General features: G+C 42.4%; 2 protein-coding genes, 1 long non-coding RNA gene and 1 other non-coding gene across 5 annotated transcripts; 2 read left to right on the forward strand and 2 right to left on the reverse strand.

Moving 5' to 3' along the window:
- Nucleotides 1-6,518: 6,518 nt before the first annotated feature.
- On the forward strand, nucleotides 6,519-45,781 carry FAM91A1 (family with sequence similarity 91 member A1). The gene is made up of 24 exons (XM_072949679.1): nucleotides 6,519-6,856; nucleotides 11,461-11,545; nucleotides 12,562-12,713; nucleotides 14,292-14,349; nucleotides 15,051-15,118; nucleotides 15,693-15,806; nucleotides 17,024-17,114; nucleotides 17,516-17,578; nucleotides 20,151-20,257; nucleotides 20,729-20,767; nucleotides 21,271-21,383; nucleotides 21,822-21,937; nucleotides 22,751-22,863; nucleotides 23,201-23,287; nucleotides 25,086-25,218; nucleotides 29,271-29,419; nucleotides 30,747-30,881; nucleotides 31,024-31,137; nucleotides 34,804-34,876; nucleotides 36,698-36,847; nucleotides 38,801-38,905; nucleotides 39,372-39,495; nucleotides 40,795-40,864; nucleotides 42,886-45,781. The coding sequence occupies exons 1-24, from the start codon at nucleotides 6,785-6,787 to the stop codon at nucleotides 43,069-43,071; spliced, it is 2,517 nt and encodes an 838-aa protein (XP_072805780.1). The 5' UTR covers nucleotides 6,519-6,784; the 3' UTR covers nucleotides 43,072-45,781.
- Nucleotides 45,782-55,599: 9,818 nt separating this feature from the next.
- On the forward strand, nucleotides 55,600-178,087 carry FER1L6 (fer-1 like family member 6). Its single transcript, XM_006211403.4, has 41 exons — nucleotides 55,600-55,683; nucleotides 80,468-80,547; nucleotides 84,685-84,805; nucleotides 85,883-85,937; nucleotides 86,032-86,163; nucleotides 88,478-88,540; nucleotides 91,995-92,073; nucleotides 93,326-93,482; nucleotides 94,062-94,248; nucleotides 95,250-95,442; nucleotides 97,759-98,111; nucleotides 102,212-102,320; nucleotides 103,081-103,261; nucleotides 107,513-107,633; nucleotides 109,173-109,273; nucleotides 112,480-112,570; nucleotides 115,659-115,778; nucleotides 117,276-117,428; nucleotides 124,335-124,512; nucleotides 128,128-128,252; nucleotides 133,297-133,431; nucleotides 136,584-136,733; nucleotides 139,725-139,835; nucleotides 140,095-140,256; nucleotides 141,326-141,506; nucleotides 143,775-144,001; nucleotides 145,474-145,596; nucleotides 146,940-146,979; nucleotides 148,197-148,309; nucleotides 149,323-149,454; nucleotides 150,366-150,491; nucleotides 153,866-153,993; nucleotides 157,599-157,769; nucleotides 160,194-160,354; nucleotides 162,203-162,345; nucleotides 164,046-164,134; nucleotides 164,611-164,709; nucleotides 166,961-167,202; nucleotides 169,125-169,288; nucleotides 175,722-175,822; nucleotides 177,805-178,087. Exons 1-41 carry the CDS (start codon nucleotides 55,676-55,678, stop codon nucleotides 177,986-177,988), a joined length of 5,589 nt encoding a protein of 1,862 aa, XP_006211465.2. The 5' UTR covers nucleotides 55,600-55,675; the 3' UTR covers nucleotides 177,989-178,087.
- A 42,244-nt stretch (nucleotides 178,088-220,331) lies between these two features.
- On the reverse strand, nucleotides 220,332-220,405 carry TRNAD-AUC (transfer RNA aspartic acid (anticodon AUC)). The gene has a single exon. It is a non-coding gene; the product is annotated as a tRNA-Asp (tRNA).
- Nucleotides 220,406-243,921: 23,516 nt separating this feature from the next.
- LOC140689129 (uncharacterized) lies at nucleotides 243,922-282,129 on the reverse strand. Of its 2 annotated transcripts, XR_012064008.1 has the most exons (6): nucleotides 282,065-282,129; nucleotides 281,685-281,770; nucleotides 264,124-264,190; nucleotides 245,176-245,286; nucleotides 244,684-244,752; nucleotides 243,922-244,105 (listed from the first exon to the last, which is right to left on the reverse strand). It is a non-coding gene; the product is annotated as an uncharacterized lncRNA (long non-coding RNA). The 2 variants fall into 2 exon arrangements; XR_012064009.1 differs by lacking the exon at nucleotides 245,176-245,286.
- Nucleotides 282,130-288,358: the final 6,229 nt, after the last annotated feature.

The raw sequence follows: 288,358 nt of genomic DNA on the forward strand, positions 1-288,358 counted from the left end.
AGGAACTCTCCAGATGCCTCCTCACTTCTATGGACTTTCATATCCTTGTCTCTTTTACTCCTATAGTTATTTTGAAGGTAGTCCACCCTCTTTTAAAAAATACAGTGAATACCTACTGTGGAATTCACAAATTCTATTCAAAATGTGATTTTACCCTTCATCAGAGATATTGTGAAAGTATTTCCATTTAAGGATAAATCTTGGCTTGTAGCTGACCGATTTGTCCTGCCTACCTGAGCTACCAAGGGTCACAAAACTTTAGGCTCAATGGTGGCTTTGAGATTGTACAAACTTCAGCTGGACCACTGCTCAGCAGTCCTAAATACTTCAGTTTCCCAGGAGGAATCAAAAGTATTTGGTGCTATCAGATACTGGAGACAATCAGACAAAGAATTTCAAGGATATTAAGGCCTGAGAGAATGGTTTAGATAAAAGTCAATAGTCAGAAATGGGGGAAGTGTAGATTGCCTTGGGCAGTGTGACCATTTTAACAATATTGATTCTTCCAATCCAGGAGCATGGGATATCTTTCCATTTTTTAAAGTCTTCTTTAATGGTTTATAATTTTCCATGTATAAGTCTTTCACCTCCTTGGTTAGATTTATTCTTAGGTATTTTATTACTTTGGGTGCTATTTTAAAGGGGATTGTTTCTTTACTTTCTTTTTCTGTTGATTCATCGTTAGTGTAAAGAAATGCAACTGATTTTTGTACATTAATCTTGTAACCTGCTACCTTGCTGAATTCTTCGATTAGTTCTAGTAGTTTTTGTGTAGACCTTTTAGGGTTTTCTGTATATAGTATCATATCATCTGCATATAGTGACACTTTTACCTCTTCTTTTTCAGTTTGGATCCCTTTTATTTCTCTCTCTTGCCTGATTGCTGTGGTTGGAGAATGTCATTCTAAGTGAAGTAAGCCAGAAAGAGAAAGAAAAATACCATATGAGATTGCTCATATGTGGAATCTAAAAAAAGAAAAAGAAAAGAAAAACCATAAATACAAAACAGAAACAGACTCATAGACAAGAATACAAACTTGTGGTTGCCAAGGGGGTGAGGGGTGGGAAGGGACAGACTGGGATTTCAAAATGTAGAATAGATAAACAAGATTATATTGTATAGCACAGGGAAATATATACAAGATCTTGTGGTATCTCACCGTGAAAAAGAATGTGACAATGAATATGTGTATATTCATGTATAACTGAAAAATTGTGCTCTACACTGGAAATTGACACAACATTGTAAACTGACTCAATAAAACTCAATAAAAAATGTTTTAAAAAGCTGCAAGAAAATTACTTAGTAATAGGGCAATGTGTTAGTACATTTGGGCACATTAATAAGATATAGCACCATTAAAATAATATTTTCAAGCATTTAAAAAAAAAAAAGAAATGGGGAAGTGTAGAACTTGCAGGTTTTAGGGATAGAAATGTTGTGTGAGATCAGCCCCTAGTGGGCATCTTAGCTATTACAATTGTTCAGCCTTTGAGTTGAGGTGACCTGGCTTGATATTGGAATAGTACTCATTTCCACATCAGACCACGAATGTTCTAAACACAGACTGACTTCGGAGAGCAGAAATGTAACATCCTCTTTCTATAAATATATAATGTTAATATTTCACAGGTTACATGGCAAAGAATCTTTCTGCTTTTCTCTGAGACTAACTTTTAAGTTGTTTTCCACCACATGTAGAAGAAAATCCTAGAAACTCCCTAGTGTAGAGAAAAACAGTCCCACACAATCCTGTCTCTTCCAACTTCTCCATCCTCACATCCTGATTCTTCAGTGTTTCATTCACAGTGTCAGGATGAGAAGGTTTCCAGGTAGGGAATGGGGAAAAGCATTCCAGAGAGGGGTATTCTATATGCAAAGACCCAAAAGGGATGAAGCAGCATAGCATGTTTAGGGAATTCTAAGTGTCTTGGTATTTCCCAAGTCTATGATGCAAAAGAGGATGGATGGCTGGGCCTTCCAGACTAGCTTTCATTTCCTGCACTTTTGACAGATGAGGGAACAGAAATATGTGTCTACCCTGGGAGAAACAAAGTACAAGTGAGATGATTTTTGCAACTGACAACTTCCACAACAGAGGCGGGAATGGTGAGAACATCGCCCGTGAGAAAGCCTTTTTTTTCTTATTGAAGTATAGTCAGTTTACAATGTTGTGTCAATTTCTGATGTACAGCATAATAGTTCAGTCCTACATATATATACATATATTCGTTTTCATACTCTTTTTCATTTATAGGTTACTACAAGATATTGAATATAGCTCCCTGTGCTATACAGTATGAACTTGTTGTTTATCTACTTTATATATAGTAGTCAGTATCTGCGAATTTCGAATTCCCAGTTTATCCCTTCCCATCCCCTTTCCCCCTGGTAAACCATAAGTTTGTTTTCTATGTCTGTAAGTCTGGAGAAAGCCCATGTTCGTTTAAGCCAGGAAACTGGTCCTCAGGTCCACTGACTGGTGTGGAAAAGGGGGCCAAATGCTGTGGGATTGCCCACATTTTCAACAGAATCCCTGAATCTGGATTTTTTTATGAGAATTCTGCTCCCTATGCAGATCTATTCATTCATTCAATACTACATGCTGCCCTAAGCCCGAGGACACGGCAGAGAACAAAGCAGACAAAAGCGCCTACATTTGAGGTGCCTCTAGTTTAATGGGGGAGACAAATAATTATTAAAACTAAGTAAATTATTAAATATATTAGATGGTGATAGTGTTATGGAGAAAACTAATATGGGAGGTGGTTGAGGAGGACTGGAGATGTGTTAGTTTTAAATAAGGTGATTGGGAAAGACTTAACTGAGAAGGTGACATGTGAGAGCTCAGATGTCACATAGCTGGTTCATTCATTCACACATTCAGTGGCATTTATTGAGCACCTACTATGTGCGAGGCACGATTCTATGTACTGGAGGTAGACTGATGAATGACCAGCCAAGGTCCTTTCTCCCATCAAGATTGTATTCTTGCTGGGGAGACAGATAAACAAGAACCTAAGCAGGATAACGTCAGGTAGTGATTCTTTGCAACAAAGCCAATAAACCAAGGTAATGTGTTGGTCAGAGGAGGGGAGCAGTGGCTAGGTTGGACAGAGAAGTGGCAAAGGCCACTCTGAGTGACCACGGGCGGAATGAAGGGAGCCTGCTGCACAAAAGTCTGGGGAAAGGCATTCAAGTTCAAGGGAACAGCAAGAGCAAAAGCTTGTTCCATGGAAACAAGCCAGGCCATGGTGTTGTCTGAGTGTCAAGGGGTGATGCATTGGTTCATGGAACAGAGCAAAGCACATTCAGTAGGGAAAGCCATGGCCAAGGTCAGGCGAGGGCAAAACTGTAAAACAGAAAATGTTTACAGTGACTTCCTCTTCTGTTTCTCGAGACACCATTTCCTCCTCTACAGGTGCTTCCTTGGCCACGTCTAATCCCTGAGCTCATTCTCTTTTGAGCTTCCCCTCAGAAAAGGATCTGATAGCTCATATATACTAAAAAGTGAAAAAAAGCTGTTATTCCTCCTTAGGGTATTTACACTTCAATTACAATGATTGAATTATGAAATTCGATGCATCAGCTGTTTAGATGTTGGAGTATTTTATTATTATGGGAGTATATTAATTTCCTATGGATGCAGGAACAAACTCCTGCAAATTTACTGGCCTAAAACAACACACATTTATTATCGTAGCATTCTGGAGATCAGAAGTCCAGAATGAGTTGGCTGGGCTATGATCCTTTTGGAGGCTCTGGAGGAGAATCTATTTTCCTTTTCTAGATCCAAGAAGCTCTTGCCCATATTTCTTGTCCTGTGTCACTCCAACCTCTGCTTCAGTTGTCACATTTCCATCTCTGACTCTGATGCTCTTGCTTCCGTCTTATAAGGACCCCATGATTACAGTGACCGCACGTGGATAATCTCCCCATCTCAATATCCTTAACTTAATCACATCAGCAAAGTCCTTTCTGCCACATGAGGTAATACATTCGCAGGTTCCAGGGATTGAGGCCTGGGCGTCTTTAGGAGCCACTATTCTATCTACCACGAGGAGTAACATTTTGGAGTGTGTGAAATTAGACCACCAGATAGCTCCCTACTTTCAGGTTGTCTCTGCTTATTTTTTGTTGGAATTGTGGGAATAAAATTGTTCCATAGTCTTTCTGAAGGGCAATTTGCTCAAGCCAACTGGGTAATTTTCCCTAGTCCAAGTTGGTAAATCCAGATAAGAGCGAATCTCATTATGCCTGTATTTTTGAACTCATGGTTTACCCACAAGGTTAATTTGAATGGCAGCTTCTGGGACTGCAGTTTCTGACCTCTCTGGAATTTTTAAAGCAAAGGTCTACTGAAGCAGAAATAGCAGGGGCTTGACTCAAGGACCTAAAAGGATGGACATGATTGTTTACCAAAAAGTCTCGATGATATAATGAGGACTACGTGTGGGGCCCAGTGAGTTGTTCTTGTTTCCTGGTGTCTGAGGGAGTGGTCCTGTTCCTGAACCTCCCAGCCGAGGGGTTGTCGAGCCCTGTGGGTTAATCTGTGGTTTCTCTGAACTGCTCTGTTTCCCATTTCTCAAAACTGGACACCGTGGGGGAAATGAGGCAGATCAGTTTTCATAAGCCAAACTCTGTCACAGTCCCCACTTAGAAGGGCTTGTTATTCAGACTTCTCCCACACGTAGCTTTGATCCATTACCATTTCCTCCTTCAAATTTCTGCCTTTCTCAGCTGCTTAGTGGCTTAGGATCTTTTCTACTCCAATCTCCTATTCTACTTACTGAGTTAGTGTCTTTTCTTTTCATGGTCAAATTTTCAAAAGTCTGTGTCTTACTGATTTAGCAGCCACCATCTCCTGTCTACTTCTGGAGTTTTTGATGTGTCCACACTATATTGAATATTTGCTGTTACACAAAAAAGAAGAATTTAGCATGCACTCAACTGTTTGTTGTAATTTCCTAAACAATGGTTTACAGGGATTTAAAAATTATATTGATTTTAATTTTTGTTGTTACTTACGTTGCGTTAACTCAAAGTTAGACTTTGGAAGAGTATGAGTTATTATTTACACTTACTTATTAAAAAAACTGTGAGGGGATTTACGGTGTTGACTTTAAATGGACATTGTCTGAACTGGAACAGGAGGCAGAACAGTTCAGTGAGAGTCTGAATTGAGAAATTGAAAGAATGGTTCTAGCATGCTAGAGCCTTAGGCTCTGGGTTGGCTCCATCACTACCACCTGTGTGATCTTGGGAGCAAGTCAGGCAGCCCTGTCAAGCCTCAGTTTCCTCCTCTGTTAAATTGAGGTCATAAGAATGGTATTCTTTCATAAGGTTATGAGAAATAACATTCTAGTATTAGTCAAAAGCTTGATACATAGCAGGCAGGCAATCAACATTTGTTGAATAAACGTCTCATGGTCAGAGTTCTTTTAACTTTGGTTACTTTGACGAAGGTCTGTAGACATAGGATTCAAAGCACTTAGTTATGGGCTCTTATATTTGGATAATATGAGACCAATACATTTATGGGAGGGCAGGGTGGACCATATTTGTTTCAACTCATCAGATATAATAAGGTCCCTGCCGTGCATCAGACTGGCCAGCTGCTGAGCTATGTGCTAGGCAACATAAAAAGTTCTGAGTATACATCTGTCAGGTGTGTAGTAAAATATTATTTAAAACCATGGTTTAAAACTGAAAAATAGACACAAAAATACTGAACTTGTCCTGGTTGCTGCCAGTAACAATGGTCACAGGTTTGCTAAGCCAGTGTCACGAATTCTGAAAGAAAGTGTTTCCAAAGACCTCACTAGAACTGAAATTAAGATAGGGTGAATTTCTGCCTTTAAAAGGTAATTCTGGAGGCATTTGTATGGAGCAGAAGCAGTAACCCAGAGGCTGAATGCAAGGATCTTTCTCCATTTCCTGGATTCTCTTTGGGCTCCCCCACTTGTCAGCACCATCTGAATCTCCACCTTTTAAGAATGTGGATCTTTGCAGGGGAGCGCAACGTTTCTCTCCTACAAGATGCAGCCACTACCAAGAAGGGAAGGACACACTAGACCTTTGCTCCACCACTCCACTGGGGTAAAAGCTCTGTCTTATACATTCTTTCATGAGCCTGGACCCCGTCCATCTGGCCTCAGTTCAAGGTTGGCTATGAAAGCCCCCAGGGGGCTCACTGCTCTTGCACTATCTGAAGCCAGCTCCTTCCCAAGTCGCTCCTTCTCAGGCAGCCCACCCAGTGCTTGTAACCACCTGCTGGGTCACCCAGGCTCACATTGGAGGAAAAGTGGGTCATCCAAATGCAAATGCAAACCCAGTTACCTCATCCAGAGACCACAGAGGCACACGGAGCGCGCGGGCAGGGGGCCCCTATCGGGGTACCTCCGGGCTCTACCTGGTTGCCTCGCCCCCCAGCGTGCAGGGGGCGGCGCGGGAGGCCAGCCCCGGGCCCCGCCCCCTCCCCGCCTCGCGCCAACGGGCGGAAGTGACGCACGCACGAAGCCATTTCCGGCGGGCCGAAACTAGGAAGAAACTTGGAGCAGCCGAGGCGCCTGGCCGCCTCTCTCCGCTGCTCCTGTGCCCTGTGGCCCGGGCCGCGCCCAGCCTTCGGGAGCCCTGGCCATGGGGCAGCCCTGGCCGTCCGCAGTGTGAGGTGCGGGGCCTCCCGCGGGCTCCTCACACGGGCCGAGGGCGGGCAGGCGGGAGGCAGCGTTCCAGCCGTGGTCGCGGTCGCGGCCGCCTCTGCCCGCCCGGGCTCCCGGCATCATGAACATAGACGTGGAGTTCCACATCCGGCACAACTACCCCTGGAGCAAGTTGCCGGCCAACGTGAGGCAGGTACGGCTGGAACCTGGGGCCGGGGTCCCGCCCCGCCGCCACCTGCTCGCCGCGTCCGCGGGGCCGGGGCTGGCGCCTCTCCGCTGACTCCTGGCCTTCCCTCCGCCAGGGTCTCGGGGTAACCGACCAGCAGCCCAGGGGTGAGGAGGGGACGGCCTTGGGGCCACAGGGGCAAGATGGGGCCGTTGCAAAATGGGATGTCCACTGGATTCGCCTGGCGCCTTTGCCCGCAGTCTCCGTTCAACCAGGCACTGGGCTAGGCACCTTCGAAACAGATTTAAAACACGGCCCTTGCCCTCCAGAACTTCGGGATGGTGGAAAGAGGCGAGAAACAAATGAATACGTTACAGGGCGTTAGCTGCTCACAGGAACCTGCGTGATGGTATATGCGAGCGCTCAGAGGACAGAGTCAGCAATTGTCCAGGGGGTTGTCAGCGGGATGTGTAGAGGAGGCATTTAAATTGGTCCTTAAAGGACCAATAAGAGATAGACAAGAGGGATTAAAGATTTTCTAGGGAGAGGGAAAGTCATTTTTAAAAGTTTGGACGAATGAAAGCATGTTTTGAGAGTAGTGAGCGACTTAGTATCACCAGAGTCTGGAGGTGTAGATGTATTGACGTGTTTGGAGGTGGGGCTTTGTGAGTGCGTGGTTGTGGTAGCAGTCAGGGCCAGATTTTGAAAGGCTTTTTTACTTTGTTTTGTTGAACTTTGGCCTCTCGACAGGATGGCTTTATTAGAGATGTTTCAAAAACAGAGTGACAGGAGGTCCTTGAGAATTTTCAAATGCTTGAGTATCATTTTTTCCTCAGTTGGTAAATATATATCTGTTGAACACCTATGTGCTATGCCTTGTTTTAGGTGCGGATAATTTGCAGCAGTCAGCAAACAAAGGTCCTGTCTTCATGGATCTTACATTTTAGTAAAGAAAGACAATAAACAAATAAATGAATAAATACATAATATGGCAGGTGGTGGTAAATGTTATGCAGGTAGTGATATGTGCTGCATAGAAGGCGCTGTTTTCTCTGGTTGTAGATTGACTTTCAAGTTCCTGCCGTTCTATGTGGTTGAGAGTGAAACTCTGTTTTCCATTGATGCTGGGCACTGGTATATTTGGAAAGTTTGGGATGGTGGTGGTGAAGGTATAAGAATTACTACTTTGCCTTCTTTCCCAGCTTGGGGTCTTAGTTACAGGAAATGAATAATTTGAGATTCTGGCAGTGCGTCATGTGGCAAAGAAAATGCTTTCACTTCAAGATTCCAAAAACACAAGAAAGTAGGAAGATAAATTTAACTCTTGGGTGGCAGCGGCCGCCCATGTGGCATTAATCTTGAACTGGAAGAAGAAAGTGCTAACCCTGAAGGAAAAAGTTCTCTTGTTAAGCTTGAATGAGGGCTTTGATGGACGCTTTTTGTTTCTAGGGTTTTGTGACATACAGCAAGACAACTGGAAGAACCAACAGTCCTTCTCTTTGTTTCCATTTTTTTCCTCTACTCTTCCTTTCACAAAAATAAACGTAGCATAAGAGAGGAAAGATGGATGATTCGATTATGTCCAGCATGAATAATTGATTTTAATTAGTATTGGCAAAAGCATTTCTAAACCTTAGTCGTGACTATTAAAAATAACCTCAGAACAGTGTTATAGTTATGTACAAATGTGACATTAAATTAAAACTTTTTTTGGTAAGATCACTTAAAAGAATAGCTGTGTTAGCTTAGGATAAGCTTCCATTCGTAGAAGATGTTGCAAAACCCATCTGCACAAACTACCTCGTAGACTTTCTGTAGCCTTGCCACTGTTTTCCTAAGTTAGGCTCCACTTTGAATTACGACATCAGCTTTCTGTCTGGTCCCTTGCCCTCAGAAAAGGACCCTCCTATCTATTCTTCATTCTACACTGGGGTGAGGCTTTGAAAATGCAAACCCGATCCTGTCACTCCCTGTCCCCATAGATTGCTTGTTGCTTCTTTTTGAATCCCAGATACTAACTCTTCGGGGAAGGTTACCCTGACCTAAATCTAGGGTGGTTGACCTCCAGGTGTGCTGCCCCAAAACTGTATTTCTCACCCCTAGTAATTATCCCACTGTGTTGCATTTTCTGGTTATATTACTTGTTTTTGCTTTTGTATTTTGAGCACCTGTTGCATAGTTGGCTTTTAGTAAATATTTTTGGAGTAAATGAATGATAGCATCAGTCTGCGATTTTTTTTTTTTTCTCCAGGAGCTAAATAAAGCTCAGTCAAAACATGGGGAATAGTCCTCATATGGAAAGCATTTTTTTTTTTTGGCATTACAGATACTAAGTACTTTGATAAGAGTTTCGAGTAAGTTTTGATGAGTTTAATTTGGAAGTGACTCATATTTCCCAGTTCTGAAAGCTGGGGGAGGGTGATTCAGATTTTTTTAAAAATGTTTTTCATGCCCATAGTTTTTATATAAATGAAGTGAAATATTTTTATGTGATATGGCTATACTCACTTTCAAAAATACATTAAAAAGTTGTGGATTGGGTCATTATTTCAGGATTTTTCTGTAGTTTACCAATATTCATTGTTCAAAACAATTCATAGTTTTATTTTAAGGGATATATTATAATGTTCTGTGTAATCCAAGAAGGGTCAGTTTAAAAAATGTTGTGGGTTTTTTTGTTTGTTTGTTTGTTTTGGTAGAGGTGCCCATTAGGATTGGGGTTTGTAGGAGCAAAAACTTTAGAAGGAATTCTTTATGCTTTTGGCATAATCTGATGCACAATGAGTGTTTTACAGTCAGTTCCTGTGTCACCCCATCTGTTACAGTTCCTTTTATATGTAGCCCAACTTCATTTGTCAGACCTGGTCAGTATTTCTGCTAGGTCAACACTGCCTCAGAGTAAAATGACCTCCTTTAGTTGCCTCCTGTAGTGGCAACAGTGTTTTAAAATGAGAATGGTGGGAAATTTGGGGTAGGAGTGGAAGAGAAGCTGGTCTTCCTGCAAAAAGCAATTTTATTTTATGTGCGTGGGCAGTGAGGAATAAAATCAGCTTTTAATGTAGGTTTTAGTTATTTGTGTATACAAACACATAGTGATCAGGACCAGTCATTACTTAATGACTAACGCAAAGACTTAGATATTTAGTAGATAGCGTATTCTCTAATTGGCTTACGAATAATGGACCCTTATGTTTTGTATAAATGGCTTGATGTACACTTTTATCCTGGAGTTACCAGGAATAGAGTTTTGAAGGGAGGAAATGCTTGTAAGTTAGGATAAATTAAGGGACTTATTTTGAAGCAGAAGAGCAAATCCTTAAGTTTGGAAGTTGCTAAGATTTTAGCAAATTGTCTGCTCTGTATGTGTGTGTTTTGTGTTCCTTGAGAAAGAGACTTTTATTTGGCAGTAGAGCTAGAGGAGATCCTTTAAAAGTTTTATAGGAAGCCCAATATTTTGAATCCCCTAAATATCTTCAGTACTGACCCTGGCTTTGATGCTACATAAAAGATGGGAGAGTAGGTACTCTACTATGCACTTTACTTCTAACTACTCATAATGTTAAAATATGAAAACAACACAGGCACATACATTGTGGCAGTAGTGTGGGCTGTGGTTTAACCAGTGATAAATCAGTTAACATAGATACAGGAATAAAGATTTTTAGTTTTCTCACATTATATCCCTTTCTTCTTAAAATGCTACTCACCAGTGGTTCCAGTTATGTGCCTGATTGTTTAGATGTGAGTTCATTTGTCTTGTAAAGGTTGCCTTGAGTGGAAATATGTGTATGGACATTTACCTTTCAAAAACCTATGAGTAAGAAGTGTATGAATTGAGTCCTCTGATCTTTCTGTCATTAATCTCTTAAGATGTTTAATTTTATTTTATAATGTGCTGGAAAGATCATACCTAGTAATTAGAAAAGGAGGGTAGCAGTCACATATTAAGTTTATGGTCTCACTTTGAATATAATGTTAGCTATAATCAGACACACTGATTCTTTGCTTTCATGAGTACCCAGTTTTGAACTTAAAATACCAGATTCACAGCTACAAAGTGTTTTGCTCATTAAAAACTCTATCAGAATTCCAAAATTGTCTAATGTTTTCTGATGAGGCTATGAGATGACATTTTAAGAAGTAATTTTATCATTTAGAGGTACATTTCAAATGTACATTCTCCAGAAATCTTAATATTTAATAATCATAGCCCTCAACTATAGTTATCAGACAGGGATCTCTCTTTAGTTGTCATTCTTAAATTTAAATAAATGAACTGCAAGAAACGGTTAATCCATCCACACAAATCGGCGACAGTTAGGAAAGAAATCTTTATCAGTAGAACTTAGTTTTTTATTAACTTAAGTGAAGTTACGCTCTCAAACTGCTTTATACTTTAGATAATTTCAGTAAGTCCTTTTAGAAAGGCAGACTGAAAAGAAACACGCTGAATTTTTGTTCTAATACCATAGCAGGAAATTAGTATAATAAAATTCAAGAAAATCTTCTGTACTCTGTTCTGGAAATTAGAGATTCCTGAATAAAATTAAGGGGCATGGTATTGAAATTTTATGGAGGAAAAGTACTATAGTTTAGAAACTATTTTAAATCTATTTGAAAATTTTTTTTAGAGTCTTGGAAATTCACAGAGAGAATATGAAAAGCAGGTTGTCCTGTACAGTATCCGCAATCAGTTACGATATAGAAGCAACTTAGGTAAGTAGACACATTTCTGCAGTGAGCTAGAACTGACTGTTGCTGAATTATTATTTTCATAAACCTCTCTAATCTTTTATATATATATTTCATAGTCTGAAATTTTCCCATGTACAGACTTTAAGAAACTCTATACTGACCCATTATACCTAACAACAATTTGCATTAGCAAGTAGATATTTATTTCTAATTCCAATGAAAATAATTTTTTAGAGTACTGTTTAGAGATTCATTTTACCTATAGAATATTTATTTTGATTCAAATGTCCTCATTTTCCTTTAGGTGAGAAAATATGCCAAAAAAGAAGTACATTACTTCTTAATAATTTTTTACTTAGAGTTTTGTTTTGGTCTTTATAAATTTTCCAAATAATGTAACTTTAATGAAGACTCTATAATAATTGGAACAAATTTTAAATATAGTTGTTTTCATGGTTTTTTAAAAAACTTTTTTTAATGTTTGCTTTTTCTGTGTCAGGTTACTTTGTTCTGTTACCCTGCTAGTCTTCCCTCTCATGTGTTACTCTCATGTTAAGCATAGTATTTCAGAGATAAGTTTTCTACTTAAACATTTTCCATGGAAGTCAGAGACCTTTTTACATTTAAAACACACAAACCAGCAAATAATTGTAAAAAAAAAATAGGCTTGATTTCCTAGAAAACTGTCATTCAGTTCGGCTGTCTTGTGAAGTATCATAGTAAGGGATTGGATAGATCATAGCTTACGTTTTATACCTTTTAGGGAGACAGTCCATGCTCACTTTCTTTGCTTTTTGATTCGGTAGGAATTTTCTCTACTTATCTGTCCCATTATATGTTTTACTTATATATGTTGAAGTTTATTTCTTGTGGTATAATTGTTTGTTCCAACTTAGATTATTTTATTTGTTCTCTTACAATTTTCATATTTTCTTTTTAATTAATATTAGTTTGTAAAGTATTTCTCCTTGTATTTGTAATTATATGTAAGTATAGGACATATGAAAAAAACTAGAGAATTCCCCCTTTTCCCCCAGTTAAACATGTCAAGAAAGATGAACGAAAATACTACGAGGAACTGTTAAAGTACAGTCGAGAGCATCTCATGCTGTACCCTTACCATTTATCGGACATCATGGTGAAGGGCCTAAGGATAACACCATTTTCATATTATACTGGGATTATGGAGGTGAGTGTACGTGAATCTTTAAGGATGGGGTGGGTGATGATCAGCCCTGCAGCACTCGGCCCAGCGGACAGTGTTTCTGAGTTTATAGTGTAAAAAAGTACAGTTGGTTACAAGGTTAACTGTTTCAACGACACTTGTACAAGTAGTTGTCATTATCAATGTTTTCACAGAGGGAAAGGATCTATTTTCATTCTGTGTTCTTGAAGATTTGTTGTCCCTTTGTACCACTGTAGCATTAGTCAGTCTAAAATTTGTTGCTTTTAATGCATGATTATGGTTGAAAGTGTGGGTGACAGAATTGAACATGAAGCTCAAAGAAACATCGTGTATTTAGCTATTCTCTAACTGTAGAAAGAATAAATGATGATATAGACCCAACGTTGTATATTGCACATGTCAGAAGAATAGAAAAGTATTGGTAGCCCTGGCTGCTAATTTCCACTAATATTGACTATTAGATGTTAGCCTTTTTGCGAAGGCAGTTTTTAGGCCTGTGTTGAATAGCTTTTAATACTGGTTATATACTTTTTTAAGCCAGCTTTATGTAAAGGTTGGCAGTGTTTATCTAGTATTCATTTGCTACTTAATTCTATTTGAGAGCTACTGTGCTGGGCTCAGTGGCCACTTGAAGAGCAGAGCACAGCCTAGGACAGAAGGAGTTCAGTAGTGAGGTCTGCTCCCTTTCGCATGTGCTGCCTTCGCGGGAGCTCCCTTTGCCTGTCTCCTTAAACTCCTTCTTCATAGGCACTTCTGTAGTCCCATGTCTCCTGTTTCCAAGGAAATGCAAAGTAAAGCTTGAGGCCTGACAGCCCAGGTTTCTGTCAGTGTCTGTCCCTAGAACCAGGGTAGCATAATGAAGGTGGCAGCTAAGCAGTAAGTAGAGTAGTTGTTGCTGTCTCTGATTATTTTTCTGGTTTTGTCCACATGTTTAGGGGAGGTAACAGAGCAAGGTCTTGTCCCATTTACCAGCTTTCAGTTACATCCATGTGCTTGCTGCTCTCTGGTATCCATTCTTAACACCATTGGCCTATAGCTCCTGGGTTGAAAACGGGTCTTAGGCCCACTGTAAACAGTTGGTTTATTACTGGAAAAACAGATGCGAGTTGGAAGAAGCTGGATACTAAGTTTAACTCTGTTGCTTGTTGGGACTCGGAGGAGCCAAGACTGCTGAGTGGTTAAGATCTCTATTGGCGGTGTGTGTCTTGGATGTGTGTTGATGGAACTGTGACATGTTTTCAGGCCTTCTCTCGGGGTAGGAGTCTAGGATCAGGCATGAAGTGTGGAGAGGCTGGAGCCCTGAGCTGTAATAGAGGTATTCCTTGCATAGCTTTTACAGGGCAATGGTCTGTGATTCAGAGTGCTGTGAGAAACCCAGATCTCAGCTTCTGATCGTCACTTACCAGGTTGGGTCCACGTGGAAAGTGCCCCTATGTGACATGCATGCTTTAGGTTACCAAACTCTGTTCTCAGCGCTTCGTGTAATAATTACTATTATTCTCCTTGGCTGTAGTAACATACACATGTTTTTATCTAAGGATGTTTTGCATTTAACTGAAAAACTTTTTGTCTTTTTAAAAGGACATTATGAACAGTGAGAAGAGTTATGATTCATTGCCCAATTTTACTGCTGCTGACTGTAAGTACTTAATTATGCTGAACGAGGTAATGTTTACGGGGTGTCTTTGTGCATGCATGTTATTATCTGTCAGTATCGTGTTTTTAACCTGAAAGACTTAGAAGATGAGAACAGCAAGCCACATTAGTGACAGGAATTTTATCAGGTGATACAAGTCAAGTATAAGATTTAGTTTAAATGTCAAAGAGAGGAATATTTTGGAGTGGTAGAATCAGAAAAATGGAACTAGTCTCTATATTTCTAGAGGATAAAGTTCTTGCTGATACTTGGGTTGTGTTGTGTACCAAATGAGGGAAGAAAATTTGTGCACAGTATTTTTGCAGCATGATACACAGTTGTTGCATAATTTGCAGGTGTTTTATTATGCTTCTTTTGATGAAGTGCATATTTGAAAATGTGGCATAGTTCTGTTATGTTAGGAAGGAACTTTTGCTGAGAAGTACATTTGGACTTCCTGGAATTGGGGGGACTTCTGCTTTTTAAAAAATTTTCTCATTTAATGTTGTCAAAAAATGTCAGCTTGAATTCATTTCTCCCAGTAGGTTTTCTTATATATTTTGCTTGAAGAATTCCATTTAATTTGATATTGTCAGTAAGCAAAAAATGAACATAAGCCAAAGATTTTTTCCAAAGAGACTTGTGAGCATACTGACATATCAAAATATATTAAGTGATTTTAAAGGAAAGGCCCTTTCTTTTAGGTCTAAGACTTCTCGGCATAGGAAGAAACCAGTACATTGATTTGATGAATCAGTGTAGATCATCAAAAGTAAGTTGTTTCCCTTTCTTTCTGACTTCATGTCATGTCTTCTTTATCACACAATCTGATTACTTTTTTTTTAAGTAGTAGGAATAATGAATTGTGATTTCTTTGATCAAATAAAACATGCTTAATACAGAAACAATACAAAACAATTTGTCAGTATTCTCTAGGTTGTAGCTTAAGTAATTTATTGAAAAAATATTTAGGGCATAGAGCATTTCATTTATTTTTAAAAATTAATTTTGTTCTGCTGCTCTTTTTACCTGTTCATGCCACTCCCAGGGTTCACTTCATGGATGAAATCAGTGCACATTTTCCAAAAGCATTTTAACCTGGGTTTCCTTTGAATGTCTGGATTTAGATCCAGATTTAATGATAGTATTTTGAAGTAATTTATTTTGAAATAATTTACGAATGACTTTCTCCAGTCAATATACCTAGAATACTTTATATTTTAAAACATGAGATTTAAGAAAGGTATTTATTTAGCCTGTTAGAAATAATCTTGTTATACTATGATTAATAAAAAAGTAGTAATTTTAGGTTGATTGCAAATTCTCAAATATTTGTATCATTGCAGAAATTTTTCAGAAGGAAAACAGCCCGTGATCTTTTACCAATGAAGCCCGTGGAAATTGCCATAGAGGCATGGTGGGTGGTACAGGCTGGATATATCACAGAAGATGACATAAAGGTAGATGTCTTTGAAAGTTAAACATTAAATTTTTATTTTTAAAATTATTTCATAATTTTATAATAGAGTTACATTTTTTTTTTTAGGTAACACTATTTGGTTTTCCTGAAGGAAATTAAACTTAAATTCAATATTATAAATGATCTTTAGGCTAGAATATTGATGGGTTTCCAAAATACTCTTTTAATAGAGACTTGACTTGGTTTGTGTACAATAATCTGGGAATTTTAATTAGAAGATTCACGTAAAGTGACATGATGCTGCAACTACCAACAACAAATATGGGCTGACACTTTCTGAACACTTGCCATGTGCTTGATGTGCCAGGCACTACTGCAAGTGCTTTTTATGTTCTAATTTGATTCTCATAACAGCCCCAGAGGTATGATTTGTAGCCCATTTCCCACATGGGGTAGGTGAGCACAGAGAAGTAAAGTAATGGCTCTAGTCACAGTGGTCGCCACGGTCCAGAGTTTAACCCAGGCAGCCTGCTGTGCTCTTAGTCTCTGTGCTGAACTTCTGTACTGACGTGGCAGGTGCTTTGATAGGGCAGTAGTGTCAAGATCAAAGGAAATGCTATTCCCAGTGGTCAGACCACATCGGATATAAGCTTTATACATTTTAAAGAGATGTTGGTTTAGAGGAAAGGAGCGGAGCCACAGATGAGGAGCCTAGAGACCGGGTCGTATCCGTGTGGCTGAAGAAATGTAAGTGAGTGTGTGGACTTTTTTTTAGTTTGCTTTTTTTTTTTTTTTTAAACTTCAGAGGACAGAATAAATCCTATGAGTGCAAGGCTTAGAAATTCTGCTTCAGTATGTTTACTTCCTAGCAGAGATGTCAGACCACATCATAAGATAGTGATCTTCTTGTCACTGATGATCATGTGGACTGTGAATAAACTTTTGACTTGAGAGATTTAGAATCAGCAAATGGATTAGATTCCTATTCAAAGGAGACGAGTAAATATTAGTATTTGTTACTGAACGCATTACTTACCAGCAAGTATTTGCACTTAACGATGGTGTATTTTGGCACCTTAATTGATGGTTATATGCGTAGCTTTTTTGTTTGAATTCTAGAGTAAAAAAACGAAAAAAATAGGTAGTTCATTCAACTAATGACATGCAACCATTGGTTTAAACATGAATAGATTTGAGGAGACTTGCGAATTAGTTCATTTGGATGGAACTTAACTGGAAATATTTTGCTTTTCTTAGATATGCACTTTGCCTGAGAAATGCGCTATTGACAAGATCATCGATGCAGGCCCTCAGCTCTCGGGATCACTAGATTACAATGTAGTACATAGTAAGTGGTTAGTAGAAATGGTCTTTTGTCAACATAAAAATCTCTTTTAAGCCATCAACAATTAATAGCAATTATTTATCCATTAGATAAGAATAGTAATATTTCTTAAGGCATGTTATTGTTTTAAATGTGACCTCAGCCTATTGTTTTCCTGTGTGGCTAAAATTACATAGATTAGAAATTGATACAAATGAATCATAAGAAAAATTTTGCAGTTCTAAGCATTTGAGGGAAACTGAGATTTGAAAGCTTTGATATAATTCTTTTCTTCTATTTTACTTTTTTCATTTTCACATAGCATTAAGTTGTAAGAATCTTTACAGAAAATCAGGAATAAAGTTTTTATTTTAATTACGAATGTTTACTATTCCATCTAAAACAAGATACTTTTGCTTTTATAGGTTTATATAACAAAGGATTTATTTATCTGGATGTTCCAATATCTGATGACAGCTGTATAGCAGGTAAGTATGTGCCAATATTTTCCAGTGTTTTTTGAAAGGTTACTGGGTGCTGGGCACTGCTTATCACCCTAATAATTTAGACACATGTCATTCTAGGATCTTCAGTGTTAGAATTTTCCAAAGAAAACACTTCTTCCTCATATTGTAACACATTGTGGTGATTTTAATTAATTCCTTATTTTCATCTTATTACACGCTGTATTAAAATAGTAGAAATCGGAGATAAATTTCTCACAATCCTAAATCAAATCAGCGTTTTTAGAAATTTATGTCACCTTTTAGACCTTGTTAGTGTATAAGTTTCTACATATATTCAGTAATCTGGAATTGTATATCCTGCATTTTTACCCGACCTGTGTCATATTTTTTCATGTTGTTATTATTTTTTTTGTCTTTATCCTCCCCTCTTCACCCACCTCCCGAAGTTAAGTCAATATTAAGACTCTTGTATATTTCAGTTTATTAAACCATTTCCCCTATTGCTGGTTATTTAGATTATTTTCCCCCTCCTCCCTTTATTTATTTATTTATTTTGCCTCAGTGGTGATGTGGTTAACATCCTTGAACACAGAATAGAGCTTTTTTTTTATAGATTAGATATCTTACCAATTTATAGAAGGGCTTATAGTTCGATTATGCATTACAAGTGTGTTTTCCATCATACCTTTCAGCTGTTGTTCTTGTTTGTGATATCTTTTACCATTCTAAGATACTTAATATTTGTGTAATCAAATATAAATTGTCAGAAAATTCCAGAGACCTTACTATTAACAACTGAGTGGTGATAGGGCTTATTATAAAAATACTCCCTCAGATCAGTCGTCATGCTCTGGCACGTCCTCACCTTCATTTGTTGGCTTGTGTTTATGGCCAGGCCTTCCTTGTCTTTTTTAAAAATAATTTTCTTTGCTATTTCCAGGTATTTTTCTCTACATTTATTTATTTTTATTAAGTTTTTTTTTGAGTAGGCAATAACTATGATATAAAATAAAAAGTATGAAAACGTCTGCTTCCCCTGCCTACCCCTAACCATTCAGGTCCTCTCCCAGTCACCACTCCTAAGTTTTGTGTATGTTCTTCCAAAAACAGACTCTGTGTATATGTATATGTCCTTTTTTGTGTGGTTATATTCTTACACAGATGGTATATTCTAGCTCATACTTTGCTTTTTTAACTTAATATATTTTGGAGATGTATATTATATATACATCCATATTATATATGGATATATCATTCCATATCTCTTCATGTAGCGTTGCCTCATTCTTTTTGCCTAGATGTAAATTGTATGTTTCTCACCTCTTTGTGCCTTGGTTTCTTCATCTCTAAGGTAGGGGTATAGTTTTGAACAACTCTTAATGTTAAGAAGATGAAGTAAAATTGTATATGTAAGGTAGTTGGCAGTATAGTCTGGCACTCAGTAAGTGTTCAGTAAATGTTTGCACTTACTATACACACAGCTGATAGTGTAGGAAAAGAATTACTTATATTAAAAATGGGATTACTATAATATTTCTAAAAAGAAGCTTGATCCTTAAGAGTTCTTGGATGATTGGAAATATGGGTAGCAGTAAATTAGAAAATGACATGAACCAGATCTGTAAAGTGAATAACCTGTCCTGAAATGTACATTGTGGTTTTTCACAGTCTTCATTTTGACCACTTGAATTTTGTCTTATTTCTCTCTCTTGGGGATAATTTAGTTTTGGGTACAATTAGATGGTGTTTGGGTTAGGGGATACAGGGACGCCCAAATCCTGCTAGGGCCTTGGCACATGCCTTCTTCCCAGGACGTTCTCAAGGGAAGTGTGCCCACAGGGAAGAATGGCAAAGGAAAGCTTGGTGCCTGTTTTTTATTGGTTGGGCAGAGTGCTCTAGTGAAGTGGATTAGATAGAGCATCTGGACCAAAGAGATGGAGAGAAGTGAATGTGAATAGACTGTCATGTGAAGCACAACAGCCAGACAGCCTCTTGTGCTGAAGAGGGTGTTGACCCTCTTTCTGTTGAGGAAGATACAGACTAGAAGGCCCCAAAGAGCAAATTATACTAGTGACAAACATGGCAGTCATGCAGATGAGTTTCCCCTCTTCTCAGGATGGACTGGGGATGATGGGAGAAAGGTGGAGAGCCAGTACTTTCTGGTTTTGTTTAGTGTGGCAACTCACAGTCCTTTCTCTTCTTTAGACCAGTCACCCCTGCTGCCTGAGAGGCATCAGACACACACCCGTGGCAGGTGTCCCCATTCTGAAGCAGCCCCAGTCCCCCTGCCTTTCTACCAACTTCGTGCCTCCAGCACTTCTCTGCCCCAGTAATGCTGAGAGGTCCATGGGGATTAAATTACTTGTAGGATTTATGCTCTGACATCAGAGTTGACTCTGTGTAGACAGTGTTGTGTTGTATGTGAACTTAACTTTGGGAGTTTTAGAAAAACTTCCTACAGAGTTGATAAAATGAATCAAAAGCTGAGCTCATTCCCTAAGTCAGAGGTCTCTTTTTGAATGGATAATCTGAATTAAATTTTCTTGTTTTATAAAATTGTATAACTGAGAAAAGTCTATTTTGTTTATTTTAGTTCCTCCTCTTGAAGGTTTTGTAATGAACCGAGTGCAAGGTGATTATTTTGAAACTCTACTCTATAAGATATTTGTTTCAATAGATGAGCATACTAATGTTGCAGAGGTAAGTGTGACAACATCTTATGAGGGAATTAATCTCAAGATTATAAAATAAGTTTGTGTAGAGTAGGTAAAATTATTTAGATATAATTAAAATATTTTCAAAATCCATACATGGTTAGATCTTAGACCATAGGTATATTGAAATTTTTTAGTTAATAGCTTATACTTGGGTTAAATTAACTTTCTAAATGACTTTACAGTAAAAGCATTGTGTACAATTGATTGATCTAGAAATTTTTTTATTTTAAATGAGACAAAATTAAAGAGTGAGTAAATTGCTATGGTCATTGCCTGAATTTGTGCTACTCTAGGCATTTTAGAGCTATGGAAAGAAGAAAATTCTGATTTCAAAATTTATTCAGTCTTTCAGTTCTTAGTAATTTAAATTTTGCTGATTTTGGTTAAATTGCCTATTAGAACTGTGTAACATGCTGATAATTCTAAAAATGTAAAATAATTTTTTATTTTTCAGCTCGCAAATGTCCTTGAGATAGACTTATCCCTGGTCAAGGTAATTTTTATACTCTTTTCACTTATGATAGGAATGCTGAATGGATTATAGATTTTTGTCTTGATACTGAGAAACGGAGGCAGTGAGATTCTTAGTAGCTGTCAGAGGAAGTGTGCACACTCACAGGGTGCTTGCAAAGACAGAGAAGAGTAAGATAAGGGCCCTGAGCCAGTATTCTGCCCCACGGACTGAAAGCAAGCGGTCACACGTCTGTGCGCTGCAGGAAGCAGCCCAACCAGTGTCTTGCAATGAAGTCAGTTGAAGCCAACGACTCCTGCTTCTTTGGGGGTGGCTCTAGGGAGGGCCAGGCCAGATGGTTGGAAGCATTCCCCTCTCACATACGTGAAGACTGTAAGGGAAGAATAGGCTACTGAAAATTGTTTTTTCTGATTATGGTGTGAAAATGTTTGAGGATCACTACAAGCATAGTCTAACAATTTTTTCTCTCTGCTTTCTAACATGTAGTTTATTTCAAAGGCTCATTTCCCTTCTGTTCCTTTCAGAATGCTGTGTCAATGTATTGCCGATTGGGGTTTGCCCATAAGAAGGGACAAGTAATAAATCTGGATCAACTTCACTCATCATGGAGGAATGTCCCATCTGTAAACAGATTAAAGTAACTCATTTATTTAGTATGGGATACTAGACTTTCTTTTTGGAAAAAAAATTCAGTTTTACTTACAAAAATTTTACTTATTCAATCTGTTGATTAAGGTGAACCCTATACATTCATGGTTTTCAACCTTGTGTGTGTGTCATAGCTCTGATAATCTTTTTTAGAGTCTGATGAAAACTAAGAACCCTTTCCCCAGAGAAAGGCTTCTATGATATTTTACATATAAAGGGTTCTTGAATTCCCTGCATCCTATCCATAGGTTTAGTTAAGAATCTTTGCTTTCTGTGCAGAGCATTTTGGGGCTACACCTCAATTTGGAGCTTGAATATAAGACTGGATTTAGATGGATGTCCATAGTTCAAATACTGACTTAAGTAGCTGTTTTTTATATGATCATTTATATGATTTTTTAAAAGTGAATGTTTTCTTCATCAACAGGAGTACTCTAGATCCACAAAAGATGCTCCTATCATGGGATGGCGGGGAAAGTAGGAGTCCTGTACAGGAAGCTTCCTCGGCTACTGACACTGATACAAACAGCCAAGAAGATCCAGGTTAGCAGTAACTCAGTTTGAGTCTGTCTCTAGATGAGCCGTATGTCTGCACCTCCACTCGTGAAGCAAACTCCAGGCCATGGTTCTTTTGCAGTTTGTTCTGGTTCATTCGTTCAGTGTGCAGTCCTTGAGTGCTTAGCCATATGCTGGGCACTGCGCTAGGTCTTAGGTGTGTAAAGTTGACAGGAATATGATAGTTTCCTTCTGAAAGCTAAATCTGGAGAGTGTAACCACAGAAACCACCACAGTGTGAGAAGCATTAATGGTGCTTGTGAGGGCGAAGAGAAGGAGCTGTCTTACTGCCCAGAGAGGTTCGGGGAGCCTTCATGGGGAAGATGGTGCTTGGGCTACAAGCTGGGGAGCGAAGAATGACCATACCGTGGGCAAGGCACAGAGGGAGGCAGAGCATAGTGGACGAGGGGGCTGCGCGTGGCTTTGTGTTGCACGAGGAGAGGGGCACAGCAGCATGGGTTCCATTCCTCCCCTCAGTAGCTCTGTCACCTGAGCCAGGTGACTTGCCTGAAGAGGTTAGGCTGGGTAGTCTTACTGATTTGACAGTCATCAAGGCTTGGTTTATTATTTGTGTTTTAAAAATTCAGTACAAAAGAGAGTGCCTTAAAAAAAGGTTTTTTGGGTTTTTTTGTTTAAACTTTATGTAGGAGAAAAGTAGGTTTGGGACCGCTTTTGACTACAATATTGCTTATATTTAATTATTTATTAAATAAAGCTGAAATGAAATACTTTCTCATTCCAAGTGGTAAGCAAAGAGCAGTTTTCATTTCCTTGGTTTTAAATTACAATTTTCTCTTTCAGCTGACACAGCCAGTATAAGCAGTTTGAGTTTGTCTACAGCGTATACAAAGCGTATTGCATTCCTGTTCGACTCAACTCTTACTGCCTTTTTAATGATGGGAAATCTTTCACCAGTAAGTCTGATCTCTTGTTTAAACATGAAAATGTTTAAAAGAAAGATTAATTATAAAATAATTCAGTGTTTTATGTCTTTTTTAAAATACTAGATTTATTCCTGAAAATGCAGCCCCCTTTGTTTTATATTTTATATAGAGGAGTGTTACAACTTTCTAGTGAGTGTAAGTAGAAGAATCAGCTCCTCACCTCACGCAACTTGAAGTTTTAATATATTGGAAAGCAGAATATAAATGTAAGATGTTATACTTGACATTGAAAGAGAAAACTAGAACCCACCAATAATAGGCTCATATAAAAAGTACATTTTAGGCTTTTTGTTTTTCTTTATTGCAGAACTTGAAAAGCCATGCAGTCACAATGTTTGAAGTTGGCAAACTCTCAGATGAGTCTCTGGACAGCTTTCTTGTAGAACTGGAAAAGGTAAATCTACATAGCTTGTTACGGGATTTTGGAATCTGGCATTTGGAACCTTTTCTTGATAAAACATCAGTTACTGATTATGTGGATTTTTGGTGTATTCTTGCTGTTCCTACCTCAATCCCACCTTAATACGGTGGCAGTCATTTAGACTTAAACATACTGAGTAGATGAATGAATTTTGTGATTTTAAAAAGTAATTTGTCTAATCTAACTCTCAGCATCAGAGTTATGTGTTTAATATAATGAAGAAATAAGGTGCAGAAATTATGTCTGTAGTTTTTTAAATTACATTTTTGTAAGGTAGCCTTTAATTTTTTTTTTTCCAACATGATTCTCTAAGATCTACTCTTCAACAATTTTATTTGAAGTTTTTGTTCCACTTACTTGAAATCCGGACAGTGTCCCTGGGTATCCTATTTATGTTCACTCTCACTATCCCTTTTAGCATCTTGAAGACTTCAGCATGTTTGTTCTTAACCATCTTTTTCCCCGTGAGTACAGCCCTAGTTTTCCTTAGCTCTAAATCTTGATTGCCTTTCTTGGTGTTTCTCATTCCCTGGATATTTTATTCTGTCCTCTGCTCTTACGCAAACAGTTCGTGCGCCTAATCTGTTCCTTGACTAATAATTTTGGTATCTTTTGTGCTTTAATGATGAACTCTGTGTATATTTAGAGCATTTTTGATGATTTTGTAATTCCTTTATATCTCAAAAGAAAAAACTAAAAACATTCTTTTCCACTGTTCTTTCTGCATAAGATTTTCACCATTTTAGTGCATGAGATAATTCTTGTTATTAATTGGTCTCTTTAACTTTTATTTTTATATTTTCATTATTCCCTCAATGCTTTTAATATCTTGTTAACCCCATTTCTTATTGTGCATCATCTTTTGCCAATAAAATTTTTATATTCTAGCACAGTTTAACATCAATTTTCCTGGTTCTTATTTTTCCCACCTCAACTAGTCTTTTATCAAGCATAGCTAATTGGAGATCAGTTTAACCCTTTATATATCTGTGTATATATATATATTTTTACCACTGTCATTCTTGGGAAAGCCTTTCAGTATGAAATTTAGTTTTTGAAAAGTTTAACTATTTTTTAAGACGTGTCATCTTGATTAAACTTAAATTGGTTGATCTTACTAATTTAATGCAAATCTAATTTAGGTATTTCCCCCTGTAGACCTGTCCTCTTATTTTCTGTGTTGTTTCTGGGATGTATGTGTTTTTCCATATTAAATAGGTGACTGGCTCAGTGTCAGCGAGCATGCGTTAAATTGATGTTAAGCCCAGTGAGGATAGGAGTTTTGTCCACTACTCTGTCCTTACATCCTAGAGAGGTCATAGCACATAACATGGACTTAGCTGAGTGATTTTAAGCTGTATGTTCAGCTGTGTTGAATCACATACTTTATTGTCCCTTGTGATACAAAGTTGTGAACTGGGTGATAAGATAGTGGCATCATGGGAGCACTTTTCTGGATGAAGCAGAATATATATATCAGGTTTTTGAAGCACCCTGTTTGAATCATATATGGAACATATAATGGTGTGGTTTAGCATTACTTGATTGCTAAAGTTGTTGGTTTTACTTGTTGGGTAGTTTCTATCATCTTCAAAGGTGTAGTCAGTTGGAAGCTCAACTAAGATTGAGGTTAATATTTGTTTAAATATTGCCTGGGCAAATTTTTTATTTACTGACTTTTAATAGTGTCTTAATATCTGTACTGTCTGGTTATATATTTGAATAGCATGAGAATGATATTTGTTGCAAAATTTATTTTCTCTTCATTTAGGTTCAGAGCACTGGTGAAGGAGAAGCACAGAGATATTTTGATCATGCGCTTACTCTGAGAAACACAATTTTGTTTCTGCGTCATAATAAAGATCTCGTTGCACAGACTGCACAGCCAGACCAACCCAATTATGGTAAGATAAATATACTTGACTTTCAAGACATGATCCTATGGAACTTCTTTCTAAGAAATTAAACAGGTCATGCTCACTTATTTGATCATCACTTATTCAAAACATTTTGTGTAGACAGCACATTGAATTTATAACTGTTGGCATGTTTTGCGAACTTCTTTGCTCATCAACTGTTTCTTACCTTATTTTATTTTTTCTCCTCTCATGTACCACTGACATTTGTAGTATTTAAATTTGTTTAGTACCTGCAAAAAGAGTTGGAGTGTTAATTTAAGTAGCTGGAAGGGATTTAGAACAAGCATTGCTTTTGAGAGGTGGAAACATGCCAAAATTTATTTAGGGGGCAAGAAATATCAAGAATGAAAGATTCACTGTATAAAGATAATAAACAGGGCCTTCCTATTCAAATGCTGCTATAATTACTGAAATATTTCTTTAAAAAATAAGAAAGGGAATAGATAACCTCTTTTTAAAGGTTAAAGAAAGCAGTGATGGCAGTTTCAGTCTGTTGATGAACTCTAACATGGCTGTTGCCCTGCTGTGCTCTCTCAGTTTCGTGATAGAGGTTCCCAAACTTGAGGTGAACTGATGGTAGTAGCTCCTCAATTGTGGAATGGTACCCAGGAAGGTGTGTTCTTTTAAAAAATGCAGCGGTTTGGGCACCAGTGTAAGAATGTTACTCTGTGAATATAATTACATTGTGAAGTCCTTGGACATTCATAGGAGTTTCATTTTGGGATGTTGTGAATTTTTAGCAACACTGTAACGTTGAATTTCCTTTGAAAGTTCTGTTTCCTGGCTACGAACTATCATTTTCTTAGTCATATCCATTTTCATTCCACTCCTTTCACCAGCATCTGACTTTCATTTCAGCTCATTTTTAAAAATTGTGAGTGGAATCATTCGTCATGTCATAAGAGTTGTTGCAGAGGTGCGAACAAAGATGCTGGGTAGTTCGGCTGACTCAGACTAAACCCTCAGTATCTAGTGACTCCCTTCTTCAGTCTTGGAGGGTTTGGTTCAGAGTTATGCTTTAGCAGAATTATAAATGATTCCATGCTGGGGCTCTTTTTGAGATTATTCATAAATAATTAAAACTGAGAATATTAAATCCCCAGATACCAAGAGTCTAAAGCACTTATTGACAAGCATTTGTTGTTAGTAGTCATTTTTTTAGCTACCAAATAGATCAATGAGTGGCACAATCTTGAATATGTCAAAACCTGGAATTTCTGGGACTTTTCTTACTTAGGAGAATGATGGGTTAGAATATTTGAACTATTCTGTTTTAGCTGTCTTTTCCTGCCCATCATAGAATCCAAGAATGTTAAGAGTGCACTAGAAACCAGCCAGGGGTAACTCATTTTATAAAAAAATTGAAGCCTGTCTTGGTTAAACCTCCTGCACATTTAGTCATTAAAGCCTGTATGATTAGTAAATGGAAGATCTGGGACTTGAATCCATGTCTGTTGAATTTTTTTTTTCTTTGCTCTGTCCCTTACATTATCTTCTTTTGAACACTAAGGTTTTTATTGATTTATTCGTAAACAATCCATTGCTTAATAGATTGGGCTGAACTTTGTTTTTCACCATGAATAGTTATGTGTATCATCAACTAAGTTAAACGGTAAACCTAAACCTATTCTGTATGAAAGTAGTTATGTATAATTCTAACCTTTACGGTAGATTTAATAGTTGACTATTTTCTGGTACCAATTGAAGCTTTTAATTGCTTAGAATAATTGATGTGTCTCCAAAGTTAAATTGTGATTAACACGTTCCTCCCTATTAGACCAAATCAGCCATTACTTCTGTTCTTTTAGCCAGCCTTTATTAACTGGGGCTCCTCATTGGAACCATGAGGAAAGAAGATGATTAAGTGACTATTTCTCGGTTTGTCTTGTAACGGTGTATAACTAGTACCATTCCAGATTCATAGAAAAGAAGGTCACTCATTCCAGATAAAGAATGACTTAGCGCATTGGGGCTTAGTACTCCCCATGTTGAGAAAGGTAGCTTTCTATAGGTGCTGGACATGATAACTAAATCTTACTCCTTTTTAAACAAGAAATTCTATAGTATTGGTGTTTTAAGCATCTTTTTTTGAGTAGAAGGAATTTTTATTTCACCAATAATTTGTAGTTTGAGTGTATCATGTAGTACTTGGTATTCACTGTAAAGCAAAAAGCCTTGTGGTATTGTCATTAGAAGCCGACTTCTGATATGTGTGAAAAAGACTAGTTTCTTTGTAATCTTTTGGCTTTAGACAGTATGAGGCACTGCTTAAAAAATAATGCAATGTGTGGTCTAATTTTTTTTCATTTTATAAGCATGATTTTTTTTTCAGGTATTTTTGTCTTTAAAAGGACGTGTTTTCGCTAGGATCAGTACAAGTGAATCATGAAAGCCATTGTTTGTAATTTGGCAGCCTAGTACTATGAAAGTGTCTAGAAATTAAACCACATTTGTAGAAAAGCAGTCATAGTTGTAAAAAACTTTTTCTGACCACCATCAAGCTTTTAGACTTCCTTCCATTTCCCAGTTTTCATTAAATATTTTCTATACTTGACGTTGCCATTGTTGAATTTTACCTGAAGGTTAAGAAATCTTCTTACACCCTTTTGTTTCAGAAAAGGGCTTACTACAAGGACCCACCCTTTTTCGTATAGCTTCATTAAGATCACAGGCATTCCCCTTGCATACCTGTGAGAGGCCAGACACAGACCTTCCAAGTTTCCTTTGCATCATAAACAATTAACTGAACTGCTTGTCCCCACTGACCAATCAGAACAGAATTCCTGTTAACCAAACTTTGGTTAAGCTGGTCTCCTTGTGATATTAATTTTGATCACTCAGTTAATGTGTTTTCTGATTTCTCCACTGTATAGTTTAACTATCCCTACCCCCCCACAACTCATAAGCAATCTGGGGAGACACTTTGAGACCATGCAGATATCCTGCTCCTCGTCAGTGTTTCCTCCTAGATTTAGATCTTCTCTTGATTCTTGCCTGAACCATTCTTGACTGTGATGGTTGCAAATTGATTGTTTTTTTTGTCCAATTCCACCACTTCTTCCTCATTTCACATCTGAGACCAAGCATTCTCTTATATTCTCAGTATGGATTTTTTTTAATTCCTATTTTTTTCAGTGGTTTATATTCAGTCATTATTGTCTCAATTATTTTTTTTGCTACAGTTGTCTCAGGTTTTGCCAATAGGCTCCTTTCTCCTTGTGTCATATCTATATCTTAAAAATCTTTTTTTTAAATTAGTAATTCCTTATTTTCTGGCAAAACTACCTTACCTTGTATTTCTGCTCCAGCCTCGGAATCAGCCTTTTGCCTGGGGAGCCTGGTATCCGTTACTGGTGACGGGCATGAAAGGCCAAGGTCCTGGGGCTTGTCATGCTCAGGCTCCCAGGCCCTTTCAGCAGGCCATGTATTTTTTAGGTTCATTTTTGCTTAAAGGGATAACTTGATCTTCTGAAGTTTCAAATATCTCTTTTTAGAGAGCAATAGGATTGGTATTTTCCAAAAGGATTAAGAATGGGAACACCTAAAATCAGCTGCATGGTGAGTGAGTTCATACTTTATGGTCCACAGTCTAGGGCACATGTTTCTAAATGAGGACTTCTTGCCCCTCTGGTCAGTTCAGAACTTGGCTGGGAAGTTTTTGTAGAGATTGGAAATTAGGGGAGGGAAGGACACAGCTTTCCCAGGGCACTTAAGCTTTCACAAGAGGCCACTGACATGTTGTGGCTGGGGACAGAGAGGAAATAAATAAGGTAAAGCAAACATATATTTTTAAAGTAAAAGGTTAGCCTGAAGAAATATCAGTAGAGTTATCTTTACAGACCAGGGAGTAAAGACTGTAGGCTTTAAATCTTAAAGAGTCTTAGTGGTCTCCTAGGAAGTAAGGCACTTTTTAATAAAGCTGTTCTACCCTGTTAAAAATTTTTTTAAATCTCAAGGCAGTCATCAGCATTTCATCTTAGACGTTTTTGTTTCACCTTGTCAGCCTTTCATTCTGTGTGTGGTTGATCATAATTCAGGTTTTCCTCTGGATCTCTTGCGCTGTGAAAGCCTTCTTGGTTTGGACCCTGCAACTTGTAGCAGAGTTCTAAACAAAAACTACACACTGCTTGTTTCCATGGCTCCTCTCACCAATGAAATCCGGCCTGTCAGCAGCTGCACCCCTCAGGTAAAGACCCACTGGGCAGGTCGCTCGTGCCATCATTTCATTCTTCCTCACGGTGGCTTGACCATGTTCCTGTGTTAATTCTCAATCTGCAGATACCAGGTATTAACATCACTGACTCAGAAAACCGTTTTGTATTTTATGCTGTTGTAAAATGTTTTGTTCAATTTGTGAGGTATAGTTGATACATTTTATATATTAGCTAGACACTTGTGACACATTCAATGAAAATTTTCTTCATGAATGCAGCATTTTAAAGAGAATGTTTTTGGACGCTCTAAGAAGAAAACCTAGATTGCCTCGAAGGTTAAAGTAAATTCAGTTAGGAAAAATGAAATATTTTAGATATGTGGCTACGATGCTAAATAAACTGAAAAGATGAAAAAAAAGATAATGTTTCAAAGTTAGTTATCTTGAAAATGATGAAAATGACTTCTGCTCTTTTACTTTTTAAAAATAAATCAGTTACATTTATTTGCATACTTAAGAAGGCCGCTGTGGCACATACCATTTTCAAAGAGCAGGGACTGGGCCAGCTCTTCAGTGCTGCGTCCTGCCTGGTTCCCCAGGTGTGTAGGTGTGACTGTGTAGAAGAAAGGACAGGATTCTGGGACGAGGATGATCTTGTTGCCTGTGCTGATCTAGCTGCCTCAGTGAGCACTGTCCCCTCAACCCTATTTTGTCCTCTTTGTTATAGATTTGCATTTACTGATTTTTAAAAAATAATTCTTTGTGTGCCAACGCTCCCCCAACCTCCCCACAAAAAGACCCCAAAAAACATACACACTTCCTCCTTTAACGCAGCCTCTGGGTGTAGAACTGAATGAATGGCCGTGAGCTGAAAGAATGGTAAGATGGGTGGAAGGATAGACAGTCCCTTTTGAGAAGAACTGTTAATGAGAATGATAAGTAACACTTTGATATAGAGCTTATTATGTGCCTCCAGGTTCTGTTTTAAACCTTTTTGAACAACCTTAACAATGTCCTTGTGAGATGAGTGTTTTATTGCCATGTTACAAACAAGCAAAATGAGGCACAAGAGAGCTTAAGTAACCTGAGGTGATGTGGCTGAGGGGATGGAGCCAAGGTTCAGACCTTGACTGTCTACTCCACAGTCTGCTCTCTGATTGCAGTGGTAAGACCTGCCTTCTCAAGTCCAGTATAAATTTGAAACTTTTTGAATGGATCATTTAAGATTTATCTTCCTAAGGATAATAAACAGCACTTGTATATGAGACATCCAGCTGTAAGAATATACTTGGTCTCTTGTGAAATTTGGCTTCTTTAGGTAAGTATTTACTATGTTATCTTATCTGTTTTGTGATTTTAGCATATTGGACCAGCTATCCCCGAAGTCAGTTCTGTCTGGTTTAAACTATACATTTACCATATCACCGGGCAAGGACCGCCATCTCTTCTACTGTCCAAAGGTACAAGACTTCGAAAACTGCCAGATATATTCCAGGTATGTTGTATGAAGTTCTTTGGGTTTTTAAAAATTATTTTTGAGGAGGAAAGAAATTGGTAAGCAGTAGTACAGATGCCTTTCTTAATTGTTTTTTAATTTCTAAATGCCATGCTGTGTTTTATTCATTTCTTTCCCATAGGGTTATGATCGATTACTAATAACGTCTTGGGGTCATGATCCTGGGGTGGTTCCTACATCAAATGTACTCACTATGTTGAATGATGCTTTAACACATTCGGCGGTTCTGATTCAGGTACAGTTACCTTATTTGAAACAGTCAGTTTTGGATTTTTACTATAAAGATCATGATTTGTCTAGTTTTCTGCTGAGTCACAGTCAGACATCAGTAATTTGACATCTGTAAAGCTGAAGTGTACGGAGTTCGAGATCTGGGTTTTAGTTCTGGACTTGGTCTGGGAGCATGGGAGTGGTAGAAACAACATGGACTTTGAAGTTAGACCCATATTTGAATTCCAGCCTCCCCTTTTGTTACGTGTGAGGCCCTATTTTTTCTTTAGTAGTAGCTTTATTGGGATGCATTTCACATACCAATCAGTTCACCAATTACATTGTGTAATTCAGTGGTTTTTAGTGTATTCACAGATGTCTCCAGTCATCACCACACTCAATTTTACAACATTTTCCTGTACCTTTAGTTCTGACTGTCAGTTCCACTGTCGTCAGTACTCCCCTCTCCAACAACAATCTACTTGCTGTCTCCCCAGAGTGCCTATTCTGGGCATTTCATATACATGGAATCAAATAATGTGTGGTCTTGACTGGCTGCTGCTTTCACTTAGCAGAAGGTTGTCAAGGTTTAGCACGTAGCATGTATCGGTACTGCCTTTTTATGGGCGAATGCCATTCCCTTGTATGCTGTACCACATTTTGTTTATTTACCAGTCTAGGGACATTTAGATTGCTTCCACCTTCTGGCTATTATGAATAATAATCACGGTTACAAACATTTATATACAGGTTTTTGTGTGGCCATGTCTTGTGTGGACATGTCTTCTGGGTATATTGCTAGGAGCGGGAATGCTGAGTCATATGGTGACTCTGTGTTGAATTGTTTAAGGAACTGCTAGGCTGTTCTCTACAATAACGGTACTGTTTCACATTACCTCCAGTGCTTGGTATTATCTGATTTTTTTTATTGTAGCCCCCCCAGTAGGTGTGACGTGGTGTGTAACATTTAGAGGTACTCTTCTCACACTTAGTTTCTCACCCATAAAATGGCGTATAAAATAGTACTATCTTCTGTGTAACAACAGAAAATAACGGTGATGGCTAATGGTGAGGTAAGCATTTTTAGCCTTAGGATTTGTTGAGAGGATGATGAGAAGGTGTGTGTGAAGTGTGCAGCACACTGCCTGGTACATAATAGGTTCTCCATAAAGATTTCGTTAATTCACTGAACTGATAATTGTACTTGCCATATTCTGTGCTAATTAATGTGGGTGTACAAATAAGACATGGTCCCTGTCTGCAGGGAACTTAAGGCTGATGGGGAAAGTTGCAAAAGCAGTCGCTTTCAGTTTTGCTTTCAGTTTTTTGCTCAGTGCTGAACAGTGCTGCTGTAGCATAGAGCAGAAACCTTAAGGAGAAGAACCCATCCCGCCTTGGGGCGAGGAGAAAGGCTTCAGGGAAAGCGCCTTAGAGAAAACAAGACTTGAGGTGAGCACAGCAGGCTGATTCAGAGGGAGTGAGACCAGGCAGGGGTCAGCATGAATAAATCTCTGGGGAGAGATTTTTTTTCTTTTTCTTAATAACTATTTCCCTGGTGCCTAGAATAGTGCCTGGCTCATAGAAATTGCTCATTGAGTATTTGTTGAATGAATGAATAGTAGTGGCAGCATGTGCTGGCCTGTAAGGCAATTCTGTGGGGTGAGCTGCAGTGTGATGGGGTGGTGGTCAGAGATGAGCCTGGAGAAGTGGGCAGGCCCCGGAGGGTGGTGTACCTTAACTGTCCTGCTGTAGTCCTCCGGCTGTACCCCTTTGGTTGATGGCAGCCAGTAAAGGGTGCTGAGCAGGGGATTAACATGTCAGTTGTGATTTGGATTATCATCCTGAAGGCTGTTGAGAATGGCTGAGTGGGAGACGATACCTGAAGAAGAGGTCCAAATTGATTCAGTGTTGGAGTCCAGATAAGAGATGAGGATAGCCTAGGTCAGGGAAGTGGAAATAAGACTGGAAAGGAAGTATTGATCAAATGCCTGAGATGGGTCAGACTGCTGAAATTCACATCTTGATTCCACCACTTATTAGCAGTATTAGGCAAGTTAAATAACCTCCTCGAACTTCAGTGACTTTGCCTGCAAATCGGATATAATAAAAGTTCTTATACAGTTATTGAGAAGAACGACTAAGGCAGATAATCTACACAAAATGCTTAGACCTGTGTTTATCGCATAGGAAGATCGCAAAGAAAACTGGTGGTAGCAGCAGAGAGGAATTTTGCAGTGTTTATTAAGGAGTTCTGCCTTCGCTAAAAAAGAATGCCTCCTTTATTACATTTTATGGAAAAAAGATTCACCTTGCCGGAATTTAAAACATTACAGGGGGCAGGATATAGCTCAAGTGGTAGAGCGCATGCTTAGCATGCATGAGGTTCCAGGTTCAATCCCCAGTACTGCCTCCAAAGATAAATAAATGAATAAACCTAATTACTTCCCCCTCATAAGAAAAAAAAGATTAAGATTTTGATTAAAACTGTGCTTTTATCATAACCATCTTGTTTCGAGTTTAAAATCATAAATGGAGCAATGGAAATAGAAGCACGATGTTTTAGATATATTCAAGTTGTTTATGAAGCATTTAAATAAGTGTGATTTTTTTCCCTAAAATTATTTTTTTCTTTTATATCTTGGTATCTCAAATTTGAATAATGAGTGGGTCTCTTTTAAAGGGAGAAAATGTATAGATCCCCAGTGTTGACTTAAATTTTCTATTATAATAATACTAAATATACATAAACATAAAATTAAATTTCTTATACTTACTATTCTTACACAACTGTAAAACCAAAACAGATTTTGGCAAAAACTTTAAAACTAACAGAATTTGAATGAATAACATTAATTGAATGTGATGGATGAAACTAAATGACTATTTGTAACATGCAAGTGGGGTGGTTAGATGCACAGATTTTTTTTTAATTTTTGAATTGATGTATATTCACATGATTCAGAAATAAAACACATCAAAAGATAAAGTGTCACTGCCCTTCTAGCACTCTCTACCCAGTGCCCACGCCCAGCTCCCTTCCACATCAGACAGCCACATTGCGTTTCTGCTGTGCTCTTCTAGAGTTTCTTTTTGCACGTGCGAGGAATTCCACACTGATATACCCCATGCTCTTCCTGCTTAGCAATGGGAGATCTTTCTATTTCAGTTTGTAGAGAGCTTCCTCTTTTTTGCAGCTACATTGAAAATATGTACGTTGACTTATTTAACCAGGTCCCTACTGACAGGCATTTTGGTTGTTTCCAGTTATATAATTATAATGTCGCAGCGAGTGATTTTGAATTTGTGTCTTTGAGAGTGGGTTTTGGAGTTTTGCGTTCCTGTCCATGGCGTGCCAGGTGATTACGGGCTCCCTCCACCCCCTTTCCCTCAGCACTGCAGCTAACCCTAGTGCCAGTGCCCTTGATTCATTCAGGCTTCGCTTGGCCGACACCTGATTTGCTTGTTTTTTTCATTAGCCCATACACTCAGTTTGAGACGCATTGCCTTAATAGGTTAATATAGACTTAAGACTGTTTTGTTTGCTAGAAAAAAACAGAAAATTGTTGAGAGCATTTTGGTGGAGTATTAATGTGGACCGCATCATCATGAGGCAGTCTTACTGATCATTTGAGTATCTGTTGCAAATACAGATTTCCTATATACCTTTCAACTTGTGTTTCTTCATGTTTAGGGACATGGTTTGCATGGGATAGGAGAAACTGTCCACATACCTTTTCCATTTGATGAAACGGAACTACAAGGAGGTACCTCACTTTTGAATTGTACCCATTTGACTTCTTTATGATTAATCTTGTTGACAGTTTTGTGGAAACATAGCAGGAGGTGAATTCTTAAGATCTTTAAGTTCTAGGCTTTTAAAACCATTATGCTTTTAAAGAGTATTGGCAGAAGGTAGTTTTCTGTCATGTGCTTTTTCCCACAAAGAACTAATAGAATAAGACTCTTTAGGACTTAAGACTAAAAGAAATATAGTCTATCTTGAAGCTGGAGAGACTAAGTAGGTATCTACCTAGATGGAAAACTAGGTTTTCTATGTTTCATTTTTATTTTCTTTTTATTGTTTATTGGGGGGTTGGGAGAGAAAAGAAGTCACAGGGAAAATTTTATGCTTAGAAAATTGATTTTTCCCCCAGGGGCTTTAATGGGTAATTTTGAAATGGATGCTGATGAATATTTGTATACTAACTTACAGTTGACAGAGAACTTGCATGTATGCATGTATTTCCTGTTTCAGCATTTGTTTTTGCTGTTAAATTTTATTTTTGCTATTAGAGAAGATTTGAATGGATTGCAAACTTTGAGCTAAATTAAGCTGGTTAGAATCAAGGGGGGAAAAGCCCTGTTTAATGTTACCTTTAGAATTGAATGTGAGCTACAGCACATTTGATGAAAGATGCTCAGAGACTTTATAAAATCAAATTCATTCTTCCTTTTGTTTAATATAAAAATACCTTTTCTCTTAAGTATTAAGTGTATATATTCAAAAGAAAAATATCCTCTGATTAAAACTTACATGTATTAATATAGCACTTGTGTTTCCTGCTCCGTGTAAAGCTGCCATTCTGTAATCAATTTTTCTTGTTCTTAGAGCCATTTTGCTTGAAATTTTAGAGAGCAATGAATGGTTCAAGTAATTTAAGTACATTAATTCATATAAGAAATTACTTTTCTTCCAAAATGTTAGTCACCATTGTCCTCTTCTACCCCAAAGTAGGGAAAAGGAAGATTTTTATAAGTATCTTTCCCTTTTCTCATGGCTTGGCTGCAAAAGCCTAACATTTGAAATTAAGTGCTCTCTTTTGGCTGTTGTGAATAAGTAAGTATGTACAAAATTTGGAGAAGAGAGTTTTCTCTTCCAAAGAATAGCCTCTATTCAGAAATAAGTATTTCTCTGCAGCTAAACTTTGCTCTTTAATCCTCTGGTGCTTTATAAATTCTGTGGGAAAATTAATTGTTCACCGGAAGATACAGAGAAGTGGCAAAAGGATCTTAAAAATCATAAAATCTCTCAAGAACTGATTAATAAATCTCTTGCCATGAGAGATTATTGTGTGAATCTAAAAAAGGATATTCATATTCGGGTGTAGAGCATTTTTCTCTTTTGTAAGTTCTTATTTATGAGAACTTGAGCTAATATTTAAATAATTTGTTAGGGATATAATTTCAAGTACATTGTTAGCTTTAGTTTCAGTAAGAATACTTTTACTTTTCTTAAATTTAAAAAAAAAATGTGTTACTTAATGCATTTCCTGGTAGTAGCCCACTCAGTGTTTGAGGCAGAATACAGCTACAAAGAGAAGCCTAGAGAATTTGCCACTGACTGGCTCTGTTTGCTTCCTTAGTGGGTAATTTGTTTTCTTACAACAAATGCTTTCTAAATGCTATAAATGTTATATGTATACAGCATCATTTTATTCACAGATACTTTTTCATTGGAATCAATCTTGATTTAAAATATGAAAGTAGTTTTAAGTCATTTAATAAAAGAAAAGCATAGTTTAAGTTTTTGTTGTTTTGTTATAAAACTATTTACTTACAATGTGATGTCAACTCTTTGCTCTTAGAGTTTACACGTGTCAATATGGGTGTTCATAAAGCATTGCAAATATTAAGGAACAAAGTGGACTTGCAGCATTTTTGTGGATATGTCACCATGTTGAATGCTTCTAGCCAGCTCCCAAACAGAAAACTCAGTGATGCTTCTGATGAGAGAGGTTAGCTAATAGTTGGGTTCTTTGAATTAAGATAATTGGTATTGAGTTTATCACAAACCTAGTATTTAAAAAGCATGGAGACCTTTATGGGGATGTTTTGACTGACTTAATATTTTTCCACTGAAAGATAAGAAAATATTCTGTGATGTCATTTGGACAAAGAAGTGATGACTTGGGATTGGAATACAGAATGATGATTGTGTTTTAGCCCTTTACTGTTGTATTTATGTTTATAAGCTTTAAATTAAGTTCCTTTATGAGGTGATGTTTCAAAACTTCAGTCTCTTTGTAAAGTTGTTTTCAAACTAGAACGAACAGTTTCTCCCTTTCATCTTTCCTCTTCGTGTCAAAGACACCATTATCTTAGTTGTGCAAGCCTTAAAATCTTATCTTTGTCTCATCCTTCTCCTTTCCCCCGTTTTCCAGTTCCGTTTCCCAGTTGTGTGTATTAGTCTTTAGAAATGTCTCTCATACCCATTTCTTCCCCTCTCTCTTCTCCTTTAATTCTCTGTAACTGCCATTCTAGTCTGAGTCTTGATATTTGAAACATGTTTTATTGCGACCATTTCCTGCTTAACCTTCCTGGCCTCGTTCTCATTTCTGTCTCCAACCTGTCCTGCATATTACTGCTGCTGATTTTCCTTAGGTACCTTTTTCTTTCTTTTTAATTTAAAAACTCATTTTCAAGTCACTTTCTCATGCTTACTAATTTTTTCTGCATAATTTTGGCTTGTATGTGGCTTTAGTTATCATGGTGCCCCCTCTGGTCCATCATTCTAGGGAACCTTTCAATTCAAGTGTCCTTTCATTGATTGACTCTATTTGCTAAACCTTAGTTTGAAATCCTGAAGAAATTTGAGTGATTGCTGGCCATCCAGTGGATTGGATGGCTCCCTTAGATATCCACTCCTAGTTCTTTTACCTTGGGCCAGAGGAATTGGGTTACTTTCAACAGTTGACTGCCAAGTATCACAGGAACTTTTTTAGAGAAGAGGACTGTGGGTTAGGCAGTCATTTCAAAGAATGTCTACCATAGCTGTCATTTTATTTCATTTGTTCCACATACGTTTATGTAATACCTCCCCAGGTGCTGGAGATACTTATATTCTTAAGACCAGAGGAATAAAATCCTAGCAGGAAATCCAAGCAAGAGAGTCAGCCTACTGTGTCATGTTAAAAGACTGAGAGAGGGTCTGCTTTTTGAAGTGCTAAAATAGAACACAGGAGGCATATCCCAGCCCAACTGAGCTATCAGAGAGGCCTCTTAGAAAAGGTAGTTTGAACTGAATTTTGAAAAGTGAGGAGTTAGCTACATGAAAGATGATGCTGGGAGGATAGCAGCCTTTCAGGCAGAGGGAATCAGGCGATGAAGTCGCTTATCTTGGCCAAAAGAAAGATTTGTTGGGCAGTAATAGATGAAAGTAGACAAGTTGTAGGTGAGATCTAGAAAGTCTTGGTGTGATTTTTTTCTGCTGAAAGATACAGGGAGTCAAAAAAGTATTTTGAGAAGGAAAGATGTAGTCAGACTGCATATTTCCATGGGGATAGACACGACGTTAGTAGAGATCTCAGTGAGGTCTGAACTTGTGTTCTGCCTTTTGAATCTTTGCTTCTTTGGGCCCAGATTTCACAACGCGATACTATTTACATTTTGAGTTGGATGACTCTTTGTGGGAGGGCTGCCCTGTGCATTGTAGGATGTTCAGGATCCCTAGATAGCAGTAGCATCCCTGTCCCCATTCATGGCATCCAGATGTGTCTTCAGACATTGCCAAATGTTCCTTGGGGGACAAAATTTCCCCCCAATTGAAAACCACTGCTTTAGGCTAAGGACTGTTCATTGTTTTCCATTGTCATTTCTGTTGCCTGAAGTCTTTTATGTTAGGATTGATTTATTGACAATTTATGCCAACTAGTAGAATCCTAATATTGTGTATGCCCTTTACTTATAAGGAGAACCTGATTTGGCTTCTGGCTCAGATGTAAATGGGAGTACAGAGTCATTTGAAATGGTCATTGAGGAAGCAACTGTAGATTCAGCCACAAAGCAAAACTCTGGTAAGATTTTTAAAACTATTTGCAATCTCAGACTAATTTCTGAGGTTTAACTCTTTTGTTAAATCATTTGGATGTCATTTGTCTGCTCTTATTATCCATAAGAGACTCTAATAAAGTATTTTCTAGGAAATATTTTTTATATATTTAGAATAATAATTAAAGTATCTTTAAAATATGAGCTGGAATTAATGTTTAATTTTTTTTTTTGGTAAAAGACCACTTTGAGCATCTGATAAAAGCTGTGCCTTCTTCCTAGAAGCATGTATATATACTCAAAAAATATTCTTTTCTGTTTCAGAGAGTCATTGACTCCCCCCCTGAGTCCTCTCCCCTGCTAAGCCTACTGGGGGATGTCAGTGAGGTTAGGAGATATGAAATATCTCTAGACCTCTTTTAAGAAACCCTGGTCAAACATAATAACGTATAAATATGTATGTGATTAATAACTTTATATTTCCTTTTGTAGTTGCCACAACAGAAGCAGATTGGGTTCCTCTAGAGCTGTGCTTTGGAATTCCACTGTTTAGTTCTGAGTTAAACCAGAAAGTCTGCAGAAAAATTGCTACACATGGCCTTTGCAGAAAAGAGAGGTGAGGGTTTGTATTCGTTGTCATCTTTTCACCTTTAAGACTTTTTAAGCTCTCAGTAATAGTTGCTATATCTTACTTTCTCTTATTTCACACATGATCATAGCAATCACCTTTTGTATATTTGCTGACTGAATAAAGATAGCTAATTTAAGGATTTTGCTGTATTTTTCAAAATTAAAATTTTTTTTAGTACATCAGAAATTACAAACCTTTTGCACACATGCTTTGGTAATTGCCCAGATTAGTCGCCCAGATTTGGCAAGGTTGTGGTAAAATGGGCATGCTTATGTGACTGTATGAACCTAGTAAAACATTTAACATCTAAATATGTAAATGTCTCTTAAAAATTTGTGCACTTCTCTCACAACATATATACACTCAAGTTACGTTACATGAATAGTGCTTATCTCCTATAGTGGACTTATGGCTGGGTTTCTAAATTTTCTTCAATTTCCACATTTTCTAAAATGAGCATGTATTAACAGAAATGACATATAGTTTTATCTCATGCCAACTCTGATCCCATTGGGAGCAGTTGCTAAGAGGCAGTGTTGTTAAAGGTCCTGAGACTTTCTAAAGAGACTGTCTTTGAATCTCATTGTCATGGTGAGTGGCTTGGAGAGGTGATATCCACAGATCTCCTTGACATCTTAATTTGGGAAAACAAAGTTGGATAATAATTCATTTAATTGGCTTAATGTAGCTTATATTAGAAAATTAAAAGTACTCAACTGACAAAAAATTTTAATAACCATCCTCTGAAAATAACATACATGAATAAAAATATAGAAATACTATGCAGCTTTAATGCTTGCCACTATAATTGTCACCAATTTACATATTTGAAAAAAATTTAGGTGGACTGATGTCTGTTAGATCTGTGAGACTTTTTATCAGGATGTGTTTTTAAATTAATTTGGGTATTTGAAGTTTGTATCATAATTACCATCCTTCAGAGTGCCTAAATTTTCATTTTAAAAGTTATCTATCTTATATTTAACATTTATACTTGTAATAGTTTAAGCTTTTTCTTTTAATAATAATTTTCTGGTTTGGTTATACCTGATATTTTATTTCAAAATAGTATTTTTATGCACTGTTACGCTCCATTATTAAAACAGGCAGAAATTTCATTAACGAGAACCATTGAAGCTGTTTTCTAAAATTTTTTGTGATTAATCAAGATGTATATACATATATAAGTGCATTTAAATTGCTAAAATTAAACTCTTATGAGATACTAGTTCTTGTCATTATATTTTTATATGTATTGTTTTAAACTTTTCCCCCTCTTTTCAGCCTTCAAAACCTCTTACATTCCAGTAGAAAACTGTCTCTACAAGTCCTTAACTTTGTTCACTCATTCCAGGTAACAAAACCCAAATGGTATTTGAATTGAACTTTCATAGTATGCAAAACACTTTCATGTTTGTCTTGAGTCTCCAAAGCAGTAAGACATGAAATGAGCATTATTTTTAATTTATAAATGAAGATGCTGAGATTCAGGAAGTTAATTGACTTGTATGTGATTTCACTGGCCAGGCCTTTAGGGTCTGAAGCTTGGACTGTTTGTTCTGTCCTGGTGCTTCATTAAACAGAATGAATTAAGCATCTGCCATGGACCATGCACCGTGCTAGGCGCTGGTTCTTGGGTCAGTACGCTTCCATTAATAAGTAGCGATTCTCCGTTGCTGATGGGGGTTGTCTGTTGTGATAGTGGAAGCTAGTGCTCTAGACCTTTACCTTCCCCCCAAGGAAAGAAAGGATACTCTAGACTTGATTTGTAGATAAACTTTTAGAATAGAATATTTCTGTTCAGTATATCTGTTCTAACACTATGAAATCTAAATGAAATTGGAGTTTGGTTTCATTCATTCTTTCAGTAAATACTTGACCCTATGCCATACCCTTTACCAAGGTGCTGGGGAAACAGTGATGTTTAAGACACTAACACTAACGAAGCTTACGTGTTGTGTGAGACAACAGTCAAGTAAACATTGAAATATGCAAATAATTACAGATTTCATTAAGTGCTTTGAAGGAGCCATATCCCTTCAAATCTGATAGAATCCAAAGGTAGACCTAATTTAAATAGGTAGAGATGATGTATATGCAGAAGCCTTTCCCAGGATGGGAAAGAGTATTCCAGGCCAAGTTGAATAGGCGCAGAAGTCCTGTGTCAGGAAGACACTGGGCATGCAGGAAACAAGGGGAGGCCAGCGTGGCAGAAACCTTGTGAAAGTGGGGTGGTGGCGAGAAGTGGGGTTGAAGAGTGGGGGAGGGTACAGGGCCTTCAGGAGTGTGGTAAGAGATATGTATTTTATGCTGAGTGCAAAGGAAAACTATTAAAGACTTCTAACACAGAAATGACATTATTTCTGATTGACTGTTAAAAGGCTAGTTGCTGTTCAGAGAATAGATTAAAAACAGGCATAGAAGCAAGATCAATTCAGAGACCCTTGCAATAGTCCAAGTGAGAGATGCTGGTGGCTGAACACACTCTTTCATTTTTAAAAAAATGTGCCTATATCTATAATAAAGGTTTGTTTATTACATGTATATACTGTTATACATGTAATAATATAATAAATTACGTATATTATAAAACACAAGAACAGGAATTTTATCAGATGCAATAAGTATATATGAGATTTTAAAGGTTGTCACAGTACTACACCCTACTTTGGAGCGAGTCCTCCTCTTTGGAGACCGTTGGCCCTGACTATGGTGGTGGCTGTGGTAAATGAATGAAGTAAACTCATTGGGATATATGTTGGAGGGAGATTGACAGAACTTGGTGGTTAATTACATGTGAGGAAAGATGGAGGGTGTGGTGAGGAAGGGAAGAATGAAGAATGATTTTCATATTTCTTGGCTAGCTTGATGTGTGGAGTAGGGAAGGCTGGTGAGGAGCCATTGGGGGAAAAATTTGAAAGTTTGGTTTTGGACGTGCTAAGTGTGGAATTTATGGTGAAACATCCAAGGACAGATGTCAGATAGGTGGAGGTTTGAGCCTGGAGTTCTGGGAAGAAGTCTATGCTGTATCTGTGAATCTGAGAGCCCTAGGAGCAGGCAACTTGTTCTGATGCTAAATGATGTGTGAGTGTTTTTAGAGATTGTCATCGTCTTATCCCCATAGTCTCATAGCCCATTATTTCTATTTATTTCAAAGGACTTACCATAGTCTGACTTGCATTAGTCATTTTGCGTCTTTTAATACCTGGCATTGATTATTTGGGGTTTGTGAGATAGATCTTTGCATCTTCTGTAGTGCTTAGCATTCCGTAAACTTTCTTAGGTAATCAAGGTCTAGATTTCTCACTAGCAACATTAATTTGTTTGGTAACTTGTTGAATATAGACTTCTTTCTCTTGTTTCTTGACCCTTTAGGAAGGTGCTTCAACACTGGATATTCACACTGAGGCCAGTTTTTCAAGTTTGCTTTCACAGTCATCCTATGCTGACATGGGAGTTCCACTTCCTGCAAAGAACTTAATTTTTAAAGATGGCATCTTAACAGAATGGAGTGGGCGGTCACCTTCCTCACTTCTTACTGCTAATCTCCATGTGCAATAATTTGGTTCTACCACTTGTTGCTCACACTTTCTGCCTTTTTTCTTTTTTAACATTAGCTTTATAGTGCCAGCCACTAAAAAGCACCCTGCTGCTGCAGTGCAATTCACGCTTAACTGATGTTAAAAGTTTGGGGAACATGTTCATGTTTTCTGAAGTTTTCCTCATTACTGCACCTCCTAATGCAACAAAGAGCTTTTTAGCAGCCTACACTGTATTTTTTACCTTGAGACAATCTGCGTTTCTTTTATAAAACCGAGGATATACTTTATAGGCTTTATGATGACTGTTATGTTTATAAGCAGTCACTATGAATATTGCAATGGTAATTTTATATGTTAGTTTATCAAACATAAATCTTGTTTAATTTTATATTTTGTTACCTACTCTCTAGGGGATCATGGGAAGAGGTGGAACTCTTCCTCTGAAAAGGCTTCTCGGTATTTAAAGTAGCAAAACTATAAAATGGTAAACATCCATTATTGAGAGATGATCTGATGGGGCATTAAGAATTGCTGTGGATGTCTGTAAATTATGTATATCAGTTGAACATTACTGAAGGTATGTAAATCAGCATAGTTATGTATAGCTTAACCTTGATTTGTAAGGTCTTAACTCAAACTATGACTATACATTGACATCTCATAAGCTTTGGAAAATATTCTATTTTTAAACAGTGTTTATATGTGGAATTCTGTTATCACTCACTTTGGACTTTATATTTTCATAGTCTTTATGGAAAAATAGAATTTATTTTCCACTCTTATAGTTGTGGCTGCTGCACGTTTTCACCCTGATTGACTTTTTTGTTCAGTAGCTTTACCCATGAATTGGATTTATGTTTTCAAACCAAGGATTTTGATTTTAGCTTAGAATTACATATTAGAGACATTAAGGCTGTGTCTTCTGATCAGAACACTTTAGTGATAAGCCTGTGAGGACATTCTTAGGCAATCTGGATCTTAAATTTATGTGACTAGTCTTAGAGGAAATATAAAGAAAAATTGAGTAATTTCAAAATGTTTCTTAAGTCATTGATCCTTTTAGTATTTCAAATGTTAATTAGAATAATTGGAATCACTTTTTAGATTTTTCAGGTTCTTCCTTGGGAAGTTTGTGCAGTGTTATTATAGTTTAGCTCTTCTCATAGGATAATGGTTTGCTAGTTTAAAACTGTAACCAAACTAACTGGTCAGGCAACATATATCTGAAACACTTAAAGCATTAGAAAATTTGGAAATGTTATAACCTAAACATTTTTGCTGATAATTTTTGTTATTTATAGAACTGACATTTGTGTATTTAACATACTTCTGGAGATATATGCCTTTCTTAAAACTGTTAACATAACCATGCATTCAGTACCATGGCCTACCTATTGAATTGAATATTTTGGAGCAGGTTACCTTGGCACAGTCAGTGTTGTGTTTGGGGTAAATGCAGTAATGTCTAGTTTTCTACTTCGTCTTATATGAAGTAGAAACCAAGTGTATGTTATAAATGTTTGTCTATACAAGGAAAAATACATACTAATATTAAAATTTCTTATGACTGTGAATCACTCATTTATTTTTCCAATAATTGATATTGTACATTCCTAGTGCTATTAGGTATGTATGTAACTTTTACAGTTTTTCAACTGAATGTTGTATTTCATTTGATCAGGGCTCTTTAATCTCACTTTCATTTGCTTTGTTCAGATTAACTGTAGTTATTTTATTTATTTCTGTATTAACAAGCTAAGCCTACGGTAATGACATACACTAATAAAGAATCAAATGTTTGTAGTTGTTGGTAGTGAACCCAGTTGTTGGTGAATTTGGAACTTAAAATATGGGAGTGATTTGCTGCTATACTTCCTTTGAGAGATAAAGGAAGAATTAGAACCTAATAATGATCATGAATTTTAGGGAAAGGACTGAAAAAACCTGTGGTCAACTCTGGTTTCTCATGTGAATGAGGAAAGATTCTGATTCCCAACTGAAGACCTCTCATACTTTTAAGGAGGAAGAAGCTGATTTTTAGAGCTGTTAGCAAAATGAATGCCACTTTTGTGCTTTACTCTGTGAATTTGGCTTTGTTTCATGCATACATTAACTTACGTAAAGATGCGTTCTTAAATTTTACGCTTTGATCCAGTTCAACAAAAAGGTAAATTACAGAATTTATTATTTGCCAAAGAAAATTTATGAAAGAATTTTTATCCAATTTTTCTGCATATGCTTAAAGTAGTTTCATTTGGCTTTGTGCTACCTCCCCTAGCTTCTCAGCCCTTAATGTGGCTTAAAACATTGGCAAACTTTAGAAACCAAGAGAAAAAAGAAATATTGAAAAGGGCATAGAATTTAGTATGGTATAATTTCATCTCTCACGTGGATCTAAAGAAAATGCAACTTTGTCATTTAAAAAAAATATGATCATCTGATTTCCTTGATTCCTTTCTAATGTAATCAGATGATTTTGTACATTTGTTTTTGGGGGGGGAATATCAGTTTCTTTTTCTTGTTTTCTAGGTTTCTTTGCCATCCGTGTTTCTCTTTTATGTTCAGTGTTTCAAATACGGTTTGTATTTAAAGATTTTAAAATACCAAAACTGTTACTGAGTACAGTGGATTTTTTTCTGGTATGTTAATATTATACAATGAAATGTATAAAGTGTTGTCAATTTGATTATTGACATATATGTTTACAAATAAACTGTGGTGTTGATCAAGTTACTGTGAGAATGTGTATAATCTTCAGTAAGTCCTTTTCTTAATTTTAAATACAGGCATGCTTTCAGTGCTGAGGCTTTCCTATACTTTTTTAAAAATAACCTTTTAATTGTATAATTTCAGATGAGAAGAAAAATTGCAAAGGTAGTCCAGAGGTGTTCCCTATACCCTTCCACAAACTTCCCCTAATGTTAACACCTCATGTAAACTTTGGCACATCTGTCAAAACACAGAAATTAACATTGGTGCACTACTGTTTATTAAACTACAGACTATTTGGTTTTCCCCATTTTTCCTCTAATGTTCTTCTGGTCCTTGGCTCCGTCTAGGATACCACATTGCATTTTATTTAGTCATCATTGCCTCTTATCTCCTCCAATCTGGTGACAGTGTCTCAGTCTTACATAACCTCGACACTGTGAAGAGCACTGGTTTATTCTGTAGGATGTCCCTCAGTGTGGGTTTATCTGGTGTTCTATCATGGTTAAATTTGAGGTGATGCTTTATCAGAAAGGATAGCATGAGGTGATGTGCCCTTCCACACTGTATCATGTCACGGGGTACATGACACTAATAGGCATTACTGGTGATGTTCCTTTGTTGATTAAAGTGTCTGCTAGGTTTTCCCACTGCACAGTTACCATTTTCCCACTGTACATATTTTTTTTTTCTTTCAGAAGTGAATCACTAACTGTAGCCCACACTCAAGGGGAAGGGGCAGTACCTGTACATATTCTTCAGAAATTTTCTTAAAGATTTGTTCCTATTTTTTGATCATTTATATGAAAATGCAGTTATGGCTATTTTATACTTTGGGTTGAAATCCAATACAGTTACTTAGTTGTGCTAATGGTTTTAGCTTTAGCTATTGGGAGCTCTTTGAAGTTAGCTCCTAAATCCTTTTGACAACCCTCATCTTTTTTTTTAAGACCATGATCTTACTTTCTAGCACTGCAAGTATTATCTGGATGCCAGCCCTAGAATTAGCTATTTCTCCAAGGAGCCTTGGTTCCTTTCATTGGAGAATGGTAGGTGGAAACCAAGATTGGGGTGCTGGGCATGCTTGCTGCTGCTGCATCTACACCTTTTCAGTGGAATGAGCTAAAAGTAGTATACATACATGAGAGTGGTGTACACACATGTGTTGTAAATACGTGTGCTGAGCAACATATAGGTACACTAACCAATGTATAGGTACACACATTTGTAAAACAAATTCATTTGTCACACTGTACATTCCATCTAGGATGCTGACATACATCCTTGATTTTTTTCACATAGTAAAATTCACTGCGCAAGGACTTTGACAAGTGCACTTGATTTTTTTCTCATAGTAAAATTCACTGCGCATGGACTTTGACAAGTGCATGGCCATGGGTCCACCACCTCAGTACTATATAAACAGTTCCATCACCCTAAAAATTCCCATTTGTACCCAGCCCTTCAACTCTTCACTTCAGCCTTCACAACCACTTATCTATTCCATTCCTATACTTTTGCTTTCTCCAGAATATCATATAAATGGTGGATTCGTACAATTTGTAGCCTTTTGAGTCTGGCCTCTCTTGCATAGCAAAATGCACTTTGAATTCATCCATGTTGTGTGAATCAAGAGCTCTGTTCCTTTCTGTTGCTGCATAGTTCATTGTATGGATGTATCAAGGTTTATCATTTAACATTCATGTGCAGGTTTTAGTAAGAGTATATAATTCATTCTGCTTGGGTAACTACCCTAGGACTGGCATTGCCAAGTCATTGGTAAGTGTGTATTTAACTTTATAAGAAACTGCCAAACTGTATTCCACACTGACTGCCATTTTGCATTCCCACCAGCAATGAATGAGGGTTCCTGTTGCAGTGGTATCCTTGTGGTTGAAATATTCATTTCCCAAGTGAAAAATGATGTTTGGCATGTTTTCATATGCTCTTTTGTCAATCATATATTTTTGGTGAAGTGTCTGTTCAGATCTGTTGCCCATGTTTTTAAAATTGGGCTTTATTGTTGAGTTTTTAAATATATATTCTGAATACAAGTCTTTTATCAGATAAGTGTTCTGCAGTTATTTTCTCCCAATCTGGCTTGTCTTTTCATTCTTTTAAGCGTGTCTTTAAAGTAAAGAACAAAAGTTTTTAATTTTGACAAAGTCTAGTTTATTAATTTTTCTAACGGCTTGTGCTGCTGTTATGTAAAAACTAATCACCAAACCGAAGGTGCAGAGTTTTCACTTTCTTTTGAAAGTTTTGTAGTTATATGTTTAGGACCTTGACTGATTTGAGCTAATTTTAATATATGGTGTGAGATATATGTTTATTCTTTCTTCATTGTATTGCCATTACATCTTTGTCAAAAATCAGTTGATGAATCTAGAGACAAAGTAGACCGGCAGCAGTTGCCTGGGGTAGAAAGCGGGAGTGACTACAAAAGGGCATAAAGCATCTTTTTGGAGTGCTGGAAAGGTTGTGAAATTGGATTGTGGTGATGGGTGGTTGTGCAACTTTAAGTATACCAAAAAATTACTGCATTGTACACTTAAGTAAATTTTATCATATGTAAATTATACTTCAATAAAGTGGTTTAAAAAATCAGTTGACCTTTTTTTGTGTGGGTCTGTTTCTGGGCTCTCTCTTTCTGTGTCATTGATCAGTATACCTGTCCTTTTAATACCATGCTGAAATTGGAGAGTGTTAGTCAACCAACTTTGATTTTTTTTGTTTTTGTTTTTTTTGAATTGATTTTTGGCTCTTTTTGCCTTTCCATATAAATTTTAGGATTAGCTTTTCAAAATCTACAAACAAGCCTGCAAAGATTTTAATCAAAATGATATTAAATCTATAGATCAAACGGAGGAGGACTGACATCCTAACAAATATCTCTCCATTTATTTATAACTTCACTCAGTTTTTGTTGGTCACTGTTTTGTAGGTTTCAGCATACATATCCTGTACAGATTTTGCTAGATTTTTACTTAAGTACTTTGGGGGTTTTTTTGTGCTGTTGGACATTTTTTTTTTTAATTTCAAATTGAAATTGTTCATTGCTTATATATCAGAATAAGATTGACTTTTGTATATTTTGGTTTTGCTAAGCACACTTATTAGTGATTTTTTTTTAGTAGATTCTTAGAGTTTTTTTTACATAGATAATCATGTTGTCTATGAATAAAGACATTTTATTTCTCCTTTCCAATCTGTATGCTTTCTATTTTTCTTGCATTATTTCACCAGCTAGGACAACCAGTACAATATTGAATGTGGTTGTGAAAGCAGACATCCTTGCCTGATTCCTCGTCTTAATGGGAAAGCATTCAGATGCTAGCTATTATGATGTTAGCTACAGATTTTTAAATAGATGACTTTTAGGTTAAAGAAGTTCCCTTCTATTCCTACTTTGCTGAGAGTTTTTTTTTTTTTTAATATCATGAATAGATGTTGGATTTTGTCATATGCTTTCAAAGTGTATCCAATGAAATGATCAGCTTGTGTTTGATCCCTGATACCAAAACCAAAGACACTACCAAAAAGAAAAAAGTTACAGGCCAATATCGTTGATGAACATAGATGCAAAAGTTCTCCACAAAATATTAGTAAATCGAATCTAACAACACATAAAAAAAGAGCATACGCTGTGATCAAGTTGGGCTCATCCCAGGGTCACAAGGATGGTTCAGCATATGTAAATTAATGTGATACACCGAATCACCAAAGGAAAGGACAAAAACCACATGATCATCAATAGATGCAGAAAAGCATTTGATAAAATTCAACACGTTCATGATTAAAAAGTCTTACTAAAGTGGGTATACAGGGAACCTAACTGAACATAAAAGCTATGACAAACCCACAGCCAACATGATACTCAATGGCGACAAGTTGAAAGCCTTCCCACTAAAATCTGGAATAAGACAAGGATACCCACTCTCACTACTTTTATTCAAAATAGTATTGGAAGTCCTAGCCATAGCAATCAGACAAGAAATAAAAGGGATCCAAATTGGAAGGGAAGAGGTCAAATTGTCACTATATGCAGATGACATGATACATATATAGAAAACCCTACAGACTCCACACAAAAAATAGAGATGATAAACACATTCAGCAAGGTAGCAGAATACAAGATTAACATACAGAAATCTGTTGTATTTTACATTAACAATGAAATACCAGAAAAAGAAAAGTAAAAAAAAAAAATCCCTTTTAAAATCACATTAAAAAAATACTTAGGAATAAACCTGACTAAGGAGGTGAAAGACTTATACATGGAGAATTATAAAACATTGATAAAGGAAATTAAAGATGATTTAAAGAAAGATACCCCATACTCTTGGACTGGAAGAATTAATATTGTTAAAATGTCCATACTACCCAAAGCAATCTACAGATTTAGTGTGATCCCTATCAAATTAACCCAGGACATTTTTCACAGAACTAGAACAAATAATCCTAGAGTTTATATGGAATCATGAAAGACCAAGAATTGCCAAAGCAATACTTGAAGGAAAAGAGTGAAGCTGGAGGCGTAACCCTCCCAGACCTCAGACAATACTACAGAGCTACAAAACAGAGTGGTATTGGCACCAAAACAGACGTAAGGATCAATGGAAAAGAATAGCTCAGAAATGAACCTACACACTCACAGTCAATCTTCGACAAAGGAGCTAAGAATACACAATGGAGAAAAGACAGTCTCTTCAGCAAGTGGTATTGGGTAAGCCAGACAGCCTCATATAAATCAATGAAGTTAGAACACTCCCTCACACCATGCACAAAAATAAACTCAAAATGGCTTAAAGACAAACATAAGACAAGGCACTACAAACCTCTTAGAAGAAAACATAGGCAAAACATTACCTGACATAAATCTTAGCAATGTTCTCCTAGGGCAATTTACCCAGGCAACAAAAATAAAAGCAAAAATAAACAAATGGGACCTAATTAAATTTACAAGCTCTTGCACAGCAAAAGAAGCCATAAACAAAACGAAAAGACTATCTACAGAACGGGAGAAAATACTTGCAAATGATGCAACTGACAAGGGCTTGATTTCCAGAATATACAAACAGCTCATTATAACTCAATAATGAAAAAACCAATAACCCGATCAAAAAATGAGCAGAAGACCTAAACAGATATGTCTCACTGAAGACATACAGATAGCCATTAGGCACATGAAAAGATGCTCAATATTGCTAATTATCAGGGAAATGCAAATCAAAACTACAATGTTTCACCTCATACCAGTCAGAATGGCCATAATTAAATGATGATGATAAATGCTGAAGAGGGTGTGGAGAAAAGGGAATCCTCCAAAACTGTTGGTGAGAATGTAATTTGGTATAGCCACTATGGAAAACAGTATGGAGAGTCCTCAAAAAACTAAAAATAGACTATGATCCAGAGAAAACTCTTTTAATTCAAAAAGATAAATGCACCCCAATGTTCACAGCTGCACTATACACAATAGTTTAGATATAGCTGAAGTGATTTACAACAGGCAGAACATATTCATGATCATTATTTCTTATGCTAGCCATGTTTTATGATTTTTAACATCTATAATTCTTCCACAAACCTAGATTATCCATCAAGCACAGAAGTCTATTTCAGAAGGATAAGCTCTGAAAGAAAAATATTTGACAAGAGAACCTTATATCTTTATATAAAAGTCAGGAAACACAAAGGAGAGAAGATTAAAAACAGACCATGGTTGAATTTAATTATAAGAACTTTGTCTCAACATGAGTAATTTATCAAGTAGGTTCTTTGTGTAGCACCCCCAGCTCCCATCAGCAATCTTGAAAGTCCAGAGAAAGAATATGAAACATAGAACCTTAAGAAACAAAATACTTATAGATCCAAGTGATTTTCTTCATTTTCCATTAATTAAAGCTGATTCTCTTCTTTAGAGACTCACTTCTTTGGGCATGTATCTGGAGGGAACTCTTATTTTGAAAAGATACATGCACCCCAATGTTCACAGCAGCACTATTCACAGTAGCCAAGACATGGATGCAACCTAAATATCCATTGACAGATGACTGGATAAAGAAGTTGTGATATATTTACACAATGGAATACTACTCAACCATCAAAAATAATAAAATAATGCCATTTGCAGCAAAGTGGATGGACTTAGAGATGGCCATTTAAGTGAAGTAGTCCAGAAAGAGAAAAAAATACCATATGATATCACATATATTATTATATTATATGTGGACTCTAAAAAAAAGACAAATGAACTTATTTACATGACAAACAGGCACATAGACGTAGAAAACAAACTTATGGTTATGGGTTGGTGGGGTGGAGAAGCAGATGGGAAGAGAAATTGGGAGTTTGAGATTTGCAGATACTAACTATATATATAAAATAGATAAACAAGTTTATACTGTATAGCACAGGGAACTATATTCAATATCTTATAACCTATAATGAAAAAATATGAAAAGGAATATGTGTGTGTATATATTATATATAACTGAACTATTATGCTGTACACCAGAAACGGACACAACATTGTAAACTGACTGTCAATTAAAAAAACAAAAATGCTGAAAATAAACAAAATTTTTAAAAGAGGAGAAGGGTGGAGCCTTTTCTTTTAAAATCATAAATCTTCTCAGCCTCATTATATTTTGTTTCTTTTCATTAGTTTTTATTGTGGAACATTTTCAAACATAACCAAAGCAGGGAGAAAAGAACAGTGAAGTCTTATCGCCCAGCGATGGCCAGTGATCAATGTTTAGCCTTTCTTGTTTCATACACACAAACTGGAGACTACTTTTATATGCATACATATACATACACAAAAAGACTTACCTTTACCACCACTAGATTATTTTAAGGCAAAACCTGGATACCACATGAGTTATTCTGTAACTAATTCAGAATCAGTCTGAACTCTGAACGACTGGAAGCAATCATCTCCCTAAGCTCGAAGCAGCACAAATACCCCTGCCAAACGGTCATCATGGACATCTAAAAACGCAATTAGCAGCTGACGAAATTAGATGACAGAACAAAATGTAAGAAGTAATATATTAAGAAGGGTGGGGAAAAACTGTAATTGTTTTTCAAATGATAGGTTTGTACACCAGGAAAATGCAAAATAATTAGCTTAAGTGTTATTAGAAACAAAGAGAAATGTGAATAAGTGGCTTTCTTATCTATAGTCAACAGCCAGCTATATTGTTGTTATGAAAGAGCAAACAAAAGCCTCAATAAATAAATACGTGTAGCAGCTATCCACGCATAAATACCAAGTAAATACAGTGAAATGCCTGGCAAGAAGCTTAATGAGAAATCCTCAATCTAGACATGAGAAACTTAAAGCACTACTAATCGACAGAAAAGAACACTTGAAAATACAGAAAATCATACATTGTTCCTGGATAGACCCCCCTCAATATTGTCAAGCTGTCAATTTTCCCTAAATAAGTTATGAATTAAGGCCAATTTTCTTCCTTTTTTTCCCCCCCTTTAAAATTTTGGAACCTGACAAACTGACAAACTGATTCATCCTGGAAGAGCAAACAGTGGGAAATTTTAAAGGGGAAAAACCCGAGGGAAAAAACTGTCCTTAGCAGGTATATGCAAGTGTATTATAACCTAGAGTGAGTAAGCAGCGCGGCATCTATTCAGACACAGACAACTCGGGAACGAAGAAGGCAGTATTGACCGTAATGTCACTGCTGGCAGATACACGCTGGGCGGCATTTGGGCCTTTTTGGTTTTGGTTTTGGAGGCACTTCTCCCACTTATTCCACACACACAGTTAGAAAAACACAAACCAAGACCGGAAGCAATGTGAAACCATGCCCTACCTGAAGCTGTTAGAAAACGCAGAGTGAGGCCAAAAGATACTGAAATGTCGGAGTTCAGGGCAGAGAAAGGCTTGCCGCTGGGCTGAGCAAGGAGCACGAGTGGCTCAGGTCTCCCCAAAACCCCTGAACTCCCTAAAGGGTTTCAGCTGAGCCTTTTTAAAGGCCCGCTGAGGGGGGCGGGGGCAGCCCGGGGTCTGTGACCAGCTGTGCACAGTTCTCGGCTTGGTTGATGGTGAACAATCCTTAGGCGCCAGAAGGTCTGGGGGCTGCGTGCTCTGATCACCAAGTAGTTAATTTCTTGCATTTGGTGGTGTTTTAGCATCTGAAAAACTCAGGAAATATGCATGAAATACTATTATCTGGGTACTTCAGAGAGGAGCTGCCGCAGAGGAGATGGGGGGGGGCTGCCCCTGGAAGACCCCACAGGGTCCTTCTCAGATACGTTATAACCTAGAGTAAGTAAGCAGTGTGGTATTTATTCAGACACAGACAATTCAGGAATGAAGAGGACAGTGTTGACCATAATTTCACTGCTCAGAGATTCCTTCAAGCGGGCTCAGATGGGACCTGCCTAAAGCACACACAAAGCCACTGACAGACGAGGACCGAACAGGTTGGACACTTCACACGGAAGCAGAGAAAAGTCAATGATGAGGTGATAAGCATATTAAAGGAATATGATTTGTTTTTGTTTTTGGAAGCACTTTTTCCCACTTATTCCACACACACATACTTAACAAAAAACACAGACACAAACAGGGGCAATTTGGAACCACACCCTACCTGAAGCTTTTTCCATTTAACATTACCTAGTTAAGATTTTTTTTCATCTTTCAAATGTTCTCTGAAAATGGACTTTCAATGCCTGTGAAAAATTTCCTCACTGATATACCATAGCCCCTGTCAAATAAATGGTCTTAAAAGATCTTGGAGATCAAAAACTTAGACGGTTCCCTAACGCCAACTGAATAAAATGAAAGTTCTGCTTGTTTAAAATAAAGTCCAAGAATGAACGTTTTCTCTATCCTAAAATCTCATGAAAACCGTCATGAACTTCAGTCCCGAGTGAATCTTAAGAGGTCCATTCTTAGGCCCAAACCATCAAGTGCGTGATTTTTCTCTTAGAGCGTGAGATAAAGGACAGAGCTTTGTAAACAGCAAGTCTGCTTGGTTGTTTTCGTATGTTTTGTTAATGAGAGAAAAACAAGGAAGGGTCTTCATTTCCTAAGCAGGGCTCTGCTCAATCCCAGGCAGGCCAGACAAGTTGAAACCTAGGCCATTCCTGCTGAACGTCTTTTGATCACCTTTGTTAATCCAGAGTGCCAAAAGGGCACAGCTGCCGGATTGAACTTTTCATTTCATCTTTCTTTTTTTTTTTTTAACATTTTTTATTGATTTATAATCATTTTACAATGTTGTGTCAAATTCCAGTGTTCAGCACAATTTTTCAGTCATTCATGGACATATACACCCTCATTGTCACATTTTTTTCTCTGTGATTTATCATAACATTTTGTGTATATTTCCCTGTGCTATACAGTGTAATCTTGTTTATCTATTCTACAATTTTGAAATCCCAGTCTATCCCTTCCCACCCTCTACCCCCCTGGTAACCACAAGTCTGTATTCTCTGTCCATGAGTCTTTAGATTCCACATATGAGCGATCTCATATGGTATTTTTCTTTCTCTTTCTGGCTTACTTCACTTAGAATGACATTCTCATTTCATCTTTCAGTGTTTTTATTGTTGGTGTTTCAAAAGTCACCGCCAAGGTCCCTGGATTGTTAGCACCTGGGCTCAGGGTCCAGGCGGCCCCAGCCCTGGGTTGTTTCAGTAGCTTCTGTTTGTTTGCAGGCTTCTCTCTTCCGGTGGGTGGCGCTCTTTCCCTTTTGAATCCTCCTTTCTCTGAGCGAATGAACTTGCAGGAGGACAGCACAGTTGTGCTTTTCAAAAGAGTCAGCAGAATTCCTTTCAGCAGGTTCACACGGGACCCGCTTAAAGCACACACAAAGCCTCTGACAGATGAGGACCGAACAGGATGGACTTCACCACGGAAGGAGGGAAAATCACTGATGAGGTGGTAAGTGAACACGATTTGAATAATAAGTATTATGAGATACTTTGGGGGAAAACTGTTAAAGCTCGTTGTTTAGTCCTGTAGGGCGGCTGTAGCAAAGTACCACAGACTGGGTGTCTTAAACAACAATTATTTTCTTACAATTCTAGTGTCTGGAAGCCCATGGTGGAGGCGGCAGCAAATCTGATTTCCTGTGAGAGCTCCCCTCCTGGTTTGTACATGGCCACCTTCTCACTGTGTTGTCAGAATGGCCTTTCCTTTCATGGAGAGAAAGGGAGGGAAAAAAAAAAAAGAGTGAAAGAGAAAGAGAGAGGAGGGCAGAAAGGGAGAAACATCCCTAATTTTTCTTTCTCTTTTTGAAAGGCCATCAGTCCTATTGAATTATGGTCCCTTATGACCTCATTTAACATTAATTATCTCCCTAAAGGTCTTATGTTAAAATACGCATTATTTTACACACATTAGGAGTCACAACATATGAATTTTGAGTGGGTGCAATTCAGTCCATTACACTCTTTTTTTTTTAGACTTTTTTTTTTTTGGCGAGTGGAAGTAATTAGGTTTATTTATTTACTTTTAAGGGAGGTACTGGGGATCGAACACAGGACCTTGTGCATGCTGAGCATGTGCTCTAACCACTGAGCTAGACCCTCCCCGCCAACTCTTTTTTCTCATGGTCTTTTTAAAAAAAATTTTTTTTATTGAAGTATAGCTGATTAACAATGTTGTGTTAATTTCTGGTGTACAGCATAGTGATTTATACATAGATATGCATTTATCCCTTTATATACATATATGTGTGAAATGAAAAAGAACACATACATACATATACTTCTGTTCATATTCTTTTTCATTGTAGGCCATTACAAGGTATTGAATATAGTCCCATTACACGCTTTAACAAATATTTCTGCAAAATTGAAAATGTGCCCACAATCCCACAGCTCAGAGATGATCGCTACATATTAAAGAGGGTGAGGATGAAGTCTCCACATCTTCTGCTCTTGGCAGTAGATCTTGGGATGGCCTCTGATGCCCAGTCCAGCTTCAGATTCTTGGCACGGACAGTGCTGCTCCGAGGCCAGCATTGCAGATCCTCCGTTAATCATCTGGACGCACGGAACGTTAGAAGATGAGCAACAGCAACAACATGGAAGACAGACGCTCTGAGAGCTGAGCCTAAGGCAGCGTACGCATGCAGCCTTAATAATGGCCTCTTCTTTACTTGCTTCTTTACTCAAAGCCAGAGCAGATGCGAAGGGCGTCTAGGTCCAGCCTCCTGGCACTCGAAGGCATCAAACAACCCCCAGCGATTGTGTTCTTGTCCTGTTCAATTTCTCAGGGGTTCTTAATTAAATGGTAGTTTGTTCACTTGATAATGCAGCATCCATAATCTACTTGTTTATATAAAGAAGGCTTAAAAAAGAAAAAATGAGGTCATTGTGGATATGTAAATCAGAATGTTCTGAAACCCAAAGTTACATCTATTCTCTTGTGTGAATTAACAACATCAATCAAACAACCAATCAGTCAGGTTGCCAATCAATCATTTAGTTTCTCTTGAGCATTTTGTATCATGAATTCATTTACAAAATAAAAGCAGACTCACAGACATAGAAAACAAATTCATGGTTACCAAAGGGAAAAAGGCAGGGGCAGGGATAAATCAGGAGTTTGGGATTAGCAGATACAAACTACTATATATAAACTAGATAAACAAGGTCCCACTGTATAGCACAGGGAACTATATTCAATAGCTTGTAATAACCTATAATGAAGAAGATATGAAAAAAGTATACACACACACACACACACACACACACACATATATATATATATATATATAATGCATAATTGAATCACTATGCAGTATACTGGAAACTAACACATTGTAAATCAACTGTACTTCCAGATTGGTGTACATGTTGGGGTCTGGGGAGAGTGGTGTGCTTGGAGTGGGTTTGGAAGTTCTGCCCTTCCCTTTACTTTGCCTTATGCATTTCTTCCATCTGGATGTTCATCAGTATCTTTTATAACATCCTTTTATAGTAAACTGATAAACAGTGAGCAAACTGTTTTTCTGAGTCCTATGAGCAACTGTAGCAAATTAATGAAACCTGTGGACCTAAAACAAATAGACTGTCGGTTATTTCTCCAGCAAAAATGGTTTTATTTGGAATCAACAAAGAATTGCAATTTGGGGTGGCAACCATGGTGAGTCACATGTGTGCCCCCATACAAGGAGAGGAGGACTCTTATACAGAGGGGAAAAGGAAGTTGGGAGGGCTGTAGTAAACCAGGAGTCCACTGGGGGAATTAAGAGTTCAAGGTACAGTGATTTTTCGTTGTCTGAGTTGTGACATTCTCTCATTGGCTGAAGTCTTGCCAGGCAAGAAGAGGAAGTCTTTTTTTTCCCGTTGGGCTTTGCTATTGTCAGAGGGTATGAGAACTCCCCTGAGTGACCCCACGAATTTATTTTAATTGAGGTTTCTGTTTGTTGGTTTTTACAAACCCAAGGAGGGGGTCATGGGAACTTCTGATTTATAGCCAGTTGGTCAGATGCACAGGTGACAGCCTGGACTTGCAGTTGGTATCTCAAGAAGTGGGGCAGTGAGGTGTAGTGGTCCTGTGGACTGAGCCCTTCACCCATGGGATCTGATGCTCTCTCCAGGTTGAGAATAGCAGAATTGAGCTGAACCAAAGGACACCCAACTGTTGTCAGAGAATTGCTTGGTGGTGTAGAAAACGCACACACATTGGAACTGGTGTCACAATTGTGGCCATCCACACAGTGTCCATCTAGACTATTCAACTCCGCCATTGAGAACAAGACGCACTTGTTTTTGCCAGAACAAAATGAATCTGCTTTGCCTGATCAACTGTCAGATGATTGAAAAACGCATGTTAAGTTAAAGGGAGAAGTTATGAGATGTCAACATCCAAAAATATGGGAGATAAACTCATAAAAATGTAATTTGCATGAAATAAGAGGATAGATGATTCCAGTGGGCACATCATATGTGTTAGAAACATGCACTATGTGGAGAAACTGAAGTTGGTGAATAGACCATGGTGCAGGGCAATTGTAATTCTCACCCGAGTGAGCGTGGAGCTGGAGGGGTTTCTTGCTCTTTTGTCTTGTGAGGCTCTTGCAAAATACTCTGCAGTTGGGAGTGGTATTGGCTCAGGGCCAAAGCAAATTTATTGCTCTTGATTCTCCTTAGGGAATGATTTATTTAAGAGCTTAAACTTTTAAATCAATAGAATTTTGGAAAATACTTCATCTCCTCACTAGATAGTCCTTTGGTGAGAAGCAGTTGTATCAGCATTGATAAGACTGCAAGTCTCGATGTGGTTGGGGGAAATATTACAGACAGTTGGCTTCTACTGGCAAGTTTAACTACTGATTGAATTAAATTAAAGGAAATTTAAGTCAGTAGATAGATTCTGAACATTTACAAAGTGTAAGATATGGTATCTTTATAGTGTGGGGACACAAAGATAAATAGACATTAGTCCTTGCCCTCAGATGGCTTATAATCTGGTTAAGCCTTTTAAGTCCTATAGGTAGAGGCATCAAATAACATGTTTAAAGGAGGACAGAGGAGGAAGAGATCATTTCTAATTCTGAGAACCAACATTAACTTTACAAAGGAGGGATTATTTGAGAGATAACTGTGATTTCAGTAGAAGTGTAGGGGCAAGTATATTTCTGGTGGTGACAACATAAAGCCAAGTTTGCAAACTCAGATGTCTAAGAAAGCAAGCACATTACAATCATGAGCGAAGTCAGCTGAATGTAAGATGCATGCAGGGAATAGTGGGGGTTGTGGCCAAGTGGAGAGGGGTGCCCCATTTTTAAAGGGATCGACCATTTCTCAGGCTCAGTGGACTGTTACCTTGATCTGCTACTTTTTAAAATAGAAGCTGAAAATCTTTATATATATATATTTTTTTTTTAAATTGAAGTATAGTCAGTTTACAATGTTGTGTCAATTTCTGGTGTGCAACATAATGCTTCAGTCATACATGGAAATACATTTTCATATTCTTTTTCACCATAAGTTACTACAAGATATTGAATATAGTTCTCTGTGCTATACAGTATGAACTTGTTGTTTATCTAATATATATATATATATATTTATCTGCAAACCTTTAAACTCCCAATTTATCCCTTCCCATCCCCTTCCCCAGCCTGGTAACCATAAGTTTGTTTTCTATTTCTGTGAGTCGTTTCTGTTTTGTAAATAAGTTGAATTGTCTTTTTTTTTTTATGTATGTAGATTGATGCAGGGAATCTTAAATGTTGCCAGTGAATTAGATAAAACCACAATCACCGTCATGTGACCCCAATCCATCTGTATCTAGTCCGCAGTGATTGACGTAAAGATGTAGAGGGAGAAAGACCGTGCTTGGGGAACAAGCACAGCTGGAAGGTATGTGGATGTGAGTGGCTGCAAGGAGGGGCAATAAGACAAAGAGCTGGGTGGAGTTGCGTCTCCCAAGACCTGAATGCGCTTTGCAGGAGTTGGAATCTTTTTCTGTGGGCAGTGAGGAGCCTGTGATTATGGAGATGATTTGTTGAAAACTGTTTTATAAAGACTTATCTGGCTGCTTATAGAGAAAAGAATGAAAAAGGCAGTTGAGATGGGAGGGTAATTGGGATGGTTACGGTAATGATAATGATGGTGGTGATGCCCGAGCCTATGAGATGATTTATGTAAAATGCCTCATAAATTAAACTAATCAATATTGTTTGTTACTATTAAGGAGTTAAAGGGTCAGACATTAAAGTGTCTAAGGTGAAAAAGTTAAAAAGTAATAGGAAATATACATGGGAAGAGGAAATTGACTGGTTTCAGACAAATCATTAGTGAAAAGGTCTATTCCTATTGACAATTACTCAGTAAATGTTTTGGGGCCTTAACTTTTTAAAAGAAAAGTGATGCTATTAGTAATGATGATGACAATGATGATGATACTAATAATAGTCACAGCATCCACCCTCTTCAGTGGCCCCGGCACAGTGAGGTGCTTGATATTCACTCTGTCAAATTTTCCACCAGTCATGTTTATTCTCCCCATTTTAACCCATGAGAAAACCAAGGCCCAGAGAGATTAAGAAGCTTGATCAAAGTCCAACAGCTAGGAATTCAAACCCTGGTCGTCCTGGCTCTGCATTCTGGGCTCATCTTCCTGTTGGCCTCATTAGCTCATCCCAGGATGCAGAAACAGGGGGACTGCAATGATCCTTGGAGATTGCCTACTCTAGGCCCTTCTTTTGAGAGAAAAGGAATCTGAGACCCAGAGCAGTGAAGTGGACTGCGCAAGGGCACACAACTAGTTACTGATGAGATCAAATTCTCAAACTCAAGACTTTTACTCTCAAAGCAGTAGCCTGCCATGTACACCAGGCTGCATCTCTGGTGTGCAGCTATTTTGAATTTCCATGCACTCCTGCAAACAGGCTGTTGGTTTTGTGTCAGAGAATTACAGGGCAAATTTATCCCTCCCGAGGATCCAGCTGGCATGCGTGCTGTGGTGTGTGTAACTGCTGCACACCCTGGGTTTATGGGTGTGCTTGCCTCTGGCTTCTGTTTGTGGTGGGAAGCTGTGACATACAGTAAACAAATAAAGGAGTTCCCTGAAAATCAACCCCTGTGTTGATTCGCTGTCATAGTTGATTCTTGTGTATTCACCACTTCCAGCATGAACGTCCCATGGTGCCTCTCCTGGGTGGGAGCAGGGATGACACATTAATATGCTCACAACAAGCAGCTGTTACAGAGAGCTAATCATGTATCAAGTTCCTTTAATTCTCACAATGAGGCTACAATTAAAGGATTAAACCCATTTAACAGATGAGGACATTGAGACCCAGGAACATCAAGAAACCTGTCAATGTTTAAAAAAAAAAAGCATAATGAGGACTCACTCCCTGGTATGTTTGATGCCAAGGCTGACATTTGTAACCACCACACACACCTGCCCTGCACCTGGAGAGCTTTGCCACACTTCAAATGCCCGACAGTCTCCTGAGTTAGTGGCTACCATATTGGTCAGGGTAGAAAATAGAACATTTCACCATGGCAGAATCAGCCCTTTCCTAGGAGAACTGAATGATCTTAATAGTGTGTTTTCCTTGAGATGAGATGGCCTTACCACATAATTCTCACGAATGTGACTTTGAGACTTGAAAACATTTAGCCTTTGGTTCTGTCATTGAAGTGAGTAAAGACACACGCCAGTGGGTGGGAGTGGTTAAGAAGCCTGACGGTTGGGTCCCCTCTTTGTGGGATGGTTTGCTTTTGCACCTTTGAGTGCCCGGGGTCACGTGACGCTCAAGAACAGCCATGCACACCAGTGAGTGTTGATTCAGCCACACCCCCAAGTAGCCTCACCCACCAGATTATTCTGAAACCCAGAAGCCTGTGCCCAGGACGTGGATAAAGCCAGATACCAGGATTTGGTTGGTTCCTAGCCCCGAGGAGCCACCAAGAAGAGGAAGAATGGAGAAGCCACCTAAATCCAAGTAACATATTTCCTTTTCCTAATAGGAAGGCTTCTGGGTGTGGCCAGAACCAACAGGCTGGGAGCTGGGGGTGAGGGTCTCCCTTCAAAAAATCCTTAAGGGTTAACTAAGACGTTCGGCTTAGCAGGCAGAGGCATGGGCCAGGAGGGACAGTTGGGCCTGATTGTGCACTTAGAAGACTGACTTTTCCCATTCTAATGGGAAAATATATACTATTCGTCATAGAAAACTTGGAAAATATAGAAGCTAGGAGGACTTTAAAAATCACTCACAATATCACTGGAGATAACCACTGTTAACATTTTGAACATTTAAGAAAATTTCCTTTAATTCCTTGGGCTGGACTACAAAGGGTTAATATTAAATGCTTTTATTTTCTGAAACCAGGGCCTTTCCTTATTTAATCGCACTATAACGCCATCTTAAGCCTGTGGTTTCTTTTCTTTCTCTGGCCATCTCCTGTTTCAAAGTCTCTTCTCTCAGTTTGTAAATAAGAGGTGAGGTCTTTTTAGTCCTAAGTCCTCACTCACAGACTTGCTGAGGGAGCTCTGCTGGGGCTCAGACTCCACCTTTGTGGCCACAGTGGCCTTGGAGGAGTTAGTTGTGTGCTGTTCAGGTTGGTCTTGACTTTTCCTTTGTGTGGTGTTGGTTAAAAGGGGTCTGAGCACACTGGTATGTTTTCATCTGTAAAGCGACTTGGTAGAGTTACATGGGTACACCATCAGCTTGGCTTGGGGGCAAGACTGGGGCGATGGTACAGGATTGGGCTGCATTTAAAAAATCAATCACTTATTAAATATTTCTATCATGGATACAGGTTTTTAACTAGGCTCTGGGTCCACAAAAATGAATCACCCCAGATTCTGCTCTCAGAGCACTTACAGATAAGTGGCACTGATGAATAACAAAATGAGAGGCTGATTTGGGTGATGTGAGTATTGCGATAGGGGTAGGAGCCCAGATGGGGAGAGACACTTCATCGATTTTGGAGGATCAAGAAAGGCTTCTTAGAGAAAGCGCATCTAAGCTGAGAAGTGGAGAATGAATGGGAAATAACATTCTTGAATGTGGAAGAGGAGGTGAAGGTGAGAGAATGTTCCAGGAAGAAGGCACAACATGAGTCAAGGCTGGGGGGTGAGAAAGCATGATGTCTTTGAGAGTGACAAGTTCAGTTAAGTATAGACGATATCCATTCTGCATATTTCGCTGGTCAATGCCCTTACTAATAATGTTTGCTTCCAGACTGGCCTTTGCTGATCTCTGATGGCACGTTTCCCTTCCTCCCCAAGTGTAAATGTCATTGTTTCTAAAGAAGACCCAGTCAAGGCTACCTTCTTCAGGCAGCCTTCCTAGATTTCCTCCGGTGGAAATATACTCTCCTCTGAATTTCCAAAGTGCTCTTGTCCTCTCTCAACTTTCCTTTTATACAACAGCTACTTCCAATGCCTCTCTTTCTGCTTTCCCGGACTATGAGCAGATGGAGGTCAGGGTCAGTCTGTCTTCCAGAATCTTACCAGGTGCCTAGAACAAAGCTGCATTTACACAGCTTGTGTGTGTCCAGGGAATGCTGGGTTCGTGATAACTGGTCTTCTGTGCTGCTGTCTTGTATTTTTTTTAGATTTGAGCACATTTTGTCCCTCGTTGCAATTATTCTTTCCCTCCATGTGCCTGTCCTGATCCTCTGCCACAATCAGTCTCAAGATAATGTTCAGAAGAGGATAATGGCATTTGATTTCTTTAATGCATGCAGATTGGATTCGGTAGGATGAAGGTTTAAAGTGGCATTATAAATAGTGCCTGGAGTGAGGACTGTGCTGTGAGTGGAGAGACAGCTGAACTCATGCAGGGAGCACGTGTTTTAGTGTTGTGGAGGGTTTCTAGCAGAGCTTATAGCCAACCATTATGCACTCATATGGCTGCATTTTTTGTTAAAATCATGAGTGGGCTCCTGGCTTGAGCCCACTAAGTGTCCTTCTGACACCTGGGACCCACTTACATCCAGAAATTACTGAGTTAATGCCTGGCGTGGCAAGAGGTCTCCAGGATTCTGCACCAGTGCCATTTTGAAAGGTCAATACCCATGCCATTGATGTTTTGGCTATCACCCCTGATTATCAAGTATGTATCTGTCAGTGATATTGAAGTTTTCCCCTGCAGAAAAAAACGGTTTTGGGGTGCGTTTTGTTAAAAGAGAGCTGATTAGGAAACCATATATAGAATGATTCCAACCACTGAGTTTATCATTTATTAGTGGTATCACCTTAGGCATGTGACTTCACCTCTGCTTTTTTGTTTTCTTCACTGTAAAACAGGGAAAATAATTCATTCCTTTATCCATCCATCCATCCATCCATCCATCCACCTGTCCATTGTTCATCCATTGTTCATCCACCCATCCATCCATCCAACAGACAACTGTGCCAACGCCAACCTGGACATGTTGCCTAATGATGACCAGAATGGCATTTATGGAATTTAGTTTGGGGGACTAGTTTTGAAGGTCAGATGAGACACTGAAAGACTTTCAAAACTATAAAGGACTTTGCCAATATTGGGGGTCCTCACCAAATCAGTAGCAGCAGTAGTTCCTTGGTGTTTACTCAAGGAACAGACTAGGGCATTTTGGTGCATTTTAACATTCAGGAAGGCCCTGCAGCTCTTCATTTATTCGGGCCATTTGTACAAATCCTGCAAGTGCCAAAAGGACTATGAGTCAGTTTCCATTTAACTAGTATTTGATAAGAGCCTCCTTGTTCCAGATACTGTTTTTTTCCCAAAACAAAAAGAGCTTTACAGTTTTTTTTCCTGATTGTAAATGTAATACACAGACTTTATAAAAATGTAAAACAATATAGAAAAAGGTATAAAGATGAAAGTAAAATTAATCCAAAATCCCACCTCCCAGAGATTAATACTCATCTTTATGATGAAAATCCCTTCAGGCATCTTTCTATGCTTATATATATATATATATATATATATATATATATATATTTTAAAAAACATAGACAGTATTGCATTATACATGCTATTCTGTAACCTCCTTTTCCTCTGAACATTATCAACATGCACTGAAAATTCTATTATCAGGTGGGTGGTTGAGAAGACGTGTTTAATATTAAAAAGCACTGTGATTTCTGTTTTGTTCATCACATCATTCCAGGATTCTGTGTGTTAAATCGTTTTCTTGCATTTTCTTCTTGAACTAATGAAGTTTGTGCTTAGGTTTTATATGGTGGCTCTTTTTCAATTCAATAGATGACATAGTGCACTGCCCTTTAATGACTACATGGTACTCCACTGTATATATAAAATACATTTATTTAATTAGTCCCCTCTTGATAGGCATTTGAGTTAGTTCTCATTTTTGGCTAATGTAACCATTCCATAATAAATATCCTGTGTTCAACTTTGACCATTTGCAAAGTGGAACAATCACATCTCAGGATAAATTTCTAGAAATAAGAATCTCGCTGAGGTCAAGGGTTTTTAAAATTTAATTTGTATTTGTATGAGGGGTTATTTAGGGACAAGAGAAATTGTGGAGGCTTGAGGCTTAGGTGGGGTGAGGGGACTTAAAACTCATGGCATGATCATAAAACAGGGCAGACAGTGTTTAGTAGAAAACTGAGTCAGTGTTTTTAGGTGAAAGGGTCAGTGGGTGTTGGAAGCAGTTTCAGAGAAAGTGGGTGAAGTGACCTGGGTTGGAGTCCTTAAAAACAGCTCGACCCTCATCACTGAGGGTCTCTCTTAGGGAGCCCTGCTTAAAGGCAGAAGGTAGAATAGTTTCTTTCCAGTTTAACGAATAATTTGCAGCAGGAAATGTACTCCTAACATTTAAAAAATTTTTTTTAACATTTTTATTGATTTATAATCATTTTACAATGTTGTGTCAAATTCCACTGTAGAGCACACTTTTTCAGTTACACATGAACAAACATATATTCATTGTCACATTTTTTTCTCTGTGAGCTATTGTAAGATCTTGTATATATTTCCCTGTGCTATACAGTATAATCTTGTTTATCTATTCTACAATTTTGAAATCCCAGTCTATCTCTTCCCACCCTAAAAAAAATGTTAATTGCAGTAGAAAACACATAATATAAAATTTATTTTCATAACCATTTTTAAGAGTATTCAGTAATGTTAAGTATTTACGCATTGTTTTGCAACAGATCACCAGAACATTTTTATCTTATGAAATGGAAACTCCTTACTCATTAAACACCAGCTCCCCATTTCCTCCTCCCCTCCAAGACCCTGATAACCACGGTCCTGCTTTCTGTTTCTCTGAGTTTGACTACTTTAGATCCCTCAGAGGAGGGAAATCAGGTAGAACTTGTCTTTTTGTGACTGGTTTATTTCACTTAGCATCAGATCCTCAAGGTTCATCCACGCTGTAGCATGTAACAAGATTTCCTTCTTCTTAAAGGCTGAGTAATACTCCACTTGGGGAGCACATGCCACATTTTGTCTATCCATTCTTCCATTGATGGACATCTGGGATGTTTCCATCTCTTAGCTATTGTGAATAGTGCTGCTATGAACATGGGTGTGCCAGTACCTTTTGAGACCCTGCTTTCAATGCTTTTGGATACGTGCTGAGAAGTGGACGTGCTGGATCATATGCTAACTCTATCTTTAATTTTCAGAAGAAGCTGTGTGACTGTTTTCTTGCAGCAGTTGCACTATTGTACAGTTCCACCAACAACACACAAGTGTTCCAATCTCTTTATACCCTCGGCAACCCTTGCTGTTTTCTGTGTTTTTGTTACTGATAGTAGCCCTTCTAAGGGTATGAGGATTATACTCTTGTGGAGGGTCAGGCACGTCAACAAACAGAACAGTGAGCTGGATCTGAAGCCAGGAGAGGGCACGGGTCAGAGCTAACTGGTGGTGATGCTATCAGCATAGGCTTCAGTGAGGAGGTGACCCTTGGGCTGAGACTTGAAAGGTAAGTGCAAATCACACCACTTAATATGCCACTGATCTGCTGAGAGACCTTGGGCAAGTCAGTTCCTCTGTTTGAAGCTCCACTTTTCCATTCCTGATAAGATGGACTGGGCCGGGTAGCAGAACAAGGAAGGCATAGAATTGTGCAAAACAGCCTGGCCAGTCTATTTGCCTCCCGGGGACTCAGATACTTTGACTCCCGGGTAAGGTCAGGGGTGCTTCCGGCCTCAATCCCTCAGAACTAGTACCCCTGGGGTCCCTTGCAGAGAGGATTTTTCATGGCCGACCTGAACGCAGCCGGCTCCAGTGCACCGCTGGCCTCCAGTGCACTCGTTGGCCTTTGCTCCTGGTGGTTGCCACCTGTGTACAGTGGCTGGTGGCTCATGTTACCTCATCTGCTGGCGTGGGAAGCTATGAGAACTTGGCTCTTGGCGCTGGCTGCCAGCTGGGGGTAGGGGACATTTGTTCCACACGACAGAAAGAAACTTCTGTGGCTGGAGAGTTAAGCGGGGTTTCTGTCTGAGTCACTCAAGGGCAAGTGGGCTTGAAGCAAACAGGAAAAAAAAAAGGAAAACCGCTGACTGAGGAGAGAATCTCCAGGTGGCAGGCAGCAGGTGCAGCTGGGGTTCTGCGCTCCCGGCCGGAAACCCACTTGGGTTCTCTGAACCCCGACTGGACCCAGCTTTTGTGCTGGGGCCCCGAGCGCCTACGGGACACAGAGGGGACAACTAATCGGGGAAGGTAGTGCCCCCCTACTGGCGCGAGATGAACTCCAGCAGAGCCAAGAGCCAAGGGCTCATATAAGCACAACCGGTCTGGACTCCTTCCCCTCACGCCCTTCTCCCCTCCTGCTCCCCATGGCCAGGAGAAACTGCCACGCTTCTAGATTCCAAGGTTTTGATCCACACGGTGAACTTCGGTTGTGTCTTACAAATGATGTGTGTAATTCATGTGCCTGTGTCCCCCTAAGTTCCCCACCCAAAAAACTGTTTATAAATTGACGGTGACCTTACTGTTTTCTACTTGACCCCATTGGCTCTCATGGCAGCCCAGGGAGGTAGATATTAAAGAACGCTGGTAAAGATTCTGTAGCTAATAAGTGGTGGAGCCTAGATCTGAACCCATACCGACTCAACCAAAGCTCACCCTTTCCTCTAAATCATCTTGCCTGGTTCCGGTTTTTAGAAGCCCAGTAGCTGAGATTCCTTGCCCCCTCATTCTATCCTGCCCTCTTTGTTCCCAGTCTGGCCGCATCTTTTCCTGTCCCGCGGAGGGGACGCTGCTTAGTGCATTTCTGCCCTATGAGCCGATGATGTGCAGAATGGTGATGGAGGAAAAGTTACCTGAATCAGAGGCTTGAGCAGGTGCCTTTGGCCTCCAAAGTTTGGCCTAAAGCTGGAGAGAAAATGTCTAGTAAGAGCGGGAGCCCAGAGAAATTTTACCATTTGCTTAGGGTCATAGGTAATCAGTAAACAGCAGGCCCTATTTGGTTTTTTTTTTCCTTTCTGGAAATGCATGCAATGTGCATGTTATGAATAATGAAGGGCTTTATTTAGGTAAAAACAAATGATGATAAGGGTTACACAGGAGTATTGATTTTTCTATTAACACTGGACTATGAATCAAGGAATCATTGATTTGTAAGTTACCTTTTAAGAGAATTTGGAAAAAAAGGTTTCTCATATTTTTTCTATAGACTCATATTAAATACTTATCTTTGCATACAAAGGATACAAAATAACACATATGAATATTCCAGTGGGTTCAGTTTTTTGGAGCAAAAATGATATTTTAGATTAACTAACATCACAGCGGTGATTTATTGAAGTAGTTTATTATCGGTGGAATAGAACTTTTCTTTCTTTTTGACTGCTCTAAGCCTTCAAGCTTCTTTTCCCATTCGTAAATTCTTCCAAAAGTGAAAGGCATAAACTTGCTTCCCTCGTGGCTAGGATGCAGGCATTTGGCCTGGGCTGCACCAATCAGATGCTTGCATTTGAGATTTTGAATTGAGAGCCAGCGACATAAATAAGCAGGTGTAGCATAGATCATTCTGGTGAGGGGAAGAGCAAATGGCCTGTTTTCTCAGAGAACAGAGCCGTATGCCCTCTGCTTTCCAGAAGTGGGGTTGACCCAGGGGCTGTCTGTGGTGTGCGATGGGCATTGCTCCTGGACTTGGAGTCTTCAAGCTTGGTTTTCCAGATCTCCTTAAAAATCTGAAACTCTCTCCTATCCTTCACACATTCCTTTTCTCTTCAATCCAGCCAGGGAGAGTTTCTGCCTGAAGTATGCAACTAAGAAATATGATTGAAACAACTGGAATATGAGGATAATGACAAGGAGATAGGATTCTTTCCTCTGTATCTCCTTTTCAGCTGTTGGAAGGTACAGTAGAACAAGACTCTTCGCCAGGTCGTTCTTACAGCAGCAATCATTTACTTATACTGACTCACTTTTCAGAACAGCGATCTAGAGAGAGTGATGCACACCCAGGCAGGGCATTTCTTTCATGACTGTACTTCTTAAGGAGGGAGAAGAAGGAAAACCTGTGGAATCCAAGAAGACTAAATCCCAGGTAGATTCATGTTAGGTCTCCTGTCCCTTCAGTGACCCTCGTTTGCCCTTTCAGATGACTCTCAACCGTTTACATAGGGAACACCTCCTTGGTACACAGAAATGCCTTTCCCCACTAAGCGTCAAACATGCTGAGCTTATTCATTTCCAGGAAATTTACAGAAAAGCTGTAGCACAATTTGTATCACTAGATTTATTTCCTTCTCATTCACGTGTTGAATCTCGAAGAGGAGTTGAGTTCCCATCACTGACTTTTGGCATTGAATGGAAACATTTGAACGTCAGTTCGCTGATTAATGGGGCAGACAATTGTAATACTTGTACTAAACACTGGAATACAAATGCATGAGTCTTATCTATATAGACAGCATATGCAAATACACTCTTCTTGGTTTTATAGTTCCATTTAAATATTTCTACTGTAAAAGAAACAGTGGTTTTGAAATTGTTGAAAATAAATGCATTTTTGTACATCAAAGCTACAAAAACAAAACAAAAAATAGAGTTAGTATTAAAACCTGTAGACAGTTTAGAATCCATCGCGTATGTTTAGTATCCTGTTCAGTTTACCTGTCTCTTAAAGATGACTCCTATTTTAAGTAATCGAAATGAAACAACTTCCTGAAAATAGGGACACAGCTTTCCATTAATTTCTTATTCCTCCAGGAAAGATGACATTATTTGAAGGCTGCTTGGGTCCCTTGCTTTTTCAGCCTGCTTTTTTGGTAATATTACTGCACCTCCATTTGGGCATCGCAAGAGAAGGGAAAATCAAAACACCATTTTGAGGCTTTTTAGCAATGCCAAGGAAAGGACAGGAGTCTGGATAGCTGGATTTCTCAGATTGTGGTCTGTGTAAAACTCATGTTCCAATGTTCCAGTCTCCAGTTCAGGGAAACTGAATTACAAGTTTTGCTGTCAAATCAGATTGGGAACCACTAGATTCTGTGGTATTTTTGTGCTTTTGAGGAGTCCTATTTCACATAAGTATATGGTGAAATCTAAGAAACCCTGTGAAACTAGGTTTACTCCAGCGTTTTCCAAATGTATTTCAAAATGGAATCTCTGTATTTGTGCAGGTCCATTTGTGAATGGTTAAGATCTGGATTAGCGTTCCGTTAGGGTGAGTACTCCAAAAAGCAGATTCCAAGATGAGATTGGCGTGCTCAAGATTTCTTTGGGGAAACACAAGGGAAGGATAAAGAGGAAGGAGTAGGAGAAGGTAAAGAGAATCTTCAGACCACGAGGCAGCTCTGACACCTGTGATGGAGCCCAGTAGCCCCAGGGGACCAAAGTGTTCTCTCACTAAAGCTCAAATCCCTTCTCCTAGAGTTCAAGTTTATTTCTCCTTGTTTGCAGAAGGACACCCTTACCATGTGGCTGAGTCTAATTCAGATACAAGTAGCACACATCATAGCAACAGAAACCATTGTGCTGCACTTTCGATCATAAATGTTTGTTGATTGCACATCATAGGGAAAAACCAAATGGACAAGCCCATAGCCTCATCTCTGCTTCATCATGTTGCTTCCTCTCTCACGCTCTCAAGTTCAGCAACTTGACTGGAATGCTTTGGGCCCCCTGGGACTACTGGGCTCAGATAACTTTTGCCGCAGGCTCTTCTTTTGTGAAGAATGGATCAGACAGGGGAGGTTTGGTTCCCTTAAAAGGATCAGGGATCAGGAGATGAGGTTCCAGCTCTGACGATCCCATGATTGGCTGTGGGACTTCAGACTACTTCACCTTTTTAGTCGTCACCTTCCCCTTCTGTAACATGTGAGGCTGGGATTCAGTGATCTCTGATGATCTTTGCTTCTGTTTGGGGTTAAATCTACAATGATCAAAAATGGGAGGAGGTATGCATCAGGAAACTTGTGCTCCACCTGTGAACCCCTGAGCCCAAGCCCATTTCTTTGGGGAAAATGAGGGCTCAGTTGGGGATCTTGAATGAGGAGGGCTTGTGAACTACTATGTACCAAGTCTTCACTTACAAAGCCTCCTCCCAACCCCCCGTCCCACCCCGGGAGACGGCCTTCCTCCCTCAGTGTCCTGCACCTTGGGGGCTCTTACACCGCTGCCTGGCCCATCGGTGTCAGCCTCCCAGCCTCCCCATGAGGTGCTCAGCGGAGTGAACCCAACATTCTTTCCTTTCCTGTGGTGCCATCAAGACGTGCAAGATGGAGTAACAGAGGGCTGTGGATTAGTGTCTTGGGGCTGCAGTACAAATGCCCATGAACAACAGCAGTGTGTCTTCTCCCAGTTCCGGGGGCCAGAAGTCTGAAATTAAGGTGCTGACAGGACCACGCTCCCTCCGAAGGCTCTAGGGGAGAATCCTTCCCCACCTCCTCTAGTTTCTGATGGCTGCAGGAGCTCCTTGGCTTGTGGCTGCATCAATCCCATCTCTGCCTCTGTCTTCACATGGCCTTCTCTGTGTCTTCTCCTTTTCTGTTTTTTGTAAGGACACCTGTCTTTGGGTTTAGCACCCACTCAGGTAATCCAGATTGATCTCATTTTCAGATCTTTAACTTAATTACATCTGCAAAAGCTCTTTAAAATTTTTTTTTCTTTTTTTGCAAAAAAGGGCACATTCACAGTTTCCAGAATGTGGATATAACTTTTTTTGGGGGGGTGGCATCATTCAACTCACTACAGGCAGTGATTTGTCAGGCATTGGATCCACCAAAATGCCTCATTTTTATTTATTTTTCTCCTTTATAAACTTGACATTTTGGGGGTGTGGCTATAACTTGGTGGTAGAGTGCATGCTTGGCATGCATGAGGGCCTGGGTTCAATCCCAGGACCTCCATTAAAAAATAAAAATAAAAACATAAACATTTGACATTTTTGAAATAACATCGGAACACAAGTTCCAGTGAAATACCCGAGAGGAGGCAGCAGGCTGGAGGACCTTAGAGCATAGACTCCAAGGTCAGGTGACGTTGGTTCAAATCCCAGCACTTACGAGCTCCTCCGTCACTCAGTTTTGCCATCCATACATTGGGCACAGTAGTACTACCCACCTCTGAGGGCTGTTGTGGGGCTTAAATAGGATAGTACTTGTAAAAGCATCTAGAACCAGCCCCCAGTAAAGTGACAACGTATCACAAACAAGGAGAGGATGGTGAAAATGATTAAAAATGCAAGTCGGATGGCTGGATGGTGACTAGAAACTATCCAAGGCTTTGGTGCTGCCTGGACCTGGGGTTTCTTTGAGTTTTGATCTCCCTGGGTCTCCTTGGCTGGGAATGAAACACGCTGGCAGCCCCTCCTCTCGGAATCTGCTCTGAGTGGCTGTGTTTGCAGATCAGAGTCTTGGGCTCTGGCGGCCAAGCTGAGCAGTGGGCATTGAATTTCAAACAGAGATAGGGAGCTGCCAGGTGGACCCAGCCGAAAGGGCATTTCCTGGGAGATGCCTGCCCTCTGGCTGAGCCAGCCTCGTGCCCAATACCCACTCCACGCTACAGGGGAGCCTTTGTCCTCCCAAAACTAGTGCTGGATGCCGCACCTCCTGCCCTGCTGACCTGCCCCGGGTCCAAGAAGTTAGTGAGTGTGAGTACTTCCAGGCACGGTCAGGAGCTTTCACTGGCCAAGGTGAGACCCGTTGCTCTGTTTCTTATTATTGACCTGGACTCTGTTGCCGCATGGGCTGCTGGGAGCCATCAGGGATGCTGTTCTTCCGTTTGTTCTTAGAGCCCTGGGTCATTGAGGTCCCAAACCGAGTGCAAAGAGGCTGGGTTTTAGCAACAGATGCTGTGTGGCTGTGGGCAAGTTTCCAAACCTCTCTGAGCTGTGGTGTTCAGCATCTGGGAAGTGGGGATTGCATAGGACCCGGCTCTTGTAAGGTGATTGAAAAAAGGTGGCTCTGATTGAAATTTGGAGGGAGTATAGGGCGGAGGTTGGATGGGCCAGTTTGGTTGCTGTTTACAGCTGTGGGTCTTAGGCAATAACATCTTAGACTCTAATTTTCCATCTGTAGAAGAGATCAAATACTTCCATTGGATGATTATTGGGATGATTAAATGAAAAAAAATGTATGTGGAACCTTAATCCAATGCCTGGCTTATTCTACTGCTTAATGAACAGTAGTCATTATGACTATCCCAGAACACTCTGAATAATGATACTAAATGATAAAATGGATGAATATATTGAATTACACATTGTATAATGGATAACTCTTCAGTCTCAGTGTGGTCTAGAAGGACAAGGATTCAGCTGGAGGAGACCCGGTTCCATCCCCAGCTTGGCAAATTTATAGCTGGCTGGCTTTGAGCAAGTTTCCTAACCCAATCCATTTTCTCGTCTTGAAATAAAAATAATAGTAGCTGATTTCTTTCATTTGCCAGGAGCTGTCCTAAGGGGTTTGCATATATAAACTCACTCAATCCTTGACACTCTGTGAGGTAGATAGTATTTAATACCCATTTTACAGACTGCATCATTGGCTCTGGGTCACACAGATTACAAAGTAGCGGCCAAAGTCAGCCGTGAGCCTGGTTTTTACCCAGATGATGTGGAAATACTGCCAGTCTCTATTCCTTCACAGAGCTTCTTTAGGGTCCCACGTGTGACGAAGTGCTTGGGGAAGGGTGGAGCATCATCAAGGTAGGACCCGTGGCCCCCATTACCCTCCTTTGGTCTTGGCCCCATCTCTCTCTCTCTCTCTGCCCCCCGCCCTTTGTTTTATATGTGTGACATTTGTCACTGTGTAAATGGAGATTTTAAGCAGGTCTAGGTAGAGATATATTGTGATTATATGTAAATTCAGTATAATCTCCCCCACTTCTGATTTTACTCCTACAGTGGATTGGAGACCAGTGAGTTTTCCCTCATAGTTTAAATGAAATAATCTTTACTGAGAATCTCCTGAGTTTGAGGTCTGGGACTAGGCATAACTTTAGACCTCTTTTATTCGGTATTTCCAAGTTCACTCCGGGAGGGACAGGACTGGGACATCACTGCATGTTTGGGACTTAACACATTTGGACCCTGAGCTGAGGCTGAAACTCCAAGGATGGTTACTCCTGGAGAAGTCGGCAGTACCAAGAGAACCTCTTCCTCCCATCCAACAGGCTCAAACTCCAGCTTTTGCAAAAGTAATTTCAAAGGAAACTGAGCAGAGCCTTCAAGAACGTCTTGGCTGAGTGAGGGAGAAACAGTCTGATGGGATTCTGTTGTTTCTGAGACCCTGTAAATCTCATACAAAAGACTCCCTCGAGACAAGCTGTTCTACAAGCCTCTCCAAAATTGCCTTCAGAGTTATGTTTGATTGCATAAGCTGGTAGATGAGACTTCGGGTTTATTTCTTTCTACGCAGGACATCAGTGAAAACAGAAGCAATGAATTTCTGGTGGGGATTTTTTTTCCTCTGTGAGATTTGTTTGGGGTCTGGATGACTGCAAAGGCCTCATCCTTCACTCTTAAACTGAAGGACTAGTTGCATGATATTGGGCCGCCCCCACGCATAATTAGAGAAGGACACCAACTGCTGGGCTAATTGCTGGGATGAGGGTTGAGTGAAAGAGGACTTGGGGTTGGACAATAAAATTCATCCAGCCAACCCAAAAATATCCACTAAGCATTCTGTACTTCCTAAATTTTATTGTTCCTTCTGGTTAAAAAATTATCTCTGAACTTCCTTTAAAAAAATGTAAACGTCTTTGAGAGGACAGCTCCTTGGCACTGCTTACTTAGCCACAGGGGTTTGCAATCCTGCTGTAATTTAGAATCACCTGGGAAACTTTATAAATGACTGCGCCTTGGCCCCACTGCTGACCAGTGAAATCAGACTGCCTGGGGAGGGATGTGGCCGTGGTGTGGGAGACAGTTTCAGAACCTTCCCCCTGTGAATCCGATGTACAGCCAAAGTTGAGCATCATTGCCCCAAATAGGATTTTGAACAGGTGGGTAGTAATAAGATTATGGGGGGAGAGGAAGAAAATTTCAGAGTCTTGACAAGGCAGGATGTCATGTGGATTTATATTTTAACAATCTTCTGTCAAAACTCACATTATAGCTATTTCCATATTTGGTGGTTTGCCTTTAATATAAGTATTCCAGTCTTAGAAGTAAGATGAGTACACAGCATATACCCAGGGATGTATTTCCTAGCATACAACTTAGAAATTTACCCAAGGCTCTCTGGATAACCTCAAAATGGGGGTAAATCCTGGTTTTGTTTTGTTTTTAAGATAGACCTGATCTCATGCAAATCCATCCTTTTGATAAAGGAGTTTTATTAAATATAATGTATTTGTTAATTCTTTTTTTTTTTACTTTTTTTATTGAAGTATAGTCAGTTTACAGTGTTGTCAGTAGTTTTTTAAAGTTTATAAGAATTATTGTTAGTGAACACAAATTTATGTGCCCAACACCCAGTAAGGCCAAACATACTGGAATGTCAGACTTTGGAGCAGAGAAAGGTTCATTGCAGGGCTGACAAGAAGAACCAGGGTACCTTGTGCCCCACAAAACTCTTCGATGGGTTTCAGCAAAGCATTGTTAAAGGCCAGGTGAAGGAGGGGCGTCTCAGGTACGTGATCAGCTGTGCACAATTCTCTGCTTGATGTTGAGGTAACAAGGTGGTTAACGTCATCAATTCTTAGGTGCCAGAAGGTCTGGGAGCTAGTGCTCATCAAGTAGTTAATTTCTCCCATTTGGTGGTGGCTTTTAGCATCTGAAAATCTCAGGAGGTATGCATGAAATACTATTATCTGGGTGCTTTGGAGAGGAGCTACAGCAGAGGAGAGGGGTGTGGGGTCTCTCCCAGTCACATTATCATATAAAGAAATCTACAAATCGAAGTGTTTTTTTTTTCCCCCACACTGGATGATACAGGCTGGGTTTGGAGGGTGTGGTGCCAAGGCCACCTGCGTTCCGTGTTTTCTCAGATGGGAAGGAGAGCAGCGGGGGTCGGTACTGGTCACACCCACTGATACAATTAACTTAGCGTTTGACCTCTTGGCCTGAGCTGCTTTTATTCTGCCCTGAAGGAAGAAAAGTTTATTTCAGAAGGGGAATCTAGTGAGGCAAGTGGAAAACCACATGGAGACCCCGGTTGTGAGCCATTTCCTAATCCCAGCTTCCTGAGCTGTGGCCATGACGTTAAATTAGCTGTTTGTAGAGCTTTTAGCAGTTCAGCGTGAGGGTTCCATGAGGTCATATGTTATATACCATCCCAGTGAGAAAAGCAGAGTTAACTACATCACTGCTTCCTGCAGAAGAGGAGCCCGGAGCTCAGAGAAGTCCCGTGGCCAGCCCCTGTGGCCTAGTTAGAACGTGGCATAGACGAGACCCACACTCCCATTGTGGGGCTCCTCTTTCTGTGCGCCCGGCCGGCTGCCTCCCTGGCAGCGCCAGCCCGGGGGTCAACGTGGAGCGACGCCGCCTTGAACAGACGCGCTGAAGCCAGTTAAACACGTGCACTCTTTAATGCTCTTGCTGTTTGGATGCAGATATCGGAGTCATGGTAGCTTTCACCCTGAGGAGGCCAGGTTCGTATGGGGGTTTCTGTGTGTCTCGTGACTTGGGGTGGCCCTGGGAGGAGGTTCAGTAGATTCTAAACCAGAGAGTCCCATCCCTTCTATGAAGTGGGAGGGTTCCCGTGCTGGGATCCTCGGCAAACTGGAGAGGGGGTATCATGGCAACTGCCCTGGGGGCTTACCAGGTAAATCTTCCTGGTTTACTGGCTGATTCCAATCTATTGACTGGAAACCCCTGACAGCCTGTCATTTGTAAAGATGGGTGGTAGTAGCATCTGCCTCGTGGTGTGGAGTAGGGAAGCTAGGAGATAGTGCGGGTAAAATGGTGTTCCCAGTACATGCTGAGTGTCAAAGTGTTGTCGCAAAGCCCGCCTCTGCACCCTGAAAGATGGAGACTTGGAGGCAGAGTTTTGCGAGAAAAAGGAACAGCTTTATTGCTTTGCCAGGCAAAGGGGAGTCACAGCAGATTAGAGACTGTGAATCCATCTTGCAGGTGGGGTCTTCAAGTTTTATAGGAAAAAAGTGGATGGGACAGAAAAGGTGATAACAATCAGGGTGCTTTACAGGGTGCTGCTATGTTCCCCTTAACCTCCATGGATCTTTCTGGCATCGTGGGGGAACTGCAGAGGGAGGGTCTGCCCATTCTTCCGAGATTATCAGCCCATTATCTTCTTCCTGGAGCGTAGCCTCTGGGTTAAAACTGTTGTAAAGGATGGAAGGGAGAAGTTTGGGGGATACTTAGCACAAAAGCAGTAAGGAAGAGAAAGCAAATTGCAGAATTTCTTAGAAAGAATCAACAGTTTTAGCATCAGGGAAGTTAGTTTCCTACTCTTTCAAATGCATGTTTAAAAAATTTTAAACTCACTTGGGAATATTGTAGCACGTTTTCTTATCACAGCTGTAATAATTTATAGCATGTTTTACATTGTATGAGCATTGTTTCCTTTTTTTGACTGTCACCTTGGAAGCTGGATAAGAAATAGCATGTGTTAAGTGTGACTGAAACATGTTCATCTGAGTTAAGCATCCAGCCCCCAATTCTGGAGCTAATGGGTGGATTCAATCAAGCAGGGTCGTGAGCTGAGTGTTGTGTCTCTAACTTACCCTCTGCAGCCCGATCTGCCGATGGCATGATCTTTCTGGGCTGGCAAGCCATGCCTTCTCTCTACTGTGGATGTCACGGGGCTGAGGAAGAGAAATCAATTTTCATCAGGAAGACTTTTCCTGCTGGAAGTCACGCTGGGAGTGCCCTTGATGACTGACTCAGGGTTTCCGGCAAACAACCTTGTGTGTTTGTATAACAAACAGCAGTCCACCCAAGAGAGTGGAGCTGGTTGTAAACCCCTTGGGTGTTACTGGAAGGTCTCTGGTTTCCTCTGTAAGGGGTCTGAGCTGTGTCTAGAGCCTACCTTCTCTGGTTCTTCCCCAAATCAAACAAAAGTCTCTGAAGGTGGTTCTGGACATTGGTAGCTTTTAAACCTCCTCAGGTGTGGCCAATGGACAACAGAATCAGGAGTTCTTAGTTTTGCAGGGATGCTGGTCTCTTAACGGGTGGGGCATCTCTCCCTCCTCCCATGCCCACAACAGCACTCCAGGGCATGCCCTAATGTCTCAGTCACTGGCTGTCCCACGAGAGAGTTCAGACAGCACTCCAGGGCATGCCCTAATGTCTCAGTCACTGGCTGTCCCACGAGAGAGTTCAGACAGCACTCCAGGGCATGCCCTAATGTCTCAGTCACTGGCTGTCCCACGAGAGAGTTCAGACAGCACTCCAGGGCATGCCCTAATGTCTCAGTCACTGGCTGTCCCACGAGAGAGTTCAGACAGCACTCCAGGGCATGCCCTAATGTCTCAGTCACTGGCTGTCCCACGAGAGAGTTCAGACAGCACTCCAGGGCATGCCCTAATGTCTCAGTCACTGGCTGTCCCACGAGAGAGTTCAGACAGCACTCCAGGGCATGCCCTAATGTCTCAGTCACTGGCTGTCCCACGAGAGAGTTCAGACAGCACTCCAGGGCATGCCCTAATGTCTCAGTCACTGGCTGTCCCATGAGAGAGTTTAGAATGCTGAAGCCATCCAGGATGAAGACGCCAGCTTCCTAAAGGAATGTCAAGTCTTCCTCGGGTAGAGACTGTCAGTCATTGGTAGCAACTTCCTGTTTTTGGATGGAAGTAACTCAGCCTTCTCAAGTAGTCTGCAGACCCCACTGGCCAAGTTCCCGGGAACACCAGATTCTGCCTCCGCGCAGCAGTGAGCCCTTGGGGACCACGACGGTGGTTCAGGCTTTGGAAGATACTGGCCTTGGGACCACTGCTTAGTTGGTCTCCTTTGAAAAACAGGAAAGCAAACAATAATATTGGAAAATTCCTCCCTGACCTTCCACTCTTCCCTGCAGCCCCAGAAAGGGATTCTCTCAGGAGGCTGGCAGAGGTCAGGGATGCTCCTGGTGTCAGTTAGAGACAGTGGACTGGGGCCTTTCCCTGGGATGAGAAGGAGGCCCTCAAATAGCCTCCTGCTCATGGCTAATATTACAATAGTATTAGTAGCTGATGCTCTGGGCATATATCACGTGTTAGCTGAGCTGGGCACTTGTAGTGTAACCTCAGTAATCCCAGGGCCTCTTGACCATGGCAGTGGTCTGGGAGCCCAGCTGTGGAGAGAGTGTTTATTTCGCTCAGGGGAATGGGGAGGTGGCCCAATGGTTAGAGGCTGGGCTCTAAAATCAGACAGATCTAGGAAAAAAAAAATCAGACAGATCTGGTTCTAGTTGTAGCTCTGACGCTTAGGAGCTGTGTGACCTTGGAAACATTACCTACCCTCTCTGGGCCTTGGCTCCTCATCTGTGAGGTAGGAGAGGGCTGCTGTGATGATTAAATGATGTCTTTCCTTTTCAGTATCTGGCACAGGTGAGTAAAGAGAAATTGAGAAAAAGCCACTAGTGCTGTTAGTATTTGTATTAGGCCTCCTCTGAGTGTGGTTCTGGGTGGACCTCATGAAGTCTGTTCAGGTGGGGTTTTCGTGGTTTCTGCAGAAGCAGCACTGTCTGGAGAGCGCATTGGGTCCTCCTCAGCTTTTGATGCCCATCCAAGGTGGATGAGGAGGACGGTCAGCTTCCAGGAGAACTGTGTGTGTGTGTGTGTGTGTGTGAGTGTGTGTGTATTTTCTCTTAAATTGTCTGAATGAGTCAAAGTTACTATTACTGTATTTTTTAGTTTTTCTTCCTTTTTGCTTTTTTTCAGGAAGGGGATGTTTGGGCTGAAGAAGAAGAAGAAGAAGAAAGCAGAAAAGGGGCTAATCCTGGCCAACAGTGGTGCCCAAGGTGAGGCTTTTGAGGGGTGGGGAGGGACCACAAGCCTGGGGCCTGCAGGTTGCACAGTATTGACCCCTCCTTGGCTGAGAATGGGGTCCACTCTCCTTGGTGGTGAGATGGGACATGTGCTGCTTACCGGGTCTTCAGACCCTGCCGATCCCAGGTGCTGGCCCAAGGCTTTCTCCCCGGCGCTGCTGGTCATCTGGTTGTTGGGTCAAACAGGGGTGAGTGGACATCTCCTGGGCCATGGAAGGGGACCCCACGAGGAAGCAACGACAGGGTTCAAGCTCATGTTTCTGTTCTGATTTGCTCTGTGGCCCAGGATGAGTCATGCAGCGGCCCTGAGTCCCAGTTTCTGCCTTTGTTGCCGCGGCTGCTGGGCTGACCACACGCGGTCAGATTTTGAACATCAGAGAGAGGGGGGCAGCTGCTGGCGGGAGGCTTTACGTATATTGTCTCATTTAACCCCTCCATCATCCGACCAGAAGGCGTTGTCCCCGTTTCACAGATGAGGTTACAGGGATGCAGAGACTGTAAAGTGTGGGAAAGACTAGCTGCAGAATTGCGGGAAGACATGAAATGCAAAGCCATTGTTCAGAACTTATTAAGACTATCTGGGTGGCAACTGCAGAGCATTAAGCCAAAGGCAATGAGGTCTTTCTGATCACAGGACCCTGTGGAGCCACGCAGGGCCACACAGACCCATGAGGCCAGCCCTGAGCGTGGCAGGCACAGAGCCAGGAAGCCCTGGCACTGGGATGTGAAGCAGGCTCTCTGACTTTCTGTGTTTCCAACACACCACTTCCTTCTCCAAAAGAGCAAAGCTCCTAGTTAGTGTGCCCCATGCCCCGCCTCAGGGAGACTCTCATGTTTATTGAATCAGATAGGATCAACAGCTTCTGATGGACAGGTCTGGAGACGTCTGCTGAGTGGTCCTGACGACAAGCAGGTCAAGGCTAGCTTTCTGGACCAGTTCTAAACCAAAATGGTGCAGTGGGTCTATTTTATCTTCACCCCTCTTGTCTCCTGGTGGGGGCGGTGGGGTGTGCTTCATCCTTCACTGCTGTCCCCTGCAGGTGCAGTGGCCCCCAACTCCACTCCTCACCTTCAGGTAAAACCTAATCTTTCAATAGAAACATGTGGAAATTCATTCACGTTGAAGTGTCGGTAATAATGATTAAATCATCCATGGATGAGAACTTACATTTTAAGAGGAGACAAGGCTTAAAGCTGAACAGATGTACTTATCTATTCAGTCAAACTGAAGGAATCAGGGAGTGGGTGGAAAAGACTTTGGGGTCTTTCCTGGTGTCCTTGAAATTATGATCCTGCTGTAGGTCCTGCAGACACAAGGTTGAATAAGAAACAGTCCCTTCCTTCCAGGACCTTATGAAAATATTTATGACACACTTAATAAGACCCTGCTGCTTTTTACTTGACATACATCATTCGTGACTCTGAAATGTAGATTCCTTTGCCCCTGTTTTACAAGCGGTTCAGAGACGGTAAGTACTTGCTCAGAGTCACACAGCACATAAACGGAGATGCTGGCTCCTGAGCCAAGGTCAGTCTTACACCAGAGCCTGGGCTTTCTTAGCCCACAGGCCAGCCTCCAGTTAGGAGCCCGTACTGACTGCACCGGGAGGGAAAGGTCAAGCTGGCCGCGATTCAGGGCAGTCAGCCCCAGACGTCTCAGAGGAGCTGGCTCCTGTGCTCATTGTAATTCGGGTCTGCAGCCCACAAAGCAAACAGGGTGGAGAGGAATCAGGCCCCTCCTAGAAAGTAAATGGCATCCAACCTGCTGGCCAGGGGCTGACCTGTAGGAGACTGACGAAGCAAAGGCTGTGGAGCAGAGTGCAGACCGGCCTTTCCTTTTTGAACTGATGGGAAGTTAGGACTCTTCTGGGTGAAATGTCGAGCGTATATAAACTGGTGCATCAGAGGATAGCCCTGTGGAGGGCTCTTTTTTTTTTTTTTTTTTTTGCCCCTTCCGGTTTATTCTCCAGGCTTGTGCACCTGTTCTGTGTCCCAGGACGCTGACCTCTGTGGATGCCTGGCCCAGCTCCCTTCCCCCATGGGCGCCCCAGCAGGAGGTCTGAGGGGGGAGGAGAGTGAGGTCAGCACCCAGCGGCTGGATGTGTCCTTCAGCTGAAGGGTGGTTGCCCCGTTACATGGGGAAGCCGACTGGATCTGACTTCCTCTCCTTCCAGGTTCTGGTTAATTGTTCTCTCTCCTCACTTTGGGGGGCCCGCCAAGTGGTAACAGCTTGGCTGCCCTGAGCCCCAGGTAGCTCTATGACCCTTTGCGGTTTTCCTACACCCATGCCTTTGTAAAGAGCCCTCAGATCATCCAGTTCTGGATGGGCCATCTGTTATCCACTGGGGCCCTGATGTGGTAGCCACGTTACAAGTGGAGAAATTGCTATAGAGAAAGCAGACGACGTGCAGAAATGGAGACTGTTGGGGAATCTCTTTCAGTGTGGGCTGGGAGGGGTTCTCAGGGGAGGTGACATTCAAGTTGGAACGTCGAGGATGAGTGGAAGCCCACCAGGAGTGGGCAGCTCGGGCGGAGGGCTGCCTATGAAGGAAAACTCCCAGCAGGAGAGAGCTTGTTCGAGGAACTGAAGGAGGCCCGTGGGACTGGAAAGCAGTCAGGCGGAGGCCAGGGGGACCGGTGGGCCAAGGAGGAGATGGGAGCCAGGAAGGACAGGGAATCAGAGTCCTGTGTGGACTTTAGATTTATTCTAAGTGCTATGGAAAGCCATCGAGGGGTTTTGAAAAGAAAAACATGATCTCTTTTTTTAAGAAAGTCACCATGGGTGCTCCTTGAAGAGTGTGTTGGAGAAAACGTAGTATCTCAATGAATGAATGAATGAATGAATGAGTGACTGAATGAGTGAATGTCAGGTGTGGAAGAAGCCTTAGCTGCCTTTCTACCTCCCGGTCTGTCTCACCCTCTAGAATGTAAACCCCTAGAGGGAGGGGTCCGTGTTTTATTTACTCCTCCATCCTGCACAGCTGACCTAGCCCGGTTTCTGGCATTTATAAGGTACCCGAGGGCGTTCACTGGAAACCTGACTCCATAAACAGTTGTTCTTCTTTCTTGAGGCCCTTGTGGTCAAGTAGGGGAGAAGGCTTAATTTCATCTTCCTGCTTCAAGGAGTGCAGTCAGGCGCTGGCATTCCTTCTGGGTCCTCTGCAGGCTGGTCTGGTCTTTTGTCTCCCGAGTGAGAGGGGCCAGAGCAGACGGTACTCGTTGAGTCATCCTTTCTGTAACTCCTGCACACCTATGAGGCCCCTGTCCGTCAGCTCCCGAAGGCATCATTGGCTGTGTTATTCCATCTGTCTTCCAACTCGGTACTGTTTTGCTTGGTTTGCTGGTTAAAATCAGAGGACCAAAATACGTCAAAGCTGGAAGGCATTTAAGAGCTTATTAAGTTGCCAAGTTTACCAGCTGAATCCCATGAGCCCGAGGTTCTAAGAAATGGCTTCAGGGATTCCCAAAGAGGGTGGTGAGGCCGGCAGGAGGGTCCCCGCCCTGCATTCCACCCATGGCACACGGAACACTTGTTTCCTATATTGAGGTTCACTATAAAGTTACATTTATGGAAAGGGACCAGGATCTGATCTCTTTGGGGAATATTATTCAACCTGTGACACGCTGCTACTCAAAACGAGCCCTCAGCCAGCAGGAATGGCCTCACCTGGGACCTTGCTTATGGAAGTGCAGGATCTTGGGCCCCACCCCCGACCTACTCTATCAGAATCTGTGTTTTAACAGCTTTCCAGGATATTCTTATGCAGATAAAACTTTGCTAATGAGGTTCTGAGGGAATAAATTAGTGGTCAAAGTCCAGTGCGGCAAGGTTATGACTTGAAAGCACATCTGTAAATTCATACTCCATAATCCCACAATCCCAGGCATGCCAACCTACTCTTTTTTTAGGAAACAGATAGAAGATGCATATTTTTTAGTATGTGTCTGGCTTTTCTGCCAATGAGATGTTAAGGTTCACGTGCTCAAGGACTGTCTTCTGGTCTCCTTGTCCTCCTGTGGTGACTGGCATAGTGCTGGACACAGAGTCCAGGCTCAGATGGCCACCATGTGTCATAGTTAATAGATCTTTCCCTTTGTTTGCTTCTCTAGATGGTCAAGGTGAAGCACAAGCACCACAGGAGGGGCCTTCTCACCAGGAAGGTTTGGGAGGGGATTTGATTCATGACAATGCTTCCAGCACCCCTGTCCCCTCAGCTCGTCCGGAGAGAAGGTACAGTGTCGCCGCAGGCATTTGGCTTACTCACGCTTGCTTTTCCTCTGAGATGAGCACAGAGCTTTCACGTAATAAGTGATCAGTACAGATTTGCCATTTTATTAACGAACAGGTACCTTTGAAATCTACCCTTTCCTACCTGCAGTATTTCTTTTAATCCTCAGAGCAGCCCTATGTGGTAGAAATTATTATTTCTATTTTTAGATGAGGGAATTAAGGCTAAAGTCACAAAATTGGGGAATACAAATATTCTGATTCAGGTTGGCCTGATGGCAAAGCCTTGGGCTTTTTACTAGTTTACCCTGTTCTCTACTGGACTCAGAATCTGCAGAAATGGAACAAAGTTAAATGCATATTGTTAGAAGGCAAGAAAACAAACTCCAGTAGGAACTCGAGCTCAGTTTATTCCCCACCCATTGCTGCTTCCGAGACAACAGGGGTTCTTCATCTCTTTCTATCATTACCCACCTGCAAATGCCCAGGTGTGGCACATCTGTTTTCAATTACTTATGACAGCCCAGATAAATGGAATCTCCTGGAATGTGAAATCTCACTTTTTGGTCGTTTCTCTCAATTTTCTTTTTTTTCAAAAGCAATCATGAAACTCAGAGTTGCTATAGATACCCGAATTGGCAAAGTGGTCCTCTGGATAGGATCAGACAGCAGATAAGGGAGATCCTTACTTAGACCCGACTCTGCCACTGACTGAGGCATCTCAGTTCTCATTCTGTAACATGAGAAGTAAATGATACTCATAATCATACAATAAGAGTTGACATTTATTCTTGCCAGCACTGGGCTAAAAACCTTTCCCTGTGTTACATGTTTTAATTGTAGCAATCACTTCATGTGGTAAGTACTCTTACTAGCTCCATTTTTAGGATGAAAAAACTGTGTCATGGAGAGGTTGTCCCTTGTCAATTTATACTCATCTCCTTCAGAGATGGGGAGAGAATATGTGATATACTGTAAATAAAAGCACTTAGGAACATCTGGCAAAATAAAAGCATGGCTTATGGGTCTAAGGTAGGTTCTTACCTAATGAAGCACATGTGTTAAACTTTCTTTTAATAGATCAAAACTGTTGACTAAGATCCATGATGGGGAGGTCAAATCCCAAAATTATCAAGTAAGTGATGAACTCTTCCTACCCAGCCTCCCGCAGCTCTTTGGATGTGAATGAACGGCCAGGTCCAGAGCACACACGCTGCTTTGTGTTGCAGATTGCCATCACCATCACGGAGGCCCGCCAGCTGGTGGGTGAGAACATCGACCCGGTGGTGATCATTGAGATAGGGGATGAGAAGAAGCAAAGCACAGTGAAAGAAGGAACCAACAGCCCCTTTTACAACGAGGTAAGTCATGGAGCTCATCATTTTTCACAAGGCAATACATCTTGGAGATGAATCTATACAAGACGTACAGTTCAATCTCCTTTCCCTCCCATTGCTGTAGAGTTTTCCATTGCATTGATAGATTGTAATTTACTAAACCAATCAATCTTTCATTGATGGATATTAAATTTTTTTTCAGCCTTTTGATATGACTTAATATTTATAGGGCATAACTGGGGCGAGGGGTATAGGCATTTAAAATTTGATGTAATCAAAATGCTCTCTAAAGAGGTAACAATTTATACTGTAAGTAATAGTGTGAAAGAGTTCTTGTTCCTCTTGAAGGCACTTTGACACTATGAATTGTCAAAAAAAAATGCAGTAAACTCTTAACTAATTTTTTTATGAGAGTGATGATTGAAAAGGAAGGCAAGGAGAGGATGCATAATAAAATCAACAGAAAATTCCCAAATCCCTTTTGAGCTGTTAAGTCCTTTCCTCTTTACTACTCCTGCCTCTGAGCCTTTTAGCGTGAGTTAAAGTGGCAGGTTTCTCCTTCCTGTTCAGCTCCCCACCTCCGTAACATCTTCTGGCGCAGCTGTGATATGAAATAATGTGCATGAAAATGCTTTAAAACTGCAAAGTTCTACAGATTTGTTAATGATTATAATTAGTATTTGCCTTATGCTTTACAAGTCCTTGATCTAAGTGATTTTCAACTGGGCCAAGAGTAATCACTGGGAAATCAAGTAAAAAGGTAGAAGTTGAATTATAAATCTTTGTTACAGATTTGGACTCTCATTTTTAAGTCCAAAGGCCATCAGAGGTTGAAGGAATAAATTAGTAGAGGCTGGGGAGTATTTCCTAGCTAGAAAAACATATGTGGGCTCAGAGGTCTAGGGAACCTATGTGAGGCAGTTGAGTCTGAAACATGCAAAACTCAGCAGAAGGCAATATACATCAAAACTAATTTATTGGTCCAGAGGAACCCATAGCATCTCATATACTAGAGAATAAAGAACTTCAGGTAAGTGAGTTTTACACATAAAAGAAATTCCGAACACCGAAACTCTTAAAAAGTTTGAACGTATTTATAAAAACTTCCTGAAATGTTTTACATAGATTCCTGTTCTCTTAAACAGGAGACACTGAACATAATGTAACTTTTCATTGATGTCAAACAGCTGCCATTTTGAAGGTCTCCTTGGAATATAGTCTATGATGACCTCTTTCAGTTTCCACATTTTGGTTTTTCCATGTTGCCCTTTAAAAGCAGGCTGTCAGTGGCCACTTCTCCCTCTCTTCTTGCTGTCATGTTCATTTCTAACGTTCATTCCTTATGTCATTCCTCCATCCTGTAGCTCAAAACCAAAACAATTCATGAAACAGCTTCCTAGTCTAGCCTCTCCTACCCCCATCAGACTTCAAAACACACAGCCAGAGCACTACTCCAGTTTCCTATGTCTTAGGATCATTACTACCTTTGGGAGGGACTCAATAAAGTTCCAGGGGTGGAACATCTAACAATTGAACTCCTTTCGTGATACCTTCAGGAGAACTCAGCTTTGGTCCCAGACCCAGCAGTAACTAGTTAAATGACTCTAAGCATGTGTAAGACATTTTTTCATCTTCAGTTTTCTTTATCTATAGAATATGGAGACTGGTCTAAATATTTTCTTCTGCTCTAAAATTCAATCACTTTCTTCAGATGAGAAATCTCCCTTGTTTATAATTTTTTTTTCCCATTCATTCCATTCTTTCCCTGGCCAATCTTGGAAACTTCACAGGGAGGTTTCAGCTAAAAAATTCTGAGAAAGTCAAATTTTAATCAAGTTCACTCCCAAGTAAAGCTGCACTGAGATACATTTTCCCTCATCATTATTTATAGGCAAATAAATAAGTAAATAAATAAATTTTAAATGGACAATTCAAGGGTTGGCAAGGGTAGGGAGAAATGGCTATCTTCATATGCTGTCGGGGGGAATGTAAAATGATTTATTTCCTTTGGAAAAAAATTTCGTGCTATCTATTAAGAATTTGCATGCCCATAAACTATGACCCAGCAATTCCAATTCTCGTGTCCATTGAAGAGGAAAACTTTCATATATGTTATGCAAAGATACGATTGGTGACATTCTATTTTTTCCATTTGGAAAACAGTTGAAAACAAATTAAATAACTTCCAATAGGGGGTGGCCAGTCAATTGATGATACATTTATTTCTACTGAGGACGTTGTAGCAATTGGTTAGAACAATGCAGATCTAAGTCTATTCTAAGAACAGAGTACATGTCAGCCTGGAATTGATGATTAGAATGAACTTTATGTTTTCCAGTACTTTGTCTTCGACTTCATTGGGCCCCAAGTGCATATTTTTGACAAGATCATCAAAATCTCAGTAAGTATATCATTGGTGGTGGGAGTGAGGGGAGGTGGAAGAGATTCTAGGCTTTGGGGACTTTCTAGGGCAGCTTTGTCTGCTCAGGGATGAATAGATTCAGGAGTGTGAGAGTGGGTTGGTGAGTCTGAAACCAGCAGGAGAGAACTTGAAATAAGTGCGGAGGAGTTTGGGAAAGAAAACCTTCTCGAGAAAAACAATGCTTGTTGGAAGGAAGTTGTAAGCTACCAGCAAGCCATCATGAATTGAATTCTGTAGCTCACTAATGTGGGAATGTGAAATACACATGGGAAATGTAAATGGCATCTTAATGGATTGCCATTTTGAGTTGATTTCTTTCTTTACATGAAAAAAATGCTAGTGTTTCTCTCTTGGGGTGGCATCCACACTAATAATAATCATCAGTCACACCCCCTTTCCCCTCCGGGCTGATCATTAGTAGAGAAATAGGCACAAGACTCAGGAGCAGATTATCAGTCATGCTGGATCAGAAAATGTGTCTTGGAGCAAGTGGTTGCCATTTGGCCTCTGAGTGTAACGTCAGGACCTGCCCATGGTGAGCTGGGTCTGCTGTAGACCCATCCTCAGTCCTGCTGGGCAATTTCCTGCCTCCATAGATCAAGTCTGGAGAGTTGGGACAAGGAGAGCTTCTTGGTCTAGCCAGGTGCCTTATGCACTTTGGCCCGCCATGTGGAGGGCAGGAATGAGAAGGAAAAGTGCCCATGCTGACATCCAAGTGAGGGTGGGACAGGCCAACTGGGACCCTTACCAATGTCACACCACTCAGTAAAGGAGCAGAGAGCGGCATATGACTGACTGCATCTGCCTCAGCAGTCTGAGAAACCGCTGCTTCTCCCGTGAAGAGGGCAGCGAGGGTGTGTGTGCCCGAAAGTGGCGGGGATGGGTTGGGGGTGAAGGGTAAGTGCTCTCTTCTCAATAAAGTCTGAGAGGACAGAATTCCTACTTTATGTGCCAACATAAGACGTGTGGAGAATGAGGAAGTATTTTCAACAGGGACACCAACCCTAATCAGAATTACAACAATGGTAAAACTTGTCTCGGAGACTTCCTTGCCTGTCTTTACCACCCACTCAATCTCTACTCTATATATTCTGTGTACACATATTATCTGTAAGTCCTGCAGTAAGGCTTAGGTAATAGTGGAACCGTGATGTTAGCTTTCCTGGGGTACTCGCAGCGTGTGACTCTTGAAGAATGAGACATCATCAACAGCCAAACATTCTTCACATGTGAATTTCAGGCATGGTGACAGGTGGTGCAGGAGATATTTCAGGACCTGGGACACAGCCCAGGGCGTTGTCCCATTGCATTGCTCAGGCCACCACCTGTTTGTGGGATCGGCTTTGTTACAGGCTCCTAGGAGACTGTCTGAATTGCAGATGAACAGTTACTAGTTAGAGTTTATATGGTGTCAGAGACAAGGAAACAAGGGTCATGACTCTCTGTGGGGCAAATGGATTTTTAGACAGAGGGTCAAAGCTGGTATTGCCTATCTCTGTTCCTCTAACTTGGAAGAAGAGAATACTTTGGTCTCCCTAAATGACCCTTAGAGATAGAGACCAAAGATTTCAAAGCAAAAGCTCCCTTTGATAGGGGAGGGTTTAATGCCAGGTTTCTGCTAGTCCGTGAACCAAAAGTCAGCATGTCCAGAAAACATTCAGTTGGGAGAAGGGGCAAGTGCTGTAAGCGGCTGCGATTGGGACAGCCAGGCTGTAGCAAACCCTGGTGGCACCATAGACCATCTTCCCTTGCAGCAGGGCCCCCAGCACTGTGTGTGTGAGATGCCCCAGTGTCCCCGTAATCCCATGCTTGACCGCACCAGGGTTGCCTGGCACTCACACTAGGCAGATGATTTGAAGATGCCTGTCATGTTATTCAAGGATTTGTTTGGGGCTCTTGCATCCCATTGTGCCCACGGGGACCGAGATGTCTTCGACCTGAGACAAGAGCTTGAATCAGGCTCATGTTCTTGCTCAGGGCTTTGGGAAGCGGCATTCTCAACGCAAACATGCGGGGTTTGCGGTGAGTTCTGTGTGCATGGACTTAAATAACTCAAGCCAAGCTGTCCTGACTTCCCCTCAGTTCTCTCACACCCTTGCAAAGTTGGGGCAAGGGAGAGAGAGTGGAAAGGGAGCTGGGAAGGGTTGTCATTTCTTCATTTTTTTTTTTTGAAATCAACTGAATTGATTGAATTTATTGTTTCTTATTGCCTCTGCCAAAAGGAGCAGTTTAGAAGCTACAAAAGTCTTCTATCCATCCATCACGCAGTCAGTCAGTCAGTCATTCACTGAAGGTTTATTGAACGCTCATTCTGAAAAAGACCACGTGGTGGGTAGGGGGACGTAGGAAACTATCCTTGAATCAAGGACCTCGAGTTTTATGATTAGAAGGAAAGCTCGGAGGCCAGCTAGGCCAACTTGCAGCGGTGTGCAAATCCTTCTCCACCACGTCCACATGGGGTTCTTGGGCACTACTTCGCTACTTGATTACATCTAGTGATAGGGAGGCCACTACTTCTAGAAAGCCCATTCTATTGCTGAGAAGTTCTGTTATAAAGTTTCCCCTTAGAGTGAGCTGAAATCTCTCTTCCTGTAACTCGGGGGCCATGCCTGGCTCCCACCCCCTCTTCTAGACAGCGGTATTTCCGAGAGTTCCAGACGCCTGAGTTACCATCGCCCTTCTTCCACACCCCCAGCTTCCTCTTTTCTGGATTAAAGGTTAAACTACTCCTTGTTCTTCAGCAATTTCTCACATAATGTGGTTTTTGGACTCAGGCCCAGCGCTGCCACTTTCCTTTAGAGCTTCCTCATCTTAATAGCATTAGCATTAAAATGTGCTGCTGAAACCAACCAGGCACTCTGCTGACTTCTAATCAGACAAAGTATTGAAGATGACAGCTGCCTCTATTCTGACTACCGTACATGGCCAGAATCTTTCAAGGCAGTAGATGATGAGTTCTCTGAGAAAGCTGTGAGCAAAGTTGTGGGAGAAAGGGAGCACTTTCAGCTACGGATGATCAGGGAGGGCTGCTTGGAGGAGGAGGTATTTGCTCTAGGCATTGAAGGATGGGGAATTTCAACAGGCAGAGATGTGTGTTGAAGGATGGGATGCACTAGAGTTCATTTTGGCTTAAAACAAAACAAAACAAAAGCCGGCATTTTAAACAGTGAGATTTGTTGGGCATCATTCAATAGAGAGTTAGCTGACATCCTGCTAGGAGGGTGAGGTGCAGGTGAGATACGTTTGGACACCCGTTACAGCCAGCCCTGAGGTTTGATGTGCAAATGTCATTGTGCAAACGTCATAGATAAGAGTGAAGGCCAGGCGAGGCTCAAAGCCTAGTATCCTCTTTGATGGGTCATGAACCCATTTCACAGACTCATCCTCAAAGAGAAATCTAGTGCCTTCAGACTCATATTCCATCTCTCCTCAGGTCTTTCACCACAAGCTGATAGGAAGCATACTGATTGGCTCCTTCAAAGTAGACCTGGGGACCGTGTACAACCAACCTGGTGAGAAAGCCTTGCCTCCCAATCTCTCTCTCACTCTTCTCAGGTTTACCATCCCTGGAGTTCAGCTCATTTATTCATTCACCCATTTAACCATTCACTCGGTAACACTGAGCACCATTATTACGAAGTTGAGCAAGACATGGCTCTTTTCTTCGAAGCCTACAATCTAATGATAAAACTATCTCATGTGTCCATACTTCTCAGCAGTTGTTAAAAGTTTTGACAAATTCTGACTAATTGGCTGCTGGGAGATACAAAGAGGAAAGGGGGAAGGGTATAGAAGTGAAGGATATGGACTCTGGAGCCAGAGTTCCTGGCTTCAGTTTCTACTCCACTCTTTCCTAGCTGTGCAACCTGGGGTTAATGACATGAGTTCTCTGCGCTTCAGCTTCTTCGTCTGTAAACATGGAGACGGAAGAGTATTTCCATTTTACAGTTGTTGGACGATTGAGTGAATAAATGTACATAAAAAACCCGGTATAGAACCTAGCACAGAATGATGACTGTGGCATGCCATATATGGGTTTTCTATAATAATTATTATTCTAGATTTATCAGAGAAGTTGGATAGTTGGTCCAAAGTCAAGAGCTAATAAGTAATGGAGCCCACAACAAACATAGCTCTTTTCGTGAAAGGCCCTTCCAACATGACCCCAGGGGGGCCAGGCAGCGGATGTAACTGCGTGCAGTGGGCTGGGTTTGTTACTGTCAGGGCTGCTGGGGGCTGTGGGAAATGGGGCATCACAACCCACGTGGAAGGACTAGCGTCTACTTAGCTCCTTTACCACCTGCTGTCGTCTGAAAATGTGCCTTCTGTGTTGCCCGATCTCACATGTTGGTTTTAAAGATAAGCCTGAAGTCTAGATTTTGTAAGAGATCCTGATGTTTGGACTCATCACGCAGGACAAACAAAAAGATCCTTGAGTGGTATTTATGGGCTTGGGACGGAACACATGACTTCTACACTCCGACGACGTCCTCCCATCCAGTCAGAGCTGGACTCTTGTCTAGGCAATTTCCAGTGGGTTAAAGGCATCCCAAATCCCTGTGGCAGGTTGGAGAAAAAGATGAAGAAGCGGGAAGGAAGCAGAGGAGTGGGAGGAGGAGAGGCAGGCAGCCTGAGACTTGGAAATAACCGCCATGACTAGTCCTTCAGGAGGGATAAAGTGAGGGAGGCTTTGGACTGGGAGAGAAGTGGGTGGAGCATCTGGGTCCATGTGCAGGACATCTGAACTGTCAGGATGTCTTACAGGTCATCAGTTCTGTGACAAGTGGGCCTTGCTCACGGACCCTGCCGACATCAGGACTGGTGCGAAGGGGTACCTGAAGTGCGACATCAGTATGACTGGGAAAGGCGACGTCTTAAAGACCAGCCCCAAGACCTTCGATGCCGAGGAACAAGTAGAAAAGTGAGATGGGTCCATCTAGGACCATGGGAGAGAGATGGCGGGTCCCGATTTCCACGTCTGTTTCCTCCTCTTTTCCTTACGGGTCCGTGAGAACTGCCAAGTTCCAGTCCTGTCCACCTGGGACTCTGCTCTATCAGAGGCACCACAATATGTCTTATTGAAGGTGTCACTATCTTTGGGGCGATCAGCTCCTAGGACAAGAACAGCCTGTCTTCCTGTAGTAACTCATAATGGATAAGCTTTTCCTGAGCTTATTCTACTGATCTGAATTTAGCTGATTTTCCTTGGAAGGAAGAATAATTTCAACCACTGTCTTGTGAACTGGGAAGACTTAATGCACCTGTTTTAAGTGTTTATCCTATAATTCCGGGACCTGAATGAGTTTGCCTTCCCTCTGTTCATACCCTGAGCTGTCATTTACACCAGGAAGAAAACTCATTTTTGAGAGGAATCTTAATCTTTTTAGATTTTTCTCCTGTATCAGGATCCTTCCTTCTGCCTCCAAATGGCTTCTACCTTTTCTCTCTATTCTTTCAAATGGGAGAGCTTTTTAAACTTTTTAATTTTGTCTCCCTAAAGGAACCTTTTGATTCCCCAAGGGTTTCCGTCAGAGAGACCCTGGGCCAGATTCTATGTGAGACTGTTCAAAGCAGAAGGGTTGCCCAAAATGAACTCCAGCATCATGGCGAACGTCACCAAAGCATTTGTGGGTGACAGTAAGGACCTCGTGGATCCCTTTGTGGAGGTCTCTTTTGCTGGGCAGACGGTGAGAAACCATTTCCTCTAATCCTAGAAGGCTTGGACCAGAACCCTGCTCCTGGACCAGGACACGGCTGGTCAAGTGACATGAAGTTAAAATCAAAATTAGGAAGTGCCTTGAGAGAGAAAGCATGTCACTAAAAAGGCCTTGCATTGTGTGGCAGGAAAGTAGGGGAAGGTCACCTACTCCCTCGCCATTGGAGCTCATGGAGAGAAGCTGGGGGAGGTCATGCTTCAGGACCCAGGCAGACAGGCCTCCTTTCTTACCTCTGGCTACTTCTCAGAACTGTTGCTCAGTTTCCAGTCCCCAGAGAATTGCCACCTCCCTTCTAATCTGCTCCACAATCTACGCAGGTAGTCCTTGTCCTACATAAGCCTGGGCATTCCTTTCCCCAGCTGTTCCCTGCTCAAGAGCCATTGGAAGTGCCAGCACCTGGGCATGTGGTCAGAGCTTAATCCTGGTTGGCCTGACTTGGAAGCTTCAGCTGACACACATTGTTTCTGCCCTTAAAATACATTTTTACTCTGACCCCTTCCCGTGGCAAGGTGAACATTGGACTATTTCAGACTTGGACCCCCCTGGCCGTCATATAGGACATCACCTCCATTTTACAATGTGGAAATTGAGGTCCAGATTGGGGAAGGGATTTGCACCAGGTCCTACTTTTATAAAGCGTGGACTCAGGGTCCAGCTGTATCTGTTCCACTCCTGGAGATGCAAGGAGCAAGCCCTTCATAATACGGGTGTGACTCTCACCCCGACCCTCGTATGATGATAACTTCCTGAGAGCAGGACCTGTGACTATTCACCTTTCCCCAGATGCCCCACATGGTGTCTGGAGCAGATAGGGCAGTTCATGGGGTGTAACTGTGTTTCATGGGTGTCAGGTGGAAGCAGGCTCATTATTTTTGGCCACTCACTGTATATTTCCATAAAGAGTCTTCTTGAGTCACTCAGGGCCTCTTCTGTTTCTTTCGATGGCTCACGTCTCCTGGCTTTGTTTGTAGGGGCGAACCACAGTGCAGAAGAGCTGTGCCAATCCCGTGTGGCACGAACAGGTGGTCTTCAAGGAAATGTTCCCTCCCTTGTGTCGGAGGGTAAAAATCCAGGTGTGGGATGAAGGCAGCATGAATGACATTGTGCTGGCAACCCATTTCATTGAGCTTAAGAAAATCTCCAATGAACAGGATGGAGATAGAGGTAAGGCCTTTCATGTCTGATTTGGAGATAGGGTCTCAAAATGATTGACTCAGGGTCCTCACCTTTAAAACGAGAGAGTTGGAGCAGGCAGTGTGTTAGGCGCCTTCCACCTTCTGTGTGCTCTGTGGCTTGGGTTGGTTCAGGGCAGCAGACAGAGCTGAGCTCTGGGAACCAGCAGGCTTGGTCCCCATCCCAGGTCTTCCAGGAATATTGCTGTGTGTCCTCAAGGAAGTCACTCTTGGGCCTTAGATTTCTTAACTGAAAAATGAAGAATTTAGATTAGATAAGAGGTTGGCAAAATGGTCCATGGGTCACATCTGGACTACCACGTATTTTTGTATGAGCCATAAGCTAAGAACAGTTTTTACATGTTTAATTGGTCCAAAAAATTTTGTGCCCCCAACTCCCTGATGCAGGGAGATGCTGCTGACAGTGTTCTCAGAGAGCCAGGGAGGAACTAAAGGGTCCCAGCTAATCTTCTGAGTCGATCAAAAGAGCTTCTACCCAGGATAAAACTCTTTATTTGCAAAATCTAAATGAATAAGTGATAATTCTCTAAATATCCCAACATACTCTCCCTCCTATAAATCCCAAGGCAATCTTTCTCTGCACTATAAATTGGCATTAAAGAGTTTTGCAAATATACATTCATTAGTGTATATATTTGGAATTTTTGTGTGTGAGTTTGTGTGTGTGTGTGTGTATACACACATACACATTATACTGCAGGCTTGGCTTAAGCAGAGAACAAAATTTACACATTTTTTTTTTTGTGCCCTGCACAGAATTACACCATAGAAAGACCTCAGTAATTATCTACTGTTAAACTCTTCATGTTTGTAGAAAGGTTTGTCATAGGATTGCTTTATGCAGAAAGCACACTCTGCCCGCCTACTGGATTTCTCAACTAGACACAGACAGGTTTTATCCTCAATTTTTCAGAAACTTCTTGATGGTGTTCAGGGAGGTGAAAGGAAGAAATGTTTCGGCATAAAACTATTGATAACAATAAGACATATGGAAGCTTTTCCTTGTCCCCAGTGGGGGGATTGTTAAGCAAATTATGATACATATACTTCTCAGGAGTAATGGCTGATATTCTTGAGCACTTCCTGAACGCTTGTGTGACCCACTTAATAGATATTATGTCTTTTAATCCTGGTAGGTGAGATAGGTACTCGTAGCATCTCCATTTTACAGATGAGACTGAGGCAGAGGGAAGTTTAAAAACCTGCCCAAGGTCACACGGCTCAAAAATGGCAGAGCTGAGAGTTGAGATTTGAACCCAGACAGTTAAGCCTCAGGACTGCCAGGCTGTACTGCCTGTCAAAATGGAACATTCTGTTGCCAAAGAGATGTTTGCATGCACGCTGTATGTTTTCCCGGATGTTGTATATTAAGAAAGGAAAACACTTAAGCTAATAGTAAGTTAAGACCACCAGGTCTTTTTAGTTCTAGGTTTAGAACACATTTCAGAATGTTTTCTTCTCAATCTCCGCTACCATCACCCTGGTCCAAGCCACCCATGTCTTCAGTTTTGAAGGTGAAGTGGTCCTTGAACCAGTTTGCTCACAGCCATTTTTAAAATCCATCACATAGCAGCCAGAATGATCTTAAAAACAAGCGCCTGATTAGGTCACATCTTTGCCTAAACCCCTCTAAAATATTCCCATAATTTTTAGGGTAAAGACCAAAATCCTTATCAAGGCTCCCGAGACCCACTCACCTTCCCAAACTCTTCTCACCCACCTTACTCTGTGGACTCCAGCCTCACTGCCTTTCTCTTCCAGTTCCTTCTGTCCCTAAGCTCCTTTCCGACTGTCACATGCTGTTCCCTCTGCCCAGAACTCGCTCTCCTCTCTGCCTAACTCTGTCCACACCCCATCAGCCTGTTTTCAGTCCTTGCAGGACAAGATATAGCTCCTTCCTAGCATGTGTAATGTAAATACTTATTTGTCTAATGTTTGTACCTGCTTTATTCTCCACTGGGCTCTATTTAGGGTCCAGCATGACACCTGGCATTGGTGAGGATTCAATAAACATTTGATGAATGAATGAAGAGACAAGGATGCATGTCGGCATTCATAGTATTAAGACAATTGTGGACAAGTGTAAACATATACGTGGAAGAAGGACTAGAAAGGAATATAGCAAAATGGCAGTTGGGGTTATCTTTTGGTGATGGGAGATCCTGTAAATATTTTCTCTTTTCTATATATTTCATTCTTCTAAATGAGTATGCACAGCTTTTTCACAAAGCAGAAAATAACCAACTTGAAAGCATAACCAGGTAACTAAAGTTTGGGCTCTTTCCAGGCTTTCTACCCACATTCGGGCCTGCCTGGATTAACCTGTATGGGTCTCCCAGAAACCAAAGTCTGATGGATGACTACCAGGAATTGAACGAAGGCTTTGGAGAAGGCGTGTCATTCAGGGGCAGAATCTTGGTAGAAATTGCTGTGGAAATCCTCTCTGGAGGGGCGCAAGAGTCTAAATTCTCCAAGACACTCAAGGAGCTCAAGTTGTCTTCAAAGGACAAGGACTCCAAATCTTCCAAAGGCGCGAGTAAAGACAAGGGTGACAAAACTGATGATGGGAAACCCCAGCAGGCTTCGGACAAAACCAACTCAACAGAGGTCGAGGTGGAGTCTTTTGATGCACCCCCAGAGGTAGGTCTGAGCACTGCTCCACCGCACCTGTGAGGTGAGCCCGGAGCCCAGACAGCACCTGCCACGGGCCCCCAAAGACCCGCACTGGTCTCACTCGCCCTGCAAAATGTGTGTTGGTTCAGCCCTGATTTCCAGGGCTGGTCCTCTGTCTCTCCCTGTGCACATCGTAGCCATCTGCTCATGAAAAATTCCTTCCACGTCCCCTCAAACACGGATTCCCATGGAAACCAAAGTTAAAGAGAAATAAAAGTGTTCCAGGGGAGCTGGTGGGAGTGGGTGGTGGGGTGATGGACTGAACTATATCTGTGGCCTAATTGTGTTTAGCTTTGTCAGCTTAGCTTATGCTCTGAATGCGAGCTAATGTGGGATGAGGGATGAAGAGGAGGAAAAGAGGGTGGCAAGCTGGGATCCAAGAGATGGACACACCTACTCCCCTCCCCACGCCTGCTGGGAAACCAGCTGGAGGGAGCGCTTATCTTTGTTTGTGACTCAATGTAAATCCCTGAAGCATTTTTGCAGCCCGGGTCTGTGTTATGGGAGGGAGGTCTGGGGCTCCAAGAAGGATACGAATCATGAATATCCTCTCCTGCTTTGTTCAGCAATAGTACTTTGTAGCTGCAAATGAAGGAACTTTATGTCTTGTTGGTAGCACAGGTGGGTGGATTTTAGCCTGGATGATTCTGCCTCTGGGAGTGTGTTTCTCAGGTCAACCAGATAATCATTTCAGACGGTTAAGGGAGGTAATGGCCCATCTCCCAGAGCTGTCCGTTCCTAGTACAGACTAGACAGACCGAAGGATTTTGTATGCAGGTCACCTTGGAGAGCCACTTATTTTTACTGCTGGGATCTAATAAATTCTAAGAAACAGTGTCAGGGAGAGCTTATGGCACAAGTTTGGAAATCTTGGGGATTGGTCCTATTCATGGCGCTGTGTTTCAGTTTACTTGTCCACAAAGTGGGGTGGAAATAGTCCCTTTGTCATCGGCACCTCCTGGGGGTGAATGTGGGAGTGGCTGTCACATGGTCAGTGGAGTTCTGAGCACGTCTGTGGGAAGCAGGCAATATATTTGTTGTTGCCATTGTTACTGGCATTTCTGTGGTTTGCTCCTCCCACCACCAGTGGGCAGCTGCTCAGAGCTTTCCACCCTACTTGACTTCTTTTGGACTCTGCTGGAAATGGTGGGTAGCTTAGTAGCCACCTAGCCTGATAGCGCCCCCTATCTGTCCCTGCGGAGACCAGCCATCCTTTTCTAAACAGAGATTGCCCTGTGGAACGGGGCTAGAAGATTGCCTTAACCCAAGTCAATATCCTCAAAAGATATTTTGCTGAGGCCATCTGCAAAAGTAAACTCTAGCAGAAAGCAAGGGTGACTGGGAGCTTATGTGGGGCAGATTATGTTTTCTGTAAGGCCTGGGGACCATCTTGGCTATTGTGTAGGAGGTGGTGGGAGGGCGGAAAATTCAGGTATCAGTCAAACCCTTATTTTTTTCTCCATCTTCTCTTAATCTTGGCTTTTCGCTTATGGTAGTTTCTTGCTGGGTTATTAGTTATCTATTGCTGTATAACAGACTACCTCAAAATTTAGCAGCTTTAAACAATAAACATTTATTTTCTCTGTGGCTGAGGAATTTAGGACTATCTCAGCTTGGTGGTTCTGGCTCAGAATCTCTCATGAGGTTCTAATTAACATGTTGGTAACGGCTGGAGTCATCTGAAGGCTTGACTGGAGCTGTAAGATCGACTTCCAAGATGGTGCACTCATGGTTGCTGGCAGGAGGCCTCAGTTCTTCACTCCATGGGCCCTTCCATAGGCTGCTTGAGTGTCCTCATGAAGCTGGCTAGCTTCCCCCAGAGTGGGTGATCCAGGAGAGAGCAGGGTAGAAACTGCAATGTCTTTTATGACCAAATCCATGGAAGTCACATACTGACCTTTATGCCACATTCAATTGTTGGAAATGAGCCACAAGTCCAGCCCACAATGAAAGGGAGGGGAATTAGGCATCACCTTTTGATGGGAGGCTTTTCCAAGAATTTGTGGACATATTTTGAAACTACCTCACTGGGTTTCTACCTTCCCCAGAGCCTCAACAGCTCAGAGGTCTCCCTCACCAACTTGGAGATATCCTTTCTTGCAGCATTTTCTTCTCCCTCTCCCCTTCCCCTCCTCCCCCCTCCCCCCACCTCCTTCTGTTTTAAAGCTCTCCAAGGTCCTCCAGCTCTAATCTCCCTTACTGCAGCCAGGCTCTCATTGCATATCTGAACACAGGAGATCCCGTGATGCCAGCTTTTAAAACTCAGCCTCATCGCCACCATCAAAGCTTATCTGCCTAATGTCAAACTCTGCGTTCATTTTTAAATCCTCAACATTGGTGAGAATAAAAATAGAATCTTAACTCCATGAAGTTTATGGAATAGAAGGGGAGATAAGACATACAAAGTTAAGTGTACAGCAAGTAGAAAGTGATAAATACAAAAAGTAGATACAGATAAAGTGCTGTGATTTCTTGGAGTGAGTGCAGCAGAATGATTAAACCGTTGGCCTCCCAAGTAAGACAGCTGGATTTAAGATGTGGCAGTGTGGTGCAGTGGTTACTGCCCAGCCTCTGGACAAATATGCCCTCTCTTTGAATCTTTGGGCAAGTGACTTAAGCTCTGCATGTCTATTTCCAAAAATAACCTTTACTTCCCAGGCTCATAGTGAGGATTTAATGAATTAACACAGCGAAGTGCTTATTAGAACAGAGTCCAACACATAGTAAGCACTCAATAAATATTAGTCATGTTCAGTAACTTTAGACAGGTACCAATCTTTCATGGAACTGCAGTGTCTTCGTCTTTAAATGGGTGTAGTAAAAAGATCTCTCTCCAAGGGTAGCTAGGGGAATTGCATGAGATAACGTAGGTTAAATTCTTAATACCACATCCGACACATAATAAGAGTTCTGTAAACATTACTGTCATCATTCTCCTAGCTCAGGGAGTCAAGGGATGCTTCCAGAAGAAGAGCCATTTGGGCTGGACCTTGAAGGATGGGGGGGATTAAGACATGAATTATAATCTGTTGAAATACTTACCATGACTACCACTTGTGGCATTGATATGCGTAGGCTTGACACTAGGTTTTCTGCATGGATGACCTCATTTCCACCCCCCTCCATGTAGGTCCTATTATGGTGTTTATTTCACAGACAAGGAGAATGACGCCCGGCTAGTGGACGTGGCTTGTCCAAAGCCAGCAGCTAGGAGTTAGCAGCGTTGGGATTTGAAGAACGTGGTGTCCTCCTTCCAGGCTGAGTGGCCTCCATTCCCTCTAGGTCTCTGAGTAGTTTTTCACCTCCTCCCAGAGGGTAAACTTGGCCCCAGGAAGGCGCGATAAGGGGCTGGCTTGGAGCCAGGGGACGTACTGGCGGCAAGTGGGAGCAGTGTGTGCTCTGTGACTAAGAGCCAGCACTGCGCCCCCACCCTGTCCCACGTTGTCTGGTCAATAGAAACATTTCCTGCTGATGCCGACAGCACAGGAGGCTCCTGAGTGAAGGACAGGTCACTTTTTGGAGACCCGTTGGCTTCCAAGGGACAGAGTTCAGGGCTCTTGATTTAAGTGGGGGGACTCAACTTCAGAAGCCACAATGGCTCCATTTCCTTAGATGAACCTTACTGCTTTTTCTGTTCAGTTGAATAAATCCAAGGGTAAGACTAGAAAGCAGACACTGTGTGACTCTGGCTCATTTCGCCTCTTTGCTGACAAATGTGGTGCTGTGTCACATCACGTCCTGGCTGTACAGGCTCCTTGAACCATCAACCTCTTAGAAAGATACATGCACCAGGCTTACCTTTAAAATAAAAGGAGATTTGATTGTAAGGTAGAAGCTCAGAAGGTTGAGACCACATCATTTTAGATCGATGGCTGAATTCCCATTTGCAATTTGTAGGGTCTAGTTCCTGCCAGTCTGTTTAGAGGAGAAACGATGTGTCATTTCAGGCTGACATTGAGACTCAAGTTTCCATAAATTACCCTGGACCAGGTTGGCATCACTAGTTCAGTTTCCTTCTGGTAAAAATGGAAGCAAGGCAGATCAAATATATATTTTTCTTTCTATAGATTGTACCAGAAAAATATGAGGAATTTTTACTTTTTGGAGCATTTTTTGAAGCTACCATGATTGACCGGAGAATTGGAGATAAGCCCATTAGCTTTGAAGTTTCTATTGGTAAGTACAGACAAGCGCAGTGCCTGGCTCAGGGCATGGACTTTGTATCTATTTCTTAAATCAATGAATTAGTCTTACGTGCAGATGGTAACACTCTGCTGGAGGGTTGCATCTCCAGAAGAAATGATATTCATTCATTCCTTGTCCACTCTAGTGTCAGTATGTAAGGGATAGATTTATTTTCATACTTAACAAAAGGATTAAGAAGTATAGTTAGGATTCACACAGACTTGGATTACTAATCCTGGTTCCATTATCCTAGTCTCACTTAATTGCTCTGGGTCTCAGTTTCTTCATATGTAAAATGGAAATAATGATAACCCCTCACAGAGCTGTTGCAAGTGTTTGATGAGTTAATGCACGCAACGTGCCATGCATATGGTAGGTGCTGTTATGATAACTCCTAGCAATTTTCCTAGACTGGTATACATCTGGGAAAACCATTCCAAAAAGCAGTGTTCCTCCAGAGAAGGTCTTGACTTACATGTGGAAAGCTCTCCATCAGTGGAGCAGAAGGAAATGGAGATGGAATCCGGTTAATTTGTAACTTAAGTAGTTTTTACAAAAAGAACCTAAGATGGATGTAGATGATGGCTTAGTATCATTCTCAGTCTTATTTTTTTGGTCTGACCATCTCTCTACCTTCATACTCAGAGCCTATTTCCCTGCCCTGGGAAGATGTGCTCTTGGGTCCCTCCTCAAGCAGCACGATTCTGCCTGTTGACCCCTGGCCCTTTTCATCTTGCTCCTGCCTCTACAGGTAATTTTGGGAACTTGATTGACAGAGGGTCGCATCATGGGAGTCGGAAGAAGTCAGCTGACCCAGCTGAAGAAGATGTCCTTCCGCTGCTGCACAAAGAAGGGAGTGCAGCCCACGAGGTGGCCATACCCATGGTCTCCACCACCCACCCAGAGAAGCCACTTGTGACGGAAGGGAACAGGTAGGAGACACAGCTGGCCAGAGTAGCCAAGGTTTCTGCAGTGGAAACTTGACCAGTTTCTGGGACTGTTTGATTCAGTTCTACCCAAAAACTAGAAACATTTTTTAACCTAGCTGTAGGAGCAAGGTGCACACGGAGGCAATCTGATAAGCACCACTCTCCTGAATTCTCAGTAACATGTTGACAGCTTCCAAATGACACCTCCAGGTAATTCATTTAAGTGCAGAGCAGTGGTGATGGTTATTATGATCATGAAGCTCCCTTTATTTGGTAACTTTGAAGCATAACAAGGTAAGAAGGTCAGAATTTAAAATTTCAATCCAAACTCTATTAACGGTTATTGTATTCACCTGCATAGAATGTAAATTCAACTTGGTGGAATGATTAAACACATCATTTCTAATCTTATTTTTGCCACCGTCAAACTCAAGAATTCAAAAAACAATTATCAGCCACCAGAAAAGATGATTTCAGAAAACAACTGGGGCAGCTCCCTGCACCCTCGCTGATCTTTAATCCATGTAAAATTTTTAACATGCAAAGAGAAGTAAAATTCTGGAACTCTGTCTTAAGAAAGTAATGTCAAGCACCAACCATGTGGTTTATGAGAAGGAAAAGCCACACGGAGAGTCTTCTGTGTCCTGAGCTTTATGCTATGAGTCAAAAGTACGATCTCACTGGATCCTCATAAGAGAACACTGCTGTCCCCGGTTACACGTCAGGGGATTGGATCCCCATCACTAGTTCTCTTCAGTCTTTGCTTTTCTTGATCTGGCCACTCTCTCTTAGGCACAAACCCATGGCTTACTAATCACTGTTAGGATAATAAGGACTTTCACAACTATTTCCCCAGGCAGCTCTTTCCTGAGCAGCAGCTCCAAACATCTCCACTTGGGTGTCCCCAGATTATTCACCAGACTCATTTTCTTCACGGACAGTTTTGTTCCTCTCCCATCTCATAGACTGGTCCTCCCATTCTGTGTCCTTCACGCCGCAAATCAGAAAGTTGTCAGTTGTTCTCTTTTCCTTTCCATCACATTCAATCCCTGATGAAGTCTAGTCGTTGTGTTCACTATTGCTGTTTCTTTCATCTGGCCGATTGACATCTTTGGCCCAAGTTATTTTAAACACCTCTTGCCTGGCTTGGATCTGCTTCAAGAAATTCACACTGTATCTGAACTGGTTACTCTCCTGATTGACATTATCCATTGGCTGCCTGTGGCTTTTAGGATTAATTTCAGAGGCCATAGCTTGTTGATTCAACCTCCATCTACTTTTCTACCGTAATCTCTGGTCGTTTTCCAAATGCTCCAGAGCAGTTCTCCAAATGGACCCTGTTGCTTGCTGCTTCTGGCCTTTGCTCTTCCTTCTCCCTCCTCAGAACTGCTAGCTCCCATTACCTTTCAAGACTAAGTTCAAGTTACCTTCTCTGAATCCCAAGTCTGATCTCTGAACTCACCTGCATCGAACACTAATCACACTGCATTAAGTTGTTTTTGCACTTTTCCGTCTCCCTACTAGACTGTGAGCACTGTGAGGGCAAAGGACCCTACCTTATTCACCTTTATATCTGCTCATCTCTGTGCTGGCACATAGTAGATGCTCATAACAGTTTCTGAATGAGGTGAGGCATTGCTGTAACTGGGTTGGGCACAGGGTACCATGGAGAAGGCATGGGAGGAGGTGAAGAGTTAAGAAAGGTCACAGAAAAGATGACATTCTAAAGGACGAGAATGAGCATAAGGGATGGAAAGCGATTGTTTGGGACAAAGTAGGAAGGAGTAAGTGAAAATAGTCTTCGCTGCCTGTCCTCTCATTTTTGAATGTGCCCTACATTTTCTGTCTTCTCTCTCCCATGGACCACCTTCTTTGGGGACTTCTTTCTGGCTCCCTGGCACCCATGCTTGGTCAGTGGTCTTCCTTCCACACAAAGCAAAAAGTACCCCAAACTTCCCAGTCCTTTAATGGCTTCTCTGTCCATTCTCAAAACTGAGGACATCAATGGGTGGATCCTCTAACAGGATCTGCAGCTCTGGGAGGTTTTTCTGAGACTACTCAGTGGCACTCTGTGTCCTTTCCCTGGGACCAGACAGTATGAACATCCCCCACCTTGTTGGGCCAGCCCATTGTTGACTCTTGGTGGGGCTGTCAGGGGATGGCGTATGGGAGGGGTTTGGGAGGAGATGAGAGATCTTAAGGAATCCTTGGATAGACCTCATGTCAGTACCAACAGGCTGGCTCAAAGAGACCAAAATAATTCATACTGGTGTTTTGAGAACTTTCTATGTATTTCTGCTGCTATACTGAGGCTCTGCCCACATAGTGGCAAGCCAGGGTTGCAGCAGCTGTATTGGAAGGTTCTATAATAGAGCCCTGTACACATGTGCGCGCACACACACACACGTAGATGCACAGTGTCCACACACATGTGTATGTGCACACACACACGTACACACACACACTCAATTTATTTGTTTTCTCCATTGAAATATAACCCTGTAAGGGAAGGTTTAACATGACCCTTAAAGCATCACCTTGTTTTTGTTCTGGGTTTTCCCCTTTTACAAGGCATGTACCTTCACATACAATTTACGTATTGGGCTGCAACTCAAGGATGAGGTTGGAGCACAACACACCCAAAATTGGGTTATCATTTGATTCTCAGGGTTCCAGGCTGACCTTTGCCCAAAGTCACAAGGTTGGTCATGCGTCAGGGCAGCCATTCAAACCGGCAGACTTCTCTTTCCACTGGCAACGTGGAGCCCTCCCATCTGCTGTCTTCCATCTGCACTGTCATGTGCCTGAGAAACCACAGCATCCCGGACCAAGCAGACGCAGTAAGACCTGAGGACCCTGGGAACCAAAGAGACAGAGGCCTTGAACATCATTAGCACAAATAATCCAAACCAAAGAAACCTTGGAGCAAAGTACAACATGGAGTGGGAATTTATTTAGTTGCAGGATTATCATTTTAAAAAAGATAAAGGAAAGAGCAGTTTCTAACTTTCTTTATGTTTTATTTTCATTGTGTTCTCCTGCTGTAATAATAACCTCAGTTTCTGCTAAGAATTTATTTGGCTTCTCTTCTGAAAATGGACGCCTGCTGGTTTATTTTCTGCAGAACAAACCATGGGGCACCTTTGCTAATTTTATGGCCTCTAGAAGAAATTTGGGTTGGAATGCTAAAAAAGAACAGCTGTGTACTCTTTCAGGCTGAAGTTCTCAGTAGCTTTTTGAAGCGGAAATAAAGCCCCCTCTCTCCCCTCACCCCCCCCAACCTCTGTAAGTGTGTGACTCCAAACACTGTCCACGTTTATCAGGGCCGCCTGTCCCACCACGCCAGGCCAAGAAAGGTGCTCTGGCCTGCCTTCCACGTGTCTCATCACACAGACCCAGGTGTTTGTGGGAAAATTATAAGGGGCTGGGGGCAAACCTAGTTAAGAATATAGGTGTCATTAGGCAGGGAACGCCAACTTTTTCCTGCACCTCTCCCACCTTACTCCTGCCACACCCATCCCTTTCCTCCTTGGAAACCAAATTCTACCAAGTAGGTCCTTTTTTGTCTTCAGTCTCATCCTATTAACTGTCTTTTTTGCATCATCATTTAAGCATACCCAGCTGTTACTCTCAAACGTTCTGTTTGGCTCCACGTCTCTCCTTCCAGCTACTTTGCCATCCCTTAGTCCCTACCTTAGTAACACCAATGCTGGGCAACAGTAAATATTGGATGGATGGATGGATGGATGGGTGGATGTCAAGTGTGGCATGTTGAAGTTTAGTCTGAAGTACACGCCTTCATCTTCATTAATATTATCACCCTCTCACATTTCTCAAAAATTTTAGTTTACAAAATACATTCACATCTGTTACCTCAGTTGACCCTTCCATAGAGCCTAATATATAGACATTTAAGGCAAAAAAATGTTAGGCTTTCTCCTTTCTTTCAATTGGAAAGAGAATTCTCCTTGAAGAAGGCTTCCCTGAAAAATCCTGCCCTCTGGTGATCATTTCTAAGCTCTGCCCTGGGTCAGACGGTGGTAGCTGTTACTGCCTCTGCGATGCAGCCATGCCACTGTTCACTGCTTGCTGCTCATGGGTCCCCAAGTAAAGGTTAAGGGCGGAATTAATAGTTGGATCATTTTATCACCACCCTTCCCCCAACACACTCAGAACATAGGAAACGTGAATGTGTGACGTGAGTTGCCTGAAAAACACTGCCAACTAACTTCCGGACCTAATGTGTTTTCACAGGAATTATAACTATTTGCCATTTGAGGCCAAGAAGCCCTGTGTCTACTTCATCAGTTCTTGGGGGGACCAGACATTTAGGCTGTACTGGTCCAACATGCTGGAAAAAATGGCGGACCTCCTGGTAGGTGACTCTGACGGGTGATGGATTCGAGTATTGGGAATCTGGAGGCAAAGGGATTTTTTTTATCCACCCAGTAGAGGGTCTTGACCTCAGTTTAAATACAGATGAATTGAGGCTGCTGCATATGGAGGACACAAGGCTCCCACCATGTGGACCCAGGGAAATGAGAATACATTTTGCGAAATCCCTAGACTTTAAATCAAACGTTCCAAATTCAAATCCCCACGCTGCTTCTAACTGCCATGGGACCTAGGGCTAGGCCATTTTCCTAATCTCCCAAGGGCAGGGGATTGACAGCATTATCACAAAATTGACAGATCTTGGCTTCAGCTAATATAAAATCCTAAGTCCTTAACATGGTGGGCAATCCCAAGTTCAAGCCCTGCCATCTCTCCAGTCCTATCTCTCACGAGCTCTTCCTCCCTTCTTTATTCCAAGCACACTGGTCTCCTTCCCAGTTTCTCAGAGAAACTGAGTTCCTTTCTGCCTCATAGCCACCTCCATGCTGTTCCCTCTGCCTGGGCTGCTCTTCCCTTCAAGCTTTTCCGGTGTAACCCACTCAGCTTCCACAGCTCAGTTTCAGTCACTTCCTCAGAGAAGCCTTCTGACTCCCTCCCTCTTACCCTCTCCCATCATACCCTGTCCCTTTCCTTCAGAATTATTTGAAGAATTGAACGTCTGAAAGTGTTTCAAATAGCGCCAGGATGCAAGAAATGCTAGGTTGTCCCAGCCAACCCCCAGGGAGGAAGGAAAACCCGAGAACTCTGCTTCTTTGGTGTCTGGCTCCTTCCCTTTGTGATTCCTTTCTTTTGCTCTCACATTTCTCCTTCCAGTGCACACATCTCATGGGCAGTGTCCCCTGCCTGCTCTGTCCCAATGTGCTTCACCAGGACCCTTGTCTGAGCTCTGTTATTCCATGAAAACCCCCACTAAGGAAAGCGTGGATTTCTCTGTCCCACCTGCTTTCTAGTCCTGTCTCTAATTGTGCAAAACAAGGTATGGCCTCTGGCCGGGAGGATTCCAGGCATCACGATGGTGGAGTCTGGAAGTGGTCATGAGGCCTGGTTTGGGGTCAGGCTATGTGGAGGCCATGGACTCGCTTTGTATGGCCAGTCCCACTTCTCCTTCTGACAAAATAATTTATTTCAAAAAGGCTTTGAAAGCAAATCAGAATTTTTTCCCCTAGAGGCCATGGTAGCCTGGAGCACTCATTTCTAATTCCTTTCTCAGTGCCAAGGTCCCTGCCGTGCTTGGCATATCCTGGCTAGCCTGATTGAAGGTTTACTGCATGTCACGCACTGTTTGAAGAAGTTCACACCTCCCCGTGGGGCTGTGGATGGGTACCATGGTTATCCAGTTTTATAGACAAGGAAGCTGAGCAGAGGGACTTAGGCCACTAGATGCAGCCTGGATTTGAACACAGGCAGTCTGCCTCCCAAGTCTAAATCGTTAACCACTCCACGGTGCTGCCTGTACTTACAGTGATGAGGGGAACATATACCCACCGCTCATCCTTCCACCTCTGTGGTTTGCTTTCAGGAAGAAGGTATAGAAGAAGTGAAAGAACTGATTAAGATTTCAGAGGAAGCACCAGAAGAGAAGATGAAGGTGGTGCTCAGTGACTTTATCAGCCGGAGCAGGTACTGGAGAGGCAGTTGGCATCCGGGGAGCTGAGCTTATATGGAATCAGCTGTTAATCACTGTAGAACAAGAGTTGATTTTACATGCGTTCAGATGGGCATTTTATAGTGTTCTCTCCATCTGTATTTTGTTCAGTAATTTAGCTGGCACTGTGGGCTCACTACTGCTTCCTGAGACTTAAACAACTAAAACATAAAGCAAAGGGGGAAAAAAGGAAAAGAGAAGAGAAGAAAGACTTACTGAAGAGGCTCTTTATGAAACAAGAATGTTAGTAGTGTTAATGCAAAGCATGGTTCTTTGCATTTGGTAGATGCTTAACAGCTATTTGGCAATTAGGTGGATAAGTTAACTCCAATACTATGTAATAGAATTTTTATATAACATATTAATAAGCACCAATTAATGACTCTTGTTCCAGGAGGTAGACAACACAGTAAAAGATTTTTAAAAAATAGAGTGTATTAGTTACCTATTACCGAGTAACAAATAACCCTCAAATTTAGTGGCTTACACAATATTTATTACTTCACAGTTTCTTGGGTCATGAGTCCAGGTGTGGCTTAGCTGGGTCCTTTGCTCAGAGCCTCTCAGACTGCAATCAAGGCATCGACCAAGGCTACAGCTATCTCAGGGCTCGACTGGGAAGGATTCGCTTCCAAGATCACTCGTGATCATTTGCAGAATTCAGTTCTTCATGAGATGTTGGTTTCAGGTCTTCAGGTCCCTGCTAGTTGTTGTTTGGAGATCATCCCCAGTTCCTTGCCATGTGGGCCTCTCCAAGCTGCCTCTCACAGCACGGCAGCTGACTTCAGCAGAGGGAGGAGGAGAGGAAAGTCAGAGAGGACATGCCAGGAAGATGTCTGGGAGTCACAGTCTCTTACAACCTAATCTTGGAAGTGACAGCCCATCTGTCTTGACGCGTTCTGTTAGAAGTGAGTCACTAGGACCTGTGCACATTAAAAGGGAGGGAATTACACAGTTGTAGGAAGAGCAGGAGGCGGGGATCTTTGGGGCCGTCTTAGAGGCTGCCTCCCCTATAAGGAAGCAATTTGGACTAAGTCTTGAAATTAATTAGGTCAAGACTTGAGCAAAAATGAGGATTCGTCAATAGAATTAATGGAAAAGGAGTGACGATTCATTTGACGGAAAGGAAAAAATGAATAGACAAAGGGTAGCTAAATTCTGATATTCTTTATACGTAAAAAAAGAAAGCAAAACAGTAAATATGTAGTTTTTTATTTCTATCTTTATTTCTTTGCTGTTTTTTATTAGAAGCAGTAAATATCAGAGCTACTTTTGCTGTGAGCTCAGTGCCACCTGCAATTTCCTTGAAGCATCTTTAAAAAGCTCTACGATCTCGTATTTTTAGAAATTGTGGGCAAATTAATAACTCAATATTTTTTCTATATTAGGAGGTGACGGGGTGATAATCATTCCCTTTTTCTTCAAGATTAAAACCGACTGAAAAAATATTCGTGAGGGTCAGACAGAGATCAGGTGTTCATTTTATATTTGGTAAACCTGGATTTGCGAGAGCAGTTTGAACCTGAGGTCAAGGAGACTTTGTGGTCCCCACACTTGTTTGAGGCTGAGCAGCTGGGCTTTGGGGCTTCCCCCGCGAAGGGACAGACCACCTGCCACCCAGCAGGCTGGGTCTGAGAGACAAAGAATGAACAGAACCAGATGCCATGGTTGTTTACCTCGATTCTGAGGAGAAAATAAGTTCTCTCTCCCCCTGTAAGGAAGGGAGGGGGGTTAGAAGTTAGAAGGATCCACCGTGTTTCCTAGGGCTGGTCCATCCTGGGTGTGGAATGGATTCCTTCTGCCTCTAGGAAAGGCAGATATGTGGCCACAAGACTCCCTCCTCAAGGATTAAAATTATCCTCATATAATCCTTTTAATTCTTTTTAAAAATTAAAGGAACATGCAGTGACTGGTATGCCCAAAGACAAATTCTGGCAAAGCTTCCAATTGCCAGTAGGCAGAGCTCTGGTGGGGGACCCCTTGCTGGGACATGTGACATCTTAGACTCTTTTTGTTCCTTTGTCGTTGACTCTTTTCATCACAGAAGTAGTCCCTGCTCATCTTACAACAACTATAAGAACACAAATGCAAAGTATTCTCCGCTCTCTCTCCTATCCCGCTTTCCAGAGAGGAGTTGGGTCTGCCCTCCTGGACTTTTCCCCTGTGTGTTCGTAACACACACATTCACACAAACACTCTTTATTTCTTCACGTTGGTTGCACACGTGCTCAGCAGTTTCATTGTCACTCAACAATACATCGCCGGCATCTTTCTCCAGTAGCACTTAATAATCACCCCTAATGTTCAGTCACACAGTGTGTATCACATAGGATTTAACTAGTCCCTGACATTTAAGTTGTCCCTATTTATTTTGCTGCTGTGAGCAGTGCTACAATAAACATTCCTGTGTAAACTTCTTTTTGCAAAAATTTTCAGTTACTTTTGATGGATAGAATTGTAGTGTCATTTTTGAGTCGAATTACATAGACATTTAAATGTTGGCAGGTGCTGTCAAATAACCTCAAACATTATACAAACGAATGCTCCCCTATAATAATAGAGGAGAGTGACTATTTCCCCTTGAATATTATCCAGCTTTTAGTAAATGAAAATGATATTGATTTTAATTTGCATGAAAGTTATTGCTGATGAGGGCAATCTCTTCTCTCCCCAAGTTTTAGAGCCATTTCTGTTTCTTCTTCAGTTGCATTCATAACTTTGACCGTTTTCCTGTTGAACACATTATAAAATGTCACTACTCAGTGCTTTGTACGATTTTAAAAATATAAAGACATAGCCCAGTTCCAAGTCTAAAATATTTGCTTTACATACAACTTTTCAGGTAGCTTTTGGTGTGTGTTAAGTTGATAAGCTAAAGGAAACTGCATTAGCTTGTGTTTGTTGTTGTGAACTTGGACAGTAAGCGCAGTAGGTAAGCACTGAAAGAAAGTGGAGAAACAAACGTCCCCCAAACCAGTGTGGGGTCTGGGCATCGCTTCCTATTCCCTTTCGTCTCCTAGAAAATCTTGTGCATCGTCGCCTAGTCCTCAATGACAAACCTTGCTTCTGCGGCTTCATCAACTTTCCCTTTGCATTGCAGAAAGTGCACTTGCAAATCGCTGGATTGATAGAAACGAATTTTCAATGAGTCGGTTTCAAACTTGTTATTCTTCTCTTCTAGTGCCTTTATCTCTGAAGCAGAAAAGAAGCCCAAGATGTTGAACCAAACCAATTTAGATAAGAAGCGACTTACGCTCTGTTGGCAGGAGCTGGTATGTGAAAAATCTATTTCTAGTTTGAACAGAACTGAGACATGTGCTTTAGAAATAAACCTCATGGAGGAAGCATAGGTCACAGACCACAAGAGGATAAGGTTCTAAAGGTTATACACCCGCGTGATGTGGCTGAATGAGTGGGAAGGGAATAAACATGTGGGTGGGTTGGAATGGAACCAGCATTCGTTGACTGTTTACAAGAATGAGCTAGGAGCCCACCAGTCCTGCGTCTTACTCTGCCGGATTTCCCCCTGGTTCATTTCCTTGACATTTGTATTTCGTCAAAGGTCGTGGAGTGGTCACAGGTGAGGCACTTGACCTTCTGCCTCCCAGGCTGAGAGACAAAAAGGAATAACTAAACTTCCTCTCCTTGGTTTCCTCCCATTACGAGTGTGTGAGAAGTTGTGAGGGCTCCCTGAGGACAGAGCCAGGGCTGACGCCTCTCTGTGCCCTGGACGCCCTGCCCAGTGCTGGGCGCTTCAGAGATGCTTGGTCCCTATTGAATGAGTGACGACTGGGAGATGCCAGACCAGGTCAGACCCTGATTGCCTCTCCTGAAGCTTCCGTGCCAGCATGGCCCCAAGGGACATCTTGTACCAGGCCATGATGAAATCACTCACTGTTTGACTGGCCAGGGACATTTTTAAAGATGTGACTGGGGCACAGAGAGATTAAATGATTTTTTGAAAAGTCACAGCTAGTTCATCATAGTCTGGAGGCTAAACCCTGAGTCTCTAAACACCTGGCTCATCCTTCTTTGCAGAACAATAAATGAAGGTCTGTGTCTTCCTCTCCTCCAAGGGAGGCAGACTCCCACCAGGTGTAAGATCTTTCTGCTTTGTTTCTTCCTTAGCACCTCTGACTGCCCTCCCCTGTCTCTGCAATAACCACCCTCTACATGTTGCTCCCATTCTGTGTCCGACAGCCCTTGGCCTGAACAAGCCCAAGATTTCAATATCTTTGTAGCGGCCCAGCTGTCACTTCCTGTCCAGGCCTGGATTTCCAGCCTCCGAGTGGATGCGTTCAGCTGCCTGTCTCGTAGCACATCCAACTCAGCATATCCCACTCAACCCATCATCTTCCGACCTAGAGCTTGTTCTCCATCCTGTATCGGTACCACCAACCTCACTTGTTGCTCTAGTCAGAAGCCTAAAACTCAATTTGCAATCCTTACCTGTCACCCTAAACAGTCAGTTTGACCCCAGGCCAGGTTGATTCCCAGGCCCCCAAAGACTCTGGCGTTTTCTCCACTTCTTCATCCCCAGAATCACTGCCTCAGCTGAGTTCCTTAGTCTTGCTGGCCAAAGCCATTGCACCCCCAGCCCACCTTCATGGCACAGCCAGAATGGTCTCTAGAACACAGACCTGCTTTGTTCTCTCTTAATTAAAAAAGTCACGGCAGTCTCACAATCATTCATCAGATAAAGTCCGAACTCCTTCTGCACGATATCCAGGGCTGTTCACCATCTGGCTCCAGCCTAGCCTCCCAGCCTTCTCTCCCGTTCCCCCTTCCCACGTAACTAGGCACCAACGATTTTAAACCCTCACTGATTATATGCCTTCATATGTAATTGTTCCCTCTGTCTGGACTGTCCTTTTACTTCTTATCACCTGCTGAATTGAATTTTTTTTTTTAAGACTCAGCTCAAATGTCGTATCATCCGTAAAGCCTGGCTTTGACCTCTCTGGTTCCAGGATGTTTGAAAAACTTTAGTAATTTGCATATATTGCTTTCACCTCACCAGCTGTCACAATCTCGGAGGGAGGAAGCACATGTCCTCCTCTGTCCTAGGCCTGGGCTCCTGGGACAGTGCCAGGTGTTCTGTTCCCCCAGTCACCATGCACAGAGGGCTTCCTGTCGGCCAGGCCCTGAGCCCCGAGCTAGGAACACAGAGCTGTGAGTACTTGGTGCTTGTCCTTGAGGAACTTATTGATTGACTGGTTTATTCATTCCCCAAAGATTTCTTTAGCACCTGCTACGTGCCAGGAGCTCTACCAGACACTGAGAAGTAAGAACAAGACCGAGGAGGCCCCTGACCTTGCAGAGTTAACATTTGAGTGGAAAAGGCAGAAGACAGACAGATAACAAAAGACGAATAAAAATGATTTCAGTTTATGATTATGAAAGGCATTTTAAGAGGCCACGGTGATTTGGAGAATGTGGGAGAATGTATTATAGTGGTGACATTGAAGTGAAAAGAGGAGGAGAGAGCAGCCATGCAGAGTCTAGGAAGAACGTCTGAGCAAGAGGAAAGCTTAAGTGTTCCAGCCTTGAGGAGGGACCGAGCTGGGCGCGTTCAGGACCTCCTGAGGACCAGGGTGCCTGGGGCTTAGTGAGCGGAGTCCTCTGCGATGAAGCAGGGAGTAGGCAGGACCCACTCACGCAGAGCCTAAGAAATCGCTGTAAAGTGTTTGGGGTTTTTCCCTAAACACATAAATGGGAGCTGAAGGAATGAATCAAGAAAAACATTTTTGGATGGTCCGACCACTCCCTGGGGCATTTCTCCAGCGATGCCAACTTGGCCTGGAAGCATCCACTGTGCCTCCAGGAAGAGGTGGTGAGAGCAGGGATGAAGGACATGGCCTCTGGCCTCAGCTCTGACCCTCAGTAGCTGCGTGACTCTATTTCCTCAGCTGTAAAATGGGAATGACAGTCCCTATCCACTAAGGTCGCTTTGGAGCACTGGGGATTCATGCAGCAGTTAGGACATTGCCCTGTGCAGAGTAAGAGCTCAGAATATTTTAGCTGCTCTTATTATTATTGTTGTTGTTTTTGTTGTTGTGTTAGTATCAGAAAGCCTAGATGCAGATCTTGACTAACAGAGCTGCAGGACCCTGACAAAGCTCTGGCTTCTCCAGGCCTCAGCTTCTCAACTGTCAAATGAATGTGAGGTAATGTCACCATCCCCATAGTCCTACAAGATTTCTATTAAATGGGCAGTGTGCACAGTAGCCAAGCCGGAAACAGCCCTCGTGAGAGGCTCCACGTGGAGCTTACGGGCGCCTTCAGGACTCTCCAGCAACCAGACTACGCTGGTTGTCCAGATTTCTAGAAAGATCTACACTGACTTCTGTTTTGTTTTAGGAGGCGATAGCCAGGGAGGCCAAGGGGCTCCTCCAGCAGCAGAATAAAAAGTTCTCTCTTGATGAAATGATCCAGGAAGCCCAAAACTTTGTGGAAAAAATCCGCTTTCTAGTGGATGAGGTAATCAACTCTAAAGGCAAACTTCATTTGGAAGATTAGACCAAATGTCTTCCCAGTGGGGTTTGAATGTCTGAAAAGGATGAGAGATGGAACATTTTCTCTTAAGCCTGGCTGAGCTGAGCAGGCACTGTTCGTTTGAGGGATGAGAGAGGAGGTTTTAAAATTAAGCTAAATATGTACAACTTTATCTTTTTTTTTTTTTAACGAAGCCTGAGTTTCTGATTCAGCAGGAATCAAAAGCATGCTCTTTAATAGGCTCAAGGAAAGTCAAAATAAGCATGAGAAGTGTGATAGGTTTTTAACCATAAGAAAATTGAAATGCATGTCATGAGAAATTAAAACAGCTTCTGTTTTTTAAGTTAGTTGTAAACAGTATCTCCTGGTGGCTACTAGGGTGGTCTAAACAAACAAACAAAAAAAGCCCTCATATTTGCTTCTGTCAAATAGCAGGGTTTTATGGAGGAAGGTTTTAGGGAGAGGTACAGATTTATTGTTCTGTTGCTCTGGAAAGTTGTTTTTCTTGTTGCAAATCAATCATTCCCTGGACGCATAACAAGTCGTGAGACAGGTGTCACTTTGGAATGCAGGAATTTTAATAAGCATCCGGAAGGTTCAAACCAGGTCTGTGACTGACTGACCCTGTGGCCCGGAAAACCTCCACAGGGATGTCTCTGTTTCCACGTCAAGAGAGGGAAGCCTTCTTAGGATGCCAGTTGCACTGGAGGGTTAGGGGGGTCAAAAGAGCATCTGCTCCCAGTCTGAGAATATCAAAGTTGAGTTGATGACAATGTACCTCCCTTTTGTTTTGCTGGCTCTGTTGGCTCAGAAACATGCATCTCAGACACTCTCAACGTAATGAGCCTCTTGGCAGGCAATTCTGCAATTCCTATCTTGATTAGTTCAACTTTAAAGTCTAATTTTCTGTGCAGTTTAGTACAGTTTCTCCTGAATGACCACCTCAAGTGGAGCTACAATACCTAGCAATCATATTTTAGATATGAAGTCTCTTGTAAAATTGTTTTTCCTTCTTTAAGAGCAAATGAAAAGACATTCAAAGACATTCATGGATTTTTGTCTTTGTTTTTTTTCGTATTCTGGAAATGTTACCTGGCTCTTAGGAGGTCCAGTGCTTGAAGCCAAATCATTTTTACAAGATTGCCAAGAAAAAAAAAAATGAAAAAGAAAAAGAAAAAATTCATGGGAAGGTATAGAAAATGTTTTTTCAGCAGAGGGAGAAAATTAGGCCACCAAGATGCCAAATCATAGGTCTGACTTGCATATTGTCAAAGCATGGTGAGCAGTTTGGGGTTTACATGATCTAAGACTTTCTCAAAGATGCCACGCTTAAGTTGCTCGATTGCATAGGTGTTTAAGTACCTAGGTGGTTCATGTCACAGAACTTGTGTTTTGCAGAAGGGGGGCTGTTTTCAATAGGAGAACCCTGGAAGTACATGTGTTCACACCACCTATCAAATCCATTCCCCTCTGCTCCCACAGCCTCAGCACACCATCCCCGATGTCTTCATCTGGATGATCAGCAACAACAAGAAGGTTGCCTATGCCCGCATCGCCGCCAGGGACCTGCTCTTCTCTCCCATCAGGGAGCAGATGGGTAAACACTGCGGGAAGATCAAAACTCATTTCCTCAAAGTAAGTCTGCACTATTTTTGACTCAAAGACGGGAAATCTCTGTGTTTTCCTGGGTGGCTCAGCATTCCTAGTGTGCGTCCAGATCCCTGAGTCGACCCCCAAGACTTTCAAAGGTCTGAGGACAACGGGGACATCTTGCCTCTTCTTGATTCAAGATGTGTTTAGTAGACCATCCTGGGGCTAAATATTTTCCAGTTTTCCAATTACTATGTCAACAGACACATACAAAATTTTTTTTTTTATATCTAGTGAATATATCCCAAGGTTACTTCAATTTTTACTTTGGTTGCTAGGATGAATGAACTTTTTTCTATTCATTTCCTCTCCCTTTCTCTTGTGTAATTTATCCATCGCATCACTTCATAAGAGTTCATCTATATTTAAAAAATAGATTTCAAAGAAAATTACAAGGAGAGAGGCTTGTATTTCATAGAATTGCTAGCTCAGGATTCCTGATGGCTCTACATTGTAAAAAAAAAAAATACGGAAGTTTTTCCATCTTGGTTGCCTACACCCTTCATGGAGACAAGATTATAATATAGGCACAATCACAATCTCTGGAGGAATTCAGTCTCTAAATCAAGATCTGAGCCTTTCTTGGAGACCTGGGTATTTTACCTTTACTACAAAGAAAGTTCTGTCCCAGAAGTAGACATGAGCAAATATGGAGAAAGAGTGGTCCAAAGCCTTGACACTCACCAGTGGCTGACATCAAGAGCGTGCGATTGGACCAATTAACTTTCCCCAGCTCACAGTAGACTGTCCTGCTGATTTGAGTTCTGATTTCTTGCTATAACATAATTATTCTTCTACTGATTTGGAAGGAGGGTGAGAAGGCTCAAAATCATGCCATGTAAAGAATAGCTGAAGAGATAACAATGTTTAACCGAGAAGAGAGATTTGACCACATGATAGAGATTTTAAGTGTTTGTAGGGCTTCCACATGGATGGCGGGTTGCGTGTTTGTCTGCATGTGTTTCTAGAAGATAGAACCAAGCCCATGATAACCGTTACAGGGACATAGTTCTCTAAATGGCAGGTCCACAATGTGTTTTTTGTCCCCTTGATGGAAGCATTGCAGTGGCAGCTAGGTTAGATAGGCTTTAAGTGCATCCAGCGGCTGGAGTCTACTGTAGATGCGATTGTTAAGTGTTGTAGGCAGAAGAGGCAGTACAGGGTAATGGTTTCATGCTTGGGTTTGGAAATAAGGTGATTCTGGGCTGGAATTTGTCTTCGTTTACTAGGGTGGTTGTAACAGGGTGCCACTGAGTGGCTTAAACAGCAGAAATGTGTTCTCTCCCAGTTCCAAAGCCTGGGAGGCTGAGACGCAGGTGTCGGCAGAGCCGTGCTCCCACTGAGGGTGCTGGGGAGGCATCCTTTCCAGCTTCTGGAAGTGCCTTGCCTTGTGGGAGCCTGACTCCAGTCTTTATATCATGTTCTCCCTGTGCATGTCTCTTTCCCCTGAGGTCCTTTTCATAAGAATCCTACTCCAGACGGACCTATCTGTTAACTCTATCGGTTAATGATCTGTTCTCAAATAAGGTCATATTCTAAGGTGCCGGGAGTTGGAACTTTGACATAGGAATTTGAGGGGAATAACATTTTATCTCTTACTGAATTTCAGGGCTAATATTTACGAGCTTAATGATTTGGGGCAAGTTACTTTACATCTCTGTGTCTCCTATTTTTCATCCTTTAAACGATGATGTTGAAGATGAGGTGAATACCTGTGGGTGAGAGAACACAGGGTTTACATCCCCCAGAGGAGTCACTCAATAAATGTCGTTCAAACTAATGGGAGTCCAACGTCTAGAGGGCGTTTCCGGAACTGTGTGTCCCCTTTACATCCAGAGAAGTGTTTGTGGCTCTCTGTTATTTTCTGTCAGGTGTATACAATGATTTCTAAACCCACTCTGTAAAACTGGAACTGAAAAGAGAAAATGTCACCCTAGTTATTTACCACAATTATTTCTTCAACTTTCTCCATCCATGGATGGACCTCCATTCAATTCTGGGGTCGCAAGAAACACTTGTGTTAAAAAAAAAAAAAAGCCCAGAAAATCCTTTCCAAAGGCCCTGTACTAAAAATACTAGAAAACCAGGGTAAAATTACTCCCTCCTAAATATTTTGATGTATTCTGGCATTATTTAAAATTAGAACAAATAAGAAGTGTCAAATAAAAGGAGTGGACATACTGAGAATTCAAACCTTTGCCCTGTGGCCTTGGCTTACTTCTTTATTTGGATTTTCCTTTTGCCGTTGGTATTGCTTTGGGTGATAGCTCTGTAAATGTGGAATTCCATAGCCCTGACGTGATGAAGTATCTTGATAAGATGATTCAGCAAAATTATTTCTATTCCTATTTCGATCATCACCCCTGCTTTTAACTCCCCCTCCCTCCCTCTCTTTCAATGCCCCTTTCTCTTTACTGAATGTGCATAGAATGTAAATCTCTAAGATTTCTAGGCCAGAGCTGCATCAGAGTTTAATCTATGGAACAGTGGTCCTTTGAGTGGCTCCCAAGTTGAATAAACACCCCAAGTTCAAGCTCATTTAGATGTTGCCGCTGTAGCCCCTGCTTGGAGTTTCACAATGCCTGCTCACCAGTAGAAAACTCAAGGAAGTCCCACAGTCAGGAAGTATCTTTTACTTTTACAATTTTGACTGAGATACAATCACAAAACCTGATAGTGTGGGTTGAGTCTTACTTGGGGCAAAATGAGGACTATAGCCCAGGAGACAGCATCTCAGATAGTGTTCAGGAACTGCTCCGAAAAGGCAGGGGGAAAGCTCAGTATTATATCTGACTTCAGTGAAGTGGGGGTACATGCAGTCAAGTACTTGCTTCTAGTCACGAGGAGCAGATGTCACCATTAATGATTTCAGTGCTTTTCTAGGTATAGGAGACACAAGAATTTGGGCTCATAAAATCTGAAAATATCTAACTATCTGTTATTTTCCTGTTCATCTCCATCCTGAACTCCTTTCAGGGAGTGGTGGAGGTCAGCGGCTGCAGCAGCTCATGATTTAATCCAAGCAGAGTTAGATGGCAAGTGCCAACGTGATCCAGTCCGTGCCTAGGCAGATGGCAAGTGCCAGATTTTCATTGGCACAACGCATGCTGGTCAACCTCATTCATCTGGAATAGCTATCTACAAATTCTAGAAGATACTGTCCCTATGGGGGCCCAGTTGGGGGAATATTAATCTCAGGGAAACAAAACTGCCCCATCCGAATTCACATGACTGAATAGCAGTAAGTCTGGAACAGCAACCAGGGTTTCATGGTCCCTGTTCAGTGCTCTTTCTTTCTCTCTAATTTAACTATATTCATAATGCTACTACAAATACTGGAACAGAATTTGCTGAGCTCAGCCCAGTCCACCATCCAGAAACGCAGGGTTCTCCCCTCCATCAGTCGCAGAAAAGAACATTTGTTACTGAAAGGAAACTCTTCCTCTGGGAGGAGTTGGATGCACTTGGAGCCCAGCCAGAGGGTGGCACCCAGTCTTCTGTTTCTTGTCTCCTGGCATCACCTCTCAGGGCTGAGTCCACCCCTTCTCAGCCTCGTCTCCAGCTCTGTCTCGTCTTCTGCTCCGCACCCTTGAGTCCAGTCCCTTCTTCTCCAACCTCTGGCTTTCCATCCCACGTTCCCTTGGGGGCAGCGGAAAGTGGTCACTGAAGGCACCCTTCTGGGTCCTGCCACCGGGTGGAAGCCTTACAAGGCAAACACATCTTTCAGTCACTAACAGACTGACCAATTTCAACACCGTTTCCATGAATTATCATCTTTCTCTTCTTTTCCCGACTGGCTAAGATGTCCCTTCCTTTGAAGCCAGCTGACATTTCGCCAGGACCCCGGAGGGAGGTGGGTGGGGTGTGCAGGAGGCTCAGACTTCAGCATTCTGTCTCATGCGGTTTTTACACATTGGTGATCATAGTTTTTTGATGTAGTTTGCATTCTTTAATTATTTTTCTCTGTTTTTCCCCCCTCCCTGCCTTACCATGCTACTCTCAAAAGGTAAGAAGTTTAAGTGGTTGGTTAGGCTTCAGGAGCACGTGAGGGAGAACAGAGAGTGGAAAAGAGGGGTGGGCAGGGGAAGACACAGCCCAGGCTGGAAACGCATGTGAAGTTAAACGTGGGATGTTGTTTCTGTGAGCACCCAGGAAGGTGCTCAGTGATGTTGCCTGAGTCCCAGCCTGGATTCCAAAACTTGTCTTGCAAGCAATTTCAAGGGGTGTATTTTTTAAAAGATACATAAACTGCAAACTTTCGGAATGCAGCAGTGGTCCTTGAATAACATTTTCACAAGCTGTTAGCGGAGCTTTGGGTTCTAACCATGAATTCACACATACAGCTCGTTTCCATAGCAGTAGAAATGAAGGCTGTTTTGTGTTTTTGTTTTCCTGTAAGAAGCAAAGGCTGTCAGCCTGGGGCCACGCAGTATTATAAGTTAAGAGTCTTGCTATTCAAACACTTAAAACTGTGGTTTGTACACCAACAGGGAGAAATGCAGAATTTCAAACCTGACCTCAGACCTACATTTTTAGCCAGATGCCCAGGCAATTCACAGGCACTGATCCATGTCAGTGTGTGAGGAGTGCTGGCTTGGAGGCTGGGCTCTGCAGCCAGCTGGAGTAGGGGTGAGACCTGGCTCTACCCCTGTCTCGCTCTGTGATGTTGGACCATTGTCTCAACCTCTCTGAACCTCCTTTTCTTCCTTTTTAAAATACACATAACAAAAGGACTTTCTTTTATAGTCATCATGAAGATGAATGATAACCTGTGGCTTGTTAAGAGTATGCAGGTAACAGGAACTTCTCTGTGTTGGGAGGAACATTAGATCAGGGCCTGGGACAATGTAAGTGCTCAGCACGTGTAAAATATGATTATTATTAGAAAAACAAATAAATAATTCAACAAATATTTACCGAATGTTTACTGCCAAGCACTCTTGTAGGCATTGAGGATGTCACTGTGACCGACAGACAAAAATCCTGCCTTTGTGGACTGATGGCCTAGTGCTGTATACAGATGGCAGAGGGATTGCTTTAATTAGAATGAAGTAACCTCAGGCTCTCAATAACTATTTATTTGATTGAACAAGTGCTCAATGCATTTTAGCTATTATTATTGTAGAAGTGATGCGTTGAGGATTTATTTGTCTTATGATTTTTAAAAGTACCAGTTGCAGGCTGGTTGTCTTTACTAACATCAAAATGACCTTTCTTGTTTTTTATAAGCTGGATCAATAATGGCATCCCACCCTCTAAAGAATAAAATCTAAACTCTTTCCCATACTGAGCAGGATTCTGCAGCCTCGCCTCTGTCACTCTCTGTTCCAGCTCTTTCTTGGCTGAAAGCGCTGGTAAACACTCACCAAACATCAGCCTGTATCGCCACAGCTCATTCCTGCTCCTGTATCTTTGTTCACCTACTTCCGTCTTCCGGGGATGTCTTCTCTCCTGGTCCGACTCCAGAGCACCAATTAGAGCCTACTGGAATACGCGAGTCTTACAGAAGGGATGGAAGTGCCTGCTGCTCCTTCTCTTCCCCCTTAGCATTTTCTCTCTTACACTTGACTTTGCGTTTGGGAAAGTGAATGCAAGTCGGCCTCCTTGTCTGGATGTGAGCTCCTGGAGGAGAGGCCGGGGACTGTGTCTCTGTCATTGCGATGCCCTCCTGGCCCCACTCCCTCAGCAGGCCTTAGTGGCACTTGGTGGTAGTTGCTGAACTGAGTTGCTCAGAATCCTCTTAGGGAACTCACAGAGCAAGATAGGAAGGCAGGCAAAGAGCCAAGCAGTTTGGGATTCTGGGGCTTTCCATGGGCGTCAGGGAAATTGTCAGAGCAAGCCGCAGCCTCTCTTAGTAGGATTTTGTGATTCTTGACAGAAAAGAAGTGGGTCAGAAGAAAGGGGGAAGTGTTGATGGGAAATCCTAAGAAACACTAGGGGCACTTAGAAGAGTCAACAAAAGGAGAGGTGGCCACTCCCAGAATGGAGGCCTTGTCAGAAATCCTGAATGAAGCCAAGCCGGGGGCCTGAGACCCCTTAGATGGCGGCAAGGAGTCCCCTCTTCCTAGTGATGGAGCTGCTCTGCGTTGAGCCGTGTTCTTCACATGCTGAGAACACGTGGATGCCCCCCCACGTTTGTGTACACACAGCATGCACACTAATGCACACATAAACACACAGATTCAATCTAATATAAATATAACTACGAGTCCAAGTCTATTCAAAGGAGAGAGAGCAGGGCAGTGAGGGAAGTTGAAACCACACTGGGTGAGGAAGGGATGAAGGAACGAGAGGTGTTTAGCCAGGAAGAAAGCACACGGTAGGGCAGGGAGGTTCCTTCAAGCCCGTGGAGGCCTGGCCTGTGGGAGAAGCATTTGAGTTCTTCTGAGTGAAGCCAAGAGGTAGAGGCTGTGGTGGGAACTCCAGGCAGCTGGGAGCTCTAGGAGGGGAGATTGGAACTCAGTGTGGGAAGAGGCAGACTGTGGGGGTCCAGAGTCCAGAATCCAGATCTGGCCTAATCTCTCCTGGGTTTGAGTCCAGGCTCTAACACTTAAAAGCTGAGTGATCTTAGGGAATTTACCTAACCTCTCTGAGCCTGAGTTTCCTCCTCTAAAAAACGGGGGAAATAACCCTACGTACCCGCTAGGTTTAAATGATCTAGGGACGGGAAACATTTAACCCGGGGCCTATTTAAGCTTCAGGTCCCATTAAACCTGGAGGCTTCTCTAAAATTGTACATCAACTGGTCTCATTTTAGTATAAGATGAACCCCACAGAGCTGCTCTCTGAACATACCCCCAGGTGTGTCCTCAGAAGGACCTCTTTTCTTAAAGAGTGAAGCCCGTATTGGCTGCTACTAACGAGGTGGTCTTCCTTGTAACCTTTCCCCAGCTTCCTGGAAAACGGCCAGCTGGGTGGCCAGTGCAAGCGAAAATTGACCTATACCTGTGGCTGGGCTCCACCAGACACTCTGGTGCCATTTTGGACAACTTGCCAGCAGGCTACGAAGCCGAAGTGTCCTCCAAAGGGGCTGGCGCCCATCAAACCCCAGCCAACCTGCTCTACCGAGGTATGATGCCCCTGGGCCAAGAGGGTCATAAAATGTCTCTGGTGGGCTTCTGAGCAAACAATAAGTAGGCACGTTATCTTAGGATCAACTTATTTGCCTCTTTTAATACAGTTTCTAACTGTTCCTCCTAACCTTTCAATGTCCCATCTAAAAAGAGCCAAGTAAGTCATTAAGCACATCTGGAATAAACATTTCTCTTTTTCTGCTAATGGAGAGAATGCTTTATGAGTTTCTTTGTAGGCAGATTATATAGATCGAGTTTGCATTTTAAGTGAAAGATGTCTTTTAAGGAAACATCAGTAAGTTCTTGTGCTGATAGGACCTGTGGAATTAAAGCAGATTTTCCCTTTTCATGGCTTTGGAGTTTTGACTATAAAAACAGGTATTTATATTTCTCAGTAATGACCTAATGGAAACTGGTATCACTGGGGTCATTCATGTTTCTCTAGCTTGGTTTGTGACTTGGCCACTTTTAAAAATTCGTCTTGCAAAAAAAAAAAAAATTCGGCATGCTTTATGTAATCCTTTCTTCTGTGTAGATATTTCCTATGTGCTATCATGTTTACATTTTCATATAATTTTTTTAACATTTTTTATTGAATTATAGTCATTTTACAATGTATCAAATTCCAGTGTACAGCACAATTTTTCAGTTATACATGAACATATATATATTCATTGTCACATTTTTTTCCTCTGTGAGCTACCATAAGATCTTGTATGTATTTCCCTGTGCTACACAGTATAATCTTGTTTATCTATTCTACATTTTGAAATCCCAGTCTGTCCTTTCCCATCCCCCACCCCCTTGGCGACCGCAAGTTTGTATTCTATGTCTGTGAGTCTGTTTTTGCTTTGTATTTATTTATTTATTTATTTATTTATTTATTTATTTATTTATTTATTTATTTATTTTAGATTCCACATTTGAGCGACTCATATGGTATTTTTCTTTCTCTTTCTGGCTTACTTCACTTAGAATGACATTCTCCAGGAACATCCAAGTTCATATAATTTTTAATTTTATTATAGATATTAATGCCTTATAGTTGCATTTTGCTTTCTGTTTCTAAGTTGCTTCAATTTGCAGGATCTTTGCTGCTGAATTCACATAGAGTAGAACCCAGTTTTACCTTCCCTGCAACTGAAGTTGAGTTTTAAATTGAGCCAGTGTTTGAAACAGTGAAGAACTGTCTCTAAATCCATGTCTCCTGTTGCCCAAGGCTCCTCTGACTTGGCTGAACTTGACTGCCAGGGCATCTCAGTGGCTCAGGAGTTAGAGAAGACATGGTTCTAGAGATGTTTATCCAGTGGTTCAGCTCCTGGTTTCCATGCCCAATATCAAGGCACAAGAGCAAGGAAAGCTGAGCCCTGTCTTTCTGAAAAATGCACGGTCCCTACCATGTGCCAAGCATTGTGCCCAGTGCTTTATACATAAGACTTAATGTATTTCTCACATCAGCCTGGGGTGGTTTCTTCATTTTATAAGTGGAGAAGGGATTTATCAGAAATGCTTAGAAATTGCCCAGCATCACACAGCTAGTAAATAATGGAGCAGACTCTCCCTAAACCCTGCTTTATTTCCCCTGTTTACCTTCCTGTCTTCAGAGAGTTTTCATCTTTGGGTGAAAAACACCCACATCAAAGTGATCTTCTTATTTCTATAGACACTCTCTCTAGAGACCGGAGGTACCTGGACATACTTGCTGTTCCAGCTACTCACAATTCAGAGAGGAAAGCCTTTTCCCAAAGCTTTCTGGTCCCCTGTGGCCTGTTCCTCTCATAGGGTGACCTGAGAAACTTTCTCTGCTGTGCTCTGACACTGATGGTTTTGGCTGCCTTCCACACCTACTGGAGAATTTTGTTTCTTCATTCATTTTATGCTTCAGAAAATATCCATTTGATGAATAATTAGTTTCCACCAGCATATGGATGATATGATGGGAAAACTAGGGGTGGATGGAGAGCCATGGGAGAGGTGATCCTGGTCCCCTGGTGGGGACAATCAGACACGTCTCTAATAACCACACATAGCACAGAGCTGGGCCCAAGTATGAGAGCCAAGAGGAAGCCAGCCTTATTAGTTTAAGGAACAGAGCTAGTAAGACTCAAGGTTTTCAGAAAAACCTAGGCTAAATGGCGCCCCCTGGAGTTGTACCTATGTGGCTGCTGTTGGAAGCTTTGCTAAAATTCTGGGGTTAGTCACTTCAGGGCAGCTGGTGGACATTCTCAGGGGATGAGCCATCTGCAAGTTCACTTCCAGGTGAGAAATTTGCCCAACTTCGTAACGTGTGAAGGAGTATGTGGGCTCTCTCTAGGCATGCCCCAGTCAGGAAGTTCTAAACCATCTGCTGAACAGCCCTTTGTTGGTTGTCACCATTTTAAGGAGCTGTCTTGGGTAAGGCGGTGAAAGGGAACAGGCCAAGGACCATCAAGTCCGTGAACCGAGGAGCGTGATGAACTCAACTCTGACGTGGGTTCCTCCACTGAACCCTGGTCTGCCCTCTCCTGCAGCCCGCTCTCTGCCTCCCATCCCGTCAAGCAGGTGTGCTCACTCCTGCCTGTGACAGCCCGTGTCCTCTCCCTGGATCTCTCACAGGACACTCAGCCCTGGTTCCCATCACTGCGACTGAAGTGGCTTGTTCTCTCTGCAGCCGCCTCCCTCGAGCTCCCCAAGGGCAGGGGCTGTCTTAGCTGCTTCAGAGCCCTCAGAGGCCAGAACCGTACCTGGTACACAGTGGCACTCAAAGTGACATTGGCTGGCTGAGTGGCAGAATGAATGAATGGATGACTCAAGACTTTATTGAGTTTATTAAAGCAAAAATGATTTGTGGAATAGTCCTTTTCTAACACACACACACACACACACACACACACACACCAGTGGAAACAGGAGACTTACTAGAAGGTAAAATGTGGTATTTAATTTAATTTTTTTATATTGAAATATAGTTGATTATACCATTTTCAGGTGTACAGCATAGTGATTCAGTCTTTTTGCAGATTATACTCCAGTATAAGTTATTACAAAATCCTGGTTATGTTCCCTGTGCTGTACGATATATCTATTTTATACACAGCAGTCTGTATCTGTTAATCCCATGCCCCTCATTTGTCCTTCCCCCGCCCTCCCTCTCCCCTTTGGTAACCACAAGCTTGTTTTCCATATCTGTGAGTCTGTTTCTTCTTTGCATATAGATTCCAAAAAATTGGCATTTTAGAAAGAGACTTGGATTTTAGAATCTGACCGAAATGAAATGCAGGCTCTGGCACCAGTTAGCTCTGCAAACTTGGAGACGCATTTGAGCTGTTCTGTGAGCCATTTCCCTTCGCTCTAAAATGGAGATAATGACATATATTTCTCAGGGTTGTTACAAAGATTAAAATCCACAAGGTGGTGAAAACACCAAGGGAAATGGCTGACTCTAAAGTACCCACGAACGTGACCTCTTCCCCCATCTTCCCTGCGTCCGTTTCGGTCTCAAAGGTGGGCGGTGCCTGGGGTCTCCTTTGTCTGTCTCTGGATGCACCCACAGATGCACATGCACACACTCACTCACACACTGTTCCCGAGAAGCCCACTAATGCTTGCCTCTTTCCATTATTTGTCCACAGACCGGCACATCTTTCAGATGAGAGCTCACATGTACCAAGCCCGGGGCCTCATCGCAGCCGACAGCAACGGACTTTCAGACCCTTTTGCCAAGGTCACGTTCCTTTCCCACTGCCAGACCACAAAGGTAACCAGGGAAGCCCTCCTGCTTTCTCCCTGCAGCCTGCAGCTGATCCACCACAGACCCCAGGAAGGAGAAAGAGGGGTCCGTTGCAAATACCCGTGTCTCTGAGTATGTAGGTGTTTCAGACTCAAAAGCAGGTGCGCAAGGAAGGACAGACATGGGGAAGGTCTACTGTTCCGATGTGACCCGTTGTCCTGAAGCCAAGAGAGCAAGTACCCGAAGAGAAGGAAGGGTGGGAGGAAGAGAGGGATGAGCAGGAAAGGCACCTGGCCCCCAGGTTGCCTGCTGCAGTGACGGGCACAACACCAAGTTCAGCGGGCATGAACGAAGGAGAACAGCACAGATGACCTGCGTGGGGCTTCTGACCCAGTCTTCACAGAGGGGTCTTGGTGGCAAGGAAAGCTTTCCTGCTTTGTGGTCAGGAAGCCCTGGACTTGGCACTGTCACTTTGCACTTCCAGCTGGGGGACTTTGCACACTTTGAACACCTCTGCCATTCAGTGCGTCCCTCTGGAAAGTACTGCTTCCTGATGGATGCTGTGAGGATCAAAGGAGATGGATCTGTACCTGTTTCCTCTGTGCTTTCTCCCTTTCCTGTACACTGAGTGCCGACATGTGAAAAGGGGTCCTAATCAGTGAATACCCAGTAGGCGCTTTTCTCATTAGGGCATCGTTTCTAAGGATTTCCTCTGTTCTCGGAGCGTCACTGTTCTGAGAAGGGGAAGCTGAGTGAAGGATTTGCCCACCTCTGGGAGTTTAGAGGTCTTCCCCTCTCACCCTGGGTTGAGAGAGGAAAGGAGTGAAAGAGGAAGGGGTTTCTCTTGCAAGAAAAGAAGTGGCTTGTTTCTGCAGAGAGGAAGGGGTTCCTTTAAGGCGTTAAGACAGAGTTAGGACACAGAGACCTAAGGTTTCATTCCAGCTCATCTACTCTCTAGCTGCGTTTGCTCACCCAGCCTCAGTTTGTCTTCTTACTACAGGGCTGTTGTGAAGAAGCAAGAGTTAGGTGATGGCTGAACGGTGGCCAGCGCGTTGGCTGATGTTAAGAGGGCTGACGTTTCTTTCCAAAGTGAGGCCGTGACCTGGGAGACCGCGTTCTGACTTCTGACACTCAGACTGAGATCCCAGTGTGAACCAGTGCCTCATCCCTTTCACCAGCACTGGTGGAGGGCTTGCTCTGTGCCGGGTCCCCTGCTGGGCTGGCGGGAGCCGGGGACCAGGCTCTGCTCTCCCACAGTGTACAACCCGGGTGTGGAGGCTGGCAGTCCTTGGGCAGACGAGTCGGCCACGCTGTGATAAACCCCGCAGTGCTGGACCGCCAGGAGCCCCTGGAGAGAGGGGTTGGCTCTGCCTGGGAGGGAAGGTGACTCCATCTTCATTCAGTGAGTGAGCATGAAAGTGAGAAGGCTTCAGACCACTTCCCGCCCCCTGTGTTTTGAGAGGTAGATAGTATGGGGATTCGGACTGTAGCCGTAATGCCCGGGTCCACGTCTGGGCCCTTCCACTTGTCGGCTGTAGGACATTAAGCAAAATCCTTTTTGTCCTCAGCTTCTTCATCCATAAAATCGGGATGATGATATTGTATATAGCTCTCCGAGGGGGAAGCCCCTGGGACAGTGTTCTGTTTGTCACAGCTTCTATGTGACTCCGTGTTATTACCGTCATTGGGGCTTCCCACCAGAAGCTATGGGGATTCTTAAAGCGGGGACCCCTGGAGGCCTCCTCTGCCTGCACCACTGAAATCCCAGGCCCTCGGAGGTGACCTCAGGGCTCTGGGTGGGGCAGGCGGTTGGAGTCAGCTCCCGGGGCTGCTGTGTAATTCTCTTTCCACTTTGCATCTCCAGATAGTAGCTGCATGTGAGTTAGACTCCTGTCTTCAAAGGAACAGATGACATTTGCTTATCAAATAATCATTTGAAAGCAAAAACAGGTTTTGGTAAACCCTGGACTTTGCCTCTGTTCTTTTGAACCGAGTACCTAATTTTTGTTAATAATAACAGCTGTCATTTAGTTAAAACTCCCTCTGTGCCAGGCATGATGCTAAGCACTTCGTGTGCATCTTTTGCTACATCTAACTGCAGCCCAAAGGGAGGTATTACTGGTGTCCCCATTCTGCTGATGCAGTAGAAGATGGTGGAGCCACGAGGGAGACCCAGGTTAGTCCAATTCCAAAGTTCACCTAACCACTCTGGTTCTATTTTGGTAAGAAAGGGTTCTAGTTTCCCTCCCCTGTTTCAGTGCTGGGCTGCCTCAGAGGGACAGATGTGTGTGTGATCTGCTCCACTCTTGCACTCTTCAACATGGGGAGAGCTGAGCCTGGGGACCCTGCAGTCATAGCTGAGCTGGTCCACTGTCCACCAGGTGGCACACGTCTGAACAGACCACGTGTTGCTCAAGGAGAACTGTCTCTGAAGGGCTGGTCCTGCCGGTGACGCTTTATTTGGGACCTAACAGTACCAAACATTTCAGAAGGGGAATCCAGTTACTCTGGGCATCACTGAGGATGTGGGACTTGGAGAGCTTGTGATGGTAGGATGAAGGGAAAGGGAGACAACTCCCAAAGAGAAAGGCTTTGGGGATAGAAAGGGAGAGAGACTCAGTGGCTAAGAGGGAACCTTAGATGAGAAGGAGGGGGAGCTTTAGGGGGTGGGGAGCGTGCTACCTAAGGTTTCAAACAATCATGCTGATGTTGAGTCCTGAGGACACGGGTGGTCTCTTGTTAGACACAAGTATCCCAGTGCACCAAGATTGGCACGTGGTAGGAGGTATTTGCTCAATGTTTACTCATTTATAAACGAACTGGGATGGGCAATAAGCACTTATTGAGCACCTACTGTGTGCCAGGCACTTAATATGTTTTAACTCAGATAATGGTCGTGACAACTCTACAAGTTAGGAAAAGTTGAAACCCCACTGAAATGAGTGAGACTAAGGTTCAGAGAGGTTAAATCACCTGCCCGAGTTGGACATAGGCAGGTGGCAAAACTAGGGTTCCATTCCAGGGGGTCTGATTCTAAAGCCACTCTCTATCCATGGTATCTCACTCCTTTTTCAAAGTCTTAACTGTCTCCACAATCTCCCACACAAAGTCATTTAACACAGTTATAACGCATAACTCCTTAAGGAAGCCCTGGGGAGATGGGGCTGGTTGCGGGCACCTTGGCAGAGAAGTGGGAGAATGTATTTTCATGTGGGTGAGCCTTTGCCCCAACCCTTGGGGTCCTTTTACGCATGAGAGCAGCTCTGAGGACAGGTCAGTACCCACTCATTCATTCGTGCGAGCAGTTACTGGGGACCTGCTGCGCACAGGATGCTGTGTTATGTCTGACACTGTGCCTGTTACTTTGAAGGAATAAATATATGGTGAAAGGATGAATACTAGCCTCTGGGATCTTACCAAGTGGTAATTATAGCCCAAAGTGCCAGGCAAGCCATCCAAATATTTCTGTAGGAAAGATGCTGTGAGGATCATAGATGACTTTGGTATCACACTGTTGGGTACATGCTGCAAAAAAGATCACATTTCTATCTTCAAAAGAAACATAAAAACACATAGTTCTTGTGATGTCAGTCACTGACACAGTCTAACTTGGCATTGCAACACCATGACTCCTGTTCACAGGCTGGTGGAAGCCATTCTTTTCCTGTCCAAAAAGTTAAGATTTTCTCTGAAATGTCATGTTAAAAACCTCACTGTGTCTGAGGCATAAAGTACTCTAAAAGCACAAGGCAAGGAAGGAAGGAAATTGTGGAACGCATGATATTTTTATGACTCATAAAAAAGAGCAATAAAAATATTCTTTGGCGACCACAATGCAAATGATTTAATGCCGTGACTAGAAATGGCTCTTGATGTAAAACTCTGAGATGACAGTTTTTCTTTGGACTTTAGAGCCTGGGCAGTTAGTTGGTCCAGGCCAGATCTCTGTCCCATCCCTCTGGGAGTGAATGACAAGGGGTGAGGGTGCAGTTCCGAGGCGGTGTGGAAGTGTCCTCGGGACCCAGCAGCCACGGTGCGATCTGTGTTTCCCTGTGAAGTCGCCCACTTGCCTGCACCGCCTGGGACACTGCGACAGGTGCCTTTTTCTGGGACTGACCTCGTATATTTATGTAGCGGTTTCTGCCCAGGGGCAGAGTTCACGCATCCTGCAAACCCTGGCCTTTAGCTCTGTGGAACTGGCATGTTTCCAAACATCCAATGAAACAGAGGATGCAGTCTCATCCATCACACCCTACCTTCGGAAGTTACCACTTGAATGGCCTTGCGGGGGTGGGGGAGCTGTGAGCCACTTCTAAGTGAGATACTCATGGTTCTGGACCAATTATGAGGTTGTTGTCCTCCTTTGCCCTTTGGTTTCTCCATCTGCCTAATGACTGTAGCCAACTTCCAATGTCACAATTTGCTGTGGAGGAAAGAACGATGTCATGCAAGATGGTGACAGTTATTTTGAAGACCTAGGTCAATTCAAGGCAGTCAAATAAATATGCACAAAACAGTGGAACTCCATATAAGGGATCTTAAATTGAAATCCCACTTTCAAGTATTTGATGACAAAATTTGATTTGCTTGTAAGCAGAGGTCACCCCCATCCTCAGTTTGCCTTTCCAATAAAATGGAAATAATTTTAGCGTCTACTTGGAGAGGGTGGATGAAGTTAGCAGCCTGGGCTTTGGTGACAGATGATCCAGGTTAAATCCCGGTTCTGCCACGTACTGGCTCTGGACAAGTAAGCCTTGGTTTCCTGGTCTGCAAAACATGAATAGATGACCATATCCATCTCCCAGAATTGTTGGGAAGTTTGGATGAGACAGTGCATGCGAGGTGTGGCAGCCAGAAACTTATGCAAGCTCCTCCAGGGCAGGGCATCTGCATCCCTAGGTTCTGGTACTTAGCAGAACATCAGTTTCCATTGTCTGAGTGTTGAATGACTGAGCAGTGATGACCAGGATGTGTCCTCTTTGCCCTCCGTTAGTATCTGCTGAATGCACCTCGGAGCCCCCTCCAACCCAGTCGAATGATCTTTTGCTTTTCTTCTGGCGTCACCTTCCAGGTCATTTCCCAGACCCTCTCCCCGACCTGGAACCAGGTGCTGCTGTTTAATGAGCTGGTGCTGCACGGAGACCAGAAGGAGCTGGCGGAGTCCCCGCCTTCAGTGGTGGTGGAGCTGTATGACAGTGACGCGGTGGTGAGTGTCCCAGGGTCCTGCTGACTCTTCCTCGAGAAAAATGCCCTGTTCCCCTAACCTGCTTTATTTCACCAGCCTGTGACTGTGCCCAGGGGCAGTCCCCTCCTCACAAAAATCAGGAAAAAACACTATTTTACAGAACCAGGAAAATTAGTGGTGATCATTTGCTTTTAGTAAAGGATTTTTCACTTAGATTTCCCTTCAGCTTGCAATTACAATAGGAAATGGTTCACAAAAGTCCAGTCGACTTGAACTTCTTCAGAAATATAATTATATAAAGCAATCTGCTGTTGCATCCAGCCCCCCGCTAGTTCGTAGCCTTTTGCTGCTTAATAAAAATGTCCATGCCTTCTGGAAACAGAAAGTCTTGACTGAGCTAGCCTGGCTGGAAGAAAATGGATGTGTTATGACTGATTCAGCCTTTGTTTTGGGTCTTTTTTGTTGTTGTTGTTGCCTCTAAGCCCTGAAACAATGCATCCATCTCTATCTCATTTCTGTTGCTATGTTAGCCAAGCCTTTTCCTCTCCAAAGATGTCTGTGTTCTAAAACGCTGGGCAGATTCAAAAGCTTTTTTTCCTGGGGGATATTTTTTTCATCACTAAAACAAATCTTTTTCTTTATTAAATTAAGAAGTCTAAAGGGAGAGGCAAAGGCTTGTTTTCTTTAATGCCTTTACTTCCTCTGGAGATTGCAGAAGCTCAAATGTACTAAGTTGTTCCAAGAAGCCTTCCTAAAGCCTCTTCACCTCCTCAGAGCATCCTGACGGCTCTGACCTCGATTCAAGGTCAGGAGGAAATTAGAATGGGAGAATTGTAGAAGGTGAACAGGGATCTTGGGGAGCACGATGCCCCCTCTTGCTTTGGAGAAGAGGAAACAGAGACCCAGAAGGGTCAAATGCCTTCCCTGTTCAAGGTCACAGGTAGCTGGAAGCAGAGCCAGAACTTGAACTTAGCCTCCTGTGTCCACTCTTTCCTGTACTTGTGGGAGTGGCTGGTGTGGCTGCATCCCTTTATCTACTTTTCCATGTCACTCTCTCTGGGCCCCATTCCCCCATCTGTAAATTGGAGCTAGATGGATATGTATTCCACAGTTGTGCTTCGAGTATAGATCTTCTGTAGAGAAGGCCACAAAATAAGAACCTTTTAAATTGTGTCCCTAACAACATGATTCCAGTTCTAAGTATTTTTACTTGACAACCAATAGCAACAATCAAGCATCTTCGAAAGCTCCTCCTAAACCCACTCCCCAGACCACATGGATTTCCCTTTGCCCCTTTGCTTTTCAGACCCCCTTCTAGATCTCTATTCAGCAGCTGCCTTTCTGAGCCCCACCCCCAAGCTAAACTCTGCACAGAAAAATAAGCTTACATTCTCACATCTAGAGGAAAAGGGGCAGGGGACGGTTTAGCTCAGTGGTAGAGTTTCTGCTTAGCATGCACGAGGTCCTGGGTTCAATCTCCAGTACTTCCATTAAGAAAGAGATAAATAAACCTAATTACCTTCCCCAAAAAAATTTTTTTAAAAAAAAGAGGAAAAGGAAATGTGGGAGAGAAAGAAAGTATGAATGCGTTGGTATTTTCCTCCTTGAGAGATACCTGCAGACATGCAGAAGGTTCTGTTCGCACCTGTGGGCTGCAGCCATCACAGTCCTGTGGTGACGATCAGACTTTGGATTCTGACTCTGCAGGACCCGGCTTCCAGTCTAGAGCTTTCTGTTCTGCCCAGTGGCTTGTGCCCTCATTCAGGTCTGCTGGCTCTGTAAGAAATGAGTTTATATTTGGCAAATGGGTTGCTGGCATTTATGTTTACTCTTTTGTTTCCAGAGCTATTTGTACTTAATTTTTTTCCGAGGTAGGATTATGGAGAAAATAATTATGTGGCCAACCACTCATTTCATATTCAGTTGCCCTGACTCCAGCCATATCAGAAACAGATCTGATGCTACCAGTGGATACCAGTAGGCAGCTCTGTTTGTTTTCAAGTGTGACTGAGCTAAATCCATTTCCATCCCAGCCAAGCTTCCTTCTACAGCTGGGAATGCAAGTGCTGGTTTGTGAGTCCAAAAGCAATGAAGCAGTGCAGGTACTAAAACCCAGCCTTAGCCAAAGAGAATATGGGCACTGTTCTTGGATGTGAAGGTCATTTATCTAACTCAGTAAATATGGAATGAGTGCCTGTCCTGTGCCAGGGGACACAGCAGTGACTAAAACAGACAATCCTTCCTGTATGGAACTTACATCACAGCAGTTCCCAGGATAAATAGCGAAGTAGCCCTATGGTCCAGCCCCACGCTGCTTCTGGGGGAACATGGACTTAGCCTCCTGGGAGCAGACATGAGGAGGAGGCCGGAGATGGCACCATCCAATAGTTCTTAAAGAAACTTACCACCCAGCATACGTGCAAAGCTATTTCAATATTCTTTTACTACCAAGAACAATAGGGCAGAATCACTCTATTAAACATGCTAACCTTCATCATCATCATCATCATCATCATCATATTATTATTATTATTATTATTATTATTATTATTATTATTATTATGTATTGAGTACTTACTATATTCCAGTCATTGTGCAAAGCACATACATCATTCTATTAATCCTCATGACTCCATGTACAGGTATTATTTTTAACCTCTTTTTAGGGATCAGGCTCAAAATGTTGAGTAAGTGACCCAAGACCATTGATCTAAAAAGTAGAAGATTTGAAAACTCCAACTCACGTTTGCCTGGACTCCAAACTTGTTTCCAGCCACAATGCTACCCTGCCCTGGAGAGTTTTTGGAATACTTGGTGCCACCTTATTTCTCCTTTTCCTCTTCATCTACCCTGAGTGATTATTTTAACTTTATTCCACTGAGCTAAAAACACTGAAAAAACAGATAATCCCTAAGAAAGCCTTGAGCCATGAAGCTGCTAAAATGACCCTCTTAAGAGTTTTCCCTGGGAGCCCAGATGAATTCCACTGCTCCCCAAGCCTGTGGAAAGGGATAAGAGGGGCTTAGCAGAAGAAGAGAAGGAGACAGACAGTAGCAGGAGGAAGACACTGAGGCTGACAGTTTTGTGAAGATTAATTACAAAATTACATTGATGCAGATCAGAACCAGGGAGGTGGCTGTCAGGACAAAAATTCATTCTTTTTTCTGCCTTAGGGAAAGCCAGAATATTTGGGAGCCACAGTGGCTGCTCCGGTTGTGAAGCTAGCCGACCAGGACTATGAGCCCCCCAGGCTGTGCTATCACCCTATCTTTTGCGGGAACCTCTCTGGAGGGGACCTCCTTGCTGTATTTGAACTCCTGCAGGTAAGTGAACCAGCAGTGACAGCTGCACTAGAGGTCTATCTGGTCTACCTGGCCAGAGAAGCCGCCTCACTGGAAGAGTATTTCAATGAGGTTTAAGCATGTTCCTTCCCTATTATCCTGTGTCTGGAGATGTCTCCTTCTGGGGATCTGGGAGATGCCATTTAAGAACTCAGATGACAGGCTAGGAGCAGGGGAGGGGAGGACTAGAGAAATTTTCATCTTACAAATCTTAGGTTCTAGGATTCCAGGATGATAAATCAAGTGAGAGTCTAATAGAACCAGCTCTCACCAGATTCTGTGTGTTGCACAGAAACATGGACTGTTAGAACCGAAAGTGACCTTCAAAACCAGCTGGTCCAGTCTTCCCTTAATAGAGAGTCCAGGTGATTTTAGGCTGTCAAAGAGTAATTTTAGGTTGAAACCAGGTAGAGTGTCAAATAACATTGAATCGATATTAAGGGAGTTTTGCTTTTTTTCCCCTCCAGATTTTTTGAGATATAATTGACAGATAATGATGTATAAGTTTACAGTGGATAACTTGATAATTTGATATATGTCTATATTGCAGAATGATTATCACAATAAGGTTAGTTAACACATCCATCACCTCACGGAGTTGGCCTTTTTCATGAGTGTGTGTGTGTGTGTGTGTGTGTGGTGAGAACTTTAAAGATCTACTCTCTTAGCAGCTTTCAAGTGTACAATACAGTATTGTTAACTATAGTCACCACACTGTACTGTACTGTCCCCAGAATTTATTCATCTTCTAACTAGAAGTTTGTATCCTTGACCACCCTCGCCCACTTTTTCCGCCTCCCTACCCCTGGCAGCCACCAATCTACTCTCTGTTTCTATGTTTGTTTTTTATTTTAGACTCCACACATAATTGATATCATATACTATTTGTCTTTCTCTTTGACTTATCTCACTAAGCATAATGCCTTCAAGGTCCATCCACATTGTTACAGATGGAATTTTGCCTTTTTTGATCCTTCTAACTACGTTTAGAGGGAAGTTTGATGCCCATCTAGCTCTAATACCTCTCTTAACTTGCACCTTTCCTTTTCAAGAAAGATCACAGGCTTCAGGCTCAATGCCTCTAAAAAAAAAAAAAAAGATCAATGTTACCTACAGGAACATTTCCCAAGGTCAGCTTCTTGGAACACCAGCTCCTTCAAACATAGTGAAAAGAAGGTTTAAGAGATGCTACTCATGACATATTCCAGTAACATTTTGTTTTCATTGGTTTTCTTTTTAAAGTTACTTACCATTTGTGGTAAGTACTCCTTGTTTTACTTAGCAACTTGAAGTTTCCTTTCTGAAAACAAAACTGTATCTAATGAAAATGTTTACTGGCTAATAGTACAGGGGGTGAAAGCGGTAGAGAAATGGCTGACTTGGGAAACCAGATCTAGTACAGTGCTCCCATTTTACATGTCAGGAAGCTGAGGCTCAAGGTTAACTGGATGGGATTCAATCACTGCCCTTTTCACTACACAAAGCTTCCTGATCCATCAACCCTCTAATCCATCAATGAGGGGCGGGCCAGCTGATCCCCACAGGGCCCTGCAGGGCTGGGCTTTTTCCCAGTTCCGTGGTCCCACCTCTGATCCCCCATCCCTCCAGGGGAGCTGAGGGGACTAGCCCGAGGTCCTGCTGCTTCCTGACAGCGGGGTGGTTAGAGACGGCATTGTCAGAGGCAAGCAGCCTAAGAGACACAATTCATTAGGGCCTCATTAGGACTTCCTCTCGGCTGACTACTTGTCCAGAAAGTAATTTGGTCATCAATGCAACTGTCTCAGCCCGTGGAGCTCGTACATGCTGAGAAGATGGGAATGGGAAAATGCCTTCATTCGTCACCAGCAACTCTTGGTTTCCACCTGTGAGTGGTTTACCTTCAGCCGCTCCATCTCCATTACTGCAAGGCTTCCTGTCTCAGGGAAGAAGGGTTTAGCTCGTGGGTTCTTCGATGCCCTAGACTGAACTCATTATCTCCACTTTCCTCCCTCTGGAGCCCTGTGGGAGGGTCTGAGGATGAAATGAAGTAACCAAAGGCTTCCTCTTGGCCAAGTCAGAGAAACACCCCAGAGAGGAAAACCTCCTGCTCCAAAGCAACGTTTAATAGAACATCTGGCTTCCAAGGGTGGCTTGAAGGGTCAGCTGGCCTAACATCTGAGACTCAGAAAGAGAAAGGGACTCATGCAGGGTCACACAGCAGAGCCTGGTTTCTGGGCTCAGTCCACTGATTTCTGCCCTAAGCCTCCAGAGAGGACACGCTCCAAGGGCTGAAGGGTAGAATGACCACAGTGGCCGGGATTGAATCAGGGGAGGCTTTTGGAAAGATGTATGTGTTGAGCCAGGGCGTGAAGGTAATGAGGGGTGGCTCACATAGTGAGAAAGACACTTTCCGTAGTAGATTTTCTAAGTACTTGGATGAGATTTCAATAAAGCACGGTGATTGTCCTCCTTGTTTTGTCAACTCCAAATGCACAGGAGACAACACTTTTTCATCTCAGAGGTCTGCCTTCAAAAGACGTCATTTTCTGTTTCACTGATTAAAACGTAGCCTGTATGTGATTAAATGGATCTCTTGCAGTGGATAGTGGGGGAAGGGTTAGATCTCAGAGGTTCCGATCAGAGCCCCCTCTCCATTCCCGGCTGTGGTTTCGCGTCACTGGATCGGGTTGTGAGGACCCACTGCTTGTCTTTTCCGCCCTCCCTCTCTACTGTGAGCTCACTGAAAGCTTATTAACCTGTTAATCTGTGGCACATTGCAAGCGCTCACTAAATGTTGATTACCCTTGTGAATGAACGCATTGGTCAATTAAGAAATAATTAAGTGTGAGAAAATGCACTGTCTTGGTTTATATTTTAAGCTACTGTTTTAACCAGAGGAATGTTTGTGACAGTCTTTCCCACGAGGTGACTGTGTGGCTGTGTGAGTTTTCCGTACTTCCCCGGACCTTCTAACGTGCTTGTTCTGTGTGGTAGGTCCCTGCGTCTGGGCTGCAAGGGCTCCCTCCCCTCGACCCACCCGATGTCGCTCAGATCTACCCGGTTCCTGCCTGCATTCGGCCAGTGCTGAGTAAATACCGCGTGGAGGTATGGTCTGGGGAAGGATGGGGTTGTTCGTTGAGGCTCCAGGGCACAGGTACTTTGCAATCATGCCTGCCTTATGTAAGTGGACTCACTGGGGTGGAAAGGAGACAGCTGATCAAACCGAGCCCTCCAGGAGCAGCACAGTCCTTTCCTGGAAGGACGTACCCTTGTTCTCAGGCTGGCACGTCTGACTTTGCCACACCTGCGCCCGCTGGCTCCGCCCTGGGTCTTTGAGTGACAGCCCTGCCGGTCCTCTCCTCAGGTTCTCTTCTGGGGAGTCCGAGAAATGAAGAAGGTGCAGCTCCTGTCGGTGGATCGTCCTCAGGTCCTCATCGAGTGTGGGGGACGAGGAGTCAAGTCCTGTGTGATCCAGAGCTACAAGAACAACCCAAACTTCAGCATCCAGGCGGATGCTTTTGAAGTGGTGCGGCCTCCCTCTCCCCGCAACCTGCTCATTCCCTTCCTTTCTGCAGATGGGACCCACTCCTTCCTGAACCTGGCTGAGGGAGAGATTTTAGTTTCAGGTGTCTACTGCATTGAGAAGCCAGAATTTCAGAGTGTGATAAAATGGACTTTTGTTCTTATTGTTCTGTTTTTTAAGATTCCAGGTTACAGCATAGAGGAAATCAAAGTGGGTTGACAGTGGTCCCCAAAGTGTGGCCCCCAATTCATTAGCATTGCCCGGGAAACCTATTCCAAATGCAGATTCTCAGGCCCTGCCCCAGTATTACTAAATCAGACACTGTTGGGGGGTGAGGCCCAGACACCTCTGGCTTAACAAGCCCTGCAGGTGATTCTGATACACACTGAAGTTACTGTCATGAAACTTAGTGGTTAAATTTTTTTTTTAATTATTAGCAAATAGCATGTCAGCAATTTACATGTGAACTTAGGCTTCTAAAGTAATGTTTGGCACTGGTGCTTTTGTTTCTTTTAATACTTTTCTGTGCTTTGATTTGGACCCAACCGTGAAGTCAGAGGTTGCTTTGACACCCATGGACACATGTTCTAAAGCAGCAAAGACTAGAATTAAAGGATGGGTACTGTTTTTGCAAACCTTTCACACCGGGCAGGTGTGAAGTGGGCGGAGCGCTGGCCCCTCACCCTCAGCTCCACCTTCAATGGGCCAGCTTTCATCTATTTTATATCTTGGGTCCGGATAAATGTTCATCTGAGATGAGACTTCGGATAAATAATGACAAAATAAGAGGACTGAAGACTACTGCCATAGAGAAGTTGAAAGTGTGTGATTTTTTTGCAGTTACACATGGGGTGAATTGTTAGCACCATCCCTCATGCTTTGAGGGGGCAATGTTCCAGATTCTGGCAAGCTGCAGGGGTGGCCTGGAGAGTTAAGACTAGGCAGGAACAGAGGAAGGATGGGTGACTGGCTGACTTTGATCCTGCCCCCAGATAGATCAGCAGGGCACAAGCCAAGCAGCCAGGCCCAACCCAGGCAGAGCACCACTTCACCCCGCCTCTCCCCACCACAGGAACTACCTGAGAATGAGCTTCTGCATCCGCCCCTGAGCATCTGTGTGGTGGACTGGAGAGCATTCGGGAGGAGCACCCTGGTGGGAACTTACACCATCAACTGCTTGAAACCGTTTTTGTGTAAATCGAGGGAGTCCATTGCCCTCACCTCACAGGTGGATGGAGCCCAAGTTAGGCAAGGTAGGAAGCTCCTTCTAGATTCTGGAGCTGTAGGCTACAGAGCCATGGGTGCCTGCAGGTGCCTGCTCTGGGCCCCAGCGCAAAGAAGATGGTCACACCCCATGGTCAAGTGGATGTTTCTGAAGAATTTGCTCCTGCATCCCTCTAATTCTTTGGCTGCCAAATTCTGACTTTAAGCCTGGGTCAGCTCCTCTAAAAAGGTTTATCTGAATGTGACTCAAGCTCCCTCCTGCTCCTACTCCCTGACATTTTTCTTTGCTTGATGTTGCTGTAATTTGTTCTGTTTGGGATTTCAGGTACAGAGTCGAGTGAATTGCACTTCTCAGTTCATGCTGTACAGTCATCACTGGTCTGTGCAAAGCTTCTCTTTTATTCTTTCCACCGCCCCCCATGCCTTATTCCCCATCCCCACTCCCAGTCTCCTCCCTGCTGGAGGCCCCGTGGTGCCAATCCTTGTAAAATTTAAATTCATTTTATTGATGTATGTAATATGATACTATAACTTTCATTTGGTTTCCTACTTTTTTTTCACTTAAAGCAATGTTTTAAGATCTATCCATATTGCTGTGGGTTCTTTCAATTGTTACTATGACCTGCTGTATCCCCCTCATATTGGGCCATTGGGCTGCCTCCAGCTCCCCACTTCCACAAATTATGTTGTGATGAACATCCTGCACATGTTCCCAAGGGAGAATCCTCTGTGGGATTTTCCTTGGAATTTACACCCAGGAATGAGATGACTGTCTCGCAGGGAGTGTGCCCATGTAATTCCACTAAGTACCCCCAGGGGGTGCTCCAGGGAGCTGTACTGGTTTGCACCTGTCTACACCAGTCCACGCCAGTCTATATTCTCTCCATTACTGGATCTGGACTCCCATTTCCCTCCTCCTCAACAGCACCTTCTATTGTCCAGCTTTCTGAGTTTTTGTTTTGTGATGTTTGGTATTTAGTATTTGCCACTTGGGTGGATATAAAGTCGTATCTAACTTTAATGTTAGCCTGAATTTCTCTGATTACTTCTGAGTGTGCACATCTCTTCATGTGCTTGTTGCCATCTTCATTTTATTTTCCCTTCTGTGATTTGCCTGCCTGTATGCTTTGCCCATGTTTTATGTGTTTCCTTTAAGTGTCTTTTTTGTATTTTCTAGATGTTAATATCCTGTAGCTTATAAGCATTGCTCACATCTTCTCCTGATCAGATAACTGCTAATCTTGTCTATAGTCTTCATCTTTGAGCAAAAATCCTTAATTCTGATATAATAATATCTTTCCAAATTTTAAACTTTATGATTTAGTCTTACAGAATCTTGTTTAAGAAAGCCTTACTCACCCCTTGGTCACAAAGATCTTATTTTTTTCATGTATCAGTATTATGTTTTTATCTTTTGCACTTAGATCTTTAATGGACAGATCTTTAAATGGTTTAAGGTAGAGATCCAGGTACATTTCTTTCCATGTAGTACATCATTTTTCCCCTCGGTGTCTACTAACTTTCCCCATTGCTTTCTTCTGCTGTCTTTTTCATAAATCAAATTGACATACAACCTAAGTCTATTTCTAAACTTTCTATTCTGTCCCACTGATGTCTCCATCTCTGTGCCCAGCACAGATTAGGTGCCTATTAAGCGTTTACTGGGTTGAATTTGCTATTGAAAAGTCAGCAATGGCATGGAGGCCCTGGCAGTAATGGAGGCTCCCAATTGGGAAATGTTCTTATGTACTGAATTCTACAGCTCAAAATAGAGAGGAAGAGGACCCTTGACAGCAAATGACAGTGTTATGACCTTTTTATTCGATCAGCTGTTCAGTTAAAAATATCATAAAGCCCAGGGACATGGCTTTATTCCCTGTGAAGTACGGGTACTCATGTGCCCAGATGTCTGTCAATGCTTGGAGTGTTCACGGAACTCTGGCGCCTCCAAGGCTCCGCGAGTTAATACACTGGGGGAGTCCAGTCAACACAGAGGACTTGTGCCCTAAATCTTGATAAGCGTGATCCGTAGACCACAATTATTTAAACTTACTCTGAGAGATCAATAAGTACAATCATTTATTGATTTACTATTATGCCCTAGACACATGACATCATGATCTCATTTATCTTCCAATGATATGGGTATTTTTGTACAAATAGGGGGAGGGAGCTTCAGTGATATTAGGATTTTGTCATATTTGAGTCCAGATCTGTCTGATTCCCAGTATGGGGTCCCTGAAATGATCGCCCTGTATCATAGTCCAGTTGCCTGACCCAATATACTTTCATTTCAGCTATTTCAGATTCGCTAATTGCCACTGAGCCCTCTGGGACCCTCAGCTCTGCTCAGGAGCTCCCAGCAGATCATATCTTTGTGGATGTTGAGCCTCCTCCCACAGTGGTACCCGACTCGGCGCAGGTCCAGCCAGCCACCCTTGTTGACATCCCTGACTCCTCCCCTGTGCTGGAGCCTGAAAACAAACCTGCAGCCCAGGAGCTGCCAAAAGATGGAAAAGCTAAGGTCAGAATGTCATCCCTCTTTGTATTGACAAGGCACATTCAAGTTTGCTTAGGAGGCCCTTTGACCTGTTTTCTGTGTGACCATGCCAGCAGCTTCACATTTCTAAGCATCAGTTTCTTCACCTGTAAAATAGGGAGACTGATACCCACGTCACAGCATTGTCATGGAATCAGATAAGTCAGGGTATGTGAAGTTCAAGTGCTAGTCAAATGTGACGGCGGTATTTAATTGAACAGAAACTCCTCAATTCATTAGCTCGGAAAGACAGTGGTTTCCTCATGTAGGTTTATTCCACAAATATTTTGAACCTACTTTGTGCAACATAACATGGGAGCAAAAAGATGCATCTTTGGGATTCTAAACAGAAGTGAGACTTATCCTCAGCTGAGCTTCTGGAAGGGACAATGGATAAGTACACAAAACCATAAAACGGGGAAGTGAGTCATCTTTTTAGTCATGATTTTGAGTGCAAAAATCCTGATGTATCTATTGATTGACTTAAGAAGAAAGTAGTTTTAAGAAAGTGCTAAGAGATTGCCGGCCCAGCAAATGGTAAAAGCTGAAATAAAAGGCAGAGTAAGATAGATTAATGGATATTTGCTCAGGCTCTTCCCACCTCATCCAGGCTCATCGTGACTCTGACACCCCACGGGGTTCTCGCCACCCCTCCGGCGTTGTACCTGCCACTTTCTGTCGCAAATCTCAGTTTATGTGTTTGTTGCCCTCATAAAACTGTGGGCTCCACCAGGTCAAAAATGATTTTTAAAAATATCTCTGTAGCCCCTGCATGGGATAGAGTGCCTGGCACATCGTAGGAACTCAAGAGAGGTACCTCCATCTGAGAGCAGATGGATGATGAGTACACAGTGAGTCTGCCGTGGGACGACTGTCTTCTCCCCAGATGTCTCTTTTCTGCTGTGTATGTCTCACCCCGCCTCTCCTGTCCCGCCATCACTTGTGTTGTAGGTGCCGTTCATTTGCACCTGTTCAGATCGGAAATGATGCTGAACGGGGAATGTCTACATTGTCCCTTAAGCCTCACAACACTGAACTAAGCAGGTATTATTGTTCCTAATTGAGGAAACTGATAATCACAAACTTTGTATTAATTGCTTGGTAGCTAATTAATTCCCTTCTACTATATCACATTGTATCATGCAGTCTGACCGTTTCTTCCACTGAATTTGAAATTTCCCAAATGTGGGGATTGTGTCTAACCCTTACATCCCCAGTGTCAACCACAAAATTTCATATCTGCTCCATAAATGTTTGCTGAATAAATGCACGAATGGATGGCAGGTTATGAAACTTATTTATTGAAGGGGCAGAGAGAGCCGGAACCACAGAACCTGTGGACACCTCCACTACCTCCCACGGGCTCCCCACGTGCTCTCTGCCTTACTAAGCCGGTCAGGCATCGGCATGCGGATCCTTGAGACCTAACTAATAGTCCATCCCTCATCCCCCTCCAGGATGCCAGGACGCCTTTGCGAAGGTCTACTAAAAGGAAAAAGAGGACCATCGCGGATGAATCTGCGGAAAATGTGATTGATTGGTGGTCTAAATACTACGCCTCCCTGAAGAAAGCACAGAAGGTAGAGGCTGCCCCGGCCGTGACAATCAAGGGACTCAATAGGAACCCAACATCCTTTTCCACCCCCACCCCACTTTATCCTCTTTTTAAAATTCCACCATAGGTAGACCCTACACAGGTGTGGTTCTGTTAACTTGCAGAAGGGTGCAAAGCCTGGAAGGACCAGGAATCCAGAACTATAGGATCCTTCCTGTCTGGCTGGGGCTGGCCCTAGGACACAGGCTCTGTTGTAAATGCTGAAAGGATGTGCTCTCTGTCATTGGCATCTAGATAATCTGCCCAGCAATCAGTATGAGAGTGGTCCAGCCAGGTGAAATGGGTCTCTAGACAGGTGGGCATCAGTGATGGGGACCTCAGGTTCACCCAGAGATACCGAGGTCAAAGGGCTCCAGGTCTCCAGCAGAATTCTAAGTTCATATGGGAAACTATCAAAGTAAAGGCAGAGGTCCTGGCCTTAGTAAATGGGAATCATCGGCAGGTTGCCAGAGCAGGCCCTCGGGTACATGGAACAAGGAAGCTGGAGAACCAGGGGGAGTGGGTCTGGGGATTCAGGCAAAAGCTCAGTGTCTGCATTTGGGGGTTTTTTTTGGAGGGGGTGTAATTAAGTTTATTATTTACTTTTTTAATGGAAGTACTAGGGATTGAACCCACAACCTCATGCATGGTAGACATGCATTCTGCCACTGAGCTGTACCCTCCCCCCTCAATCTGGTAAGACTCCTCCTCCATGAGTGAAAACGGAAAGGAAAATTATTCAGATTTTATCATCATATTGAATTGACTAGAAAGTCTCCTGATACTTAATTTGGAAAGACTGCATTTCCTTCATCTAGGACTATCCATGAATATTGACATATAGTTAAATAAACAAACCGAATGTTAGTCTCTGCCTCCAAACTCCCTCCTTTTGTTATCATGGACACTAGCCCTTTCCCCTTTCACGGCTAGCTTCCCCAGTCCCGGAATAAACCCAACAATCCAACATGCCAGCAGGGAAAACTCACAGTTGCCGATTGGGGTGATGCTCCAGGAACGTGGGAGAATAGAGGGTGAGTGGTTGCTCCCCCTGTGACTGACAGGAGGCCGCACATTGAGGACAAGGACAGTTTGGTGGCAGTTGGATGTGTGGGTGCCTCTTCTCTAGGGGAGGGCATCTCGCTGCATGCATGTCCCGAGGCTATGGTGAGGCTTCCTTTGGGGGCTCCTGAGACCTGTTTGCATTTTTTTTTTTAATGGCATCTCTGAGAATGCAGTGGGCGGAGAGCACTGAGTTAGAACTGTTAGTCAGGATTAGTGAATGAGGCATGACAGTGTCAGTCATCTTGTCTCCCTCTTTTCTCAAAGGAAAAAGAGAACAACTCCAAGGAGAAAAAAGGAAACGCAGGTAAGTGGCTATTCTGGGGACATGCGAACACAACATAAGGCCATTTGAGTCAGAAAATGATAAAATGGAAGCCACGAGAGCAACACTGAGCCCAGCACCCTGATTTCCCAGGTGAGGAAACAGTCTCAGAAAGGTGGCAGCACTTTAAAAAGGTCATGTAGCTGATTTGAGCTGGACAGGGACCAGGTCCCAGGTCTCCTGAGTCCAGTTCAGGGCTGAAATCCACCCTTTGGCTCAAGTCCCCACACTGATGGTCCTGAAGCAGCAACAGCAGGGTGAAAATAGAAGTGAGCTGGGATCGCAGGCCAAAACCAACATGATGAACTTTAATAGAGGTGACCTGGATTTAGGTTCCAAAACTCAGTTGACAAGGATTGAGTAGATCTGGTTTGGCAGAAGCTCCAATGAAAGAGGCCTGGGGTTTGAAATAACCACAAGCTCCATGTGAGCCAATGGTAGGTCTTGGCCTAAAAACAGCAGTAACACCAAGTGCTACTGCAGGTGACACTGAGACAGGTGGGACGCCCCCAGCCATGCTCAGTTCCACAGGCCACTCCTCGTTAGCACATTTAATTCTCAGACCAACCCCATGACGTTAGCAATAGAATCTTGATTTGCAGGTAATAAAACAGAGGTACAAAAGAGGTTGAGTAACTTGCCCAAGTATATACAGTTAGAAAAGAGCAGAGCTAGAAGTCTGTCTCAGGTGGCTTTTTCCCCCCAAGCCTGCTCATAAAAAATTAACTATTAAGCTCTCTAACTACCTTTGTGACTTTGTGTAAGACGTTCGACCATGTTTGAGCCTGAGGTTGCTGAACTGGATGATTCTCAAGTTCCTAAGCAGATCTGAGAGAGACTAAAGCTTTGGATTCAATCCATTCTGGGTCTATTCTTTGCCAGCTGAGTGACTAGGCACATTCCTTACCCTCTCTGTGTCTAGTCGAATGAGTTCCCACAGATGGCAGGGAAGGCAGCACTTCACTGGCCCCAGGGCATCCGCTGACATTACATTGCTGTGTGAGTGGCAACTTCTCCACTCCTGCAGTGCACAGTCTGCAAGTCTCTGTGTAGAAATCTTATAGTTAAATGTTACTATTTGTTTTTAAAGAGCAGGATTATGACACACGCCAGAGTAAAGGGAAGGAGGGAGCTTAACTTTGTCTTGTCTCATCTCAACAGCCATGAGAAATCTAACAATTTCCACTGAATATCCACAGAGGCAAAACCAGATGAGGTAGTGGTAAATATAGATGGCCCAAAGAAGAAGAAAGACAAAATACTCAAGAAGAAACCCAAAGAAGATGAAATCCCCAACCTGGCAGTCTTGCAGGTGTGTGGACACAGCCATCATGGCCAAAGATGGCGGCTGAAATTCAGAAGGGGGAATTCTTTGAGTGCTTCAGTCAACACCAGTAATGCCTTTGAGCTTACTTGGTCTTTGTTATAATCACTGATGCAGAGAAACAAATTGAACAAGCATGTCAGCCAAGACAATGGAGCTTGCTAATTTTCCATTTTGTACATTCTCATATCGAGAAGGGGCTTAACTTACATTGGTTAACCCGGCTCCAGCAAGGTAATTTACAGTGTGTGAGTTCCCCTGGGCTCACCACTTGGAACTTGACCTCGTCACGCAGATGTGTACACACTTGAAATTGCAGCAACTCTTACTAAAAGTCAGCTCCATCAGACCAATCCTAACATTAGCCAGAGGCTATTACTAGAGGCATATAATGGATGTGAAAATTGGGAGTATGAAAATTATGTACCTAGATAATGACTTCAGGTAAGTAAATTTTGATGGGAAATTTGAATAAGTGATTTCACTGTATTACCAAACCAAAAACTCAATTCAGTTTTGCATTTCTAATGTATATATGGAATTTCCTGCTTGGAAAATTCACATCTACATGCATTATAATAAAAACAAGTATTCTATCGCTTTATACATGTTAAGAATTAAATGTTTAATGAACATTTATTAATTTGAATGTCCTCAAAACATTGTAGTCTATATCCAACAATGACATCTTAACTAGCTATAGGAAGTTTGTCATATTTATACTTCTATACTATATTTAAAATTTTTCTTGGTTTAGCTACACTTCTTGGAATTTCAGAGTTTATCAGAAATATTTGATAAATTTCAGAGTGGTAGTTCTAGCAATCATATTACTTATTTTGCTAAAGGTAAATTAATAGATTTTTAGTTGTTTTTTTTTTAATTTAAGATTTTTCTAAGGGGTGTATATGAAGGCTGGTTTGGAGAATCTTGGCATTTCTCATTAAATCGATCCCAGGCCTTCCTTCCTCTGAGCATACTCTTCTCTCTTCTTCTTAAAGATATATGATGGGGATCTTGAGAGTGAATTCAACAATTTTGAAGACTGGGTGAAAACTTTTGAGCTGCTCAGAGGCAAGTCCATGGAAGATGACCATGGCCTCGATGGAGACCGAGTCATAGGAAAGTTTAAGGCAAGTTCCAAACCCTTTCATTTGGCTCTCCTGTCCATCAATGTCAGATATGACTCAATTCTGTTGGATTGTGGTGTGGGATGCATGCAAGGAGAATTCTTAATCTTTATGTGAGACTTTCTCTAGAACCCCATCAGACCTAGCCCCAGTCTTTTGAGATATTTGATTTGTGGTCAGTGAGGTGGGTTGGAGCTCAGTCTGTGGAATATAAGGAGCCAGAGTCATTCCCTAAAGGAATCACTGAATTTTACTTTGCTTTCCCCACCCCTCACCTACCAAATGTATGATTTATGCAAACCTACCAGTTGAATTATTCAGCTAGTCAAACAACGCAAATGCTTCGCCTGGTACACTTACAGCGTCAGCATCACAACGCAGTGGCTGACACCTACTATGAGCCTACTGTGTGCCCAGGCCCTTTATATGCAGGTGATGGTGTTGGAGGTAATGTGGGCATTGCAGTTGGCCAATCTAGATTTAAGTTCTTGTCCTGATACGAATTAGCTTTGTGATCTTGAACAGTACTTGACCTCCCTGAGCCTTGGTTGCAGCATCTGAAAATAGAAATCCTGCAGTCGGGGTTGAATGAGATGACGGGAGAGAGCGCTAGCTCAGTGCCCTACGTGCACAAGGCACTCGGGGCCCCACCTGATGCTCGTATTCACTTTCCTCACATAACAGCCACGTGAGGAGGGTGTTGCTGTACAACACTGATTCACGGGTGGACCACGAAGAGGCTCAGATGCAGGCGGGTTACCTGACCTGCCTGAGGACACCAGGGGCAAGGGCGGCGCCACCCCAGGTCCTGTTGGGCCCCGGGCTGTGCTTATTTTCCCAGCGCTACGCCCTCTCTGGTTTTTGGTGGGGCATCAGACTGTCTTGTTTCAAAGGGCAGTGCCTTGTGGTTCCAGGGCTCCTTCTGCATCTACAGAAGCCCCGAGGATCCCAGCCTTGAGGACAGCAGGCAGCTGAGGATCCAGCAAGGGATTCCACCCAACCACCCCGTCACAGTCCTGATCAGGGTGTACATCGTGGCGGTGAGTCATCCTTGTTTACTCTGAGGGGCTGTCTTAGTCTCCTCGGGCTGCTGTGACAAAATTCTCCAGGCTGGGTGATGGAAACAACAGCCATCCCCAGTTCTGGAGGCTGGAAGTCCATGATCAGGGTACCGTCTGAATCGGTTTCTGGTGAGACTTTTCACCGTGGCTTGTAGATGGTCACCTTCTTGCTGTGTCCTCATGTGGCCTTTCCTCTGTGTGTACACACACACAAAGAGAGAGAAAGAGAGGTAAAGAAGAACACACAGACACACACACACACACACACACACACACACACACAGAGGGAGGGAGGAGGTTTGGTGTCTTTCTCTTCTTATAAGACCACCAGTTCTACCAAATTAGGACACCACCATTATGACCTCATTTAACCTTAATCAGCTCCCTAAAGGCCTCACCCCCAAATACATTTGCATTGGGAGTTAGGGCTTGGACATAGGAATTTTGAGAAGACACAATTCAGTCCATATTATAGGAGATTTGAAGTTTGATTGGTAACATGGACATTTGCTGGCTTTTCACTCAGGGAAAATATTTCCCAGGCTGATAGGATTGCTCTGTGTAGCTTTATTTACTCTCTATGGTTGCCTGATAGCTGGGCAGGAAACCAAATAGGACTGAAGCAGGAAGCTCACAGGCAGGACAGTTAGAGGGAAGAGCCAGGGCAGAACAGGGCAGCTGCCCCCGTGGCTGCGCCCCTGCTCTGTTGCAGTCAGAAATTTCATTTCCAAACTATTTCCAAGAAAACTATTATTTGCCCCAGGCTTCCTCCTTTCCGATAACGAGAGCACTAAACTTTAATTGTGAAACTTTTGGGCCTGATTGCCAGGAAGCCAGGGGCCAAATCAGATGCTCAATCAAAGCAACTGTGTGCTAGACCTTTACGGTTCCTGTATTTGTCTTGACCTCTGGACCTTGGAGTTGATTTTCATAATCTTACTCAATAGCAGTCTTACTTTATATTAACTCTTTGCTTACATTGCCTAAAATCTTTTTTAGCAACATAAGTGAAACATAAAACAAAAACGAATTGTTCCCTAACACTAAGGGAGAACTAAACATTCCCTCTCCATCACGCAGTTCTGTTTTCTTCGTTATGAGCAGCAGTGTCATCACTGCCAGGACCACCAAGTACCAGGCATATTCTAATCACTAGGGATATTGTGATGCGGAAAAAATCACAGTCCCTGCCCTCAAAGGAGTCACAATCTAGTTGGAAAGATGAGAAGTACTTGTAAGCATCATGGACAATACCGGGCAAAACCCCCTACAGGATAATTTAGAATAACCTAGGATAACTTTCTCAAAGTTTTGTTCAGGAGGTAACCATGTCTTGGGGGAGATAATTAATACACATTCCTATGGAAGTGGACCATATGTTCAAAGCAGTCTGAGAAACTCTGCGCATAATAATTCATTTCCCTTCTCTACCCCCTGAGATTAATGAAGCTCACTAGCACATCCAAGGCTCTGAGAACTCCAGAAGTAAAGAAACCCTATTTAACTGTTGAATCCTTAGCAGCATTTTCAAAACTTACTGCCCACACCCATTTTTCCTCCCTACAGAAAACCTGCAGAACTCAGGTTCTATGGGACATAGATTGGGGGACCAAGAAATAGAGTATGAATAGCAGGAAGGAGAGGGAGACATTTGTTGGACTACAGAGATTGGAGAAGAATTATGATTTATTTATTCATTTAGCAAATACCTACAGCACATCTCTCTTATGTCTGGTACCCTTTAGACAAACTCAAGGAGCACAGATCAGTTTCCTGCTCAGGAAGGAGCGTGGAGGAAGGAGGGCTTGGGCTGGAACTTGAGGACAGGCAGGTCTTGAACAAATGAAGAGTCAGAGGCTGGCCACCCTGGGCTGCAGGGAGTAGGATAAACTGTGGACACTGTTTTCCATCGACATTTCTAGCAATGGCGATTATGTATGGTTTACTCTCTCACACTAAGATTTAATTAACTAAATGATAAGTTAGTCTAAATAGCTTTCAATTTAATACAACACCAAAGAAGTAAAAAAAAACTATTACTTAAAAGTTGCATTAGAGGAAGAAATCAGATCCCCCTACCTCTGCAACCCCCTCCCCAGAAATAACTTACTCCCCTTATTCATATACATGCTTCTTACACAAACACATCTCTGTCTCTTGTCTACAGCTACATCCAGCTATTTATTTAATGGGGCCCTGCTTCAGGCACTATGTATTGACCTTCTATGTTCTTTTTTTAACTTAGTAATGTACTTGGGCATTTTTCTCAATCAGTACGTATAGGTCTTTCCCATTCTTTTTCATAGCCACCTAGTGTTCTCTTGAATTACCATAGTATCCATGTATTCATTCATTCAACAAATATTGGGAAGACTCTAGCCTAAGTCCTGGAGATAATATAATAAACAAGACAGACAGTACCCTTGCTTTTATGGAGAGTATACCTTAGTTGGGGGTGGTGTGGAGATTAAGAGGGTATAAACATAAACAGCAGACAGACAAATAAACAAGACATGTTCACAATGACTGCTTTGTAAAGAATTAAAATTGGGCGATGTGACAAGAGCAAATGGAGGAAGGGGCTATGTTGGATTGACTTTCTCCTTAAGTAATTGACAGACAGGTTGTTGAACATTTTTAGCTGTTAAACAATGCTCTAATGAACATCCTGGAAGACAGAGCTTTGTGTGCTTATGCCATTCTGTCTGTAGGATAGAGTCCTAAAATGGGATTATTTCCTACTTGACTCTCATCTCTGCAGTTTCTCCATCTTTCCTGTATCATTCCCCACATGCTCCCTACCCTGGTCCTCCCGGGGGGTTTAAGGCCCCACTTATCTAGGAGCAGGCTTCACTCTGAGAAACAGATCATCACTCAGCTGACCAAGGCTAAATGCAAGACTGACAGGGTCATGGATTCAGAGCCCATTAGTTCTGGGAGGAGCTTTTAGATCCATTCCATAATTTTACAGATGAATCTCAGGAAGATGACATGTTTTGCCCAAGATCACGGGACTATTTAGAAGTAGAACCAGAATTCAAATTCACGCCTCTGCCTCTTGGTCCAGCAGATTCTTCATTACTCTGTGCCAAGCATGACTTTCCACTGGGGAGATGACTTCAGAGGAAGTAGAACTTGGGCAAAGCTGATCACTTTTCAGAGCAGAATGAAGAGGTTAAAACAGTGGCTCATCTAGGGAGCATCTAAAGATCCCCTAGTCCAGGGCCAATTAAACCAGAATAGCTGGGGATAGAACTCAGGCATCAGTAGCTTTTAAAACTCCCAGGTAATCCCAGTGTGCAGCCAGTGTTGAGAACCACTGGACTGAAGGAATTTTTTTCTCTCCTCTCTAGGCGTTTAACCTTAGTCCAGCTGATCCAGATGGCAAATCGGATCCCTACATCGTGGTCAAGCTTGGCAAAACCGAAATAAAAGACCGGGACAAATACATCCCTAAACAATTGAACCCAGTATTTGGAAGGTCAGTGCCCATCTAGGTCTCATTGTATTGTCCCATCTGCGTTTGTTCCTATGGTTTTTCTGTGTGGGAGGTTGATGTGGATACGTGTGTGGATCTGAGAAAACGGTGCAGGAGATCGAATGCTGACTTCTGCCCGTGGTAACAGCCAGTCAACCGTATAATCATGGAGAAGGGCTGAATTCTTTCCCTGGTCCCCTCGGCAACTTGGTGGTGTACGGTGATCTCCATGCCCACGGTTTTCCAGTAATGATTTCCCTAGATCGGAAATTTAAGAAGCACCTTGAATAGTCATCAGTTTCAGACTCCTGCCTTGGCAAGAGTTCCTGTATACAAACACGGTAACTAAGGCCCAGAGAGGTTTCGAAACTTGTTCAAGTTCACACAGCTCATAAGTAGAAGGGAGGGGGCTGGATGTTTGGCCTTTTGTCTCCTACCAAAGGGATTTTTCCATCACATGATTTTGCAGCTCACTTGAGGCGACCCCCGAAGTCACAAAGGGAACTGCATCCCCTACCTGTGTTTTGTTTTCCTGCAAAGTATTTTACAATGCATTGCCCTCATGTATATTTAGGTGAACCAGACATTCTCCAATTCACAGTAACCCTACTACCCCCATTTTTCTTCTAAAAGAGTGTATCACACATTAGTGTTCCCTGCGTGGGTTTGTGCGCCTGACAGCTGTTAACTCTGGAATAAAGCAGACCTGGGTTTCACTCTGCCACATACAGGCTGAATAACCTTATGCGGATGGCTTTACCTCTCTGATCCTAGTTTTCCTCATCTGCAAAGCAATAATAGTGACAGTTGACTTTCAAAGGCCTTTAGAAGATTAAATATGACAAGTACCTGGCCCATTGTCTATGATATCACGTCTTAGCTACTCAAAACACATTAGCTTCCTTCCTCTCCCCCTTGACAATCATTTTAGCAACATCTACATCTTATGTGTGTTTAATTTCTTTTTTTCTGGAGTAACAGGGAGCATGGGATGAAATCTCTATCCAGCTCATTTAAATTCATTTACACACTTGTGATTGCTTTGGACCCTCTGACGTTGAATCGGCACCATTCTCTTTTTCCATATTGCTTCAGAGGAAATAAGGCAATAAATGTCTTGCCTTTACAGATTAAAGAGAATGATTAAAACGACGTGCTGGGGAAACTTACCCTTGCTTCCCTGATCCGGAGATGACCTTTATCATTACCTGCCGTTTATGTAACTAGCACTTCATTTTGCCAAGTGCTTTGTAGTCATTTTTTATGAGCTGCTCTCTCCACAATGCTGTGAGTTAGGCTGGTTTTATAACCTCCATTTATGGCTGTGGTAAACAGAAGAAGAGGGTGATGGAATATTCCCTCTGGTCGCTAGCATCACAGAGTCCCTTCCAGAAGCCCTCCATGCTGGCGGCTTTGCTGGATGTGTATTTAATTGTTGCTGGCTCAGTCTTGCAGTGTTCCAGCAGGGACAGTGGGAGGCTCTTGTGCCTGGTTGGGGTCTGGGGAAACCTCTTTGCGACCTCAGCGTAGGAGGATGTCACAGGCTGCCCCCTTCCGGTGCCCTGGCGCCTGGTTGCTTTACTTTTCTTCGTAGCCTCTGATCTGAATTGATGTGTTTCTGTTCACTGGCTGTCTCCCATCTCCCCACTAGAATGTAAGCTCCGTTCAAGCAGGGACTTTGTCTAGTCTGTTCAGTGCTGCACCTTCAGCACCTAGAACAGAGTATGGCACAGAGAAGATGCTCATTAGGCATTTGTAGAATTAGCAGATGGACAAACAACCCTTCAGTCAGGTTTCAGTGGGACTTCGTGGGACCCTGTCACTCTGCATCATCCTAAGGGGATACATGTCTGAAGACTTTGGTGGTTCCTCATTTTCTCATTAATCACAGTGCCTGGCACAGGGTGGATGTGTCATAAATTGTCAGATGAACAAATGATTCAACAAAAGAATGAATGAATGAACAAAGAAATAATGGGACATCTTTGCTCTGAAGCTTAGAGGTACTGAATGTTTCTACAAAGCTCAGTTTTTACCTGTTTCATGATGCCTTCTCTTTTCTCAAACCAACGTTGTATCTAGAGATCCTATCTCATTGACAACCACATTGGTATAAGCTTAGCTTTTCTCTGAGTGACCAGAAGTTTTTGGTAGTTTTTCTAAGGACAGCTCTAATGAAAATTCAGGACAGCACACAACTCAGGGAGATGGATCAGAGCAGTGGAGCCCTCTGCCCTCTATCATGGTTGCCAGGGGCAGTTAAGCACTTAATAAGTCCTTCCCTGGTGCAACAGCATGTTGATGGCCAAGCTCAGTGATAAGCAGCTGGGGGCTTGCTGGTGAGATGCCTCTAGAATATCAATTAGCTTCAAATCTAAATCTTGGAGCTCCAGGGAGTGAATACTATGTTTTCAGATGGAAGAAATGAATTTCTCCTCCACAGAGCCATTTCCCTAGCCTGCTAGAGCTGCCTCAGTTAGGATCACTGGAGCTGACCAGCACCCCTGCTGGTTATATGTGTTGTTGGATTCTGTTTGTTAATATTTTGTTGAGGATTTTTCCATCTATGTTCATCAGTGATACTGGATTATAGTTTTCTTTTTTGGTAATGTCTTTGTCTGGCTTTGGTATCAGGGTGATGGTAGCTTCATAGAGTGAGTTTGGGAGTATTCTCTCCCCTTCAATCTTTTGGAAGAATTTGAGGAGGATCAGTATGAGCTCTTCTTTGTATGTTTGATAGAATTCCCCAGTGAAAGCCATCTGGTCCTGGACTTTTGTTTGCAGGGAGATTTTTTTTTTAATTGCTGATTCTATTTCACTTCTAGTGATTAGTCTGTTCAAATTATCTATTTCTTCTTGATTTAGTTTTGGTGGACTGTATGTTTCTAGAAACTTGTCCATTTCTTCTAGGTTGTCCAATTTATTGCCATTTAATTGTTCATAGTGTTCTCTTATTTTCTTTTTTTTTGTATTTCTGTGGTGTTGGTTGTGAATTCCAGTCTTGTAATTCTGCACTCTTATGTTTTCCATCTTCAATAGGATTTTCATTTCAAATAAACCCAGCTGGTATTCCCTGATGAAGCAACAATGGAGGGGAAAGGGAATGGCAATTTGTTGGGCACCAGTTGAATGCCTGGAAATAAACTATGTGCATTAAATAAACAATATCACATTTAACTACCATGTTATTAATATAAAGAAGATAGATTTATCCTCATTTACATGTAAAGAAGCTGAGAGGGATGAAATAAGTTCCCAAAGTTTTACAACCAGGAAGATGCTGATTCAAAAATGGAGATTGGAAACCAGTCCTGTTTGAGACCAAATTCCAAGGATTTTCTTCTTCATCTTGCTATGACCCTAGTTGAAGGTTGCAAGGTGTGGCCCACGAAAGAGGAGATGATTGGCTACTGGAAGTTGACATAAGAATTGGAAATTATTTGTATCTCAATGAAAAATTAAACCAGATAAATATCCATTAAGTATTAACTAGGTTGCTGATTGTTGACTGAGTTCATATGAACTATAGGCAGGCGAAAAGTGAAACAGGGAGAAGTTCCCTGTATCTCCAATCGTTGATGCTCCTAAAGCCTCTGCTTGGATGGCAGGTCATTTGAGATCCAGGCCACATTCCCAAAGGAATCCCTGCTCTCTGTGCTGATCTACGACCATGACGTGATCGGGACGGATGACCTCATTGGTGAGACCAAGATTGACCTGGAGAACCGCTTCTACAGCAAACACCGAGCCATCTGTGGCTTGCAGAATCAGTATGAGATGTAAGTCTTCCTCCGGTAGAGATGCTATTGGTGTTCTGAGGATGCAGCCCATGCGCTGGGAAGGCCAGTCAAGGCTCCGCTTTAATATCTCGGATGGGCTCCATGGCAGCAGGGCAGGTTTGGAGAAACTGCTCACTGCACTTGAGGGTATTTGGGGTCGGGGAGGTGGTGTTGATGTGGATACCAGGGCAGGTACTTCAAGAGTTAAAAGCTGGATTGTATTCGTTCATTCCATCAGCTGGGCCTGGTAGGCAGAGTTCCCAGTGGAGAATGATGGTAGAAGAATAATGTCACATAAATGCCAATATCCTAGTTAATTACAACTAAAACTCATACAAAGCACTTTACATGGAGCATCTCATTCAATTCTCTCAAAACCCATTGATGTGTTATCCCCATCTTACACGTGAGGGAGGAGCAGGTCCAACTCTCTCTCTGTTTATAAAGATTTTGAATTCTGCTTAATTTAAAAATGCAGATTACCAGCTTTATTTTTTTAAGTATGATATATTTGATGCCTGAAAAAGAAAACCTCTTACAAATATCAACTAGGAAAATATAAAAACATCCATTAGATTTCCGTGGTGTAATTTTAGAAATATCTTTTCGGAATATTAAGTAATATAGATTCATTGTAGAAAATTTAGGAAATACAGAAAATACAAAATAATTCTCAAATTATTTTCCATAGAGATAACTGATGTAAAAAAATTCTGATATATTTCTTTTTAGTATTTTTTTGATGCTATTTTCTGCCAAAGTTGGACTCACAATATCCATGCAAGTTTGTAAGCTTCTTGTTGCATTTTTACCCCTGTATTGTAAGTATTCTATCACACCATTAATTATTATTTTAATAGCTCTGTGGTGTTCCATTGTATGAAATTATTATAAAACGATATAACCAATTTGCCTTGCAGAGCTTTAGGGCATTTATATTTGTCTTCTTTATTCTGTTAGAAATATTGCTGCTGTGAGCATTACCATACAAAAGCCATCGCAAACCCCTCTGATAATTCATTCAGTATTCATCCAGAGACATGGATTTATTCCATTAAAAGGAATGCACACTTTAAAGACTTTTAATACATATGTCCAAATGGTTCTCCAGAAGGATTGGACCAAATTAAACTTTCATTAACATAGTCTGAGCATTTATTTCCTCCATGGCATGATTTTCAACGAGTCTCTCCCGCTGGCCTGTTTTTCTTTGAGCCCAGAAAGCCAGTTCAGTTTTGGGACTCTAGTGAACGTATAAGCCTCCTGGGGGTCTTTACATCATTCTCAGGTACCTGAGAGGGTACCATTCAGAGAATGATTAGCTGTGCTCACTCTGAAGTCAGGAAAGGAAGTCACCGGCAAATATGGGGCATCTTTTGTTCAGAAGAATTTCCTGACAGTGGAAATAACAGGGACCAGAATAGGTTAGTCAGGGAAGTTGTAACCTTTGTTCACTGAAGTTTTAAAAATAGACAAGAGCACCTATTTCTGGGGAGGCCTATGTACATGGCTCTGAGCATGGCTTGGATGATCTTTTCAGAATTCTCATATTACTGGCCCAATGTAGCAAAACTGCTTTATGTTCTGGTTTGTTTAAATACTTAAATTAGATTCTGATGAATCCGGTGTCCCAGGGAGCATTTCATTGCAAGTTAATAATTTTTAACCAAACAGCCAGTTTTTAAGGGAAGAAGGGTTTGGAAAGATTTGGAAACTCACCACCAATTAGAGAAATGGCACCTCAAGGCTTCCTGCCTGTGAGTAAAATCACATGAGTCTACCTATGATTTTGGCAGAGGAGGAGAAAGGAAGAAAGAAGCAGAGAAACTGAAGGGATGAGTTAGGCTTTCCTGTTAGAGTAAGTAGCTGTTCTGTTAGGGACAGAACAGAACAAAACAAAAACTACCTGCAGAGAAGTCCGTAGAGACAGAAAGCAGACTGGTGATTTCCAAAGGCTGCGTAGGGCGGGGGAATGAGGAGTTAGTGCTTGATGGGTGTTGGGTTTTCTTTTGGGGTGATGAAAATGGGAACTAGATAGACGTGGTGGATGCACGATAATGTGAATGTACCAAATGCCAGCAAATTGGTCAGCTTTAAAATGGTCGATTTTGTTCTGTGAATTTCACTTCAGTTTTGGGTTTTTTTTTTAGGGTGCATTTCTTTAAAAAAAAAAATAAAAAACTAAACCTACCTGCAAAGCAGGTCCTGCCTTTCTTACAAGCATACACGTGCAGAGGTATTGACCAGAAAAGAGAAACCAAAAACAAAACAAAAATGAAAACACTAGCCCCAAGCATACAGAACGTCAAGTTAAACCTGAAGGAAAGCACCCTCGCTTCGTACTTAGGCAGCGCATTTATAGGGACCTCGGCTGTGGCTCCCGGGAGGTGGGGCCTCACCCTCTGCTCTTCCTCCACTTTTCAGAGAAGGATACAACGCCTGGAGGGACACGTCCAAGCCCACTGAAATCCTCACCAAGCTCTGCAAAGACAACAAGCTGGATGGGCCCTACTTTCGCCCTGGGAAAATACAGATCGGAAGCCAGGTCTTTTCTGGAAAAACGGTCTTCACTGAGGAGGACACTGGTAAGTCCCCACGACGTATCCTGCTGATATGGCTTTCTTCTGTAAAGCCTGCTTCTGGTGGTGGTGGTGACTGGAGACAGTGGTCATCTATGGTAAAACTAATGCATGTTCATGGCAGAAAAAATGGAAGAGTAAGGAGGAGGATGAAATTACTCATAGTCCCCCAGTGCAGAGGTAAGCATGGTGCACACTGCTGTATTTCTTTACAGTGTGTGGTGTGTGCACACACAATGTCCCATTTTTACACGGTTTAACATCCAGCATATAGTCTCATACTCTGCCTTTTCTCCTTCCAATAGATCATGACAATTCTCCTTTGTTCTTTGAAATGACCCTTGATAATATTCTATTTTATGGCCGTGACATTTATTCACATTGTGTCCAGATTTTGTAGTGACACTTAACACCACCGTGAACCTCCTTACACATATTTTTGCATATTTCTGATGTCTCTACAGTACACGTCATGCAAGAATTGTGTCAGAAGGTCAACAATATCTTAAAATGAATATTACATAAAATAACCAATTGGACACAGCTCAAATTACCCCCATAAGTATTATACCAACAACTCTCCTATTTCAACACCAAGAAATAGATTTTTTATATAAGCAACATAGGAAGATCCCAGATAGGCTTTCCTAAATTTAGGATGAGGAAAAAAAGTCACCTTTACTTTAATGATACAGAACAATTCTTATACTGCCACCCCTGTCCATCTGATGCTCAAAAATTGCCTATATATGGGGCAGTGCTTCTGATGCAAAAAACCCCAGTTAAGTAAATGCTACAGGACGTTTTTAGACTATGTTGATCTCCCCACTTTGACACCAGGGTTTCTTTTTACCTTGTCCTTTTGGCCCCAAGAACCTCTTAGAGGTTCATGCATGCAGGGTTGTTGACATTTAGATAGTGCATTAATGATATTGATGAATTTCTGTTGAGAAAAATACTTTTTCACAATATACTCTGAAGCCAATTTAGTCCCTTGGTCAGTAGTCTACATTTCACGATTAAACAATCTATTTGCCCACCAAAAATCTAAATTTATGTTCATCAAGATCAGTTCTTGACCGATGAAACTTTATGACAGAGATTTAGTTCACTGATTTCTTGTTGATCCATATCAACTAGTACTGACCGTAATTACTGCTTTTGGGAGATTTCTTTTGTGGACTTTTTTGAAAAACCAGGTTCAACTTTTCCTGTGTCAAATTAGGCCATTCTCAACTGTGTCGAGTAGGTTTTATTCTTTCAACAGCTTTTGTCTTATTGGTGAGTACTATTTCTACTGATAGTTTTTTTGTCATAAACTACTGCCTTTTGAGGGGAAGTGACAGATCAGAGAATCATTTCTGTGAGTGGGTGTTGGTAGGAGAGAAATCCCAAGCAATGATGAGAAGAGACAGAAGACACCCATGGGCACATATTGTGCCTATTTTAACATGTTGCTTAGGGCCACCCTGGTCCCCCACGCCCTCTCTCACTATGGTGCAAACAGTTTTATGTCTCCAGGACACAGACTCTCTCTAGTCCCTTGAAGCCAAACTTGTGATTCATAGACTCTGAAGGGAGTCGCATACGTACACCAAGACCCTGACTGCTCTCCAGGTCTTCTTGTTGACCTATCTCATTTCCCACTCTCTCAACCTTCCCACCATTCTACTCCCCACCTCCTTCCAGTCTCTCTTTGTCCTGTTTCTCTCTTGCTGTCTATTCTCTCTCCCTGGTCCTTGCTATATTGAAATGAACCTTTAAGGGAGTGTTTAAATACACCTGACAGCCCATCACTGTCCCCTTACAGGAGTGCACATCTGACAAGTCTCTGTTTTTCTCTCTTCCATGCAGATGAGATGGTGGAGTCTTATGAGCACTTGGCCCTCAGGGTTTTACACTCATGGGAAGATATCCCAGAGGTTGGGTGTAGGCTGGTTCCTGAGCACATAGAAACTCGGCCACTCTACCACAAGGATAAGCCAGGAATGGAGCAGGTAGGGGCCAAAACAGTTCTGGTCCCAGTGGGAGTGTGCATCCTTGAGGAATGTGACTTCTCCTCTGAAAGTGGATCTTGTGTGCCCCGTAGCAATGGTTTTCAACCAGGGACAACCTTGCCCCTGCTACCCCAGACATTTAGCAGTGTCTGAAATATCTTTGGGTGGGTAGGGCAGCTACTGGTGGCTAGTGGGTAGAGGCCAGAGATGCTGCTGAACATCCTATTCTGTAAAAGACAACATCCCACATCAAAGAGTTATTCAGCCCCAAACAACAACATTGAGGTTGAGAAACTGCCCTAAAGTCAGAGTTGAATTTACTGCTTTTTCCTTTTTATGATTTGAGTTAGCCAACTCTTTCAGAAGAATCCTGACATCTGAGAAACTTCAAAACCCATCTGATATGGCCAAGACCTTGTCCAAAATCTATCAGTAACCACTCAGCCCACTAGTTTTCCCAGAGAAGCAGTAGATGGAGGCTCGCCTTGAAGAACTGGCAAGAAAAAGCTGCATGGGAAAAATAGAGATCTGGGTTACGAATTAGAACAGAAGAGAAGACAAACTTTAGCAAAAAGCCTTTGATGTCCTAGGCCCTTTACATAATCATCTTGCCTCATTAGGATGGCCATTGATTTATTTATCCAAATTGTGGCCATTCTGAGAGTGAAAAAGGACACTATTAATAATTAAGCTGATACAAGGGACACACACCAGGATTTTCCTAGACAAACAGGGGTGTGTGGGTCACCTTACCCCCATTTCTTAACACAGCTGCATGATGGAATTATTATGATCCTGACTTTTAAGCTGAAGAATTGAGATTCAGAGTGTTTAAGTAACTTGCTCCAAGTTACTCTGCTGGTTAAGTGGTAGAGCTGGGATTTAACCTGGACAGTCTGAGTCCCTTCCCAGCTCTGGACCCATTCACTGTGTAACTTGGACAAAGCACAGGAGCTTGGCTATAATAGGCCAGGAACACCCACACTGCTATCCCCCCAGTGCTGGGGCATGAACTTCATGACAGCATGTGTCAGGGAACGTCTTGGAAGGATAAACTTTCATCAGCTGTAGGAGCTTATGATTATTTCCTAAGATTTACCACCAGATGTTTGAAATCTTTTGTGCACTGTTATCCTTCACTTTGTCTTCAGATGTGACTTCTTGATTAAAGGTGCATGTAAATGACTCTTTGCAGAAACCTTGGAATATAACCCTCCATTGAATTGGCTCTTCTCTTCCAAAACACTGACTCTGCTTAAATTGTCCCTTCCCATGGAAATTCTCTTTTTTTTAAATATCCTAAGCCCCATGGGCAAGATATTTTCTCATTTGCCAAGTAGGAGTGGCAACATCTACTTAATGGGGGTATTGGGAGAATGAATGAGCGCATGCTTTTCAAGTGCATAGCACTGTGTCTACACATAGTAGGTTCTCAAGGTTCTCAAGTAGTAAAGGGTTGTTAATCCTTCCCTTCCTCTCGATATATGCTCTAATTTTTAATAAAATATTAGTTCTGTCTTTGTCAACAAATATTCTAAATATAACATGGATAATATCCATATATTGTATTATATGTACCTAATATCCATTTTCTAGGAAAGGGATCTGTTAAAACCATGAACAGTCAGTTGTCAATGTGGTAACCACCAACCCCCTGCCAAAAAAAAAGAAGCTAAAGAATGTCTTCTTTTCTTAACAAGGGCCGCCTGCAGATGTGGGTGGACATGTTTCCCAAAGACACACCTCAGCCTGGCCCTCCTGTTGACATTTCGCCAAGGAAACCCAGAGGGTGAGTAAGCTGCAGCCCCGCATTCAAGGAAAGAGAGCGTGGCCGCAGACTAAAAGATCGTGACCTTTGATCAGGTGTCTGGTACATGACATTGGCCAATTGACACCTGCTAATCATGCCTCACTTTCCACCTGGCCGCCAATTACAGGAGGAGCTGAGTGGTGGTGGTAAGTCATTGAGGTGGTGATTGAAATGGCGGCCCCTGTCTTGTGGTAGGAGCCACTGAGTTTCAACATTCTTCAGCATTCTGAAAAATGTTGGTTAATGGGAGGAGGATCTGCTCCGAGAAGTTCATGTCCCTGGTGATTTCAGCTGGGACACTTGGTTTTGATAGAATGAAGACTTTAAGTACTGATATTTTTGAACGTGGTAAATTGAGGAAGTTTATGGATTCAAAGCAATACCAGAATCACATAGACACCAAGAGACTCAGCTTTCAAGGTCTATCAACCTAAGTCTGCTTTCCCTCATGCCAGGTATGAACTGAGAGTAACCATCTGGAACACGGAAGATGTCATTTTAGAGGATGAGAATATCTTCACAGGACAAAAATCAAGTGATATTTATGTTAAAGGGTAAGATCATCAACAGACACCAGCCTCCCTTTCCTTCCCGTCCTCGCCTCTTTAATCCCCCAACTAAACCTATGCTTTGGGGAAGATCCTCCACCCACATCCCACAGAAGGAATCCATCTTACTTAGCCTTGTTAGTCACTTTCTTTGTCAAATATTTGCCTTATTCAGTCGTTATGCTAAGAATGATTATCTCATGAAAACATTTTTGTGAGGGACTCTTATTATATAAACATCTCTTTCAGTTAAATGGTAAATGCGTAAACTTTTTAAGTGACATTCCAAATACCCTTACACCAGAAGGAACTATCGAGGTATAGTTCTATTGATGAAACGTTAGGTGTTAAGAAAAATTATAAGCCTCAAACAAAAGCTCAAATTTAGCACACAGGAAGGTGTAGTTTTACTGATTAAAAACAGAAACCAACCTAGGACTCAGGAAACTAAGCATTTTGTCTCTCTCATATCTTGGCTATAATACAAATGCCTTTGTAGGCTTCCTTTCAGCCCCTAGTCAGGGAGGGAGATGAGGTGGCAGGGAATCAGAAGCAAAAGTGATGTAAACATGTACCCTCAGATAAAACTCATCTCAGAAGCAGGAAACTCATCTCAGTCTTCTCTTGGTATCTCTTTGATTTCTTCTTCCTCACTGACACTCCCATTTCTAATCTGCCAATACGTTTTGTTCACCCACCCAAATAGCTGTCAGCTCCATCCATTCTCTCCCTCTTCACCACACCACCATCATTGTCTTCTCCTCCACCATCTCTTGCTGGGGCCATTGAAATACCAGTACTATCTAGACTGGTCTTCCCATATTCAGTCTTGCCTCCAATACCCTGTTCTCTATGTTGAAACCTGAGTTATCTTTTCAAAATTCAGTCTGATCATATCAGCCAGTCCTGTACTTTAAACCCTTTAATGACATCCTGTTTTCCCTGGACGAAGATCCATATCCCTCATATGCCCTAAAATACCACATATGACTAGCCCCTGCCTCTCTTTCCAGACACATCTCACTGGATCAATATCCACCCCCCTCCTTTCTGCTCTCTAGTCACACTGAGCATCTTTCTCTTCCTTCTTAGAATGTATCCTCACCTCTTCTTCCATAGGGACTTTGCATTTCCCTCCCTGGTGACTTCTGCTACCCTACCTCTATCCCACCATCCTCTTCCCTCCATGACTGTAGCTCCATGAAGGCAAGAACCATCTCTGTTTGTTCCACGCGACTCCCCTAGCATCGAGCTCACTCCTTGCCTCATACCAGACACCACATGTCTACTGGTTGACCAAGCACCATCTTTAGCTGAATAATTGTGTCTGTATCCCAGGTGGTACCACTCCTCTGGGAAGAGGAGGATCCTTACCCCCACTGCCCAGGGTGGGTTGGGATGGGGGAGGGCGATCGGCTTTCAGAAAACAAGTGGTTCGGCATTAACAGTTAGCTTGAATTAGAAGTCCCTATTTTCTCAATAATTAATTCACTATGAGTAAAGTACTAGGAGGAAATGGGATTCGCTGCAGCTTACTTTATAGCGGGCATGGAGGAGAAAGACCAGATAATTAACACAATAGATCACTTGGAGTATGCAAAGCATTCTACATCTATTATCTCATATAATTCCTTAGAATTCCTATGAACTAGATACCGTCATTGCTTCCATTTTCCAGATGAAACAGAGGCACAGAGAGGTTACATAACTTATCTGTGGCTGCACAGTTAGTAAGCAGTAGAGCCAGGTGGGTGCAGTCACTCTCCTACCCCACACGCCACACTGATACAGGCCTACTGGATCTTTGAGGCCCAGAACCAGAGGGGAGGAGGTCAATTACAGGCTTGATGTCATGGGTCTAAACCAGGCCAGCTTTAGAGGCCTCAATGTAGTGGGTGCAGAAATGGCATCCCTTGCAAAGAAGGCTCCCAGGGTTAGAGGAAATAGACTATACTTTCATTTCACATTTCCTGCATTTTTCCCTCCTTACTGCATGGGGTTTCAGATCTACCCAAGGACAACTGAAGGCAGTTCCCCAACCTGACTTAGAATAAGAGTCTTGTTTCTGGTTCAGACCCTTCGATCCTGATTTACCTCTTTCAGATTCAATGGACACTTCCACCCGAATCGAACTTATATCAACGTTTTAAAACCATGATCCGTGGCCACAATGAAACTAGTTAAAAATCACTGTTGATTATACTGACGCCTGAATAATGGGCTCTGAGTGTTTCATTCTTTTTCTGTCTTTGCTCAGGTGGTTAAAGGGTTTGGAAGACGACAAGCAGGAGACAGACGTGCACTACAACTCCCTGACTGGCGAGGGGAACTTCAACTGGCGCTTTCTGTTTCCATTTCAGTATCTCCCAGCCGAGAAGCAAATGGTCATCACCAAGAGGGAGCATATATTTTCCTTAGAGAAGACGGAGTGTAAGACGCCCGCTGTGCTGGTGCTTCAGGTTTGGGACTTTGAAAGGCTGTCCTCAGATGACTTTCTGGGTAAGCCACTGGCTTCCTCAAGCTCACATTAATGTTAAGGGTTTTGTCCCAGCTCCTGGATAGCTTGGTCTGAGTTAACCACAGGGATAATAATCTTGATACTACTTATGATAGCAAAATATTGAAACACTCCAAATAGCCATTACTAGGGAATTGGCTTGGTAAGTTATGGGGCATCAAACAGACTTACGTTGAGCTTTGCTCTACCGCTAAGAGGCTGTGAAATTTTGAACTGATTGCAGGTCTCTTCTGTACCTCGGTTGTAAAATGGGGATAATACTATCACATGCCTCAGAGGGGAGCTCTAAATGTGATACTGCAACTTTTTTTTAAATGGGAGGAGGGTATAGCTCAGTGGTAGAGCAGGTGCTTAGCATGCACGAGGTCCTGGGCTCAATCCCCAGTACCTCCATTAAAATAATTATATATATATATATATATATATATGTGTGTGTGTGTGTATATATATATATATATATATATACACACACACACACACATACACAAATAAAAATAAACCTAATTACCTCCCCCAAAACAATCTTTTAAAAACTTAAAAAAATATATTGGTGCTGACCAAAGAAAAGTCTCAGATCCCCACTGAAAATGATAGTTTCACTTCTCAGAAAAACGCACGTGCATGAATTTATGCATACTGCTTCAGAGGCTCCAGACACCTTCTAAGGTCCAGTCACCAAGGTCAGGTTCAGACGCCTGGCTCTCAACACTCCCAGGAAGATCTGAAGAATGAGAGACCCTCCCTTCCCTGCAGTCTCTATTTCTCCTGTTGAGTCAGGGAGGGGAGCCAGTGCTTCATGCACAGTAAGCATTCAGTAAGTGATAACCCTGCCGCCATTAAAAATATTAGAATATTTAATGATTTGGATAGTTATGCAGGGTGCATTCAGTGGAAAAAAGAGCATAGAAAAAAATCCCCCTTCGGTTAAAAATACATTTATATAAGAAAAAGAGATAGAGATAGAGATCGCCCAAGAGACAGAGAGATAGACTAACGTAAGGGTATGAACTAGTAAGTAGAGCAGTGGTCAACTTTTGGGGGATGAGATTAGAGAAAATGTTTCTATTAATTTTTTGCTCATGTGCATGCTCTAAATGTTCAAGTTAACAAATACTACTTTTGTAATAGGGAAAGGCTATTGAAGAGAGAACATTCACATGGCACTACCTTACTCTGCCTTAGATTCACTCGCTGAAGATACATTGTTGAAAGCTAGTGACTACAACAAAAAAGCAGCAGACTCACAGATACAGAGAACAAACCAGTGGTTCCCAGTGGGAGGGCAGGGGCAACATAGGGGTGGGGGAGTGGGAGGTACAAGCTGTTGGGTGTAAGATGGGTTCAAGGGGAATATAGCCAATATTTTGTAATAACTGTAAGTGGAAAGTAACCTTTAAAAATTTTATAAAATTTTTTTAAAAATTAAAGAAAGAGAAAATACATTGTTGATAGCCCACTAAAGTACTAGAGAGGAGCTACCAAGACAGTAAGACTTAGTCCCAGGCCTGGAGGAGTTTAGTGGACTCAAAGAGGTGTTGAGGGGGGAAAGGTTCTTATCGGCTGATCTGTGCCAAGCCAGGGAAGGGCTCAAAGGATAGGCAAGTAATCCAGGCGGTCCTCAGGGAGCAGAGAAGAGGGGCAGCAGATGACACCTGAAACAGGGGCTTGAAAGTTCCATATAGGTAGCTCTGCCCTTGTCTTCTGCCTGCTGCCACATTATTAATGTTTTAAATGCACCAGACATGCCTTGGTCATATTTGTGCCCCCAAGACCTAGCACATGCTGTTGAACCCATGTGGTCCTGACTGAATGACTGGTGAGGGGATGGATGAACAGGTGGGTGAATGAGGATGATGATGGCTTTTAACGCCCTCCTATAACCATTAAGGGCATCTCTTCACAGGCTCCCTGGAAATGAACCTCAACAGCTTCCCCCGAGCAGCTAAGTCTGCCAAAGCCTGCGATCTCACCAAGTTTGAAAATGCAAGTGAGGAGAGCAAGATTTCCATATTCCAGCAAAAGCGTGTGCGGGGCTGGTGGCCTTTCGCTAAAAGCAAAGAACTCACAGTAAGTGACAACTGTAGGAGATAAGGGGGGGTGGGTGGCAAGCAGGGGACCTCATGCTCTTTAAATGAGTCATTTTGTAAACTTCGAGTCAAATGCCTTGAAATGTCATAGAGCCCTTCAGGGCAAAGTTTCTGCTGAGAAGCAAGAATTTTGAAAAATTTATAAATGCATTAAGACTTCCATATTTCACCATCCTTGATTTAATAGTGATCTATGTCAGGGTGGTTTTCTATCCTCTTGGCTTGAACTTATGCCCCTGGCATTATTTTTTTCCCCCAACATTTCTTGAAATTATGCATAAAGTCCTGGCTAATGTACCATTTTAATGCAACTGCTTCATCCCTTCACCCTCAAACGCAAGACTCAATTTAAAAAGTGATCCATCCTTTTAAAACTTCCTTGAGGGGATGACAGCAGAAAGCAGAGCCATTTACTCCACTCTCTGCCTTACCAAGCTGGTCCATATTATGTGTCACATGCTATAGGAATTCAGATCTTTCACAAATAGTGGGAAGAAAGTTTCTCCTGCTCTTTTTTTCAGCACCCCCTCCTCTCTGCCACTGTCACTCCTCTGTAAGGGAGGGTGGATGGTCCCTCCTTTACAGACGTGGTAGAAAGTTGGATGATCCCAGAATAAAATAGTGTAATGGAAAACCTCAACCTCGGGTCTGTCATTTCCTAAGGTACTTCCCCTCCTCAAGTCTCAGGGTTGGTTTTATTTTTATTTTCCTCACTTAAATCCAATAGACTACCAGTTACTTCTCCAGCAAAAATGAGCTATTTGAGGTCAACAAAGAATTGCCATTTGAGGTCTGCAACCATGGCTAGCCACGGGCAAACCTCCAGCAACAATGGACAGGAGAACTCTTTTATAGAGGGGAAGAGGAAGTTGGGAGCCCTAGAGTAAACAGAGTCCATGGCTTTTCATTGGCTGCATCATGACTGTCTCTCACTGGCTGGAGAAAAGAGAAACTCTTCTTCCCATTGGGCTCTGCTATCAGCAGAGGGCTCCGCTAACAGCACCTCCTTCTGGCCTCTCAATTCTATTTTAATTCAGGTTTCTGTTCATTCATTTTTACAGTTTCTGTGTCTATAGAATGAGTAGCTTGAACTGGGTACCTCCAAGATGTGTTTCCAGTAAAGACATTTTCTAATTCCAACTCTATATGAACTCCCCTCCCGTCCCTTGAAGCCAGCAGTCAGAACATCGTTATCCTCTTATTCCAATTACCAGCAGCCAGGAGGGATTTGCTTATGGGCACTGCCACCTGCCAGGCTTATTTTTAAAGCTGCTTATCTGTATAGCCAAGCAGTGTAATTTAGATATTTGGATCACACAGCTCCTAGTGTGGAATACGGCTATCTCCTAAGTGAAAAACAGCTCCAAGTGCAATTGCAAAAGAATGAGTACCCTTGGGAGAAGGAAAGGGAATATGCATTGAGCATATTCTTCATGAAACACATTGTTCTACAGATTTTATGTGCATTATCTTACCAAAAGCAACCTTTAAAGAAATTACTCGGTTAGGAGATAGAGATCAGGTTTCTTTCACAGGTTAATCTCACAAGTCTACAGTTAGGTTGCCCAGGTATGTCCCAAAAGCATAACAACTAAAATTAAAAGGTTTCTTTGCCTCTAGTTCAGTGTGAAAAACAATCATCAGCATTTACTATGGCTAGACACTCACAGGCGAGGGGCTGAAGGTCAACCATCAATAAGACACATTCTTGCCTTCCATAAGTTCACAGCTTAGCTGAAGAGGCTGGTAGACAGACAAATTATCTAAATAGTATGTGGCAAATTCAGATTCTCCGGGAGCAGAGAGGGGAGGTATTTTTTTTAAGACAAAGTATATAATATGCATTTATAGGAAATGTGAAAGACACAAAAATGTAGAAAGGAAGAAATAGCATCCATATGCACATAACCCAAAGAAAGCTATTGCTAACGTTTTCGCTAGTCCCAACATGTGTAGATTTTGGTTAATTTCGTATTATAGCTACATTAAAAATAGTGCCTTATTCATTTTGCTTTACAAGGTGTTATAATGAGCATTCCCCTAAATTTTATTATGAATATTATTATTAACTCTGTATTCTCAAAACAGAAATACCAGTTTAATTATGTATTTTTCCTCAACATATATTCATTTTAAAAATTTAAGCATGCAGAGAAGTTGAAAGAATAGGACAGTGATCAGCCATATATTTACCATCTAGATTCAACATTTGTCAATATTTTGCTATATTTATTTTGTCTATATATGTGAATATATGAATGTGGCATATATATAGTATACACACACAGGCTGAACCACTTCAGAGTAAGATGCAGACATTCTGACACCGTACACCTAAATAGTTCCATATGTATCTCCTGAGAATTAGGATACCCTCCTACAGAACCACAGTGCCACCATCACATGTACTTTAATAATTATTGCCTAATATAATTTGATATCTGTATCATACTCATTTCTTCATCTATAACAAGGATATCCCATTGTCCTCAAAATGTATTTTATAGCTGTTTTTAAAAAAGAACAAGGTTCAGTCATGGTTGATAAGTTGCTTTTGCTTATTATAGCTCTTTGATCTATCTTATTTTAGAACAGTCCTCCACCCCATTTTTTCCCACAGGACATTATTTGATGAGGCTAGACCTGATTTATCTGGTTGCTTTCTCGTGATGTAATTCATCTTGTTCTCTATACCCTGTTTTTCCCGTGAACTGGAAGTTAGGTACAACAGCTTTACTAGGTTCAGGTCGAGCATTTTTGGCAAGCATACTCACTACGTGATGTTGCTTACTTCATACTGAATCACATGCCCTCGGATGGCCACATTGGCAGTGAGGCTGTGTTTGCTCACTTCACCGCTTTGGTGACCATGAGATCGCTTCATTGAGAGAAGGTATATTTTCTCCTTTGCTATTAGCAAGTGACCAGTGGGGTGACAGTTTGGCACCGTGGAAAATTCCTGCTCTGCCGCCACTTCTCACCCAGTGGTGATCTGGATTAATTATTTCATTGGTGCTGCAAAATGATTTTCTAACCCTTTCTTCCTTCTTTCCATCCATATTTATCTATCTATCCATCCATTCGTCCATCTATATACCTACCTACCTACCTAATCTATCCACCTTTCTATCCATCCATGATCTATTTCTTATCTATTGTCTCTGATTATATAGTTCTTTTTTTCATTTATCAGTTAGCATTCATGTGTTAAAAAGAGCTTTCTCTCATCAAATGGGAATATATCATAGTCACCACCTCCCCTAAGAAAAAAAATGCAGGATAAATGCTTAATTCTCTCCATTATCTACCAAGTTCTGAATCAGGAATTGGTGTTAAGAATCACCTCTAGTGATGATAAATGAGATTTTTTCCCCTCTTGCTTTTTCTTTGTATCATTATGGACTTATGAATTTAAAAATTCATGTTCACTGAAAGGAAAAAGTGAAAAGACCTCTTGCACCCAGATCCTGGTTTCTAAATACCAGTTCCTACTAAAAGAAACCAGGCATCTTTGGAGAAATGGTGAACTCCAGGTCTGGGGCAGATAAATGCAAGATAAGTCTGGGACACCTCATTGTGACAGACAGGACAATTTGAACATGCAAAAAAATAATAACTATGCTTTGTGTGTTAAAGTTTTTTCTGAGTTTTGAATTATTTCCTTAATTTAGCTACCCAGAATTGGAATTCCCAAGTCTAGAGGTATGACTATATATGGTAATACACACACACTCACACACACATATATATGTGGGCATGTACATATGTGTGTATATATGTATACGTATGTGTGTATGTATGTGTGTATTCCTCTTCCTACAGGATTTTGCCAGCATACATCCCCACCATTAATGCATGAGAATGCCTCATCTCATGCAAGTGCAAGGTGTCTTTTAGGAAGCCATAGTTGTCGCTGAAGAAGGCAAGTCCTTCCTGAACACAGTCACTTCTCAGCCTCCCCCAGCATCCACTCTCCAGGCTCAGTGAAGTTTGAAGCCCATAAACAATGGATGCAATACAACAAAGCCAGTCTTTTCAGGACCTTTCCTTATCATTTTCTTCCATCCATAGATGTCATTAGGTTAACAGATAGATAGTTTCTCAAACTGTCCGCTTTTTCTAGCTCTGATTTCAAGTTACATTTGGAGCATATTATTAGCTTAAGACCTCTCCTTGGTGCCTGGTTGAATACTAATGATTGAAATAGGACATGGAACCCTCTGTGTGGACAGATATGGAATGAGGAGCAACGTTTATCGGAATACGTCAGTAAACAACACCTTCCCCCTGCCACCTTTGTGATACCAGAGAACTGCTTTGTGACCACTCAGGCAGAGCGGTGACAATGGGGACAAGGTTCTTCATCATATTAACTGATGACTCCTGTGCCTCGGGCAGAATTCATTTCATATTCTTTGCCTCTTTTTCCCCTTTGCATTTTTTTTCCTGTGGGAATATGGTCCGTGGGACTTCTCTGGCTGTTTTCTGAATGGGCAGAATATATTTCTTGTTAAATTATGTGTTTCTGTCCATGAAACAGTGTTGAGGGTAACAACTATAATTGTGCAAGTGTTTACTATTCACCAGGCACTGGGCTGAGCACTGTGTATGTATTCTAGCGTTTATTTTTCAAAGCAACCTTCTGGGGTACATGCTCTTAACATCCCCAGTTGGGAGGCAGCCTACTATAATGGAAAAAGCATGAGCTTTGGAATCATACAGACCTTGGTTCAAATTCCAGTTGGTTGGCTTATTACCTGTGTGACCTTGAAGTTATTTGATTTTTATGACTTCGTTTCTCCATCAATAGAAAGGAGACCTACTTCGCTTGCTACTGTGATAGACAGATGATAGATAAAAAGAACAAACCTGGGACCAAATGGGCATTCAATAAAGCATTGCAATCACAGTTAGGGTTATATTACTATGACTGTACTGTAGCTAGATGTGTAGAGGAGTGACAAGAATGGATAGATGCTTTGGATTCTTTCCTGGTTTTCAAATACTTCCTGAGTGCCTTTATGTGCAAGTCATTGCCTGCGGAGCCAAGATTTCTCAATAGGATTGAAGAGTACATATATGCATATTTTTAAGGAACATTTCTGGGCCATAGGAATTTAATGCCTTCTGAATTGGGTCATGGCACTAGTCTAATGAATGGATGAGACCACTTAGATTTGAACTCATGACTTCACTTGTAGTAAAAGCCCACTGCACTTTTCTCCTAATTCAGACAATCCTGCCACTGCCTCTCCTCTCCAGCTTCAACCTCACCCCCACATACTCCACTTCTTTCTCATTTTCTCCCATGATTACATTTTCATGACAGCAAGTAATCAAACCTGTCTGTTAAGAAGTCCTGGCTTTTTCAGGGTGAACAGATAAGTTAACATAAGACCATTGGTTCATCAGGATCTTAGATCTTCTTATTGGGGTAGAAAATCAACTATGCCTCAGAAGTCAGGTAATGCCCCATCCACATATGATTCAGAAAAGACAAGCTTTAACGGCGATCAGAGGTGCTAAAGTACTTTGTTGCTGCAGTGAGTCTCCTCCCAGTTCTGTGTCCCTCCTATCACCTTGAATATTGAGCCACAAAACCAAAAGAGACAGGAGAGAGAGGGCATCTTCTACCAAGAATGGCAGCTCCAGGGGATCAAGGACCCTATTTTTCTTAACTGGTAAGTCCCCAGGGGCTAGAACAGTGCCTGGCATATAGGGGGCCCCCCAAAATTAATGAATGAACAAGAAAGGATGACTCTCACCTTTTTCAGAGTTCCTGTCTCATTCCTTTGATAACCCAAGACTTACATCCCTGCCAATAACTTTGGCACAATACTCTGAAGAAGCATATGACTCAGTTTTCAAACCAGAGAGGCTATTTCTTATTGAGGGAGGAGAAGGAGAGAGAATGCTAGAATAAAAGGATAATTCCAAAAGACTTAGAGGGGACAATAGAAACAAGGAAGGATGACAGGAAAGTCACTTGGCAAATGTAGCGCCATATCCACCCATCCCTCTTGAGAGTCACTGACGGAGAAGACAGACAGTAGCAGATTCAAAAGGGTTCTGTCACCTCAAGTAATTAGTCCACTTTCTAAGGACTGTGTTCTATAATTCATATTACTCTTTCAGATATTAATAGTACATGTGGCTGAGTATGTGTGTGTCTCTGTGTACCTGTGGGACCCTCTCTTGTCACAAAACTTCAAGAGTAACATCATTTCAGGGCCTTTGTTATCTGTCCTAAAAATGGCTTATCTCAAGACTGAAAAGCTATTTCCTCAAAATAAAACAGCAGGATAGTCAATCCTTCCTGACTTCCTTCCATGTGATAACACTTCTTCTAGAAGGCTGGCATTGCCCCCAGTAGTTCTTTGTGACTAGAAACTGAGAATTTTGTCTTTGTGCAGGGCAAGGTTGAAGCTGAGTTCCACCTTGTTACGGCAGAAGAAGCTGAGAAAAATCCTGTTGGAAAAGCCCGAAAGGAACCAGAGCCCCTGGCTAAGCCCAAGTAAGTGAAGTCATGGGGGAGCATCAGAAACAGGAAAGGCCTTTTGTGGTCCTCATATCAGAGGATGAAGGCTTTCTCCAGAGGATCCCTCTGGGAGAAGTGAGAGATGAGGAGGCAGCCAATAGGTACCATCCAATCCATGTAGCTTTTTGTTTCTGTAATTGAAAAATATTCTAAAAGCATTACAGAGTCTGTGGCAAATGGAGAGGGCACATTTCTATAATACTAGCACATAAGCATTTCTAGAATAATTTCATAATTTTTTTCTACTAATTTTTTCATGTGCATGTGAATTTCCCATGAATTTTTTTTTTCTATTCTCTCTCTACTCATGCATACAAACTGTCCTCATGTTTCATTTATCCTTTGCTGGAAAATTTTGCTTCGTTGCCAGAGTTGTCAGAATTAGGATTTTTTAAATGGCTGTGGAATAGTCCATAGACTTGATGCCCATAATTGAGTCGGTTGCCACCCCATAACTGGATATTAAATTTACTTCAACCTTTTTCCGATTATTATAAGATAGTGAAAATGTTTCCTCTTTATAAATTACTTTAAAATAAAATAAATTTCTAGAAGTAGAATTACTAGCAGAAACAGTTACCCTATTCAAGTTAATCCATGGTTATATATCAGTTGAAAAGTAGACATATATAGATATGAAATATGTACACAAACCCTTTCAAATTATGTTAATTGTCGGAGCCTGCCAACAATCGATCAGGTCCAGAAAACCTGTGCTGCAGGACTGAGAAAGAAAGACAAGACTAAAAGGTGGGGTTGAGAGGGTCTCACTCTAGCCCGCAAGATGCTAGGTCAAGAGTGGACGACGAGTTTATTTCTTGCAGTTAATTTATATGATTTTAACCCATTAGCTCATACATTCCTGCATGTAGGCAAAGGTATTGTTTTAAGGCACATTAACAACGTGTACTAAAATCATTAACTTGTATATTGTTACAGACATCATTATTGTTTACAGTTCTCGTAAAACTAAGATTAAGAGTTCCTGGAACCAAGATGATAAACTAAGGCATTGTTCCTCTAAGCTAACATCGTGACTCGTGTACTATTATCTCAGGTGATTGTTCTTCAGGCTAAGATCACTAACTTGCATGCCGATTGTATCTCTCCTTCCAAAGGTCCTTAGTGACTTGATAGCTCAGGATGTTCCTTCAGGCCTTAATGCACCTGGCACATTCCTCAAAGGGGTGGCGGGACAGAGATTGTCCTTGAGAGATCAACCTCAGAGCCTGACGCCCTGCACTGTGGGAGTTTAGGCCCAACCTCTGTGCTCGGCAGTCCTCAGGTCATGAGTGGCCCCCCACATTAATCTTATGCCTCCCTGGATCCCAAGTGTCTCATATGAGTGAGTGGCCCTTCTCTGTACTTCCCTTTCATCTGTCATAATTTTAGGAACATAATGGGTACTTCATTAATTCAAAATTTATTAAGCTGCTGCAATGTGTACCTCCTCAAAAAAAAAAAAAAAAACCACCCAAGAAATATAAGACATAAATTCTGCTTTCCAGAAGCTTTCAGTTTAGGGAGAACACATAGACTCATAAAATAATTATCAGAGTGTGGAAGACAAATATGGTAGGTTCAGAAAGGAGTTAAGTCAAGCGATCGGTGAGATAGGAATTCAGAAGAGGGGAATCGTTACAAACTGGGGTGATCAGCACCGGCTTCATGGAAGCAACGGGGCTTGAGCCAGACAGGGTTGGACAGACAGAGGGCCCTCAGACCTCTGGCTGGGTTCTAACTAGACTCTCGCCCTCCTCCAGACCAACCTTTAAAATGATGAGAAATCATCATCACTCACAGTGTTAGCCTGCTTCTGCTTCAAGGCACCTCCCATTCCCAGGCCTCTCTTTGTGGCCTCCCAGAAAGCAGGTGTCGGAAGTACTTCCTGAGGTCTTGAGATTCCTATGTATTGACAACACGGCCCCTCCCATGTTCTTCTCTTGCTTTCTCCTCAGCCGCCCGGACACCTCCTTCTCCTGGTTCGTGAGCCCCTTCAAGTGCCTATACCACCTTATCTGGAGGAATTACAAGAAGTACATCATCATCGGTTTCATTCTGATCATCCTCATCATCTTCCTGGTCCTCTTCATCTATACCTTGCCTGGAGCCATCAGCCGCAGGATCGTCGTGGGCTCATAGAGAGATGGGAAAGGAGCAGTCCCTTTCTACTCCAACCTCTGCCACCATCTTTCCAATTTAAAAGCCTTAAGTCATGTTTTTCCCCACAGGCAGCATAAAATCATGGTTCCTTCACCCCAGAGTAATCAATGGTGACCTCAAATTAACCCAGATGAATGTTTTCTTTATGTAATTGGTTTTATTCTGAGAAGTTTAATTCTGGGTCTGAGATTTTATTAGAATTACTTTCCTTTAAATAAAATTTTTACTGCAAATAGTCTGAAACTATTTTAGCAAGTTATTAGATATTTAACCTGTGCCATATATGTAAACCTTGTTTGATCCTTACACTTTACAGAACACATTCACTTATTCAGGCGGAGAAACTGGCTTGGAGAAAATTTTATATAAATTACCTAAAATACTTGATTGTTGACATTTCCATCTAGAGATGAGATGTTGCTGGCTTTCCATTAAAATAAATGCTTCTAGAATGTACTCAGTAGCAGTAGTGAGTTCTGGAGAAATCCCTTGGAATTTATGCTCTATGGCAATTTCCAAGTGGGGATTTTAGGAATATGAAATATGATTTTGTGTATGGGATAGGGAGCCCTGTGGTACTAGTAATAATTCTCTTTAGCCAGATATATAGTCTTCACCAAATATGGTGCTCCCCAGACCGTGACAGGAATAACCATCCTTGGCACTACTCAACACTTAGTCTTACCACCATATGTGGTAGGTTCCATCATGACTCTCAAGCATAAATTAATTTCAAAAGCAGTCTTCTTAGAAACAGTCTCCTGGATTTCCAGTCAAAATGGTGGACTGGACACGAGTTCACCTCTCCTCATGACTACAATAAAACCACAACTGACTACTAAACAACCATTGGAAAAAAAGACTGGAACCTAGCAAAAAAAGATCTTCTTCAACTGGAAATATAAAGAGGCAACCACAGCAGGACAGTAGAAGAGGCATGCTCATGATATAATTGGGCCCCATGCCCCCCGGGTTGGCAACCCACAAGCTGAAGAATAATTAAGGTGCAGAGGCCCTCCCACAGGAGTGACAGTTCCGTGCTCCATGTCAGGCTCCCCAGCCCAGGGTTCTGAAATTGAGAGGAGGAGACCTGAGAACATCTGGTGTTGAAAGCTAGCTAGCCTTAATTCCAGGAGCCTCATGGAACTGGGGGAAACAGAGACTTCACTCTCTTGGGAAGCACACACAGAATCTTGCACACACTGGGTCTGAGGGCAGAGGCAGTGATTTCATAGGAACCTAGGCCAGACCTGCCTGCTGGTTTTGGAAGGTCTCCTAGGGTGGTGGGGGGGGGTGGCTGTGGCTCACCCTGTGGACACAAAAGCTGGTGGCAGACATTTGGGGAGAGTTCATGTACATAAACTTTCCTGGAGGCTGACAAGTTGCTTGGGTTATTAGCCCCACCCAACAGCCTGGAGGCTTACAAGCTGGGAAGCCCCAGGCCAAACAACATACTGAGTGGGAATGCAGCCCCACCCATCAGCAGACTTCCTAAGCCACCTCTAGACACAGCCCTAGGCATGGCCTATAAAGCATTCCATCCAAAAGCAACAGAACACACATTCTTCTCTAGTGCACACAATCACATGCTGGCTCACAGAGCAAGCCTCAGTAAATTTAAAAAAATTGAAATCACACCAAGCATCTTTTCCAACCACAACACTATGAGGTTAGAAATCAACTACAAGAAAAAAACTGCAAAAACTGCCAATACATGGAGGCTAAACAATATGCCACTAAACAACCAATGGATCACTGAGAAATCAAAGTTGAAAAATACTTTGAGACAAATGAAAATGAAAACACAAAACCTCTGGGACGCAGCAAAAGCAGTTCCAAGAGGGAAGTTTACAGTGATACAAGCCTATCTCAGGAAACAAGAAAAATCTCAAATAAGCAACCTAACCTTACACCTAAAGCAGCTAAAGAAAGAACAAACCAACCCAAAAGCTGGTAGAAGAAAAGAAATAAAGATTAGAGCAGAAACAAATGAAATAGAGACTAAAAAAAAAAAAAAAAAGAAAAAGAAAAAAAGAAAGAAAAGAAAAAAAATCAATGAAACTAAAAGCTAGTTCTTTGAAAAGATAAACAAAATTGATAAACTTTTGGTCCGACTCATCAAGAAAAAAAGGGAGAGGGCCCAAATTAATATAATCAGAAATAAAAAAGAAGTTACAACCGACACCACAGAAATACAAGGGGTCATAAGAGGCTGCTATGAGCAACTATACGCCAAAAGGACAACCTAGGAGAAATGGACAATTTCTTAGAAAGGTACAGCTTGCCAAGACTGAATCAGGAAGAAAGAAAATAAGAATAGACCAATTACCAGTACTGAAACTAAATCAGTAATTTTAAAACACCCAATAATGAATATATGCATGTATATGCAAGACTGGGGCATTGTGCTATACACCACAAATTGACACATTGCAACTGACTGTACTTCAATTAAAAAAAAAAAAAAGAAAAAAAAAGAAAAAGAAAAACTCCCAGCAATCAAAAGTCCAGGACCAGATGGCTTCACAGGTGAATTCTACTAAACATTTAAAAAAGAGTTAGCATCTATTCTTCTGAAACTATTCAAAAAAATTGCAGAGACAGGAACACTTCCTAACTCATTCTATGAGGCCACTATCACCCTCATACCAAAAACAAAGATAGCACAAAAAAAGGAAAATTACAGACCAATATCACTTATGAATACAGATGCAAAAATCCTCAACAAAATACTAGCAAATCAACTCCAACAATGCATTAAAAGGATTGTACACCATGATCAAGTGGGATTTATCCCAGGGATACAAGGATTTTTCAATATCTGCAAATCAAAACAACGTGATACACATTAACAAACTGAAGAATAAAAACCATATGATTATCTCAATAGATGCAGAAAAAGCTTTTGATAATATTCAACATCCCTTTTTGATAAAAACTGTCCAGAAAGTAGGCATAGAGTGAACATACCTCAACAAAATGAAGGTCATGTATGAAAAGCCCACATCATACTCAGTGGGAAAACCTGAAAGCATTTCCTGTAAGATCAGGAACATGACAAGGATGCCCACTCTCACCACTTTAATCAACATAGTTTTGGAAGTCCTAGGCATAGCAATCAGAGAAGAAATAAAGGGAATCCAAATCAGAAAAGAAGTAAAATTGTCACTGTTCACAAATGACATGATACTATACATAGAAAACCCTAAAGAAGCAATCAGAAAACTACTAGAGCTCATCAATGAGTTTGGTAAAGTTGCAGGATACAAAATTAATATACAGAAATCAGTTGCATAAGAAAGAAATTAGTGAAATAATACCATTTACCATCTCACCAAAAAGAATAAAATACCTACGAATAAACCTACCAAGGAGGCAAAGAACCTGTACTTTGAAAACTGTAAGATACTGATGAAAGAAATTGAACACAACATAAACAGGTGGAAAGATACACTGTGTTCTTGGATCGGAAGAATAAATATTGTTAAAATGGTCATACTACCCAAGGCAATATACAGGTTCAATGCAATCCATATCAAATTACTGATGACATTTTTCACAGAGCTGGAACAAACAAACCAAAAAAACCTTAAAATTTGTATGGAAACAAAAAAACCCAAATAGCCAAAATAGTCTTGAAGAAGAACAGAGCTAGGGAAATCACACGCCCTGACTTCAGACTATACTACAAAGCTGCAGTATGGTACTGGCATAAAAACCAGACACATAGATCAATGGAACAGGATAGAAAGTCCAGAAATAGACCCACACACTTATGGTCAATTAATCTATGACGAAGGAGGCAAGAATATACAGTGGAGAAAAGACAGTCTCTTCAACAAGTGGTGCTGGGAAAACTGGACAGCTACCTGTAAAAGAATGAAGTTAGAACATTCTCTAATACCATATACAAAAATAAACTCAAAATGGATTAAAGACCTAAATGTAAGGCCAGATACTATAAAACTAGAGAAAAACATAGAATACTCTTTAACATGAACCACAGCAATATTTTTTTTTCAAACCAGCTCCTAGAGTAATGAAAATAAAAGCAAAAATAAACAAATGGGACCTAATAAACTTAAAAGCTTTTGCACAGCTAAGGATACCATCAGCAAAACAAAAAGACAACATACAGAGTGGGAGAAAATAATTGTAAATAATACAATTGACAAGGGACCGACTTCCAAAATATACAAACAACTCATATAACTTAATACCAAAAAAACAAGCAACCCAATTAAAAAATGGGCAGAAGACCTACAAAGACATCTCTCCAAAGAAGGCATCCAGATAACCAACAAGCACATGAAAAGATGCTCAACATCACTAATTGCTAGGACGGAGAAGATGGCTGAGTAGAAGGACGCTCGTAAGTCACCCTCTCCCACAAATACACGAAGACCCACATCTACAGACCCACTCAGCCAACCAGAGCACCTGCGGAACTCCGACAGAACATCGCCCTCTTCAAAAGATAAAGACGCCAAAAATCTGGTAGGAGAAAAGGAAAAAAGAGAGAACAAAAGGCAAAGCAGCGCGGGACGGGTCCCGCGGAGAGGGAGCGGCAAAGGAGGACTGGCGCTCGCTCGCTGGGTCTCCCCTCTCCAACTGAGAGGCCAGCGGGACGGAGGGGGCGCCTCCGAGGCTTGGATCTGTACAGAGAAGCCCTTGTCTGACAGAACTAAGTTAAACGGGCACAGAGCGTCCCCCCGACGCCCAGCCTGAGACGCGGGCCGGCGGCGGCAGCGGGCAGGGCCAGGCTGCACTGGCCGGGCGGAGGACGGGGGCGGCTGTACAGAGGCAGCCCCAGGGGACTGAAGGGGGCTGGTCGCCGTGGCTGTGGGTGTGCAGGACGGAACAACCTGGGCCCTCCATAGAACAGTAGGGTTGATGTGCTCTCAGGGGAAGGGTGCATGCCCCCATCTCTGAAAGCCCGCGAAAACTTTTCAGGGGAAGAGAGGCGGGGCCCAGGCACAGCCGCCATATTCCCTGGCGCTTGGCACCCAGGCGGGGGCAGGGGCGAAACCTGCATCCGCACCGAAGGGCTCAGCAGCCTCAGGGGCCAGACTGAGACGGGCCTACAGCCCGGGGCAGGTGGGATCCTTCCATCCTGGTCCCTCAGAGAATTTGCTCCACAAAGACAAACAAGCAGCTGGGTCTTGGCTCGGAGCAGGGACGAGGCTGCCCCTCGGTCTTCCCCGAGCCCACCCGCGGAGCGCGACTGGGGCGGAGCGCCGGCGCAGAGCGCGCAGCCGCACAGAGCAGCGGAGCTACCGGTGGCGCAGGCAGGGGGAGAGCGGCCCCCCGCCTGTCGGGCAGGAACACAACCCCTGACCGAGGTGCTGGGAAGGGGCACGACCCGCCCTCCTGCCTGGCCAGTCTGCAACATTTGACTGCGGCATCCGGAGGGGCAGTGACCCGCCCGCCCGCCGCAGAGGAGAGCTGCATCTGACCCCGTGTTAGGAGGAGGCGCGATCGGCTTGCCGACAGGTGCTGGGAGCAGCACAGAAGAGGGCGCCAACGGAGGGCCTATGAAAACAAGCTGAGCTTCCAAAACAGGACGAAGACAGAAGGACTTCACATTAAAAGCACACAGACTCCAGGAGAACACCGACACACCCCCCCTTTTTTTTAAAATCTGTTTTTACCTGTTCTATTTTCTATTACTCTCTTAATTTTTACTTCTTAATTCATTTCTATTTCTCCTGGGTTTTGATGTCCTGTTATTGATTAGACACAGGTTTCAAATACATCTATTCATCTCCCCACCCCTTTTTTAAAATTTTTTTTTAAGGTTTTAAAAGGACGTCTCAACCCGATTAATACTCTGCTTCAACTCGCTCTTCTATTATTCATTATACACTGTTTTCAAACCCTCTTTCTCCCTTCTTTTAAAAATCTTTCTCTCTCTTATTTTTTTCTTTTTTTCCTAAGTTCTATTCCTAAATAGGCATTAGATAGATAAAATCCTTAAGATCCAAAATAGACAACTGATACTCCATAAACCACAGTGCCATAGAGGTATGAGCAAGATGAAGAAGCAGAGAAACCTTTCCCAATTAAAAGAACAAGAGAAATCCCCTGAAAGAAAGATCAATGAAATAGACATCGATAGCCTACTAGATCAAGATTTCAAAAAAGGAGTGATCAAACTGCTGAAAGAATTAAAAGAGATAGTGTTTAGAGATATAAAATATGTCAAAAATGAAATTGAAGCTATAAAGAAGAGCCAAGCAGAATAGGTAAACTCATTGACAGAGATGAGGAATGATCTAATAGCTGTGCAAAGCCGACTAGATAATGCAGTGGAATGAATTAGTGATCTAGAAGACAGGGCAATAGAAAGCACCCATTCAGAAGAACTACAAGATAAGCAAATAAAAAATAATGAAAATAGCATAAGGGACCTATGGGATAATATAAGTCATCCCAATCTTCGCATAATAGGGGTCCCAGAAGGGGAAGAAGGATCAAAGGGGATTGAAAAGGTTTTTGAAGAAATCATGACTGAAAACTTCCCAAACTTAAAGAAGGAATCAGATATCCAACTACAAGAAGCTCAGAGGGTCCCAAACAGGAAGAATCCAAATAGACCCACACCAAGACATATCATAATCAAGATGGCCAGAGTCAAGGATAAAGAAATGATTCTAAAGGCAGCAAGAGAAAAGCAAAGAGTGAATTACAAGGGGAACCCCCATAAGGCTCTCAGCTGATTTCTCTACACAAACACTACAGGCCAGAAGGAAGTGGCAAGATATATTCAAAGCCCTGAATGAAAAAAAGATGCAGCCTAGGATACTTTATCCAGCAAGGCTATCCTTCAGGATAGAAGGAGAAATAAAGAGTTTCACAGACAAAAAAAAAAGCTGCAGGAGTTTAGCAACACTAAACCCATGCTAAAAGAAATACTGAAAGGGCTATTCTAAATAGAAAAGCAGCAGGATGCTTCAGAAATGAGAAACTCACAACTGGAAAGGTGAAAACTCATGAATTACAAATAAAGAAAACATGAAATTATAAAAGAAGACATACAAATCACTGAGAGTGGGAAAGGGAGGCAGGGAAATATAGAATTTTTTTCTTTCTTTTTTAAATTTTTTATAATAGTAGGATGGGTTTGAGATCATGTTACTATCAGTTTAATAAAAACAGTTATAGTAATGGGTTAATAGATTTACAAAAAAGGGTAACCACAAGTCAAAAATTTACAAGGGAGTCACAAAAATTAAATAAAATCCATGATAATACAAAGGAAAATTACCAAACCACAAAAGGAAGAAGAAAGAAACAAAGAGGATATACCAATTCAACTGCAAAGATAAGTTCAAAATGGCAATAAACACACACCTATCATTAATTACTGTAAATGTTAATGGACTAAATGCTCCAGTCAAAAGACATAGAGTGGCGAACTGGATAATAAAGCAAGAACCTTCAATATGCTGCATACAAGAGACCCACTTTAGGGAGAAGGACACATATAGATTGAGAGTGAAAGGATGGAAAAGGATATTCCATGCAAATGGAAAAGCCAAAAAAGCAGGTGTTGCAGTACTGATTTCAGGCAAAATAGACTTTAAAACAAAGACCATAAAGAAAGATAAAGAGGGACATTTTATAATGATTAAAGGAGTGATACAAGATGAAGATATTACACTCATTAATATATATGCACCCAATATAGGAGCACCTAAGTACATACAAGAATTACTAACAGAGATAAAGGGGGATATTGATGGGAATACAATCATAGTTGGAGATTTTAACACTGCATTAACATCACTAGACAGATCTTCCAGACAGAAAATAAACAAGGCAACAGAGAAATTAAATACTACAATAGAAAAACTAGATTTGGTGGATATTTTCAGAGCATTACACCCCCCAAAAATAGAATATACATTCTTTTCAAGTGCACATGGAACATTTTCCAGGATCGATCATGTACTTGGACACAAAAGAAACCTCAACAAATTTAAGAAGATAGAAACTATCTCAAGCATCTTTACTGACCACAATGCCATGAAACTGGAAATCAACAACAGAGAAACAAAGGAGAAAAAAAGAAAAGCATGGAGATTAAACAATATGTTATTGAAAAAACAATGGATCAATGAGGAAATCAAAGCTGAAATTAAAAAGTACCTTGAGACAAATGATAATGAAAGCACAACCACTCAAAACCTATGGGACACAGCAAAGGCAGTGCTAAGAGGGAAGTTTATAGGAATACAGGCCTTCCTCAAAAAAGAAGAACAATCTCAAATAAACAAGTTAACCCACCACCTGAATCAATTAGAAAAAGAAGAACAAAAAGCCCCAAAAAGCAGCAGAAGGAAGGAAATAATAAAGATCAGAGAGGAAATAATACAACAGAGATTAACAAGACCATAGAAAAAATCAACCAAACCAAAAGCTGGTTTTTTGAAAAAGTAAATAAAATCGACAAACCTTGGCCAAACTCACAAAGAAGAAAAAAGAGAGAGCACAAATTAGCAAAATAAGAAAGGAAAATGGAGAAATTACAACAAACAAAATAGAAATACAGAATATCATACGAGAATATTATGAAAAACTATATGGAACCAAGCTGGATAACCTAGAGGAGATGGACAAGTTTCTGGAAACATACTGTCCACCAAAACTGAATCAAGAAGAAACTGAACACTTGAACAATCCGATCACTAGAAAGGAAATAGAAATAGCAATTAAAAACCTCCCTACAAATAAAAGTCCAGGACCAGATGGCTTCACTGGGGAATTCTACCAAACATACAAAGAAGAACTCATACCAGTCCTTCTCAAACTCTTCCAGATGATTGAAAAGGAGGGAATACTCCCAAACTCATTCTATGAAGCCACCATCACCCTGATACCAAAACCAGGCAAAGACACTACAAAAAAAGAGAATTATAGGCCAATATCACTGATGAACATAGACGCCAAAATCCTCACCAAAATTTTAGCAAATAGAATCCAACAACACATAAAAAAGATTATACATCATGACCAAGTGGGGTTCATCCCAGGGACACAAGGCTGGTTCAACATATGCAAATCAATCAATGTAATACATCACATCAACAAGAGAAAGGACAAAAACCACATGATCATCTCAATCGATGCAGAAAAAGCATTTGATAAAATTCAACATCCATTTATGATAAAAACTCTTGCCAAAGTGGGTATAGAGGGAACATATCTCAACATAATAAAAGCTATACATGACAAACCAACAGCCAGCATAGTACTCAATGGTGAAAAACTCAAAAGCTTCCCACTAAAATCAGAGACAAGACAAGGATGCCCACTATCACCACTCCTATTCAACATAGTCCTGGAAGTCCTAGCCACAGCAATCAGGCAAGAGAAAGAAATAAAAGGGATCCAAATTGGAAAAGAAGAGGTAAAAGTGTCATTATATGCTGATCACATGTTACTATATATAGAAAACCCTAAAAGATCCACACAAAAGCTACTAGAGCTGATTGAAGAATTCAGCAAGGTAGCAGGTTACAAAATTAACGTTCAAAAATCAGTTGCATTTCTTTACACTAATGATAAATCTACAGAAAAAGAAAGTAAAGAAACAATCCCCTTTAAAATACCACCCAAAGTAATAAAATATCTGGGAATAAATCTAACCAAGGAGGTGAAAGAATTATACACAGAAAACTATAAACCATTGATGAAGGAAATTAAAGAAGACTTTAAAAAATGGAAAGATATTCCATCCTCCTGGATTGGAAGAATCAATATTGTTAAAATGGTCACACTGCCCAAGGCAATCTACAGATTTAATGCAATCCCTATCCAATTACCCAGGACATATTTCACAGAACTAGAACAACTCCTAATAAAATTTATATGGAACCATCAAAGACCTAGAATTGCCAAAGCATTACTGAAGAGAAAGAAAGAGGCTGGAGGAATAACTCTCCCAGACTTCAGACAATACTATAGAGCTACAGTCCTCAAGACAGCATGGTATTGGTACCAAAACAGACATACAGACCAATGGAACAGAATAGAGAGCCCAGAAATGAACCCACAAACTTTTGGTCAACTCATCTTCGACAAAGGAGGCAAGAGTATACAATGGAATAAAGACAGTCTCTTCAGCAAATGGTGTTGGGAAAACTGGACAGCAGCATGTAAAACAATGAAGCTAGAACACTCCCTTACACCATATACAAAAATCAACTCAAAATGGATTAAAGACTTAAACATAAGACAAGATACAATAAACCTCCTAGAGGAAAACATAGGCAAAACATTATCTGACATACATTTCAAAAATTTTCTCCTAGAAGAAATAAAAGCAAGAATAAACAAATGGGACCTAATGAAACTTACAAGCTTCTGCACAGCAAAGGAAACCAGAAGTAAAACAAGAAGAAAACCTACGGAATGGGAGAAAATTTTTGCAAGTGAAACCGACAAAGGCTTGATCTCCAGAATATATAAGCAGCTCATACGACTCAATAAGAAAAAAATAAACAACCCAATCCAAAAATGGGCAGAAGACCTAAACAAGCAATTCTCCAAGGAAGACATACAAATGATCAAAAAGCACATGAAAAAATTCTCAATATCACTAATTATCAGAGAAATGCAAATCAAAAGTACAATGAGGTATCACCTCACACCAGTCAGAATGGCCGTCATTCAAAAATCCACAAATGACAAATGCTGGGGAGGCTGTGGAGAAAGGGGAACCCTCCTACACTGCTGGTGGGAATGCAGTTTGGTGCAGCCACTATGGAAAACAGTGTGGAGATTCCTCAAAAGACTAGGAATAGACTTACCATATGACCCAGGAATCCCACTCCTGGGCTTGTATCCAGAAGGAAATCTACTTCAGGATGACACCTGCACCCCAATGTTCATAGCAGCACTATTTACAATAGCCAAAACATGGAAACAGCCTAAATGTCCATCAACAGGTGACTGGATAAAGAAGAAGTGGTATATTTATACAATGGAATACTACTCAGCCATAAAAACCGACAACATAATGCCATTTGCAGCAACATGGATGTCCCCGGAGAATGTCATTCTAAGTGAAGTAAGCCAGAAAGAGAAAGAAAAATACCATATGAGATCGCTCATATGTGGAATCTAAAAAACAAAAACAAAAACAAAAACAAAGCATAAATACAGGACAGAAATAGACTCATGGACAGAGAATACAGATTTGTGGTTACCAGGTGGGTAGAGGGTGGGAAGGGATAGACTGGGATTTCAAAATTGTAGAATAGATAAACAAGATTACACTGTATAGCACAGGGAAATATACACAAAATGTTACGATAACTCACAGAGAAAAAAATGTGACAATGAGTGTGTATATGTCCATGAATGACTGAAAAATTGTGCTGAACCCTGGAATTTGACACAACATTGTAAAATGATTATAAATCAATAAAAAATGTTAAAAAAAATCTTAAAAAAATCACTAATTGCTAGAGAAATGCAAATCAAAACTACAATGAGGTATCACCTACAGCAGTCAGAATGGCCATCATTCAAAAGTCCACAAATGATAAATGATGGAGAGGGTGTGGAGCAAAAGGAACCCACCTACACTATTAATGCAAATGTAAATTGGTACAGTCACTATGGAGGACAGTGTGGAGGTTCCTTAAAAAGCCAAAAATAAATTTACCATATGAAACAGCACCCCTACTCCTGGGCATATATCTAGAGAAAAAAAAATCAAAAAGACACATGCACCCCAATGTTCACAGTAACACTACTTACAATAGCCAAGACATGGAAACAACCTAAATGTCCGTCGACAGATGACTGGATAAAAAAGATGTGGTATGTGTATATGTATATACATATACCTTAGAATACTACTTAGCCATAAAAAATAAAATAATGCCATTTGCAGCAACATGGATGGACCTGGAGATCATCATTCTAAGTGACGTAAGCCAGAAAGAGAAAGAAAAATACCATATGATATCGCTTATACGTAGAATCTTCTGGCCTTAGATGTTCACACCCTAGTAACCATATCCTCTGTTTTCTTGAAGTGCTGAAAAGAGCACTGACAGCATTGACAATGTTTCCTAGTGTGATTAGTTACATAAACTGTGGTCCATTTTCACCGTAGAATAACACAGCCACCAATAATGATGTAGTTAAAATTACTTGATGGCATGGGATATATACATTGAATACATTGCAAGTAAAATAAAGAAAACTGTATATGGCATGATTTAAAAAGAAAAGAATGTGTATATATATATATGTGTGTGTGTGTGTGTATATATATATATATATATACACACACACACACACATAAATAAAATGTATGGAGGAAATGTCGAAATGTTAACAGTGATTATCTTTAAGTAACAGTATCGTTTCTTTCCCTTGTTTTTCTGTTTCTTCTAAAACTTGTAAAATAAGTATGTATTATTTTGAATGTTAAAAGTTTAATAAACAAATATAAATGTGTTTATTTTAAAATATTTGAGTGTCTCTTACATGCTGGGCAGTGGGGATGCAGCAGAGATAAGACAAACATAGCCCTTGTCACCATGGATTCTGCATTTCAGTAGCTCCTCAAGATACCATTCTATCTTCAAATTACAGCTCATCCAAGAAGAGCACTGAGTAAGGAATTTGTTTCATGGATGAGGTTTAAGAAAAAGCACAACATACATTTACGGTGATGTTGAAAAGGAAAAGAACAGCAAGCATTATTTTAGGACAGATTTGGAAGTAAGGTATTATATTTTCTGCTGGATTCAGGACAGTAAAATGACACATCAGCTCTTGACAAAACAACACACACTGTTCAAATCCACAATAAAAACCAAGCTTAAAATGGAAAATCCTTCCAAGCCAAACAGAGTTCATCAAGTTTTCCTTGATGTCGAAAGACCCCGGAATGTTGAAGAGCCTTTAGCAGAAGTATTTGAAACACTCTCAGATCAGCTGGCGTCATAAGAAGTGGTAAGCAAGGATAATTTTGGAAACAGCCTATGTCTGGTGTTCTATACATAGGTTATTGCTTATGGCCCATCCTGTGTATAAAAAAAAGCAAAATAACGTGCTAGACCTAATTGTGCACCCCTGGCCTTAAAGACATTACAGCTTAAGAATTAAAAAAAAATTTAAGGCAGAAAACCCATTTCCCAAGTAGTTGTCATGATTCCCCATTTGTGTTCTTAAGTGGGATAAATTTAAATCTATTCATTTGAAACAAATTTCTACTGTATAGCATGGGGAACTATATTCAATATCTTGTACTAACCTATAATGAAAAAGAATATGAAAAGGAATATATGTATGACTGAAATATGCTGTACACTGGAAATTGACACATTGTAAACTGACTATACTTCAATAAAAAATAAAATTAAATCTATTCCTTTGACAGATTATTGTTCAGACTGGTTTTGCTTATTTATTTTAATAACATTTGAATCCTTTCCCTCAAACTAACCAAGTGAAACATAGTTAATATCAACACCACCACCAAACAACCTATGGGATGCAATATCCAATTCTGTGTCTAGTAGTTGAAACATTTGATAACTTTCTAATGGTCTTTTCCCTCAAAAGACACATAAATGGAAATTAGGATCGACTTCACAGCTGGGGCTTGTCAGTGTTTATTCTTTCAACAGACAATTATTAAGTTTCTTCCTTGTTCTAACTGCTGAGATCAACTCCAGGGACTCAAAAGTACACAATCAGATAAGGTAAATCTCTGCTCAAATGGAGCATAGAGTTTGATAGACAGAAGATATTAATCAAATCATCATGCACAGATAATTACAGACTGATTGACTGAACAGGGGCAAAGTACTGGGAGCAGAAAGAGCACCTCCAGGAGGACCCATTCCCAGTCTGGCAGTCAGGAAGGCTTCCTGGGGAAGTAATGACAGAAGGAAGATGAAAGATTAGGATGAAAGTTGGAGAAGAAGAAGACCACTCTAGACAGCGAAGGTAGCAGGTGCAAAGGCCCTGAGGTGGGAGGGAGCAAGGCACATAGAGGGGTCTGAAGGACGGTGGGTATCAAGTGAGAGGCAGAGGGTTCTCAGATGGGGCTGGAAAGCCATGTAATGGCCACATCCTGAAAGGTTCAGTCTTTATTTTAAAGGCAGTGGATAGCAAAGGATTTTTAAGAGGTAGAGAGGAATGATTAGATTTTTATTCCATGCGGAGAACAGATTGGAGGTACTGTAGTCCTCCCCACAAGAGAGGATAGTTGCTTTCACTCAGTAATGGTGGCAGACGAGGAAAGTGGAGGGATCGGAGAGGATCTCTTTAAGATTCCAGGGTGGTCTAATAGGGAATTGGGGGTCTGGTATTGACTCTGCTTCATACAAGCTGTGTGAGCTAAGGCAACTAACTTTACATGTCTGATCTATACTTTCCTTGTCTATTCTATGAGGAGGTTTATATATATATATATATGGTGATGAAAAGTCCATGGCATTTTCTGGTGCAAAGCTAGTGTCAATGGGTCTGTAGCGTGGAGAGGGACAAATTGAACTCAGATTATGAATGGCTTTGAATGTCAAACTAAGAAGGTTGGACTTTATGCAGCAGGAAGTGGGGATCCCCAGAAGGGTTTAAGCAGAGAAGTGACAAGAACCTGTCTGCATACTAGAGAAGTTCTTCTTCCTCTAGTGCAAGACGGATGGGCAAAGATGAGATCCAGCGGCAGAGGGACATCTCAGGAAGCAGTAGCCGAAACCCAGGTGGGAGATGAGAACCTGTGTCAGGGGAGCACGGGGATGGAGAGGAAGAGCCAGATTCTGGAACGTTGGTGAGGTTCCCCAGCCACCGCAACCTCCATCCCTGGTACCCCAGATGCCTACCAGAGGACAGGGAGTGGGAATCCTGGCTGCATCTTTTCTATCTGGGTGGGTCACTTAATCTCTCAGAGTCTCAGCTCTCTCATCTGATAAAAAGGCATTATTCCCTACTTGGCACAAGTTGTAAAGATTGGAAAAAAGTGAAAGTGTCTAGCATGTGCCTGGCATGAAGCCAGTCCTCGAAGGACAGTAGCTAGGATCATTCCTACAGGTGGAATCGACAGGAGTCTAGTCGGATCTGGAAGTGAGGAAAGAGGATCAGACCTGTTTCAGAACCGCTCTGGCACATGGACTAAGGAACTTTCAAACAGTGATACTCCCAAGCATATATATTTCACATTGATTCTATAACAGATTACAACAAACCCTGTGGATTAAAACAATTCAATTTCATCATATAGTTCTGTAGGTTAGAAGTCCAACACGGACCTCACTGAGCTAAAATCAAGATGTCAGCGACATCCTGGAGGCCCTGGGGGAGAATCTGGTTTCATGCCTTTTCCAGCTTCTAGAGGCTACCTGCATCCCTTAGCTTGTGCCCCCTTCCTCCATCTTCAAAGTCCCTTTGTGCCTTTCTTCTGTAGTCACTTCTCCCTCTGACTATAGCCAAAAACGTTCTGGCTTCTAAGGACCCAGGTGATTACATTGGGCCCACCCAGATAATCCTTAACTTAATCACAGCTGCAAAGATCCTATTGCCGTGTGAAGTAATATATTCACAGGTTCTGCGGATTTGGAAATGGACTTTTTTTTTTTTTTTTTTTTTTTTTAGCAGAGAGCAGCATTATTCTGTTTACCACAGAGTTTCACCCTGGTACTTTCATTCAGCCCAATTTGAAAACCGTTTCAGTAGAGCTTTGAAATTTGGTGGGATGATTATGGTGTATGAAAGAAAGAGGCGCCACAGACACTATTCTCTCTGGAACAAGATGTTTCCTTTTGTTGTTCAGCCTCTCAAGTGACAACTGTCTCAGGAAAAAAATGAAGGATCCATTCCATCATTCCCTGACTCATTGAAATCCCCTCAAGCACAGCAAATGAGGCATGTTTGGAGCTGGTTATGCAAGGACCCTGCCATTTCCTCTCACACCTCTGCCTCAGGAGTTTCCAAATAAGCCTCTTAAGTGCAGCTCTCTTTTAACACAGCAGAAGTTCCTTCCAAATCATGAGAAAAACCTGTGTCTCTGCTCGCTCTAGTTTATAAAGGGCAATTTGAGAAAAAAGGACTCTCCTTTTCACTTCGTACTAGTGGGAAGGACAATGGGCTTTGGAGACTGAGACAATAACGCTGAAACTGGGGCACAGACACTAGCTGTGTGACCTTGAGCAAGTTACTCAACAACTCTGAATCTTATCTTTCTGATGTGTAAAATGAAGATAATACCCATCTTATAGGATTGTCTGTGTTTGGGTATTTGTGATGGTGGGTCCTCCACTAGGGGTAGAGGTGGAGGATTATAAAGTGTCTAATATACTATCTTCTATACCATAGTATCCAAATTAATGATCACTTATTATTTAAGTAACAAATAACTAATATATGCTGAATGCTGTTATAGATTACGAATACATACATCTTCTCACTGATTCTCCCAACAGCCCTATATTGTAGGTAAGGAAACAGCTTCAGGGACTTCCAAGATAGCCCAGCTCACTTGTAACAGATCTAGGATCCAAGCCCAGACCCCTGTCTCCTGCACCACACCCGCCCTGCTTTATAAGAAGCTGCCTAATGAGTGATTGAAGTGGGCAGGGCGGCCTCCAGTCAGAAAATTCCTCAGTGATTTTTTTTAAGGACTGTCCATGTCCTAGAGGTTCATCCAGAACCCCTGTAACCTTTCACACATGTTTCACACAATGACATGGATGTATGTTTGAGCCTCCTGTTTTACTTGGACCACTGCATTTGGTTAGAGGATGCAGTCGGTGTCTCTCATCCATGCTCCCCCCAGATCTTTTCAATATACTTTTCTCATTCGGCTGCTTCTTAGAGTAAAAATCCCTCCCTACTCAACGCAGAAAACAACTTCCTGAGTGCAGACATTTAACTGAACTCTTTATAAGTCAGGCATAGAACTTAGATTTGGAAAGTATGCAAAGTAACAGGCAGGGTAGACGGCACTCAGTCATCCCAGAAACTGCTAGCTACTTACCAAATACCCGTTTTCTCCTTCCTGCTGGGTGACAGAAGCCCGGGGGTACTGGGGGCGGCAGCAATGTGCTGAGGTCAAAGAGCGTGTCTTTTGGTCTCTTGCTGTTGGCTGGTTTTATTGTGAGGGTAGTTCAGTGGGTGGGGCTTACAGGAAGCCTCACTAAAGGGGATTCACTCAGCTGACAGAACTTCTGTGTCTTTTCCTCTTCCACCTTCATCCCACCTGGACTGTGGGTGTGATGGCTGGGGCCCATCAGTTACCTTGGGTCATGAGGTGCTCCTGGCTATGGAAGCCACCACAAAGAATGGTGGGGCAGACAGATAGAAGGGGCATGAACCCTTCCTGATTGTGGAGGCAAACCATTTCTAGATGGACTATCTCTGGACTTTTCTTCATGAAAGCAAAATGAACCTCTCTCTTTCCAAAGCTACAGTTATTTGGGGGTAGTGGCTGTTTTCGTTGTTATATGCAGCTGAACCAAATCCTAACTAATACACAGAAGCTTCCTTGACCTTACCAAAGTGGAGCCAGTTTCTACCAGTCCCTTATCTGAGTCACTTCACACCTCAGATCAATAAATGTCCTGGTATCTAGTCCCTTTGTGAAGACATCTTATCACCCTTCAAGCTGGAGCTGAAACTCACGGGGACTTTCACATATGAGGCACTCTGCACTTGAGGACCACATCAAGCAGTTAGAATCTCCAGCTGAAGGCTCTCTCTTTCCTTCCTGAGCATCTCTTACACCTTACCCTTTTTTTCCCAAAAAATTATTTATTTTTAATTTTAATAAAATATTCATAACCAAAAAAATACCTTTTTAACCATTTTAAGTGTACAAGCTTTTCTTTTACATTTTCTTCTCAGAGTTTTGTAGTTTTGTTCTTACATTTAGGACTCTGATACGTTTTGAGTTAATTTTTGTATATGGTGTAGGGTGAAGCTCTAACTTCATTCTTTGGCATGTGGATATCCAGGTTTCCCAACACCATTTGTTGAAAACTTCCCCTTTTAAATGGTTTTCTGTGCTTCATTAACACATAATACTCTTTATTGTAGCCAGAATGCTAACTATCTTCATAGATAATCTGCTTTAATTCAAATGATGACCCTATGAAGAGTCTGTGACTGGGATAGGCTAAGATATATTATAGTAGCAAACAATCCCCTGATCTCTGAGGTTGATCCTAAGAATACAGGTTTGGTGTTGGGTCTGAGGAACTCTCCACATGTTGCCCCAGGATCCTAGGCTGCATTGGTTTTGTGGATCCTCCATGTCAACCCTAACTCCTTCACTTGGGGAGTTAGGAAAATAGAGCCGTGAGAATCCAACCCTGCCTTCCACTTGCAAGTAGCACAGGACATTTCCACTCACACTTTGTTTGTCAAAGTAAGTCACGTGGACATGCCCAACTTCAGAGGAGAAGGGAACTATAATCCCCTCCCTGTGCTCAGAAGTAGAGGAGAATCAGATGTGGGTGAGTAAGAGTAATGCTTTCTGCATGTGGGTATGATTATTTGCAATTTACAGATCAAAAAATTAGGGCTTGGTAGCTAATTACAAGGAAGTTCTGTTTGGTTTTAAACCATCTTCTCTCCTTATTTGCAACACAATAGCTATTACATTATAGTATTCTGGATACAGGCTATGTTCTCCCTAAAGAATGATCTCATACTGTACCACGCTTGGTGATGTTTATGATGATCGAATGAAACTGCTTGCTAACTGTTAAGCTGAGTGACTTTTAATAAAACAACATAATTCAGATTGTAGTGAATCATCTTTATGGCTTTTCTGAGCTCCTTCACCAGAACCAGCTCCTAAAAGTCCACCTGGAGCTTTTAAGAAATACCCAAGTGGCCCTTTACTTCTGCTGGCATTCAGGGAGCTCAGTGGGAGTCTTAGCAGTTAAGATCCAGGCATGTAGAAGCAGCAATCATGGCCACTAAGTGGAAGTCAGTTTGCATTGATGTCAATTTTTAAAATAAGCAGCATCAGGAGTAAATGACGTTCTGCTCATTTTGGTCCTCTCCACCTTTCCTTCTGCCAAGCCCCAGGGCACTTTGTTTGTACCCCTCCTATGATCCGGACACATTTTATCTGGCTCCAGAATCAATATGTACTTGTCACCATGCCTTATTCACCTCTGCATACCGAGTTTCCTCAGGTCCTATCAACTGATGGGTAGAAATGTGATTATAGTAATAATAAACCCCAAATTGGGACTCTCTTGACCCAATTTGATCTATAGGAACTCAGTCTCCTAAAAAGTCTTATTCCCTCATTCAGCCCCAGAAGCTTTTAAATAAAACCTTAAACCAGGTCTAGGACAGTTCAGCCACCATCATTTCACCTCCAGCTACAGGGGCAGGAACAGATAATTGGAGAGAGGCAGAGCCTAGGGTGGCCATGGGACAAGTGTTGTCCAGTGACAGGTATTAAGAAGTCTGCTGAAACAAAATGACAACCTATAGAATGGGAGAAAATATTTGCAAATGATGCAACTAACAGACATTTAATTTCCAGAATATATAAATAGCTCATACAACTTAATAACAAAAAAACCAAACAACCCAATCCAAAAATGAGCAGAAGACCTAAACAAGCAATTCTCCAATAAAGGCACACAAATGGCCAATAGACACATGAAAAACTCAATATCGCTAACCATCAGAGAAATGCAAATCAAAACTACAATGAGGTATCACCTCACACCAGTCAGAATGGCTATCATTAAAAAGTCAACAAATGATAAATGTTGGAGAGGGTGTAAAGAAAAGGGAACCCTTCTACACTGTTGGTGAGAATGCAATTTGGTGCAGCCATTATGGAAAACAGTATGGAGATTCCTCAAAAACTAAAAATAGACTTACCGTCTGATCCAGCAATCCCACTCCTGGGCATATAATCCAGAGGGAACTCAAACTCGAAAAGATACATGCACCCCAATGTTCATAGCAGAACTACATACAATAGCCAAGATATGGAAACAACCTAAATATCCAGTGACAGATGACTGGGTAAAGAAGTTGTGGTATGTTTACACAATGGGATACTACTCAGCCATAAAAAGAATAAAATAATGCCATTTACCAGCAACATGGATGGAGCTGGAGATGGTAATTCTAAGAGAGGTAAGCCAGAAAGGAGAAAGAAAAACACTATATGATATCACTTATATGTGGAATCTAAAAAAAAGAAAAAAGAAGACACTAATGAACTTATCTACCAAGCAGAAACAGACTCACAGACATAGTAAACAAACTTATAGTTACCAGGGGAGGGGGGAGAAAGGGGTGGGAAGGAATAAATTGGGAGTTTGAGATTTGCAAATACTAACTACTATATATAAAAGAGATTAAAAAACAAATTTCATCTGTTTAGCACAAGGAACTATATTCAATTTTGTAGCAACCTATAATGAAAATGAATATATGTATGTATATGTATGACTAAAACATTATGCTGTACACCAGAAATTGACACACTGTAAATTCACTATACTTCAATTAAAAAAAAATCTGTTAGCTGAGGCTTTTGAACTGCTCTGGTTTACCTGACAAAAGGGATAGGGAGCACAGCTCTTTTCTTTTATCCAATCCCCTGATTCCTTTTTGGAATGTAGATGTGATGCTTGGAGGGGCAGCAGCCATCTCTCCACATGAGGACTGAAGCCAACACCAATGATAGTGCATCAAGAAGCATGAAGGAGCTTTTAGCTCAGCACTAGTGCCCTTCAGACTTCCTGTTACAGAGCGGAAAACAACCCCTAACCTATTAGTCTGTGGCTTGCAGTCAATAGCAATCCTAAATGACCCAGAGCGGCAAGGCATGTGCCCTCAAAATTACAGATGATATTCAATTGCTTTTAAGGAAAAACGTGCCCATTGGAGTGAAAATGGTAGAGGAAAGGCAGAGCAAGAGGCAGGGACTGGCCAGGTTTGCAAGCAGAGGCAAAAGTTCACAAAAAATTTAGACGATGGTAGCTCACATTTAACCCCCTTCCCTCCATCAGCTTCGATCACACACAAGCAGAGGCTGGAGAAGGGGTGAAGCTAAACCTCTATAAAAACTCATTCAGTGCCTTGCTCAGTTGGTAAATTGACATGTAGTAAGTTAGCTTTCAGCGAATTGATTTTCACAAAGCCTGCGGTTTCAGCTGGAACCACTACACTTCCCAGAGCTGTCTACAGTAGCTGAGTGCCCCTCTGCGCCAGAGCTGGGCTGTGGCCAGGCTCAGAGGGGACAGTGCCCACCCCCCGCTCACTGTCAATCCCAGGAGGGCTGCGTGGTCCCAGAGCCCTACTGGTAACTCAGCTGAGCAGCTCTCTCCTGCTCCCACTCTCTTTGGAGGATTCAGGCATCAGCTGGAGTTGGGCACAGAGTCAGACCCATGGGGAGGTCTGGGCTTCCCTCATATCCAGCCTCCCCTCTGAGGACTGGTGTTTTGACACTGGTCACACTCTCAGTACCTGCCCCTCCTCGCCCAGGTCTTATACTCTCTCAGGAGGCTCCTTGGTCCCCTGAGGATCAACCTTGTGCAGGTGGGAGCCACAATTTGCCAGACATGCCTGCATATGACTGACCCCTAGCCAAGGCTCAAGCTAAGAACGCAAGTCCCAAGTCCCCAGGGCAGCGTCATGCACGTGACAGAAGGTCAGGAGCCACTTGTGGAATAAATGATTATAACAATCATTGCCCTCCGCGGAGGGCCTACCGTATGCCTTGCACTGAGCCGACTCTTCACTGACTACCTCACTTCCTTGAGGCTACAATGAACTCTCCTTCTAGAAAATAGGAATAAGGGACATAAAATTGACCTTCAAGAATTAAACCATGAGATAATCCCCTGGAGGAAACTGCTGAGCCTGAGAAATCGCTCAGGCTCAGCTATAGCTCAGAAATGGCTGGGACATCTTTCCTGAAACAAAATAAAAATCTTTATCCAAGGCGTGATGGTTACATGGTCACAACCACCTGCTTTTGTTTTTATCTGCTCTGAATGGCTTTCTTTGAGGGGACCATCTCTTTCCCACCTTCAGTCCATGAGATTCTGGTGGAGGTAACTTTACCCACCTCCTCAGACAGGCATAGCAAACTTAGTCAATAAATATTCAAACCAAAGGGTACAGTGATTCATTCAGAGTGTTTCATGTGACCCAAGCCTAGTGAATAAGAGTCATTCCCATCACTATCACTGATCAGAGGAAAACTACTGTAAGATCCGGCCTGAGGATACACTCAGCCCAGAGGAAAACATCTCAGAGCTGAGAGAGACACAGAGAGGAGAGAACTAGATCCAGCCATGCCTGAAAGCACGCATCTCCCCCTGAGCTTCCCAGTGACTTTAGCCAACATATTTTGTGTTCAGCTAGCCTGAGTTGGCTGGATCTAAAACCTAGTCGGAGTACCCAGAGAGCTCTTTGGGGAGAAGACTTGCTTACTAACTTCATGTATTCTGGTTCCACCGGCAAAGTTTTCTCTATGCTTGACAGAGATCGTACAGAAGCTTTGACTTCCCAGTCCTTCATCCCCAAATCCACCCATCTCCCAAATTCCTCATCTAGATAAATAACACTGCCATCTGCCCAAATCCTGAGAGCATTCATGGATTCTGCTCTTTCCCATACCCTCCAAACACTATCAATCAGCAACTCCTGACAATTTGGGTAGACCGCCAAGATATACCCACATCCTCCTACTCTTTTCCAATTCTTCTGCCACCATCATCATTGGCCTAACCTTCCCTGGCTTCCCCAGGGAAGCCAGGGCAATCTTTTAAATGTGAAGATCAAATCAAGTCACTGCCCTGCTTCGAAACTTTCAGTGACCCCTCCTGGCTCTCGGCTCATGTGCTGGCCCTGCAGCCTCCGTGACCTCCACCCCCAGGCCTCTCACCTCCCCACTCATCTGCTCTAGCCTCACCTGCCTCCTTCCTTCTTCCTCTCCCTGGACCTTCCCCTGCAGCCCCATGGCCTCTGCCCTCGCAACTTTCTACCCGCTGAAATATTTGTCCCCTGGCTCTCCCCATGACTGGCTCATTCTCCCTTTTCTGGTCTCAGCTTATGCAACACCTCCTCAGAGAGATGCTCTGGTCTTCTTGCTTTGGGCTCCTTTTTCTTACGAGAACAGCAGCTCCATGAAGAAAACTGTCACCACCACCCACCCCAGCTCTCCACCCGGGTCCAGCACTGGATGCAGTCTACTCAGTCTCCACAGCAAAGTCCCAGAGACCAGGGGCTTAAACAACAGAAATTTATTTTTCCACTGTTCTGGAGGCCGAGTTCAAGATCAAGGTGTCGGTGGAACTGATTCCCTCTGAGGTCTCCCTCCTTGACTCGGGGATGGCTGTCTTCTCCGTGTCCCCACATGCTCTTCCCTCTGTGTGTGCCTGTGTCCAAATTTCTTCTTCTCGTAAGGACACCAGTCACACGGATTAAGGCCCACTCTAACGACCCCATCTTAACTCAGTAACTTCTGTAAAGGCCCCGTCTCAAGTTCCGTCACACTCTGGGCTACTGGGGGTTAGGACTTCAACATGAATTTTGGGAAGTGACAATACTGCCCAAAACAGGCATAGAATGGGCCCTAGAAAAGTATTTATTTTGTAAATTAGTGAGGTGACTTCATCCCCAGATTAGCCAGTTTGCCTTCTCTGCTTTCTGCTCACCACAGTCATCTTCTGTTGGAGCTCTCACCTCCCAGGTGACTGACTTACCTTCGTGCTAAGTGAGCATTCTATTCCAGGCGACAGATCTATTTTTCATTGCAAACGAATAAATCAGAATTCTGGTGTTGGCTTCAGTCTGCTGCACATGAATCAACATGAGACGGCCTCCAAGGTCTCATTTCACCGGCACTCACAGCAGCATCCCTGGGCCTTCAGAGTGAAGAATCAGGTCCTGGATGTGGTGCAGGGTCTCAGGGTCTGGTTGGATGGTCCTCCTGACTTTGGTTTTAGTCTCTACCTGCATTTTTATGAGTCTTTTTTTCCCACCCCACACCTCTTGGTTTCTGCCTAAGCAGCAAGTATTCTAGACCACCAAAGCCAACAGCCCCTGGCCCCAGAGAATCCAGCAGAGCCCGTCTCCGGCAGGCTTCTCAGCCTGCCTGTCCTCAGCGCAAACAGCAAGGCATCTGCTTTGTTCCCAAGGCAACCATCCCCAGGTCCAGAGAAGGAAGCTGTTGAGGGACAGAACAGCATGTTTGCCCGCTCTTTCCTCCCACGGGGCATGTTGTGGGTTGAGAGCTGGGTCCCAGAGGGAGGACAGATGTGGAACCAACATGTGAGAGCAAATAACAGCTGACATTTTCTTTGCCGTCCTACAATGCAGAAAGCAGCCCCACACCCACTGTCTCCATGTTCACACCAAAGCCCTGTGGGAGGGACAGTATGGTCAGTTCCATGGGGAAGAGGAGGAAGTAGGTGAGAGAGCATCTGTTTTGAAGGAATCCTAGACAGGGGAGGAGACAGGGGAATGGAATGCAGGGGAACCAGAAGGAGGGAGAAGGGCCACAGTGTGGGGTGGGGGTCAGAATCTAGAGAAACTCCTACTCAGAGAGGGTCAGTGTTGAGGCCAAGGAGGGTGGGAACACTGGGGACCCAGCTCATGCTCAGGCAGAAGGAGCTGTCAAGACACTGAACCTACCCATGTGGCAGGTTCAATCCATCCCTGAGGGACAGGCCCCCAGGATGGGTCAATTTTGTTTTTTATAGACTGTCTATTTTTTAGAGAAGTTTTAGGCTGTCAGTGAAATTGAGCTGAAACACACACAGCCCGACTCCACACCTGCACAGCCTCCCCCACCATCGACGTCTCCCACATCTGTCACCACCAATAAGCCTGCCCTGACATCATTATCACGCAAAGTCCATAGCTTACATTAGGGTTCACTCTTGGCGTTGAACATTCTATGGGTTTGGGTAAACATATAATGACATGTATCCATCATTGTAGTACCATACAGAATAGTTTCACTGCCCTAAACATCCTCTGTGCTTCACTTCATCCCTTACTCCCTCCTAATCCCTGGGAACCACTGCCTTTTTTTTTTTTTAAACTGTTTTCAGAGTTTTGCTATTCTAGAATGTCATATAGCAGGAATCATGTAGTACATAGCCTTTTTAGATTGACTTCCTTCATTTAGTAACATGCATTTAAGTTTCTTATATGTCTTTGCATGGCTTGATAGCTCATTTCTTTCTTTTTCTTTTTTTTTTTTTTGAGGTGGAGGAAGGTAATTAGTTTAATTTTTTTTAACAGAGGTACTGGGGATTGAACCCAGGACCTCATGCATGCTAAGCATGTGCTCTACCATAACTTGAGTTATCCCCTCCCCACTACCATTTTTTTTAGCACTGAATAATATTCCATCATCTGAATGCACCTCAGTTTATTTATCCACTCACATACTGAGGGACAGCTTGGTTGCTTCCAAGTTTTAGCAATTACGAATAAAGCTGCTGTAAACTTCTGTATGTAGGCTTTTGTGTGGATGTAAGTTTTCAACTTTGGGGGAACACGATTGTTGGATCATATGGTAAGAGTATGTTTAGTTCTGTAAGAGACTGCCAAGGGTGTGTCGGTTTTAATAAAAGTTGTTCAGACGTGAACGCGCTCCTGAAAAGATGGTGTTGGCTGTCTCAGGAGTCGGGTCAGGGGAGGATGGGGAGCCGAGGAGCCAAAGAAGGGCTGGGAGGCGAAGAGAGTGAAGACTGTGAAGCCTGCTTCACAGTTGCCAAGGCTGGGGCTAGTTAGAGACCTCATCTTTGTTCGACCTTGATTCAGCCTTCACTGAGGCAGAGCGGCCAACTCCAGTCACACCTGCCCTTACACAACGCACCGGCGGGTTGTCAAAATCACAAGTCATTAACCCCAATTCACTGATTTTCCAGTCAGCTTCCCCTGCAAAGAAAGACCTTTCTCATATTTCCCATTTTTGTACCAGGCATCCAGCTCATGCTCAGAAATACCAGCTGAGGTAATAACACAATGAGCCAAGTTATTCTAAAGTCCATCCTAGCATCCACACCAAACTCTTGGTCTTCTCATTACTTCCCAGGGCTCTGCCCACCCAGGCACTGTTGTGTTGGAGACTGGGCCCACACAGTCCTCATTCCCCTTTCCTCCAGGCTGTAACCAGCTGACAGTAGACACAACCAGCCAAATGGGGCGAGAGAATCAGTTTTATCAGTAACAGCAAGGTCTCCATAACTTGCTTAAGGTCATGGCTTTCAGCTAAATCATCCTGCAGCCCTGCCCTCCAGCATGGCAGGATGAACTTATTAACCACCGCTTGCTTTTTGCTTTAGGTGCCGCTAAGGGAACCGGAGAATGGTGAGGTCATGAGGTTCTCTGTGGGCACAGACCCAACCAGGCGTTAGAGCCCTGCCGTGAATGAGCAGTGACTTGAGCTCAGTAACCTTGCCCAACAGAGCCACGTGGCTGCTGGATGCCGCCTCCCCCCGCCCTCCAGTGGGGGAGTCAGTGCTCTTCCTTCCTGCTAACGGGGTGGGAGGAGGAGGCAGAGACAAACCCACCAGCCCCATTTGCCTGGACTGAAGCATTCCTGAGATGAGGGACTTTCAAGGCTAAAACCAGAAAGTCCTTGACGATTCGCGACAAATTGGTCACTTTATACTTTTCTCAAGCCTCAGCAAGTGTGTTCTCGCTAAAGAGGGGACAGCAATGTGGAGAGAGGGAGAGAAGGGCTTCCCTCCTCCAGAGGCTCCAGCGGCCCTCCTAGGCTGATGAGAACCGGGGAGAGTAGGGGACTGGATGTGGGTGAGGATTAAATTGGGGATGTAAACACAGCACTGCCTTAACAGTGTCCGAACCAGCTCGGTTTGCCCGACATGCAACAAGCCAAACGCTGAGACAGCAAGGTTTGCCGCAGAGAAAGGGGTTTACTCACTAGGCAGCCAAGCGAGGCGACGGGAGCGTCTGAAATCCACCTCCCGAAAGGCGCGGGGCTCAGGGCAGTTATGGGTAAAGGAGAGGCGTGGGCAGCGTGGGGAAAGGTGATTGGAGATAAGAAAAAGGTGAGGGGATCGTCATTCTGCGCAGGTGCAACTAGGTTACATGCTTCTTCAAGAGATGCGTGTTCAGAAAATGGCAGCGTTAACCTGTTCTGAGGATAGAATTTTTGGCCGCCTGACGTCAAAAGGTCACCAGGTGGACACTCGAGCATGCCCAGCTGGAGGGTCAGTGGTCTCCAACTGACTACAAGTTCCTGAAAAACCATTTGGGCAAACGCCTTATTGTTTAGGCTGTGTGATGCTTAGAGGACAAGCAGCTTTTTGCAGCAACAAAGCGAGCTTGATCAATGAAGGCAGGTTACAAGTTTAATGGATTAACTGATGATTACCCTCAGTTACCCTGCTCTCTGTGGCGGGTCTACTGGTGATTTCTATGTTCCTTAAGCTTTTCTATTTTTTTCCCCAAACTTTCTACAATAAACATCTGTAGCATGATAGTCAGGGGGTGGGGGAAAGCCCTAAATTATTGTTAAACAAAAGGAATAAGAAAAGACCAGTAATTTAAATAGTAAAACTCATTTTTAAAATGTGATCACTTTGTCCTATACTATAGATGGGGTGTACTCTGGGAGGCAGTTAAATTTATTAACTGATGCAGAGCAATGAGTAAAGAAAATGAAAAATACGTTCCAAATTTACCTTGGATGACCTTTGGGTTATGCAGTGGTAGTGCTGCAAGTTTTAAGCAGTGTCTGTTCCAATCATTAATAATATTTTACCTGGATTCTCCCCAAACAGACTATATTATCTTATTCCTTCCCTGTCCTGTTCCCAAATACCTTCACTGACTTGAGATTGTGATTGAATGTTATGCTCTCCATTTAAGCAGCATTTCCCAGCTTTTGAGCAAGCATGGCTGAAGATACAAATTGCTCTATTACCCACCTAACCAAGGGGAGAATCTAAAGAGATGGATTTTGCTCTCGATTCAGCTACTCCCTGAACGTTATGTCCTTAAATGTCTCCAGGACTCAGGTTCTTCATCTAAAGAGTGGAGCAGGGAGGCACTTTCCCTCAAGCTTCAGAGCTCCCCCGGAGCGTTCAATCACAAGCTGCTAGAGGGGAAACGCTCTATATACTGTAGGATACTGTCTACATATCTGCCACTAGGGATCAAGGGAGTGACATTTTGCCTTAGGCGCCAGGAAACATAGAAACCAATTCAAGTAGAAAATAAAAATGTGTTTGTTCATTCATTCATCCATTCATTTGTCCAAAAGTCATTTCCTGGTCACCACCATCATCTCTGTGCTTGGAGCTGAAGATTCAAAGCTGAGTAAGGTAGTTTCTAACCTGGGACTGAGCCTGAGGGATAAAGTATTCCGTGGTACTGCAGGCTCCCAGACCCCTTCCTACCCACTCCCCCTTAGTTCTGCGCTCTGGGACCATAATGAGACCCTAGTTGGATCATGAGACAAGCCTGCTAAGACTCAAAAACAAAGCTTCTACCCACTTCTCCACTAGTGACTGATAGAAACACACATTTTTCTTTCCTTTCACCCAAAGGGAAAAATAAACACTTTGAAAGTGACAAAAGTCCTTCAGTCAGGAAACTGGATTCAGACCTAAAAACCCAGACAGTAAACACTCGAATTAGCAGGGAGCAAAGATCTTTTCTAAAGAGCTTCTGTGGGGCATCCACTGGAGAGGCTGAAAATAAACCCTTTGAAAAACAAAGCAGATGGGTCTTCATAGAAGTCCATGGCAAACTCCATTTCAAGCTTTGTCTTGGAGCAAAGAAGTAATGAAACAGACATAAGCAGACAACACTCAGATATAGGAACCTTCACTCCTTGAGGCCTGAGGCTGAGGGAAGACAAGGATGCTTCACTTTCCCATGGACCAGATCTGCTTCCCAACCCCCACGGAACTGCGGTGGCTGCTGGAAGCCACCCAGCTCCCCAGATACCATGTCTTAGCCTCAGCACCCCCGTCCCACTCCGACCTGCCTTCTGAGTGTCTGAAACTCACCCCAGTATAATTTCAGTCTTTTAGGTTAAGACATTTTCCCTGGTATATAATCCATTCCAGGTACTGGTAAAATTGGGCAAAATTAGGCGAGTCAAATTTCAGGTTATTTGTAGGAAGAAAGGAGTTAACAGTGGATCGTCTTGAATGGAGAAGCCCTCTCTCCAGGATGTCTACCAAGAGAGCACTCAAGCCTGGTGGTTCTCAAACTTCAGTGTGCCTGAGAATTAACTGGAAGGCTTGTGAAAATAGAGTGCTCCTCCACCCCCACTTACACTTGGTTAGATAAAGAATTCCAGGTTCAAAGTTCCACGTCCTTTAATTGCTTCCTCTTTGTTCTTAATATACACTTAATTCCTTGAAATTGTCAATCAAGTATATTAACAGATTTCTTCAATAAAGAGCTTGGTTTTCTATCAGATAGCCAATATATTTTGGAAAATTTTCCAAGAATATTCAGAAGCCATGTACCTTAACCCCTTGTGATTTATTATCCTTGTTGCACAATTATCTGATGTAAAGAATAGCCTGTTGGTTTTCATATTTGTATAAAATAAGTCATAACATCACTGTATCACAAAAAGAAGGTATCTATTCTCCACACTTGGAGGCTGACCTTCCATTGTCTCCTAGTATCTGATGTGGCTAAGATTTCTCTACCTTATTTTAATATGTTATTACATAATTTTACTTTTTAATTTTAATTTTTATTAATTCTCTGTGGCTATTTTAAGAATACTTTTATGATTTCTATGTGCTTTTGAAATGAGGGCATTTTCCCCATGCTCAGTCTATCATCTTGAGTAAGAAATATGACCATGTGTTCTCAGTCCTTTTCAATTCACAGCAAACTCCAGGAAGGGAGTCTCAGAACATCTCCAAAAGCTCAAAGATCAATTTGTAAAATTCTTGTGGCCATCTTTTAGAGAAATCCCACACTTACCATTTCTAGTATCTCTCCATATTCAGGAAGCATGGTGTGTACATGGTTTGTCTAGATGCTTCTTTATTCCCTTGGTTCAATATAATATATAAAGAAGAAAGAGAAGGGAAATTAATATATTTGTTCAGGGTCTGATCTGAGGTGAATAACAGTATATATTTCCAACTTTTCAATCTCACACTGTAGCATATTTATCCCAGGAAAATCAAATCTATAGCTTAATAACTAGTCTGTATGTTCCATGGGAGCAGGTTGACAGTGTCATTCATGGATCTCTTGTACCTAGCATGGTGCCTAATGTATAGAGCCATGTACAACCTGGTTATCAACTGAATGGATACCCCTAAGGAGCAAGCAAGATGTGTTTCATTAAATCTATTTCCAATCAATCAGTCAATCAATCATGGCACATGACCCCTTCCAACCCTGAGACAACAACAACATAAATCTAACAAGCTGATGAGATAACAGGTGACATTTAACATTATGCACTGAAAATTTCACTACAGGCTTGGGTAAATATCATGCCAGTAGATTAAAATTAGTATAAATAATATTTGTGGAGAGATATAGGCACAGAGCAGAATTAAGTTTTGCTGTTCATAACGCAGTGTGATTAAATCAAACGGATCGGCTCTTCCAGATAGTAAAAATTGTTAACTGCTTCAGAAACTTAATTACATAATGACCAATGAAGCACTTTCATCCCACAGAATGGAAAAAAAGTCAACCAGCAAACCCTTTTCAGGGTTAACACCTGCAAGGCCCCCCAAAAGCATATGAAGGACAAATATTTCTGAGTATCTGGCCTGTGGTGGAATCCAGATCCCAGAGCAGGGTGATGACTTACCCAAATTATCCGCAGTAAGTTATACAGGCTAGATTTCCAAATAAGGCCTTGACATCTCTGAGTTGGTTTTTCTATAAATATTGATGGTGAGTTTTGCTTTCATCTATGGTGTGGTTATATTAGTAACAAAGTAGATGTCAGGATAAAGAATTATTGCCAGAGACAAAAGAGGACAGTTCTAAATAATGAAAGTGTCAATTCGTTAAGACACAACAATACTAAACAAGTTTGTACCAAATCACAAAGGTTTAAAATATCTGAAGCCAAAACTGACCAAAACTAAAAGAAAAAAGAGAAATCCTCAATCACAGTTTGAGATTTTAATATAATTTTAATGTTTTCTTAATTCTCAGTATTGGATAGAATTATCAACTATTATCAGCATTCTCAACCAACTTGAACCAATGGACATTTATAGAATTAAACCCAACTGATAACAGCAGAATACGCATTCTTTTCAAGTGTGCAAGGAACATTTAAAAGATAGACCATATGCATATCCATAAAATAAGTCAATACACCTTAACAGATTAAGATCTTACAGAGTAGATTCTTGGCCAAAGTAGAATCAAAATTGAAAATAATAACAAATCTTCTATAAAATCACTTGGCAATAAGAACCCACTTCTAAACAATCATGTGTCAATAGTAGAATCAGAAAATCTTTTAAACTGAATAATAAAAAATACAACATATCAAAATATGTGAGATGCAGCTAAAATAGTACATAGAGGGAAACATGCAGTTTGAATACTTATATTACAAAAGAGAAGAAAACTAACTCAAAATGAATTAAAGACTTACACATAAGACCTGATACTGTAAAAATTCCTAAAAGAAAACAAGGGAAGAAGCTCCTTGACATTGGTCTTGGCAATAATTTTTTGGAGGTGACATAAAAGCACAAGCAATGGAATAAAAAATCAACAAGTGGGACTACATCAAACTAAAAAGCTTCTGCACAACGAAAGAAGCCATCAACAAGATGAAAAGGCGATCTATGGAATGGGAGAAAAAAATGAAAACCATATATCAGATAAGGGGTTAACAACCAAATATGTAAAGATATCATACAACTCAATATCAACAACAACAAAAACTGTAGGACAATCTATAACTGTCTCAAAATAAATTTTAATTTTAAAATTTTAAAAATACTTAAAAATACAGACCAATGTCACTGATGAACATAGATGCAAAAATCCTTACCAAAATATTAGCAAATAAAAATATTTAATAATAAGTCTAAAAAGACATTTTTCCAAAGAAGACATCCAAATGGCCAACAAGTATATGAAAAGATGCTTAACATCACTAATCGTCAGGAAGATGTAAATCAAAACTTCATCGGCACCTCACATCTGTTAGAATTGCTATTATCATAAAGACAAAAGACAAGTAAGTGGTGGCAAGGATGTGGAAGAAAGGGAACTCTAATACACTGTTAGTGGGAATGTTAAGTTTGGTTAAGCCACTACGGAAAACAGTATGGCAGTTCCTCAGAAAATTAAAAATAGAACTATTCTACGATCCAGCAATCCCACTTCTGGTATATATCCAAAGGAAATCAAATCAGGATGTGGAAAAATGGATCTGCATTCCCATGTTTATTGCAGCACTATTACATGCAATATAATATTACATGCAATTATCTATAATAGACAAGACATGAAAGCAACCTAAGTGTCTGTCAACAGATGAGTGAATAAAGATGTGGTACATATAAATACAATGGGATATTATGCGACCATGAGAAAGAAGGAAATTCTACCATTTGTGACAACACGGAGGGACCTTGAGGGCATTATACTAAGTGAGATAAGTCAGACAGACAAAGACAAACACTGTATGATGTCACGTGTATGTGGAATATACACCTGCTGAACTTGTGAAAAACAGAGTGGAATGGTGGTCACCAGGGGCTGGAGGGTGAGAATTGGGGAAATGTCGTTTAGGGGCACAAAGTTGCAACTAATAGATAAATATAAGTCCTGGAGATCTAATCCACAGCCAGTGATTATAGGCAACAATATCGTATTATAAACTTCAAGGTTGCTAAGACAATAGATGTTAACTGTTCACACTAAAAAAAGAAATAATAATTATGTAATGTGATAGAAATGTTAGCTGATGCTGTGGTGGTAATCATATTGCAATATATAAATGTGTCAAATCGACATGCTGTACACCTTAACACTTACACAATGTTATGTGACAATTATATCTCAATAAATAAAAGGAGAAGAGTTTAAAATAAATTAAATAATTTCTTAATTATCTAAACTCTCTTAAAAAGTTAGACAAAGAAAAGCAATTAAACCCAATGTGCAAGGACAGAAAATAACAAAGATCAGAAATCAATGAAATAATTTAACAACAGTGGAAAACAAAAAAGAGAAAAGTTAACAAAAAGTCCAAAATAATAACAGAGAAAGCAAAATTGCTAATATTAGGAATTTAAGAGGGGACATAACCCACGGACATTAGGAGGCTAATAAGGCAGTATTATAAACAACTTGATGCCAATAACTTCAGTAACTGGACAGAGTCTTTGGAAAACACAATTTACCAACACTTGTTAACAAGAGAAAAAAATGAATGACTCAAATACTGCTATATCCATTAAAGAAATTGAATTCATAGTACAAAACGTCCCCAGAAAGCCAGACCATGTTGCTGGTAAAGTTGGTCAAATATTTAAGGAAGGAACCACAGCAGCATGTGTCAGGTGGTTGAAGAGACTCAGTAGCAGGTCACTGGACTTCACCGTCATTGCTGCCAGGCATATGAATCCCAGTCTCCACCCCTTTCTTCCAAATTCCAAATTCCAGGGAAGAAATTTAATTAGCCCAGCATGGGTCAAGTATTTGCCTCTAGAAAAACCATCCATGGCCAGTAGGGGTGGGGAGCATGAACAGTTTCATAGTACTGACCAGGACCCCAGGACTGGAGGCTGAGGACTGGGCGGGCTCCCAGACGAGAGGGGTTCACCCCAGGCAATCACCCCCAGAGCACCTGCTGCACCTACTGAACCCAGCCTGAGAAACATTCAACCTCTGTGACTGGACACACAGAGTCAGGGAAAGAAAAACTAGAATCCAGATTCCCTATGTACACACAGTCTCGTCATCTGGCTCAGACGGAAATCCAGTCCCAGTCACCATAAGGTTTAAGGTACAACAGAATGTTGACCTAGTAACACACTGAAGAGGTCAACCAGCAAACAAGCCAGGGACTACAAGCCAAGATAATGGAGCCGTGCTTGGACCCTCCATCATGTTTTCTTAACCAGTCCCCAGGCTCTTGCAGTCCTAAAACAACCCATCTTCCCCCAAAACAAAAATAGAAACAACTACCCTTTGACATCACTGCAGCAGGTCCTGTCTTACAATCTTTGAGATCACTGCAACAGGCTTCCAGCGGGGAGAGTTCCTGGTTAGAAAGGAGCAAAAGGGCCCGACCCACCTGTCAGTGGATCTGGGGTCCCTTATTTTGTATGAATCCTGCCTGCACAGTTTTATCACTTTGGAAGATTATTGGGGGCCCCCTTTGCTCTCCGTTGGATGAGGAAGCAGTGGGGTGCGGCCATTCATGAAGGGGCTACTGCTTTTCATTGGCTCTTATACTCCAGCATCCCTGACCCTTCCTGCTTTGCCTTCCTCTGCCTTTCGTTGAGATTTGTTGTATCTACTGATGTTGAGATGAGAACCAAGATCACAAAGCAGAACTGCTATGCAGCTTGCAAAAGGCGACTGAAGAGGGCAAAAATACATATTTAAGGAGGCTTCTTTTTTTTAAAGGCAAAGTGATTATTTCCTCTCAGTATAAAATTATGTAAATCCATTCTCCATAAGGAGGGGGAAAGACGGTCTTTGGAGAACGAAGCTAAACTAATTTTAGCTCAATTTGCATTTCTAGTACATTAACAACTTCAATTTGGAGTGTGGAGCAGAGGGAGGGAGGCTGACCCAATTACACATCTTCAAAGGGGGCTGGACTGAGCTGTGCTTGTGAACGCTGACGTTGGGATGATGGGTGTGCTTTGGCCACACAGCTTGTAGGATGTCACCCCTCCCGTCCCCCTCTCCCTTGAGCCAGAGAACCTTTGTCCCCAGTTGCTGGCACAGGACTCCTAAAACCCTTGGAATTTCCTAAGTGATAAGAGTACTAGGAGCATCTTCTGTTTTAATATTTGGTCTTTGACCCCAGCTCCTGACACAAGGTTCCTGAAACCCCTGTAATTCCCTGAATGATGAGGGTTCTTTTCTTCTAAACAGGTGACTCTGGGTGGGCCCCTGGATGGCTCCTGGATGAGGGCTGGTCACCAGAAAGACCAAGCCATCATTAAAAGCTTGGAATCTCTGCCCTGCCCCTCATTCTCTTGAGAAGGGAGAAGGGCTGAAAATGGAGTTAATGATTGATCATGTCTACATGATGAAGCTTTCAAAAAAATTACCAAACTGTAGAAAGCTTCCAGGTTGGTGAACACATCCACATACCAGGAGGGTGACACATTTCAACTAAACACAGACAAAAGCTCCTGCGCTTGGGACCCAGACCTCGCCCTATGTATCTCTTTATTGGCTGTGCATCTATATCCTTTATCCTATCCTTTAATAGGCTGGTAGATGTGTTTCCCTGAGTTCTATGAGCCACTGTAGCAAATTAATTGAATCTGAAGAAGGGGTTGTGGGAATCTCTGATTTGTATCCGAGTCGGTCAGAAGGTGTGCGTAACCTGGGGACCTACTACTTGGGATTGGCATCTGAAGTCAGGTGGGTGCAGTCTTGTGAGACTCAGCCCTGAAACTGTGGGATCTGACACTTTCGCCGAGTGTCTCCAGGATAGTGTCCAAATTGAGTTAAATTATAGGACACCCAGCTGGTGTCGTGGAGAGTTGCTTGATGTGGGGGAAAAAACTTCACATGTTTGGTGACCAGAAGCATCAGAAGTGAAGTGTTCTGTGTGGGTAGTAAAGGAAGATTCACAGCAGGAAAGACTGTAGGTTTTTCCCTCCACAGGTAGTTATCACTGTTAGTGTGGCTGAGCCCCGTCCCCTTCCCCCCATCATCCACTATCCATCCATCCAGAGGTTATCTTCAAAGGGAAGTTGTGTGAAATAGATTACAGGGACACCCTGAAGTTGTGGAAGTTGATGGGTCCCTGAAGTCTTCCTTACTTCCTAGATGGAGTAAATCAAATGAAATTCAAAATGCAGTTGGTACTCTTACTGTTTGTAAATAGATAAAACCCACAAGGAATTATTTTACAGAGAAAAGACTCAGGTCCTCAAATCTCTGATTTATAAGTTCAGGTTTTCACACAGAACGATAGACTCTAAGATGGAAAGGGACCCAGTGCTCCAAGCTCTCCTGGGAGGCTGAGGATGCAGAGGAGGAAATAAACCCATATGTGGTTTTGTGAAGATTGAAATGAAACAAAATACCCCTAGCTTTAAAAAAAATCACTCCTATCCTTTATAGTGAATTTTGTCAAGTTGCTTTAGAAGTATAGACAATATCTGAAATCAATTATTAGGGGAAACTTACATTTCCTCCTTAAAAATTTCTTCCTCATTTCTAATCTTTAACATACCCCCCCACCACACTTTTGGCATAATAACCAAAAATAGTATGGCATAATGCAAAGTTAAAAGACAAGGAAACCTGAATCTGATTTCCACATGTTATTTAGCCTCTCTGGCCTTTACTTTCCCATCTATAAGATGGGGACAGAATCCTACATTATTTGTGGTGCTATGAATAACTGGTCTGCTAAATAAGGATGATGGTGCACTGCGATCAAAAGGCACTTTGATTGTTGTTCTTACACCCTGTAAACTTTATTCACTGGCTAGTGGGGAGTAGGGGGGCAATCTCCCAGTGCCTGTGAGCGACAGATCCTGCAGGACCCTGCCTACTCTGCTCACACTTAATCAGCTGACAGTTTAAAGGCTGCAAATACAGTTGTAGTTCAGCAATTACAAAGCCCAGCCCTGTGTAATGTTCCAGGACTCTGAATGTGACTTAGCTCCAAGGAGATGTGGTACACACATACAATGGAATATTGCTACTCAGCCATAAAAAAGAATGAAATTTTGCCACCTGCAACAACATGGATGGACCGGGAGGTATTATGCTAAGTGAAATAAGTCAGACAGAAAAAGACAAATACAATATGTTTTCACTTATATGTGGAATCTAAGAAATAAGACAAATGCATGAATATAACAAAACAGAAACAGACTCACAGATACAGGGAACAAACTAGTGGTTACCAGTGGGGAAGGGAGGAGGGGCAAAATAGGGGAAAGGGATAAGAGGTACCAACTACTAGGTATAAAATAAGATCCAAGGATGTAACTTGCAGCACAGGAAAAATAATCAATATTTTATAATGACTTTATGTGGAATGTAATCTATAAAAATATTGGATCACTATGCTGTGCACCTCAAACTAATATAATACTGTACGTAAATTATACTTCAATTAAAATTTTTTTTTCTCCTTTCCAAGCTCAGGCCAGCTTCAGTGAACAGAGAGGAAGGAGGGACTGTCTTTCTGCTCTTTCACTGTTCATCTGCTTCTTCTCTTTCAGATCAGCCAGGCCAGGGACAGAGCGAGGAGCTGGCACGGAGGTAAGAAAAGAGAACAGTTTTCACTAAGCAAGTGATTTTGTTCTCTCTCTCTCCCTGGAGGTAGGTAAGACGTCAGAGAACACACACCAAGTCTCACTAGGCTTGAGGCCAGAAGGTGGCATTTCCACTCTCTTAATTAATTTTCTCTCAATCTTTCATAATTTCAATCCAAGTAAGGGAGTCGATAGACATAGCAGGTCTCTCTCACACTGGCTATCCTCGTAACCAGCGTCCTGGTACCTTTAGGAAAACTGAGTCAAAAGAGTCTCCTTTTAACATCCTGTCATGGAAAGACCAGAAATACTGTATCTCAAGTGGCTGGCTTATAGTAGGTGCTCAATTATTTATTGATTGGTATAATCCTTCTTAATCAATCATTTCTTCCATTTGGCAGATATGAGTGGACTTTATGGGAAAACCCCCACAGGTGGTGTTTAGATGCATCAGAATCCTTTTCTAAAAATTGCTCTGGAGTCAACAAATTTAGACTTACCAAAGGCAATTTCTTGTTAATTATTCAACAATTTAAGACATACTGTAAGTGAAACCACATGCTTTAGAAGTAAAAACTATTCAAAAACATCCTGGGGTTGGCACATCCAGTGGTTGTTGGTAATGTTCCAGAATCAGAATTAAAACAAGACTCCACAGTGGGTTTGAGGTTCCTCTTTTAAAAAGTATCGCTTTCTCAAGAATGAACATATTTATTCTGCAAATCCATGTGGAAGTCTAAAATACAAATTTAAATAATGGTTCAGAAGTCTCACTGAAGATCTGCTTCCATCAGCTCTTGGAAAATACAGGAAACATGCTAATTCTGGTTCTACCACCTCTGAGCTTGGCAAAGAAAGATTTGGACTGTTTTCCAGCCAACCAACTCAATCAAAAAGCACGAACCTTCCAGGAAACCCAAGACTGCTAATTACCCAGACCCCATGCTTACGCATATATCATGGGAACAGTGTGGTGTGTTTGCGTCCTGCCCCTCTGTGACGCTGTGGGCGTTGAGGTTCTCCTACTGAGAAAGCTGAATGTTTTGTTTTTCTGCTGGCAACGTCACAGAATGGCAACTGCTCTCAGCCCACTGTAATCTGGCTGACTCCAACGGAAAACAACACCTCTTCCAAAGCTGGAGTTTGCTTTGGTAGCCAGAGGGAACTGAAGTACAGATGCTTTCTCCTCATCCTTGTGGGACCCTTTTGTGGGACCTGGATAATCCCCTTGTGTTGTTTGGCTCTGAAATCCACCTCCCTTTGACAGTTCAACTTCAATATCCCATTCTCTGCCCTTCACCCCAACCCCTAGGGGCACCCTGCTCCCTGTCATGACAGCTGGCAGCCTTCTAGGCCACTGCTTGTTGTCCCTACTCTGTCCAGCATCACCTCGCTCGACCACCAACACTAGGGCCAACTTATGGAACTCCAGCTGAAGCCCTCACTTTCCCCCATGGCCCATCACTGTGGAGTTCAAGCAGAGGCTGGGTAACCAATTAAAGGGGATGTCACATAGAGAGGATGTTACTTGAGCATCACAGAGAATCTGTGCATTGAGTGATGAATGGCTGCTCAGTGAGGCTCAGAGAGGTGAATTAATTTGGTCCAATGCACATTGCCTGGACAAAGCCCTCAGACCCAGCTCCCCTGCCCTGGCACAGTGCTCTTCATTCTGTGCCTCCCAAATCTAGGAGTCAAGAAGGCCCTTCCACTGGTTGTTTCTATGTCCTTCAAGTACTTTTTCTCTAGCTGCATACATCTGTCCCTATTGATCTCAAGGATACCTCCTAGACTAGACTAGGTGATCCTAAACCCTTCCATCAGAACCCACTCAGAAGCAAACCTGCATAGAAAGATGTACCTAGTGATGCTGGGTGAAGAAAAATAAGGAGGGTGCAGAAAACTACATCTCCAGTGTATCCTGGAGAGTACATACCAGATTATTGACAGTGGCTACGCTTCAGAAGTAGTGCTATGCAGTGCAGACGGGGGGTTGTTCAGCTCTTACTTTGTGCAGTTCCATTATTTAATTTTTAAAAGTTTAGTGCTTACCTTAGAGTTTTCAGCATACATTTATAACTAATCTAAGTCCACCTTCAAGTAACACTGTACTGCTTCCCCTGCAGTATCACTACCCCATAACCAAATAGTCCCAGTTCCCGCCCTGCATCCCTTGTGACATTACTGTTATTCACGTCAATTATCCACATGCTATAACCATCCAATACATTGTTGCTATTATTACTGTATACAAGCTGCTATCTCTAGATCAATTAAGAATAAGAAAAAATAAAAGATTTTATCTTAATCTTCATTTATTCCTTCTCGGACGCTCTTCCTTTCTCTATGGAGATACACATTTTTGACCTATATCACTTTTCTTTCTCCCTGAAGGATTTGTTTTAATATTTCTTAGAGGGCAGCTCTGCTGGTGATTAATTCCCTCAGTTTTCATTTGTTAGAGAAAGTCTCTATTTCTTTTTTACTTTTGAAGGATAATCTTGCTGGATATAGAATTCTAGGTTGGTGGGTTTTTTCTGTCAACATTCTTTTCTTGCTTGCATGGCTTCTGGTGAGAAGTCGGCTGTAATTTTTATCCTTGTCCCTTTATAAGTAAGATGTGTCCCTCTGCTGGCTTGCTTCAGTTGTTTCTCTGTCTTTGGTTTTTTGAAGTTTGAATATGATAGCCTATATGTAGATTTTTGGGTATTACTCTGCCTGGGTTCTGAGATTCTTAAGTCCATGCTTTGGTGTCTACTAATAATTTTGGAAAGTTCTTCATTATTCAAGTATTCCTCCTGCTACACTATTTATTTCTTCTCCAGGTATTTCAGTTATATGTTATCTAGTATATCCAAATATGTTCTATACTTTTGAAAATTCCCCACAGTTCTTAGGTATTCAGTTCTATGCCTTCCTCCCTCCTTATTTTTTAGCTTGAGAAGTTTTTATTGACCTATGTTTGGGGTCACTGATTCTGTCCTCAGTGGTCCAGTCTGCTGATGAGTCCAGCAAAAGCATTCTCCATTGCTGTTAGTGTTGGTTTTTTCCCTTGTATTTCTTTAGATTCTTTCTTAAAATTTCCATCTCTCTGCTTTAATTACCCATCTGTCCATGTATGTTGTCTACTTTTCCCCTTATAACCATGAACACACTCATCGTAGTTATTTAAAATCATAGTTAAGTTGCTACTCTGATCATGTCAACATCTGTAACACACCTGCGTCTGGCTCTGATTCTTACTGTCTCTTCAGACTGTTTTTTCTGACTTTTGGCTTACCTTGTAATTATTCTGCTGAAACCCGGCCATGGTGTATTGAGTAATAGGAATTGAAATAAATACGCCTTCAGTGTGATATTTTATGTTAATTTGTCTAGGAATTGACCTGTGTTTAATATTTTCTACAGCTGTAGGTGCCAGAAACTTCATTTGCCTCAAGTGTCCCTGTGTTTGTCCTTAGGTTTCCCTAAGGAAACTCTAGCCCCCTGTGCCTTCCTGTTTCACTCAAGGGGTGGGGGTGAGGGAAGAATAAGGAACACTTGTGAAGGTCACAGCCCAGGGACACTCCCACATCAACAGGGCTCCACTCTGACAACAGTGCAACACAGCTTCCGAGTTCTTCACATGTTGAAACTCAAACTGGAAATCTATTATTTAACTTTTTAACGAAGAGTTCCATTATTTTAGTTAATAGAAAAACTTCTGACATTCTTCGTAGGAGTCTATCTTTGGCTCTAGGGTGACTAATTCTCTTCTTAGGAGTTATACCTGCGAACCTTTTTAATCCTCATGGGATTTGCCAGTAGGAACATTATCTCCCATAAGGAGTCATGCTTATCCTCCTTGCTAAACCCCAGCGCAGCTGTCCTCTTGCCTTAAACAGTAGCCACCTACATCTGATCGGCAGCCGGTTTCTTGGACCTAGGACAACCTGGAAGCAAGAGATGCTAGAAATTTAAGAAATGCCTCCCCAGTGTCCCCTTCCTCTCCCTGAAAACCCCAATCCCTGTACGGGTGGCACAGCCCTTCCTAATACAAGGAAGGCTACGATTTCATCTCCAGAGACCCATGGATGAGGGAACTCTGCACTGAGATGTAAACGATTGACAGTGGTATCTTCGTAAAAGCAGGCTCTTCTAAGTCAGAAGAGCTATGTGAGCACCGAGGCCCATAAAGAGGGGTGACTCATTCACATGACGTGGGTGGGGGAAAGTTGAAGATGTAGCGGGGTCTTCCCCCAGTCTCACCCTGCTAGCAGCTCTGAGGATTTCATGCCTCTTTCCCTGAGCGAAGCCCGGCCAAGGCCAGTAAAATAGTATTAGGTTGACTACAATTCACAGAGAAGGGTCGTTCAGCAGCACAGAATTCTAACAGCTGTGAGACCTGGGCAAGCTCCTTGGTGCTTCCGAGTTTTGGCATCCTGGCGGGGTGTTGGGGTGCCTCAGTACAGCTGGGTGATGAGTGTGGACATCTCAGCTCCTCACTCGGCCCTGCTGACAGGCTGGGTCCGGAGTTTCCTCGGCAACGTTTAACCAGAGTAGAGAAGTTATTGTCGAAAAGGTTTCTCTCTTGCTAGGTAGCCTCTGTTCTGGTGACTAGAGAGGTAGGTCTTTCTTAGGGCTTTTGGTGTCTGTGCCCAGTGACACATTGCTGGTTTCATTAGCTCAAGTCTGGGATACAGGAGGCAAACAAAACAAAACCCCAGGGGACACACCACTGGGCCCTGAGATCCTTGTCAGTTGGCCTTCTGTCCACCTTTCAGAGTCTTCCTAAGCTTGTTTTGTTTTGGATTTTGTTTTGCTTTGTTTTGTTTTGGATTTTGTTTTGCTTTGTTTTGTTTTGCGGGAGAGGCAATTACATTTATTTATTTAGTTAGTTACTTTAATGGAGGTACCGGGGATTGAACCCAGGACCTCGTGCATGATAAGCATGTGCTCTAACTATTGAGCTATAACCCCCTTATGCTTATTTTATACATCACATCCAGGGGTTTTAATTGTACTTAGTAGAGAAATAAGGAAAATGCATCTATTCTGTCTTCCTAGGAGCAGAGCTCTGCCCTATCATTTTATAACCTGCTTTCAGTGGAACATCTTTGCATGCAAATAAATACATCAGATAAATACACTGCTATGCATTGCTTTGATTAAATCAACTATCTGTGGTTGACTGGACAGGATTTTCGCTTCCCCCGCACATTTCTTCTATTATGAATAACACTGGAGTAAACATCCAAGTAGCCAAATACTTGTCATATTCTTGACTAATTTCTGAGGCTAAATTTCTGAATACAGCACTGCTAACTTAAACAGTATGTATGTCAAGGCTTTTAAAACATGCAGCCAGTGGCTCTCCAGAGACCAGAAAAAATTGTAGCAAATTTTGCGCCTCTCATCAGCTCCCCATACCTTCAATGAGTATTATTTTTTTCAAATTGACAATTCAGTAAGTGAAAAATGGTCTGTCACTTTTCAAAGATGACCTTTAGTTACGTGTCAGACTAATCACTTAGAAAGCAGTTCTAGGTGTCAGTTACTGTTACGTTTCCAGGCAGTAAAAGGAGAGATGGGAAAACTGAGACTGGGAGTTTGAAAGGGTCCCCCAGGTAGGGCAGCAGCCAGTGGGCAGGACCTGGGGTACTAGGCACAGGGTGGGATGGGCACATGGGAAGACAGCTCTCAGCTTATGTGACACAAGCTTTTTTCTGTCATTCAAGAGGCCATTTAAGTTCTCTGGAATTCCTGGGCCTGTTTCTTGAAGAAGCAGCTGCCATCCATCAGAAGTGGGTAGATGTCATCACAGTGAGTGGACTGAAAGCATGAGTTAATTGTTGCCCTATAACTACTGGCCTTCCATATACACAAATACAAGTGTGTGTGCGTGCACGTGTGCACGTGCGCGCACAAACACACACAGAGCCCAGGCCTGTTTTAACCCTGGTCTTCCATCCCATGCCACCGTCACACACTATTAGACTATAATTAGCTTATGTTCCAGCTGGGCAGCAATGACAGTCACATAGGATGACTGCAGGACGAGGGGGTCGAGAGAGAGGGCTTTCTTCCCAGCAGTTCTCAGCTCCCTCTTAGATTCCACCCCTGACTATCCTGCTGCTCAAAAATCCACAATAACAATAGTGATTGGCATTTGTTTCCAAAGAATTTTTAACCCCCAAGTCCTTGAAGGCAAGGACTCTCCTGATGCCCCACTCCCAGAATCTGAACCAGTGACCTCCTCATAGAATCGCCCCATTTCAATGTGCTGTGTTAGAACACACTGAACTATATCACAGCAAGTTCGTGGGTCTAGCCTCTGGCATAAAGGGCCTCCCCTTTGCTGGTGAAAGTGGGCTTTCCCAGGTAACTGGTACCCAATGGCTTAAAAATACACTGGCTTCTTCAGACTGTTTCATCTGGAGCCGTTAGATTTCATCAGAACCGGTGGTGTCAGACGTGCACAGGGGCTATTTGATACTTTGGAGTACCTAAAACGTGGGAGTTCACACGAAGACACACTCCTAGAAGTACTGCTACAGGTTTGGGTCCTACAAACACAGGGATTTTCATAAATTCCGTGTCGTTCAGGTCCCATCAATAAAAGGAAAAGGTGCAGGTATAATTGTATGCATTGTATTCTATAATTTATTCCCGATAGGAGAATATTTCCATTTTGACTCGGCATTAATGAGCACTGTATATGCCATGTACAATTTTATTTCCAGTTTGATGACTGGGGTAATTGTATACAGAGTAGCTTCTGGTAGCTTCTGGCTCTGTTTCAAACCTTGTTTCCCCTTCACCACTCACCTGCTCCCAGTGCCAAGCACAGGAAGGCATGTTCCTCTAACGATGCAACCTCTAGCTCTGTCTCTCTGTCACTGCAGCTGAGCTGGCACCCAGGGCGGCTGAAAGACTCCTGAAGGTGTTACCCCCTGCTGTTCAAATCTGGTGCCCAGGTGCAGCGGGAGCTCACGTTTCCGGATTCCTGCCCAAACGAGGCCAACCATGGTCTGCCTGTTCCACCTGTGACCTGTACCTCTCAAGGCTGCCTGTCCCTGGGACCCAGCATATCCATTTCTGCAAGACAGGCATGCAGTACACTGAGGTTTGCAGCCCCACCACACTCTCCAGTCTAGGAGTTATCGGGGAGAGTTTGGCACCTGGGGTTCTCCATCACTGGTCAGCTGTCATTTCCAAAGCTGATGCTCAATCCCGATCCTGCTCCTTGGACTGCACTTCAATGGTTAGAAAACAGATACAGGGCTAATGTATCCTTCCTCCATGACCTCCACCCTCACCAGGTTTGATCATTTTACAGATATAGACACTGAGATTCAGAGGGATCTGTCTCATGGTGGCATAACCCATGAATATCGGGGGAGAGAGACTGGCTATAGGCATTTGTCACTGTGTCTCCCCAACTCTCTGAACCCCTTGTTTTTCACATGATGAGCCCTGCCATTCTGAAATATCGCGCAGTCCACATTCCTTTGCAGTTCACAGTCCCCTTGTGACTTGGGTCCCACCAACTAGATGCACACAAAGCCTGGGTTCAGAAGTCAACATGCTAAGGAGGCCTGGTGCTGGGGAGTCCACTCTCAAGGATGCTATAGTGGTGGACGTTCTGGGCTCTAGGCTGGTGTCCAGAGGGTGGTGATGGCCGTGGTACTTGCACTGCAGCAGCTCCCGTGACACTGAAACTGGTTATGTAGCTTCATAGCTCTCTGAGCCACCCCAGATTCTGGGCCCCACCTAATACCTTTAATCACTTTCTTGCTTAAAATAGCAAGAGTTTATTTTGTTATTTGCAAGAAAATACCTGATCAATGTTAACTGGAACCCAGGATTTCTGATTCCCACACTCAGAACTCTCTTCCTCGGCCCACAGTCAGATGTTAGATTTAAACTCAACCTTACTAACTCCTTTCCTTTCCCCAGAGAAATAACTGAAAAGAAACCATCTGCAAAAAGAACTTTGGACCCCCTGGGAGCGGGGGGAGGTGACAGAGAGGAAAATTGAGGGCAATGCATCTTCCTAGGGGAGAGCAGGCAGGCAGAGAGTGAAAGAGAATCAGGAAGGAAAGGAAGAGAATGCACAGTAACTGAGCAATAAGTTTGTGCCCGGACACATTACAAACCACATAACAACACCACCAAAGTATCTAAGATAGGTATTCACAGCCTCTGTCTCCCCACTTTCTAAGGAGGATTCTTTGAATTCTTCAGCTCCTGATTTCTTTTTGTGGGAACAGGATTAATAAATAAGCAAAAGATATGTCCCAGAGTGAGGCACAGAAGAAAGAGGCAATACAGAAATTGGGAAGAGAGGGTTACAGGCAGGCAATGTGGCAGACAGCAGAAATGAGAAATTGAAGAGAGAGGTACCATCTTGGGTGGGACTTTGGGGAGGGCAGCATTTGAACAGGGTTTGGGAAGACTTGCTGGCATTGCCTGGTGTAACACCACTCTGCTTCTCTCCTCTTTCAAGATGCTTCAGAAATTCTCACATTCTTCTGCAAGAGTTTTGATATTATTCTTTTGGAAGTGTCACCATTCCGGGACAAAGCTTAAGAAGGAATAAATGCATTATCTCATTTGACTATCATTGTAATCCTGTGAGATGAGTGCTATTATGATTCCTATTTCTCAGCTTAAGAATCTGAGGTTCAGAGAGGTTTTGTGGTTTATCCAAAGTCACACAGCTCTCTAAGTGGTAAGACTGAAAAGATTCCAACATCCTTTCATAGTGGAAGTTAGAAGTGACATATTTTGACCTACTTGATAATGTGCCCCTTTGCCCACCTGGGATGGTCACATGGATTTGGGAATTTCTGAGCTGATGTAGGGTTCTGTCAATTACTTAGATCCATAGCTTAAAATAAAAGCTATGTAGACCCATTCAACAACTATCCCAAAGGCCTAAGGACAGAACTTTCAAAACTATAACCGAGAGCTAACTTGGATAAGTTATTCAGGAAATAAAAATTAACCAAACTGAAAAGTTTGAAAACAGCTGTGCAACACCCTCTAGGTCTGCCAGATTTCTGAAGGCAATTAAGTTAATATGCACTTTTTTAAAGTTTCAATGCAATTGCCTCATGGTTGTTTATTTCCATACACACCAGAAAATGAGGACATGGGAGGAAAGTAGCCATTGTGTAAGCGTTTTAGTCTAACGTGCTAGTATTGGGCCTGGGAGAAATGAATTGCTCTGTCCTGACTCTTGGATTAGAGCGTTACAGATGTTACCTCTTTTACCCTCACCACACCCCTTAGAGGTTGCATCTTATAAATGACTCAGTGGGCCTCCAGAAGGTTCAGTGATTTTCCCAGTCACACAGCATCTGGTTTTAATTAGGAAACCAGAGGTTCTGGCAGGTCTGGGACAGTCCCAGTTTATATCTGTTATCTCAGGGTGATTGCTGAGTGCCTCCCTTTCATTTTTATAATTTCCCCTTTTAGATGACAATTCATGGGATCACCTAGTTATCGGTGACAACACTGAGGTGAACCCAGTTCAGACTGCCTCTAGAGCCTGTGGTCGATGGGCTCCAAAGGCCTACAGAGGGTAGATGCCCATGAAGCAGGGCCTGCCCACGGACACCCTTAACCCTAGGACATGGCTATTTGTAGATGTGATGCTTGGTGCTATGGCCACCATTTTGTGACCATGGGGAGGAGTGCCCTTTAAAAGCTGATCCAGGACCCTCACCTGTGAATCAACCCTGGAATCATGCACCTCCAGATTTACCAAATGAAGCAATAAATATCCATTATTGAGCATCTTTTAGTAAGGTTTCTGTTACTTGCAACCAAAGTCCTCCTACCTGGCATAAGGAAAAGGACTCCAGGTTTTATGTTTTAAAGTGGTAATGGTTATTCAAAAATTAGCATGAACTGCACATTCATTATAAAAACAGAAACAAAATAAAAATGAATATAGAAATCAATCTTAAAAGATTCAATACCACTAATTATCAGAGAAATGCAAATCAAAACTACAATGAGGTATCACCTCATACCAGTCAGGACGGCCATGATACAGAAGTCCACAAATGACAAAAACTGGAGAGGCTGTGGAGAAAAGGGAACCCTCCTACACTGCTGGTGGGAATGCAGTTTGGTGCAGACACTGTGGAAAACAGTGTGGAGATTCCTCAAAAGACTAGGAATAGGCTTACCATATGACCCTGGAATCCTGCTCCTGGGCATATATCCAGAAGGAACCCTACTTCAAAAAGACACCTGCACCCCAATGTTCATAGCAGCACTATTTACAACAGCCAAGACATGGAAACAGCCTAAATATCCATCAACATATGACTGGATAAAGAAGAGGTGGTATATTTTTACAATGGAATATTATTTGACCATAAAAATGACAACATAACACCATTTGCAGCAACATGGATGTCCCTGGAGAATGTCATTCTAAATGAAGTAAGCCAGAAAGAGAAAGAAAAATACCATATGAGATCGCTCATATGTGGAATCTAAAAAAAAAAAAAAGAACATAAATACAAAACAGAAACAGACTCATAGACATAGAATACAAACTTGTGGTTGCCAAGAGGGAGGAGGGTGGGAAGGGACAGATTGGGAGTTTGAAATTTGTAGATACTGACAGGCATATGTAGAATAGATAAACAAGATTATACTGTATAGCACAGGGAAATATATACAAGATCTCATGGTAGCTTACAGTGAAAAAAAAATGTAACAATGAATATATATATGTTCATGTACAACTGAAAAATTGTGCTCTACACTGGAAATTGACACAACATTGTAAAATGACTATAACTCAATAAAAAATGTTAAAAAATTACACTTCCTATAATTATTTTTAATACTCAAGTTTATGCCCTTTTTTTCTAGGCATATATTTAGTTTACAAATATGGCATCATACTCTGCCCTAGTTTTAACATCTGCTTTGTGTCTGTGAGTGTACGTGTCTAATATTATATTATGATGTCCTTTTTACATTTTTGATGGTGGCAAGACATTCCATTGTGTGTATGTACCATAATTTTAATGATCTTATATTGGTGGATTTTTCTATCATTTATAGTATTTAACCAATATAATCACTGTTATAAATACTATGATAAGCATCTTCATGTATATAAATGTATTCACTTGACTAAATACGTCCATAGAATAAATCATTCAGAATTGCTGAGTCAAAACGAATGATGCCAATACATTTAAGCATTTTGGTTCTAATTGCAAAATCACTTCCCAGAAAGCCAGTAGCACTGTCTTCTCCCACAGTGTATAGCACCTTCTGTTTCTCTAGGATTCGAGGGCCAGATGTTACTCTTTTAACCTTTGCCAATCTGATAAGCCAAAGAAGAAACTTTATCTGATTTTTCTGGTGAGATTTTGATCACCAAATAAGGGTGGACATGGTGGCTTCTGGTTGAATGCTTGGCTATCTCAGAATGCAGTGAACTTTTTTTCCTATTTTACTCAAATACAGGTCTGGGAGTTGAGCGGCCCCTGAGCACCTGGGATGGCGGACAGCAGCTCCCACGTCTTTTCTCCAGGTGATTAATTGACCTACTGTGCCGGTGGAGTAAATTCTCCTGCCTGCTTCGGTGACAGCCCATTACTCACACAGCACAGGTCGCCCACATTTCAATAGTCTGCCCAGTTCTGGCTCCTGTTTAGACATAACGACTTGTCTTCAGTAGGTTATTTTCAACACTGGCTGCAGATCAGAATCACCTAGGCAATTTTTTAAACTTCAATTTAAATTTTATTTTATGAGTAGGTGATATGTGATTCACAAGAAAAAAATGCAAAGGAATATTAAGTTAAAAAAAAATCTCCCTCCATGGCCCCAACCATTCAATTTTCCTCCCCGGGAGTAAATGATGTCACTAATTTCTTGTGGAGCCTTTCAGATTTGGGTAGATTTTAAGAAGTGCCTTTCCTGGGACCCAACACCTAGACCTTCTGTGTCAGAATTTCCAGAATGAAGAATCTGAATATTCACATTTTAACAGCCCACAGTATTGCTGAATTATAGTCAGAGTTTAATGACTACTTTAGTATGTCATTCATTCATTCATTCATTTTCATTCAATGCATATTTATTGAGTTTGGCTTTTATGTACTAGGCACTGTGCTTGGCACCCGGGAGACAGCAGTGAACCAGGCACTACTCTCATGGAGCTTAGATTACAGTGTAGGGGGAATGCAGAAAAACTGTACTTATCAGAAGGTGAGACGTTCCAGAACAAAACTGGTAAGTCTGCCCATTGCTTTTACTTCAACTTGAGCCTCCTCCTTCCTCCCCTTCTAGACTTTTTTAGCCCCTCCACAGAAAGGCAGGTGGAGGAGAGAGAGAAAAAGGAGGCAAAATTTGTCAGGAAATTGGATGACTCCCAGAGTTCAAATTTAGAATGCCTTTGAAGCACTTGTCCAAAGTCATTCCCAGGTGATAATAATTTCTCCTCGTTAGCACACATCACTGGGTTCTTCATAATGGCTTAGAAATAGTTCTGGAAAATGTCAATTAGCTTGTTACTCTGAAACAGAAAGTCTGATTCCTTCTGTCTCTCCTACAATCCAGTAAGACCTGTGCTGAAACATTGCAGGGGCTCCTACACACCCGGCTGACATCTGAGAACTGGTGGGTAACACCAGTGTCGCTCAAAGAAACAGAAAGGTGGCTGGGAGTCCCCTTGCCACTGACACAATATTCAGTTCAATTCAACAAAATACTGTTTTCGACATGTTCCAGGCACTATAGTAGGTACCATTTTTATCCCACTTAAAAATGAGGAGGAAACTGAGGCTCAGAGAGGTTAAGTCGCTTATCCAAGTCACCCTGCGTCCAGACTTATGTTTGCTGATGCCAGAACTTAGCATATCCCTCAAAGGTTTGCCTCAAACCTTGAATGAGATAATCCATGCATTGTGCTTGCAATAACATCTGGTAAACGGTTAAGTTCTATTCCGTTCTAGGAAAGCTGCTTACTTTTTGTTGCTGTTGTTGTTAATCTAAGATCTGGCCGCTACAGGCTCATGTCCGCCATTTTGGGGAACCAAACTGATGGGAAGGAATGAGGTGGGGAGGCGTGAAACCACGTGGTGGGGGCTGGCGTTAGCCTGCCTGCTGTGAGCTGGGGATTCTGAGTGCCCCTCCTGGTACTCGATGGCCACACCGTGCGAAGTTCCCGGAACAGCCTGCACCTGCTTCATTTTCTCCTCCCTTTGACCGTGAACCACCGGAGGACGTACTGCTATTTGTATTCCCCATGCCTAGCATAGGGTCTAGCACATCATAGGTCCTCAGCGCTGAATGAACGAAGAAATGGTTGAATGAGCTGCCCGACCTGTCCATCCTCCTCTTCTCCAGGGGTGGACCCAGTCACTCTGCGTTTCACATTCTTCCCTGCAGACGCCAAACGGGACTCTTAGGTCTACTTTCGCCCTCAATTCTCTTACCAGCCATTGAGGTAAGAAGTACTCGCTCTACTTTATACCTGTGGACAGTGAGGGTCAGAGTATTTGAGTGGTGCTCACATGGCTTGGAAGTAGCTGGGGTCTAGCAGCCCCCATACTGCCCCCTCCTCTTCTTTCTCCGTCAGCCCACTCTAAGACCCCAGCCAGCCTTCCACTCAAATCCATCCCTCGTCTTGGGTTCCTTGCCACTGTTACAGCTGCTAGCTTGGAGCAGTTTCTTTGGAAGACAGCTGCTGTCCAGGTCTTAAATTCCAGTAACAGATTCAAATCTGGCCGTGTAAACATGATTTTGCAAATCCACGGGACCGCTCACGCGCCACCTGCTGGTACGTTGTTTCTCCCACTTTCACGTGCACGCTCGTCACCGGAGGATAAAGCTGAAGCATAGATTCTGGTGCATTGGTGGGAGGGGCATCCCAGACTCTGCATTTCCAATAAGCCCCAGGTGACGCTGAAACTGCCAGTCTGCGCGCCCCACTTGAGTCACAGCAAGGCACGAATTCTCATTAGGTCCTGACTCAGGGACAAGTTTGTTCTGTTCTCTGTTATGAGTTGAACTGTGTCCTCCAAAAAGGATATGTTGAAGTCCTAACCCCTAGTACCTCAGAATGTGACCTTGTTTGGAAATAGGGTCCTTACGGATGTAATTAGCTAAACTGAGATGAGATGATACTGGAGTCGGATGGGCCCCTAATGTAGCATGACTGACGTCCTTCACAGAAGACAGCGCTGTGAGGACAGAGAGACACAGGGAGACGGCCATGTGAAGATGGAGGCAGAGACTGGAGTGAGGCACCTACAAGCCAAGGAACACCAGGACTGCCAGCAACACCAGAAGCTGGGAGAGAGGCCTGGAACGGACTAGCCCTCCAAACCCTCAGAAGGGACCATCCCTGCCAATATCTTGATCTTGGACTTCTGGTCTCTAGAACTATGAGAGAAAATTTTTCTATTGTTTTAAATTACCCAGTTTGTGGTTCTTGTTACAGCAGCCACAGGAAGCAAATACACTCGAAAGCCTTGAGAAAATAAAAATTAGCCCAGAATAAGAAAGCAAAAATCTGCTTAGCTGTTTATCAGACTAGACATGAATAAGATACACAAGACAGATAATGGCTATAGACACAGATAAGACAGATAAAAGAATAAGATAACAGACATAAAGTCAACTGCTGAGTGACCAGGTAATAATACTTCAGCCCAGAACAGGCTGCTGCTGAGATAACGCCAAAATGTCCTAACATCCCCTTTCTTTGTGACTTTTACTTTCTTACTCACTGAGAGACTCTGGGCTTTAAAATTGTAGACTGTCAAAAACTTGGTTGTCTGACATTACATCAGTAAGAATGAAATGCAGCCCCCTGCTTGCCTAGAGACTCTAAGTCCATTTGACAGAGAGAAACAGACTCCATTTCCAACCCAGGTACAGAGAATCTGGTAAGAGGTTTCTAGACACAACGTTCCACACCCACCTTCACTTTGTAGTTAAGGAATCTGCATCCACTTTGCATCCAGAGCTGATGTGGATCCTATATACACAGATCTGATTTGCTTTGAGCTTATTGAAACTCTGTTTCATTACAGTTGACCCCTGAACAATGTGGGGTTAGGGGTACCGACCCCTGCACAGTCAAAAATCTACACATAACTTTTCAGTCAGCCCTTTGTACCCACAGTTCCACATCCATGGATTCAGCCAACCACAGATCATGTAGTACTGTAGGCACTTATTGAAAAAACCCACGAATAAGTGGACCTGAGCAGATCAAACCCATGTTGTTCAAGGGTCAACTGTAAATTTTACCTAAACTCCACACTTCCCCAAACCCGACAGTATCTCTAACCTTCCTTTGTTTGGTGAGACACCTCATGGGTCCTCTGGCATGTGACCTCTCTCATCTTAAAGAGTCAATAACCCTGACTCTGACAGACAATAGATTGTCCCCAGTGGTCTTGGGCTGACTGGGCTGGGACACCCTCACTTGATTTCCAGGGTTTATTATGCAGTAAGGGAACCTTCCAGTTGAGAACAGCAGAAGGACAAGAGGTCCATGTGCCTCTGATTCCTCTCTTCTCACCCCAGGCTATGTCTCCCCTTTATCCCACCTGGACCTTTCTGCCTCTTCAACTCATCCTCTATTCCCGAATCACTGCTCCCCCAATGACTGCATTCTGGAAAAAGTCATGGGATGATTGAATTTATGATCTTCCACTCACAAGCAGCTTGGGCAAATTACTTAGATTTTCTAACCCTCATGATCTGTAAAATGGGGATTATGGTACCCAACTCACTGGGTGGTTGTAAAGATTAAAAGACTTTTAATTTAATTTAACTCTGGAGATGGTCGTTCTAAGTGAAGTAAAATACCAGAAAGAAAAATACCATATGATATCACTTATATGTGGAATATAAAAAAAAAAAGACAAATGAACTTCTTTACAAAACAGAAACAGATTCACAGACTTAGAAAACAAACTTATGGTTACTGGTGGGGAAGAGATGAATTGGGAGTTCAAGATTTGTCGATACTAACTTCTATATATAAAATAGATGAACAACAAGTTTATATACTATCTAGAACAGGGAACTATATTCAATATCTTGTAGGAATCTATAATGAAAAAGAATATGAAAACAAATGTATGTATGTATATGTACGACTGAACTATTATGCTGTACATCAGAGATTGACACAACATGTAAACTGACTACACTTTAATTTAAAAAAATTGAAGGAGATAATTGACACACAGCACTTAGCATGGACTCTAATACAACATAAACATTCCATGATGTTATCAGTTATTATTATGCCATTGTTGTTGTTAACATTAGGACAAGCCAGCGGGAACTGCCTATGCCCTCTTTCATCCTCTCCTCTTCTCCTTTTCAGTTCCGTGGTCCACGGTACAGACATTTGCCCCACTTCCCACATGGAAGACAAGCCCCTACCCCTCAGGTCTGCCTGAAAGTGGCCCAGCAGAATTTCTCAAAGTGGGACCATGAATTACCTACATCAGCATCAACTGACAGAACTTGCTAGAATTACAGATTTTTGGGCCACCGGAATTAGTCACTTAGGGGTTACCACTGAACCTGCAAATTCTGGGGCTGAACACCAGATTTCCAGATTCAGAATCTCTTGGTAGAGGACCCAGGAACCTGCCATTTAACCAACTCCTCAAGTGCATCTAATGTCCACTGAAGTTTAAGAATCCATGGGCTATAAAGTTAAGAGTGTATCCAGTAAAGAGAACAAGCTCTGGGGTCAGACAGTCTGAGACCTAATTCAGGTCTTCATCGAACCTCAGTGTTCTCATCTCTGCTCACTCTTTAGGAATGAGTGGGAGATTGTCTATAGCACATAAAATACAAAATGTGACAAAGGCACCCACTCAGTGAACATTGGTTGAATAAACTTGTAAAAGGTGCGTGCAACATGCAAGCATCTGAAAATTCTTTTTGCTCCTTCACAGTCACTGAACGTCTGCTCATTAACAGCAGTACATGCTAACGTACATGGGAAAAAGCAATGGAGCATTTGTTCTCAGGAACTTAGGACTCCACTGTCCTTTTGAAATGAAAGTGCGCTAAATTGATGACCACAAGGACATTTCTTTGCCCCCAATAAGAAGACTCATCTAAGTTGCAGTTACAGCAGAGGGAGATATAGCCATTATTTTGTAATAGCTTTAAATGGAGTACAATCTATAAAACTATTGAATCACTGTGTTGTACACCTGAAACTAACATAATATGGTATATTGCCTATTCTTTAATAAAAATTAAATAATTAACTAAGATGCAGTTCGTTCTCTTCTAAATGCTGCTCAGACTGAAGAGCACTTCCGTATCAACTCTCTTCTTTTCACTTAGCCTCTTTGAAAAATGATCCTTCCATTTTTGCAGAATTACAGTGATCCTATCTTAGAATTCTGGTGCACTACTTCTCAGTGGAAAGTGTGTAGAGGGGAGGCAGTGGGCTTGGGAGTCAGTGGGAGACCTGAGTTGGAGGGCCAGCTCCAGCATTCACTAGCTGAGCAAACTGAACTGTGATAATCTCTGTAAAGTGGGTGTAATAGCAGTTTCTACATTAGGAAGCTATTGTGAGGATTAAGTTTACCTTGCAAAGCCCTTAGAACAGTGGTCTTTCCTGAGTAAATATTTAGGTTTGCTATTCTCCAGTGTCTCCAGGAGTAAATACTTGGTTGGTACCCAACCCTCTCTGCTCTTTAGTCTTATTCACCCTTTAACTCCATTCACTGAAGTCTGTCTCTCTCTCCTGGGTCCAGTGCTTCCTTGTTCAAGTCATAAGCAAACCTACCCCAGAAAGAAAAGAGAAACTCATCTCCAATAGAGTGTGTTCGACAGAAAGTAGCTTTTCCTCTGACCTCTTCCCGAAGGATTTGTCGTTTCATAAGCCTCAGACTTAACCAAATCCTGCCTAACATACCCCCGGGTCAACCGAAACAAGACCTCAATAGGAAGCTTTTAAAAGTAAGAAATTGGACCTACTGACTGGGTTTAGCAGAAAATGGCAGAAGTAGGAGAAAGTCCTGATGCTCATGAGCCTGTTGCCCATCTCTGCCTATGGTGTATGGCAACGTGTCTTTGTGGTCCAGGCGTCTGCAAAATGGCTGTGGCTGGAGGAAGAAGGCACTTTGGGGGCTCCAGCTGGGCTAGTGCTGGGCTCTACTGGGTGTCTCCAATTAAAATCCGAGCACCCGGATTGTCTGAAGTCGTCACCACAACAGGTTAACAGCAGGCAACGTAGGGGCTCTGCCTCTTCTCCCTGCTCATCTCCTTAGACTCACCTGCGGAGCTTTGAAAACTCCTAATGCCCAGGCCACCCTCCAGACCAATTACTTCAAACCTTCTAAGGGTAGGATCCAGGTGTCAGTATTATGGCAATGCAGATTCAGATTCCATAGGTCTGGGCTGGGGTCTAAGATTCTGCATGTCTAACAGACTCCCAAGTGATGCCCACACTGCTGGTCAGAGGACCAGAATTTGGCAAGCAAAGTCTTAGACTGTTTTTCCTCCCATCTCTCCCATCCATCAAAATTAGCACCTGATTCTCATCAGTCTATTCTCTCCAAGGTTGTAACATCAGAAACAAAGTCTTTCTTCAGGTTAATTTATTTACTGCTGGGACCTGGTCTAAGGAGAGAGAACTCATTATTATTAATTCACCAGCATTATCCTGTTTAAGGAGAAGATACTAGAAAAATGGGGATTTAAAAGGTTCTTGCAGTCAGATCTTTCTGACCAGTTCAGCACTGGTCATCCTTAAGCTTCTTGTCAAAGGGCTTTCGGTTTTGAACAATCTCACACCACTTCTCTTTTCCTCCAACTGCCAGCTCTAACAATGTTCTCTAAGGGCATGTCCACACAGAGTGGGGTGGAATGGTGCGGTGAACCTGAACCTGGAACTGGGAAACCCCAGAACTTGAGCAAATTACATGCGTCCTCTAAGCCTGGTTTCTCTTCTGAAAAAGGACCATGTTGTGATTATAATAGCTGCCATTGTGCGCTGAGAAGTAGACGTACATGAAAATCTCTCCCTCAAGCTTCACCTACAACCCCAACCACTAATGAAAATCCTCGGGCTCAGAGAGGCTAAAAATCCAGCTCCAGGTCACAGAGTTGATAAGCCATGGAACTTGGATTTACCTCCATGACTGGTTTTCCACTGCCTAGGAGGGTTGTTAGGTGACAAATGAAGTCACTTGGGAAACTGCTTTATAACTGGAGGTGTTTGATCATTTTCTGAAAGCTGAGACTTATAGCCTAAACAGCTGGCTTTGAGTCCTGACTCTGCCATTGATTTACTGTATGGATTTAGACAAGTTACTTGATCTCTCCGAGTTTCTTTCTTTATCCATAAAATGACTCCAGTATTGACCGCTGCTTTGTCTACCTCTCAGGGTGAGAGCGAACATAGCAATCATAACCACAAAAGCAGCAGCAGCAAAACTGATGTTTCTATGCCGCTTAATATGTCGCTTAATGTGCCGCTTAATATGCTGCAGGCACTGTTGGAAGTGCTTTTCAGAAATGTGAGCTAATACATGTGAACCTAACTTTAAAACCAGAAGGAGTTTTTTAATTAACCTGAAGTATTTCTGGTCAAACTGAAATGTCACGCTGGGCTGCTCTGTTTTTTGTTTGTTTGTTTTTTGTTTTTTCCCCAGGGGCTGGATTCACAGTAGACAAATCTTCAAGTGAAAACTCAGGCTCTGCCCAGTGATGGCCTCTCTCATTTCACCGGTCCTAACAGCAGCGAGGGCTCCAGGGAGAGGATGCGATGAACAGGGTAAGTAGAAACTCGGGCTGTTTATTCCTCTGCTCAACAAGGCATCACAGAGGCCCACCCCCTCCTCTTTGTTCGGGCTTATAGACCTGAGTTTTTTGCCTATGATGATACCAGGGCAAAACATGGCAGAATCCACCATCAATCCTCTAGTTGGTTTTGTCTTTCTTTCCAAGAACAGACACAAGGACCCAGGAAGCCTTGCTTCAGTGTCCTGATCCTCCCCAAGGATGCATCTCAAATACCTCCACTCCTGCTCTGCCAGCCACTCCAGCTCCCTTTTCGCCTTCCATCCCCCTGACCCAACTTTTCTATCCTGCCTCACAATATCTGAGAATCACACAGAAGTGTCTCTTCCATTCCCTGGACATGGATATCTGGCCCTAGTGTGATTCATTACCTTTCTGGAAAAAAATCTATTTGGAAGGTGGGCAAAAACAGTCTTTCTTATTAGAGACTCCCGAGCTCACACATCCTCACCCCATGGAGATTCTTTCCCTCTACAGTGTCTCCTCACCTTCAATCATTTGTGTCCCCCTTCGTGTTTTTGTCATATTCGTATGCCAGCCATAGTCTTACTTACTCAATAGTTTTCTTTAAATTAAGTCACTTTTTAGGTTAAGTTTGCTTCAAAAGGATGAAAAACATAAACGGAAAACTAACATTGGGAAGATCTTTCCCTGTTCCTGTAATTCTTGCAGCAACTGAGGGCAGCTCAAAATGATGATTACAGAAAACTGAGCGATACCACCAGATTCTAAGTGGGTAGTGTTGCTTGCTGAAGATGCTGTGCTGAGGCCAGCTTTATCTAGGTACAACTGGAAGGGCTGAAAGAAAATTGAAAAGGGAATTGTTGCCTCACGCTGAGATAATGCTGTTTCATGCCTTGCCTATTTGATCTTGAACCATCATGAGTAGAACCAGGAGGGCACACCCTATGCCTTGGAAACACTAGTTTAAAGGATGGAAGTCCTTCCACACTTCAGAGATTGGCCGCAAGTGCTAGAGGGCCCTCAGAGACCAGCCCCTGTCCCTGCCAATTTCCCACCCCTACCCTATGATCAGAGTGTGAGACATCCTTCCAACAACTCCAGCATCGATGGTTGGCAACTCTGTGGTCTCAGGGGCACAAGCCTACAGCGGTTATTCCACCATCACCAGGTTAAAAGACCCAAGAAAAAGATGATTACTGTCAAATGGCATGACGCCACTTTTGTACACACACATGTTCCCCGTCTTGGATTCAGTCTTGGGGATTCTCTCCTGCTGCTGTAGCAGGAGAGAGGTGTGTTCCCTTCTGGGAGATGCCTCTTCTCTGTAGAGGCCTGGGGTGATGAGACTCTGACAGCTCTGGCCTGGGTCTTCTGGACGCCCTCTCTGGCTGTCCTTGAACACATTGTCCTGACCATTGAAGTAGTAAGACACCCAGCACTCAGGTGTGGCTGTGACACAGGGAAAGCACCAGCATGTCTCCTCAGCCTACTGCCCCTTGCATCCACCAACTGTGATTCATGTGACCTGGATAAAAGGCAGCCTCCGTGTGCCCAGGCCAGGTCACTAGGGCATCCTAGGACTTGGAGCAAAAGTCTCAGTGTAATGAAGGCTTGTGCTGTCTGGCCTCATTCTTTGTGCATATATTTTCTTGCGGTAGCCATGTGGGAGTTTGGGATCATGGATCTTTGCCAAATATCATCATCCTGTCTGGCAATACCAATATACGTAAAGAGAGAATATACACAAGGCAATACACAACACGTTAACTCGTATGGATTTCTGTGGACGGCAGGTGATTTTAATCTTCACGTTTAAATGAAGTATTTTATAAATATTTCTATTCCTTGAGTGGTTTTAACTTTCCCTGGGAAGCCAGGCTTGATTTCTCCTCCCCACCACTGTCAAATCTCTGAGCAAGTCCTACTGCATCCCACTCTGGCATTTCCCTCACATCCTCCTGCTCAGGTCAGTGCCAGCCTCTGCCATCACAGCTCCACTTCCAGAGAAGAACGGTGCTTTTTCTCAGAGTTCCAGCTAGGGAAGGACTCTGGCTGCCCTGACTTGAGTCACATGCCCATTTCCCTCGCTATCACTGGGGCAAGGGAGGTGGACACTTACACTCTTACTCAGACTATGATATGTTGGGGGGCAATACCCCCAAAAGAAGGGGGATGCATTGCCAAGGAGGAGCAGAAGAGCTCCAGGCAGATAAAACGATGGATATCCACCATCAGAAATACAATAGAATACAAAGCAGTGTGTGTCACGGCATAGTGATCATTCCAACTGCTTCTCTAAGCTATTTATGTGTCTTACTCCCTGGTTAAGTTCTGGCATCCTGGAAACAGGGGTGAAGCCTTCATTATGATTGTTTCCCCTACGCCTGGCACAGTCAGCGTGCACAAGGCAATGAATCAGTGTTGCCAGGATAAATGAATGAGCAGTGTAAACACCAAAGCTTTCTTTCATCCCCGTCGGTGTTCCTCAGCTGCAACCTGCTTCTGTGACCCTAGTCTGGGGAGACAGTTACATAGTGGCCCTCAGAGCATCGCCAAGAACTCTGGCTCCTCTCTCATTAGTTATTTGCATCTTAGAATGGTCTCGCTGAGACCTGCCCATTCTCTTTTGCCTTGCTTGGCTTCTTCCCTGAATTTCCATGTTCCTATTTATAAATCTCACTTGAGCCCAGGTCTTTGAGCCCGATTTCTCCTCCCTCCCTGCCTCCTAGGGGCAGAGTGCTTTGGTTACAGGAGGAGGAGGTACAGCTGTTCCTACCAATGTGTGTGGCTCCATCCAGCTCCCTGTCAGAGAGGCAGCAGCCTTTTCTGGTTGCCCTTTGAGTCCCTGCCTCAAGGACAGAAGGATCACTTAGCATTTTCCCCCATTTCATGCATGGAAAAAGCCAAGAGGCTGTGAGAGGAAGTGACTGCACCAGAGCCCCAGAGTTCCAGATGAACCCAGTTCTGGGTTTTGCAACTTCCAAGTCCCTAGTCATGGCTAAGCCTTGGACACCTGTCCTCAACCCCTAGAGATGAAGCCAGCCACCATGGGCTGAGTACCCAGGCCTCACACGGGGTGCCAGGACACTGATGGTTCACATCAGTCCCTGCCCTTTCAAGGCTCATGTCCACAGCAGGCAGCAGAGAAGCGTACCCATTACTACAATGGACTGGGAGGCACCAAGGTCTCAGGTCATGAGTTGCACAACATGGGAAGAGGTTAGAACGCTGCAAATGACTTTCGTACCTGGAAAGAGCTTGGTTTGACTCCAGAAAATGCTCCAGGGCTTACTTACCAAGTACCAGCTCATAGAAACCACTAAAGAAAAATCCTTTAAACTTACTTATCCACAGTCATAGCAGTTTTAAAGCTAAAGGAACATTAATGGTAATCTGATCCATAAAAACCCTTAGTTCACAAGGGAACAAACCAGATCCATAATTTATACAATTAAATCATTGTCGTGGTGTGCGGACTGCTCCCAAGGAGGTCATCTTAATAATGCATATCATTTTCTGCTGGAAAAGGAGAAAAATTAAACATTTTACACATGAGGCCCTGAGCTACACACACCATTGTCACATTTAATTTACTGTGCTATTATTCCATTTTCTGAGGAAACTGAAGCACAGAGATGTTAAGTGACATGCCCAAGGTCACACAGCTGGTAAATGATGGGTTAAGAACTTGAACTCAGGCTTTTTTATTTTCAGTCTCTCTTCCTATGAGAACGGATAAGTACAGAATTGATGTTAAAAATCTGAGTCTTCTTCTTAAATCTACCACTAACAAATTATGTGACTGGGAAAGTTCCTTCCATTTCACAGGGACTTAGTTTCCTGTTCCATCAATGGAAAGAACTGAGCTGGGTCAGTGATGGTGGGATGCGGTCCACAAACAGCCACCCTCCCATCCTACGCCCCAAGACAGATGTGACTATAAGATCAGGGCACTGTTTCCCCAGGGTTCAAATTGGGTTTCTAACTCAGACCGTAATGCAACCACTCCCAGTCAGTTGTAATTGGCACAAATAAAATTTATTTACCACTCTTTGGCCCTATGAGCTCTCAGATCTCTTCCAGCTCTGTTTAGTTTGTGCAAACTCTGGTCCTGAATTTTGTCATTTCTCTGTAGCCTTAGAAGAAAAATGGAAGCAGCTTATCTGTGATTCTGCAGAACAGAATCCTGCCAGCTGCAGAGGCCTACTGTTCTCCCGGCTGATGGCAGGGTGGTGGCCAGGACTCCAGGGGGGTCTGCCGCAAATGTGAGGGGCCACAGCTCTGCTCCAAGGGATGGAAATCTTTCCTCGTGCCTGAAATTTACTGGGACATCAGATAATTCTCTTGCGAAATGAATCTCTATTGCTGAAATGGCTTAATGCCAGTCATAAGTCAGCCAAAGAGGTACACGGAAAAATACCAGTCTTCATACACTGATTGACATACAGACCAGAGTGATGGCGAGGGCTGGGGGTCATGGGGGACAGTTAGTCAGAGTCATTTCTATGGAAGACACCCAGAAGTGTCAAGCCATGTCAGGTGCTTGAGCCTGGGACAAGAGGCAACAGAGGAATGGAAACTCAGAACAACATTGACATCTGACTCTGAGTTGAAAAGTGCCATCAAATGCCATCCACAGGGGATGCAGGCAGATCCAAGGGGACTGAACACCTGGCAAAATCATCAGGCTGCCTCCAACCAGCCCTCATCAGTGTAGCTTTACGCAGCAGGCGTAAGTCATCCTGTTCTGCCAATAGCCACCACGGGAAAAAATGTGGTCATCCATTCTTCAAGGGGTCTATTTGAGTCCAGTGTCCAATTACACCAGAATGTCAGTGATTGCCCATGGTCCTGGCTCCGCCCCTGTGAGGTGAGTCAGCACAACTCTAAAGAAAGCCCTTCCTGGCCCCAGGAAAGTAACATGCAACTGGCGAGGCAGGCGGACAGGGGCAGCCCTGAAGCTGCACGAACCAGGAACCCACTTCCTGAGCGGCCCCAGGTCCCTACTCTGCCTGACTCTGGTCAGGGCTCTGTTTCAGAGGCTGTCTCATACCCCACTCTCAACTTAGGGTACCCAGTAGTGATATTTAGAAGCAGAGCCCAGGAAGATTCATTAGGGAGCTCTGAGAAGACACACAAACAAGTAAAAACTCTCCAAGACAGAGAAGTGCATCGGAAGCATCCAGGTCTGTCCGCCCCATTTCTCTAGCTCAGCGATTCTCCAGCTGTGGTCCTCAAACCAGTAGCATCAATATCTCTTTACCATCACACCACTTAACATGCTTCTAAATTTGTAAGAGTCAACATTGTTCGGTGAGAACTTGTTAGACATGCAAATTCTCTGGATCAGAAATGCTGGTGTGGGGCCCAGCACTGTGTCCCTGCTAGCCTTCCAGGTGGTTCTGAGGCCTGCTGAAGTTTGAGAACCACGTCTGCAGTTGAACAAGCTGACCCCTCGGAGCAGAGGGAATTCCCCCTTCCCTCCCCTCCACCCAATTCCATGTTGTTATGGAGACCTCCCATCTGGTCCTGAGCCCCTGCTGCAGGTTCAAAAGGGTCTGGTCTCAGGACTTTGTCATCCCCACTATTGTGAGGACAGGTCATTGCAGCCTGGGGCACCCTCCTGGGCTGCAAGTATGACATAAAACTGGTATTTGGGCAGAGGGATGGGAAGGACTGGAGGTAAGGTAGAATAAATCTCTGCTTCAGCTCCTTAATGTTCTGCTTCTAGAATCCCATCATTACAACTGATGACAACTACCATTTGTCTAGATGTTGTTATGAGCCAGGTGCGGGGGAGGGCACTTTGCACATGTCATCGCAGCAAATGTTGAGGGGACGTGGCTTTATCTTACCACAGAAGAACCTGAGGCACGGTGAGACTAGACATATTCAGCTCTTCATAAGTGTCAGAGCTGGGACCTAGCCCCACATCTATCTGACTGTAAGATTTGGTCATAAACTGCCTTAATCAGGAGGGGGTAGGGTATAGCTCGGCAGTAGAGTGCAGTGCTTAGCATGCATGAGGCCCCGGGTCCAATCTTGGGACGGACTTCCATTAAAAAAATAGTAACAAATAAATAAATAAACATAATTACCTACCCTCCACCAAATTTTTTCCGAAAATTGCCACCCATGCAATTAGGAGAAATCAGAATCAAACCTGGGGCCGTCAGCAGCGTGACACTGAGGGTAGCAGAGCCCAAGCATCCGAGCCCTGGTGAAGAGAGCCTCCCACGTGTGTGGCTGGGAGCTGCTCTGGGGCAGCCCCTCTCGCTGGATGGAGGAGCAGAGGAAGAGGTAAACCAGAGTGGTGGGGCAGACTTAAATGACCTACTCCCCTTCTGCCACTCTGCTGGTGGAGAGGAGACTGAGGCAAGAACATGGAGAAGTGGAGAGAAGTCAGCATCAGGCCCTGGTCCCTGTGTCACCACGGCTGAGTCATTTACCCTCCATTCCTCAATTTCCCCAGTGGCCTCGTGGTGGTGGCTCCCCTCCCCACTTCCCTGGATCATGAGGCTCAAGTGACATCAGGAATGTGAGGGCACCTGAAATATCACTGCTATTTTCGCCTGTGTCCAGAGCAAGTCTCTGGGCTTTGAGGGCTGTTTCGTTTTGAGTATCTGTCACCATTCTTAGAAGAATGAACTGTTTGCCAGGCCCACACTCTGTGATAACACGTGAACCCCTGGGAACACCAGACAAGCACTTCCTTCCCAGGATAATCACTGCCAAATGCCAAAAACCTCGAGGGTGGTGTGCGTCGGGTGTCCCAGGGTGCAGGGAAGGAGCATGTGAGCCAGGCTCAAAGCAGTCTCTGAGCCTCTCCTGCCGCCTCTGTTAGGAATGCCAGGACATAGCTGTCAGCATTATTTAAGGGTGTTATGGCCCTTAAACGGATATAGGATATAGGCCCCCCAAATCCTCAGTGAAATCAAGAAAGCTCTTCAGCTTCGGTCCTTTCTATCGCCACCCCTGGTCTTCCAGATACCTCCAGCATTTTTCAAAGATAATGGTTCTATCTTCACCAGCATATTACCCAAGGCATTTCTTTTGGGTTCTCTCAGACAATAGGTTTAGTTAGATCATTTTTATGTGATCACTGTATTTCAACATTTTCCCATATCTGGGATGATTTTAATTTCTTTCTCTTAATTCCTATCAAGAGATTTCTGGCATCTGAACGTCATTTTGTACAGACCACCTCTAAGATAGAGTTAAGTCAACCAACTAACTAACCAGTTAGAATCCATTCAGGATGCACGAGCCAGCACAGTTCATCAGGGACCTTTGCTGGTGCTTCCTTCCTTCTGCCCTGGGTCCCAGCAGGTGGGCTCTCACGGCGGCACACTCGTTCTCAAATGGAATATGAGTAGTGGTTTCCCACAGTTAAGCAGAGGCATTGAGCTCAGAAATTAATTTTTTCTCTGACTTTCTAAGCTCCGTATTTCTGAGTCATCGCTGGCCATCTGCCTTCAGAGCTTCCAGGAAACAAGGAACAGCAAAGGGAAGAAGAGCAGAACCCACGGGTCTGGGTAGCAGTTTCTGCTCTGCCTCTGAGAATCTCCAAATCACTTCTCAGTCTCTCTGGGATTCAGGACCCTCTGCTGCACTCTGAGGAGGCAGAATGAGATGGTCTCTAATGTCCCCTGCAGCCCTTGCAAGACGAGTCTCTAATTCTCCTGGGTATAAAGCCCAGATACCCAATCTGCTTTCCTTCTAGCCACTGCTTATTTGGAATCTAATGATTCTTTCCTGGGCCCAGTATCTCAGCTCATCGGGCATCACCCACCACGTGGCCCAGGTGTGTGTTGAATACCTAGTGTATTCAGGCACACATACTCACAGCAGAATCTCTTTTTCCCTGGAGAGTCTAAGATACTCCCCAACAGGGTGATTCTTCAACATGGAAATTATAGTAGAGCAATATCCTTACCAAGAACCTGTATTAACATTTCCTATCATCTGTTGAGCACCTACCATGTGCTAGGTCTTTAGTCACTGTATGTATTTCATCTCCTCTGCTCCTCCCTAAGACTCTGGAGAGAAGTATTACCCTCCATTTCAGGGATGGGCAAACCGAGGCTTGGGGAGGTCAAGCTGACTTGCTCAAGGTGAAGACACTGGTGGGTGTTATAAGTAGGATTACTAACATAGTCCATTTGGCTCCAAAGTTAATCATATCATACAAACTGCTGGCTTCCTTCTCTGTTTCCAGAGCCCTTGATTTACACCAATCTTTCCAGATTTGACCACACCCACCCCTGTATTACATCCATTTCTCCAGATCTATCTCACCCAATGGTCCATCAATTGAACAACTGATCTCTTCCAGGGCACTAACTACATCTTTCTCATCACTCTATTCCCTCCCCATCTCCCAGACCTAACTCCCAGCAGGTGTACAATATATGCTGGTTAGCTAGCATACGTCAGTATTTCAGAAACATCCTCTGCAATGAATACCATGCTGAGGAATTTTGATCAAAGAAGCCTTTTAAAAACATCATTGTAACACAGCAAGATCGACATTTGTTATACTGTCCATTACAAGCATCATCAGCTAAGCCTCTTTTTTTTCCCTGCCCCAATTTTAAAAGTTAGTTCTGATCTGTTGGGATGGGCTACATTTTTGAAGCTGTCGCTATCGCTAGACCTGTAATCATATTTCTCCCTGGGCACAGACTCAAGCACAGGAAGGTAAGATGTAATTGGTACCCAGATTCACCTGCCATCGCCTGCTTGTTAGTGTCCGAATTCATCATGCTAATGAGCACAGTCACCACTAATGCGGTCCCTGGGGTTCACTGTAGCGCTCTGGAGTCATGCTGATTCAAATCTTGATTCCTCGAGGGTCCTAAGGAGTTCTGGAATACTAGCAAAAACAAGGAACCAAACAGCACAGTGAACCTTATGCTGTCACACCCTTCCTTGTCCAGAGACCTGTCACTTTGTCTTCTGGACACCTTTGCTTGGTTATTACCAGGATAGAACTATGAAGCTCAAACAAGGCATCTTATTGACTCATTATCAGCCAAGAGGGCAGCCTCTGGGGTGAAGTGCAGGGTTTTATCTTGAACTTAGAACTTGGATACTTTTCTGCCAAGGTGGGCCAATGTTTTCTTCCTCTGACATAAGGATCAGAAAACGCCTGGGGAATCAGATGCCAGTGCCTGTACTCCTGCTAGCACTTAACCAAATCTGCATTGCCTCCCTCATGGAAATTTTTGTAATTAGGGTATTTCCTGCTTGGACTATTTGGTAAATCCCAGGTTCAGAGCTGCAGAGAACTCCGACACTTCTGCAATTAAGCATTGTGATAGCACCTACAGTAGAACTTCCAGACCACCACTGGTTCCTGTCAGCCCAGCTTCTGAAACATTACCCTGAGTCCTTCGTCTTGTCCCACTTTCCAGCCCCACCATTCTCATCCAGATCACCATCATCCCTCACCTGGACTGTTGCATTCACCTCCTAAGTGGTGTTTCAGCACTGCCCCCGACATACCAACCAGAATGATCCCTGAAAGACATAAACCAGATCGTATCGCTCCTTTGCTTAAACCTTCTCTAGTGGATTCTTACTGCATTTAAAAATAAACTCTCATCTTGCCATGGCCTATGAAGCCCTAGAGGTCTGACTCCTGCCTCCCTCCCTGACCTCTTCTCCATCCCCCTCTTCCTTGGTCACTGTGCCCCAGACTCACAGGCTTCTGGCTGTCCCTGGAACACGGCAACTGTGTTCCCACCCAAGAGGCTTTGCCCTTGCTCTTTCCTCTGCCTGGAATACACTTGTCCCTGTTCTTACAACAGCTGGCTACTTCTCACCCTGCAGGCCTACACGTCACCCTCTGTGGCTCCCCTGGACCACTTCATCTCTAGCAGCCTCCCCGTGTCCACCACACTCCGTCATGTCACCCTGGCTTACTTCCTTCATAGTGCTTACCACCTCCTGAAGTGATTGCATCTAGTGCTTGTTTCTTTTTTTAAAAAAAATCTCTTCCCTCTAGAATGTAGGGGTCTTTGTCCTTTTGGATGATGGAAATGCCTTCAGAATCTAACATAGCAGAGAAGGACAAATATCATATGATATCACTTATATGTGGAATTTAAAAAAAAAGGATACAAATTCTATTTACAAACCAAAAACAGATTCACTGACATAAAAAACAAACTGTGGTTACCAAAGGGGAAAGGGCGGGGGAGGTGGAAAAGAATCTGTAAAAAAGAAAATATATATATGTATAACTGAACTTTGCTGTACACCTGAAACTAACATTGTAAATCAACTACACATCAATAAAAAATAAAATTAAATTAAAAAAAATCTAACATAGGATCTTGCACATAGTAGGTGCTTGATACATTTTTGTTGAATGAAAGAATGAACTGTATACAATGTATACTAAGAACACGGTGTGTAATAAGAAGTTGTTAAATCAATTTGCAGTGTGGAAAGGTTTCACGGAGGAGATGATCTTTGGTTTGATTTTTGAAGCCTGAGTGGTTTCAGGCAGGTGCACAGTGGGGAGAGGAGGTGGAGTGGTCAGCAGATGTGTAATTAAATACCACCGGCCCTGCCAGTGCAAAGTACTGGGAAGGAAATGATGCTTGAGCTGAGCTGTAAAGACTGAAAAAAGGGTTCACAGGTAAAGGAAAGGAAGAGGCACTTCAAGCAGAGTAAGCATCCCAGACAAGGCACAGAGTATGAGAGAGAACCACGACAAGGCTAGAGGGGGTAATGGGGCTAGATTGTTAAAGGGCTAGCTTACTGCTAAGGATTTTGGATTTTTTCCTGAGAAAAATAGAACACTATTTTCACCGTACCATGGAAAGTAAACAAACACTCCGAATAACAACGTGGTGAGGCAGGAAGACTTGAAAAGATCTAATTTAAGTACATACATTCATATAATTATACATGTACATTGAAAACATATGTTTTGGTTAATTTTGGTTGGTCAGAGAACTTTATGCATGACTAAATTTGCAGGTTCAGATGGGTTTCTCTAACTGGTGAAGGACCAGATATTTTAATTTCCAATCTATTGTAATCAATACTTTTGGAAAATACAACAAAATTGTTATGAATGTCAAATTGCTATAAATGTTTTCCGGCACTTAGTTTATGTACTTACTTCCTCATAGTCTGGTAAGAAACATTTGGTGGACCAGCCCTGATCCATGGCCCACACTCTGAACTACATTGCTTTAGAGAGCTGAGTGGAAGGGAGGTTGTGGAGATCAGCTAGAAAGGTCCAGGCAGAAGATGGTCTGAGGACATCATTTGGTCCAGACCCCTGCCATTGGGCATGTGGGCAACTGAATCATCTATTACTCAGCATCCTCTGTTACACTTCTGTGTCCCCTGTTGACATCTAATTCTCCATGTTGTCAACAAACTCCATAAATATTGTTTGACTGAAGAATAGGCCACTTCCCAAGAAAAATGGGTGCTATTCTGCAGAAATACTTGTTATTCTTCAATGGCCACTGCCAGTTAACCCTTCAGTAGGTTGAAGAACATTACTTCGGAGACATTTTGGCTTAGGACTCAGCACATACCCATTGATGTACCAAAAGGAGGCAAAAAGTTTTAAATGTATGTAATTGTATGAATGCATGTGTTTCATTTTCAAGTGTCCCTGATACATCTTTGTTGCACGTGCAAGGGTGACACTGTGGCTCTTCATACTGTTCATTTTGCCTGGGGTGGGGACAGTAGCATGGAAGGTGGAGGCATGTTGGAATTCTAATTCTGTCATTTTACTAGTTCTATTTGGCAAATCAAGTGACATAAATTCTATGAGTTTCAGTTTCTTCATCTGAACAAATGTGAGAAATAATGCTTTCATTGTGAGTTGTTTTGAAAGTTAAATTAAATAGCCTGTGTGGAACAGCAGGCATACTGTAGGTGCTCAGTAAATGTTGGGCCCTTTACCTCATTAGTTTAGTTCTCTGTGAGTATCCTGAGCCGTGGGCTATAGGAAAAGTTTAGGCTCTCTCAATAGCCTTGAGTTATAATAAAGCATCATGGCTGGAGTCCTCAGCCTGTTAATGCTGCACAAAAGCAACAAATCCTTCATCCCAGATAACTTTGTGCAAATGCCTAGTTTCCAGCGTAGCCCATCCCTCGGGAGGCCCCTGTACAATTGGTGTGATGATAGCAAAGCTCTGGAATCTCACAAAGCTCATCCCGCCCAGGTTGTCCCTGACCACTAGGAATCAAGCTTGCTGTAGGAGAGATCTCTGCTTGGCTTTTCCCCTTCCTTCGAGCTGCATGTTAATTAGCTCCTTGGGCTGAGTTTATAGACCAGAGCCAGATATGTAAGATCAAAGGGAAACTGGACCTCAGAAAAGGAAATGAAGATTGCCTCACACTGCCTTCTGGTGACATGAATGGCAATGAATTGATGAGCAGGGCCCTCACAGGGGGCTTCGCCAGGATCTGGGTGGACTGACTCTCTTTAGAATTGTCTAAGAGGACAGAGGACTCTCCAGACCAGCATCAGCCAGTAACATTCACCCTCCAGGAAATATGTGCTTTCTGGCTGGCTTGCCAATCAAGGCAGAAGGTATGGAAAGTGAGAGCCAACAGAGCTTTGGCTCTGAATAGTGAACAAGAGAATTTCTGAGTCCCAGCAATCCCTCCAGTCTCCATGCAGAACTGCCAAGCCCTGCCCCTCCCCTGACAGGGTCTGAGGGTGGCTCATGTGTTCCCTGGGCAGCTGCTAAAGTGGCCCTGGGAATCCCGGCCCTCTCTCTGCCCAGCTGCTTGTGCTCCTCTGCTCTCTTTTCCCTGACTCTCCCATCCAGTGAAACGGGCTGTTCCTGCCTGGAGTAATTTTGGAGGTTACTGATGATACCCAACAGGAAGGGTCAGACAGACCCTGGGTCTAATCTCAGCTCCCCCACTTAGTAGGCCTCTAACCCAGTTCCCCAAGTCTCACTTTCCTCACCTGCAAAATTGTGGGTGACAACAATGCCTGTCTAAGGAAGTTGTCATGCAGTTCATTGAGATAATGCCTTAAAGTGCTTAGTGCGGTGTTTGACAAAGAGTGGATCTGCAATAAATACTAGCTCTTGTTACTGCTGGTGTTGTTTTTATTATTAACAAGCAGCTGACATGCCTGTACCCAGACCATCAAAGGTATATTAGCTTCCTAGGGCAGCTGAAAAAAGTTACCATAAACTGAATGGCTTAATATTCAAGACATTTATTCTCTCACGATTCTGGAGGCCAGAAATCTGAAACCAAGATGTCAGCAGGGTTCCACTCCCTCTAAAGGTTCTAGAGAAGAATCTCTTCCAACTTCTGGGGGCTACTGGTATTCCTTGGCTTCAGGCCACATCACTCCAATCGCTATCCTCACATTTCCTTCTCTGTGTATCTCTGTCCTCTCCTCTTCTGCCTGTCGTATCTCCCTTCGCCTTGTTCTTGTAAAGACATTTATGAAGGCATTTAAGACCCACATGGATAATCTCATATAATTTTCTCAACTCAAGATCCTTAACTTAATTGGATCTGTTACCATATAACAGATACCTTGCCATGTAAGGTAATATTCATAGGTTCTGGGGACTAGAACATGGACATAATTTTTGGAGATCACCATTAAACCCATTACAGAAGACATTTCCTGGAAGAATGGGTTTGGGAAGGAGAGATTTTGCTTGCTTCTTACTTGAAAGAGTCTTAAATCCTGACAGTATCTGATTATGCTACAAAATCAGCTGCAAAACCCTCTTTGCTATCTTTTCAGAAACCCATTCATGGCCTACCCAGCTGGACCCTAACAATCAAAGAGCGTCTATAATCACTGTGTTCCTGGAACTGTGATATCTACACAGCCTGGGGGTGAGCTGCTGGGGTGGTGGGACAGTATGGAATAGGCTACAGTGACTAGGGATGTGTAGCTGGGACAAAGGAACTCTTAAGAGAGAAAGAACATCACATTTTGATGCACATTATATGTAACAGTGGGGATGCTGGAGACCCAAGCTGTGTGTCATCCGGTCTTACCTTCTGTACCTGGATGTGAACTAAATCATGGTTAATCTTCACTCTTGATGTTATGTGGCCTTGATGCCCCTGCAACTGTTGAATAGAGTATTACTCTCAATCCCTGATCACTGGGGAGGGAGAGACACCATGGTACACAATTCAAGGAGGCATGATGTGTATTGTATTCTATGGATTTGGGGAAGATGATGTCATGAGTGTGGTGGATTTGTGTGTGCAGCGACAGCTCTGTGAGCGTGGTGCAGGCATTAGGAGAAACGGCCCTGCCTGTGAGGTCAGAGGTCTCAAGCAGTTTCCAAACCATAAGTCGGTAAGAGAAGAGGCAGAGAACCTCACCTTTCCTCACCCTGGACAAGCCCCCTGACCTTCTCTGCAAATAACCTTCTCTCTCACGGGACTCAGTGTTCTCATTGTAAAATGAGAGGGTGCAGGAGGCTAAACAGGGCCTCCAAAGATATCCCAATGTTAACCCAGCTCAATACACAACAACAAAAAGGAATCACACTTGCTAATATCACCATGAATCTCATATGAGAAAAGGGTAGCTGTCGGGAGGCTGTCCGGGCTTACAGTGCTAGATATAAGAGTTTCAAATTTTTAATTTGCACTTGAAAATGTGAATTTTATCACTGCAATAAATTCTGCTGGTATGTTTCCTTGAAGTGACAGATTCATTTCATTCATTTTTGAGAAACTATTTGCCAAATACCCAAGTCTAAATAACCGCAGAATGAGAATCTTTTTTTTAAGCAAAAATGATGTTCCTTGAAAAAAAAAATCGGCTAGTCCAGCTCATAACTCAAACAACAGCACAATTGCTTTCTCCCCAGACGACCATTGTGCTTTAGTATGAAACAGAAGTGTTTTATGCGCACTGTGATTTCCACTTCATCACACAGAGTATTAAAAAGAGGTGTACTCAGAGGTAAGGACTTCATAAAATTAATACTTCACACTGATCATCAAGAACATTCTTACATGAAACAGATATTATTCGCATGACAAGCACATGACAGTGGAGAGCACACGGACTACCAGAGCAGCTGGGCCCACTGCCTGGATTTGCACCAAGGTGCCAGGAGTTCTGTCTACACTGCTTTTGACTCATCAGTGCAAAATGCCGCAAAAATAAATAAAAATGGTGAAGTGCATGTAGCATCTTAGTGTAGCTGTGAAAATAGGTTTGACATCACGTGCTTCCTGAAAGGGTTTCAGACTCCCCATAGATCCATGGACCACATTTCGAGAATCTCTGCTCTCACCTACCTTCTAGTTCTAAGAATTCGTGAGCCTTCCCTAATATCAGATTTCCTAGATGACTTCATCTAAACCTGTCATCATAACTGGGGGCATAGAAGAGTTAAGAGTAGCTGTTACTCCTCCTTCCATTTCGATTCCAAATCAAGGGAGGTAAGTGATGGCTGGGAGTGGCAGGGGGTTGTTATTCAAAGGTGAGCACCCAGGTGAGTGGACCCAACCCCATCCTGCACTAACACTGGGTGGCAGAATGCAGAGGAAGTGGCCCCTTTCAGGGTTCCTACAGAATATCTCAGGCCCTTCCAAGTCCTTTCTGGGCAGAGTTTTCAGGAACATCCTCCTTTCTGCAGGGCTGTTTATCTCTTTCTCCAATTAATTTATCATGACATACAATACCAGCCACACGAGCTGTGATTTTTGGTCTAGATCAACCACGCCATAACTATTTATAATCCTGCAGGAAGTCATTACTCTTCTCATTTCAGGATAGCTGATTGAAAAAAAAAAACTAATTATGGCAGTTCATAGAAATGGAATTTCAATGGGTAGTGTGGGGACAGAGTGACCTGGGAAATTATTATTTTCTCTTGCACCTGGCTCTCTACCCACACAGAAGTCTTTATCACTGTCTTTCTGATTCGTGGCTTTTAAGAATTAGCTGGGATTCGGAGAACTGGGAAAGCAGGAAGAGGATGAGATTTGCATCAAGGCACAAGGTTTTTAGAGTATTAATATATCTAAATGTGTCCTAGGAGGACAGGCACTGCGGCTGCAGAGCACTGGGTGATATTTAGGAATCTGTGAAGAGTCTTTGAAATAAATGTCAGTGTAGAGACCATTCTGGTTTGGTATCAGGTTGAAACTGGTAAGATTTCCCCATAGTGAAAATAGGTAAATACACTCAATCTCAGAGCTCCCCCTCTGGAGCCATCAGGGGGCCTTCTCTAAGACCTGGAGGAGTTAGTCAAATGGATACAAAGGAGGCAAAAAGTTCTCCTAAAGAGAGCCATATAGCAAGTCTCAGTGCTGGCTGAGAATTTCTATATTCCCACACTTCCTATCAATTAGTATCTTATCTATTTCACAAATATTATTGTTTTATCATCTACCCTGTGCCTAACTGTGAGCTGAGAACTGGGAAGAACATAAAAATTATGAATATAACCTTTTATCTCGAGAAGTTTCCAGTTTTTTGAGGGAGGTAACCACAGGCACAAACAAGTATTAATACAACACATGCAGTGAGTAAAAGCCTGGCTCTTCCACTTCATAACTGTGTGATGATAGGCAAGTTTTTCAAATGTTCTGAACTTCAGCTTTCTCATCTGTAAAATGGGGATAACCCTAGAACATCCCTCACAGGGTTGTTTTGGACACTCAACGAAATAACATCGGGAGAGCCTCGTACAGAGCCTGTACTTAGCATTCAAAACCTCGGAGTCAATTGTAATAACTGTGATGTTTGAGTGCCTAAGTGATGACTTTCCATCCTAAGCGTAACCAAGAGAGCATTCTTCCCAATTTATAATTGTGGACCCTGAGTCTCAGAAAAGTGAAATAACTCATTGTCCCATGATGCCCCGCAGATGAGAATTATTGCAAAAGAGCACAGAAAAGGACAAAAATTAAAAAGATCTGGGAGCCATTAATAATTATGGTAGCCCGTCTCCAAGACGGCCCCCCAGTGAAGCGTAGTGTTGGTGCCCTAGTGTAGTCCTCTCTCACAGTGACCGGGGCTGGCCCTGTAATGACGCTGCATGATGTCAGAGGGAGGCTAAGGTCACCTAGCAGCTTCCACCTGGGTTCCTTGGGATGCTTGCTCTTTAGATGCTCCATCTGGGAGCCCAGCCACCACGCCATGAGAAGCCCAAGCCCAAGCCACTGCCCCACTTGAGCCCCCGGCCAACAACCAGCTTCAGACAGCCTTGTGTGTGTGCCATGCTGGACTTGTAACCAGGTCAAGCCTCAAGGTGACTGCAGCCTAGCTGACATTTGACTGCAACTGCTTTTGAGAAAGCCACACGAGAACTGCCTAGCTGAAGGGGTCCCAACTCACTTAGGATGCAGAACAATGCAAGGGAAACTTTCTCTCAACCTAGCAGTAAGAAGTAACTAGATAACCTAAACAATCCTACCTTTTCTGGAGCCCATCAGAGACCTGAAGTCACAAGGTAAGTAGGTTAACTTAATTCCAAAGGACAGCAAGCTCCTCCAAGAAGAGACAGGACGTGTGATCTACCTCCTACAGCAGAGCATGGGAGGCAGAGGAAGCCCCCAGAAAAGCAGGGAGGGATCCACTCTTCATTAGTTTCGTTTTTGTAAGCGTCAACTATTTTATAATTTTAAAGGGGCCTGGACTGAGAAACAGATGACTTGTGACCAAGCTCTGCGACTTTGGGAAGCACCTGCACTCCGGCCCCTGTGTCTTCTCTGTGGCCGTGGCTGCCAGCTGCCTGTGGCAGGGATCACGATGATGACCATGAGTGTGCCCTTCAGAGAGCCACAGCTGGATGGAGAAGGAAGACCACTGAGATGGGGAGGTGGGGACACTCAAGGACAGGCTGTGGCTTTGACAGACCCCACAGCTGGCAGGCCAGCAAAGGTTCCGAACACCTCCGGCCTCTCCTGCTCATTGAGATTAATGTACACAGCTTTAAACAAATCACAGATTTCCCCACATGCCTCGGTACAGACACACTCACCACGCATACACGCACACCACACACACACACACACGCAAACACACTGTGGTGAGGAAGAGCCAGGCAAAGAGACTGAGACCCACTTTACCAGCAAAGTGATCACTGATGCCAAATGACTTGACAAGTTAAATGAGGCGGAGATAATAAATCCCCTTAATGAATCTCTAAGAGGCCAAAAGAAATGGAGCTCAAGAGCCCTGAGAAAAGCAGGAATGTTTCTTGCAAAATGCCGTCTATCAAGGTTCTGCTGAATGCCAGATCCTTTTAATATTTATTTAGTATTCTTTATCTCCAACTCATACAGAACTAAAAGTTAGCTGTTACTGTCCTGTCATGCAGGTGGGAAAGCCAAGGCCAAGTGCAGAGTAGTGGTTACAACAAAGGCTGAGTCAAGCTACTGGGGTTTGAGTCTCAGCTTCACTCCTTACTATGTGACCGTGGGCAAGTCTTCTCCGTGCCTCGGTCATCTCTCCTGCAAGATGGTGATAATGATGGTACCTGCTTTTAATAAATAAGAGAGTGTATGTAAGGCATTTGGCAACTTGCCTGGCATACAGTGAGCCCTTAATGAACGTAAGCCATCATTATTAAGCCATTGTTATTTACCCAAACCACACAGCGAGGAAGAGGCTGACTCCAACATTGCACTTTCCAAAGAAATGTTCGTGGCTGTGAAAACTGTTGTGAAATATTAATAAGCTTAAATAGAATAAGATAAACAGAAGTAGAATGAACTCAGAGAGATCTTGCCCACCTGCCATGATCTCAAGGCAGCAGAACCCTGGATGACCAGATGTTTGATGAATGGTTCTCTTAGGTTCTTAATTTTATTCTTTTTTTAATTTTATTTTTACTAAAGTGTAGTTGATTACAATGTTAGTTTCAGGTGCACAGTGAAGTGATTCAGTCATGCATATATATATATATATATATGCATGCATATATTTGCATAATATTCATGCATATATATATGCATGCATATATATGTATACACACACACACACATCTTCAGATTCTTTTCCATTATAGCTTATTAGAAGAAATTGAATATAGTTCCCTGTGCTATACAGTAGGTCCTTGTTTATCTATTTCATATATAGTAGTGTGTATCTGTTGATTTCAAACTCCTAATTTTCCCCTCCCCCCTTTCCCTATTGGTATAGGTTCTCCCTCTCTCTCTTTTTTTTCTTTTAGTGGTAGCCCCAGGTGATTGAGACCCCCCGTCTGATGTAATCTCATTCCATTCTGGTAAATTGAGTAACTAAGGCTCTTCAAAGTACAATATATGCTGTATTTGCTCTGTAAATTTAAGAACATCAAAGCAAAACAAGACTCCTGAATAAGACAGGATTATAAGCCTCTCTTTCAGCCCTCTGTGGAACATAGGTTGTCAAAGAGATAAAAAGACATCAATTGACAGACGAACAGATAAACAAAATGTATATATAGTACAAAGGAATATCATTCAGTCGTAAGAAGGAAAGGAATTCTGACACGTGCTACAACATGACTGAACCAACATGAAGACATTATGTTAAGTGAAATAAGCCAGTCACAAAAAGACAAATACTGTAGGATTTCATGTATTTGAGGTACTTAGAATTATCAAATTCATAGAGACAGAAGGTAGAATGGTGGCTGCCACGGTTTAGGGGGAGGAGGGAATGGAAAATCAGTGTTTTAATAGGTACACGCTTTCAGTTTTGCAAGATGAAAAGAGTTCTGTGGGTGGATGGCGGTGATGGCAGCACAACAATGTGAAGCTACTTAGTGCCACTGACCAGGACATTTAAAGGTAGTTGAGAAGGTAAATTTTCTGTTTTGTGTATTCCACTGCAGCTAAATTTTTTTTAAAGACAGAGAATATGAAATTTAGATGAGACTAAGATATAATCATAATAAAACATAAAATATTTCTGAGTTTCTTGTTCTAAGACAGACTTGGAACGGATTGTTGATGAGTTAGCCTGGTGGATGCTAAGAGATCAATAAATTCTAAGATTCTTCAAGCTTTTTATTTCTCTTCAATGCCAATAGACATAGCTATTAGGGGATGGGCTTTAGGAATTATTACACCTGTGACTGAGGGCTGGAAAAGAAACCAGATAATCAGTTGCCAAGGATATTGTAAACGGAGTGATTTCCAAGGGAGTATCCATTATGAAAATCTAAATAGAGGAGGCAGGCAGGGAGGGGTCAACTTCCATCAGCTGTTCATTGAAGGCCTCTGAGTACCTAGCACTGAACAGGGCACTTTTGGGAAATAAAAATTATAAGGTCGATTTCTGTACTGAAGGAGATAGCATCAGGCCAAAAGACATGATAATTTTATATAATCAGGACCCCATTCATTGCTAGGTTGTGTGGACTTATTATAAGTTTCAAAAGAGATAAGGATATGAGGATTTTTATTGTGCCAGCTTGGCTAGACTAGAAAAGTGTTTCCCAGAATTCTCCCCTCTGAGTAGTTCCGAGTTAGCATTGGTCACAAGTGAAGGCTGCAATATTTGGAAGCAATTATTATGATCTGGTGGTCCTAGTGGACCAGAACCAGATGCTGGTGCATCTCACACATGTTGTCACTGATCCACTGGCTCTCATTGTTGCTGGGGGGTAGCAGCTCCTCCTCCAGCATCTCTGAATCTAGGATGGAAGCACATGCAGCTTTGTGACAAAGAGCACCAGCTTCTTCTGGAGTTCACCAACATCATCAGGGTTAGAGGCAGCAAGAGAAAGATGCAAGTTCCAGCTTGTCCTTATGCATTCCAATTTGCCTTCATGGATTCTAGGCTGTCTTTGTGGGTTATTTGTCCTCACTCTGCTCCACTTCACACCCATCTTTTTCTCCCAACTGCTAGCCTTGCTGATCTACAGTAACTTTAAGCCCAGCACCACAAGTAGAAGGAAGTCTTACAAGGCTTGTTCACCACCTCCCCTGGGTGTGTAAGGTCTAATGTCTGTGATATATCCCTTACTCCATTTCACTCCTGGAGGCTCTGCTGCCCTAATAGAACCATGACTGAGGGAGCATGGCACAGTACAGTCAGGGAAATGAAGTTTCCATATGAACTCAGCCTCTAAAGCTTAGATTTTTAAATCATCAACATGCTAACCACTTTCTTTCTTTTTTTGAATACATTTTTATTAAAATTTTATCTATAGCCAAGTTCAGTTGAATGTTAGGGAAGTATAACTTAAATATCGAATAACTGAACAACCTTAGTAAAAGGTTCTATGGTTTTGGAAGAACACATGCAGTTACACAAATAAACATGATCAAAATCAAGTCATAGGGCAATTCAATAACCCAACTCAATTAAATCCATTATTTATTTTTTTTTTTTGCTAACCACTTTCCAATGCTGCTTTCCAAACATCACTCATTCGTGCCTGTGGGATGGACTTTGTTCTATTACAAGCCAATGTTATTTCCATCTTAGTTCATACCAACCCCTAAGGTATATTCCTGAGCCGATCCCAGGTAACCTTTTTACAATCTGCTTGATGCCCAGAACTTTATGATTCATAAACATCAGTAAAGGCTATAAAACCCACCAGAAAAAGGTGGGGAAAATTTAAAGCAACAATATTCATATAGTTTAGTATAATCATTTAGGCTTTGGGGTTACAACTGAAAATGAATCCTGACTCTGCACTTGCTAATCACTGGGCGTTAGCCAAGTTGCTTAACTTTCCGAGCTTTAGTTTCCCTGTCTGTAAAATGGGACGATAATCTCTTCATTGTTGGGTTTCTGTGATGATAAAATAAGAAAATGTGTATAAAGTACATTCTCTAGTGCTTTTTAAGTGCTCAGTAATACACCAGATATGTGTGTGTGTGCACATGTACACACAGACACACACACACAGAAACACACCTCTCCATGAGGACTATGCTGGGGGAGTTCCAGTATTTTGGTCACCATGTCTCATCTCCAGTAACTGAGATGCTTATTATGTAATGAATAGTGGATGGATGGATGGTGATTTTTCGCTTCGCTAATCATCTCCAGAATAGAAGAGCCAATGGGGAAGAAATGGACCTGAAAATCACGACTTTTAAATGGAAGTTAAGTACCTACAGAGAAATCACTCAAAACTGCCACAGCATTACGCTCTGCCAGGTTTTTGTCCTTGGTTCCCCAGGGTTTGTTCTTCAAGCATCACACTGTTCTGTCTCCTTCATAGACTTTTATGGTCTTCAAATCCCTTTTATGAACATAATGCCGTTAGGTCTTTGCAAGATCTCTGTAATAGTCCACTAAGGAAGGACCATGGATATCAGTGCCCCCATCTTACAATCAAGGGAATGAGCTTTAGAGAAACTGAGCTGTCTGTTCTGATAACTAAGCAAGGGTTGGTTCCATCATGAACCACGGCCTGACCAATGTCGCTAAGCAGGGATCAAAACAAAACAAAACAAAAACCATGCTGGCCATAAGGAAAGCTGCTTTTCCATCATAGCAAAATTATGGAGACTATATCTCAGTCTCATGTAACAAATGTGATACTGGATTAATGAATGGTAACAACTGCCTGGCCCATGACACAAGGCGCAGGGGCATAGAGGAGGCGGGGGTGTGAGCTGAAGTAAGACAGGTCCAGATACTGAAGATGCACAATAGTGCAGGAGGCAGGGTGACAAAGATGTGACCACTCTTGCCCTGCCCAGGAGAAAACCTCAACCCAAAGGCCCCAGATGCATTTCAGCCTCCAACCCTCTGCTGACTTTGGTCCCTGCCTGAAGTTCCCTTTCTGCTCCCACGTCTAGACACATTGTCCAGCTCTAGAGTTCTGTTCTGTTTCCCTGAATATTATGGCCCACAGTCATCATCACCACCATGCCCCTGAACTGCTACATTTGTCTACGAGACTCAGATCCTTCTTCAATCAGCCCATAAGTATTAACTGCCCTTTGCATGCAGAGTTTGGTGCTAAGTGCTGGAGGCAGAAGTGTAGGATTCTGTTCAGGGTGCCAGGAGGTGCAGATGGACATTATCTCCTCAACACAAGGTAGATTTGGGTCAGCGCTGAAAGAGATGCAAATAAAAAAAGAACAGGACCACGGAGAAAGAAAAGATTTCATACATAACCATGTGTCCTATTTTCCACACTACACTGCAAAGTCCCTCCTTCATTCATTCATTCACTGAAGAAATGGTTATGGAGTGCACTAATCCAGATGTTTAAGATGTTTCAGTGAACAAAGCACACAAAAACCCATCAGTGAGGTGATGTTTTCATGAACACATGAAAGAGGTAAGGAGACAATCACGTGGAATATGACAACTCATAGTAAGTGCATGGAAGAGCAATTCAGTGCAAAGGCCCTGAGGTGAGTGTGTCTCTGGGCTCATGGGGACGTCAGAGAGGCTGAAGCTGAGCCAGCATAGGAGAGGAGGAGGAGGAGGGATCGAAAGGTAATAGACGAGCCATGAGAGGACATGAGCTTTTAGTCTGAGTGCATCAGGGAACCACAGGAGATTTTGTGTTGGAAAGGAAAATGGTGTAGCTTGCATTCAAAGGTTATAGTAAACCACAGGAGACAGATGATGCTGGCTTCCACCAGATGGAAGCAGAGAAATAGCTTTAAATTTCATTTCCCTTCCTAGTACTTAGGCCCATCGCCGACATATGATGGATGTGGGAATTTTTTTAAAAGGATCGATAGGATTGAACTAAAACAAAAACCTAAAAAGCCCTTTGGATCTGAGCTCCAGCCAAGTGCCAGGTCCACCACTGAAGGCAAATGCTAAGTGAGGCCATGCACCTGCCTTCATCAGGCAGAACTGGGATGGTGCTAACCAAGCTGCATCTTTTTAAAATTGTGGTAAGCTATATATAACATAAAATGTATAATTTAAAAAATTTTTTAGCAGAAGTATAGTTGACTTACAATATTATATTAGCTTTAGGTATGCAACATAATTATTTGATATTTTTATCGATTATGAACCACACAAGGTTATTATAAAATTATTGATATAATACAATATATCCCTGTGACTTATTTTATAACTGGTAGTTTGTACCCTTCAATCGCCTTCACTTACATCATCTCTCCCACCTCCCCTCTAGCAACCACTAGTTTGTTCTCTGCATCTGTTTTGATATGTTTGTTCATTTGTTTTGTTTTTTAAATTCCACATATAAGTAAAAACATGCAGTATTTGTCTTTCTCTGTCTGACTTACTTCACTTAGCATAATACCCTCCACAACCACCCATGTTGTTGCAAATGGCAAGATTTCATTCTTTTTTATGGATAAGTTACATTCCACTGTATATTTATACCATATCTTCTTTATCCATTCATCTATCGATGGGCATTTAGGTTGTTTCCACATACTGGCTATTGTAAATAATGAGGCAATGAACATTGGGGTGGATGTATCTTTTCAAATGAGTGTCTTCATTTTCTTCAGATAAATATCCAGGAGTAAAAGCGCTGGATCATGTAGTAGTTCTATTGTTTTGATGAACCTCCAGACTGTTTTCCACAGTGGCTGCTCCAGTTTACATTCCTACCAATAGGGCACAAGTGTTTCCTTTTCTCCATATCCTCACCAATACTTTTTTCTTACCTTCTTTATGATAGCCATTCTGACAGGTATGAAGTGATATCTCATTATGATTTGATTTGCATTTGTCTGATGATTAATGATGTTGAGCATCTTTTCATGTGCCTGTTGGCCATCTGTATATCTTCTTTGAAAAATGCTTATTGAGGTCCTCTGCCCATTTTTTAATCAGATTGTTTGGTTTTTTGATAATGAGTTGTATGCATTTTTTATCATTGAGAGCTGAGTGGGCAGTCCTGACAGCAGTGAGCATGAGCCTGTGGTCTCCCTGGCTGGCTGAGAGCTGCAAGAAAGAAACCCATGTGCCAGGTAAAGCACAAAGAATGGAAATACCCTTTATGTCCTAAATTTTTAATGTATCACATGATTTCAAAAATTAAAAGAGCCTTCCAAAGTCCCATCCTCCACCCTCAGTCTGTTGTTCTCAGAAGAGCAGCCCTGGCTTGCAGTCCGGAAGTCTGGTAAGGAGATGCTCACAGAACTCAGAGGGGCAAAAAATGATGATTCAGGGACCAGTTTCAGCTTATGAGATTCAGTGTGCACCGGGATGCAAAAGGAGATGATGGGTGTGCATAGTGAGAGAGAAATCAATTTGCTGTAGACTGTATCACCTCACTTGCCCAGGCTTCACCACTCCACCACCCCCCATATTTTTGGGAGTCATCCAAACAAAGTATTATGTGCCGTCACTGATTGAAGAGCCAAGAAGGAAAAGAAAGGCAATCTTTATGATTATTCCAACTACTCCGTGTGAGATGCCAGACCTGTAAGCAACTCATTCTTCAGAATCTTGCAGGATTTAGTCCAGATGAGAAATTGCAAGAGAAAAATTCATGACCTTGGCAAGTTTCGTTGCCCTGATCACTCTGGCTAAAGGAGTCATCCCCTGCAGTCACTATAATATCAGCATGTGTCTAAGTCCTTTCTGGCTGTTATAACAAAATACCACAGACTAGATGGCTTATAAAACAACAGAAATGTATTTCTGAGTGAGTGAATAAATATTTCACCAGCCTGAGACAGCCTGTGCATGGGAACAGCCCTAGAACCCCATCCACAGAGTCCACTACTAGTCAAGGGGAAAAACTTAACGACCTCTATTCATCTAGTTAATACTTTACAGTTTTCATAGTACTAAGTATGTGTTCCCTGACTTGATCCCCACAGCCAATCTGTGAGATAACTATTATCATTTCAGCTTTACAGGTGAGAAAACTGATCCTCAGAAACATTCAGTGAGAGCCTTCAGATCATACAATGGATCAATAGCAGAACTAGAACTCAAATGGCCAAGTTCAAGTTTAGTGTTGATTCTATGCTTGAGGAATACGTTAAAAGAAAAGTGCTTACTTCTACCTAGATCCTTTCCTAACTTACGTATCCACATCCCCTATGATAGGGTCCAAAGTAATCTCTTTACTCTGGGAAAAAAAAAAATGTGACCCAGTGGAAAGAACTTGGGTTGGAGTCCAGACCGGAGCTGCGGGAACCAGTTACATAAGCGTGGACAAGTCTTGGCACCTCTCGGCGGGCCTGTTTCTTCTCCTCTCAAGTGGATGTAACAATACCTGACTTGTCTGACTCAGCATGTGCCATGCACTCTAATAAAAAAGACGTATGAAAGTGCCACGGAGACATAAGCTCAACATTACAACAGGATGCCAGGGCTCTTGTATCTTGACCTCCCTGCTTGGAGAGCTGATCATGAGGGGGTCACCACCCCCCCACCCCCACCTTATTTCCATCTTATCTCAGTGACTTGACTTCTCCCCATATCTGACCCTCCCTTCGGAGCTCAGATCTAGGACTAGATAGTGGTAATGAATACTGTACGAATATAATAAAACACCTGAGTTTTCATCTTTAAATGTAGCATGTGGGTTATATCTCAGTTTTTTCTTAATAAGAAGAGGCAATTGCTAGTCCTAGTATGAGGCACAAAGACCTACCTAAGATTGCAGCTGCAGTAATGTGGAGGAGAGAAATTAACTGTAGGAGATTCTGAGGAAGAGGAAGAAGCCATATATGATTATAGTTTTAGGGCTGGGAATGAAGGAGGATAGTGGTGCCTTAAACATAAAGAAGGGCAAGCAAATCTGGGAGAGACGATGATCAAATCAGTGTATTGAGTCTGAAATTTTAGTGGGACACACAGGTACACACGGGTATCAGAAAGCTGGAAAATCAGGCCTGAACTTCTGGGAATGGTGAGGACTTGGAAACTTTCTGCACAAAAGCCATGGTTAAAGACCAGAGATTGGGTGAGCTTCCCCAAGATTTAAAAAAGATGAAAAAGAAAAAGAGCCAGCATAGATTTTATACCTCCAATATCCCAAGTCTTCTCTAAATTAATGGTCTCCAATCCTTGTCAATCTATGAATTCTTTGTGTATGGTTGTAACTGGTTAGGAATGTGTTCCATCCCATTTTTTATAGGACTTTCATTGTTTATCCCAATTTATAGATTAAGGACCTTACTAAACATTTCATATGAAATAGATGGCAGTATACTTCCAAGTAAATTGGAAATATGGGTTTCTTTGTCAAATATTCTACATGAGAAGTGAGTGGATGGACTTCATGTACAGCTATTGACTATAGTTATATTCTGTATATTCTTGGGGAAAATATTTGTTGGTGTGAAATTTCCAAAGAAGGATCATAAAAAACACAACATTGTAAACCGACTATACTTCAATTAAAAAAAAGAATACACGGACAGGCAAATGGATGAATAACTTATTGTATATCCTCAAAATGCAGTCATGTCAAATAATGAATGAATAAATGTTACACACAACAGCAAAAAAAAATTATTTTAAAGCACTGTCTTATCACTCCAATATCTGAATCTCCTGTATGTCTATTTATAGTTGTCTGTTTTTCCTCTGGGAGTTTAGACATTTGATCTTGCTTTTTAGCATGCCTTGTAATTTTTTACTGGGTGCCAAACATTGTGGATCAAAACTTGTGGAAGCTCTAGATAACACGGTCTTTCTCCAAGTAGGGTTAAGGATTTCTTTTCTTCAAGCAGATAAAGGACCAGTAGATCACTTTGCACTTGTCCAGGTTTGGTTTTAGGTTTTGTTACTGCCAAACTCTTTCAATTTTCCCCTTACTCCTAGGGCATAGTCATTAACCTGAGGGAATTACTTCACGGTGTATCATATCAAGGCTCAGACCTCCTGGGGGCTTAACTGAAATCCCAGGGTGTATATCAAGGTCCCTCTGCTTTGGTGAGACTTGAACTCCATCCACTATTTTCCCAGCACTACTCAGTTGCTGAAATCTCTTCTCAGTGCTTAAGCATCCCTGCTGCTGTATTCTTCTGGGTATCCTGGAATCTCACTCCATGCACATGCAACTTAGGAGTCATCCAATGACTTCGGGGAATTTGTTTATATATTTGGGAGCTCACTTATCTGTGGTTCCCTCCCAGCCCCAAATGCTGAGGAGATCTTTGAGGTGATACTTTCCACTAAGGCTCTACTCCCTTTGCTGGGAATGAGTAGTCACAGGTAGTAATCTGAGGTGAGTAGGGAGCTCATCTGATTTGCTGACCTCCTCTCAGGGGTCATAGTGCCTCCATTTCCTGCCCATCAGGTGCTCCCCAGAGCTTTCAAATGTGTTTTAAATATTTTGCCCAGATTTCATAACTGCTTTGGGTGAGCAGGTTAATATACCATATTACTCTATCAAAATCAGAAACTGCCATTAAGAAAATAGAAAGATATATAGGGACTGACACTTGAAAACCTATTCTGGGGGGCAGATGAGGAGTAATCAGATAGAAGGAAATGGGAGAGAAAAGCAAGATCAGAATGTTCAATCTTGTGAAGAACAGAAGAGAAAAATGCCAGGGAGGCGGCATTATCGAGAAGAGAAACATAGTCACAAAAGGAAAGCTAAGATAAGGACACTATCCCTGATGAGGGGCAGAAGGTCATGCGTGCAGGTAGCTTTTATCAATTTTCCAGGTGTTACCTTCACCAGTCAGCTTTTGGGGGTTGGCAACAAATTTTACAGCTGTGTGTATCTTCACAGAACAGGTTCTAAGCATTCAGCATACAGCTGTCCATAAATTATATGGTAAAGTAAAGTTTCAAATATTTGAAAGGTGTATGTTCGGGAGAGGCTGGTATAAAGCTGACAGAGTGTCTGGTTTGGAGTGTCCTTAGCCAAGAGGTTGGGAGACACTAACATAACTGAGCCCCACCCCCCATCCCCACCACCAGACTATTTATACCCATCAGCAAATGTGCCAGGTGCATGGCATTCAGTTCATGACTTGGCGAGACAGGAAATGAATTTAATTTAAAGGATCCCAACTCACATGTGGAGAAAAGAAGTCTGGCTTGTACTTTTCCTCTTATCCTCTGGATACCCACTCAAAGAACAGCCTTAAAGTAAAACAGACACCTGTGAGCAGAGAGTCCAAGGGACCAGACTTTGGGGCTAAAAGAGTTTCCTCTGTTTCATCTGTCAAAACATTTCCCCTTTGCATGTGTTGCAAAGAATACCACTGTGTCCACATCGACCAGTCTGATGACTGGAAATGCCAAGTGTTGCAAGCTCACATCTTCCCAGTTTCTCTACCAGAGAGAAGAGAGCCCCCACTCCCTACCTCATCTCACCCCGACTCCAGATAAAAGGATGCCCATTCTCACCATGCCCTCTCCCTCCTTGTAAGTTTCCAGTTTGTATAGACAAGTCTGCACAATAGTCTAACCTAACACACCCCAACAGAGTCACAGGCAATGGAGCTGGAAGAGTCCACGTGGGACCACCTGACAACAGTGGGTAGTGCAGTTCAGTGGGTAAGCGTGTCGGCTACTGGACTTAGACTGCCTGCGTTCAAGTCCTGGCTCTGCCACTTCCTACCTCTGTGACCTTGGACAAAGTTCCCTCTTTGGTAACACAGGGATGATAAGCACACTTTCCTTGTGGAGCTGACAGTAATACTGTACCTGGCTACCCTCCCAAAGACATGAGAATGCTCATCGTAAACCATAAACACTACATCAACGTGCAGTGTGATTACCTTTATTACTCTCTACCGGCACACCTGGTTTTCAGTCAGTCCTTACTTGTGTGGATTTTAGGAGACAGAGCACTGTTGGACTGTTCAGCATCCAACGAGTCAGCCTTTATACTGTGCTGGGTTAGATGTCCCCCCACACAGCAGAGAGGGTGCTCACGGGCTCTGGGGCGAGATCTCTGCCAAGGAAATGAAGCCTTTGAGTCCCAGAGGGGCTTGGAGGAAGGCTGCCCCAGCAGCAGCCAGGATTAAGGAAGGGCCCTGACTGGGGTGCCAGGCAGTCAGAAACAGGAGGGATGGAGGCAGGCTCTCGGAGACAGTCATCCCACCCCACAGAGCAGGAAAGACACAATTGTCATCTCCACCCTCCTGCTCTGTGTAGAGTGGACGATCGATGACTCATCACAAAGGGTTTTTTTTTAATAAGCATGTAATGCATCTGCATTAGGCTGATTAAAACCTGTTCCTTGCCAACTTAACACATGTCGTATTTGCAAGTCTAGAATGTGAAAGCAGAAAGGGCTTTTGGTGTCTGACATTCCAGCTCTGCCACTTACCAGCTCTGTGATCTCGGGTAAGTTGCTTAGCTACTCTGATTCTGGTACCTTGTCATAAAATGGGGGTCATACTTTTCACTCCAGTTACTGCTGAGTGTCAAAAGAGATGGCATATGTGGAATGCTGTGTGCATACTGTGTCAGGCTCAGAGGAAGCAAAGAAGACAGTGACCATATGTCTCCCTCTTCCCCTCCTAAGTGAATCCTTACAACTAAGTGCACATGGGCAGACCATTCACTAGCTTGTCACCCTGACCACCCCATGGTATTTCAGCTGTAAGAGAATTCCCAGAACTGAACTATATTGCTCAGAACATAACAAAACTGCAGTGTATCTTGTTCTATAAGGTTTACAGTTCTATTGCTTTCATTGCCTTAATCCCATTGTTTGAAATTTACTGATTTAGCTACAAAAAGGATGTTTATTACTTTAAAAAAATAGACCTAGGTATGCTGTCACCAGGTAGCAGTACGTACACTACCTAAACTTATTTCAATAATTTCCTAAGTTTAGAAGCTTGTGCAAACTTCTTTTACCAAAGTTGCCATGTTTCGTGTTTATTTTCACGTCAGTGTTCCCTTCACAGCTGGGGCTATGGACCACTGATCTGTGTATTGTCACTGCGTAATTTGGTATTTGGCACATAGGCAACGTGCTCCGTACATCTTTTTTCAAGTGAGCTCTAAATTGAGTTGTTTACCCTACTTAAACTATCTAATATTTTTAAAAAATCAGTATCAATACTACTGTCCCCACAACGGTTTACTACGACTTGGGATAAATGGTGTTATGCCCTTTACACACCAAAAATAAAGTATCTGTCCCCAAGAACAAGTGATTAATAAAAGATGTGCACCAAAGAGGTCAAAAGACCCGATAGTCCCAAAGTATATTCCATCTGTCTTTCTTATATTTTTCAAACACCTTTTCATGAAATCTTACTGTCTAATAATTAAAGCAAAAAAAACCCCAACATAGCTGTAACCATTTATTGAATACTCACCACATGCCTGTGTGAATTTACAATTTATCTGAATCCTTGTTGCAGCTTCATTAGAAGGTCAAGGAGAGGGCAAGTTGGATGCATTTTGATGCCCAGCAGGGCAGCTTCCCAAGGTCACCCAACTGGCCAAATTTCAAATTTCAAACTGAGAAGGCTAGACTCCAAATCCAAGACTCTTCACCACTCATCTAAAGGCCTCCCAGACTGGTACTCCCTAGGTTCTAGTCCACAGACTTGACTTCACACTTCAGGTTTTCCCTTCCATGCACCTTCTGCTTCAGCCAGAGGAGCTACTATTAAACATACACATTTTACTCTTCCCAAACTGTGCCATAGACTAGGAAACACCTGCCTCCTAGGATGCTTTTCCCGCCTTCTCTGCACAGCCGATCCCATCACCCTTTAAGACTCAGGTCAAACACCGTCTCTTCTAGAAAAGCTTCCCTGATCCATTCTGCCCACGATCACGACACCCCCACCTCCCCAACCAGGGGAGGAATCCCTTCTCTAAACCCTCAGAGCACTTCCTTGGCACTGTTCCTTCACATCCTGTCCCTGGTATTTCAGCTTTGTATACAGAGAGCCCATCTCTCTCTGTCTACTGGATGCTGCTCACCTTGGAGGCAGGCTCCACGTAGGATCCAGACCTGGATCCACGCAGCATCCAGCACAGGAGATAAGGATGGAAGTCTCTCTCCATGCAGCCCAATGACGGGATCTGAAAAGCTAAGTCACACAGCTTCCCCTCTTCCCTTCCTCCCCCTCCCTTTCTCTCATCACCCCCACAACCACCACTTAATTGATTAAACAGGACTCCATGGGACTCACCAAGGAAGCATGAAAGGGACCAACATGCACCAGGAGCCATCCAGTTAACCAAAGCGCCAGAGAAAAACAGAAATGCTGGATCAGATCAAAATAAAAACCTGCCAAATTAGTCACCATCTGTGTCTTGTTGTCAACAAACAGAGCCCAGTCTTCCTTTCACTCCCTGCCTGCTTGGATTGCACAATGAAGTCTCAACCAAAAGGCAGAGTGAGGAACTGAGAGTGTTTTGGAGACAGGATGCATCCCTGAATTTACTCTGGGGAAATCCATTTACTCAACTGGCATTTATGAGGCACCTACTACATACCTGACCCTTTGCTGGGCAGTGGAGAGATAACAGTGACAAAAGCCTTTCTGTCTAAGAGCTGAACAGGTGCACGGGCTCATAAAGAGATTGGGAGAAGAAGGGATGGGCAGCTTCGTCTTTGTCATGTGACCTGGGGAAACCCTGCCACTGCTTTCAGCCTCAGTGTCTCAGCCTGTGAGATGGGGCGATAACCAGGTTAGTGAGAGGGAAGTGAGGTAACCTCTACATAAAGTCTTGGCTGAGCTGTGTGCTTCGTCCTCGTTCACTCCCTTCCACATCTGCCTCAGAGCCCGTGAGTATAATTCCTCCATCAACATAGAGGCTAATGGAAAATTGAATATACAGTTCAGGGAAGCAAGTCCATGATGATGATGACCTCACATAACTGCCTTCTGTAAGCAAAAGGGAGCTAAATAAATTTGATTATATTTCCCTGATGAAATGCATCCTTTCCCTTCTTATGAGCCTCAGATGTTGCTCCTCCCACACACAAAAAATTAAAATATATTCAAAAGTATCTTAAGATCCAAATCATAATTTTCCTGTCTCTGAATTGGAAAGAACAACATCCACCTCCTGGAGCCCTGATGAGAAATGGATAACTCAGCTAGTTATTCAATAAATATTTACTGAATGCCTGTGATGTGCCAGCCGCAGGGTTAGAGCCATGAACAAAACAGATTTTTCTAAAAAATCCCCATCCTTCTAGTGGGCCAGGAAAGGTAACACATATATATATCTGTGTAAAATATATAGCATGTCAGGCGGTGAGATGCGTGCAGAGCATTTAGCACAAGGCATGACTTGCGATAAACGCTCAGTGTTGATGGTGGTAGAGAAAGTGATCAGCACCAAGAGTAGTTTAGCAAAAGAGCTTCTTCAAGGTGAGGCTCAAAGGCACGTTGTGGGTTAGAGGTACAGGAGGGTCGCAGGTCCCACAGTCATGTAACAGCATGTCATCCATCTGAAGAAATGAAGATCAACCCTGGAAATACCAGAGTTACGGCCAAGTCCACAGCGGTTTTCCCGTAACCTTGGTTGAGAACAACAATGGAAACAATTTTCATACTCAGTCACCCTTATCTGTAATTCATTTTCTCATTTGACTCAGTGGTCCAAATGTCTCCAGAGACTTTTTCATATGAAAAATGAAATCATGCTGGTAAAATGTATAAATTCTGTGGCCCTTTGCTTCCTGATGTAGAAAGAAATGAATTAACTTAAGTGTTGGTCCCTGCCACGGGGACAGGGTTCAGTGTTGTAAACACTCAAAGGCAGCCAGAACATATACCCTGGAGCAAGGGAACTGACTCTAAATCTGCATCTGAAAAAGCAAAGAGCCGCTTAGAGTTGGTATAAACATTTTCCAGTGGAAATAATAAGGCTGCTTAACCGTGAGCTCCTTTGTTCAGTTCAGGGAAGCAGACACGCTTCCCCCCAGCTACCCCCAATCATCAGCATCCTAAGAACCACTGGGGGCGGGGCAGGGAATAGCTGGGAGGTCCCTTTGGATAATTATGCAGTGAATCTCTGAGTTCCCTAGGGCTGAAACCAAGTCTTGTTACTCTTTGGCAACTTAACACCCAGCAGAGGGTCAGGTGTGTTGCAGACGTGCTGGTGACCATTCATTTGCCCTCCCTGATCCATCCTACACCCGGCTCCACCCAGCCTGCGAGGCCAACTTTTCTGTTCTGCATCAAAATGCTCCCTTGCCCTCCAGTGTCTGGTTGAGCTTGATCAGTAGTGATGTCTCCTTGTTGGGTGGCTGTGAGTTGATGGTATCCCAGTGGAGGCCACCTCTCCTGTCAGGGTAGCTTCTCCACATACCTCTCTCTATGGGCTCTGGTGACTATTCCCTCTCCTTGCACTTCAGACCTGGGAGGAGTGAGAGCTCCCTGTAGGTCCTTGGCTGAGCCATTGCACTATCCCTTCATTTTCTTCAGCCCTCCTAACCCTCAGCTTCAAAAACAGCTAGTTATTAGATGCTCCTCAAAATATCCAGTAGAAACTTGCCATTCGTTCCCTTCCAGGACCCTGATTTACAGGGAATGTGATTAGTAAGCGTACCACGCTTCACATTCCTACCCTCTTGTGCACAAGGGCATCTCCTTCCAGGCGGTCCCTCTTAAAGGAATAAATTGCCTGGGAAACACATCAATCAGTACTTATCTACAAGATTAGCAATCACACCATCTGTGACTCAGGATTTTATTTTCTGAAGCTGAAATCAGGGCATGTGACAAGCACACATAGAGACAAATAAAAGGTCTATTTGGAATCTGAGCTGCCTTGGAAAATCTGCTGCGTATAGACGCTGTGGTTGTAAAAACTGGTCTCCCTGCCCGGCCTCTCTGCCTCCACTCTAACCCAAATCAATCCCTCTCGATAATAATCAATAGATTATTATTAAATACAAATCAAATCAAGTCACTCCCTCATTTTTCATGTATCTGAAGCTACTTGATCTTCAAGGACCTCCTTAATCTGTCTCAAATTTAATTTCTTGCCAGTGTTTCCACCACCTCCTGTCTTCATTCTGCTTTTGCTGCACCAGGAAATTTGCTGCTTCCTAAATAAGCCTCGTGCTTTCAGCCTCCCTGCCTTTGCTCAGAGGATCTCTCTGCCTGGACTCATGTCCTCCATTCTCTCTCTCTTTATGCTCATTTCTTTTTTTCAAAAACAGCTTTCTTGAGGAATAACTGATCTACAAAACACAGCACATCTTTAATGTACACAATTTGATGAGTTTGGGCATATGCATATACTTGTAAAACTATCAGCACAATCAAGGTAAAAGACACAGCCAGCACCTCTGAAAGTTTCCTTGTCCCTCTTTGTCTCCTTGTTGCTGTGTTGTTGTTGTTGTTGTGGGAACAATTCACGCGAGATCTGCCCATCTAACAAATCGTTAAGAACATTATACAGTATTATTCACTCTAGGCACTACGGAGTACAGCAGTTGTCTAGAACTACACTCATCTTGCAAAACTGAAACTTTATACCCACTGACAAACAACTTCCCCTTCCCCCCGCCACCCCTTGGCAACCACCATTCCACTCTCTGTTTCTACAAGTTTGACTATTTTAGAGACAGTTCGTCCTCTAAGGCCCACCTCCTGAGTCAGCTCCTCCATTCTTACCAGACACACACATGCTGCCAGTCACTCCTCCACGGGTCCCACAACACTTGATTTTTCCCTCTTACGTGGAACTTAATACATTTGCCTTGTGTTATTTTCTTATGTATATGAATCTCTCCCTCCATCTTCCAACTTTATTACAAACAGGACAAGAGTAGGATCCCCTCTATAGAGTGCTAGCTGCGTAGTTTCTCAGTAAGCGTTTCTGTAAAAATTGTGGTTTTCGTTGTCAAAACAGCAGGCTTTCATGAGACTGCATTGGATTATCATTAACAAGTAGGTAATGTAGAAAGCTGTGCTTTTTCAAAGTTCTTCAAGGTTCATATATCTGCTTGATAAATATAAGTCATAAGACCAAGTGGATCAGAAATGCCTGATGAAATTTGAATTTCTGCTCTCCTCTTAAATGCAAACAGTTGAACCAAATTGCACCAAACTGAAAGGACCTCAGAAATCGCCCAGTTTAGTGTCCCCATTTTACAGATAAGATTGTATAGTTTTAGTTTAGTCACCCCTCCAGTTGGGACTGTCACCTAGCTACAAATACAGCCACGGTTCTGGGCCCCTATCTCCTGCACTTGCCCTGACAAGGCTGAGTCGGTGGATCCCTGAGGACACTCAGGACATGGTGGCCCACAGATCTCCTCAAACCCAGAGGTGCGTGGCAATTCCTCTTTTCCCCTTCACTCCTCCAGGGAGAAGACCGGGCAAGAGCTCTTTCAACTCTTACAGACGTGGATTTTTTTTCTACTTGCTCAAATTAGTTATTTTAAGAAAAGGGGAAAGGAAACCACTTGACACTTCTGAGATTAGTCATACACACGAGCTCATTGTCAAATCAAGTCTCAATCAACACCCAGCTGAAAACGTCCTTCTCTGCGAGATGGATGGGAAAGGAGAGTTCATGAATGTCCACCCTAGATGAACTCAGCAAGCAAGTGATCAGGGAGGAAGGAGAGCCACCCACCCAGCAGTCACCTTGAGTGACTGTTCTGAAAGGGTAAAACCTACGACAGACACTCTGGGTGGGGATGGACACAGGGGAGACACGAGAACAGGACTGTTACTGCAGCAAACACGGCCCAAGTCACACGTGAAAGCGCAGGCCAGCCTTGGGTGCTAAGACACGCTAGGCTCAATTCCAGGGGCAAATATTTTCAAGTCTGGCACTGTCCCTGATGGGTGAAAAAGATACAAGCCTCTATTCTGTTTGTTCATAGAATGAAACCCAGGATGTCTAATGAGAAAGCCTTGATTTGCAAGTGTCTTGATGCGCACTGTGTCTTTACTCATCCTCCACTGTTTCACTGGATTCTCGTGACAGAGATAGGACAGAGGCCATGGTGCCCATTTAAGTGCTAGGACACTGAAGCCCAGAAGCATCACAAGTTCAGGCAAGTGGTTAGGTCAGATTAGGGACTCAAACCCAGGCTTTCTGCCTCCCTGGTTTAGGAATCTTCCTCGACACCAAGAAACAAAGTATTGCAAAGTTGGTGGGTCCTTCTGAGGACCAGAGGGACTTTCACCCGACAGCACCCCCTAGTACAGCAGCAGAAGTCCTGCAAACACACACACCATCTCGGCTGAGAACAGGTGTGAGGGGGGCTTTCCCCTGGTGGATAAGAGTCTCCCTTTGCTGCCTCCTGGGTCTCCCCTTTCTCCTGCTCAGCCTTTGTAGCCACCCCAATATTAGACTCCAGATTTACCCTCCTTTCCCTTCAAACTCTAGCCCACGCTGGAGCAACATGTCCTTTTCTTCTTCCCCCAAAGCAGGGCTGAGCCAGCCAGACATTTCTACAAAGGACAGATATGAACAGTCACCAGAGAACTGTGACCCACAATAAAAATAGTATCACAACTGCCACATTTCCATAGGAGAAGTTTCTGGTGCTGAGAGAATGACAAACTCGGCTCCTCCTCCCAGGCTCCTGGTTTCCCAGGAGCTTGTCTCCAGTTCAGTTACTGGTGCCCAACTACTGATGAGATCGATTTTTTGCACCTCTAATGCGAGAAAACTAACTCTAGCCAACCTGGGATCCCTGTGAAACTAAAGGCAATGGTATCAGGTGAGACACAATTGAAGACACTTTCAAATCTGATTTAATCAGGCTGTTTCTTTTTGTTGGGTTGCGTTTGTTTTCACTTTGATCGGTTGCTCTTGGACACAATCCATCATATAAATCAAGGGAAACACGTGTCAGAACCCCTGCAGGCACCTTCCAAAAGAGAGAGAACTTAATGATGATTAAAAGGAGAGGCTGGCACAGGACCAAGACTTTCTTCTAGTGAACAGGGGGTAGCCCTCCAACCAAGGCAAACCAATTCATGCACTCCAAATCTCGATTTAAAAAAGAAGAGGCTCATATCTACCTGTCAGGTTTACCTGCAGGCAACAGATGGCAGCCCCAAACCTCCTTCCCCCTGACTTGGGGACGTGGAATGAGTGGCAGAGGGTGGCCTGGCTGAGGAGGCCTTTCAAGGACCTCCAGTGGGTTCACCTAAAAGGATCTTATCCCCTCTCCAGGTACATGCCTGCTGGAGCCACAAACCCACACCCCTACCCCCACACCTACCTTCATCAACTCCAGATTCAAGTGTCTGAAACTCTGTGATGGGGACTCTTCTCCTCTGAACCCTCCTAGCATGTGGATAGAGTAGGAGAGCTCTGGAAACTTTTGATGGCTCTTTGAATGAATGAATGTAAGTCTAAAATGTCAGGGCTCCAGATTTTACTTGGTTTGTACCAGTTATGTATTTAACAGGCACTCAGGAAAGAGTTCATCAAGCATTGTTTTCATTCAATTACATTAGTACCACTTAAAAATATCTATTGTGTACCACGTGCTTTACAGACATCATTTCTGGAGGACACCATGAAGAGTACATTTACTTATCCCCATTTCACAGATGATGAAACTGAAACACAGGGGGTTGTGTATCTCAGCTGATTTATTGATGGATGGGGCTGCAACTTCCAAAGACTGGCCCCATTCCATCTTGCCAGTTGTTTGTCCATTAATGTAGCTAACAGTCCACCTGCTTCCCTATCGCAGCCCACCTACCACCACCGTTCCAAAAAAAAGTAAGGAGACTAGGTGAGTGGTTGGTTCTAGGAATCTTTGTCTAGAATCTTCTGTTTACAGAGATCATCCACATGAGGATAAAAACCTATGACCACTATTTAATCAACCAACAAGTACCAATTAAACTTCACTATGTGTCAAACTGGGGATGGTGGGAGATACTTCCAAGAAATCTTAGAGACAAAAATAACATATGTAAGAACAAACTACTATAATTAAACAAAAAATAGCATTTCATTATCTGCCACATCACAAACTCTGTGATGTCTTCAGTGCCTGGGCCACACTCACCTGCACCCCCTCATTGCTGACAAAACATTCACTGACTGTAGATTTGAATAACAGGAATTGCTGGACATTATTCAGAGCCAGGTCAGGGAAATAATGACAACAAAGAGATGCGGTAAAGATACACATGACTGTATATAAAATAGATAAACAAGGACCTACGGTATAGCCCAGGGAACTATAATCAATTTCTTGTAATAAGCTGTAATGGAAAAGAATCTGAAAATATATATACGTACGTATGTATATGTATCACTGAATCACTTTCCTGTACACCTGAAACTAACAGTGTAAGACTTCACGTCACAATGTAAAACTACACTTCAATAAGAAAATGAGAATTAAATATAGTGCAGGGATATATATACAAAATCTTGCGGTAGCTCACAGCAAAAAAAAAAATGTGACAATGAATAGATTTAAGTTCATGCATAACTGAAAAATTGTGTTCCCCCCTGGAATTTGACACAACATTGTAAAATGACTATAACTCAATTAAAAAAGTTAAAAAAAAAGAAAAAATAATTTTAAAAAAAAGGAGAAAAAAGAGATGGAGTAAACTCAGTTTTGATCAAAGAGCAAGGCAATGACTAAATAATCCATGCCTTTTTTAAAAATTAGTATAGTTCTGAGGCAATTCTGAAAGAATTCCTGAGTCTTAGCAATGACATCACTGAAATAGGGGACTTCATTCTCAAAAAGAATATAAATATAAACTAGTTTTTTCTAGAATGTCTAATTGTGTAATATTTGGATCATGTGATCATTTGAAATATTGGTAAATATTTTTCTCTGTGAAAAACAAAAATTCTGCTCACCAGGAACGGCGTTCAAATGGCAGGAAGGATAGTTACTCATGACCCCAGCTTCCTCTTTTCTGAGAAGCATGGATTCTGAATCACAGTAAAATCTCTGTGATTCAGATTTGACACTGAGATAAGCCAGGTCACACTAGAACAGTCATCTTTAAGTGGTAACAGAAGTCACTTCCTTTCGAACACATATTTTAACACCAACTACCAGCTAACCAATCAGACTGCACTGAACAGCAGGTTTTATTGGAAGAGGATCAATTCGGCATCCCTGAGGCATGCCAGATGCTTGGTGTGCGTTATCTCATCCTGTTAGACTAGGACTCACAGAAAAGAAACTCAGCTGCCAAATGCTGGATTCCAGAGACTGGAGGTTCCTGGGGCTCTCAAACCACAGCACATGTCAGCATCACCCAGAAGGCTTGTTAAAAGAATATGGGACCTTAAACCCAGAGTTTCTCATTCAGGAGGCCTGGCACAGGGCCCAAGAGTCTGCATTTCTAGCAAGTCCCCAGGTGATGCTGATGCTGCTGGTCCACGGACCACAGTTTGAGAACACCTGCCTTATGCCCACAGCATCAATTACATAAACCTCAGCCACGAAGAACAAGGGAGGAGAAGCTCTTAAGAATAATTCTGAAAGAGGCTGCTGGGTTTCCCTCCCCACCCACGCACATATGCGACACCATCATTTGTCGAGGAGATATGTTCTTCAGAGATGGCAGAAGGTTTCTGCTTGGTCCAGATCCAAGCAGACCCTCCACAGCAGCTGAGGTTGGAGAACCAAAGCTTCACTGCCCTCCTCGAGTTGGTGACTTAGTTCCCTGAGGGCCTTTCCTTGGGCCAGGTAAGGAAAAGTCCAGGAAAAGAAGAGTCAATCAGCACCACAGTGCAGCCACGGCAGTCTTAAACAACCTCTGCAGGACACCTTGGCAACCACTGAAGCTTGATTGCACTTTGTACCCATTAACACAAGCTGGGCCTCAGGTGACCTCAGAGAGCCTTTTCTCTGATGTTTGGTCTCTTAGCAACCTAAACATTAAGGAACAGAGGTGACAACAAAAGGTACTAGGAGATCATCCCCTGCTGGCTGCCCTCAGCAGCTACTGAAAGCGACTTCTGCAGAATTAGAAGAGTTTCGGCTGTCAGCGTCAGTAAGGTCTGTGATCTCAATCCACAGGCTACACAGAAGCCGCAAGCTGATGACTGCAGCTCCCCAACACAAGTGAAGCCACGCAAAAGCACAACCGCAAAGGATGCGGCGTAGCTGTGAGCTGCTAGCAGAAGGATCAGCTTGTGTACCATGAGCTGAAACAAAACCAGTGTTTTAAAGCTTAGGGCTTTGAGAAATATACGTCATGGCATTTTTAAGAAGACAATATTGTGAAGTAATTGCCACCTACCCAATAGCAAGAAATGGACCAAAATGGCAAGAAATGCTGTCCCAGGGAGATTAACAGTTCATTAGATGAAGTTGGAAGGTACGACATTAGCAGAGAAAGTGACTGGGCTTCGGAGTCAGCCCTGCATTCAAGCCCCAGCTCTGCCACTTATCGGCAGAGTGACCTTGGGCATCTCTAATTCCCACATCCAAACCATCAGCGAGCCCCCTTGGCTCCACCACCACAAGACGTCCTAAATCTTTCCACTTCTCTCCTCTCCATTGCTACGCATCACTTGCAAGCCACCGACATCTCTAGTCTGGGTTACTGCAATAACCTGCTAATCCTGCTTCCATAGTTGTCACTCAACAGTTCATCCTCCACTCAACGGCCAGAGTGATTTTTTTTAATGGTGGTAAAACATGCATAACACACAATTTTCCATCTTAACTACTTTTAAGTAGAGTTAAGTCTATTCACACTATTGTGCAACCAACCTCTAGAACTTTTTTCATCTGGCAAAACTATAACTCTGCCCATTAAACAACGCTTTCCATTTCCCCATCACCACTCAGCCCCTAGCAACCAGCATTCTACTTTCTGTTTCCATGAGTCTGACTTCTCTAAGTACCTGATATAAGTGGAATCATGCAGTATTTGTCTTCTTGTGACTAGTGTATTTCACTGAGCATAATTACTCAAGGTCCATCCACGTTGTAGCATGTGCCAGTATATCCTTCCTTTTTAAGACTGACTAATAGGCCACAGTAAGCATACCCCACATTTAGTGTATCCATTCATCTGCCAACAGACATCTGGGTTACTTCCACCTCTTAGCTGCTGGGAATAGTGCTGCTATAAATATGGGTGTAAGAATAGCTCTTCAAGACCCTGCTTTCAATCCTTTTATATATTATATACCCAGAAGTGGTGTTGTTGGACTATATGGTAATAATATTTTTAATTTTTCGAAGAACTACCACACTGTTTTCCACAATGGTTGCACCATTTTACATTCCCGACAGTACAGATCTTCCAAAGACCTTGGCACTGGTGACATTTCGGTCTGGATAACTATTTGTTGGCGGGGAGGGGTGAGGTTCTGTCTCATGTGATGTAGGATGTTTAGCAGCATCCCTGGCTCTACCCCCTAGATAACAGTAACACCTACTCCTCCCTCCGCCCACAACTGTAATGACAACCAAAAATGTCTCCAGACATTGCTGAATGCTTCCTGAGGGACACAATCACCCCTGGTTGAAAACTACTGATTTAGATCCTGGCTCACCCCAGCTTAAACCCTTCTGAAGCCTTCCCACTCTACTTAGGATAAAATCCAACCCCTCCTCAACAATGCTCCCAAGACCTGCCCTGCCCACTGCTTTGATCTTATCTCCTCCCATCTCCCTGGCGTTCTCTTTGGTCCCTCAGCACAACAGGAGTATTCCTGCCTCAGGGCCTTTGCATTTACTGTACCCATTGCCTGGTGTCCCAGGTCTCTGCCATTCACATCTCACTTCATGTCACCTCCTCAGGGAGGCATTTCTTGACCATCTAATCCAAGAATCCAAAAGGCATGCTAAAAATAATGAAAAACAGGGAACTTTTGGTAGTCCTAATTATCCATCCCTCCAACTAGGACATGAGCTGTATGAGAACAGGAACTTGGTCTGTGTTGTTCATCAGTGTCCCCAGCACCTACAACAGTACCTGACACACAGAAGATGCTCAGTAAATGTTGCTGAATGAATGTCAAAACTTTCTGACCTTAGTTACTTCAACTGTGAAAACAGGCATAACCATGAGATTATAATAGCCCAGAGATTACTAGAAGAATAAATATTACAAATGTGCTATCAGACCTTCAATAAAATGCTTATTCCCTTCTGTGCTATTTCCGCAGAAAAGTAAGGTTTTAGAATTAAAGAGATCTTAGTCCCTGGAAGTGGAATCCCAGAACTGGAGGTGATGGTCTAGCCCAGGGTTTCTCAATCCTGGCTGAACAAGGGAATCACCTGGAGCGTGTTTATAACACACCAGTGCCCACGCCCCACCCAAGCCAAGTGAAATGAAAGCTCTGGAGGTAAGGCTCAGGCAGGTGGATGGTTTCTAAAGTTTCTTGGGGGGATTTTGATGCACAGAGAGCTCTGAGGCTCAAAATCACTAATTTCCCAGATGATGAATCCGAAAGGAAACTTGCCACAAACTAATATTTGACAAGGGAGCCAAAAATACTCAATAAAGAAAAGACAGTCGTTTTAATCAAGGGTGCTGGGATAATTGATTATTCACACATGAAAGAATGAAACTGAACCCATATCCTAAACTACTCACAAAAAATTAACTTGAAATGGATTAAAACTTAAATGTATGACCTGAAACAATGAAACTCTGAGAAAACATAGAAATAAAGCTCCTTGACATGGGTCTTGGTCATGATTTTTTGGATAGGACATGGAAGCCTTGGAGTTGCTCAGCCTCAAGACAGGAAAGAGCCCAGACGAGAGAGAGACATCAGTGGTTTATGGGACAGGGAATCTTACGCGTCTGAAGCAAAAGGTCCCAGAGAGACATCCCACCATATGCAGCAGACAGGATGTGACAGCAGTCTTTGCTACTCGGGGGAGAAGGAGGGTACCATTTATAAGAGGAATTGATGTCAGGTTGGCTCATCAGTTACCACGGAAACCAGCAGTTGGGGCATGTCCCTCACAACCCCTCAGGTTAATGACCATCACAAGGGCAGATGTTTCCCTTTAATAAACTAGCAGGTGGAGCCATTCTGGCCTAACAATTAGAACAATCACCAGCCTGGGGCAGGGGGTTCATGTGAGTAGGTATGGGTGAAGCAGGCACTGGTCGAGCAGGGGATGGACAGAGAGCAAGAGAACAGCCATCTTGCGTGGCCTGACCACACAGACACCTAAAGTACAAGCAACAAAATCAAAATTAAACAAGTGGGACTTCAGCAAATTAAAAAGCTTTTGCACAGCAAAAGAGACCATCAACAAAGTGAAAAGACACCCTATGAAATGGGAAAAAATATTTGCAAACCATATATCTGATAAGAGATTAATATCCAAAATATATAAAGAACTCATACAACTCAATATCAAAAAAAAAACAATAACAAAACAAAACAAAAATAACCCAATTTTTAAAATGGGCAAAAGACCTGAATAGACATTTGTCCAAAGAAAATATACAAAAGGTCAACAGGTATATGATACATGAAAAGATAGTCAACATCACTCGTCATTAGGGAAATACAAACTAAAACCACAATGAGATATCACCTCATGCCTGTTTGAACGGCTGCTATCAAAAAGACAAGCGATAACAAATGCTGGCAAGGATGTGGAAAAAAGGGAACCTTGTGCACTGTTGGTGGGAATGTAAACTGGTGCAGCCTCTAATGGAAAGCAGTGTGGAGGATCCTAAAAAATTAAAAGTAGAACTACCATACGATCCAGCAATCCCACTTTTGGGAATGTATCCAAAAGTAACGAAAACACTAACACTCAAAAAGATACCTGCACACCCAAAGCAGCATTATTTACAATAGGTAAGACATGGAATTAATGTAAGTGCCCATAAATGGATGAACGGATAAAGTGTTTATATATATACAGTAGAATTCTAATCAGCAGTAAAAAAAACAAGGAAACCACACCACTTGAGACAACATGAATGGACCTTGAAGGCAGTACACCACGTGAAATAAGTCAGAGACAGACAAACGCCGTGTGATCTCACTAATATGTAGAATCTAAAAAGCCAACCAATAAACTCATTAGAAAAAGAGATCAGTCTTGTGGTTACCAGCGGCACAGGATGGGGGAGGGAGAATTGGAGGAAGGTGGTCAAAATATGCAAACCTCCAGTTATAAGATAAGTAAGACTAGGGGTGTAATGTCCAATATGATGACCATAGCTAACGCTGTTGTATGAGAAATAGGAACGTTAGAAAGAGAATAAATTCTAAGAGTTCTCATCACAAGGATATTTTTCCCTTTTTTCTTTTCTTCTTTCTTTTCTTTTTATTGTATCTATATGAGAAGATGAGGTTAACTGAACCTATTGTGAGATCGTTTCACAATAGATATAAATCAAACCATTATGCTGTATGCCTTAAACTTATGCTGTGATATATGTCAATTATTTCTCAATAAAACTGGGGCAGGGGTAAAAGAAAAAAATTTTTATTAAAAAAATACAAAAAAGAAGACTTGCCCACAGTTACGCACGCTACATGGAAGAAACTGCACTGGACCCAGGTCTCCTGGCTACTGGTTGGTTCTCTGTCCAATCTATCAAATGGCTTCTTGCCAGCAGGTGTAGCTTTCCAATCTTGGAAAGATCCTGAAGGCATTCCATGAGAGGACCTGGACTTGCTAATGAGCCCCAGTCATGGGCAGGATCAATGAGCCAAGTTCAAAGCCAGGTTAAGTTCCTTGTCAGGTCACCCTAATCATCATGCCCACTCTAAGCAGTCAGCATGGGCACTGACTGTGATGGTCAGCTTCGACCTGCCTTTCTAGGTTCACTCTTCACCCTCCAAACCTCCTCGATGTCCAGGGAGGCTGATCTTTAAGCACTGAGTCAGCCAGGCTCCTCTGGCTTCTAATTCAGTTCAGCTAATGGGTGGAACCAGCAGGAGATCAGATGACAAGAGGAGAGTCTGAAAATGAAGCTAACCTTACTGGACTGTGTGAAGATGACCCGAACGGATGAAGCTGACAGCTCTCACTGACAATCTCACACAGTACATAATAAATATCCTTCCTTTCTGTCACACAACATGCCATGAGCGAAAATCTATGCAGTTCTTAGGGGAGGAAAGGAAAATTAGCTTATATTTATAGCAAAGGATTGACACAAAAGAATCATTTAATTAGAACAAAAAAAAGAAACCCACAAAAATAAAAAATCGGCTCTGTCCTCAGCTCCTTGTGTTTTTCTCATTAATTAAACCTTCTCTGGGACGGGGCCAGCTTCAATTTTCTTTTCCTAATCTGTTTACTTTGTAAACAACATTCAGAGCTTTTCGCAGTCTGTTGTGGGCTTTCAAAAGGGTTCCTGTACTTAGAATAACGCTTTTCCTACCATCTAGAAAGTGATTTCCTGGGAGGTAATAAATTGGAGGTGGACTCCAACAGGTCCAGCTTCCCAAGCTTGACTAACAGCCTGGGTTAGCCATCGAAAGTGTGGTGGCCTCTTCTCAGAAGTGCTTGCAACTATCTCAAACAACTCGATTAGGAGTTTCCAGGCTTGCAGTCCTCTACATAACTTGGGGAGCTACATGCTTCCAATCGGACCCAAGTGGAAGAATTTAATGGAGCTCTAGCAATTATTGGAGAAGTAAGTGAACAGGTTGGGCTGCCCTGGGGTCAACTCACCACTACCCTGTGTTTTTGGACACATCACTGAATCTCTTCATGCCTCAGTTTACTCACGTGTAAAATTGGAATGGTGTCCACGTTTCCTGAGAGGACCAGTGGTGGATAGTGAACACTGACTGAGGTTTCCGGCCCTGAGGGGACTGTGAGGAAGGGAGGAGGTCTGTGAGAATTGTTAATGGTAAATGTCAGGTTCTTGGCACACTGTAGGTAATCAACAAATAATAGTTATTATTACGTCATAGGATCTTGTGAGTGTTGACTATCATAATGTGTAAAAATAAACAGGTGATACTAGGCACATAGTAGAGGCTCAATAAATGGTACAATATATTCAGAAGCAGGTCTAAAAATAGCTGCAAAGTGTGAAAATTAACTACAGGGAACCTCACTAAAATGGAGTCCAGAGGCCAGAAGGGGAGCTCTTAAACACATACCACTGCAGGTCAATACAGATCCCAGCAGAAAGAGACTTATTTTGTATCTCCAGCAAAGTGACCCTACTTCACTACCACCAGCAGGAGGAAGAACGGTTTTCTCCTTGCCTAGCAACAGCTCAGCCAATGAGAGGCTACTGTCACAAGTCAGCCAATAAAAAGCCACTTTACTTCAAACTCCCAGTTTCCTCCAGTGGACTTTTTGTTTTGTACTACCCCTCCCAACTTTCTCTTCTCCTCTGTAAAAGAATTTCCTCTCCTTTGCATTACTGGATTTGCATGTGGTTCTCCATAGTTGCAAGTCCAAATTGCAATATTTTGCTGCTCCCAAATAAACTTGTTTTGCTGGTTAAATAACTGGCTGTTTTATTGTTTTAGGTTAACAGAACAAAGGGCAAAAGTAATCCACTCCACTCTGAGCTTGACTTGGATTATTCTAATGCCTCTGTTTCTCTTGGACAGTATCCTCTGAAGTCAACTTCTCATCACAAAGAACAGCTGGGCCCCTGACAGACAGGCATAGCTTAAGAGTGATGACGATAAGACCTGTCAAGAAAGTTAAGTTTTTTATTAACTATAGAAAATGTGAAACTCCAGACACTTTTCAAACCTTATTTTAAGTTCCAAGTTAGTTGGAATGTGACATTGGAAGCAAAATTGTATAGCCTTGATTTGTAGGTCTTTATAGTCTTTGTATTTTTTTTTTCTTATAGGAGATGTCACTTTCTGGAGCACTGGGCTAGAAGACAAGTAGTCAAGACAAGTAGCCCTACTGTTAGCTAATTGGGTGACCTCGGAGCCCTGGTTTCTTACCTATCAAATAGGGAGGGTTGGGCTAGATTATAAGTGTATGACTTTCCATTTTGCCAAAACTTTGACATGGTTGAGGAGAGGGGTGGTGTTATTAATGCCAATGAAGTCTCCCAGTGAGGTGGGATGAGGGTTAAGTATGCCCACAGAGCCAGGGATGGAACCCCATAGACTGCTAAAGGTCTTCCCCACCATAAATCCTGGAAAACTAGAAGGGGGTCTGGTAGTGTGTGGGGGAGGTATGGAGTTGTGGTGGCAGTAAGTGGTTCCAAGGAAGGAACCAACTGGGGCAAACGCTGAAGAGAGAGGTCAAATAAGATGAGCACAAACCATCAATAGATTTAGTGACATGGAGTCGTGGGTGATCTGGACAAGAGACTTTTTGCTGAAGGGGTGGGGATAAAAGCCTGACCAAAAAGGGTTCAAACGAAATTAGAATGAGAGGAACTAGACATAGTTAGATACACTTTGGAAGAGTTTTGCTGTAGATCTAGAAAATCATTGTCAGGAAGAAAAAGATGAGAAATGTAAACACTTAGAACTGTGACTGTCACCTTGTAACTGCTGAAACATGTCGGCCAAGATGATGATTCTCTGTTTTCCATCTAACCCTTACCACATGTCTGAGGGGTCTAGAGGTCATGTTACCCAGGTCTGACATGAGAAAACTGAGGCAGATAAATAAAGTGACTTACTTGAGGCATTGCTTCCAGTTCATGTATCTATATTCATTCTACGCATGCCTGGGGGGTGCAAGCTGTGTACTAGGATAAACAGATCACTAAAGAGTGGAGCTAGGAGCCAGGTCTCCTGGTTGACAGATCCATCTCTTCCCAATATATTAGAAGAAAGTTCTTAAAATTTTTAAATGAATTTTTGCTACTAAATGTGTGAATTACAAATTATCAAGGCAACTCAACTCCCCGACTCCTCAAAGAGTTGTCAGTCTAGTGACTGGGTACATTTATCTGATCTTCACTTCTTTAAATGCATAAATAGTATCTTCTACTAGAGGCCAGAAACTACCCTTCATACTCTATTCCCAAGCTACGGTGACCTGGAAATCAAAGAGTCATAAAAACTGACGTCTCTTCTCACAGACAGCCACCATTAGCAACTCCATATAATGCTTTCTAGGCTCTAGAAACCTATCAAAAGTTAGCCTCTTGGCGGAGGCACCAGAGAAAAAGGTTAATTAGTGATCAATCTTGAGTTCATTTAGACATAAGAAAAGCCACCCTTTGGAAACGGCGATGAAATTCTTAGTTCCTCAGCCATCCATCACTGTCAAACAGGCAGGATTTAATCAATTACTTAGCATTAAAAATGTTGAATATCCGAGGGAAATCCATCTCTTTGAACTTTATTTCCAATGTTCCTTTCTCAACCTCTTGATTAATCCAATTTCCCTGACCAAGGAAATTGAATGCAGGATCAGAGAAGAAGTACTAATGCATCCTCTCATCCACTACCACTATCACCATGATGCTGCCTGCAGATAGAGACCTTCAACTGTTTCAGAGGAAATCCTTGCTCACAGAGCCTAGGGAGCTTTATAGAGTCCCTTATCTAACATGGAAGGGAGCATGCAGAAACAAGGATGACCTCCCTGGCTACTGGCAAAGCTGAGATCTCAGCCCTCAGGCCCTGCTTTCCAGAACTTTCCACACTAGACCATAGCCCAGTGTGGGCTATGGAGTGGGCCAGGCTAGAGTCCAAATCCCAGAGCTGACATCTACTTTTAGTTTGACTTTGGGTCCTGGCCCTCAATTAAAATGCACCTCAAAGACTTGAAGAGAGAGATTCAAGGTAATATATGGTGTTTAACCCCTTAGTATCGTTCCAGTACTCAATAAATAGTATTAATTATCATTCATGATTATAATTGCTTTTACACGGATGAGAAGGACCATATAGAAGGAGGACTAACACAACAAACAGTGATATAAAGATACATCACTGGTTAAACATGTCACCTCAACTAAACTCTCCACACCACTAGGGATGGTATGTGCTCATCTTCAGATATTGCCGTGTGTGCCCCCTGGGAGGGGTGCTGTCTTAGAAAGGCAGCCCTCTGGGGTCAGTGGCCCAGGGTCCCTTATTCAGTGAAACAGCCTGTTCCCTTTTCCATTCGTTCACCTTGGTTTGATGGTCTCAAGGTGTAGGTATTCTTCTGCTTTGCTGTGATGCTAACAAATTCCTCAGAATCTTTGTCCAATTACATTCCTCCAGACGGGTTTGACTTAGATTCAAGGGCTCAGACTATAGGAATAAGTGTGTGCTTCTTGGTGAGCCTCTGATGCATCTCTGGTTAGATTTCTGTCTGGTAGGCTGGGGTTTGGGATGGGGATCCAAAGTACGGGAACACCTTGAGGGAGAATGTGGGAGTGGCAGGCCTGCCATGGATGTGGATTCTCAGAGGAGGACACCTTGCTGACCTGACCTGAAGGGGACAGTGATTGACTCTCCCAGCTGACGATGAAGCTCTGACCAGATTGAACTCTGAGAAAACCTCTACCACATAGTTGCAGAGATGGTCAAGGACCCAACAGAAATGCAGTTTGATGTGAAACACATTCCAAGATGGTGAACATGGCTGGATATATTTGCCTCCTGACCTCGGGAGCAGCGATACGACCTAATTTTTACTACTTTGAGATGGAGGAGAGGTTGTAAAAGGAAATAGAACAGTTGGCCTTTCCTTTTCGGTGAGAAAGGAGAATCACAGGGAAATTCTCTCAGGGAACATTCTACCCATATGGGCCCAGTGAGGAAGGTGCCTGCCCCATCCTTCATCCTCAGAGCTTCAGATCACTCACCACAGACAGGTGGGGCAGCTGGAGAGACTGGTTGATGCCTCCACTCTGGATATTCCATCTGTAGCTGATAAGTCTGCAAACTAGTCTTCATGGAGAAAGGGATGCCCCTCATCTTAAGAATGAAGACAGAGCTGGAGTCCAAGGGCCTTTCCAATGACTAGCTGAGGAAAAACACTACTTCGTGGAGCATCTTTTACATGCTGGGCATGACTCAATTTTTAACTTATTTTTTCAAATGAATCTTTAAAAAAAAACACAGTAAAATAAACATCTAATTATACATTAAAAATATTTGTCTATGTGATACCCCAAATCATCATGCATATCGGTGAACGAACATACCCCACACTTAAGGCAACAGCGATCTCAAACCAGCATGATACGTTAGCTCTTAAATTGTCAGAAGACAAGGGATAAAGGTGACATCTGTAGGGTTCAAACTCATCTTTGAAGTTCTCAAATTATCATAAATATTCAGCAGTTCAGTTCCACCATGTGGCTGCACTCCTGCTGTGAACAGTAATTTGGATCACATCAGCGGTGAAGTTACGTGGAAAAACTGCAAAGCGACCAGCAGAGATGGCAGGTGAAGCTCAACTTCCTAACAGCTTATGTTTGTTGAGTTTTGTTTTTTTTTTTTTTTTGGTGCGTGGGGCTGGAAGGTGGGGAGAGTGAAATTTTGAGGGAAATATGTCTTCTTAGCTATATAAAATTATAAATTATACTTTCCTTCTTCAGAGAAGGAAAGCCATCTTAAGTTTCTGGCATTAAAAAGCATAAACAAATCTCTAGGCTCTACTATGACTTGATTTTTTTTTTCCTTTTCCTGATTTTAAAAAGGCAGACGCATCCTACACCAAATCCCAAGAAGAGGCTAAATATAGTCAGCATTTTGAGCCTGCTCCATTTACTCTGCAGACTCAGTCATTTCAATTGTGATTTATGCTCAGGCTGCAATTCAATCAACTCAGTCAGTTAACTTTAGTCAAACCAAAGATGGATTTTCCATAAAAATCTCCATGCTTATTCTCAGGGGGTATTGTTGTAACATGACTATTTTAGTTATATGCTCATAGATCTACTTTGGGATCCCATTTATGCATCCATTGCCATGTGACAAACCCTCACAAAATGTAGTGGCTTAAAACCACCTTTGTATTTGCTCACTATTCTGGAATCCAGACTGGGCTTAGCTGGACAAGGCTTCTGCTGATTTTGATGGTGGTCCCTCACTGGCTGAATTCAGCTGTGGGTTGGTTGGGGGCTGGGCTCGGCTGATATGCTGGGATGACACTATCTCAAGCCACTTCACATACCCTCTAGCAGGGTAGTCAGACTCCTTATACGGCAGCTCAGGCTCCCAAGAGCATCAAAGCCAAGCAGTACTTCCTGACACGGGGCCACTTCTGCTACATCCCATTAGTTAAAGCGAGTCATAAGCCGAGCCCAGATTCATAGCAAGGGAAGTACACAGGGCTGTGAACGCCAAGAGGCATTGTTTCCTGGGGCCAGCGATGAAACAGGCTGCAATAATTTGCTCTCTGGTCCCTGATAGCTCGCAACCCTCCCACATGCCAAGAACCCTAAGAGCCTCACCTTATTACAGCATCAGTCTCAGGCTCAGGGTCCAAGATCTTTTCATCTATACAGGGTCCAGGTGTAGGTGAGACTTCAGTATATCTCCTTTAGATCTAAAAACCTGTGAACTTAAGAGGCAAATTGTTTTTCCCCACATACTGGTGAGACAGAGAGAGGATAATCACAATAGAAATTCCTGTTCAACACGGAGGGGAATGAAAGGCTCAGAGTAGTTGCTGGTCCACAGCAATTCCGAAACCCAACTGGGCATATATTATCGATTCCCTCTGCTCCAAGGGACAGTTTTGAGTCCTGAGAGGTGTATTTTCATTGCTCATTTGTTTTCCAAATGAATATATCTCTAGGCAGTTCTGGGTGGAAAAGGGTATTTGTTAGAGAGCTTGTTTCTTAATTCTAAAGTCTATACCCTATTAATAATTGAACACATGCCAAGACCCCAAAAAAGGTGCAGTATTATTATCAGAAAAGTCTCTTGCAGAATGGTATTACACTGCAGCATCCATTAAGGCATATTGCTTGGCTGCTTAGGAAAAACAAATAGCAGAAAAAGCAGACATCAATATATACAAAGCATCGGCCCCTCCAGGTGCCCTTCTCTTATCTGCCTCCCCTTTGAAGGCAGGTTAGTGGTCAAGAGTGGTCAAGAGTGTATATTCTGCAGTCAGACTGAATCCAAACACCAGCATGGCTACTTAGTAGCTGTGTAAATTTGCACTAATTTTTGAGCTCTTTAAGCTTCCTTAGAGATAAAATAGAATGTTGACAGTACCTACCTCACATGGTTGTTATAAGAATTAAGGAGGGTAACGCACACAAGGTGCTTAGAACAGTGTCCAGTGGGCACTCAAAAATCACTTATCATTGTTTTCTCTCCATTTGAGTATTTACTGAGTACACCATACTATACATCACGTACTCTAGCAGGTACTAAAAACACCCAGGGTACTAAAGTAGATACTAAAAACACCAGACTCTATCCTCTCCCAAAGAGTCAGGAAAGGCTTTACTGACTCCTGATGAGACTTAATGGATAAGCAGGAGTTTGTCAGGTGGGCAAGGAAAG

The sequence above is a fragment of the Vicugna pacos genome, chromosome 25 (assembly GCF_048564905.1).
Source record: "Vicugna pacos chromosome 25, VicPac4, whole genome shotgun sequence".
In the NCBI taxonomy this organism is placed as follows: domain Eukaryota; kingdom Metazoa; phylum Chordata; class Mammalia; order Artiodactyla; family Camelidae; genus Vicugna; species Vicugna pacos.

Excerpts from the sequence above, each read along its gene's own strand:
- FAM91A1 (XM_072949679.1), top strand. The coding sequence starts at position 6,785 with ATGAACATAGACGTGGAGTTCCACATCCGGCACAACTACCCCTGGAGC. Across the intron at positions 6,857-11,460 it reads TGCCGGCCAACGTGAGGCAG|AGTCTTGGAAATTCACAGAG; the intron begins GTACGGCTGGAA and ends AATTTTTTTTAG. Across the intron at positions 30,882-31,023 it reads AACTGCCAGATATATTCCAG|GGTTATGATCGATTACTAAT; the intron begins GTATGTTGTATG and ends TCTTTCCCATAG.
- FER1L6 (XM_006211403.4), top strand. Across the intron at positions 92,074-93,325 it reads GACCGTGTACAACCAACCTG|GTCATCAGTTCTGTGACAAG; the intron begins GTGAGAAAGCCT and ends GATGTCTTACAG. Across the intron at positions 162,346-164,045 it reads ATAAGCCAGGAATGGAGCAG|GGCCGCCTGCAGATGTGGGT; the intron begins GTAGGGGCCAAA and ends TTTCTTAACAAG.